Below are 260,630 nucleotides of genomic sequence, written 5' to 3'. Positions count from 1 at the left end.
CCGAATGTGCAATAGTCCTAAAAAAGAAACTCCTTCTCAATATTCGGGATGGATGTTTATTAGTTGACAATAAGCCTGAATGTTGGATGTAAATTGGAGGTGTGCATGTTAAAGTTTACGCAGACTCTGGCTCGCCTTACACAATAGTAAATGAGGATGTTTGGCGCAGCAATTTCATTGACCGAATAGGTTCAAATGTATCATCTCCTGATATTGACCCAGAAGGTTATAATGGGGGAAAGATTGATATCATTGGTTTTCGTTGGTTGAAATTTGAATTCAAGAATCGCAAATCGTATGGTAAATTATATATTTCCAAAAAAGGACCATCAGTTTTAGGGTGGAAGGATCAGGGCGATTTACACATAATTCTTGATCCCAATTCAGTTGAAAAGGTGCTGGTAATGGATGAAGGGACCAAGACTGGTGGTGTACTACTAAAGAAATTTCCCTCTGTTTTTCAGAAGACAATAGGCAAACTAAAGGATTTTGAACATAAAATAATCTTAAAGGATGACGCAGTTTCCAAAATCCATAAGGTCAGAAACGTCCCTATTACTTTAAGACAAGATGTTGCATCTGAGCTTGATAAATTAGTCTCTTCTGGCATCATTGAGCCTATTGAGGCATCCGCTTGGATTTCTCCTTTGGTTGTGGTGAAACGTACAAACGGAAAATTGAGACTCTGTGTAGATTTGCGCCATTTAAATGATAATATAGTGGTGGACCAGTTTCCTTTACCAAAAATAAATGAGATGTTAGCTTTGCTTGATGGTGCTAAATGGTTCACCACAATTGATTTATCTGCCGCATACCACCAGATTCCTCTATTTAAAGACAGCAAGCAATACACTGCTTTTATAACTCCGCAAGGTTGTTATCAGTTCAAGAGAATGCCTTTCGGCTTAGCTTCAGCTGCTGCCGTTTTCCAGCGCTTAATGCACAGGTTGTTCTCCACCGTAAAAAACACCAAATTTTTCCAGGATGATATTCTTATTTTTGGAAAACACAAGGAAGAACATGATAAAACTCTGGAAAAAGTGATGAGCATTTTCGAGGAAAAGGGTCTAACAATTGAGTTTTCAAAATGTACATTTGCCAGTGATCATGTTACCTATTTAGGCCATGTTATTGACTCTGAAGGGATTAAACCTAAGCCTAACCTCATAGACGCAATTAAATGCGCTCCATCTCCTAAAGGGAAAGATGATGTTAGATCTTTTATTGGCTTAGCTGAATTTTGTTCTAAATACATTCCTAATTTTGCAACCAGAACGTATAATATTAGACAACTTTTGAAAAATAAGACTAAGTTTGTATGGTCTGTAGAGTGTGAACAAGATTTTGAGGATATAAAAAGTTGCATCACAAACATTGCTTCTTTAAAAAGTTTTAACCCTGAAGCACAAACCATTATTACTACGGATGCCAGCATAAAGGGTTTGGGTTCCGTGTTGTCTCAAGTTGGAGTGAATGGAAAAGAGCAAATTGTGGTTTATGCGTCTAGGTCCTTATCACCTACTGAGGAAAAGTTTTCGACCATTGAAAAAGAAACCTTAGCATGTGTGTGGGCTGTGAATCATTTTAGAGCTTTTGTATGGGGGACAAAATTTATTTTACGTTGTGATCACAAGCCGTTACTCAGAGTTTTAACCACTGAAGGAACCATAAATACTTCTGCAAGAGTAGCCAGACTTGCCATCAAGTTGCCAGATTTTTGTTATAAGATGGAATTTGTACCTGGGAAAGAAAATTACATAGCTGATTTTTTGTCTAGAATGCCCAAACAGCTTGGGGAATGTGAAGATGATTTGTGGAATTCTTTTCAAGTTGCGTATGTGCAAGACCAGGATGGTACTGGTATAGTGAAAGAGAAGTGGGATGAAGAATATCTTAATGATGATGAATTAACATCAGTCAGATCACATCTAACCAGTTCCTGGCCAAAGAAGGTGGATAGCAAACATCCTTTAAAGTCTTTTTGGGAAGTCAGATTTGATCTTAGTATCAGGGGAGGTAATATTTGGTTCGGTGAAAGGGCCGTGCCTCCCAAAACATTGCGTTCGTCTATCATGGCTTTATGCCATGAAGGACATTTTGGCATTGTCCGTTCCAAACGCACTGTGAAAACTTCATTTTGGTGGCCTGGAATGGATACAGATATTGATAAATTTGTGAGGAATTGTAAATCATGCCAGGCTGCTGATAAATCTTTGGTTTTGTGCAAGCCTCCTATGAGTACTATGGTGGAACCTAGTTCACCGTGGGAGCACACAGCTATTGACATTATGGGTCCCATTGGTAATGACCAAAAGTATATTATATTATATTATATGTTGATGGACCGTTGTTCTAGATGGCCTTTTGTAAAGATTGTTAATAAAGCTGATACTGATACTGTTTTACAGTTTTTAGATAATTCTTTCACTTTAGAAGGCATTCCTTCGGTTTTATTAAGTGACAATGGTGTTCAGTTTATGTCCAATAAGGCTAAAGAGTATTTTGATAGATTAGGTATCAAGCACAAAACCACTGCTTTATATAACCCTAACAGCAATGGCATGGTTGAGCGCTTCAACCGAGTCATTAAAAACACCATTCAGATGTCTGCAAATAACAAGGATTGGGAAACTCAAGTATTAAAAATGGTTTGGTCTTACAGAACCTCTATTTGTGATGCAACGGGGTTTCCTCCTTTTGTTCTTATGCGTGGTAGAAACCCACGAACAAAATTCACTCCTGGGTGGTTGTTCAAATCTAATGTTGTTAATTGGTCTGAAGATTTTGTAAAAGAAAAAAGTCAGGCTTCACACCTAAAGAGTAAAATTTAGTATGATTCAAAACACAATGTTAAAAATGTGGACATTGTTGTTGGTCAGTGGGTTAGAGTCAAAAAACCTAGCAAAACTCCAAAGGAAGAAAGTCGTTTTTATGAACCTATGCAAGTTGTGGAAGTAATGAATAATTCCGTTCGTCTTACTGATGGACGGGTGTGGAATCTTAAAAGAATTGCTAAATGTTGTGATCCTTTGGATTCTTTTAACAAAAACAATTCTTCTGATCTTTTAGATTCCTTTAGCAAAAACAAATTATCTAATTCTATTTCTTTGCACTCTTCTAATTTGTTTGACTTGGAGGATTTGATGTGCTCAACTTCAACTGAGTCATCTAATGTAAATGCCTCCAGTGAAGTTACTGCTAGCTCTAGCCTGACTGTTCCTAGTGTATCAGGTGTAGCTGATCAAGATGCTTTGACTGGTTTGTCAGTTCCCAGTCTTCCTGTTTCAGGTTGTGCTAGTCTTGAAACTTTCAGTACTAGCAGAAATTCTAGACGTGAGAAAAGGCCTCCTATTTGGTTGGCTGATTACATTTCCGAAAGTTTTCCGTTATAAGAGATATATTGTTTTATTTCCATTCATATATTTAATTTTTTTATTTATTTCTTTTCTTCTTTTCGTTCAAAAGAAAGGGATGATGCCTGTTATAATCAATTTAGTTTTTACGTTCCAAAGGGGATGTGTTATGTTGTACAGTATGTAATGTTTCTTTAACTATGCACATTCCACATTCTTTAGAATGGAGTGTACTGTGTTCTGAAAGGGCGAGATTTTGATCGATACCTTATATCTATTGATCCAAACCTCGATCTGGTCGACTGAACCTTTATTGCCTGTCTTGGAAGGAAACAGTACACCTATCTGCAAATTAGTTCACCCAAGAAAGGACTCTACTCTCAAAGATCACGGACAACTTCTAGGTTTCAAAAGTTTATTGTAAAGATATAATGAGCTGCAAATACAAGCATCTCAGAATGAGATTCACGAGATACACAGGTCCAATTACATACATGTGCTCTCGAAAAGCCCTCAGACGAGCAACAGAAATCACTAACACAAGTTCTAAAAATAGCAAAGCTATCAGCATAGACGCATATCTCTCCTTCATTTAGGTTGGAGGAAACAAACACAGGTTAGGCGTCCCTACCCTGTTCTAGATGGTATCCCTACTTAACCAAATCCCAACCTAACAAAGGTGTCAGCAATGAATGACCCCCAAGGGAAGTCACCCACTCTAAGTCTCTTGGTGAAAACCTAAAGTTCTCCAGTCATGACCCCTCACTGCCTACCCATCCGCTCTCTAAAGGGTCCTCAGGTCTCTGCTCTAACTCCACCCAGGGGTGCTGTCCCTAATACAAAACAGTCAACAACATTTGAGACGCCCCTTGCGAAACGCCTCTCACGTGGTGCAACTTCAGGCTTTTTCCATGATGCTTTGTATTGGGCCTCAGACGTTAGAGTTGACCTTGCTTCTCAGTCTCTTCTCCGGCCCGCTGATACCCCTTAAACATTCCAGAACCCTCCTCCATGTCTGGGCCGTCTACTGAACAGACCTCTATTCATTCACTTATAATTGGATCCCCCCTTTCCTGTTGCAGACAGATATCTGCCGCCAAGAACCCAACTCTCATAGACTTCTAAAAAGGCTTGCAACATTTCTCAGCCCAGACATGTACGTGTAAATCAATGCTAAAACATTTCAGGCCTACAATATTTCACATTATGATTATAGCATTCAATTTCTTCATTTAATTAAAGCATGTTAAAACTCTTATTCTATTATTTAGAAAACATTACTCTAAATCATGGCCCATTAATGCAATGACCAAAAACGTTAAACAATCTGTGTCGTGAAAAGAAACACCTTCCCTTTTAGCTCCAACTCTGGCCCTGAGGCCTACCACGTTCTGCGTTTTACCACAGACCATCTTATATGTTAACAGCTACACGACATAGATTCAAAATAATCACGTCTAATAAAATCATATAATGTCACACATTTCTGTATTAGTTCCACTTCTACTTAAATCTCTATATTAGCTATACATTTAGAATATAATTTCAGATACTATTAGCACTCATGGCATTTCTCATCATGACTTGTGCTTACTATAGGTAAGTGTGATGTACTCATACATTTATATCAGTTTGCGCTCTCTCAGTTCCCCCCTTTGATGACCTCTCGGGGTCATCACTAACATTTAAACTGCAGTTATTGCTGGCATTCTCTGCGCTTCCAGAGCTCTCAGGCTCCTGTACTGATTATCTTGTATGGCAGCCAATCTCTGCAACTGTTCTCTTTGGGCCCTTTCTGACCTTCTTGCTCTGTACCATTTGAATACCCTCACCAATCCCCACAATATTATCCCACAGATCAATATTATGATGATAGGCTTTAGGATATACCAAATAAAGCTTTTGCCTAAGGTGGAAAACCACCCTCCAACTGTACTCATTCCGTGGCCCACCTTTTCCCAGACATTTTCTCTACTCAAGTCTTCGATCTCTTTGTGTATATTAGTTATGTTCTTAATAACTTTCTCAAGGGGTTTTGAAAGGTCTGGAATGTAAGTGCAACATTCCTGAACCTTCAAAGCCTTACAGACTCCGCCCTCTTTTGCTAATAAGACATCTAATGCAAGCCGATTTTGAAGAACCATAGCCCTTATCGATTGCATCTCTCCTTCTACCAGCATTAAGGACTGAGCAGTGCTGGCAGACAACCTGTCGACAACTGTTGCCAGTCGTCTAATTTTAACATCATTAAGGATTATTCCCAAAAGAGGGAACATAGCTCCAAAGACATCTCCAACCATTTCTGCATCGCCTAAATCTCTCCTTCCCCTCGATGATGTCTGGCCCTCAATGATCAATAAGTCTTGTGCATGATATATTTTGGGGAAGACAATTGCCAAGTAACATGATCCATACCAGTTGTCAGGTAGTCTCACGTAAGCATTTCTTCCACATACAAAATACACATTTGGAATCACTTGCATTCCCTTCAGGAAATCCTTAGTGTAGTACTCTAAATTAAAAGCATGTTCACAGTCAACTTCACCCACGTATACATTTTCATAATACGTTTTGGCTCGGTGAAGACATAACTTTCCTCTCTGCGCTTTATCTAAAGCTATTGGACCACTACTACCCTTTCTCTTGTGTGACTTCTCTTCCTCGGTCCAATCTAATTTCCCTTGTCCTGATTTTTTCAAAATCTTTTGTCTCCTGTAACGATCATCCACCTGCCCTATGAACTTTTTCTCGACTTCGGACACCTTACATGTCAGATTATTTCTACGGGCATGTGAAGTATCTAAGGTAATCCAAGGAATGAAGAACTTGGCCAATCTGTCTTCACTCTTCCAGTAGTCCCATTTATTCATCTGCTTATAATTCGGGACTTCTGGCAACACAGAATCATAATTGGAGAAATAGTATTCAAAACTATCTCTCTCATAAAATATACTAAGCAATAAGCTACATGTAATGCCATATGTCAGAGGGAGGTGATGATATCGAATTCCTTCATCTACAGACGCAGGCAACTGCATGCAGACGTAGCAATCCTTAACCTCCATGGCATCCACGTATTCATACAAAAGTTTAGCGTAAGCATTTGACCTAAAGTCTCCTTGGGACTCGTCTACATGTAACCTGCGGGCTTCTGCAGCCAATAACGCTTTCTCTTGAGTGTTTTCCCTTTTCTCACCTGCAACAGTGGGTGTAAGTGTTACTACAGAATTCGCATCAGTTACCTTTACCTCTTCCTCATGTCCCTTTACATAAGAAATTGTTACCACTAAAGCTATTAATATTATCACTCCTACTATTAGTGTACCTATTATACATTTAGCTCTGCGGTTCGGGGTGCCGGCCTCCATTTCGTCAGACAATCTAGCTTTTCCCTTTCTCTTTGCAAAAAAGTTCTTTTCCTCTCGTTCCTTTACAGTCTCTTTCAATCCTTTTCTTGTCTTTAGAATCCACACAGCTGGAGGCTGACAGCCTTTTTCGCAAAAAGTCCTTTCACAGTTCAAAAAGACAACCCTAGCCCTTCTCCATCCACTCAAGGGGTTCCCTAAAATTCTCTGCTTCCTGGGCGCTAGGTAATCTTCTTTTCTTCTACTTGCTTTATTTACAAAGTCCTTTAACAATCGACTATTAGATTTGTGGTTGCAGCTTCAATAGCATAGTTCAATATTTCCATGCGAAGAGTATGCTCTTCATGTGCTGTTATCGTGGTACCAAAGTCGGGGAATTTCAATTCTGTAAGAAACATGTGTTTTAACTTGCTGAGGCGGGGAGGTCTGGGGAGCACGAATGTTAGTGACCCTTCTTGTTCGACACCGGGTACCAACAGTTGTATTTCCACGGTGATAATGGGCTCAGAACTGGACACCACCACCGCTCGGATCCTCCCTGTCTCCGGTTTCACAGACATTTGTCGCCAGATATGTCCACTCAGGTGTGGAGTATCTTCTGTTAGGCACACGCACTCTTCTTGACCTTCTTCGGTCTGGTGCTTCAGCGCCCTGAGCACCTTCTTCTGGGTCTGAGTCTTCTGATATCGGAGGAAGGGTTGCTTCTGGAGTTGACCTCAGGCTAGAACTTCTTCTTTGCGGCCAATTTGCTTCTCCACGTGCCCTTCTACTCCTTCTCCTTCTGGTCTGTTCTCGCTCTCTTTCAGACCTGTCAGGGTCAGACTCGTACTCCCAGCTGTCTTCTCCTTCTGTAGCGTCTTCTGTTTCGCTGTTGTACTGACCGTCCTCAGCTTGGTCAGACTCGTTCCCTGCTTCCACTGGCACCTCTACAGCTTGGCTAGCCCCCTCTATGGCTTCTTGGTCCTCAGCTGGACGTCCATCCGAGAGAGGAGCTGTTTCCAGAGGTGCTGGAACCCTTTTCGTATGCGACGCGTGTATCCAGTTGGGCAGGCCTCCCACCTTTACAGCTGTACTTGTGATCAGGATGACCTGGTAGGGCCCACGCCAACGAATATCCAAGCAGCTTCTTCTCACATGTTTCTTCACCAGGACCCAGTCCCCCGGATACAGGTCATGGCAAGGGCCCTGGCACGCTGGAACCTCTGCAGCCTGCACCTGAAGGGACACAGAACGCATGGCGTCAGACAGCCCCTTACAATAGTCCAGGATCATATCATCTGTGATATTTAACAGTGCAGTAGCTGGAATAGATGGCAGTCTCATTGCTCTCCCCATTAACACCTCATGTGGTGACAACCCTGTTCTTCTGTCTGGGGTACTACGAAGGCTCATGAGTACCAATGGCAGGGCGTCAGGCCAACTCAGGGTCGTTGAGGAGCAAACTTTCGCTATTCTGGACTTGATCGTGCCATTAATTTGTTCCACAATTCCTGAGGCTTCTGGTCGGTAACTGCAATGGAGCTTTTGGTCGATATTCAGTGCAACACAAATCATCTTCACAAGCTCGCTGTTAAAATGTGTTCCCCTATCTGATTCCAAAAAGGCCGGCACCCCGAACCGAGGGATAAGTTCTCTAAGCAGTAACTTAGCCACTGTGAGGGTGTCGCACCTACGTGTAGGGTATGCCTCAACCCATCTGGAGAACACACAAACAACCACCAAGACATAGCGGAGGCGGTTGCATCTTGGCATTTCAATGAAATCTATCTGCATTCTGTTGAATGGACCTCCAGACCTTCCTATGTGACTTAGTGCAACTGGTGTTCTTTTCCCTACATTCAGCTGCTGGCAGGTCACACAACGCTGGCACACTGCTTCTGCTGCTATTCTAAACTTAGGATTGTACCAAGTCTGTCTAAACACTCTCAGCATAGCATCTCTCCCTAAGTGTACGGGACCATGTATGAGTCTAGCCATTGGACTCACCATCTCGTTGGGCAACACTGCTCTGCCGTCTGCTGAGACCCAAAAATGAGTCTCACCCACTACACATCCTGCCTTTACCCATGTTTCCTTTTCTGAATCAGGAGCATTTTCTTGCATGGTTGACAATTCATCCCAAGTATCAACAGTTTCCAGTATCATGGCTAATTCAGTTCTCACATTTATTCCACCCACATCCACCTCTGTGAAAGAGTAACCTTGTTCTGCGCAATACCGCGCAACTTCATCAGCATATCTATTGCCTTTCGAAACAAAGTCCTCATTTTTGGTATGTGCGATGCACTTTACAACTGCGATACTTGCTGGACATTGCAATGCTTCTAACAACAAGCGCACAAACTCTCCATTGCGAATGGGAGAGCCTGAAGAAGTCATGAACCCTCTTTGAGACCATAACTGCCCGTAATCATGAACTACCCCAAACCCGTATTGGCTGTCGGTGTAGATGGTGACTCGAATTTGATTGCCTGCTAAGCAAGCACGTGTTAGGGCAATAATCTCGGCTACCTGAGCGGAGTGTACTCCTTCCAGGCACCCAGCTTCCACAACTCCTTCAATTGTACAAACAGCATAAGCTGCTCTCAACTGCCCAACTTCGTCTCTTACACATGAGCCATCGACAAAGAAAACTTCATCTGGGTCCGTCAGTGGCTCATCCACGATGTCGGGTCTGGGTTTGGTGCATAGTTCAGTCACATCGAGACAGTCATGGTCTGTATATTCATCATCATCATCAATATCATTTGGAAGTGGCATTAAGGTAGCAGGGTTCAAAACAGAGCATCTCTTGAGGGTCACGTTCTCTGCAGCAAGAATAACTTGCTCATAGCGCGTGAGCCTGCTATTGGTCAGATGCTGTGTTTTGGTCCTGGTCATCAACAGTTCAACAGAATGTGGCACGCACACCTCTAACGGGTGCCCCATAACGATATTTTCACATCTCTCAATGCTGACACCCGTTGCAGCAACGGATTTGAGACATCCGGGCAACGCTGCGGCTACTGGGTCTAAAGTAGCTGAAAAATAAGCAACTGGTCTACGGGCATTCCCATGGATTTGGACCAACACAGACAACGCACAACCTTCTCTCTCACAACAGTAAAGAAAGAATTGTTTATTGTAATCAGGCATTCCCAATGCCGGAGCACGACACAGGTCCTCTCTCAGCTGTAAGAATGCCATCAAACAGTCTTTGTCCCATGGTACCGGATCACTCACCTCTTTGTGCGTCAGTTTTTGCAAGGGCTTTGCTTTCAGTGAAAAGTTCACGATCCACTGTCGGCAATAACCCACCATCCCTAGGAACATCCTGACCTCTCTCTGTGTCTGAGGCGCGTTCATTTTCATGATCGCCTCTATCCTGTCTGGTGACACTTTTCGTTTGCCTTTCTCAATTCTGTGTCCTAAGTACTGTACTTCTGTCAGGCAGTACTGCAATTTTCCCGGGGACACCTTGTGCCCATTGGCAGCTAGGTGATTTAACAAAGCAATGGAATCTTCCCTGCAAGCTTCTTCTGTTTCTGACGCCACAAGGAGGTCGTCTATGTACTGGACCAGAACTGACTTCTGGGGCAGCACTAGACTTTCAAGATTTTTCTTCAGAAGCTGGTTAAAGATCGATGGACTCTCTGTATACCCCTGAGGGATACGACACCATGTTAGGACGCGATTTTCCAGCTTAAATGCGAAAAGAAAATGGCTATCTTCGTCCAAAGGGATCGAAAAGAAAGCCTGACAAAGATCTATCACAGTGAACCACTCAGCTTGGAATGGAATCTGAAACAGTATCACTGATGGATTCGGTACCACTGGACAACATGAAACGACTATGTTATTAATCTTTCGAAGGTCCTGCACTATCCGAAATTTCCCATTTGGTTTCTGCAGACCCATAATCGGGGAGTTACATGGACTACCCACGATTTCTTTCAGTATTCCCTGTTTAATCATGGACTCGATCACGGGTTTTATGCCTGCAATCGTTTCTGGAGTCAATTTATACTGGGGTGTTCTTGGGAACTCAGCATGCGGTTTCACTACAATTTTCACTGGGTCCACCCCTTTGACCAATCCAATCTCTTCCCCAGTGAAATCCCATACCTCTGATGCCACTGTCTCTCTCAAATCCCAGGGAAGCTCGTCCACTGTCAAAGTAGGGTACAGCTCCACACATATTCTTGAGTTTGCAACTTTGAAATCTGCATCATCATCATTAGTCAATACCTCCACTCCCTGGGGTGTACAATATATAGTACAATTCAATTTGCACAACAGGTCTCTTCCTAGCAGACACACAGGGCTTGAATCGCAAACCACAAATTGGTGCTCATCGCTGTACTTCCCTATTTTCACCTGTACCGGTTCTGTCAATTGGCTGGTTATTCTCCTGTTTGCGACCCCTACCACCTGTATGGTCTCTCCAGACATGGGCAGGTCTGGAACTGCAGCTGATCTGATCGTGGATCTAGTGGCTCCTGTGTCCACCAGAAATGTCGTAGGGCACCCTGCTACTTCTGCTTCCACATAGGGTCCCCTCTGATCTACCTCTAAGGCTGCCCCAAGGGTGCAGTCTTCTCTTTCCACTCTCTGTCCGGTTAATGGGTCCACATAATAGCACTCTTCCCCTTCCACAAACAGGGGCATTTGTCTATAGGTCTTACCCATACTCCCTACTCGAGGAGGTTGCGGGAACTGGGCTCGGGGAGGAGCCCCCCCCCCTTTGAGCACCTTTCCTTGGTATGGCGTCGCCCCTCTCATAGGTGCGCTCTGGACCTCTTCCTCCTCTATCTCTTGCTCTCCTATCTCTACATTGTAAGGGCACTCGCGTTTCCAATGCCCCAACTCGTTGCACTGGTGACACCTAGTCGTTTTCTTCAAGGTAGCTATGTCTACTCTGGGTCTGAAGGTAGTACTCTCCTCATTACCCTTGTTCTGACTGTACTGCTTCTTACCTCCTGTACCTGTCCCTTGCTGCTGTTGTTGCGGTCCCCCCTTTCCTGCTGCCTGCAATTGTACCACCATCAGCTTCTCTTTTAGTTTCTTAGCCTTGGAGTCTACCTCATCACAGCAGTACCTGGCATATCTCAGTATTTCATCTAGGGGTCTACTTTGCCAACAAATCGAGTGTTGCTGAATCATTAAACTAATATCCGGTCTCAGTCCCAGGACGAACTTGGACACGAATTGCCCTATGTCCTTTGGATCCATTACATCCAAGCCGCTATACTGTTTAAACGCCTTCAGCAATCTCTCGTAATATTCATGGACTGTCTCTTTGGGTTCCTGTCTCGTTCTGTCTATTCTGACCCAATCTATGTCTTGCATTGGCACTTTTTCTTTCAGCCAAGTCATCACTCTCTCGAATTTTGCCATCACGATCTCGGACGGCCCATTAGTCCTAGCATCTCTCTCTGGCTCCGTTGTGGGCCACTCAGCGCTAACCTTGCATGCTGTCCACAGATCTCCTGGTACTACAATGTCAAACAGCGTGTTCAGATCTATCCATAGGACTTTTGAGATCTTTACAAACCTCTCGACTTGCTTGTACCACTCCACGGGGCTCTCTCGTAACTTGGGGAAAGATGTGGTAAAAGCAGCTAAATCTCCCCTACTCCAAGGGACATGTACATAGCTCCCATTGGCAACTTCACGCAAAGGGTAAGCTTCTATTCCCTGCTGTCCTGGTGTTATACCAATCATGCTTCTTCTGCCGGTCCCTTTCTTGGACCACCTCTCTTCCCATTTATCTAGTGCCCTCCATGTCCTTATTCCAGTAATCAATTCCCTTATGTGTGTTTTCAGCCCAATCGTTCTCCTCTCATCTAGATCTCGATCTGAGTAATGTAGCCTGTGGTTACCCTGTAATGCTTTGGTTCTTGACAAGTCCACCATATATTTGCCTGCTAGTTCGACTAACTTCTCATGGACTGCTCTCGCCTTTCGTGTGATGTCCTTTGCCATATACAGTATTTCATCCTGTTCATACATTTCCATTCTTTCTAAAGGCAGGGTACCATCTACCATGTCATCCAGATCTGACCTTAAGCTGGAGACATCAAGTCTCTTGGCTTTTATCTCAGCTCGCAATATGTCTTTTGAAGGGGGCTCACTGGTCTCCCTACCATCCCAACTTCGAGCTCTGCGTTTGGGCTCAGGAGAATTAATGGGTGGCCTCCCTTGCTCCCATCTCTCCAGGTCCCATGCTCGGCCATCCAATCTTGGAAGGTGATGGAACACGGGCCTTTTATCCCTACTCTCTCTCTGCCTACTCTCGTCTTCTTCTCTCCTCTCACCGCACATCTCTCTGTTATTTTCCCTCTGGTCGCTACACTCCCTTTGCCTCGTATCGCTCAGTATCCGATACGATCCTTCCTGGTTCCCCATATTCCCTGGGCTGCGCTCATTTCTGTCATCACAGGGACTATGGTGCGACCTCTCACAACTCCCATTCTGTTCTCTGGTGCCAGGCACACAGTGTGGACACTTAAAGCTGTTCCTGTACTCTTGCGCTCTCCTCTCCCCTTCACTGAGTATTGGGCACGCCACCCCTTCACTCCCGGGGCCCCCGTTTTCCAGGTCTGTTCTACCTCCATTCCGGGCCCAATGGGTGACTCCCCTACTCCCTCTACAGTCCCACTCCGGGCTACTCTCCCCAGCCCCGCAGTGAGTTCGTGCTCTGCTGTCCTGACTTTCCCTTTCTGCTTCTGCAGCATTGATGCACTTTTGAGCCTTCACTGCCTCATCCCACTGCTTCATGTACTCATTTAGCTCTTGAAAGGATTTTCGTCCAGATCCCCTCAGATCCTTTGGCCATCTAGGGCCCCCAGGATCTCCTCCTGGGTCCCCTGCTGTGTGCATCGGGGTACTCCACTCTCTGGGTATTGGCATCTGACTTGGGGAATTAGTGGTATCGTTCCTCCTTGCCTGCTCTGCTCTTTCTCTGTCTTTCCGTTTCCGTTCTTCCCCTCTTGCTCTCTCTTGGTCATATATCGATATTATAGGACCTATGGTAACAGGTACCTGTAGTGCATCTGGCAATGGGTAGGATGTGGCGCTTTCCGTTTCCGGCGCTCTTTGTACCACAAACCTACCGACTACCTGTTGCACCTGACTAGGCTGGAACAACTCTTTCTTTGGCTCAGGATCCCACTGTGAACTGGGAAGCGGTCTATGCTCTCCTGCATTGCCCCCCTTTTCTCCTTCAGTATTCTCGACCTCTCCCCCTGCTCTATTATACGGGGGTGGCCTGTCTGTCAGTAATCTGTTTATCAAGCTATCCTCTGTTTCGCTCTCATCATCTTCTTCTAGGGGGCTTTTATTTACTGGCGCCTCTAACACTGGGTACAGTTTATTTATTTCCAAATTATGCACTCTCCATCTTTTAGCATCCGCATCCCACCTGGCATCCTGTACTGCCCTTACCGAGCGTTTCACCCTTTCTTGTCGTCTGTTCATATTCCTTTCATGCGCTGCCCTAAGCCATGCTTCAAGGGCTTCAAACTGGGTTGGTCTAGGCAAGGGTCTCTTTGAGGTCATGATTGATTTCAATCGATGTAACACCTCTAATCTGAACGTCCCGTACTTCGGGAACGTCAGTTCCTCATTTCCTTCAGTAATCTTACTCCACTCTGATATCCAAAGGATCGTATGCAACCCAACATTTACTGCCATATAACGAGCTGGCGTACCCTCCGGCGGGGCTTCTTCCCCTTCATACGATCCTCGCCTCTCTTTCTTAAACAGTGCTTTCAACCATTTAAAACACTTCATAATTATGCGCACAAAATCCAGCCTCGCTACTCTGTTTACTTCCTGATGACAATCCACCAATCCTGTCGCGGTTTTTTTTTGCTTGGCCTATCACAGCGCGGTTTTTCTCCTGTCGGCCAATCACGTCGCGACCCTGTATGACGTGTTCGCTAGCTGGCCTATCACAGCGCGGTCTTTCTCCGGTCAGCCAATCACTGCGCGACACCACCTGACGTCTCTTTTCTCCGCTTCGCAGCAGCACCCCTCCTTTCTCAACTCGTCTCCCGGTTATGCATGCGTCCCATTCATACACTGAAAAATGACTACTTCCGACCAAGCGGTCACTTCTCTCGACTGTACGTCCACAGTCTATCTGTAATTGTCAACACAACTGACGAGATGTCTATCGTCTTTCTGATAGGTTACTTACACACACAGTAACTTCCGACCAGCGTCCGTTACTCACGCACTCACTCTTACGTTCCCCCTATCTCGGTCTCTCGGGTGATCAATGGTACCTCATGACCCCCTTCACACTAGTTGACAATTACTCTGGGTGTCCGATACACCCGAACCACTTAAGCTCTCCTTGAACTTAAGATTTCCACCGGTTGCGCGCGCTCACAACCTGTTCCACAGTCACTCTACAGACATTCAACTCCGCCAGACATTACAACATAGATACAATACAAAACACCGCAATCTAACACGCATAACCCTTTATACTCACTCTCTCTGATACTGCTGCTTTTTCTGTCTCACGTCATCCGGATCTTCATCTGCGGGCTGTTCTTCCGATCATCGATTTCTAGGGGCCTTGGGGTAAGCTAACCTGGCCTAGGTCACCGTCCTCAAGAAGGCAACCATCCTCTGCTACCAACTGAAAGGGCGAGATTTTGATCGATACCTTATATCTATTGATCCAAACCTCGATCTGGTCGACTGAACCTTTATTGCCTGTCTTGGAAGGAAACAGTACACCTATCTGCAAATTAGTTCACCCAAGAAAGGACTCTACTCTCAAAGATCACGGACAACTTCTAGGTTTCAAAAGTTTATTGTAAAGATATAATGAGCTGCAAATACAAGCATCTCAGAATGAGATTCACGAGATACACAGGTCCAATTACATACATGTGCTCTCGAAAAGCCCTCAGACGAGCAACAGAAATCACTAACACAAGTTCTAAAAATAGCAAAGCTATCAGCATAGACGCATATCTCTCCTTCATTTAGGTTGGAGGAAACAAACACAGGTTAGGCGTCCCTACCCTGTTCTAGATGGTATCCCTACTTAACCAAATCCCAACCTAACAAAGGTGTCAGCAATGAATGACCCCCAAGGGAAGTCACCCACTCTAAGTCTCTTGGTGAAAACCTAAAGTTCTCCAGTCATGACCCCTCACTGCCTACCCATCCGCTCTCTAAAGGGTCCTCAGGTCTCTGCTCTAACTCCACCCAGGGGTGCTGTCCCTAATACAAAACAGTCAACAACATTTGAGACGCCCCTTGCGAAACGCCTCTCACGTGGTGCAACTTCAGGCTTTTTCCATGATGCTTTGTATTGGGCCTCAGACGTTAGAGTTGACCTTGCTTCTCAGTCTCTTCTCCGGCCCGCTGATACCCCTTAAACATTCCAGAACCCTCCTCCATGTCTGGGCCGTCTACTGAACAGACCTCTATTCATTCACTTATAATTGGATCCCCCCTTTCCTGTTGCAGACAGATATCTGCCGCCAAGAACCCAACTCTCATAGACTTCTAAAAAGGCTTGCAACATTTCTCAGCCCAGACATGTACGTGTAAATCAATGCTAAAACATTTCAGGCCTACAATATTTCACATTATGATTATAGCATTCAATTTCTTCATTTAATTAAAGCATGTTAAAACTCTTATTCTATTATTTAGAAAACATTACTCTAAATCATGGCCCATTAATGCAATGACCAAAAACGTTAAACAATCTGTGTCGTGAAAAGAAACACCTTCCCTTTTAGCTCCAACTCTGGCCCTGAGGCCTACCACGTTCTGCGTTTTACCACAGACCATCTTATATGTTAACAGCTACACGACATAGATTCAAAATAATCACGTCTAATAAAATCATATAATGTCACACATTTCTGTATTAGTTCCACTTCTACTTAAATCTCTATATTAGCTATACATTTAGAATATAATTTCAGATACTATTAGCACTCATGGCATTTCTCATCATGACTTGTGCTTACTATAGGTAAGTGTGATGTACTCATACATTTATATCAGTTTGCGCTCTCTCAGTTCCATTTCTCTCTATGTATTCTTCATTAATTCAGTTGACGCAGACTGACTACCTGTCAGCCGTGTACCTGCTTACTTATGGAATAAACCTACTTAAACCATTATTGAAGTGTCATCTTTCAACCCTAGAGTCACATATGACACATTAACGCAAACGTATGACACATTAACGCAAACGTAATTCATTTCAGCATTCCCACAGACAAAAGTTTTAGTTTGTATACTTTTCATGGGTTTTGTAGCTGGCTCTGTCGTCTGTCGTTTGTGGTATCACTCTTATCACTTGTGTACATTTTCAACGAAACAGGTAAACGATTGCTTTTCTAATGACCCATACAAGCTTCATTTTCTGTGTACTTACACTGTCAGTGTATTCTTCTCTCAAATATCGGTCCGTAATTTCCGATTTTCTGTAGCTTATGGGACACAGTAATCCTTTCATTGGGAGCAAAATACCAATCATAATAATCAACAATACCCACTGGATTTACTGCTAACCTGGTGTTCCAGGGTACCGTCAACGCCTCATCGGGGGATACTAAGCACTATATAAATACAATTGTAATGCAATACTCTCCCAAGATGGCAGGGCACAGAGCCCATGTGGTCCGTCTTCTGTGATCATGCCCTTATGTCTTCTCTGTCTATGCTGCGCGGGGTCGGAGGTGATGCTAGTGACGTCTGTTTCCCGCCAGCAGCCTGAGCTCGGAGAGTGGCCGTCCTGCCTGCTCTGTGTACCATGCCTGTTGCCGGGGACTGGCTCAGCGTGCCGCTGAGCTTGGTGCAAGGGCTCTTTGGTGAGTGTGGGAGGTTAGCAGGATCCTTTGGGAGGGACGTACAGAACCCTGGCCAGGGGACCTCGCGGGTCTGAAAAGGCAACAACTAGACCTACAACACACACTTAGCACGAGGAACAGTTACTCGGAACTTAAACTGGACAAGAGAGCGCGGAAGGGTTGTATTGATGCGATGGGAAACTTTGAGAGAGTTCGTCACCAGAATGGGCTGGCGTACGGGGAGGAAGCGGCCAGAAGTTTGAGCAGGGTTTGTGCAAGTTTCAAGTGCTTGCGTAACGGGCAAGTTGCAAAGTCTTGTGTACGGGACATCAATGGCACGGATAGATGGGATCTTTTGGGGCGACTGGACGGGGGCTTGATTATCTGCATGTGTGTTACATAGGAGGGTGCGGTAGGTTGAGGAGGAACACATGGTAGTAAGTAGGTAGGAGGAAGACAGAAGTACGATGTCTACATGAACCTAGTACACATGAGAGAGATACTGGAAGAGGTTTCAAGTAATGACAGCTTAGCAGCTACTAGTATATATCCTATTTCTTCATGATACTTTCAGATGCTGGCCTTAGCTCACTAAGAGGGAGGGAAGATGTATCCATGCTTACGATTCTTTTCATACTCGTGCAACTTTTTTGTGGTATCACTCTTATCACTTGTGTACATTTTCAACGAAACAGGTAAACGATTGCTTTTCTAATGACCCATACAAGCTTCATTTTCTGTGTACTTACACTGTCAGTGTATTCTTCTCTCAAATATCGGTCCGTAATTTCCGATTTTCTGTAGCTTATGGGACACAGTAAAACCTCCTAGATTCTTTCGAAAATTTCCCAATCGTAACATCATTATCAACTGTGTCCCTAGTTTTCCTCACTAGCGAAATATACATCCCGTCCTAGACGCCACTCTTGCACACAGGGTGCATGGCATAAATCGGCACAGGAGGAGGCACGCCTACTGGTCTTCATCTTAAGTGTATTCTAGTAATCCACAACGTTTCTACAAATTGTATAAGTGTGTCTGGTTATGGTCTTGCAGTAACTTTCCGCCAGTATCTTCCCGATAAGAAAAATGCCCACAAAGGTTAATGCACACCATGCTCCATAACTGTATTTGAAAAACTACTGTGCTGAAGCAGGCAGAATATACTAGTGTCAACTTATAGGTCTTCACATAGTCATGTACAAGGATTCACTAGGTATGCACATAAAGATTCATTCTGCACCTCACTTGCGCTTATGTTTCTAGAAGGTCTCTTAGACACTAGTGTGGAATCTATTTACATGCTCCAGGACTGGGGAAGACGCTACAGCTGGTGACGAAGGTTGGATTACGTGCCTGTGGAAAACAAAACTGCTTCCCATGAGAGTTAGCAGCAGTTCGGCAAACTGCTCGCGTGTGCTACCGAGAATCAAAGCACAGCAATCTATGGCCGGCATGTGGAGTCAAAGCCCTGCTCCAGCCCATACACAGCCGCAGAAATAATCGAAGACCTTGCAAAGGAGTGTATTCAAAATTCCTGCCGGTGAAGCATTTGGGCAGAGACGCTGCGCCCTGAACCTAGAGCAACTATTTAACAAAGCAAGAAAATAACCATAACGCCAACTAGTTACAAGAAGGAGAGCATACTCTCATTTAGGGGCGATTGAGGCATACTGCAAAACATGCTTCTGCGACCCTGCTCAACGATATAAGTTGAATGACTCATCCTAATGTCGGAAGAAAGGAGCACAAAATACAATGCAGGCGTGTTCTTAAAGCCACCACCGCCATTCAACACTCCCAAGAAACAGAACATTGGTGCCAGGTGGACTGCATAGATTGAAACATTTGATAACTTCATAGCTGCTCTAAAAGAGGAAGATAAGAAAATCCTAAAAGAGGAAGATAAGAAAATCCTCAAATATTGCAACTGCACTGTTGTCTGGATCCCTAATGCAGAATTTTGTGTCATAGGCAAACGCGGATCATGTGTGTGAACCATGACATAGGCCTGTCTCACAGATTGTGGTCTTGTTGGACTTGGAGGGTTTCCCAAAGCACTTTCCTTGTAGTGATGGAAGGCTACTGCCTTCACCAAGAGTTAAGCAGCACAAGTGTGGCGGTTGTGGCATACAGTGTAGTGATCAGTAGAAATTAACAGGTCCTTTTTAACCTTTAAAAAGTTCCACTGCTGTGGATCGATAGGAAGTACTGCACAGCGCTGAAGTTGTGTGTCTGTGTGTGCATGAGAAGTGTGTAATACAGGGACAGTGCAGTACTGAGGAGTGTGTGCTTCGTGTGTGCATATGCTGGAGGTGCATGTCCCTGTGAGTGATACAGAACTAGAAGGATGCAGTGCTGTGCAGTGCATGCAGGATAAGTGCATGTGCTGGGTGTATGTGTACATGTGAGTGGTACAATACATGAATGAGGTTGTGTGCATGTGCTGGGTGTATGTGTGCCTATGGGTGGTACAGTACATGCAGGATACTGTCTTGTGCAGTTTGTGAGTGTTAAATGGAAGTTCTGGATGTATGTTTGTCTGAGCGGGTACAGTACATGAAGGATACAAGACTGTGCTGTGCATGGATGCTTTATAGATGCACTCATTTTGTGTGCCTTTGGATGGTACAATAGATGGAAGGCCCTTGATCCATTTAGGAAAAACCAGACCTGCACGGTGAAACATGGAGAGGAGGTAAAGAGATCACTCCAGACATACTTGTATATTGCTGCATTCCTGTAAGCTTGGTGGGACACACACTGAGAAAGGGAGAACCAGGCCTTCCCTGTCCACTTCAAAGGGTGCACTTTGATTCAGAGTGAGGTCACAAGTCAGGGGCCTGGGCACATCTTAGGAAGGAGAATGGGGTAATAAGAGCATCATAAAGCGCAGTGCTGGGAGTCCTGGGCTAACCTTTTAAGAAAACACAAGGAGATGAAGGACGGAGCGCTGAAACGTTTCAGACACTCACCCCCAGTCACAGATCTGGGTTGAATCTATCATCGTTCTTTAGCTCACTTTACCACCCCAGTTCAGACACAGCTATATGCAAATCAGTCTTGACCCTGTGCCTCATGGGAACAGTCCAGCCCGACCTGCCAAGCCATGTCTTCCCTGGAACAGAAACAAGCATCCTGGGACCGGTTTCGGGCTAACAGCCCTCATCAGCCAGGCTTGCTTGAATCCAGTGAGCAAGGGACCCATGTCTAGGCATACCCTCCCAACTTAGGGCAAACATGATATATATATATATCCATACCCCCCCCAACATAATACTTCAAAGACTCGGACCCTAAATCAGACCCCAAAAAGTGTCAGCAGCCAGAAGGGCGATGTGAGGATGGTAAGCTCTGGAATACTTCTGCCTGTGACCGAGAGCCAAGGCATGCTAGTCTCCCTGCTGGGTGAGGGGTGATCTCCTATGGAATCCCAGGCCACCTGCCCTGGAGCACCAGTGCCTGCTTGCCAGACCAGTGTGCCCTGTGAGGAAGAGGAGAGCCTTGGAGGGAGCGAAGTTCAGTTTAGAGCTCTGTTGATAGGACTCCTTGTGTGAGGAGACAGCTGCTTCACCGATCTGGTCCTTGCCACTGTGCAGGACTGGGTTTGTGACCCACCCCTATGCCAAGAGGGCCGCCATGAAGATGGCAGTCTGAAAGAGTGCTGTGTGGTAAGAGGAGAAGCCTTGTGTGGTAAGCTTGGAAGTGACCCCCGTATAATTTGGTAGAATGCACAGCTAATTTCAACAAATTTCATAGCTCAAAGGCCAAATGATGGCATGCAACCCTGGAGCGTGCTCCATCCGTGTGTGTGTGTGTATGTGTGTGTGTGTAAATACATGTCGAACGTTGGATCCTCTCTTTATGTCATAAAAGATTCCCTTTGGGCACCTTAATTCAGAGACACCAATTCTTTCAAACACATAGACAAATATTAATATAACACAGAAACCTATCAATTGAAGCAATGCACAAAATAATAACAACATTCTATAAAAGCTAATAAATTCAGCTTACACAGTTTATTCATATACATTAAAAAAGCAATTAAAATAAAAACATAATTAAAATTGGGAACACAGACAATATAAAGAAGGAACAAGTTATATACAAAAAGTCATAAACACTTCCTATTACTAAAAAAAGGAGGTACACAGTACAGATTAGTATTCCGCAACAGTCAGAATAATCCTTGATCAGTGTATATTGTACTTCTCCCTTTGTTTCAACGCGTTTCGACGGGCAATTAAAGTATAGTCGCCTTCATCAGGAATATATTAACTGTCTTCCCAAAAGACTTCTTTGAAGCAAAACTGCCTTTGAGCTCGGGGTAAAAAGCCACCTGCCTTGATCTAAAGGTCAGCGTCCAGCGAAACAACAGGTTTCTGATAAGACCACACAGAAATGTCTTGTTCAAGCTCCCATCAAAGGCATACAAAGCTTCGTATTTTTTCAGCCAAAGATGGATGGATATAAGAAGATCTTATTCACGTCTTAATACTTGGTGCTAGTTCCAGGTATTCAGTAGCTTATACGATGTCTGTGGTTATGTAAAAATCAAACTTGAAAGACGTTCAGATTGTAATTAATGTGCACGCGGTACGATGGCCACATCGAAAGTAAAGGGCATGTAAAAAGTATCTACACACGTCTCCTCATTCGTGGAACTATTTTTATGTTATATCGATGGACCCTGGACTTAAAAGCTATATCCAGCCTCTCAGCCTTGTTTCTATTAGTGTATCCAGCCTCTCGAGTAAAAATGCGCCAGCGTCCCGCGTGCAGTCCCGACAGATTTGCAGAAAGAACGTTGGATCCTCGTCGGGTCCCCAAACCAAGATGGATTGCCTAATGTGTTAGCTTTAGTGGCACGGGGGTTAAATTAAATTAACCATTTGGCACAATTTAAGAATAGTTGACACATCTGCTTGCAGGAATGGAATATTCACTAACCGATTGATGAATTGCGGTCTGACGACTGCTGCAAGTACTTTGTGCTTGTTAGTTGGAGGTGTATTTCTGCAAGTAGGATTTTTGTTGTTGCACACCACAGGGTTCACTGAGCAGACACGTTTCAAGTATGTTTTTGGTTTTATAACTTGTGGCATTTACCATGTTTGTTTTATCGTCCCTTCCTTTTTGTCACTTAATGCACTTGGTTTTCATCGCACGTTATTTTGAAATCATATTACTTTACTTAACAAGTTGGCACATTATTTTTCAGATGCGTTTGGTGAAGGATTTATTTTATAAATATCATACACTGACATGTTATGTATGTTGCAGCTATTGTGGTTACAATGGCATGTTGTATCATGTACTAGGTTCTGCTGGTTTGATTGCATTTTTTTGTATTGTGGATACCCGTGAGGAAGAGCAGTTTGCCCGAAATGCATTGGGTTTATATTAACAAAGCTGATTCATGGGGAATTATGGGTTTATATTAACAAAGCTGATTCATGGGGAATGATGAATTGCCAGTTGCTGGGGAGAAAAGCCTGAATTGGCATTCGTTGACCTTGCTGATGAAAATAGTCTGTAAAATAATGTATTGTATGGAAAAAATTGTTGCAACTGGATTGATACTTTGATCACATTCATTATCATTATACATTAGGCGATGCATCCTGGTTTGGGGACCTGATGAGGCTCCAACTTTCAACAGTGACCCTCTGTATGTTAGGAGGAGCCACTGTGGAAAACGTCACCATGCTGACCGGGGCCAGAGCCTGTGGACTGTGAGTTGTGGTGATCCCGTATGTAGGAGGAGGTCACCCGGAGCAGCAGAAGTGATGATGCCGTGGGAGCACGTTCACCCAGAAGCAGGACTCTGGACAGGATTTTCCTAGACACCCCCAAAGACACAGGAAAACTCTAGTCGCTGGAGGAACACAACTGTGAACGAAAGATCCTGCACCTAACGTGTGCAGCCGCTTAGTCTGCATGCAGCCAACTTACCTGCTGAATTGGGCTGCGACTGCTGCGAGCGACCGCGGATGGTTTGTACTCTAACGCTTCCCTCCTGCCTGTATGAGTAAGGCTTATTTTTGGCCCGTCTGTCCTGGGAGAACTTGCTGCTAGTTGAAGCGCGATACCGCTGGAACACTATTGACTTTGAGCTAGAGTTGTATTGGACTCTTGAGACTGACTACTAGTGGGGCATACCCTGATTGTTACCAATAGTGAATGGGGAACAACAATGATTGCTAATGTGAGATTTGAGTAGGCCAGCGAAAATCCAGAGAGATACTAACTCAACGAAGGACTGTGTAATTGTTTTTGAAGGTCCTATTCTTCCTTGGTCCTATTCTTCCTTGGTATGGATAGCTGTATAAAAGTACCCTTTTTGACATGGTCACTTCAATTTGATTGCCTGGTATTCAATGTGATTTTGACTGGAAGTGCACCGGGTTCCTGCTAAACAGGCCCCCAGTGCCGAATTTCTTTCCCAAAACTGTGCAATTGTACCCCAATTGGAAATACCTTCGGCCCTCCCTCTAAGTTCCTAATAAGTGGTACTACTGGTATCTAGGGCAATGAGGCCAAAGAGGGTCCTTAGGGGCTGCAGCACAAATTGTGCCACCCTAAAGGACCCCTTTCCAAACAAATACAGAATGCCACTGCATGCTATGTTTTAGTGCAGACAAAAGTGAAACCACGACATGGCACACTTCCCTCTGTGCTATGCCCACAGACACTGCATGAATTATAGGTAAGTCACCCCTAAAAGCAGTCCTTGCAGCTCTAGGGCAGGGTGCACTATACTACGTGTGAGGGCATAACTGCGTGAGCAGATAGCCCTTTGTGCTTGTCAGCCCTATTTCTGCCCTTACAAGGGGACAAGAAAGCCATTTTGAGTACATGTGCTGGGCACTGGCATAAATGAGTCCCCCCCCCCCCCCCCCCAGCTACATGATGGCTTCACTAAAAAAAAGGGAGGTTTGTTATCAAAACTCTCGTATTAATGAACCCACACTGATGCGAGTGTTTGGATTTATTAATACAATGACAGAGGGCACCTTAGAGGTGCATCTGAAAATCTACCAGCCACTGGCGTACAGACTAGTTTACACCAGCCTGCCACCATAGACCAGTTTCTGACATTCAAGGGTGAGGGCCTCTCCTATCCGGTCCGAAACAAAACCAACTTTGGTAGAGGGTGTTCATACTTCTTACCATAGGGTAACCTGCTGATTAGCATTCTAAGGAAGGGAGTGCTTCAAAGAATCCACCACCTTTGATATGCGAATCTGGCTTCCCTCACAGAGGAAACTGACCCTCTTTGCCCAGAGCCCTTGGGCAACTGGACAGACTGGAAAATTAGCTAATCAGGCTAGTACCACCCCTAAGGAGGGCTGCCTGAAGTGGACACAACTTTTCAGAGTTGCTCATCTTGATGACAATCATAAGAATTTTGGGACAGGGTTATGCCCACTTTCCACTGGAAGTGGTCGTATAGGGGGTGTAGTGACCCCAAGAGTAGATAGCTCATTGCCTACTACCCTACACTCCCCTAAATTCAGTATTTAGGGGAGCCCCTTGCGCTAGCAAATCAAATCCTTCCGATCTAAACGAAGATGATGAACATGAAGCGTCACAAAGTGCAGGAACAGAAGATCCAGCAACTGACTTGACGCCAACCCTGCCTGCTGACTTAGACAGTTTCACCAAAAGACAACTTGTCCTACAGCTACTGTGTACCGAAAGCCTGGGAGACCCTCCTTTACTTAACCCAGGAACCCAGAGGTCCTATGGGATAGCAGACCTGTGCCCCTGCATTCTGCAGGTACCAAAGACTGAGCTGTGAGGCTCCAAGACCGCAGAAACTTGATGCCGGAAAACACCACTACACCTGTGCCACCTAGCCTGAGCTGAAGTAGGCCAACTGTGCTAACGTGGTCCCCAGACCCTCAAGACTTGAAACCCACCTTGGGTCTCCCCACTCTGGCCTTCCTGACGACGCCAGCAGCCTCTGTTTACAGGCCCCCCTACTGCAACTGCTGACGAAAACCCGACACCTACGGACACCCCTGGCCCACGGAGAAGAGGACTAAAGGTGTCCCTACGTTTCTGAGCATCGTGAGGCCGAAGCCCCCGTTGGTAAAGCCTGACTGTCCTCCCAGTCAAAACCTGCAGCCTCTTTATGCGAAGATCGATCCCTATTGACTTCCATTGGGCTCCTGACACTGTTTTGGACCCCTGCACAGGGCCACCCTAGTGCAGCTGACTTGGACCTCGCCATCCACTCATCTTAAATGCGGAGATTGGTCTCTTAAGTTGCTGTACTGTACCTGAATGCTCTACTTTTCTCCTCCCATAGGATAACATTGCAGCTTCTAAGAATTGTTGACTTTTCAAACTCAAAAGTATTTCTCTTCAAAAACGTACTAACCTGATTGTATTGATTCTGGTGCATATGTATGTATGTATGTATGTATGTTATAAATTGGTGTGGCTCTCTGAGTCGTGTGCATAATTTAATGACTATTGCGTGTGTTTGCAGATGTCTTACACTCCTCTCTAATATGCCTAAGGCTGCTTGACCACACTACCCCCCTAAAAGAGCACCTTGGTATTTCTAGTGCAAGCCCGTCCACTCATAAGAGAACCTACTTTTGGCATGATATATCTTGTTTTGGTATATCATATAAAAAGACCGCTTCCTACAATAGCGGTACAAATAAAATACTTCTTTCTTTTTCATAAAGGTGAGTATGTGGCTGAACAATGATTTATTGCTGCTGCTGTGTGCCCTTTGAGTTGTGAGCCTGTGTTCACAAATCTGTATTTACAATTTCACACCCGGAGGCAGTTTAGACAGCTCGACAACGCTTACCACTGAGCGCCAAGTGCAGAAGGAGTTCTTGGCCCAGTTGCTCAGGATCCCTAGTAGGCAGAGCCCTGGAAAATCAAGAGTGAAAGGCCTCATCCCCCATGGTTGGGCCCAGTAGCTCCTACTGTCTTTTTTAGAGCTGGAACGCCATCACATGGATAACAAGCTGCCCAGGTATTTGGCAGCTATCAATAAGCTGTATCCCGAAACTATAGTACGTGAAGCTGAGTTTTACCTGTAAGAAACAATACCTGAAGGAAATGTGAAAACAATAATTTTCAAGGAAGTATTTAAACAGGGCAAGAGGGTTTTTCAGATGTTCTACAGTTAAATTGCAGTTATTTACCCCATTATATACTGTGTAATTTGGAAATTGATGTTTGTCTTGTGGCCAGCTGTATAATCCCTGTGATTAAGGTGGTCCAATTTAAAGTGAGAGAATTATGTGGGTTCTAAACCCCTTGCACTCTGGAAGGGGATGGCCTAGAATATATAAACCTGCAAATGTTATCCCATTCTAGCGGTATTACCATCTGGATCACTCCAGCTTTTGAGGTTTTTTTTGTGGGTTTTTTTGCAGAGTTTTATATAGCGCGAACTAGACCCGAAGCGAATCAGGTATCAGAGCGCTTTACATAGCACCAGTTACGTTACATGAGGACACACTTTCATTTTAGGCACGGGGAGATTAAGTGATTTGCCCAGAATCACAGGAGGTTTTTGGCGTTGTTACCGAGACTCGAACCCAGATCCGAGGTCGAGCGCCTTAGCCGTTAGGCCAACCCCTCTCCCCAAAGGTGGTAGCAAAATGAGAATACTTCTAATGGCTAGACCCAGAGAGGAGTAAAATATCTAGAGCCTCACTGGGGTTTCCTTTGCAGGTTATATCCCCACCATTGTTTCCTGTTTGTTGTTGTTCTACAGAGGGGACTTGAGCGGCCCCTTGTGCCCTTAGTCTGACCTTCTCAAGCTCAAAAGACTTTGTGCAGGTTGAGGCCTTTACCCACAGTGACAGACCAGCACACGTTGCAGCAGTGTTCGCAATCAAGTGGACTTGACGCATGCTTTTGGTGCACCTTGATTCGGAATGCAGATAGTGGCAGGATTAATTGATGTTTGAGGGTCAAGCTTCCCCTATCTTCAGTGGAAGCAATAAAAGTCTAATGGCAGTAAAGAAATAATCAAAATCATATCATCAAGCAAAAGAACATTTAGCATGTCTGAAGACAAAGGAGGTGTAAAATGGAGGGTCTTTGGACACCCCATTAATATTTCATGTGGGCTTAGTCCAGTTCTCCAATTGGGGGTGAACCTCCTGATTGAGAGCGCTACAGATAAGGTGTTAACCCACTTTAATCCAGTCTATGCCAAAATGTTTGCCAATTTGTTCTTTTTTCCACACATTATTTTATGTTTTTAAGTAAATAACACCATAAAACATTACAAATGTACCCACCTAGTGCTTCTTCAAAGAACAAGACATAGTAGCATGTAAAGCATAGAGGGGGAGGATAGGAGGAACGTTTAAATAAGAACAAGCATTTGCAATGCAATAGGTCTCGCATTTTAGAACCTTTGACCTATTGGTATTGTAAATGTCAATTACTTTTATTATTGCAGATGCACATAAATAAATAGCATTGTCATCTACAATATGAATAGGTAAACATCTCTCAATTGAGAGACCTATTGCATTGCAAATGATTGTTAGATGTGGGCAGGGTCGTGCTAAAGTCCGATTGCTCCACCTACCAACATGAAAGAGCTATTGCTGCAGATTCCAGATCCAACCTGGCCAGAATCGCAAGATGAGGGATCTAGAGTGAGAAGTATCTATATGAAAATTGTGTCCCAGTTACACTCTGAGGTACATTTGTATTTCTAGTGAGACATCTTTTTGAAAGACAAAGTAAACTATTATGAGTCCATCTTGTAAAATACGTTGTAAAGTCCACCAGGCTAGTCATCCACAGGTGGTCTGCTAAATACTAAGAGGAGAAGTCTGAAACCTCTCTCTAGTCCAGGTGTTTCCAAACCTTTCTGTAACCAGAGCTACTTATTTTCAATGAAAAATTTCTAGAGCTTCTAATAATGTTGGCCTTATATTAGAAACCACATCATACAAGATTATAGTAGCGGCCACGGTATTCAACATTACCGGCAGTGACCACCTAGTGCATCCGGCAGGGTTGCCAGCAGTAACTTTAAAAAGTCTTTGTCAATTTGAAATCCTTTTACATAGGTAGTACATAACAGCTGTAGCTGAAATGATTATTGCACCAAGGTAATAGTATTAGTAATTAGTCTCCCCAACGCCACATGATTTATCACTTGGCTTCAAAAGTAATTTGGAAATTCAACCATTTTTCTCTAATCATCATCTTAGGAGCTCTTAAAATACATAACTTTTTATCTTGAATAAACACTTTTTGATTTGGCATAAACATATTAAATCAGCTAAACTTCTAAGTTTGTAAAGTGGGCTGCACACAGGAAAGCTACTCAATGGGAGGTGGAGAGCTACTCGTTGGAGAAGCCTGCTCTAGTCTTTGATACACTGTGAGTTTGTGCAAGCATGGTGGTATGTATAAATGGTGCTCTGCTTTAACGCAATATAAATGGGACGGCGAAATGTGTTGGGGAGAAGTTAATAACTGCACATCTTTTAAAACGAACGGCTAACTGTTGAACAGGAATGATTTCTGTAACATTAATAGCAGGGTGTGGTTCACCATATGTAAGATCAATAAAGGTGGTGATAATGCAGTTTGTCCAATTCGCACTCCCACTGGAAAATGTTATCTGATCAAGTAACACAAGACTATTTCTTAGACAGGAGATCACAAAACTTCAATGTTAAATTTTATAAATAAATACAAGCACAGTTAAGTGGTTAATAACATTTTTAAAAGGACAACCCCCATTCCTTCTTTTAAAACAACCATGCAAAGGCATGTGCACCATGTGCTTTGCTTACGAAGCGTGCTGTGACAAAAAGGTGCTCTTTATAATTAATTCAGCTATAAGTAGTTAAGAAAGTCACCATTCCGTAGCGTTTGACTCGAAGGTGTACCCAGCAGCGTCTCTCAAATTATGAAGTCTATTTCACTGCACTAGCAGTGGGCCGGAGCCGCCGGAGAGCACGAGAATGCACTAATAGCGGGCGACAACGGGCGCCGATACGGGCAGGAGAGAAGGGAGGAAGCCGCCAAGAGTGCACGTATGGACTGTGGCGTTGCACTGGGCGTGCGCCTACATGTTTGTAGAGTGTGGATGTGGAACAGTTTGAGTTGTGGTGGATCTGGAACCGCATCTTGTGGCATATGCCGAATGTTGAATAAGAACCATACCCTGTGGTAAATAACTGTTCTAGTACACACAGTTAATGGTCGTTGCATAATGCAGATGGGGAGGAGGTGCCGCACACGCAAACTCCCGCCGGGTAAACGCGACATTTAAAAAATATGGAGAAGTGTTGAATTTGCCACCCAAACGAACTCCCGTGGGCTGAACGCCACATTTAGAAAATATGGGCAGAAAGCGAGGGGTGAAAAACAACAATTAAAATCAGATGGGGTGGAGGTGCTGATAAAAGTCTGCTACGGTCTGAAAGTAACAATAAAAACAAGACGGAGGGAAGAGAGGGGAGGGGGGAGGAGAAATGCGACACGGCGGGAAGGGGCAGGCAGGATGACTCGGGGGAGGGGGCGGAGCGGGGCAGAGCGGCATGTGGGTGTGAAGAAGCCGGGCCTTTGAAGTGAAGCTAAGCTTCACTTCAAAGGTGTCGGAGGAATGCGGGCGGCTGTGCACGCGCTTTTAAGCTCAATGCACATGCGCATTGAGCTTAAAAGTCACGGGCACTGCAAGGAATCGCCACGATTCCTTGCAAGTTAGATAAAGAGTCGATGAGCCCCTATAGTCTCGCTTGCTCGATGCGCATGCGCATCGACAGGCGAGACCTAAAAACGGAGGGGAAGGGAGGCCAGTCTATTCTTGAGGATTCCATTTGGTTGTTTATCTTTCCCTAACCACTGTGGGCGATGAGTGCAATGAAGGTGCATAGGTACTCCATGATTTAGCTCATTAATAGGGACATCAAGCACTTTGAAAGTTAAAGGAACTATGAAACGTGAAATAAAGTCTGGAAGAAACCTTTTGGCTATAGTAATGGCATCTACCTTAATACAGGGGTACATTTCAACCTGCTCCCAAGACTTGAATATTGAAACGAGAGTATTACAAATGGCACCATTTAGACAATTGGATGAAGTCCTATTTCTTTTACATTCACAAATGTATTCCATCGTTTGCGGTGGGTAACCAATGTGCTCTTCACAGCTTTCTTTGCATGATGTGCTTAACAGGTAGCACAGATGTAACAATATTGTTGGGCTAAAGTGGGAAAGTGAAAATCAAGCCCTTGTGTGTTGGCAGCCTTGATCGTTCCTCCTGCTTGTTTGCCTGTCCCACCCAAAGATATAAGCGAGGCAAGTTGCGTGAAGGCATCTAAAGGAGCAGCTGATATGCCATCCTTTGATCACCATAGTTTATCCTGTTGGAAGAAGCACCCTTTTTTGTTTACCACATGGTTCAACATTTTTGGAGCTTGCTACTTCAGCCCAGACAAGTCCTGAAATATGACCATGAGGGGCTCAGTTGAAATGAACACTGTTGGCACTGGTGTATTCCCATGGTTGAGATCCTAACTATTTATTTTTGTTCCTGGTGCCAGTCTAATCTAAGCGTGTGCACAGAGGTCTAGGACCTCCCTAACCTTGAGTTACTGGACTTGTCCTGTCACGTGGGAGCTCCAAGCCTGCCCTCGTAGTGGACTACTGTCTTTCTCCCCTGTGTATCGCATACAGCAGTGACGGCAGTACACTTTATTTTAGGTGTCGCTATTTTGACAAGACACTTTTACCCTTTTCACTAAGTGTGCCCTACATGCCTCACTTTGGTAAAGTTCTGGTGTTATGTGCATGCCCGTACCTTGCATAGGCATCCTATATGTATGTTGAGTGTGTCTGTTGCACACATGCAGTAGCTCTGTGTGAGCCTACATACTGAGTAGTGGGGTCTATTTTGGATGTCCCTGCTTGGCATAGCACGAGATGGTGAACAAGGACAGTTTCCCCAGGCAGTTGCAGTGTATTGCCTGCGTTCCTGTGGCTGGAGGGTGGCTACTCCAACACCGAAGTGAGGAGGTTGGAGATGAAGCTACCCTAAGAAATTCCCTAAGGATGTTTGTTAGCAAGGAGCTGCAGATGAGTTCTTCCTGAGCGCTACCATTTGTCTTATGGTAGGGGTGACGGATGGTAATGCAGTTTCTGTTGTTTTGGTTGAGGAAGTTTCTATGTCAGGCACGCCTTTTTTTCTAGTCCCTGATTACTGATCTAGAGAGGCTGATGAAAGCCATGTGCATAAACATCACAGTTGACGGTGCCTGTGTTGTGGGTGCTCTTCAGGACAAATTCCTTGTGCTACCTGCTGTGAGAAGCAGCAGGTAGCACTAAATACTACACAAAATCTGTCTGGAGAGCAGCCCGAGAACAACGCTTGAAAAAAGAACCATACCAAACCGATTCTGAAGTCTGTCTGAAAAATTGCGTTTTGTACCCAGTTCAAGTCCTGCAAAACAAAGTAAGGGTTTGCTCCAAAAGAACTTCAAGGACTTCTGTGTGACCAGGGCTGGTATTTCCTTAACATCCAGTCTCTGGGAAATGATGAGTCATCACCTGAAATGTGTGGAGGAATAGAGGATCTGTATTAATGCATAGAAGCCCACCTGCCTACAGAGACAGGAAAGGCATCTGCCTGGCCTTATAGGAAGAGAAACTGTACAGTAGGAGAGGCCCAGCCTCTTCCTGGGGTTGTACGTCATCCTTAGGAAGCGGACTGCCTTGGAGCGTGCTAGGATTTACCTGTGATGCACAGGCTCCCCCTAGTTTCTCAAACCTAGTTCCCAGCGGGAGCTGCTTTAAACAGCTGCCTGTTTGTTTATCTCACCCTTCCTAAATAGGGAGGTGTGTGCTGAGCAAAAGAACTAGCGCGCTGACCAAGATGGCGCTGACCAAGAAATGCGAGTGCCGATAGGAAAATACTCTTAGCAACAGGTAAGTGAGAAACAGTTTCCTCGTTTACATTTGGCAGCAGAATGCGAGATTTTTAAAGTGCAGGTAAGCGAGATTTAAAAAAAGTAAATAACAGAGTAGTCTCTGCAGTAGAAATACATAAAACACAATTCCCCGTGCCCACGTAGCAGCAAAATACAAAGTTTTAAAAGGGAGAATGCTTAAAAAAAACGAGTGAGAGCGTTTGACAAATAGCGTTATGCTGGTAGTCTGTGATGTTCTAGGACTATGTTTAATAGTTACCTTTTGCCTGCCTGAAGCCTCTGGAGGGCTCTTTGCGTTTGTTCATCCACTTCTGCCAGCTAATAATTAGCATTTGAATGTTGGGAATTGGTATGAAATGCCTCTCGGAAGCAAACAATATGCTGACCTAAATGGGCAGACGTGACAACTTTGAACCTGATAGAATATGCTGGGTAGGGCTGTGAGAATCATTTTTAGGTCTCGCCTAGCTTTGCTGCTCACATGCTCAGCTCGCTTGGCGACATTTATTGTTAATGAGGACTTTTACAAAAGGGCTTGAAGCCCCGCCCCTCATTTCCATTGGGTAGCGTCAGCGTTTATGGTAAACGCTGGCTTCCCATTGGAAAGGACAGTTTTTCGTTGCCTTCTTTTGGCTTTTTAGTCTGGCCCACCAAGACTGGCTCGCCTGCTTCACGGCTGTTGTGAAGACTTTTCTTATCTGCTTGTTTATTTAACAAGCATATAAGAAAAGTCTTCACAACAACTTTGAAGCACGCGAGCCAGTGCTCCGGGCTTCCTGAAACCACGCTGCCTTCACGCCTGTAGCTACCCAGCCTCCCTTTTCCCCTGCCCTTTCTCTGCCCATTACTCCTTGCTGCAACGGGGGAGATTTGCTGTTTTTAGGTCTCGCCTGTCGATGCGCATGCGCATCGAGCTTGCGAGCCTATTGCGGCCTAACCACGCTTTAACTAACAAGCAAGGAATCGTGGCGATTCCTTGCAGTGCCCGTGACTTTTAAGCTCAATGCGCATGTGCATTGAGCTTAAAAGCGCGTGCACAGCCGCCCGCATTCCTCCGACACCTTTGAAGTGAAGCTTAGCTTCACTTCAAAGGCCCGGCTTCTTCACGCCCGGCTTCTTCACACCCACATGCCGCTCTCGCTCTCCCCGCTCCGCCCCTTACTCCGCATCCTCTTCAGTCCCCTTCTGCCCTCTATCAAGCCGACTCCCGCATTCACTCCTCTCCGTTGACCCATGCTCCTCCGCTCTCGCCCTCAACTTACCCAGTATTCTCACCCCCTCCACTCCATGCTCCCCTCGGCCCACCTCACGCCTCTTCCTGGTGACTGCTCTCTGCTGCTTGCCCTCAGCTTCCAGAATCTCCCTCCTCTCTCGTGGTTCCTGGAAACGCTTCATAGACTGGACTGGCATCCCGGCAAATCCCGACAGCCAGATCACTTAGCCTCGGGCCTCCATGGCACACTTGTATATGTGTGCATCAGTAATGCAGGCGATGCTCTTGCAGAGGCTTCCCTGACAAATAGCCCCAGGCAAGGCAATTTTTTTTAACAAGGATGAAACCTGAAAGCCGCCGCTTGGCTTGCGCGTGCTACCAGCTCCCACCATCAGGCAGAAATGTATAGCAATTTAGAACGGAAGTATGAATGTATAATAGCTACAATATTAACAGTCATAACATTGACGTTCTTGCTATTGCGTCTACAGCTCATGTCAAGTTAATGATATGGAAAGCAACTCATGTCGGATGTGGGTGTGCATGTTTGTCGTGCTTACAGAACTCAGTGATACCATCCCTTTCAAACTTCATTGCTCTCACTCTCCATCTGACACACACACTAACCAGGCAGCCCACCCCCTCCCTCTACCACATCAAAGGCAGCCCAGCCTCCTTCCCCCAGCGTGCGCTCTGCCTCAGGCCAGCATCTCTCCTCCCATAATTATTCACTGCAGGGCCTGCGTCTCATCACCCTTCCTCCCAGTCCCCACAAGCGGGCTTCTCCAGGGGCTGCATGCAAATCTGAGCCCCAACCTCTCTGACATCGCATCTCTCTTTCCATTTGTCTTCCCCAGCCTCTATCTTTCTTTCTGACTATTTTTTTTCATTTCTAGTACCAGCTCTGCCTTTCTCCTTCTCTCTCTGACGTATTAGGTTCGCACCTATCCGCAAACCTTTACTGCTTGTTTTTTTTTTTTCGTCTATCTTTTTTCTCTCTCCGTCGATTGGCCTCTGCCCGCCTGCGCCCCTGTGCCTTTCAGCCTCGTGGGGGTTATCTAAGCAGCTGTCAGTTTCCACTGCTTCCACTTCGCTGCAGCTATCGGTGTGTATTTGTCAGGCACTCGGTTCCTGTTGCTTTCTGTTTGTGGTCCACCGCTGACTGACGGTCACTCTCTGCCCCTGTGCTGATATGCCTGCCAGTATCTTCCTCAGTTTATTGGCGTCGGTCTTTACTCTACTCATCCACGCTACGCCACTCACACGCGCTACGCCACTCACACGCGCAACGCCACTCACACGCGCAACGCCACTCACACGCGCAACGCCACTCACACGCGCAACGCCACTCACACGCGCAACGCCACTCACACGCGCAACGCCACCCACCCGCGCAACGCCACCCACCCGCGCAACGCCACCCACCCGCGCAACGCCACCCACCCGCGCAACGCCACTCACCCGCGCAACGCCACTCACCCGCGCAACGCCACTCACCCGCGCAACGCCACTCACCCGCGCAACGCCACTCACCCGCGCAACGCCACTCACCCGCGCAACGCCACTCTTCCATTTGCAAAACGAAAAATTTCTAACTATTCTATTGCGAGACCTATTGCATTTTCAATGCTTGTTTAAAATGACTCTTTCCTGTTGCATGCGGTACATTCTTTCCTGCAAGGAACCCGCTTCCATACGAACGACGCGGGCGGGGATAGGCGCAATATAAACCATGGTGGCAGCAGTTTATTTTTGTTTTTTCACAGCAGGGGCCTGTTTTTACAAAGCACCGCGGGCACATTAGCAACTATGGCGGGCGCAGGTTTATTTTCCCACAGCCGGTGTCCGCTTTTATAAAGCGCTGCAGGTATGTATTATTTTCTTTTTTTTTTTAAACAGCAGCTGCAGTGCTTCCATAAAAGTGGGCGCTAGCTGTGAGGGGAAAAAAAAACTACGGCCGTCACAGTGAGAAAAAACACAAACTACGGCCGCCATTGTTTGACTTTGTTTTTGTGCTTCTTTCATTTTTCACCTTCTATTTGAAAGTCCTGTTTTATTTTGCTCCTGGCGATGATGGTTTTGCCTGGAGTCTGGGCGTGTTTATTGGGGGCATGAAAACCTATTTTGAATTTAAAAGGGGGTAGATGCACTGGCAGGCCACCCTCTCTGGCCAAATGAGTGCCTCCTCTTTCAACGACTTGTAGTGTAAGGGGGAAAACATTTACTTTGATGCCCCCCACCTCCCGCTGGAGTGATACACTTTGCACCGCTTGCAGCCTTTTGTTTTTTTGTTCCTTTGTTGCAATTTACTGAAACCAGAACCCCTGCCCCTACTCCCACTCCCCATGCACACAGCTTTTACTGAAGGAAGAAGCAGAAAAGGTGTTCGTTGCCTTTGATGCGGCCGGAGGACAGACAAGGTGGCATGTTACCGTAATGAACACCGACAAGAAATGCTCAGGGGTGCTTTTAAACACGAAATGTGCTCTTTTGCGATCTTCACTGAAGGCAGACGACGTAGCCGGGACACACACACACACACACACACACACACACACACACACACACGCGTGTGTGTGTGGTGTCCTAGAGACACGTGTGCCTGCGCACATGCATATGTGCTTAGAGGGAAGGGTACTTCTTGTATATCTGTGGGTATGTGCGGTGTGCAGGTATTTGTGTGGGGGTGTAGAGGTGTGTGTGCACGTATGTGTAGAGCGGAATGTATTTTATATCAATGTGTGTGGGGGTATAAAGACCGGTGTAAGTGTGTGTGTGTGTGTGTGTGTGAATTGCTGAGGCAAATCCGCACACATTCCTGAAGCCAGTTATATATTTGACTAGAGTAAGAGGCACGTGACACGCTGCACCATGCACATGGCTGAACGGGGCCTCCTAGGATGTTCATTCTCACAGGTAAGGAAGGTGATGGGGGCTTCTTGTCTCCACCGCATATTTGCGAACAAAGTGAGAAACATTCCATCCATCCGAGCTCATTCATCCATCCATCTACATACCCCACCTTTTCCATCCATCCATCCTTCCAGCATTCATCCAAACACGTGAATTTATCCAGATATTCATGCACCACGTCCATCCATCTGCCTATGCAACTCACACAGCTCAGTCCACCCATCGACTCATTCAACCATTCATGCAAACCTATAAAAATGCTCACCATCTCTACAGTCTATCTACTCATCCAACAAATCTGACCCTGCCCACCAATCCTTTCTTCCCCAATCCACAAAACCCATGCATTCATCAGTCTACTCACCCACCCTTCCATGTGTGCATGAACCCACCCGACCTATCCTCTCAGACCTGCATCCAATACTGGGCATCTGTCCACTCCCCAGCCCACACAATCCTACCATCCATGATTCACCCATTAATTCAATCCCACAGTCCATCTACTCATTCAACCAATCCAACCTAGTACACAAATGCTTTCACTCAACAGTTTGTAGTCCCCCCCCCCCCCATCTGTGCATCCAACCCACCTGACCTATCCTCTCAGCCTTGCATCCAATCCCACTCATTCATCCATTTAACCACCCCCCTGCCATTCATGCACCCCAACCCATGGAACTACGTACCCACTTCTACAGTCCATCTAGCCCTCCAACCAATCCGACCCAGCCTAAACAGTCACCCTTTCACCAATCCACCCAAACCCATGCATTCATCAGAGACCTATTGCATTTGTGATGCTTGTTGACATTAGTGCCAAATCCTGCTTGAATGTCCATCCTGCTTGACCGGTCTGCTGCAGCTTTTATTATGTCACTTAAGTCACACTTCAAAGAGGGCTCCCCTGTGAAAGGCGAACATCCGCTGACACTTGCGCAGGGCCCGTTTTTGACTCACCCCCTGCAGCCAGGCAGACTCCGGTCACAGTTGTCCTATTATTTGAAGTGGCATCTCCAGGCACTCACTTCAGAACACTTTCTAGACCTGTGGAAGAACCGAAGAGGACTGCCTGCTGTCTGACCTTGGAAAATACATGAAGACTGTACCTGTTCCCCCTTCTTGTACCCAGGGCAAAGAAGTGGATTCCAAAGTCCGAGTGACCCAACAAGCTGCCTTTCCCTGACTCTGGGCAAGGACTGGACTCCCCTGAGGGCCTGTGACAGCCGGCCTGTGATTCTCGAAGTACCGCTCCAAGGTCCTGCGGGCAATAGAATTGTACTCCCACAATGGATTGGGGGTTACTGGACTAAAATCAGAAGGTAAAATCTTTGACTGGGAAGAGCCTACTTAGTGTATCTTACCCATGAGCCTTCACAGTCTGTCAAATTGCTCTTTAGGCCTTGTTTTGCCGCTACCCTTGACTATTATTGGCACTTTGTGTTTCTTGGTGCTATTTCTACCTAAAACCTTAATTCATATCTGTCGTCCCTCTTATTGGATTTGTCTAACTGTGGTGTTATTTTGGTTATAAGGTTTACTCTATTTTCCGAATGTTTTGGGATTTTTAATGTTTTACATTTAAACTCTCTTGCTGTTTCAGTACTCCATAAATACTTTACACATTGCCTCTACTTTAAGCCTGTCTGCTCTGTGCCGTAGCTACCAGCAGGTTGAGATCTGGTTGATTTAGTGACTTTAGTGGTCCATCACAAGGACTGATTATTACTTGATGTGGATACTCTCCTTCAACCTCAACTAATAACCCAATTTCTATGAGACCAATACAGATTCATGCCATGTATGGTTACTAAGCATTGTATCTGGAAAGTCCTGACCGCCATAACGTGAATGCGCAAGTTCTCTGGCACATGTGCACTAATGCTTATAGACTTCGAAAACGCTTTCTATTTAGTAGATTGGTCTTCCATGCATCGGGCCCTCACCTTGCTGAATTTTGGACTGCGTTGCTTGACATATATAATTAGTTTGGATTGTCCGGTGGCTAGAGTTCAGAATAATGGGCCCATATCGGACTCCTTTCCGTTTGGAAGAGTAACTCAGACAGAAATGGTCTCTCTCCCCATTCCTGTTTGCATTTGTGATAGAAATGCCTGCAACCTGAATCTGAGGAGATAATTTGGTATAATTATCCTGATAATTTTTCTTCTTTTCATGTAGTATCCCCAATGGATGGGGCCATAGACTGATGAATATGCCGGAAAGCTTGTGTGAGACATCCGGGCTCCATATGAATTGGGACAAATCACCTTTGATCCCATTGCATGGGATCCTCATGTTACTCTGTGGAAATATCTTGGCATTCAATTAACCCTAAATCCAACAAGATACAGAGAACTAAACTGAGAGCGGTGATGCAGTAATATACCAGAAACTGGGAAAGGCCACCTCTTTATACCCTTTGTTGGGTAGAGTCACACAAAATTATTATACTCCCTATGCTTCAGAATTGTCCTTTCAAAATACCTATGCAACACCTGAATGAATAAAAGCTCTAATGCGCTTAATTTCTTATGATGAAATCAGCCCTCCTGGATAGCCTTTGATAAATGATGGTAAGACTGGTTTTGCAGACAAACATCACTACTACTGGGCAGCTTGACCGACCATTATTATTGATTGGATGTTTGGGGAGAGGGATGACCTAGCTTTTCGGACAGAATGCTCTGGTTTGCTAGATTTCTCTACAGCCGTAGGATATCACTACAGCAGCAGGATAGCACTACAGCTGCAGGATATCACTACAGCTGCCTGCCCCATACCACAGTAGTACTTAAATATATTGGCATGGAGCACACATCATTAAGCACACCTTTCAAAAATGGGTATTTGTAGAAGTAGTACTTAAATATTGGCGGAGAGCTCGTAAACGCATGAGATGTGAGTGCAAACTTATCTCAATGCCCCCAACCTCCTTTGACATGGGACACAACTAAAGCAAATAAACCAGTTAGAGATTCTACCTTTGGGATGTCGTTCGCATCTCCTTGATGGGTGACTTGGGAGGATAATCGCATGATGCCTTTTTGCTAATTTACAATCCAAATTTGAATTGCATAGGACACAAATTTGAATTGCATAGTACCTGCAATTATGCCATAGCCGGAACATTGACTACTCTCAGGGTACTATGCTGCCAGAGTACAATCCCCTGGCTGCTCATCTACTCTTTGAAAGGATTGAAAAAGGAGATGCACCGCTAATATTTGTTGATCTCTAATCATGAACACTCCAGCAGTTTTTCATCATTACGCACTAAGTTGGCGGAATGCTGCTAGATGATGTTGATTGGAGACGTGTGCTTCTTACTCCCAGGGAGTTAGTGATATCCACCAGATATCATTTTATATCACTTAAAATCCTACTATAGCATATCCTAACCCCTTTTTTTGCTTGTAGAAAGCAAGATTAAATCGCGATCCTTCTTGTACCAGATTTTGTACCGGATATTTTAAAGATGTGTGCACTTGGGCATTTTCCTTCCCTATGATTGTAATTTTTTGGGGAAATGTGTCACTTAGACCTTTTAGCGAGGTGCTGATGAGACCTATTGACCTTCTTTCTCCTGCCCAACCCTGCCCCCCAGGTCTATGTGCTGAGGATATTCGGGTAGATGAGTGGGTCCTGATGTAAAGAACTTTTCATGGACATGAGTACGTTGGTAAGTTGCTTCTTTACCAATAGCTTGATTGCAGGGTGTGGAGTGGTGCAGTAAGCTAGAGGAACAATTTCGTTGCCAGAGGTTGCCCAAATAAGCACAAGATGATTTAAGGAATGTGATGGACTCCTTTTCATTTGAGTGATATGTGATGCATGAAAGACTCTGGGTGATCACGAACCCTTATACAATAATATCCCAATATTTATTGGGAACTTAAAATGATTGGAGTTGATTGATGCAATGTTGATGTGAGCTGTGATAATGGTACCTAATTATATATTCAGCTGTCCTGTTAATTTGTTGTTCTATAAAAATGCGATGAAAAGTGTTCAATAAAAATATTACTTTACCTAAAAATTGAACACTAAGTAAATTATTCTGTATATTGCTTGATTGTTGAGCCCTGAGCATGTGCATTCCACACTGCTTCCTATAGAAGCCTATGACTGCTCACCCTAGCTACTCGTACAATCAAGTGCTAAAAGGGTATTCTTGGACCAATTTGCATAGCTGTAGTAGGACAGGCCCCAGATCACCATTGGCGAACCATCTCTACCACCATATAGGGGTCCAGTAGCCTCTTAATGCCATGTGGCCCTTTCCCCATACTGGGCCAGGCACACATATGGTGGTAGAGAGGAAATCATTTGGAAGTAGATTCTGCAAATCTATTAACCTGTAGACCCCCATCGTGCAGTTCTTGGTGTGCTGCATGCTTGATCACTGCAGTCTCTTTAGGATGCTGCAATGCATCCAGACATATTTTACATATAATACCCGTGTTTGAAAGGTATGCTTAATGATGTGAGAAATCCTCTTTGATGTCATAGTTGCCTAAACTCATAGGTAACCCCCAATGGCATACTTTGGATCTGTGTAAGATAATGGTGGTTTTCTTTGAGATAAGTATTATTCTGCTGCCTGGGCAGGACACACCTGGGGGAGGGTTTAACCTATTTCCACCACCTTAGCTAGAGAGCAAACAACATATCTGCAACCAACGTTTGTTAATCTTTCCTGATGCAGGACCCATCTACATCAACAACCAGTTCTCAATTTGTCAGCGGGGTATCGTTGAAGTAAATGCGTCGATTAGATTTAGTAGTCAACCGAAGATGAGGCAGGTCCTTGGAACAATGACCCAATGACCAATACAAGGCATCGCACAATATACATTTGAGGCTTACAACAACAGGATTTTATACTAGGCTGCTTGAAAATGGATTCATGTGGAAAGTAAGTGTGTGCACAGAATGTGGAACAGTCCGAGAGGAGAGCCCCACCCCAAGCACCATATTTTCAGACACTTCAGCCAAGTATGCAGCTTCAGCCAATGCACGCAAACACAAAAATATAGTGTGACTAAGTGTACTCTTGAGGAACTCATGTCCTAGTTAGTTGTTTGCAGTGGCAGAATAAAGTATTGGTCTGTTTGTCATAGGCTGCCCTAATAAGAGGTTAAGGCAGGGCATCGCAGATCAAGTTGCATTTGGTGTCTATTCGAGACACTTTTTTCATTTCCCAACTGCCTAAATTGGCACCAGATATCGCCCCATGGCAAGACAAACCCAGCCTTTGTAATTCCCCATTTCCTATCCCTTCCTGTTCTCTCCCCCCCCCCCCATATCTCCCTAATGGTAACCCTGCATATACAGGACCATGAGGTTAGTCACACTTTTTTTCCCTCTCTTCTCTGATTAGCTTGGCTCTGCTTAGCTACTGTCTACAATAGGGGTTTTCTTTGCTAACTCGTGTAAATGAGATGTTATTTCTGGATTTTAAAGAATGGACCTTTAACAAAGACATCCCTATGGGTGGTTTCAGTATAATTTTGAGCAATACAATGTTGGTCAAATGTCTTTCAACCAATCCCAGTAATCAGCTGAGGGTTTGAAAAGCTCCTCACCTTCATGTTTCCATGTTATCCTGACTGAAAGAGGTTGGTCTAGCCCTCCTTTCTCTGATGCTACCTCTTTAATGACTTTTATCATTAGCAGAGATTTAAAACTTGTTACAGTGTGCAGTGAGTAAATTAAGCACCTAAATCCATGTTAGTATACTTCTCATTCCTTTATATTTGTAGCTGAGAATGGGCCAAATCTGGACTGGCAGGTGAAGGTTACGGAATACTTCAACGAGAAGTTAAAGGAGAATGACGCAGTCAACTGGGTAAGTAGCATGCATGTCGCCCTTGGCGGTTGTCTTTTTTTACTTTGGGGGATGTTTAGACTGTTGTGGCAAATTAAACAAATACCTGATTTAGTGCTTGAAAAATGAGTTGCAGGTCACCTACCTTATGCTGTTAAATTAAGTGTGAAGAAGTGGGAGCAGGGTAATTTCTGACCACTGAATTGGGGTGGCTGCTCTTGAACAACAGAGGTTGTGCAACTAGGCTGTACTTTGTAGATTTGTATAAGACTTAGAAGTACATTTTTTTCCAGTTAAGTCAAATGGTGAAGTATATGATAGAAAAATATATCGACTGTGAAACCCAATCTACAATGAACATTCCAGGTATAAATATAGTAGAGGGAGGAGCGTACAAAAATATAATTTGGTTATGTGGGTATTTTGAAAATGTTTTGGCTTTTAGAGAAATCACACAGGATAAGATATAATGAGGAGTAAAATTGCAAACTGGTGAGTTAAAACGCTTCACCTATGTGCTGTTTTGGCTGTGCAATGGGTGCATTTGCATACATTCACAAATACTGATTATAGCAAATAACCTTTGTTTGCATGATATACCCTCAGAGATTTTTGCCCTATCCATTTTAACCGGATTAGAACTCTAACCAGTAGAAAAGTGCCTGTGCTCCCCCTTTTTACCATGGTTGAATTGGCATGTTCCTAATTGTTTTATGTAACTTACCTATAATTCCCTAGTATATGGTACAGAATGTACCCATGACCTGTAAGTTAAATGCCACTTGTAATCTGCAGCACCTACTGGGCCTTCCACTACAATAGCAGCGCAGACATGGCTTCAGGCATACCTTTGTAGTCTCTGTAGCAGTGTAAACCTGTCAAAATAAACCTAGAATTGCCATAGTACAGTACGGGACCCTGCTGTTGACCTTTTCTTGATATGCTGTGAGTCTCTTAAGTACTTCCCGTGGAATCCTGGAGGGCTTTAGAAGTGTACTTCTGTGGTGCATTGGGGCTTTAAGGAGTAAGCCAGAAGGTAACATCTTGGACTAGAGCAAACCTGCTTGGTGTATCGGACTGCACTCTAGCGTGGTCAACCTCAAATTGCACCTAGGTCCCAGTCTACCATGACCATTGAGTATTATCAGCACTTCGTGCTTTAGCTATTTCTTTGTGAAACTTTAAGTAATCTTCTATAGTTTTTATCATTTTGTTTATTCATTTGTGTTCTTTTTCCAATTCTGTTTAGAATCTTTTTTTGCATTTTCACTTTTACCATTTTGGGATTTCATAAATGCTGTACACATTGCCCTAAGCGAAGTCTGTCTGCTCTGTGCCATAGCTACCAGGGGGTTGAGCTCTGGTTAATGTAGTGAATGTGAGGGTTCACCCTGACAAGGCTTGCGATTTTTGTCCTTGAGGTGTCCCAATCCGAAAAAATACACTGGGCTAAGTAACAGGTTTTATAGCACCCTCACCTGCAAGCAGCAATATGTTTTGTCAAATAACAGGAAGTTATGCCCCCATCTTCATGTCGATGGCCTAGGAAGTCCCTTCATAACCGGTACAGAGGTGTGGAATTTAATAAAATATCTACTTGTCCATGGGGCAGTTTACTTCATATATCTACTTGTCTTCCAACAAAATCCTCTTGTCCCTTTGGTGCCATGTAGTGCGGTGACAAAATATGGCAGCAATCTCATTATATGCGCTCTGATATAACCTTTCTTTTTATGCCAGGGCTCATACAATAGTAGTGTTTGAAACCGTGCAATCCCCTTTGTTGCCATGTTTCCGCAGATCTACATACCGGGGCTGAAAGTAGTGGTAAGCAATAGATCCAGGGTTAGAATTCCCTTTTGAGCCTGTGCAAACCTACTAACTTACATGTTTTAAGGGTTTTCAACAATTCTTCTCTAAACTTTTCCCATTCTGAGAAATGTTGGAAATTCACTCCTGAAAATGGGAGACGTAATCCTTCTTCCAGAGTTGAGGAAAATGTGGTTGGAGGGAAAGTGAACTTGCAAACACTCAGATTTTTTTGAATGAGCAAATCACACATGCATATTTGCTCATGCTAAAATGCAGTTCATAAATATTTTCTAGGAGTACTATTTCTTGTCCTACTTATGTAAATTATTGGGAATTCACGAAAGCTGTACTTAATGCAAGAACATATACCATGGGTGTACTTGTGAGACTTTTTTAAATAAGTGGGCCCCTAATTTGGTCTGGCGTTGACCGTAACCTTTTGTGTTTATTAAAATGCTGTCTCGCTCTCTGTATCGGCTGGCGTCACTGTGAGTGACAGCATTTTGCTCTTTCACAAGGAGCATATTGGCACACAAAGTAGTTTTGTACAGTCCCAGTAACTACTGTGGCAGTGTGTGCTTTTTGACACCAAAAACAAATTTTGCTTATGCCAGTGTTTGTTATAATGGCGAGGGCCTGGCAGCTCCCATACCAATAATGTTTTACAAAAACCATGCCAAAACAAGACACACATTGACAAAACTAAAAAGCTGACCAATTTCACATCGACTGGCTTTGCCAATGCTGGTTTATTTTTGTTTCCCTTAATCTTATTGAAACTGGTTACACTGATTTTCCATTATGAGTATTCTTGGGGAAATACTAGCATGCATCAACCCATGTTACTAAATGATGCTGCAAAGAAATGGTACCTGAAATTTTACAGTAGTTTAGCAAAATGTTTTTTTTCCTGCTTTCATTTAATGATATAACAAGGAACAGTGGTTCCTGCGGACAATGTGTATGGTATACGATAATGATTAAGCTCCATGGCAATATTCATTGGTCAAAGTGTGTCAAAGAGAGACTCAGTACTAAACACAAGGAAGTTGAAAACAATTGCTGTTCATATAAATGTAATAAAGTTCATCAAAAGAAGTATATTCCTGTATAAGAACACAAAATGAACATATTGATGAGTTGCAGAATTATGGTATACAAAATACTGTTTTGTAAAGGTTACCAATATCTGGCTTGACGAGCTACAAGAGCAGAGGTCCAAAGATAACTAATGAAATTAGTTGTTAACCAATTAGAGTTCCTATTCTTATGTAGATTTCAGTTCATCCAATACAGTTTCAAAAAAGGGCTTCTCCCGCGTCTCAAAACTACTGTTGTTTGCACCCCTGAATCTAGTGTCCTTGGCATGTAGCAACCCAGCTTTGTTTTTCTTGCATATATGTGTAGCCCAGCCTCCACTGGCTGTTGTATTTAGACAGCAAACTAGCACGGAAACAACCTTTACTCCAAAGTTTTTACATTGTATAACATTTATTACGCATGTTTAGGTTTCGCTTGCACTGTGCTTATATATCTTGTATTTTTACATATCTTAAAATGGGGCTCTTATCAGTTTCCCTGGCCGAATTACTGTGTTCATTTGCTTGAAACTTTTTTTTTTTGTTAACTTACTCTGGCTGCGCGCATTTATGATATTCCTACTAAAGCTGTTCACACTGTTTAAGCCCCATTCACTGTCCAAATAAGATCTCTTCCCACGGAAAAGGCAGACCACTGATAACAGTATGCTAAAATGCTTGCCTTGTATGACTTAGTTGTGTAAACTAGATGCTTTAGCCTTAGAACGTGTATGGCATTTCCCATTCATGCCTCAGCACATTTTTTTTTTTTTTTCAACGTAATCTATTTGGTCATCAGCATCATCAAATAACTTTATTTCACATTTAAGGAAAAATGCATAAAAGTACATAGTACAAATAACATTTCAATAAATTAAGCTAAAAGAACACCATGAGTATACATTCTTTCTTAAAATCCTAAAAAGATAATAAACACCTACAATTCATTTCTATATAAAAGGTTATGTATGGTCAGTGATTAAGTGAGTTATGAGTTTTTATGGCTGCACATAAGAAGGAGGCCATTACAAAACACACAAGGTGTCTCTAGCTGTTGCATAAGGGACAGTGCAGTGATATGGCTGCAGAGGTTAAATTGCTTTAAAAAAGGAATAATGAATCTTTCTTTCCTTTACATAAAATTGTCAAAAAATAAAATCTGCATAATTGATTGTTTTGTCACAAGGTCAATGATCCAACTGATTCTGGGGGAAAAACATTTGCAGGATAGCCTAACATTAATATCACATAATTGAAACAGAATCTTGTCCGAATAAATCTATGACTGTTATTTTCTACAAAAGTAAGATAAAAAGATGGTCCATGTGAAGTAGGAGGGATTGCATTGTAAACAATTACTGTAGCTTTTTCTTTGTATCTGTTCTACCTATCTTGTGCACTTTTCTCTAGGAAAATCCCTTTTAAGCTCATCTTGCTCCAAGATTCACAGTGCTCCGGTTGAGCATAGAGATCCCTCAACCCCACCGATTCAAGGGTACGCCGTACATATTGTAGCCAAATAACTTTTGAGGCAGCTCCATTTTCATGATGTCCCACAAGATGGATTGGTTTGGCTGTGCCTCCTTCCGTTTCCATATAGAGAACCATAGTCGCAAATTGGCTAATTTTGATTGTATCCCTAATATATGCAATGCTAACTCTTCGGGACAGACAGTAATCTTTTGGCAAAGCTCTCTATCATTTGTAGGCTATCCTCGAGTTGTGCCCCAGATTGCTGCCCCATACGTTGCCAGAGAAACAGTTTTTGCCAAGTAAATTCTAACCATCTCATGTATGGTTTGTTACCCCTGTTAGAGGCAAATCTAAAAATTGCAGCTATAATTCATCTGTGTGACTCTTGAGGTCACCTTCAAATTCCAATCTGTTATTGTAAACAACCAAACCTAGATATGACAAGTTCTCTACATTTTCAATTTTCCTTTTCTCAATGTAATAATTTGCACTTTGTTTCCTTAGTTTCCCAATAGACATAACAAAAGACTTTGTTTTGTTAACATATCGATCTAGGTTCTTCATGTAGAGGGCATAGTTCGTAATACTCTTTTGTTAGGATAAGGGTGTTCGGGCAAGTAAAACCGCATCATCTGCAAACAGTAAAATTGGGTTGTATTCACTCTGCGTATCTATAGACTTTTCAAGCAAGATGTTATTTAGGCTATTATTATATAGCGAGAACAGAAAGGGTGTGAGTACCCAACACTGTCTAACACCGTTTGCAAGAGTAAAACGCCTAGTACATTCCCCTTGTTTGCCGTGACGTACCTTTGCAGTGGCTCCTATTTACCTTTGTCTAATAAAGCAGATAATTGTGGTGTCTTCCCCCCCCCCCCCACACCATTTGCTCCATAATATGCCCCAACTTGTGATTGTGTCAATCAAAAGCGGACGAAAGGTCCATAAATGCCATATAAAAAATTTCAGGCTTGGCCTGCGTATATTGTGCTACAAGAAGAGCCAAGTTCAAGCATTGGTCCACCATTCCTCTGCCCTTCCTGAACCCATATAGCAAGTATCCCGTTTTCAGCTGTCCATTCTTCCTTTCGGTTTAACAATACTCTTCCCATAACATTAGCAGTGCTGTCCATTAAGGCTATCGGGCGATAATTTACAGGATCGAAGCCATCACCTTTCTTGCATATTGGCACGCTTATTGATCCTTTCCATGACTGGAGAGGAACTGTAATACTGATCGTGTTAAACACGACTGTAAGGAAAGGGACCCAAAGCGATCTATTTATTAAAAATAGATCAGCAGGGACCCCTTCTGGGCCAGCTGCATTAAGAGGCATAGTTTGAGTCTGGGAATGTTATATCTCTTCCATTTTGAAAACCAAAGGAGTAATCGCTACAGAGGGTTCAGACCATTTGTCAGTGCTACCTTCCTTGTTTTTTTGGAAAATGCTTTTGAAATGATTGAACCAGGTTTCCTCATCAATAAACACATCTGTCGTCAGACCTCCCACCTCTTGCATAAAAAGGAATGTGTACAACCTCCCAGAATGACTTGCTATCGTTGCTAATAGCAGCTGCCCTTAATTTCCCCATGCTTCCAATCTCCGTTGTTTTTTCCGCTGCTCTCTATGTGATTTATAAATTGCTCCAAGTTTTTTAATTAGTAGCTTATTCCTAGGTTTTTCCTTTAGAGCATTATGTAAATTGTCGAACCAGCAATCGTTTTTCCTGTTTCATACACCTGATGGGCCAGTCAATTGTGTTTTATTGTGGTCTACAATTTTAATAAATACTTTGACTACCTGTTCGTTACTTGTCGGCAAATCTAAGCATGACTGGATCTCATTATAGTTAGTGGATATTAACCGTGTGAGGAAGATTTTCATCAATTTTATTCCACCTTAATGAACATCCATTTCGCCTGGCCAGAATTGGTTTAGGGATTGTGGCACTACTTCCTGTATGCCCTTGATCTTTCCACTGGAGGGTAGTGAAGATAATTGCATGATCACTAAATTCCGTCATCTTATTTATTTTAGTAGAAATATTTTCCTGACTTTTAGTTGTTGTTATATAGTCTATGGTTGAGGAGGAGCCTACTCTATAAAATGTAGGAATCATTTGTGTATTATTACGGACACTTTGGATTCTAAGTGCCAGACCATTAATATATTATTTAAGACATTTACATATGTGGTGTGTATAAAATGGCCTCCTAGCTCATCGGATTGTGCAATTTGTGGGCACATACGGTAATCTTCGTTCATGCATTTTGTTATATTAAAATCGCCCGCCCATAAGATATGGACTGGTTGTACTTGTGAGAGGATTACATCCTCCAGAGCATCTTCGAGTTCCTTAGCCACAGCCGTTGGATTATCAAAATTATTATTATAATAAATTTTTATCAACCAATTGATCGATAGTTACTATTTATCACGATCGTATAAAAATGTGGCGATTTATTAATAAAACGTTACAATTTAAATATTGCAGTGTTAATAATACATCATAATAGACCACCTTTTGCTCTCCCTTTCACTGATGGTAAAGCTGGGGTGTGCAAACATCGATACCCGTTTAGATAGATTGGGTCCACCTCCCATGCTTTGTTCCCCTGATTATTTACACTGTTGAGAGTGGGTCATCATTTATTTAAAGATTGATATAAGAAACCTAGTGGAACTACATATATTTGTGAGCTGGAAGTGCGACCTATAGGGAGCCGGGCTAACAGTTCGCCTACAACTATTTGGTCATTATGATCACATTCTAAATGTTGTAGTAAACATTGCACGTTAAAAATAAAGTTAATATACAAGAGCTAGGTATATTTTGCTACTAAACAGGCAGCCACAAGAGCAGTTAACTTGCAGGCAACAGGATCATGATTTGAATGGTGCAGCAGGTGCAGTAGCACCGGCCCAAAAGTTGTCAACTCCTCTAAACCAATAATATTGCTATATTTGATTACTAAACAGGCAATCACAATTACCTTGCAGTTAAGAGGAACTTGACTTGAATGGTGCAGCAGGTGCAGTGGCACCAGGGCCAAAAGCTGTACACCGAAGACACCATCCGCACGATGAACTCCATCCACTCGGGATCACCAACCGACCCCTGCCCTCGCCACGTCTTCAACAAGGCCGACTCCGTCATCGCACCCCATCTCCGGGACATCATCAACACCTCCTTCGACACCGCCACCTTCCCAGAGAGCTGGAAGCACGCCGAACTCAGCGCCCTACTGAAGAAACCATCAGCGGACCCCACCGACCTCAAAAACTACCGCCCCATCCCGCTCCTTCCATTTCCTGCCAAAGTCATCGAGAAGACCGTCAACAGACAGCTGGCCGCCTTCCTCGAGATGAATGGATCCCTCGACCACTCAGTCCGGCTTCCGGGCCAACCACAGCCCCGAGACCGCCCTCATCGCAGCCACCGACGACATCCGAGCCCTGCTCGACAACGGGGAAACAGCTGCCCTCATCCTCCTGGACCTCTCCGCAGCGTTCGACACTGTCCGTCACCGCACCCTAGTGCAGCGCCTGAACAACATCGGAATCCAGGAGAAGGCACTGGAGTGGATCATCTCCTTCCTCGCTGGAAGAACACAGAGAGTCCGCCTCCCCCCGATCCGAGGCCACCGAAGTCATCTGCTGCGTACCACAAGGTTCCTCACTCAGCCCCACGCTGTTCAACATCTACATGAGCCCCCTCACGGCCATCGCACACCAACACAACCTCAACATCCTCTCCTATGCCGACGACACCCAGCTGATCCTCTCCCTCACCAACGACCCCCGCAACCGCCAGAACCAACCTACACGAAGGGATGAAAGACGTAGCCGAGTGGATGATGAACAGCCGCCTGAAACTGAACTCAGATAAGACGGAAGTCCTCATCCTGGGATCATCACCTCCGCCTGGGACGACTCCTGGTGGCCCCCTGCCCTGGGCAGTGCACCCAAACCAACGGACCACGCATGCAACCTGGGCTTCATCCTGGACTCCTCCCTCTCGATAACCAGACAAGTCAACGCCGTCTCCTCGTCATGCTTCAACATCCTAAGCATGCTACGCAAGAACTTCCGGTGGATCCCCAACGGAACCAGGAAGACGGTCACCCAGGCCCTTGTCACCAGCCGACTGGACTACGGCAACTCCCTCTACGCCGGAACCACAGCCAAACTCCAGAAAAGACTCCAGCGCATTCAGAACGCCTCAGCACGACTCAGCATGGACATCCCCCGACACAGCCACATCGCCGGACACCTGAGACCTGCACTGGCTCCCCGTCAGCAAGAGAATCACGTTCCGACTCCTCACCCACGCACACAAAGCTCTCCACAACCAAGGCCCCAGATACCTCAACGACCGCCTGACCTTCTACACTCCCACCCTCCAGCTACGATTGACCAGCCACGCCCTCGCCGCCGTTCCCCGCATCCGAAGAGCCACAACAGGAGGAAGATTTTTCTTTTACCTGGCTGCCAAGACGTGGAACTCCCTCCCCATCCACCTCCGCCTGACCCAAGACCACCTCTCCTTCAGGAAGCAACTCAAGACCTGGCTGTTCGAGCAGTAGAGGACCCCCCCCCTCCCCCAAGCGCCTTGAGACCCTCCGGGTGAGTTGCGCGCTATACAAATGCTTTGATGATTATTGGGACCCCACTAAACCCAGATTATTGCTAACATGTGAAACTAAACATGCAGTCACAGGTGCAGTTATCTTGCAGACAAGGGGGTCATTATTTCAATGATGCACCGGTGCCAAAAGTTGTCATAACACCTCTAGACACCAAATATTGCTATTGTATTCTAATTGCATTTATATAGTGCTTACTACCCCTGATGAGGCATCAAAGTGCTTTTTTGGCAAGTAGCCAGTTACTCCTAAACCCATAAAGGATTAGTGGTGTCTTAGTATAGTGAAAAAACTAAAGTAATTTGAGAGGTGGATATTTTAGTTATTTGGATTGAGAAGGATAGCGGAGGGATAGAAGAGGGCAAAAGGTTTGCATTTATTTAGCTCTTGCTACCCCTAATGAGGTGTTGAAGCACTCTTTCCGCGAGTAACACGCTATTCCATAACCCATAAAGGATTAGTGGTGAATTAGTATAGTGAAAAATTAAAGTAATTTGAGTGGTGCATATGTTAGCCAGTTATTTGAATTGAGAAGGAAAACAGAGGGATAGGAGAGGGAAAAAGGTTTGCATTTATTTAGCTCTTGCTACCCCTGATGAGATGTTGAAGCGTTTTTTCAGCGAGTAGCGCGCTACTCCGCAAACCCATAAAGGATTAGTGGTGAATTAGTATAGTGAAATATGGCATTATTTGAGTGGTGGACATGTTAGTCTTGTGTTCGGATTGAAAAGGATAGTGGAGGGATGTTTTGGAGCTCATAGAAGAAGGAGGCTTAGGATGAGTAAAAGGAAGGTTAAGGGGAAAGAGTCAGAGGTAAGGGTTTAAAAAGGCTAGTTTTGGGGGATCGGAATAGTAAAAGAGGTATGAGATTATGCAAGGGGTGGTAGAGTAGGAAGAGTCTAGAAAGGGTTATTTTGGGGGTCTGGGGTTTGGGATGAATGAGCGTGGGGAGATAAAGGATATATTGATAAAGGTATAGGGTGAGAAGTAGGGTAGTGCATTGGATATGCTGAATTAGAACAAAAGTAATATATAGATCCATAAGTACAAAAAAGGTATATAGATGCATAAAGAAACAGTAGTATATCTTTCAAGTGTCGTACTTTAAATTAGTTTTATTTATATATGTTTTTTGTAATTCAATAGTGAAGCAATTGTAGATAAATGGTTATGGTAAAATATGTACTTATTTATGCAGTCACCTATATACATGGTAAAAACATAGAATAGTGTAACTTTAAGTAATATGTACGTTTGTTAAGCAGAACTAATGAATATCTATTTTTAAACCTAATAATTCTATACATTTCTACAAAGCAATACACAGTTACATATCTATAGTACAAATATATTATACAGAGGTATATGCTGTATATTTCTGTTTGCGTATGGTGGTTTTGTGGGGAAGAGCCAATTCTTGAGTCGTTTTCTGAAGATAAAGTGGTTCTTCGTGGATCTTATGTTGGGGAGTAAGGAGTTCCATAGTTTGGCTGCTTAAACAGAGAAGGATGTGCCACTCATGTTTTTTTCTTGTACGCTGCAATTTTGAGGTGAGTTGCCACTCTAGAGTAGAGATTCCTTTGTTGAATGTGTTTGGTGATTTTATCCCTGATAAAGAGCAGTCCTGTTCCATGTAACTGCGGGTGATTCAAAGCAGCTTGAACGTGGATCTTCTGGCAACCGGTAACCAATGCAGAGCTTTAAAGTCAGGGGAGATGTGGTCTTGCAGTTTTATATATGAGTAGTGTCATCCGAGTTATGTATCCATCGTAGTCTTTTCGTGGTGGTTAAGGGTGATCCGTGGCAGAGGCTATTGGCGTAATCGACTTTGGACAGAACAAGGTTGATGGTAGCCTGGACCTTGTGTAGAAATCCCAAATTGGGGAAGATTCGTCGCAGAGTTTTTATAGTTAACAAAGCTTGATCTTGCTAGTTTGTTCTCTTGGGCATTAATTGATAGCTTGGCATCCATGGTCATTCTAAGGTTTCTTACTTCCTTCGATACTTTAGGAGGTGTTCCCAGATCATCAGGTCACGCGGCGAGTGGGTCTTAATGTGTTCGAGGCATATGAGCTGCAGATTACACACTGTGCATAGATCGCCACCTAGTGTTTGGCCCGGATGTTTGCAGTTTGTTTTTGTCCTGAAAAGTTCTTTAGAAGTCACGAGATAGGTGACTCCTCCTTTGGGCCACATTGCGCATGGGCATCGGCTCCATCCTCAGATTGTTTTTTTTCCGCCATTGGGCTCGGATGTGTTTCCTGCGCTCAGGTTTGGAACCGAATTTCCTTCGGCGCGCAATCCTCACCCAGTTTGACGGTATTGTTTTGATCGCGCTCCACATCGACGCGATTCTTCACCACTTCGTCGGTCGCCGTCGAAGGCCTTCGGGCCTACCTGGGCCTTACTCTCTGGCTCATGGAAAGGACGCCATTCAAGAAGTATCCTCGATGTGGGTTGAAGTTTCCCCACACAGATCTACATGAGGTGTGCACCTTTGCCTCTCACCGGAGCATGAGGCCAAAGACTGTACCACCTGTGCCTCTTTCCGCTCCAAAAAGACTATTCGGGACCGACTAGCTTGAAGAACTATGGCTCGTTCGTCCGCTTCGATCTCCAACGACATCTTTGAAAAGGGCGTCGACGTGCCAGAACACCAGCAGGCTGAAAAAAGTGCCAGCTCCTCTGATGCCGAAGACTCAGACGTCAAGGACATCACTCCTGCTCAATGGGTCATAAGTAAGACCGTCGACCCCAACCCTTCAACACCCTCAAAAAAGGCTTCGGTCACACCCTCGCCTTCGGGCCGGGTGCACACCGAGAGACTGCTTCCCACGCCCCGCCTTCTGGCCCGGCAAAGAAGCCTACTAAGCCTTCAGGCAGCTCGGGCTAGAGTCAGCCTATTCCCGGTGCCGATCCCATACCAACACCGAAGAAGAAGCCATCTTCCTCAACCACGCCGACCGCTGCTCCGGCACCTAAGCACTCGGCGCCGAAGACTGGCACTGGCTCATCGATGCCGAAACCGCACTCGGAGCCGAGTAAAAAACTGCCTAATGGTCCCAACTCACACGCTTCAGAGCCGAAAACACCCGGAACCGAAAAAACACCTTCCGGTAAAAGACATTTTGAAAGATCATACTTCTAAGCCAAAAGACTCTAGACCAGCTACCGAGTCGGTGCCGAAAAAACCTCCGGAACCGAAAACTTTGACGCTGAAGGATCTGCCCTACACAGAAGAACCTTTTACAGCAGATCCTACTCAAAAGACTCTTGTAAAGGATCCTAAGACTGGCCAACTAGCTCTTAGCTCCAGGAAGAGACCACTAGAGGCACCTGGACCGCCTCCTCCTCCTCCTCCTCCAAAGAAGAGACCTTGCAACCTCTCCATTAAGGGACCCTTCTCCACCACCTTCCCATACTGTTCCTCCTCCTACACCTCCTCCACCGCATCATTCGCCTACACCATCCACTAATCCAGAGGATGATGTAGATACAGAGACTGATGACAGGTGGGAGTGCACATGACCCAGTAGGGACCAATAGCCCCCCCCCCCCCCCCTCAGTCACCTAACCCATGGGATGATTACACCCCTGATGTGCCTTACCCCAAGACGATGTATATCCTTCCAGGCCTTCCCCACCAGAGGACACTATAGGATTTAACCTACTAGTCCAGAAAGCTGCCCAGTACCATGGGGTTGACTTGCACACCGATACTGTGGAGGTAGATTTCCCATTGGACACTTTTGATAATACACAAATGTCCACTGCCATTTTGCCAATGCTTAAAGGGGTCATTAAGCACGCAACAGAGGTATTTAAAGATCCTGTCAGGGCTCGGGTCTTCAACCCTCGCATTGAGAAAAAATACAAAGCTGACCCTACAGATCCAGTTTACATTAGAGGTCCAGCACCATTCGGTTCTTTAGTAGTATCCAATGCACGTAAACGTGCTAATTCACAGACATCAGGTGAGGCCTCACCACCAGATAAGGAATCTAAACTCCTTGACGCCTCTGGTAAGCGCACGGCGTCACAGGCAGCTAACATATGGCGCATTGCCAATACTCAAGCGTTGTTGGCAAGATATGACAGGGCACATTATTATGAACTGGAGTCCATAATGCAGCATCTACCAGACAAGTATAAAAATAGGACCAATGAACTCATACAAGAAGGTAAAAATATTACTAATTCTTCCATTCGTTGTGCCCTAATGCTGCAGATACTGCCTAAAGGGCAATCAATACCAGTACTTTTTTGCGTAGACATGCATGGCTACGTATTTCAGGTTTTAAACCTGAGGTACAAAATTTCATCCTCAGCCATTTGATGAGACACATTTATTTGGCCCTAATGTCGAGAAAATGAAAAAAGACACCGACACAGCAATAATCTATGGGAGCCTTGCAGCTGCAAGCTCCCAGACGTTCTTTTCGTCGCTCATCCTATAGAGGCAACGCAAGAGGCTACTCCTCCGAAAGCCCCTCCACTTCCTACAAGACCCCTATCCAATCCATATTCACTAGGGGCTACCTGAGAGGGGGTTACAGGGGTAACCACAACAAAGGCGAGGCAAAACCAACAACTCCCGCTCTGCCTCCACCCCTACCCAATGACTTTCCTCTCCTTCCCCCCCAACATTCCACTCCTGTGGGGCGAAGACTGCAACAATTCCTTCCTGCCCGGACCAACATCACATCAGATAGGTGGGTGCGACAAGTCGGTTTACTGTCTAGAACTAACATCTACCCCCCCAAACATACCACCCAAACAGCGTCCAATGTCACAAGAACATCTATCACTGTTCAAGCAAGAAGTAATATCTTTGCTAGAAAAAAGTGCAATAGAACCAGTTCCTCTGTACCAACAAAACAAGGGGATTTACTCCCTATACTTTCTTATCCCAAAGAAGGATGGCTCTCTAAGGCCTATTCTAGACCTTAGACCGCTAAACATATACATACAGTCAGACCATTTTCACATGGTCTCACTCCCAACAAGTCCTTCCTCTCCTGTTACAAAACTACTTCCTTGCTACTCTAGATCTCAAGGACGCATACTTCCACATTTCCATTCATAAAGCTCACAGGAAGTATCCCAGATTTGTAATCAATGGGCAGCACTATCAGTTCAAAGAACTCCCATTCGGAGTCACAACAGCACTAAGAGTCTTCACCAAGTGCCTAGCAGTAGTGGCAGCACATTTACGAAGACCACACATCCACTTCGTCCCGTACCTCGACGACTGGCTCACAAAAGCCAGCTCATACAACCAGTGTGTGGAACACACTCATACCAAAATCCAACTGCTCCACAACTTGGGGTTCACAATAAACCAGACCAAGTATCATCTGCAACCATCCAAAGTACAACAGTACCTCGGTGCCACAATAAACACCTCAACAGCGCTAGCTTATCCCACTCCAGCGAGGATAGCCAGCATGCAAACACTTCTCACAAAGTTTCAGCCCAAACACTCCCTTCCAGCATGAGTGTTCATGCAGCTCATAGGGATGATGGACTCTTGCATTTTCATAGTCCCCCATGCAAGACTTCAAATGCGTCCTCTACAAGAGTGCCTATCACGTCAATGGAACCAGGCTCAAGGTCAATTAGCAGACCTAGTATTGGTAGACGGTCGGACTCCTCGCTCTCTGCAGTGGTGGAACACCAAAAACCTTTCCAAGGGGCGACCGTTCCTAGAGCCAGTTTCTCAGATAATCTTGACAACGGACGCATCGTTCTCCGGCTGGGGGGGCCCACCTACTGCAAAACACCATGCAAGGCAGGTGGACACCGCAACAAAAGCTACTTCACATCAATCTGGAGTTACTAGCTATATTCCTAGCATTGAAAGCTTTCCAACAGCAAGTATCAAACTAAGCTGTGTTAGTCCGCACGGACAACATGACAGCCATGTATTACATAAAGAAACGGGGCATAACACACTCCCTGCAACTCTCTCATCTAGCACAAAACATATGCCGGTGGGCTATACCTCAAAACATATTCCTCTTAGCCCAGCATGTCCCGGGAGTACAAAATACCATAGCAGACAACAGATCCACGAGTGGGAACTTCATCCGCAAGTTCCTCAACCATTCTTTCAGATGTGGGGACAAACCTCTTTGCCACCCACAAAAACGCCAAATGCCCAAGCTTTGCCGCCAGATATCCACACCCACTGTTCAAAGGCAAGGCGATATGGATGAACTGGTCAAACAAATTTGCGTATGCTTTTCCACCTCTACCACTCATGCCACTAGTAGTACGCAAACTACATCAGCATTCTCTGACCCTCATCCTAGTTGCTTCAACGTGGGCCAGACAACTGTGGTACACCACACTGCTTCAACTGTCTGTAGTACCGCACCAAAAACTATACCTGTCTCCACGCCTTTTTAACACAGAACCGTGGAGAGATCAGGCACCCGCACCCAGCTCAGCTCAACCTTGCGATCTGGCTCCTGAAATCCAAATTCTAGGATATCTTAACCTTCCTCCAGACTGCATGAATGTCATAAAAAAAGCTAGACGTCCAACCACTAGAGCATGTTATGCAGCTAAGTGGAAACGCTTTGTAATATATTGTCACAACAACAATATTAATCCCCTAGACGTGTCTGTTCAACACATCATAGGATACTTACTGCATCTCCAAAGATGTAACTTAGCCTACACGTCTATTAGACTGCATCTTGCTGCAATAGCAGCATATCTGCAAAACAAACAGCATCTATCTCTGATCAGAGTGCCTGCTATTAAAGGCCTTAAGAGGATAATTCCTCCCAGAGTACCACCTTCACCTGTGTGGAATTTAAACATTGTTCTCACACGACTAATGGGACCTCCCTTTGAACCCTTACATAAATGTGAACTGCAATTTTTAACATGGAAGGTTGTGTTCCTAGTAGCTATTACTTCACTGCGGAGAGTTAGTGAACTACAAGCACTAACCATTCAAGAACCCTTCTTGCAAATGCATAACAATAAGGTTGTTCTCCGTACTAATGCAAAATTCCTGCCCAAAGTCATTTCTCCCTTCCACCTCAGTCAATCTGTGGAACTGCCTGTTTTCTTCTCGCAGCCACAGACCGTAGCAGAAAGAGCTCTTCATACTCTAGATGTCAAAAGAGCATTGCTATACTACATCGAGAGAACACAACTTCTTGTGTCTTTCTCACCACCACATATGGTAATCCCATTTCTAAATCTGGGATAGCTAGATGGATTGTCAAATGCATACAGATTTGTTACCACAAAGCTAAAGGTACATTATCTGTTCCCCCTAAAGCCCACTCTACAAGGAAATGGGGGCTTCAATGGCATTTTTAGGGAACATTCCCCTAGATGACCTCTGCAGAGCAGCTACATGGTCTACACCGCACACATTCACAAAACATTATTTTTTAGATGTGCAAACCAAACAAGCTAATGTGGGCCAAGCTGTTCTCAAAACATTATTTCATTACTGCAACAGATATGGGTGGTCGCCGCTAAGAGTGGGTACTGCTATACAATCTATGCACAGTGTGTAATCTCCAGCTCATATGCCTCGAACGGAAAATGCTACTTACCAGTATGCATCTGTTCTTGGCATGTAGAGCTGCAGAGTTGCACACGCCCACCCGCCTCCCCGGCTACCCTTGTCTGTTCCAGTATTATCTTAATCAGATACAGCTTACATGGACATCCTTCCTTTTCTTGCAAAGTGTTAGGATTCCCGAGTGGTCCTCTTTCTCTTGCCATGTCTGGGAGCCCATGTGACCTGCTGGGGCGGAGATATAAGCTCCTTTCTCCTTGCCCCCAGTGCTTGATATCTAGTCGTTTTGGTTCCTGGTCTTTGGCTAGGGGCTGTTTGTAAATTTGGGACTTTTGCCGTTGCTCACTGGCTCGTTATTGCAGTTTTCCTGGCTCTTGGGTTCCCTTGTCTGTCCCCTTTATTGTGTTTTCCCTGTTCCTGACGATCCCTGCATTTTCATTGGTCCTTTGGGTTTTGTTGTGCTTTGTGTTGTCCTTTCGTGTTCGTTCATGTGTTTGTCTTTTGTTGAGCCTTTTAACCCGGCTGGGTAGACAAAAGAGTTTCTGGGGCTCCAGTACTCTTGAATGTGACAGGTGGTCCGGCTGGATTACCGTCACTAATCTCTATTGTGTGTGTTGAACGCTCCGAATAAGCACTTCCGCATTTCCGCATTGTTTTCCATTCTCTCCACATCGTTGTGTGGAGGCGGAGTGCTGTTTCGGGCGCATCCGGGTTTAGCAAGAGTCACTGCTACGCCGGTGGCTTACAGCGTTCTGTCCCTTGTCTTTTTTCCCTCTCCCTTGAAAGCTCCGAGCGCTTCCTTGCCTTGAAATACGGAGGTTTTTTTTAGTCGTTATCACGACTTTTTCCTCCCTATACCCGGGGGCTTTTGTGATATATGGAGCGATTTCCCCAGCGCTAAGACACCTTTACTCCTGTCCCCTATCTTCCTGCTGAGACCTCACCGAATTCCTCCTCGCCGGAGATCTCCACTGGTCAACTAGCAAAGCGCTTGTGGGTAAGGAGGAGAGAAGGGGTGGTGTGGGATGTGGTAAGAGAAAGAGGTGCTACATTGTATTTATTTGTACCATATGTGGTGGACAGTGATTTAATTTTGTCCCTATAGGTGCAGTTTGTGGAGAACATCGGTCTTTGCAGCAAGTCCCTAGAAAGATCCCGGGGATCCCTTGTCTGTCACACCCCCTTTACCCGCCCCCTGTCAGTTGTCCCTCTGTCGACCCATTGGATTATACCTTTGTGGGTCGCTTATGGGCAGGGGCAGTGGAACGGGGTAATCGTCGCTCCTGCATTGTATGGGCATAGCTGGAAAGGAACCAACAGAATATCAAGCCCAAGTCATATTTACAGTGCCTGAGCGACGATGGATGAGTCTGGGGGGGCCACGGGTGGTACGGCTGTGGGTCCCACTTTACAGGATGTTATGGGTGCGTTATCTGCCCTACAGGAGCAGATACATGAATTAAGGCAGGAGAATGTTGCCTTGAAACAGGAAGTCTGGGCATTGAGTAGTAGGGAGAAAGGGCCGCATAGGACTCAGGCTCCGGTTTTACAACCCGCCACCTTTCAATATGGGGGTGGGCAGAGCTCCAGTAGCGGAGTGCCTGTAGCAGTTACGGTGAATACTCCTGTTTCCGTGCCGTTGGCTCCACCAGAGAGATTTACGGAGGATAGCGCGAAATTTGGCACTTTCATGAATCAGTGCCAATTACATTTTTTGTGTAAACCAACTGCTTTCCCTAACGATTCGGCCAAAGTAGCTTTCACGATATCGTACTTGGCTGGTACTGCTGCCCAATGGGTGATACCCCTTGTAGAGAGAGACGATCCGGTGTTGGTTGACTATCCTTCGTTTAAGGAATTGATGCATGGGTTGTTTGCGAAACATGCCTTTATGCAGGCAAGTGACGTAGAGCTCCTGAAGTTAAGGCAGGGTAGACAGGATTTGTTGACGTATATTTCCACCTTCAACCGTCTTGTGTCCGAAACCCATTGGCCTGAGGATAAGAGGACCTCATTGTTTTATCAAGGTCTTTCCGAGGATCTTAAGGATGTGGTGTCACAAGTGGTGGATCCTCCGGTTGATTGTGCGGCCTTTATAGATCTTGTGGTCAAGTTGAATCATCGTTTGTCCGAGAGACGGGGGGAGAAAAGCCGTTACCTGGCGTCTCGGGGGGTGGGGGGGTTGTGAGGCCAGATAATAAGACAACTGGAGCAGGAGAGGCAAAGACAGTTTCTGAACCGATGGAAATAGGCGGTATAAGAGGGCCATTGTCTAACGACGAAAAGAAACGTCGGCGGGAATTGAATCTGTGTTTGTATTGTGGCCAAGGGGGGCACTTTGCTCGAGAGTGCCCAGTGAAGCCATCTGGCGTCTATTATAGTCAGAAAGTGGCCTGTTTGTATCATGAGAGGACGGAGAGACAGTATGAGGTGCTCGGAACTGTAGACAGGGCACCTAGGCACTTCATTATAAATGCCCATTTGTTGCTCCATAGGGATAACAGAGTGCCAGTATCTGTGTTATTGGACTCCGGGGCTACAGGGAATTTTCTTGACATCACGCTGGCAGAAAAGTTGAGGATTCCTTGTTGTAAAAAAGACCAGCCAGAACTTGTGAGGGCAATAGATGGTACCGAATTAACATCTGGGTCTATCACTAGGAGGACAGCGCCTTTGTGTTTGGTGTGTGAGAACGGTCATTCGGAGATGGTGTGCTTTGATCTAATAGATGCCCCTTCTTTTGGTTTGGTGTTGGGTGTGCCATGGCTACAGGAGCACAATCCTAGGATAGATTGGGTGCAGCGGTTAGTGTCTTTGGATTCATCTCATTGTTTGAAGCACTGCTATCAGGAGGCAGGCAAGAGGGAGTTGTCGTTGTCTTGTGCCGCCACTGACGTGGATGTCGTACCATTACAATACCAGGCATATAAAGAAGTGTTCGACATCGATCAGGCGCAGGGCTTACCCCCTCATAGATCGTTTGATTGTAAGATCGATTTGATACCAGGGGCACCTCTCCCCTGTAGTCGGGTGTATGCTCTTTCAGAACCAGAGGAGTTGCATCTCAAGAAATATCTTGATGAAATGTTGAGACTGGGTTTTATTCGTCCCTCCTGTTCGCCGGTTTCATCTGCCATCTTCTTTATTCCTAAGAAGGAAGGCACCTTGCGGGCATGTGTGGATTATAGAACATTAAACAAGGCCACGGTTAAGAACAAATACCCGCTTCCACTCATTCCTGTGTTGTTAGATCAGCTCCGCAGGGCAACGGTGTTCACCAAGTTGGACTTGCGGGGTGCTTACCATCTAGTGCGTGTGCGCTCGGGTGATGAGTGGAAGACGGCTTTTAAGACCAAGCATGGTCTGTATGAATATTGCGTGATGCCGTTTGGATTATGCAATGCGCCGGCGGCCTTCCAGTTCTTTATTAACGAGGTGCTTCGGGAGTTCCTGGATCGGAGTGTAATTGTATATCTGGATGATATCCTAATCTTTTCTGAGACAGGGGTTGATCACCAACGGCATGTGACCCAAGTGCTGCAGAAACTGCGGGAACATCATTTATACGCAAAGCTAGCGAAGTGTCAGTTTAGCACTACTCAGGTGGAGTTCTTGGGGTTTGTGGTTTCAGCAGGAGGGGTTCGGATGGATCCAAGAAAGATTGAGGCCATTATCACCTGGCCTGTTCCAACATCAGTGAAACAGATACAGGTACTATTGGGATTCGCCAATTTTTATAGGCGTTTTATTTCCCATTTCTCTGATGTTGTGGCCCCCCTGACGTGGTTGTTGAGAAAGGGGGTTGCTTTTGTGTGGTCTTCAGCGGCTCAAGAAGCCTTTCAACGGTTGTTGGAAAAGTTCACGTCTGCACCTGTCTTGGTACATCCTGACCCTGCCTTGCCTTTCTTTGTGGAGACGGACGCCTCGCTCTGTGCGGTAGGAGGGGTGTTGTCCCAGAGGGATGGCGAGACCGGTTGTATGCATCCCATTGCCTATTTTTCTAAGACTTTACGGCCAGCGGAGCGTAATTACACCGTGGCTGAGAGAGAGCTGCTGGCAGTTAAATTGTCATTTGAGGAATGGAGGCATTACCTGTGGGGGGCCCGGCACACCATCACGATCTATACGGATCATAAGAACCTGGAGTTCTTTCGTTCTGCACGTGCTTTGACACCACGCCAGATGCGTTGGGTTCTTTTCTTTAATGAATTTGATTTTATCACGTACAGGCCCGCAGCACAGCAGGTGAAATCGGATGCTCTATCCCGTATCCATGTAGACTCTAAGGAGCTGGGACAGGGCAGGGAGGACAGGCCTATGATTTCCAGCGACAGAATAATTGGGGTGGTGGACGGTGAGGACTTTGTCTCACGTGAGGGACCAATTGTGTAAGACGGATTTAGTCCCATGGTTGTCATTACCCCAAGTCACAGTTCAGGACGGCCTGTTGTATAATGGAGACCGGCTGTTCGTTCCCCCTACATTGAGAGAACAGGTCTTGGAATGGTGTCATTCGTCTGCTTTGGCGGCACATCCTGGGATACCGAAAACAAGAGAGATGTGCATGCGGTGGTTTTGGTGGGAAACACTGGCACAGGATGTCCAGGGGTATGTGTCAGCTTGTCCGGTGTGCGCCATCAGCAAGCCTACTCACTGTAAGCCGTCAGGGCTGTTACATCCCTTGGAGGTTCCTCCCGCTCCATGGCATACCATCAGCATGGATTTTGTGACCGAGCTTCCATCTGTTACCGGTTTTACCGCCATCCTTGTTGTGGTTGATTTGTTTACAAAGATGTCTCATTTCATTCCGCTTCCTCAGATCCCTACGGCCAGAGAGTTGGCTTTAGTGTTTAGGTCATCCATAGTTCGGATACACGGGCTGCCTTCTGCAGTGGTGACAGATCGGGGGCCCAGTTTGTGTCCCATTTCTGGAAGGAGTTGTGTTCGGTGTTAAGAGTGGAGATCAGATTGTCGTCTGCGTATCATCCGCAGTCTGATGGCCAGACTGAGCGCACTAATCAGACCATGGAGCAATATCTCAGGTGTTTAATATCTTCCCTGGCATGCGATTGGGTTACGGCCTTGCCCATTGCGGAATTCGCATATAACAGTGTGCATTCCGCTCTGGGTATGACTCCTTTCTTTTGCTCTTTGGGTTACCATCCTAGGGCTATAGCAATTCAACCTACAGGGCGAGTGCCAGCCATAGATGATGCGTGTAAGCGGCTGAATGAGATATGGGGCGTTGCCCGGGTACAGCTACTGGCAGCGAAAGCCAGTATGAAGGTACAGGCAGATAAGCATAGGGCCCCTGCTCCTGCTTATCAAGTAGGTGAACAGGTGTGGTTGGCCACGAAGAATCTTAGGCTTGGTGGGTCCCGTAAATTGCAGCCTAGATACGTGGGTCCATTCCCGATAGTGCAGGTTATCAATCCCGTGGCTATGAAATTGGATCTGCCCGGTGACTATCGGGTTCACCCTGTGTTCCATACTTCCCTATTGAAGCCCTATATACACTCTTCACAGGTGCTACCCCCTCCTCCACCGGTGCTTGTGGAAGGGCAAGAGGAATATGAGGTGCAGGCCATACTGGATTCAAGGCGAAGGAGGGGCCATTTGTTTTATTTGGTCAACTGGAAAGGGTATACCCCTGAGGATCGTACTTGGGAACCGGCTGGGGGGGTTCATTCACCCCGATTGGTACGTTTGTTTCATCGTCAGCATCCGTCCAAACCCCGTCCTGTGGGGAGGATCGTTGGGAGGAGGTACTGTTAGGATTCCCGAGTGGTCCTCTTTCTCTTGCCATGTCTGGGAGCCCATGTGACCTGCTGGGGCGGAGATATAAGCTCCTTTCTCCTTGCCCCCAGTGCTTGATATCTAGTCGTTTTGGTTCCTGGTCTTTGGCTAGGGGCTGTTTGTACATTTGGGACTTTTGCCGTTGCTCACGGGCTCGTGATTGCAGTTTTCCTGGCTCTTGGGTTCCCTTGTCTGTCCCCTTTATTGTGTTTTCCCTGTTCCTGACGATCCCTGCATTTTCATTGGTCCTTTGGGTTTTGTTGTGCTTTGTGTTGTCCTTTCGTGTTCGTTCGTGTGTTTGTCTTGTGTTGAGCCTTTTAACCCGGCTGGGTAGACAAAAGAGTTTCTGGGGCTCCAGTACTCTTGAATGTGACAGGTGGTCCGGCTGGATTACCGTCACTAATCTCTATTGTGTGTGTTGAACTCTCAGAATAAGCACTTCCGCATTTCCGCATTGTTTTCCATTCTCTCCACATCGTTGTGTGGAGGCGGAGTGCTGTTTCGGGCGCATCCGGGTTTAGCAAGAGTCACTGCTACGCCGGTGGCTTACAGAGTTCTGTCCCTTGTCTTTTTTCCCCTCTCCCTTGAAAGCTCCGAGCGCTTCCTTGCCTTGAAATACGGAGTTTTTTTTAGTCGTTATCACGACTTTCTTCTCCCTATACCCGGGGGCTTTTGTGATATATGGAGCGATTTCCCCAGCGCTAAGACACCTTTACCCCTGTCCCCTATCTTCCTGCTGAGACCTCACCGAATTCCTCCTCGCCGGAGATCTCCACTGGTCACCTAGCAAAGAGCTTGTGGGTAAGGAGGAGTGAAGGGGTGGTGTGGGATGTGGTAAGAGAAAGAGGTGCTACATTGTATTTATTTGTACCATCTGTGGTGGACAGTGATTTAATTTTGTCCCTATAGGTGCAGTTTGTGGAGAACATCGGTCTTTGCAGCAAGTCCCTAGAAAGATCCCAGGGATCCCTTGTCTGTCACACCCCCTTTACCCGCCCCCTGTCAGTTGTCCCTCTGTCGACCCATTGGATTATACCTTTGTGGGTCGCTTATGGGCAGGGGCAGTGGAACGGGGTAATCGTCGCTCCTGCATTGTATGGGCATAGCTGGAAAGGAACCAACACAAAGCTCCATAATTTCCCTAATGGTGAAAAACAATCTGAGGATGGAGCCGATGCCCATGCGCAATGTGGAATAAAGGAGGAGTCACCTATCTCGTGACTTCCAAAGAGCTTTTCAGGGCAAAAACAAACTGCAAACATCTGGGCCCAACACTAGGTGGCGATCTATGCACAGTGTGTATCTCGGCAGCTCTACATGCCAAGAACAGATGCATACTGGTAAGTAGTATTTTCCTTCCAGTCTCCACACATGAGTATTTCTGTTTTGGAAGCATTAATTTTGAGATGTCTCCACGTCATCCATTGATCCACGGCACTGAGACTGAAAATTGTCGAGTTTCCAATGTCTTCCAGTTGAAGTATCTGCGTGTCATCTGCATAATTAGAGCATATGCGGTGAAATTGATTGATCAGTGCCAGTAATGACTTCCTATAGATGTTGAATACCATGGGCGAGATGATAGAGCCTTGAGGGGGACCCCTACTTTTGTGAAGTATGGTTTGGACTAGAAAGGGGGGGGTGGTATGGATGATATTAGTTCTGTCGTGAAGGTAGGATGTGATGCAGTCCCCTCTATGCAGGCTTTGTAGAGTGTCATGGTCAACCGTGTCAAAGGCAGCCGAGAGGTCCAAGAGAAATAGCACCGCAATCCCGTTGCGGTCAACTGTGTTCTTCAGGTCCTCACATTTGGCATGGAAGGCAGATTCTGAGCTTCTTCCTGGACGGAATCCTGGTTGGAAATCAAGGTATGGCATTATCTTCAATAAATTGTCACATCTTGGCGAATGCTGCTCTTTCTGTCAGTTTCACCAGGAAAAGACCATTTGTAATCGGCCTGTAGTTGTCAGGGTTCAGCGGGTCCATGTTTGTTTTCTTCAGTAATTGGCATATGTATGACTTAAAAATAATTATTATTATTTTTTTTTTTTTTTAATTAGTAACTTAGAAAAAGTGGTGGTCAACACAGATTTTAAATACAATAATAACATTGTACCGTAGAGAACACAGAGCTTACAATACATGGTCAATTTTAGAGTGTTCATAGCAGCATGTCACAAGGTAGGTCACATTTCAGCCGAAATGTCAGTGGGTGAGGTTTGGGGGGGTTCACGTATGTTAACTCCGTATTCATTCCAGTTTGACAACACCGCCACCCATTTCTTGGGGCACCCTCGCGCCATGTACACTGTCTTCTCTTGGAGCATGCACCAGTCCATGTCCTTTTTCCAGGAGTTGAGTTTCGGAGGCGCTACTGCCCCCCACAGCCTAGCAATGTTTTGCTTCGCTACTGCCAGTCCTAACATCACCCATAGCCTTCCTTTCGCTGGCAGGTCTGTGGGCTCCCAGATGTTTAAAAGGCTCCTTTTAGCCTCCATACGCAGCTCAACCCCCCCACACTTCTTTCATACAACGGAGCACTCGTTTCCAGTAAATCTGTAACACAGTGCACTCCCATATTATGTGGAAGAAAGTTCCCACCTCCCCACATCCCCTCCTACAGAGTCCCTCCTCACTACGACCCATCAGTTTTAGTCTAGTGCCAGAGATGTATACCCGGTGAAGTATTTTAAGCTGGATAAGTCTAGGCCTGGCTGATATAGCCACTTCCTTAGGGGAAGCAAGCGCACTTCTCCACTCTTCTTCATCTATTTCTAGTCCGTCAGCCTCCCACTTTCCTTTGAGAGCTAGTAACGGGTCTGTGAGGGAAATTGCATGTTCTGGGGGGGGGGGTGCCAGTCTAATAATCTATCCTCCAGGGGGGAAGATTTTGGGGTTTGGTCCCTGAGGGGGATATTCTTCTGAAGGGAGTGCCTGACCTGCAGGTATTGGAAGTATTCTGTCTGTGCGAGTTCGTTCGCGCGTTGGAGTGAGGCGAGTGGCGTAACTCCGTCCGGACCCCATAGGTCTTTGACGTTGGAGATGCCAATTAGATCCCAGTTGCTGAACCCTCTGGTGCGGCCCAGATTGCCCAACCTCTCTGAGACCCATAGTGGGGTAGCCATTGTCAGAGTATTGGCCCATCCCAGTTTGCGCTGAACAATATGCCATAGTTAGACAGAGTGTTGTGTTGGCCCCGTGAGTGAGTATCTACCAGGTTTTGAGTAAAACGCCACCTCCAAGTTCCCGCCAGGAAGGAGCCACCGGTCCATTCCGTATGTCGGGTCGTTCCCGTCACAGTAGGTGCCTTGGTTAATGGCCGAGAGGTGTGCGGCCCAATAATACTTACGGATGTCCGGGAGCGCTATGCCCCCATCAAACCATCCCAGTGTCAATTTCTGTAGGGATATTCTGGGTGTTCCGAACCAAAGTAGATGTCTTTTTGGGGCTTTGACGGACGCAAAGTATGACTGCGGGACCAAGTCAGGGTAGTTTTGTAGGGCGTATAGGAATGTTGGCAGCGCCATCATTTTAAAAAGTGCTGCACGGCCCAGTAGGGACAGCGGGAGGTTCTGCCAGGTTGTGGAGTCCCTTTTAAACCGCGGTAAGGGCGGCAGAAGATTTCTCTCATACATAATGGCTTTGTCTTTAGAAATGAAGATTCCCAAGTACTTAAACCCGTCCGTGGCCACCTAATCGGGCAGTTTCGAGAGACTTCCGGGGGGGTCGCCATGACGGACATACAGTAGGGATTTACCCCAGTTTATACTATATCCTGAGTTCCTCCCGAAACTGGCGAAGATGTCCAGGGCTTCCATAAGGGACCTTCGAGGTCTCGAGAGATAAAGGAGGATGTCGTCCGCATAGAGCGAAATCCTGTCCTCCCAGCCGTCGGCCCACCGGAGCCCCTTCAAAGAAACATCCTATCTAATCCAGGCAGCGAGAGGTTCCAGAGAAAGGGCAAATAGCAAAGGTGAGAGGGGACATCCCTGTCTCGTCCCTCTTCCTAGTGCAAAAGCCTCAGAGGTTTTGTTATTTACTGTGACCTGGGCCAGGGGCTCAGAATAAATATGCGCACCCATCTGATAAAGCTAGGGCCAAAGCCCAATTTCTGAAGGACTGCCATCATGTAGGGCCACTCAAGCGTGTCAAATGCCATTGTGGCGTCGAGTGACGCCACAACCGCATCTTCTTGAATAGTATGACATCGCCCCATCACTCCATTAAGACGGCGGAGGTTGAGCGCGGTGTTGCGGTGGGGCATAAAGCCCGATTGGTCCGGGTGGACCAGTGTAGTTAAGACTGGCTTGAGCCTGTTGGCGAGGACCTTGGCCAGTATTTTGGGCTCTGCGTTCAATAAAGATATGGGCCTGTAGGAGGCACAGGAATCTCTGTTTCCCTACTTTTGGGATAGCCATGATTGTGGCTATACGTTGGTCTCGCGGTAAGCCTCCCCTCTCCTTACTTTCCTCGAACATACATTTTAGGTACGGGCTAAGGCCATCTGGTTTGAGCTTGTACAGCTCGATCGGAATACCGTTGGGCCCGAGGGCTTTTCCTGGGCGAAGATCCCTGATAGCCCGCCCCAGCTCCTCAATGGTGAGCAGCGCCTCCAAAGTGTACCGCTCTGCCTCCGAGAGAGCAGGCATCCGAATGTCAGCCAGCAAGGCCACGGAGTCCTCCTCTGGCCGAGCAGACCCTCTACTATGTACCCTCTGGAAGTGCTGTGCAAATTCCCTGACTATCTCGCGGGGTTCCGTAATAACTGCTCCTGACTCAGCCTTAAGCTCGGCCACTACTCTCTGTGCCTGCTGTTTTTTATCGAGCCAGGCAATGAGCTTACCCGCCATATCGCCTTGGTCGTATATTCTGCCCTCCCTGTCTCTTGCTAAAGTCTTAGCGGCACAAAAGGGGATGATGGACGGAACGTTTGAGCAAATCAAACACTCACCCCCAGTCAACTGATCTGGGTTTAATCCATCACCATTCTTTAGCCCACTCAGCCACCCCATTTCAGACATGTCTATATGCAAATCAGTCTGACCCTGTGCCTCATGGGAACAGTCCAGCCCGAACTGCCAAGCCATGTCTTCCATGGACCGGAAACAAGCATCCTTGGACTGGTTTTGGATTCATAATCCTCATCAGCCAGGCTATCTTGAATCCAGTGGCCAAGTGAGCAAGGGACTCACGTCTGAGCATACCCTGCCACACTTAGTGGCGTCAGTGGCCAGGGCCCTGTATTCCGCCACTTTGAGTTGCATCTGGTGGATAGTCCCTGGGTCGCCATCGGTCTGTGCTGCCTTTTCCAATCAGATGAGCTCACTCTCAACAGTTACCATCTGCGCCTCCCGTTCCTTGCGACGACCAGCGATCGCAGATAGGGCCTCCCCCCTGAGGACGGTCTTTAAGGCCTCCCACAGTACTACCGAAGATTCTACAGAGCCGTCGTTGCTCTCAAAGTATCGGTCAATTGAAAGAGTTAGCATCTTTCTAATTTCTTCGTTACGTAGGTACCTGGCGTTAATCGGCGCAATACACCCTTCCCGCCGATCGCCGATTTGTGAGGTGGGCCAACAGCGGGGAGTCATCCGAAATGCCTCTTGCCAAGTGTGAGACTTCCTGAATTGTAGTGCCCTGATGCATAAGTGCTAGAATGTAGTCTAAGCATGAGAGAGCGATGTGGGCCTGAGAAGAAAGTATATTGTTTGTCCGTCGGGTGTCTGAGACGCCAGAGATCAGTCAGGCCAAATGCCTCCATGAAATCCGCCAGCCACAGGCGTCCCAACTGTATGTCCCTGGGGGGTGTCTATCAAGGTCCCCTGATTCCACGGCATTAAAGTCGCCTACCACTAGGATTTGTCCTTCCGGAAGGGAAAGGAGAAGCCCGCCCAGGTCTCGATAGGATTGAATTTGGAGACCCGGCGGGATATAAGTCGATACCAGGTTTAGCCTACGCCCCTCCCATTTTCCCGAAACAGACGCAACACGCCCCTGTGGGTCGGATTCAGTGTGGTCAATGACTAGAGAGAAGCTACAACGGAGAAGGATTCCCACCCCCCAGTTCCCAGAGGTGAAACCGGAGTGAATAGCCAAAGAGTACCCCCATCTGTTCAGCGCGTGGCACGTGTTGCCCAGCAAGTGGGTCTCCTGCAACAGTACCACGTCTGGGAGGTGTCGTTTAACAAATTGCAATACAATGGTTCTTTTAAGCTTGTCCCCCAACCCGTTAACGTTCCAGCTCAATATATTGAGGCTTTTGTCCCACTTCTTAGCCAAAGCCACTCATTACTGAAAAAGCAGCCCTGTGTGACCTGGTACACTGCCCGACTGTGTCATTACATTTCTTGTGTGACCATACCAAACTTCTCCCCCTGTCCCCAACCGTCCCCCGCCTCAACTGCTCCCCCAACACCCCCATCCCACAACTGAACCCCAACTCCTTCCACCCCCAAAAGAGTTTCGCTGCCCCCCCCACCCTGCTTCCCTGCTCCTTAGGTTTCGAACTACCCACATCCCCAATTAGCAGAGCGCCTTTTGCCCAATCCCAACCCGGGAGTGAGGAAACCTCCCCCTCCCGCTAAAACTTGAAAGGGGAAGAGTGCGCCGGCCCCAGCTCCAGCCGCCGTCTACATCCGTCCCCCCATGCACAACCCTGCTGTACCCAAGAATACACTCTTGAAGAATCATCGCACACTCATACCATTGCATGTCCCACCCTTAGTATAGCTACACAGTGGCCCCCAAGGGCCAACACCATCTCTCAGTTCGATGAGGCTGTGGGTTCCCTCATGACACCATCTCTCAGTTCGATGAGGCTGTGGGTTCCCTCATTATGTTACCCCATACTGCCTGGTATGTGCAATGGTATGTGTGCTAAGAGTTATTCCCCCATCGCCACCCGCTAAGTAGGAGCAGCCCCTTGCCTCGGTATTACAGTACTTTATACTTTACAGTTCACCAGGGCCACATCCGCCTCTTCTTCCACTAGCGACCTTCTGTGTCTCTGAGGGACCCCCATCTGGGGCTGGCCGACCTCGACCGCCAGGAGCGCTGACTCTGGGCATCGACCTCCAACCTCCCGGCTATGGATCCCGGTGAGGCAGCCTGATTGTCTCTCCAAGTTTTGCCCTCTGTCCGCTTCTGCGACGATTCCCTCTCCAGCCAGTCCTGCACATCCGACAGCATTGTAAAAAACAGGGACTTGCCCCCCGCGATGACTTTCAGTTTGGCCGGGAAGAACATCATGTACTTAAGTCCCCTGTCTCGAAGTGCTGCCTTTAAGCCTGCAAAGGAGCGCCTTTCCCGCTGAACTTGAACCGTGAAGTCCGGAAAGAAGCGGATCGTGGCGTTCTCATATGGCAACTCTCCCATCAGTCTGGCCGCTTGGAGGATGGCATCCCGATCCCTAAAGTTCAGGATTTTTGCAATTATTGTCCTAGGCGGCGCTCTCGGCTTGGGTTTCGGTACCAGTGCACGGTAAGCGTGTTCCACCGTGAAGATGTTAGAGTCTCTTAGGCTTCAGGTGGGTGAGGATGAGGTCCTCCAAAAAAAGTTCCACGCTGGGCCCCTCCGTTCCTTCCGGCACTCCCACCACGCGGATGTTACTTCTGCGGGCCCTACCTTCCTGGTCCTCGAGCTTAAGAGCCATTTGCCGGTGCTGGTGAACCAGGTCGCTCACCCGCTTCTCCATAGTTTCCGCGGAGGTCTGAAGCTCCCGTATGGTGGATTCATTCGCTTTGGCCTTATCAGAGGTCTTGCCAAGATCAGTTCTAAGAAGGTTCACTTCTATTGAAATTTTGTCCATTTTTGTCTCTAGGGTAGTGCCCTTTGTATCGCCGCCATGATGGAAGTCCAAGATGGCTCCTTCTGGCCTGCTTGGTCTTCGGTCGCACTCCCTGCTTGGCCCTGTCCCAGAGGGAATGCATATTTGTCCAACTTGTTGGTCTGTGTGGTTGAGTTTCCTTTAGATCTCATGGTTGCGGTCTGGTCGGTCCGAGAATTATAGACCCCACACCTTCCCATACAAGATATGAGTGACCAAGGTGGTCGGACCCTTTCTCTGAGACAAACTCCACTCCAGCCGGCAGGGATATGTCGCGGTGGTGGCCTCCTTCCTTATTGGGTCCGGACTAGGAGGCGCTACTCTGCCTCTGCTGTGTAGTGGATCTCCCGCGGCCACCTTTAGCGATCTTCTGTCCCCGGCTTTGCTCCGGTCAGCTCCAACTGCCCGCTGGCACCTTTAACCACCTCCGAGGAACTCCGTCGCAGCCCGGGGCAATCCTGTCCTCCACACCCGGGTCATCCAACCAGCGTGCAATCCCGCCGTTCACTGTCTCCCTGCTGTACGTTACAGCGGCATCCCTAGGTGCAGGTGCAGTGCCTGCGTCGTGGTGCACCACCTCAACCTACTCCTCCATCTCCAGGGGGGGCCCTTCCCCAGTATAATAGTCCCAGCCTCAGTTCCTGGGGTTCACTAATGGCCGCCCCCTCTCTCGGCTCCTCGCCCTGTAGTCGTCGGGGTCCACCAGTCTCGCCCGGCCTGTCAGTGCCACAATCCAGTAGGGCGAGGTCAGTGGAAGTCTAATTGCCGCTGTGTTTCCGAGGGCAGGGAACACTTCCCCACGATGCCCAGGTTGTTCCAAGGGGCCTCTACACCGCTGTGCCTTCCTCCTCTTCCAGTGTCCCTTAAGCCTCACTATGGACCATCGGCCTCGCCTGGCCAGGCTAGGCCCTAGCCTGGCGACGATGAATCTGTTCGGCGCAGCTGCACCAGGCTGGTGCTGTGCCCCCCGAGGCCCAGGGTCGAGCCTGTGCTGCTGTTCAGAAGGTCTCAATGGGCCCCTCAAACCCCGCGCTCCTCCTAGCTGCCACTCGTTTTTCAGCTCTATTCAGCCTCCGGGCGTGGTCGCTTGTTGTAGTCCCCAGCATGATCACCGTGATGTAGGCCACTCCCTCCGGCCGAGTGGTGCTCCTTTACCTGGGGCCAGGATCTTGCCCCCGCTGTGGTACCGGATGGCTCAGGGGACGTGCACTTCTCCGCGCCCCCTGTTGCAGTCGCTTTCCCTCCGGCGCCGCTCCGGAGCAATCCTCCGTATGCGGCTCCCGATCGCGGGCGGGCCGAAAACCAGGGCCTCGCGTGATCCCGCGATGCGGGCGCGAGGCTCCGACCCGATTACAGAGTGCCCGGGCCCCGCGAGCAAGGAACGGTTCTCCGGGCCGCCGGCAAGTCTCTCCTCCGGAATTAGCTGCGCCGAGCGCGATCCGCCTTGACAGGTGGAGGATCACACTAGAGTGCATTTTGGTGCAGATGCAGGCCGGATATTACAGGGGACAAATCTAGTTCCGCAGGAGCTCCCCTTAGGCGGCCATCTTCGCTGGCGCCTCATGTATGACTTTTTGAGTTCTTCTGGAAATATTCCAGTAGTTAAGGAATTGTTGATGATTCTTCTTACTGGAGTGGCAGCAGATGTTAGATGAATTGTCTTGAAGGTTTGCAGTGGACACAGGTCAGAAGGGCTGCCGGCAGGCCTCCTTGCTTTGACCACGTCCATAAATTAATCGTGTGAATTGCACATTTAGCATTTTTAATTCTTTCCGAATAGTTTTTTTTTCTTAGCTTTTTTGATAGCTGAATTGTATAATCTGTAAAGTTTCTGAAGGCGAACGTTGTATTGATTAATGTTTGATTTGAGCCAGGCACGTTGCAGCTTTCTAATTTGCTGTTTTCTCTTGATCTATGTATTTCGCCACAGTGCTTGTTTTCTTTTGTTCTGTTGTGTGGTTTTTAGTGGTATCGGGATATTAAAGCTGCCTGTAGCCACCTGTATAGTTTTGAACCAGATTTATTGTGTCTAGATCTTTACTGGATGTTAGTTGTGTTTTTAAGTGTTCTAAATTGAGTTTGTTCAACGTCGATGGGAGGATGCACGTAAGGTGATTTTAGGTGTGTCGCTTAAGATTTTGTTAGAAAGCAAGCAAATGGTGATCTGACCATGTGACCGGAGTCATTGTTTGAAAGGTAACTAGTTCTGTATGAGCGAAAATGACATCTAGGATGTGTCCAGTGATGTGTGTGGGTTTGTGGACGATCTGATGCAGGTTCAGTGCATCCAGGCCAGCGATGATTGTTTTCGGATGGGGCATATTGGGCTTGTCAAACCAAATGTTGAGGTCACCCCGAACGGATAGGTTGGAGTGTAGTGTTGTCCGGTTTGAAAACTGTGTCTAGAAGTGTGTCTGGGAATGTTGCATTGCTAGGTGGAGGTCTGTAAAGGAGCAGGAAGTTACAGGAGGAAGACCGTGTAAGGTTGCATCTTGTGAAAAGTGCCTCACAATCTTTTATGGAGAAGTCGTCCACTTTAGTGAGATGTAATGTTTGTCTGAACACAACAGCTAGGCCACCTCCTTTTTTGCCTATATGACTTTGGGTGATCGTTTAATAGCCTAGAGGAACGGCTTCATGCAGGACTGGAGCCATATCCTCTCCCAACCATGATTCGGTTATGAAGAGTATGTGGGATTTTGCGTCTGTGACAAGGTTGTAGACGTGATGTTTGATTTTAGACGACCGAACATTATTAGTAGACCGTTTAGAGAATGTAATTTGGCGATAGTGTGATTTTGATTTGTAGAAGAGTGAGCAGTCTTTTGTGGGCTATAACAATTGTGTAGCTGTTATGTAACATGTTCCTTGTCCAGCAGGATAAAAAGGCATTTTGATGGGTCTGTGTGTGTAGATGGTGGTTGAGAGTGAGTTGGTGTGCTGTGTTCTTGTAGTGTAAACTTGTTGTGCAGGAGACCTGGAGAAGCAAAGTTGTGTGGTGTGGCATGTTGCTTATTTTGTTGGCGTCTTTTAAGGGTGGAAGGTGTATGAGTTGGGGCTGGTGGTGCGGCATGTGGGTCATGTAGTAAGGTTTTAAATTGTCCAATGGATGAGAGGCAGTTAAAGAGTTGCTGTGTTTCTGTATATGTTTTGGGTAGGGTAGAAGAAAGAAAGCTTGGAATGGGAGTTTGTTGCTTTGTATAGTCTGAAATGTGGGTGTATGTTTGGAGTTTGTGATGGAAAATATTAGGAGGTGTTGCGCTTTAGAGATTTTGTTGTGCTGGTGTGCGTGTTAAGTTTTATTTTTGAGAAGTCGTGAAAGGAGGTGCAGATGTATTTGTTTTATGTAATGGATTTGTTAGTATAGTATTTGTGAGTGGAAGTTGTAAGGTACAAGGGATGGTGTTTTACTGCTAAACAGGCAGTCACAAATGTAGTTATCTTGCAGGCACTACGGACATGATTTGAATGGTGCATTAAAAGCAGTGGCACCGGGCCCAACAGTTGTCAGAACTCCTTTAAACACATAATTTTACTATTACATCAACTAATTCTATTTCCCTCTTTCATTTCATTTTTCAAAATGGTTATATTACTTACCCGCACTATACAACAGTAGTAGCACTATTTATTGCCTTTTCGAACATAAACAAGAGAACACTTGAACCGACTTTCTGTAAATTCTATTGTACAACTGCTCAGCAATCTACAATTTGCAACAAAAAACGGTTTATTATTATTCACATAGGCGAAACCGAATTCATTTACCAGTGCTCATTTCCATCGTACAGTTCTTTTGGCACGCAAGTCTTCACAACGCAAGACTAAAAAAATAAAACTTTTTTTTTATTGGGTTTCATACATCAAACAATACATTTGTATCCGTGGACTCGCATCTGTTCAACTAAAAGCAAACAGTACTCCATTAACGGGTAATTTCTCCAGCGTTTCTTTGCTGATCAACTCGTAATTCCCTGTACAAGCAGGAGACTGTCTTAATTGTGCCCACTGCTATATATTGGTAATTCTGTGATGGGGAAGGCTCAGTAGTGCCTGTGTTTCAATGTGCACGCATTGCTGTTGTGCGAGCTCTGTTCAGTATGAAGTGCCATGGGATATTTCGAATTCTGCTCTGAATTCCTTGTACGGGAGCAATTCCGTATCTCTAAACAGATCCCCTACCTTTGTCGCCCCCATCCAGAGGTCGAGGTCCAGCCAGTACTTTTAGTAGATCTAGTGGTAATTTGTTGGGTATAAGTAGTTTTAGAGCTGATCTTCTGTAGGCCCCTACACCATCATTTAGGCATCACTCTAAGCTCCTGCAAGTTGCCAAGAGATGATTCATGCACTCTGAGCAGGTCGAGTAGTGTCGGTACAAAAGGCCCTGGGGTCCGGTCTGTGTCTATGCCCCAGGTCCCTGGATCAACCATTGCAAATGAGCTGCAATCTAATAAGTCAGGGGCCACTAATCCCCCTGCTGTTGCGCACTGCATTGTTTTTTAATGTGACTTGTCTGCACTCCCCGCTCCAAATTAATCTGGTGATTAAGGTGTCCAGCTCTTTAAATAATGCCCTTGGAATCCATAGGGGAAGTGTAGTAAAAAAAATATAGGAGACTAGACAGAGCCACCATTTACAGGAGGGCTATCCTTCTTGCTACTTGGAGCAGTAGTGTCTTCCAGAACTCAACGGAAGCCCTCAGTACCCTAACAGACTGCTCGAGATTTCCATCCACTAGATCAGCACGGTCGTGATAGATCTGAACTCCAAAGTAGCCTAAACATCGAGGTTCCCACTGTAGGTGGGCCAGCCCCTCTGGGGAATTTCCGTTCTGTACCATAGGGAAGAGCTTGTATTTCTTCCAGTTGACTCTTAAACCAGATAATTCAAATTCTTCTAGTATGTATTGGGTTCCTCCCGAGTCGTCAACCCTGTCGCTCAAGTGTAGCAAATTATCCAAATAAAATGCTAATCAATGGCGATGATGCTGGAGAACAAGAAGGACTGCAACACCGCCGCCCTGCTGGACAACCTCGCCAACCTCTGACACTAGCAACTGGTGAACACCCCAACCCATTACGCCGGCCACATGCTTGACCCCATCTTCTCCTCCAGCAAGCACATCTCCTTCAGCCACTCCACTGGACTACACTGGACAGATCACAGCTGCGTCCACTTCAACTTCAGGACAACCACGACCCACCACCACCCGCAACAGGTTCCCTGCAGAATCTGGAGCCAGATCACCGCAGACCAGCTCACCACCGCCCTCAGCCAGAACCCGCCCACCAACACGAAGGACCCCAACGAAGCAGCCCGCAACCTCACAAGGTGGCTCACCAACTGCGCCGACGAACTCGCACCACCAGCAGACCCGGCAGCAGGAAAGCCTCGTGGTTTACCAACGACCTCAAAAACTCCAAGAAAACCTGCCGCACCCTCGAGAAAGCCTGGCGCCACACTGTGTTGCGGCCCAGGATGAACCTGCTTGATCAGGAGGGATCAACTTCAGCAGTATAGGCAGGTGCTTAGTTGCCAGAATCTTGTAATCGATGTTAAGCATCAATTAATGCTCTGTATGCTGAATGCTTGAATGTAGGTTTTAGGATGGGGACTAGCATAACTTCTTTGGCTGCGTCGGATAGATACCCGGCGGTCTTTGCAGCCTTGTATAACGCCATCAACTTAGGTGTTAGTAGATGGTAAAAAATTCCACTGGGAAACCATCAGTTCCCGGGAACTTACTGTGTGCCATATGCTTGACGGCGTGGGATATCTACTGCTCCGTAATATCTCCCCCAAGGTTATCCCCAGTAGAGCAGTAGTGAACCATTACTTTGGTAGCATCACTATGTGTAAAGAGTTATTTTGTTGCTGTAGGATGCTGCTAGGATTCTTTAGATTAGGCTAGGCGTGCCCTTCTAATCTGTAACATGCAGCTACTCCAACCAGCTGCGTGGGAAATATAGTTGTGGGATTTCTTGGACCAATTCCTGAGTGACGTGTTCATTATCATTAGAGATTTTAATGGCATTTTATTGTTGGATGTTTTGGATTTAAAGGATGCTGGTAGTATTAAGATGCATAAATACATAATGAATTATTAATGCAAACTGTAATGAAGGATTTCTTTGAATTGTTATTGAAATCGCTTGATGGAAGGTTCACAAGTGATGTGCTAGTAAAATTCACATATTTTGCTAACAAGGGGACTAATATGACCTTCAACTATACATTTGTTGACTACATTTATTTTGATAGACGAAACTATTTCGAAGTTGCAGAAAATCTGTGACCATCTTGCACAAGTAATAGCTGTGATGGGTTGGGGGTAAATTGGCTCCGAAGCGTAATGAAGAAGGGTATATGTTGGAGGCTATCAATTGCTCCTGAATTATTTGGTCTAACCGCTTTGAACCAAAGCTCGGTTCATGGGTAGTCATGGTGTTCAAGTGACTAGCTGCCAAACCGAATAATTACTGCTGGTGTTTATGACGAGGGCAAAAGAATTTGAAACAATTTATGGGACTAATTGAAAGTCAACCAACTGTCTAAACCATCTCTAAATGGAGTGTTAGGTTAAAGCATTTTTATGATGTGTTGGTGCCTGCAACGAAAAGCACCCCAAGGTTACTTTAAACTGCCCTTAAACTTAGAAAGATGCACTGGAAAGCCACCCTTAGGGTATGGAGAAGGGAACCTCATTTACTTACTCTTGTCCATCTCGCCTACCCCTTTATTATTATTACATTTAAGGCGTTTGGTATTCAAAATCCGTGTAAACTAGACGTGCTTCAATATTGTGTTGCTCAAGGGGGCTCTTTCCATTGATCAAACACAGCAAGATGTATATCCAGTGACCTGATGGCGATTTGCAGTGCTGCACCAACCACCCATGTAAATATTAATTGCTGAGATGTATTCAAAATATTGATTAAAAAATGTGAGTTGCACTTGTTACTTAGCATTTAAACGTTACTAAGACCCAGAAGCCTTGCTTGGTTGTGCTGTACGAAAAAGTGAAACTAAATTAAGTTGCTTTACTGCAAAGAAAGTTGATGATGGGTAAATTGCTTAATTATTTAGGTTACTAACATAAAGGAATGCATGAGGCTGTGTTCTATGTCACCATTCTTCTCGAGGTCTGTCCCTGCCTTATGGCGGAGTTTTGCTTTAAGGTTCTTGTTTTTGTCTGTGCAGGTGCCGTCACTGAATGATGTCCCACTCCATTACCTGAAGCCTAATAGCTTGGTGAAATTCCGCTGCATGGTGCAGGACATGTTTGATCCAGAGTTTTATATGGGCATCTATGAGACGGTGGACTCTCTCACACAGGCCAGGGTGAGCTTCTTTTGACTGACTATACACAGAAAGATCTGAGCCTTTAAATTAAAAATCTTGCTTAAACTGATATGAAATGTGGACTGTGACATGCCTTAAATGTCATGTGTAGGCCCCAGGTGTAGTGCTTGTCTGATGCATTATCACTGATGTGAATATGATGGAGAACGCTTAAAATAGTTCATGAAATAGTGATAAGAATATCCTTTTGTAGGACCTTTCCTAATCCTTTGCCATGTATGCCATCTGTATGTTATTTTATTGCAGCAAATACCTGCAACATCATCAGCTGAAGAATGAGGTTCGTAACTGTTCCACCTGGTGGTGATATTGGCTGCACAACTAGTATATAATATCTGTAACTTTTACAGAACTATATAAAATCTAAGGAAACGTGCAAGGAAGGCTCATTAATCTACACCCCTATGACGTGAAATAAAAAAAGTCTTAAAGTCTAGGAAGATGAAAGATTTCCAAGGGGCGCTTTGGGCGGTTTATCCAAACAATCAGCTTTAGAAATGTGCATGCATGTAGATTCCGCAGCAAGGTTTCCTACCTACTCCGGAAATTTGTCTCCCACCTGAAGGTCAGTTTTTTTGTATTAGCAGCTCCATTGTATTGCAACATTTATGTAGCGCTTACTACCCCTCTGCGGTGTCCTGAAGCGCTTGCTTCCATATGTAGCATGCTACACAGTGTAGGGTGTGTGGTGGAAAGTGTCGTATCTTTGTTTTTATCCTGTGTGAGAAGTATTTCCATGTGGTGCGTAATGACCGCTGAGGTGCAGCTATCATGTTATAGGACGCAGTGCCTAGCAGTGTGATGAATGTAACAGTATCCGACCGGCGCGCAGTTGAATGGAGAGATAGTAGTGAGATCTACGGGGATAAAATTTGTTAATATTATCCCACATCGCATTATCAATGTGAGGTGTTAGGAAGCAGCCATTGCATATAATTTGTCCGGAGCTATAGTGGTAGACTAAATTAAAGTCCTCCATTGGCCAGTGGTATATTTCAGTTCTTCCATACCTGTTCAGGTGGTGATTGGGGGATTATTGCGGAGGACTGGTAGACTACTGAGTGATGGACATGACTATTTCAATTTAGTCTCATTTGGGTGTAAGAACGTCATACAGTATAATGGAATTGTTATGCAGCATATAGGAACTATTATCAACTGCTCAACAATTTAGTGTTATGGTATCAGTATTTTGTGTGGGCGAGGAGGGCTATATATTGTATTGCATTTATTTAGCACTTACTACCCCTGATGAGGGATTAAAGTGCTTTTTGAGGGGCGGCACACTGCTCCAGAACCCAAGGTTGGATTGTGTTTCTCCCACTGGTTATTGTTGGTAATTGGGATTAGTCTTGTGATCTGGGGGAAATCATTCCCTGCAAGGAATCCACTTTCTATGTAGTGGATTAAATTGATAGACGTTAGGCGTAGTCTTTAGCATGGTTGGTGTTTTTCATAGATGAACATTAGGAGATTGGTTACTGTTAGGTTGCAGGGGTAGCATCTTTTAAAGTGTAAATTGTGATCTTTGAAATTAGGTGTGGGTAATATGCAGAAATACAATAATCCAAATTAAAACAAACATGCATGCGATGTGCTGTGCTCCGAGATGGAAGGCATACAGGGGAGGACCGGCATCAATTGGACGTTTTAAGGCACACTCTATTTTCAAGGCACAGTCAATTTTCCTGTGATTATCGCTGTCGTGGTTTGAGATTGCATGCAATTTAAGGATACATATTTCATGTAAGAGAATATTATATTGGCTCCTCTGAATAAACACTAGAATCGTGCAAACATTCGATTTGCTGAGAGGCTTCAGCTAGACCACTGCTTCAGCAAGTACAGCTAGAGGGCTGAGTGTAAAAAAATGTCTGGCTGCTTTCTACTACGGTTGATGGAGAACCATTGAGTTGGATAGAAGAATAACTGTTCCATACAATACATGCATAATTGTTTTCTATGCTATAGGGAAAAATCTCTCCTCTCCGCTCCTCTCTTCGAGTGTAAGCGGGCCAGCCGTGTAAGGAAACTATGCAGCCTGGTTGAACTACAATTGATTGCGTGACCGCTGAGCGTTACAGTATTCTTATTGATGGTGACCAGGAGAGTTCTCTGTTAATTTACATTACTAACAATACTCCGGCTAGTCGCAGGCCAGCCCTTTCTAACGTACCTGGACATAGAAAGTTGTTAGTGCTTGCCAACACGAGGAAAGTGTGCTGGTCATGAATCTGTGAACTGTAGCTTGACATTGAGCGATTTTTGTTCCGGGTTCTATGTCCGAATTATGCGATAGTGTAGTTTTCTTGGAAACCTCCATATTTTCACTTCTCTTGTGAACTGTGAATGTTACTGACGTTTCACATCTTGGCTGCTAAGTAGTTCTAATGCATGGTGGCATGTACTTAGAAAGTGGTGCCTCTTATACATTTCTTATAGTAAGGCACTGTGACTATTAATAGTCTAAGCCGTTTAAAAAAAATCAATGGTAGTGTGAAGAGTCCCTGGTTTGAGACTGGGGATTATCTGTAGACTTGTGGCTCCCCATGCTGTAAAATAAAAGCACATTTTAGAATGACTGCACAGCCTAGCTGACTCAATTCGCTGACGTGCCTGGGTGCAGCCTGTCTGCGCCCCACACAGGGAGTAAATCAGAAGCACTATAGCACTTAACCCCTCATCTTCCAAGTGAAAATAGTGCCGCCTGGGAGGTGTATAGTTGACCTCTCTCACAGGCAACAGCAACTTCAAAGTGATCCTGTTATCTGTATTTTTCCAACATCACCCTTTGGTAACAGGTCGCCCAAAAAAAGTGCATCTCTTTTGGGAGGGTAGCTACTCAATTCTCTACTCAGTCTGTTTGACTTTTAGTAGGGGGCATAGCGTTTTTATTAAACCCTCTCTTGTGTGTGAATGGCAGGGAATGGTAAATGGTCTATGTTCTCTGTAAAAGGTCTGTTCAGTATCCTGAAACTGGGCTTTGTAACATTCATGTCTGGGCCATTGAAGAAGAGTGCCTGTGCAAGGATGTGGTATTTTATAAAATATCTACTTGTCCTAGGTCCATGAAACTTCAGAAATCTACTTTTCCTGTAAAGAGAGAAAACTTGTCACTTTGGTGACATGCAGTAAAGTGACACGTTGTGCTAGCTTTTTTAGTATGTTCCACCAATAGGTATCCTATTGTGCAAGGAATAAGGCTTGACCCTAACAATTTGTTATTTAGACCCCTACACTCGAAAGGTGGCATGCTTCATTATCTGGTCTTTTCTTAGTCCCTAAAACAGAGCAGGGTGAGCTCGACCATGTTCCAAGGAGCACTTTGGATATTCTACTGCTTTGGTCTTTTAATAAAAAATACTTCCCAACACCAAGGTATCCTTTCATTTGTAGTGTTTTTGGTATTCTAAAAAAAGAAAAGGGGGTGTCCACGGAGATAATTATCCTATTCCCTACATAAAAGTCAACCTGTTTCAGCCCTAAAGTGTAATGACCGTTGTGCCCTGCGCTTTCATCAGGATTGGATTAGCTCTACTCCCTGGAAAAATGTAATTTAGAGAAGTCAGTTAACCTAGCACAATTTTGTCAGGACAATTGCACAATATACAACATAAATAGCACGGAAAGGGTAGACTCTACTTTTTCCCCAGTGACGGCTGATGCAGGTAAGAGTGGTGGTGGTGGTGGTGGGGTTCTCGAGTCGACAGACAACGATGAGGAAAAATAAAATGAAAAAAATAGAACCACTTACCTTGTACTCACCGCATCGGTAATCATTAAGGGCTTCTGGAACATAGTTAATAGTATTTTGGGGTCATCTAAAAAATAAATTGTATCTGTGCCTTCTGCCACAACACCCCATTGTCCTTTCTGCACATAATTGCATGTTGCACATGCTTTGATAAAAGTTGGTTTGCTGCTACCCGTTTTTAGAATGTTACAGGTTTGTTGTATCTGTGACCTGATGACAGTAATTTTTAAAATGTAATAATATAATATTGTGCTATGCTGTAGGGAAATTGTTGGCTGTAGTTAAATGGTTAGCTGATTGAGTAGTCATTGTACTATATGGACATTAATGGAATGCTGTGGTCGGTCCATCAATGTATGATCTATTGTTTCTGTGAAACCGGCATGAACGATTAGTGGCCTAGCTTGAATCGGGGACAGGATGGTCACTCATCATACGTACCTTGAACAATTATAGTTGCCTTATGCCGTTTGAAAATGAGAAATTAAGTTTGATTTCTCTTATTCTATACTTGCATTTTACATACCTAATTGTATTTTGAATATTTATTACTGCTGTGGGCCTGTTTTGAACAAAATTAATTGTATTTAAGCACAAAGATTGTACTTTGCATAAATATTACTGTTGTAGCTATATTTTGTACAAAAAACGTATTTTACTCAAAGCTATGTTTCTATGTAGGCAATTTGCGTGTGTGGTTTCTTGGAGTAGTTTGTCCTGATTGATCTGGACTAATAATAATATCTACCCTATGTCTCGTAATAAGACTGAGAGATGCTTTTTGCTCTGCTATTAAATAGATCTATATACTAACACTACTTTGCATAAGCTACAAAAGGAAGAACAAGTTAAATATTTTCCATATTCTCAATTTTATTTTTCGCATTTAAATAAAAGAAGGAAATTGGTCATCTTGTCTGCAAATCGTAGCTCTGGGTTTTCAAAATATTTTTATTTTACAAAGAGTGGGTGGTTTTAGTTGAAATTGTATTTTAGTTCAAAAAAAGTATATAAGATGAACTGGGAGCCTTGTAAATAGCCTTAATTCTTACATTTTGAAAGCGTGAATGTGTTTTTATACCGTCAGTAATGCAACCTGAGCTCCCAGCCCAGTGAATTTCGTAAGAGACTGTGTGTGTGTGTGTATATGTGTGTATATATCTATCTATCTCCCAAATAGCGTTATTTGGGAATAAATAATAATTCTCAGCAAACCTGCCTCTGAGTGCGTATTTGCTGTAACAGCAACTTGGAAATATATATACACACACACAACTTGGAACAATAGAGCCAAACGTTGCCTTAAGTGGCACCCAATTTGGATACTTTGGGACAGTAAACTGGCAGCTAAAGGGTTTGTGCTACGAGGGTTGGGTCTACTTGTCTAGTGGACAAAATAAACTTGAAAACCCTTAGCACACCACAGCTTCTTTGTAGCTGAACAGCTGAGCAATGGAGTCCATTGATGCACACGTTATTTGCCTGTATTGTGCAGGTCTGGTTCCACCCTTTTGGGCAGAACCGGCCCCTATATACATGCACTTTCTGTCTCTCTCCTTGAAAGTAGATCAGTAAGGGGAAAGTAGCCAGACTTGTGCTTTTGATATACTAATATTTGCCTTGCCACAGTGAAACCCACCCCTCCCATTTTCCTGGTCATGGCCCACATTCTGTTGTGAAATACATACTTAGATGAGAACCTTGCATATCCACCTGAGCCAGTCTGTACCAGCATTAGGGTGGCCACCGGGACTGGGACTCCATGAAAACTGACTAGCAACAGAACGAAATGCTTATTTAAGTAATTATTGATTTCCCACGACAGCAGGCTCCCTGGTTTGCCGGTGGCAAGCCACCTTGTAGTCATGAAGGATAGAAGTTCTGAGTCCTCTGCAAATGCAATGTTAAATGATTTGACCATGGAGGTACTGTGCACCAGGATAGAAGATTAAAGCTCTGCAGTGGAACTACCTTGTGAATGTCATTATCCCTCCAAACTGGGTCTAAGTCTGAGCTAGCCTGCATGGCATGCAGAGGAAAGAACAGGTTTATCGACCTGCACGCACAAGGAACTGGACTACTGCTGCTAGGAGGAAGAAACCTGTTCCAACGGAAGAATGCCAAGGTCCAGCTGACTTGAAGGACCTTCATGGAGTTCATCTTGGTGGAGTAATGTTGTCCTGGAGACACTAAATTGTCCCGCTCTGCTTCAGACAACACAGCATCTGGGTACGCGAGCTATGCCATTGCCTTCAGACATACACAATTCCCCATACCTGTTGGATGCCTGTCAGCAGGCACTTCATGTGCCCATTAGCCAATGGGAAACTGGTCCCTCAGGCGTTTTGGGTGCTCGTGCAACTAGAAAGGCTTACTTTTGATGGATCTTTCTGAAGATGCACACCTTCTAAACTGTTGCTGATACAAAGTGACTTCTAGTGGGTATTGTGCCATTAGTCAGCCACTGCCCCCAAAGTCCAGTGGGCTACTGGGCTTTGGACACCAGTAACTGGCAAGTGTCATTCCAAACGTTTGACAACCAAACACCAGATTTTCCCCTTAAAGACGACCTTAAGGGGCCTGTGGAATCACCTATAAGAAAAAGTGCTACCTTACTTTGTGTGCGTGGTGGGGATTTATGGCCAGAAATGTATGTGGACATTCCTCATATTCCCCAGCCATCCGTATCATCCTCTGTCTCAGAAGACTGGACACATCAGTGACAGAGCTGATGCATTATGTCTTTCTGTCTCGCATCCCTGCACTGTTGATTACAATTGTAACCCAGATGCTTCTGAGAAGACCAGAGCTGACCTGAGATATTCCTCTAGGTTAACATGGGCAATACGGGAAACATCATTTACCACGAAGGCATTACCACTACTAACATTTACCACGTGACACTTACCACGCAGGGTGCCTTCCACGCAGGGTGCCTTCCACGACGTCTTTACCACGGGCTGGGGGGGAGATGTGGTATTCCTTCGAGTCGTTCTGCGTGGGCTTGGGGGGCAGAGGGGGGCTGGGGGGGGTCTCCCCCCCAAAAAATAACAAGGGGGGGCTGGGGGGGGGCTGGGGGGGGTCTCCCCCCCAAAAAATAACAAGCAGTTTACTTTAAAAAAAATAACGAACATAATTTTAAAAGAAAAAGGAAAGAGCCTCCCCCAAAGACGTGCCGTGTACGTCAAAAAAACAGTCCTTTTTTTATTTTGGTATACGTGTTTTGACGCTTGTTTCAATGGAGGATGGAAGTAAGGGCTCGTAGAGAAAGACGTGCAGGTAAGACGTTTCTAGGCGTAGTAAAATCCTACGTTGTAAATACCAGCGTGGTAAAGCCACTTGCGATGTAAAATTCGCGTGGTAAAGCCATGCGTGGTAATTGAAATCGTGGTATAATCATATATTCGTGCAATACAGCTCAAAACTGACTATTTCTAGTGCAAAGGACTTGGACGCTTCAGACCTGTTTAGGTTTCATACTCTTGCACATACGGTGTTAGGCACCTAATTTTCTTTGTAAAACATAGTTTAAAGTGCACTATTTATTACGTGTTACTTACGTCCTTTTCTTTCTTGTGAAGTGATTTCCGAATTGTCTTTTACACAGCATTTTGTGTTCCAAGACCCTTTGTGTCCTAGAATATTCCTTGGCTGGTTCGTACCGCCATCCCAAGGGAGTCACGTACTTGGACATTTCAATTGTAGCGCAACCGAGTTGTCCTGTTTGGACACCAGTCCAGTGGTGAACTTTATTGTTCCTCAGGAGTAAGGCCCAGTAACATCTGGCTACCCAGAGAAAATACCTCACACCATGCTTATTTTCGAGCGTCATCTTTGCAGAAAATGAAGTAAAAGCAAAGTGCTCTGGTCTTTTTCTGTACCAGACCGATATATCCCGCAACATTGAAAAAAGCACAGGAGGGGCATTGGCTGTAGGACTGTTTAGTACAGAAATCACTTGAGTGAGAAGCCTGCAGTTCTCCTTTTAGGTAAAGCAAGATTTTATTTTATCTACTGTTGGTTAATTTCTATTAAAATGTGCTAGTTTCATTTTGCAATCTCCACATTTGCTACTTGCTATCCTATTGGTCAACACTAACGTAGCAAATCTTTGAAAATAATTTTATTGTCGGTTCGTGAGTCTGTATAAATGGTCCAAACACAAGGTGTGATCTTCTGACGGTGTTTCTTACTACAATCCTGTTTATTTGTTCCTAGGTTCTGCATTTTGGTAAATACAGGGATGTGGCAGATTGTGGGGTAAGTGTCATAGATACCTAAATAAAATTGACTTGAAATGTGTGTATGTTATAAAAACCCATATATTTGATTTTGCTACGCTATGTTCATTTTCTTCTTATTCACCATGTATGGACTCTGTTTTACTTTGTTTTTTAAACTGCGTGATCCATTGTTGCTTGGGTGGGTAGGTCCTGATTTGCCTCCTGACTCCTGAGTAACCAAAACCCACCAAAGCATTTTGGACAAATCATTGATGTACTTGGGAGAGGGAGAAATCCTACCTTCCAGAATACTTCTTAAATTAACCCGACGTTTTAACCCATGTTTTGTCCAGCATCTGTCTTTTTTTTTTTTTTTGTTTAAACATATTTTGAGTTTTTTTTATTAGCGAACCATACAATTGTTCCAAGATCTTTGTTACATAACCATGTATGACAAGGCATTCCAACACAAAATCCTCAATTGGCATAGGTATGTACATGAACTGCCAGCTTTACATCACTTATTGTACATTCGGACATAACTGTGTATAATCGACATTCTAGTGTTAAGCGGTACATCCCAAAACAATAACGAAATAACACCCCAATTTCCCCCCTCCCCTAAGGTCACGGTCTCTGTCAGTCCATTACACGCTGCATCTACAACACAGTGTGAAGTGTCATCAGTAAAAGTGTCTGGTCCGCATACACAACATTGCACAAGTCTCAACCTTGCTCTTCGGCACACACATTGCATGAGTCACTTCCGTACCGAACATCCATTACCTAGGTCACAGAATCCAAATGATGTGATCGCATCCCCTCTAACATAACTTTCCATTCAAGGGAAATCTGGTTTTTACGCAGGCCTCTGATTTCTTCTCTGCGTAGTGCCGCACCTTCTGCGCCGCCCCAGCGTAAAAATTCTGCACCAGGCACGCACTTCTGGGGGTTTACGAGATTTCCACCTCAGTTATATTTCTAATAGCCAGTATAAATGCAAGGTTTACAAATCGGTGTTGCACTTTATGGGTAGTAGCATGAGTATGGAGCCCCAAAATGCACTCCCCAGTGTATCAGTAATGGCAAGCTGCGTAGCCGACTCGGTCATGTGTCGTACTGTATCCCAATAACCCTGTATCTTCGGGCATTCCCATACCATGTGTATAAAGCCCGCCCCTTCTAGGAGACACCTCGGACATAAGTGCTGTGTTTGGGGAAACCTCTTGTCCAGTCTGTTCGGGGTTAAATATGCACGGTGTAGCACCATTGTTTGAATACATTTGAATTTGACTTTGCGTGGGATCTTTCTGGGGTGTTCCAACACTATGTCCAGCATCTGACTTAAGTCTGGAGTGAGGACCATATACTTCAGGCGTACTCCTTAACCGCTGTGTTTTTATTGTTGCCGCCTATGTTTGCTGCCATCACAGATCCATGATTACCATGCTCATGTGCACTGCTGCTAATAGGTGACGCTTCAGATGAGCGTCTGTTTTCCGGCTTTTTTTTTTTAAAAAGCTTTTTTCATGTCAGTTGCTCATTTGAACCCAGTGCACTAGGGTGCGGTTTCGCCTGTAGCATGTACCATATTGTTATTGTTAACGTAGTCTTTTATAGCGCCAACTCACCACCAGGTCTCTAGGCGCTTGAAACAAACAGAGCAACAATACGTGAAACTAAGATGATCCGAAACTTAAGATAAATTTATTTAACTAGATCTAGTGCCTTCTTGAATAACAGAGTTTTTAACTGCTTCCTAAACCTCAAAAGATTTGCTTCTTTCCAGAGTGACTCTGGAAGGTTATTCCAGATCTGTGGGACCAAAACCGAAAAGGATCTACCACCTCTGGTTTTTAACTTATAGCGAGGGCATACCAAAAGCTGGGATTCTGCGGACCGTAGAGCTCGCTTGGGAGTATATAGCTCCAAGTGTTCTTTGATGTACGCAGGAGCTTGCCCATAGATGGCCTTATGGGCAGTACACAGGCTCTTGAACTCCACCCTCTGTTCAATGGGGAGCCAATGTAATTTGAGTAGTAGGGCAGAGACATGAGATCTTCTAGGTACCTTGAAGATCAAACGGGCCGCGTCATTTAGGACCACCTGTAGTCGGTTAATCAAAAATGTAGGTAGACCAAGGTAGAGGGCATTCCCGTAATCTAGTCTCGACACAATAGTGGCCGAGACTACCATACGGAGTGCGGAAGAGGAGAGCAGAGGGGCCAGCTTCCGTAGCTGTCGAATCAGGCCAGTACACATCCCTACCACTGATGAAATCTGACTAGTCCTAGACAATTCGTTGTCAATCTTAATTCCGAGGCTTTTTACATTGTCACTCGGTATCGGTGAGGGACCTAGTTCCTGAGGCCAGTAGAGGTCACTCCACGGCGAGACTAGAGTAGAGATCACTAAAACCTCAGTTTTTTCCGGGTTTATTTTCAGCCGATTGGCCGTCATCCAGCTAACAGTGTGTCTGAGTATGTTCTGGGCACTAGTTTGTGCAGAGATTGTATTATCAATACTCAGCAATAACTGGGTGTCGTCCGCGTAGTTAAATACACGGCAACCCATTTTAACTAGCGAGTCAATCAATGGCTGAAGGTACAAATTAAAAAGGAGTGGGGATAGTGCAGAGCCCTGCGGGACTCCGCACTCCAGAAAGCCCACTCTGGAAGTAACATCCCCAGTTGTATTCTCTGGGTCCTACCCGTCAAAAAGGATTGGAGCCACAGATGGACTTGGCCCCTTATCCCAAACGCACCCAATCTGTCCAATAGCAGGGAGTGGCTGACCGTATCGAACGCCGCTGATAAATATAAAAGTATCAGGGCGCTCGGTTTCTTCCTGTCAGCCATTCCTCTTAGCTCATCCAGCACCGAGAGCATCACCAACTCGGTACTGTGATGTGCCCGAAATCCCGCCTGCCGCTCCTGGAGAAGATGGTGAGACTCCAGGAAAGGGATTTCAGCACATGTTGTTCTACAATTTTGGACAGAAAGGGCAGCTGGGAGATCGGCCTGTAGTTCTTTAAATTGGCCGGATCGGCTCCAGGTTTCTTTAACAAAGGCCTCACTTGCGCCTCCTTGAGGCTTGATGGTAGTTGGCCAGTCTCCATTGAGTTGTTAAGAATGGAGATAATGTGATTTTCCAAAATAGGGCGTGCTAAACGAAATACCTTAGGGGGACATGGATCTGCTGGGGAGCCTGATTTAATATTATTCATAATCTGTTCAAGACTTAGCGAGTCTAGTACAGGAAGCTTAGAAATATATGCTTCAGGTGAGAATTGAGCCTTCTGTGAAGGGCAGGGGCCCTTCAAAGTACTGCTCTTGATTTCAGAGAGGATGGTATCCACCTTCTCAAGAAAGAAACTTTGAAAGGTATCGGCAGTTATTGTTGTTTCCGATGTTTCTGATTTTTTACTTAACTCAGTTAGGATTTTAAAAGTTTCCTTCTGCACATTATCTGCTTGACTTATATGACTTTCGTAGAAAGGGGGGGGAGGGGGGTGTTGAGCCCTGCTCAGCCCGCCCAAGCACTGCAGGAGCGAAGCATGCACCAGTCCCCTTCCCGTATCCACCGAAAACCCACTGATTGCAGTACACAGTGAGCCCTCCAGTGAACACGAAAAGAGGGTGGTTTGATACGAGACACCAAGTCTCCCACCCTGTAGTGTAACAGGACACAACTCCCTCCTTCACGCCTCCGCACCTGTGGTAAAAGGGAGAAAATGTCTCACAAAATACAATCTGCAATACAGCCTATTTATGCATGACCATGATCCACCAAAACACCAAACAACACATACCCCTCCTTCTCCTTACCAATGGCAAGTGCAGGCTTAGCTTCGTGTAGGGGCTGGGTTCTCCACGAATATAGTGCTCCAGGGAGTAAAAAACCCAGTCAGTGGCAATAAAACACAAGGTGTCCTGCAAGCACTAATAGTGCATGTACTAGCACCATGCAAAAAAGGGGAAAAAGAAAGCTGGGGACAATCCACGTAATACCAGCTACCAAAAAAAAACCCCTTGTGATAAAATATGTAACTTGGAAAGAATGAAAAATAGGGAATAAGCCAACAACTCTTCCTTCCGAAGCTCTTAGCGTCCTGTGTACTCGATACACAGCGGAATGACCCAAAACGTCACTTCCGAGTACACAATGATGTGGACAGACGCCTAAGCCTAAGCGTCTGTCTGCGCGTCTGCCTGGTGAAGAAAGACAGCGCGTCAACACCGCCGGTAAGAACAGAAGGAGAACGGGAGCCCCCGCTCTCTGTAGCGCACACAAAAACTGTATGCCGGCAAAAAGAAAGGAAGGAAGGAAGGGCAAGGCTGACAAGGGCAAGGCTCAATAAAATAAGAGCAGGGAAGAAAACGGGGAGAGGAGCGGGGAGGAGGGGACTAACTGACTGACTAAGATGGAGGGAGGAAAAAATCAAGAACAAGGGATAACGGGGATAAACAAGGAAATAAAACGGACTGGAATCCCCCACGAGCCCGTGGGAGACAAAAATAGGAGCAAAAAAGCAACAGAACTCCTATACAATGCAGGGACCAAAAAGCTAGATACCAAGGCCACAACGTTGGCGATATCAAGCAACGAACAAGGAGGAAGGACAAGAATATATGCCTCAGCCCCTGGTCATGTGATGATGGCCCATGGTCATAGAAACAGGACTGACTGCGATTCCCTAACAGTACCCCCCCCCCTACAACCCTCCCCACGGGACGGGGCTTCAAGGGGTGCTGTCTATGGAACATTCGGACCAATCGAGGGGCATGAACACCTCCAGCTGGCTCCCAAGTCCTGTCTTCCTGTTTGTATCCCTTCCAGTCAATCAAATAAAAGAGACGACCCTTAACCCGCTTGGAGTCACAGATAGCATTCACCTCAAATTCCTCCTGACCATTGATAGTTAAAGGAGGCGGTGGGGGCAACTCCTGTGCAGAAGGCGTGTATGGTTTCAATAGTGAGGCATGGAACACTGGATGGACCCCATAGTCCTGTGGTAACTCCAGCTTCATTGCTACCGGGTTAATGACCTGGACTATAGGAAAGGGGCCTACGTACCTAGGCTGCAATTTACGGGACCCTTGTAACCTCAGGTTACGAGATGCCAACCACACCAATTCGCCCACCTGATATGGGGGCGCTGGGACCCTATGTTTATCCGCTTGTGCCTTCATAGCAGCCTTGGCCTCCACCAGACTTTCCCGGGCCTAACCCCAGATAGCACTCAATTGCTTACAAATCCCGTCTATTGCTGGCATGTGTCCCGTGGGTTGAATGGCCACGGCCCGAGGGTGGTACCCAAGTGAACAATAGAACGGGGTCATGCCCAAAGCCGAGTGCAAGCTGTTATTGTATGCAAACTCAGCGATGGGCAGAGCTGTCACCCAATCACATGATAAAGAGGTGATTAAACATCTCAGATACTGTTCCATCGTCTGGTTAGTTCTCTCGGTCTGTCCATCGGACTGAGGATGGTATGCCGAAGATAAACGTATTTCTGTCTTCAGGACCAGACATAGTTCGGACCAGAAATGAGATATGAATTGCGCCCCCCGGTCTGATATAATCACCTCTGGCAACCCATGTAAACGTACTACAGATGTCATAAAGACCATTGACATTTCTTTCGCCGTTGGAAGTTTGCGAAGTGGTATAAAATGTGCCATTTTGGTGAATAAGTCCACCACCACCAATATGGCTGTATATCCCGAGACCAATGGTAATTCCGTTACGAAATCCATACTTATGGTATGCCAAGGGGATGGCGGTACTTCCAAGGGGCACAAAAGCCCAAAGGGCTTACAGTGCGATGGCTTATTGATGGCACATACAGGGCAAGATTTCACGTATCCCTGGATGTCCTTGATCATGGAGTCCCACCAAAACCACCGCTCACACAGCTCTCTCGTCTTTCTCATTCCAGGATGAGCCACCAACGCAGATGAATGGCACCACTCCAAAACCTCATCCTTAAGGGAAGGAGGGATTACCAGTCTGTCCCCATGATATAACAGCCCTTCCTTCTCTCTTACCTCGGGCACAGACCGCAAAGAGCTTAGATCAAGAAGCTTCAATCGCTCCCTTACCAGACCAGGAAATACATCCATCTCTGTTGCCCCTACGATCCGTGTATCCTCTATCATGGCTCTACTCTCTGTCACAGGTTCTTCCCCTTTTGGTTCGTTATGTATTCGAGAAAGAGCATCGGACTTCACCTGCTGGGCCGCTGGCCTATAGGTGATGACAAAATCATATTCATTAAAGAATAGTACCCACCGCATCTGGCGAATTGTCAATGCCCTAGCGGAACGAAAGAATTCGAGGTTTTTATGATCCGTGTAGATGGTGATTACGTGTCTGGCGCCCCACAAATAGTGTCGCCATTCCTCGAAAGCCAACTTGACGGCTAGCAATTCGCGTTCGGCCACTGTATAATTCCGTTCAGCCGGCAACAAGGTTTTGGAAAAGAACGCTATTGGGTGCATATGACCGGTAGATTCATCGCGTTGGGATAACACCCCACCCACTGCACACATAGATGCATCGGTCTCTACGAAGAACGGCAGGGCAGGATCTGGATGTACTAACACGGGGGCTGACGTAAAATGCTCCAATAATGAGCGAAAAGCAATCTGTGTCTCATTGGTCCACTCAAAAGGAACACCCTTTCGTAACAGGCGAGTCATCGGTGACACCACCTCAGAAAAATGCGAAATGAAACGCCGATAGAAGTTGGCGAAACCCAGGAGTACCTGGATCTGTTTCACAGAGGTAGGCACAGGCCAGGTCACAATGGCCTTTATCTTCCCTGGATCCATACGTATTCCCTGCGCTGAAATGATGAACCCAAGAAACTCTACCTCTTGAGTGTCAAACTGGCACTTCTCTAGTTTGGCATATAGGTGGTGCTCCCGAAGAGTCCGTAACACCTGAAGAACATGTTCTGAATGCTCTGCCCTTATCTCAGAAAACACCAGTATATCATCTAAATAGACGATAACCGTGCGATCCAAGTAGTCACTGAGCACCTCGTTAATGAAAAACTGGAACGCCGCCGGCGCATTACACAGGCCGAACGGCATTACAGTATATTCATAAAGACCGTACTTGGTCCTAAAAGCCGTCTTCCACTCATCTCCGGGTCTCATTCTTATTAAATGGTAGGCTCCCCGCAAGTCCAACTTTGTGAACACGGTAGCCTTGCGGAGCTGATCTAACAACACGGAGATGAGCGGAAGAGGGTACCTATTCTTCACTGTGGCAGCATTCAAAATCCTGTAATCCACACACGCCCTGAGAGTCCCCTCCTTCTTAGGGATGAAGAAAATAGCTGATGACACAGGGGAGGAGGATGGACGAATAAACCCGAGTCTCAACATCTCATCGATGTACTCCTTCAAGTGAACCTCCTCAGGTTCTGACAACGCATACACCCGACTACAAGGCAATGAAACCCCTGGTACCAGATCGATCTTACAATCATAAGCCCTGTTCGGGGGAAGATCCTGAGCATTTGTTTTATCAAACACGTCCTTGAACTCCGAATACTGAGGAGGGACAGATCCCACATCCATCACAGCGCAAACCAAGGGGTCGATCTGTACCCCTGCCACAGTATAACAATGCTTCAAACAGTGTGCTGAATCTAGCGTTACCAACCTCCGCACCCAATCAATCCTGGGATTGTGCCTCTGCAGCCATGGTACCCCTAACACTAAACCAAATGAAGGGGCATCGATTAAGTCGAAAACCACCATCTCTGAGTGCCCATTCTCACATGATAACCCCAGAGGTGCAGTACGACGGGTGATACACCCCGATGTCAGCTCGGTACCATCAATAGCCCTTACAGGCTCAGGTCGTTCTTTCAACTGCCAAGGAACCCCCAGTTTCTCTGCCATAGTGATGTCCATAAAATTGCCAGTGGCACCTGAATCCAACAGCACCGACACAGAAACACATTCCTGAGTTCGTAACAGCAACTGGGCATTAATGACAAAATGTCTAGGTGCTTGGTCTACAGATCCGACCACCTCATACTGTTGACCACCACATTCGCCTGTCCTATGGTCTATCTGAACACAAGCCACCTTCTTGCCAAAACCCACACCAGAAGGTTTCACCGGACATTCCCTGGCGAAATGCCCCCCTTGTCCACAATATAAGCACAGGTTATTCTCTCTCCTTCTCTTCTTCTCCTCTGGTGCCAAAGGACCCCGTACCCCACCCACTTCCATGGGCTCAGGGGCCACCTTGTTGTCCCCTGTACTCTTTACCTCCATCTTTGCATGACTACCTCTAATCGCCTGGAACCTGCTACGCTCGCCCCGCCTCTCAGAGACCCTATGGTTCAATTTAACCACCAGATCTATGAATGCCGAGCAGTCCTCCGGTGGATCTACCACTTGTGACACAATGTCCTTTAGCTCTTCGCAGAGACCCTGGTAGAATATTGATGTTCTCTTTTCAGCGGGCCAATGGGTCTCAGACACCAGTCTGTTAAAGGATGCGATATAGGACAACAAATCCTGCCTGCCCTGCCGGAGTTTCATCAATTCAGCATCACTTGCCTGCATAAACGCATGCTTGGCAAACAGCCCCCGCATCAGTTCTTTAAAAGCGCTGTAATTATATAACACCCGATCATCGCTATCTACCAAGGGTATAGCCCATTGAGCGGCATTGCCAGCCAAATAGGAAATCGTGAAGGCCACTTTTGCGGAATCGTCCGGGAAGGCACTCGGTCTGCACATGAAATGTAGCTGGCACTGAGTCATAAACATCCCGAATTTCTCACTATCTCCCGTAAATCTCTCGGGAGGGGCTAACGGCACTGCTACCGGAGAAGACACTAACATTAATGGGGTTACCAGAGCTACTGCCTCCCATCGTACCCTGACCCGTCCCCCCGCCATACTGAAAGGTCGCAGGGTGGAGAATGGAAGAGGCTCCCCTTTGATGTGACTGCTCCCTCGCCCTAACGGCCACTAATTCTTGTTTTAAACCAGCGTTTTCCTGCTGTAACTCCTGAACCTGTGTCTGTAAAGTCTGCAATGCCCCCATAATGTCCTGCAATGAGGGACCACCTGAACCATCCCCCACCGCATTCCCATCCACGTCCATGTTCGCTCAGGCAGTGCTAAATACGTGGGCTTGATATTCTGTTGAGCCCTGCTCAGCCCGCCCAAGCACTGCAGGAGCGAAGCATGCACCAGTCCCCTTCCCGTATCCACCGAAAACCCACTGATTGCAGTACACAGTGAGCCCTCCAGTGAACACGAAAAGAGGGTGGTTTGATACGAGACACCAAGTCTCCCACCCTGTAGTGTAACAGGACACAACTCCCTCCTTCACGCCTCCGCACCTGTGGTAAAAGGGAGAAAATGTCTCACAAAATACAATCTGCAATACAGCCTATTTATGCATGACCATGATCCACCAAAACACCAAACAACACATACCCCTCCTTCTCCTTACCAATGGCAAGTGCAGGCTTAGCTTCGTGTAGGGGCTGGGTTCTCCACGAATATAGTGCTCCAGGGAGTAAAAAACCCAGTCAGGGGCAATAAAACACAAGGTGTCCTGCAAGCACTAATAGTGCATGTACTAGCACCATGCAAAAAAGGGGAAAAAGAAAGCTGGGGACAATCCACGTAATACCAGCTACCAAAAAAAAACCCCTTGTGATAAAATATGTAACTTGGAAAGAATGAAAAATAGGGAATAAGCCAACAACTCTTCCTTCCGAAGCTCTTAGCGTCCTGTGTACTCGATACACAGCGGAATGACCCAAAACGTCACTTCCGAGTACACAATGATGTGGACAGACGCCTAAGCCTAAGCGTCTGTCTGCGCGTCTGCCTGGTGAAGAAAGACAGCGCGTCAACACCGCCGGTAAGAACAGAAGGAGAACGGGAGCCCCCGCTCTCTGTAGCGCACACAAAAACTGTATGCCGGCAAAAAGAAAGGAAGGAAGGAAGGGCAAGGCTGACAAGGGCAAGGCTCAATAAAATAAGAGCAGGGAAGAAAACGGGGAGAGGAGCGGGGAGGAGGGGACTAACTGACTGACTAAGATGGAGGGAGGAAAAAATCAAGAACAAGGGATAACGGGGATAAACAAGGAAATAAAACGGACTGGAATCCCCCACGAGCCCGTGGGAGACAAAAATAGGAGCAAAAAAGCAACAGAACTCCTATACAATGCAGGGACCAAAAAGCTAGATACCAAGGCCACAACGTTGGCGATATCAAGCAACGAACAAGGAGGAAGGACAAGAATATATGCCTCAGCCCCTGGTCATGTGATGATGGCCCATGGTCATAGAAACAGGACTGACTGCGATTCCCTAACAGGGGGGTGGGAAGGAGCAAAAAGCGCTGAGGGAGTCTCTAATCTCTAGCGCTTCTTAATCAAGCGCAGTCAAACACACGAGGTAAAATTACAGAGGAAATGATTAAAATGTGCTAAAGTAAAGACAGAGACCTCCCAGCTTCCGCCTCAGGAGGGAAAGGTTGCTTCTGATGGTTATCACTAGGAAAGTGCCCTATTTCCTTTTTATAGCGCTGCTAGAGCACGTGATCCGCCTGGCCCACACCCAATATGGCCGCCAAGATCGAATTCCCAGCCCTCGGCGTCGATGCTCGGCCGAGGGCGGTCCGGAGGTGGGGGGGGGGGAGGAGCAAAAAGCGCTTAGGAGCGCTGAGGGAGTCTCTAATCTCTAGCACTTCTTAATCAAGCGCAGTCAAACACACGAGGTAAAATTACAGAGGAAATGATTAAAATGTGCAAAAGTAAAGACCGAGACCTCCCGGCTTCCGCCTCAGGAGGGAAAGGTTGCTTCTGATGGAAAAATGCTTTGTCACCAAAGGATGCCCCAAATGTATGTGTAAATCCACAAACTAGCAAATGTTTGAATACTTTCCAACTGTTTTCCAGCCTCACCAGGAAGTGGATGTGAACTCTAACCGGACTGTCACGTTGGAGAGACAGACCTTCTACTGTGTTCCGGTACCAGGAGAATCACTGTGGGTGAAGGAAATATCCTTTTGGTCAATTCTGTCGGCTTCAGATTGTTTTAATAACCTGTGATGCTAATCCTTAAGGTGAGGGGTTTGGCACATAGTTGCATTATTTGTTTTGTCTGCTCTGAGGCCGTATTTGAGCATGAATAACTAATTCATGCAGTTTAACACTCCTAATAAACTAACTCTTCATGGGTATTTCCAAACTTTTGCCTTGAGCAGAGGAGCATGAAGGTGAGGACCTGGCCAAATATCCTCTTCCAAATTATTGCTGCGCCCAGATTACAGCACTAGACAATATTCAGTAAATTGCATTCTATGTGCTGTCTGTACTAAGAATTTACAACAAGGGGTGGTGATGGACAGAGTCTCTGAATTAAGCAGAAAACTCTCACCCAGTCAAGAGATCAGGGCTAGATCCAACACCGTTTTTTAGCTCACTGCATCATCCCAGTTTCAGAACCTGGCTGTATGCAAATTAGTCTGTTCCTGTCCCAGTGCATGATGGGAACAGGGCAAACCAAACTACAAAGCCAATTCTTACACTGGAAAGGAAACAAGCTACCGGGGACCGGTTTCTGGCATTTCAGCCTCTTCGGCCCGGCTTGCTTGAATCCTGATGGTGCAGTGAGCAAGGGACTCATGTCTGAGCATACCCTTCCACGCTTAGGGTGGACAAAATAATTTACAACAAGGGGTGGTGATGGACAGAGTCTCTGAATTAAGCAGAAAACTCTCACCCAGTCAAGAGATCAGGGCTAGATCCAACACCGTTTTTTAGCTCACTGCATCATCCCAGTTTCAGAACCTGGCTGTATGCAAATTAGTCTGTTCCTGTCCCAGTGCATGATGGGAACAGGGCAAACCAAACTACAAAGCCAATTCTTACACTGGAAAGGAAACAAGCTACCGGGGACCGGTTTCTGGCATTTCAGCCTCTTCGGCCCGGCTTGCTTGAATCCTGATGGTGCAGTGAGCAAGGGACTCATGTCTGAGCATACCCTTCCACGCTTAGGGTGGACAAAATAATTTACAACAAGGGGTGGTGATGGACAGAGTCTCTGAATTAAGCAGAAAACTCTCACCCAGTCAAGAGATCAGGGCTAGATCCAACACCGTTTTTTAGCTCACTGCATCATCCCAGTTTCAGAACCTGGCTGTATGCAAATTAGTCTGTTCCTGTCCCAGTGCATGATGGGAACAGGGCAAACCAAACTACAAAGCCAATTCTTACACTGGAAAGGAAACAAGCTACCGGGGACCGGTTTCTGGCATTTCAGCCTCTTCGGCCCGGCTTGCTTGAATCCTGATGGTGCAGTGAGCAAGGGACTCATGTCTGAGCATACCCTTCCACGCTTAGGGTGGACAAAATAATTTACAACAAGGGGTGGTGATGGACAGAGTCTCTGAATTAAGCAGAAAACTCTCACCCAGTCAAGAGATCAGGGCTAGATCCAACACCGTTTTTTAGCTCACTGCATCATCCCAGTTTCAGAACCTGGCTGTATGCAAATTAGTCTGTTCCTGTCCCAGTGCATGATGGGAACAGGGCAAACCAAACTACAAAGCCAATTCTTACACTGGAAAGGAAACAAGCTACCGGGGACCGGTTTCTGGCATTTCAGCCTCTTCGGCCCGGCTTGCTTGAATCCTGATGGTGCAGTGAGCAAGGGACTCATGTCTGAGCATACCCTTCCACGCTTAGGGTGGACAAAATAATTTACAACAAGGGGTGGTGATGGACAGAGTCTCTGAATTAAGCAGAAAACTCTCACCCAGTCAAGAGATCAGGGCTAGATCCAACACCGTTTTTTAGCTCACTGCATCATCCCAGTTTCAGAACCTGGCTGTATGCAAATTAGTCTGTTCCTGTCCCAGTGCATGATGGGAACAGGGCAAACCAAACTACAAAGCCAATTCTTACACTGGAAAGGAAACAAGCTACCGGGGACCGGTTTCTGGCATTTCAGCCTCTTCGGCCCGGCTTGCTTGAATCCTGATGGTGCAGTGAGCAAGGGACTCATGTCTGAGCATACCCTTCCACGCTTAGGGTGGACAAAATAATTTACAACAAGGGGTGGTGATGGACAGAGTCTCTGAATTAAGCAGAAAACTCTCACCCAGTCAAGAGATCAGGGCTAGATCCAACACCGTTTTTTAGCTCACTGCATCATCCCAGTTTCAGAACCTGGCTGTATGCAAATTAGTCTGTTCCTGTCCCAGTGCATGATGGGAACAGGGCAAACCAAACTACAAAGCCAATTCTTACACTGGAAAGGAAACAAGCTACCGGGGACCGGTTTCTGGCATTTCAGCCTCTTCGGCCCGGCTTGCTTGAATCCTGATGGTGCAGTGAGCAAGGGACTCATGTCTGAGCATACCCTTCCACGCTTAGGGTGGACAAAATAATTTACAACAAGGGGTGGTGATGGACAGAGTCTCTGAATTAAGCAGAAAACTCTCACCCAGTCAAGAGATCAGGGCTAGATCCAACACCGTTTTTTAGCTCACTGCATCATCCCAGTTTCAGAACCTGGCTGTATGCAAATTAGTCTGTTCCTGTCCCAGTGCATGATGGGAACAGGGCAAACCAAACTACAAAGCCAATTCTTACACTGGAAAGGAAACAAGCTACCGGGGACCGGTTTCTGGCATTTCATCCTCTTCGGCCCGGCTTGCTTGAATCCTGATGGTGCAGTGAGCAAGGGACTCATGTCTGAGCATACCCTTCCACGCTTAGGGTGGACAAAATAATTTACAACAAGGGGTGGTGATGGACAGAGTCTCTGAATTAAGCAGAAAACTCTCACCCAGTCAAGAGATCAGGGCTAGATCCAACACCGTTTTTTAGCTCACTGCATCATCCCAGTTTCAGAACCTGGCTGTATGCAAATTAGTCTGTTCCTGTCCCAGTGCATGATGGGAACAGGGCAAACCAAACTACAAAGCCAATTCTTACACTGGAAAGGAAACAAGCTACCGGGGACCGGTTTCTGGCATTTCAGCCTCTTCGGCCCGGCTTGCTTGAATCCTGATGGTGCAGTGAGCAAGGGACTCATGTCTGAGCATACCCTTCCACGCTTAGGGTGGACAAAATAATTTACAACAAGGGGTGGTGATGGACAGAGTCTCTGAATTAAGCAGAAAACTCTCACCCAGTCAAGAGATCAGGGCTAGATCCAACACCGTTTTTTAGCTCACTGCATCATCCCAGTTTCAGAACCTGGCTGTATGCAAATTAGTCTGTTCCTGTCCCAGTGCATGATGGGAACAGGGCAAACCAAACTACAAAGCCAATTCTTACACTGGAAAGGAAACAAGCTACCGGGGACCGGTTTCTGGCATTTCAGCCTCTTCGGCCCGGCTTGCTTGAATCCTGATGGTGCAGTGAGCAAGGGACTCATGTCTGAGCATACCCTTCCACGCTTAGGGTGGACAAAATAATTTACAACAAGGGGTGGTGATGGACAGAGTCTCTGAATTAAGCAGAAAACTCTCACCCAGTCAAGAGATCAGGGCTAGATCCAACACCGTTTTTTAGCTCACTGCATCATCCCAGTTTCAGAACCTGGCTGTATGCAAATTAGTCTGTTCCTGTCCCAGTGCATGATGGGAACAGGGCAAACCAAACTACAAAGCCAATTCTTACACTGGAAAGGAAACAAGCTACCGGGGACCGGTTTCTGGCATTTCAGCCTCTTCGGCCCGGCTTGCTTGAATCCTGATGGTGCAGTGAGCAAGGGACTCATGTCTGAGCATACCCTTCGACGCTTAGGGTGGACAAAATAATTTACAACAAGGGGTGGTGATGGACAGAGTCTCTGAATTAAGCAGAAAACTCTCACCCAGTCAAGAGATCAGGGCTAGATCCAACACCGTTTTTTAGCTCACTGCATCATCCCAGTTTCAGAACCTGGCTGTATGCAAATTAGTCTGTTCCTGTCCCAGTGCATGATGGGAACAGGGCAAACCAAACTACAAAGCCAATTCTTACACTGGAAAGGAAACAAGCTACCGGGGACCGGTTTCTGGCATTTCAGCCTCTTCGGCCCGGCTTGCTTGAATCCTGATGGTGCAGTGAGCAAGGGACTCATGTCTGAGCATACCCTTCCACGCTTAGGGTGGACAAAATAATTTACAACAAGGGGTGGTGATGGACAGAGTCTCTGAATTAAGCAGAAAACTCTCACCCAGTCAAGAGATCAGGGCTAGATCCAACACCGTTTTTTAGCTCACTGCATCATCCCAGTTTCAGAACCTGGCTGTATGCAAATTAGTCTGTTCCTGTCCCAGTGCATGATGGGAACAGGGCAAACCAAACTACAAAGCCAATTCTTACACTGGAAAGGAAACAAGCTACCGGGGACCGGTTTCTGGCATTTCAGCCTCTTCGGCCCGGCTTGCTTGAATCCTGATGGTGCAGTGAGCAAGGGACTCATGTCTGAGCATACCCTTCCACGCTTAGGGTGGACAAAATAATTTACAACAAGGGGTGGTGATGGACAGAGTCTCTGAATTAAGCAGAAAACTCTCACCCAGTCAAGAGATCAGGGCTAGATCCAACACCGTTTTTTAGCTCACTGCATCATCCCAGTTTCAGAACCTGGCTGTATGCAAATTAGTCTGTTCCTGTCCCAGTGCATGATGGGAACAGGGCAAACCAAACTACAAAGCCAATTCTTACACTGGAAAGGAAACAAGCTACCGGGGACCGGTTTCTGGCATTTCAGCCTCTTCGGCCCGGCTTGCTTGAATCCTGATGGTGCAGTGAGCAAGGGACTCATGTCTGAGCATACCCTTCCACGCTTAGGGTGGACAAAATAATTTACAACAAGGGGTGGTGATGGACAGAGTCTCTGAATTAAGCAGAAAACTCTCACCCAGTCAAGAGATCAGGGCTAGATCCAACACAGTTTTTTAGCTCACTGCATCATCCCAGTTTCAGAACCTGGCTGTATGCAAATTAGTCTGTTCCTGTCCCAGTGCATGATGGGAACAGGGCAAACCAAACTACAAAGCCAATTCTTACACTGGAAAGGAAACAAGCTACCGGGGACCGGTTTCTGGCATTTCAGCCTCTTCGGCCCGGCTTGCTTGAATCCTGATGGTGCAGTGAGCAAGGGACTCATGTCTGAGCATACCCTTCCACGCTTAGGGTGGACAAAATAATTTACAACAAGGGGTGGTGATGGACAGAGTCTCTGAATTAAGCAGAAAACTCTCACCCAGTCAAGAGATCAGGGCTAGATCCAACACCGTTTTTTAGCTCACTGCATCATCCCAGTTTCAGAACCTGGCTGTATGCAAATTAGTCTGTTCCTGTCCCAGTGCATGATGGGAACAGGGCAAACCAAACTACAAAGCCAATTCTTACACTGGAAAGGAAACAAGCTACCGGGGACCGGTTTCTGGCATTTCAGCCTCTTCGGCCCGGCTTGCTTGAATCCTGATGGTGCAGTGAGCAAGGGACTCATGTCTGAGCATACCCTTCCACGCTTAGGGTGGACAAAATAATTTACAACAAGGGGTGGTGATGGACAGAGTCTCTGAATTAAGCAGAAAACTCTCACCCAGTCAAGAGATCAGGGCTAGATCCAACACCGTTTTTTAGCTCACTGCATCATCCCAGTTTCAGAACCTGGCTGCATGCAAATTAGTCTGTTCCTGTCCCAGTGCATGATGGGAACAGGGCAAACCAAACTACAAAGCCAATTCTTACACTGGAAAGGAAACAAGCTACCGGGGACCGGTTTCTGGCATTTCAGCCTCTTCGGCCCGGCTTGCTTGAATCCTGATGGTGCAGTGAGCAAGGGACTCATGTCTGAGCATACCCTTCCACGCTTAGGGTGGACAAAATAATTTACAACAAGGGGTGGTGATGGACAGAGTCTCTGAATTAAGCAGAAAACTCTCACCCAGTCAAGAGATCAGGGCTAGATCCAACACCGTTTTTTAGCTCACTGCATCATCCCAGTTTCAGAACCTGGCTGTATGCAAATTAGTCTGTTCCTGTCCCAGTGCATGATGGGAACAGGGCAAACCAAACTACAAAGCCAATTCTTACACTGGAAAGGAAACAAGCTACCGGGGACCGGTTTCTGGCATTTCAGCCTCTTCGGCCCGGCTTGCTTGAATCCTGATGGTGCAGTGAGCAAGGGACTCATGTCTGAGCATACCCTTCCACGCTTAGGGTGGACAAAATAATTTACAACAAGGGGTGGTGATGGACAGAGTCTCTGAATTAAGCAGAAAACTCTCACCCAGTCAAGAGATCAGGGCTAGATCCAACACCGTTTTTTAGCTCACTGCATCATCCCAGTTTCAGAACCTGGCTGTATGCAAATTAGTCTGTTCCTGTCCCAGTGCATGATGGGAACAGGGCAAACCAAACTACAAAGCCAATTCTTACACTGGAAAGGAAACAAGCTACCGGGGACCGGTTTCTGGCATTTCAGCCTCTTCGGCCCGGCTTGCTTGAATCCTGATGGTGCAGTGAGCAAGGGACTCATGTCTGAGCATACCCTTCCACGCTTAGGGTGGACAAAATAATTTACAACAAGGGGTGGTGATGGACAAAGTCTCTGAATTAAGCAGAAAACTCTCGCCCAGTCAAGAGATCAGGGCTAGATCCAACACCGTTTTTTAGCTCACTGCATCATCCCAGTTTCAGAACCTGGCTGTATGCAAATTAGTCTGTTCCTGTCCCAGTGCATGATGGGAACAGGCCAAACCAAACTACAAAGCCAATTCTTACACTGGAAAGGAAACAAGCTACCGGGGACCGGTTTCTGGCATTTCAGCCTCTTCGGCCCGGCTTGCTTGAATCCTGATGGTGCAGTGAGCAAGGGACTCATGTCTGAGCATACCCTTCCACGCTTAGGGTGGACAAAATAATTTACAACAAGGGGTGGTGATGGACAGAGTCTCTGAATTAAGCAGAAAACTCTCACCCAGTCAAGAGATCAGGGCTAGATCCAACACCGTTTTTTAGCTCACTGCATCATCCCAGTTTCAGAACCTGGCTGTATGCAAATTAGTCTGTTCCTGTCCCAGTGCATGATGGGAACAGGGCAAACCAAACTACAAAGCCAATTCTTACACTGGAAAGGAAACAAGCTACCGGGGACCGGTTTCTGGCATTTCAGCCTCTTCGGCCCGGCCCCGGAAGCTTGTTTCCTTCCCAGTGTAAGAATTGGCTTTTGTAGTCTGGTCTGCCCTGTTCCCATGATGCACTGGGCCAGGGACAGACTAATTTGCATATAGCCAGGTTCTGAAACTGGGATGGTGCAATGAGCTAAAAAACGGTGTTGGATCTAGCCCTGATCTCTTGACTGGGTGAGAGTACTCTGCTTAATTCAGAGACTCTGTCCATCACCACCCCTTGTTGTAAATAATTTTGTCCACCCTAAGCGTGGAAGGGTATACTCAGATGTGAGTCCCTTGCTCATTGCACCATCAGGATTCAAGCAAGCCGGGCCGAAGACGGCTGAAATGCCAGAAACCGGTCCCCGGAAGCTTGTTTCCTTCCCAGTGTAAGAATTGGCTTTTGTAGTCTGGTCTGCCCTGTTCCCATGATGCACTGGGCCAGGGACAGACTAATTTGCATATAGCCAGGTTCTGAAACTGGGATGGTGCAATGAGCTAAAAAACGGTGTTGGATCTAGCCCTGATCTCTTGACTGGGTGAGAGTACTCTGCTTAATTCAGAGACTCTGTCCATCACCACCCCTTGTTGTAAATAATTTTGTCCACCCTAAGCGTGGAAGGGTATACTCAGATGTGAGTCCCTTGCTCATTGCACCATCAGGATTCAAGCAAGCCGGGCCGAAGACGGCTGAAATGCCAGAAACCGGTCCCCGGAAGCTTGTTTCCTTCCCAGTGTAAGAATTGGCTTTTGTAGTCTGGTCTGCCCTGTTCCCATGATGCACTGGGCCAGGGACAGACTAATTTGCATATAGCCAGGTTCTGAAACTGGGATGGTGCAATGAGCTAAAAAACGGTGTTGGATCTAGCCCTGATCTCTTGACTGGGTGAGAGTACTCTGCTTAATTCAGAGACTCTGTCCATCACCACCCCTTGTTGTAAATAATTTTGTCCACCCTAAGCGTGGAAGGGTATACTCAGATGTGAGTCCCTTGCTCATTGCACCATCAGGATTCAAGCAAGCCGGGCCGAAGACGGCTGAAATGCCAGAAACCGGTCCCCGGAAGCTTGTTTCCTTCCCAGTGTAAGAATTGGCTTTTGTAGTCTGGTCTGCCCTGTTCCCATGATGCACTGGGCCAGGGACAGACTAATTTGCATATAGCCAGGTTCTGAAACTGGGATGGTGCAATGAGCTAAAAAACGGTGTTGGATCTAGCCCTGATCTCTTGACTGGGTGAGAGTACTCTGCTTAATTCAGAGACTCTGTCCATCACCACCCCTTGTTGTAAATAATTTTGTCCACCCTAAGCGTGCCCCAGACATCGCCATCGCCATCCCAGAAGGCTACAAGATCGTCCGGAGGGACCGAGACAACCAGACCGGAGGAGGCATCGCCATCATCCACAGAGACACCATCCGCATCACCACCAACACCGATGACACCCTCACCACCGCCGAACACCTGCACTTCCAGATCCACACCAACCCGAAGACCACCCTCAGAGGCACCCTGATCTACCGACCCCCGGGACCACGCACACGATTCAGCGAGGACATCGCCGACTTCGTCAGCCCGCACGCTCTCCCCTCCGCCGACTACATCCTCCTGGGGGACCTCAACTTCCACCTGGAGAACAACAACGACCGCAACACCATCAGCCTGCTCGACAACCTCGACAACCTCGGACTCAAGCAACTGGTGACCACCCCCACCCACCTCGCCGGACACACACTCGACGCCGTCTTCTCATCCAGCAAAGACGTCACCTTCAGCCACGCAACAGGACTCCACTGGACGGACCACAGCTGCGTCCACTTCACCTTCAGAAGAACGACGATCCACCACCTCCAGCAACAGGTTGCTCGAAGAAGCTGGAACAAGATCACAGCCGACCAGCTCACCGCCTCCCTGAGCCAGCACCCGCCCGCCAACTCTGCGAACCCCAGCCAGGCCGCCGACAACCTCACGAAATGGATCAACGACTGCGCGGACGAACTCGCCCCTCTGAGAACCCCACCCAGCAGATCCTGCAGCAGAAAAACACCATGGTTCACCGACGAACTCAAGAGCTCCAAGAAGAACTGTCGAGCCCTCGAAAGTCTGGAGAAGGGAGCCAACCACGGACAACATGACCACCCTCAAGCTCGCCACCCGGAAACACCACCAACTGATCCGCGCCACCAAGAAAAATGCATACAAGGACCGGCTGGACAACAACGCACACAACTGCAAGGAACTCTTCAACATCGTGAAAGAGCTCTCCAACCCCAGCGCCGGAAACAACGACATCACCCCATCGCAAGACCTCTGCAACTCCCTCGCGTCCTACTTCCACAACAAGATCACGGACATACACAACAGCTTCAACAACCAACCAACGCAAGCCACAACCACAACGACGCCACCCACCACCACCCTCCGCACCTGGACCCCGATCAGCACCGAAGACACCATCCGCACCATGAACTCCATCCATTCCGGATCTCCGACTGACCCCTGCCCTCACCACATCTTCAACAAGGCCGACGCTGTCCTCGCACCCCACCTGCGGGACATCATCAACACCTCCTTCGACACCGCCACCTTCCCTGAGAGCTGGAAGCACGCCGAACTCAGCGCTCTCCTCAAGAAACCTACAGCAAACCCCACCGACCTCAAGAACTACCGTCCCATCTCGCTCCTCCCGTTCCCGGCCAAAGTCATCGAGAAGACCGTCAACAAACAGCTGGCCGCCTTCCTCGAGACGAATGGATCCCTCGACCCCTCACAGTCCGGCTTCCGAGCGAACCACAGCACCGAGACCGCCCTCATCGCCGCCACCGACGACCTTCGAACCCTGATGGACAACGGCGAAACAGCGGCCCTCATCCTCCTGGACCTCTCCGCGGCTTTCGACACGGTCTGCCACCGCACCCTAGTACAGCGCCTCAGCAACATCGGAATCCAGGAGAAGGCACTGGAATGGATCACCTCCTTCCTCGACGGAAGAACACAAAGAGTCCGCCTACCACCGTACAAGTCAGAGGCCACCGAAGTCATCTGCGGCGTCCCTCAAGGATCCTCACTGAGCCCCACCCTCTTCAACGTCTACATGAGCCCCCTCGCGGCCATCGTACGCAAACACAACCTGAACATCATCTCCTACGCCGACGACACCCAGCTGATCCTCTCCCTGACCAACGACCCCGACACCGCCAGAGCCAACCTGCACGAAGGGATGAGAGACGTAGCCGAATGGATGACGACCAGCCGCCTGAAACTGAACTCAGACAAGACGGAGGTCCTCATCCTGGGCTCCACGCCCTCCGCCTGGGACGACTCCTGGTGGCCCCCCGCCCTGGGCACCGCACCCAAACCGACGGACCACGCACGCAACCTGGGCTTCATACTGGACTCCTCCCTCTCCATGACCAGACAAGTCAACGCCATCTCCTCGTCATGCTTCAACATCCTGCGCATGCTACGTAAGATCTTCCGGTGGATCCCCACCGAGACGAGGAAGACGGTCACCCAGGCCCTCGTCACCAGCCGACTGGACTACGGCAACGCCCTCTACGCCGGAACCACCGCCAAACTCCAGAAGAGACTCCAGCGGATCCAGAACGCCTCGGCGAGACTCATCCTCGACATCCCCCGACGCAGCCACATCTCCGGACACCTGAGAGATCTACACTGGCTCCCGGTCAACAAGAGAATCACCTTCCGGCTCCTCACCCACGCGCACAAAGCCCTACACGACCAAGGCCCGAGCTACCTCAACAACCGGATCAACTTCTACACTCCCAAGCGCCTCCTCAGATCAACCAACCACGCCCTCGCCACCGTCCCCCGCATCCGAAGAGCGACAACAGGAGGAAGATCCTTCTCCTACCTGGCCGCCAAGACCTGGAACTCACTTCCGACCGATCTGCGCCTGACCCAAGACCACCTCTCCTTCAGGAAGAAGCTCAAGACCTGGCTGTTCGAGCAGTAGCGGCACCCCCCCCCCCCCTCCCAGCGCCTTGAGACCCTACGGGTGAGTAGTGCGCTCTACAAATGACCTGATTGATTGATTGATACTCAGATGTGAGTCCCTTGCTCATTGCACCATCAGGATTCAAGCAAGCCGGGCCGAAGACGGCTGAAATGCCAGAAACCGGTCCCCGGAAGCTTGTTTCCTTCCCAGTGTAAGAATTGGCTTTTGTAGTCTGGTCTGCCCTGTTCCCATGATGCACTGGGCCAGGGACAGACTAATTTGCATATAGCCAGGTTCTGAAACTGGGATGGTGCAATGAGCTAAAAAACGGTGTTGGATCTAGCCCTGATCTCTTGACTGGGTGAGAGTACTCTGCTTAATTCAGAGACTCTGTCCATCACCACCCCTTGTTGTAAATAATTTTGTCCACCCTAAGCGTGGAAGGGTATACTCAGATGTGAGTCCCTTGCTCATTGCACCATCAGGATTCAAGCAAGCCGGGCCGAAGACGGCTGAAATGCCAGAAACCGGTCCCCGGAAGCTTGTTTCCTTCCCAGTGTAAGAATTGGCTTTTGTAGTCTGGTCTGCCCTGTTCCCATGATGCACTGGGCCAGGGACAGACTAATTTGCATATAGCCAGGTTCTGAAACTGGGATGGTGCAATGAGCTAAAAAACGGTGTTGGATCTAGCCCTGATCTCTTGACTGGGTGAGAGTACTCTGCTTAATTCAGAGACTCTGTCCATCACCACCCCTTGTTGTAAATAATTTTGTCCACCCTAAGCGTGGAAGGGTATACTCAGATGTGAGTCCCTTGCTCATTGCACCATCAGGATTCAAGCAAGCCGGTCCGAAGACGGCTGAAATGCCAGAAACCGGTCCCCGGAAGCTTGTTTCCTTCCCAGTGTAAGAATTGGCTTTTGTAGTCTGGTCTGCCCTGTTCCCATGATGCACTGGGCCAGGGACAGACTAATTTGCATATAGCCAGGTTCTGAAACTGGGATGGTGCAATGAGCTAAAAAACGGTGTTGGATCTAGCCCTGATCTCTTGACTGGGTGAGAGTACTCTGCTTAATTCAGAGACTCTGTCCATCACCACCCCTTGTTGTAAATAATTTTGTCCACCCTAAGCGTGGAAGGGTATACTCAGATGTGAGTCCCTTGCTCATTGCACCATCAGGATTCAAGCAAGCCGGGCCGAAGACGGCTGAAATGCCAGAAACCGGTCCCCGGAAGCTTGTTTCCTTCCCAGTGTAAGAATTGGCTTTTGTAGTCTGGTCTGCCCTGTTCCCATGATGCACTGGGCCAGGGACAGACTAATTTGCATATAGCCAGGTTCTGAAACTGGGATGGTGCAATGAGCTAAAAAACGGTGTTGGATCTAGCCCTGATCTCTTGACTGGGTGAGAGTACTCTGCTTAATTCAGAGACTCTGTCCATCACCACCCCTTGTTGTAAATAATTTTGTCCACCCTAAGCGTGGAAGGGTATACTCAGATGTGAGTCCCTTGCTCATTGCACCATCAGGATTCAAGCAAGCCGGGCCGAAGACGGCTGAAATGCCAGAAACCGGTCCCCGGAAGCTTGTTTCCTTCCCAGTGTAAGAATTGGCTTTTGTAGTCTGGTCTGCCCTGTTCCCATGATGCACTGGGCCAGGGACAGACTAATTTGCATATAGCCAGGTTCTGAAACTGGGATGGTGCAATGAGCTAAAAAACGGTGTTGGATCTAGCCCTGATCTCTTGACTGGGTGAGAGTACTCTGCTTAATTCAGAGACTCTGTCCATCACCACCCCTTGTTGTAAATAATTTTGTCCACCCTAAGCGTGGAAGGGTATACTCAGATGTGAGTCCCTTGCTCATTGCACCATCAGGATTCAAGCAAGCCGGTCCGAAGACGGCTGAAATGCCAGAAACCGGTCCCCGGAAGCTTGTTTCCTTCCCAGTGTAAGAATTGGCTTTTGTAGTCTGGTCTGCCCTGTTCCCATGATGCACTGGGCCAGGGACAGACTAATTTGCATATAGCCAGGTTCTGAAACTGGGATGGTGCAATGAGCTAAAAAACGGTGTTGGATCTAGCCCTGATCTCTTGACTGGGTGAGAGTACTCTGCTTAATTCAGAGACTCTGTCCATCACCACCCCTTGTTGTAAATAATTTTGTCCACCCTAAGCGTGGAAGGGTATACTCAGATGTGAGTCCCTTGCTCATTGCACCATCAGGATTCAAGCAAGCCGGGCCGAAGACGGCTGAAATGCCAGAAACCGGTCCCCGGAAGCTTGTTTCCTTCCCAGTGTAAGAATTGGCTTTTGTAGTCTGGTCTGCCCTGTTCCCATGATGCACTGGGCCAGGGACAGACTAATTTGCATATAGCCAGGTTCTGAAACTGGGATGGTGCAATGAGCTAAAAAACGGTGTTGGATCTAGCCCTGATCTCTTGACTGGGTGAGAGTACTCTGCTTAATTCAGAGACTCTGTCCATCACCACCCCTTGTTGTAAATAATTTTGTCCACCCTAAGCGTGGAAGGGTATACTCAGATGTGAGTCCCTTGCTCATTGCACCATCAGGATTCAAGCAAGCCGGGCCGAAGACGGCTGAAATGCCAGAAACCGGTCCCCGGAAGCTTGTTTCCTTCCCAGTGTAAGAATTGGCTTTTGTAGTCTGGTCTGCCCTGTTCCCATGATGCACTGGGCCAGGGACAGACTAATTTGCATATAGCCAGGTTCTGAAACTGGGATGGTGCAATGAGCTAAAAAACGGTGTTGGATCTAGCCCTGATCTCTTGACTGGGTGAGAGTACTCTGCTTAATTCAGAGACTCTGTCCATCACCACCCCTTGTTGTAAATAAGTCTGTACTAAGAATGGCTTCCTTTGCCATCCTTTGAAATTTTGTCCCTTTGAACAGGAGGGAAGTTCATTTGGTTAAGCTACATGGAGCTTTATCCCATTCATCCAAATCATGAAGGATTTCACACCACAGTTACAAACTTTACATTTCCCATCCTAGTGATGGCGCTGTGTCGTTATGTATTTTTTGCTTGATGATCTGGCAATCTGCATACTTATTTACATGTGTGCACACCTTATTTGCATACGTTTTACACACAGACTAAACTGAATGAATCCTACGTTTTTTGCGATTTGGGGATGTACATTTTAAAGTTGAGTTGAGTGGGCCAAGGTGCCTTACTCTAGCATTAACATTTCTGCTTGTCATGTATATAACTTTTTGTTTCCGACACGAGTCCTTGTGTGCTCGTTAGAAAAAATGATTCCCTGTTCGCTTACATTTTGAAGGTCATAAAGTAGCTGTTAACTAGTTTGGACGATGATTCCCAGCACCTGCCTAGAGGGGGAGGAAAGGAGGTGAATACTTGGTTGTGAGATAGCGTGAAGTGTATGATGAACGAAGAAGTTGACATTGTAATATGTGTGAGAAGGAGGCCGACTCTAAATTTAGAGAGAACACTAGGCTTTGTTTGATCCTCACTCTGGGAGCCTGAAGAATGTATTGGTTGGACAGAGCTTCTGTGTGAAGCAGGTCAGTTAGAGAGATCACTTGCCCCTGTCCTACTTAGCTGTTGGACATCCTTTCCCTTCTCTTGAGACCAATTTGTTTTCTATTTTTACTTCTAAAAATTCTCTTGAGAACAAGCACATTACTTCTCATTCCCTGACCTGCCCACAATCGTAGCTCCGCATTAGAGGGCTTCCTTTTAAAAAAAAAAACAAGAATTTGCTTGATTTGCATATGTTGTCTAGATAATGAAATGCTCCCCTTTACTAAATTGAATTACTTGGTTCATACTAGTGTGCTGTATTCAGGTAAATAATGATCTATGACTGATTGATTTGATTTAAGATTGTAGCTTGGCTAATTTGATTCTAAACCTTCAAGGTTTGCAAACCTGTTCCTCTGTCGCTAATGTGGAGCTAAATCCTCTTCACTATCATTACAACGTTATTGAATTTGTGATTTCATCCTCAGTTCAAGAAAATGGTCCATCTGATTGGATATAGAGGAGTTCAGAGATTGCGCCTAGATAGTGTGGTGCAAATACCACCCTTATCTAGACAGCCATCACTGGTAGTACTGGCTACGCAACCATCGGAAATATGTTTCCTTACAATTGGTGCTCCCGGTTATATGGTATTTATTTTTGGGAGATTTCCATCTGTAGTTATCCATATTTATTTTTTGCTAATGTTATTTGTATATATATCCATATTTATTTGAGGTTTTGTGAGTAAGTGAAGTTGAAACTAGGATATTTCCACATTTATGTAACCAATAAATATGCATTTATGCTTGAACGCCTGATACTGATAGGTGTCCAGTGATGGGAAAACCCACAGATGATAAATCAATGCATTTATATAAAAACATGAACATTTTAGTCTCAAGGTTGTGCATATCTACTGCTGTTTTTAGCCTCTTTATTAAAATTCATTTTTTTTAATCCCTTACCCATCAATCCGGACAGCTATTGGCCTGGCAGTCATGACTGGCAGCATTTAGAATCTCTGGGGGGGGGGGGAAACAATTTCCGTTTTTATCCATATTTAAAAATAAATACAGACAGGAAAACAAATGGTTTCTGTCTGCATTTATCTGTAAAAACCGAAAACAAGGAGACTTACTGTGGACTGGGGGTTGCGGCGGACCGGAATAACAGGCGTGGAGGCCGTATGTATTGGGCTATGGTAGATGTTTTTATTATTCGGTGTAACAAGGAAAACCGGAGTCAGTACAGAGGGTTGGGGTGAAGCCGTAGTCGCCTTTCTGGTATACACCGGCAGATGGATCGTCCGGAGGTCTTCACGTCTTCCGGGCGTTGGGATAACCTCGGAGGGAGATAGAGAAGCAGGGGTTAGTCCTTTCAGTATGGACTATACATGTACCGTTACCGACACCAGGGTCGTGCGGGACTGAAGAGGACCGTGAGGATGGGAACGGGAAGGGGGTAGACGGGAAGGGATCAAGTAGGAGGGAAAAGGGTATAGGCGAGGTGCTCAGGTGATGGGTCGGGGTGTAGGGACTATGATACAAGGTCTAAGTGCAGTGTCTCTACGTTCTAATATATACAGTGCGTAAGGGTGCTCTATCAGTGCATGCAACATCTATACAATTTACAAGTAGATACAGCTATATACAAAGGGGACACGGAGACGGTAACAAGGTACTCACGTGCCCCGCCGTAACTCTCCCGAGAGTTACGGCCGCTCTCCAGCCACCTCCAGAGGACTCCACCACTCCTCGGTCCAGACGTCCTCCAACTCTCCGTCTTCGATCCTCTCACTCCTTCCACTCTCCGCCAAGGGTTCGCTGCGCGCTGTCTCCTGCCACGAGTCGGCTATCTGGAACGCTCTCCTCTCTTCGTCGTCGGCTTTTGTACGTCCAGGTCCTGGGTAGGGGGAGGGACTTCCGGTTTCCCGGTGGACTGCTTCCGGTTCAGGACTTCCGGGTTCCGGGTGTTCGGGGTTCTCCGTTTCTGGGACGGGCCGGTGTCTGTCCCTCTGGTCTCGTACCTGCACAGGACACAAAGAAGAAGGACTCCCGGTCGTCAGAGACGCGGGAGGGTTAGAGGTCGTGGTACCCCCACACGGGCGTCGCCCGGTTGAGGTAGGTGGTATCCCCCTTCCACACTTACTTATAATAAGTAATGAGTCTTCTGCTGACTACACAACTGGTCTTGAAAGACGTAGGTTCATTTTGCATGCTAAAGCCATGACACTTTGTGCTCGAAGGACAAAGCAATCCTTCTCTCCACAGTGTGAAGAGAAGATATGTGCTACCGTTCTTTACTGTGTGTGGCGCCACAGGCTCCATATGGTGAGCCTGCCAGTGCTGACGAGTAAGTTCTGAGAGTTAATTAACTACCACTTTACTGCTGCCGTCTATGTTCATATAACAATGGCTTTGGGCGCAACGCACTGACAGATCCTTAGGACTTAGCTTAAACTGACGTGCATATATCCTGAAGAGACCCTCTAACTTTTTATCATTGAAGGGTTGAAATATTGACTATGTATCACAGGACTGATGACGCACGGAAACTGCATATTAATAACAGTACTGACCATACTGGCTCAGTCTTTTATATTCATTATGCGCTTTATTTCTTCACTTTTTAGCTGTCACTGAGCGATCAGCACTATGTACATCAGAACAAAGTTTTGTGAACTTTGACTTGAATATTACTTTATATTGATGCACATGTTTGAATACATGTGAACTACTAATTATTGCAACTATTTGAATGTTTCTCTTTCTTGGATGCCTGTTGCCAATTGACTTGAACATAGGGCCTAATGTATTGATTTATCCTCCGTTGGAAATCAGAAACACAGATATAACTAAACATGTTTCCATAAAGTAAATTCAGATTAATGATGAAAACCTCAAGATCCACTGTTAAATATTTACTTAACTTACCCAGGTTTTTTTAGGTACACTGGGATTTATTTTATTTTATTTAATGCATTTTTATAAAGCGCGGACTTTACCCGAAGGTATCGGGGCACTATACAATAGAACCTGTTACGTTACTTGAGAGAACTTTTGCAGGAATAGAACAAACAAAAATAGCATGCCATAGAGTCGAGGCAACGCAGGCAAAAGGCAAACAATCTCAAGCACAGCATGAACTGACTGTACAAGCAAAAGTAAGAATAAATATGACACATTTTACAATGACTAAAGAACTTCCTGGCGCACAAATGAGGCCATAGAATCAAAACAACGCAGGCAACCGGGATACAATATCAAACACAGAAAGCCAGAATGTACAAACAAAAAATATAAATATATATAACAAATTTACAATGACTAAAGAACTTCCTGACGGGGTCTGAGAAGGAGGGAATTAGTTCTGAAAGTGTCTTTGGAATAAAAGAGATTTGAGGTCCGCTTTGAAGATCTGGATGGAGGTGATGGCACGGAGCGAAGGAGGAAGCGAGTTCCAGGTTTTTACCGCATTACCTGAGAACCATTGTACCAACAATTTTTCTCTTTTGAAGGATGGGGGTTCAAGAAGGAACTTTTCCGCATTCCAAGAAGGTCTTGAGCCTCCAGACAGTTTGAGTTTATTCACCAGATAGCGAGGGGAGGAAGAGTGCAAAGCTTTGTGGGTGATGCACGCTGTTTTGTAGATAGCTCTAGCCTCGATGGGAAGCCATCGGAGAGAAGACAGGATAGGAGTGATGTGGTCACTTCGTTTGGAGCCTGAAATGAAGCGAGCTGCTGAATGGAGGACTGATTTGAGGGGGGAGAGGTGAGATTTGGGAAGGCCAGTCAGAAGAGAATTACAATAGTCCAGTCTGGAGAGAACTAGCGATTGGACCAAGGTTTTTAGGTCATTCTCTGGGAAGAACCGACGAATCCCCCATAAAAGTCGCAGTTGATAACGTGCGCTTTTGGCCATGGAGTTGATGTGTGAGATTAGGTTGAGTCTTTTGTCAAGTATGACACTTGAGGATTTAGCGCAGTTCACAATGATGGGTTTACTGTTGAGTAGATTTGATTGATCCATCCAGGCTTGAACAGGAGGCGGGGAGAGAGAGCTAGATATGAGGAGGAATTCCGTTTTGGAGGGATTGAAAATGAGTTGGTGAACTAGCATCCAGTTGTGAATAGTGTTGAGAGTAGAGCGGAGTAGTGAGAGATCATGAGGGGAAGACACCTTGAGGTAGAATTGGGTGTCATCCGCATAGAGATGGTAGAGGATTCCAGATTTGCTTAGAAGGTTCCCTAGTGGTTCCAGATGGAGATTGAACAGAGCGGGAGCAAGGATAGAACCTTGAGGGACGCCTTGACCAACCACCAGTGGAGACGAGAGACTATTTGCAATCTTGATCATTTGGGATCTGTCTGAGAGGAAAGAGGCAAACCATTTGAGTACTGTGCCTTCCACGCCCATTCTCTGTTGGAGGGTGTTGTGATTAACAGTGTCACAAGCTACAGAGAGGTCAAGAAGAATCAGAAGGCACGATTCCCCCGAATCGAGAATATGCAGCTCATCATCGATCACTTGCAGCAGGGTTGTTTCAGTGCTGCAGTTTTGAATAAAGCCTGACTGGAACATGTCGAGGAGATTATTGTCCATAATGTGTTGGGAGAGTTGTTTTGCAACACATTTTTCTGTAATCTTTGAAAGAAAAGGGAGATTGGTGATGGGGCGGAAGTTATTGAGGTAATTTGCATCTGCAGAGTAACCTTCTCATTTGGTAGCCAGGCATTTTTCCAGAGCTGGGTCCTAGCCATTTCTCCTTAATCGCAATTAATGGTCCAAGCATTTAGTTATTAATGATTTTTACATACAAAATGCAAACAACCATTTCCCTAGCTGAATTTATTTTAGAAAAATCCAAGTTGGGTCTTTTTGGTGTCTCTCAATATCTGTTTGATTGGCAGGCCACATACTGTACATATTGACCGCACTGAGATGGAAACAAGGCCAGGCACCTGTTTTATTATTATACAAGGCTACTTATCCCACTAAAACCCCAAAGTATCCATGTGTGAGTAAGTTAAAAGTGTAAATCTAATCTGTGCAAATGGTATACCCACTAGTTTCAAGGACTTCATGTTATTTTGATAAATACCAATAACGTGAGGAATATAAATAATTGCCTACATGCAAAAATGTCAAAACAATAAATAACATACAACTGTGTGTTCCAGTTATTTTAAAAGAACGCCTGGCTGTGCCTTTGGTTGGTTAAACGTGGAAATAGGTTGACCTGGAGACTGGAGTTATGCACTCGACGCGTTGACTGATTGTTGGCAGTGGCACTGGTGATGGTAGTAGGCCCTTTGGTGTATGACTGAGAATGGTAGATGGCGTTTAATCATTGTGGTACATTCGGTGATTGGATGAGTTGGTGGCTCTGAATGACACATGCTAGTAAAAGGTAAAGAGGACTTTTGACACATTATTTTTCTTAACTTTTACGGCACATCTATGCAAGTTCCAACCATGCCAGAGTCTGCCCTTCAACCTCATACACTCCCAATCGCCAGAAGAGGAGTTACGAAGATGATGAGGACATGGAACTGCATCCTACTAAACAGAAAGAGCATCCAGCAGGTGATGTCCATTTCTACTCTCCCAGTAAGCAGTAGGCCTTGGGTTGTGCTTTCTCGTGGTCTAATCTTGCTCTTCCTTATAATATGAAGAAATCAATAATGAGCGCAGGACTAGCAGTGCAAAATGCTAAAAGACTCTTGTCTGACGGACAACTAAAATATGTGAACTGTTAGTGAATCCTTTGTCCATTACAGTTTGGTTCTGACTTTGTGCAAATTGATATATATATATAATCCAATTGACTCCATGTGTGTGGCAGGAAATAAAAGCCTTTGAATGTCCCATCATAATCCTAAATCCTCTACTTAAGGCTTGTTATATTGTTCCAGAAATGTTCTCTTCAGGTCAACATTTTGTACCAGGCAGTTCTTTAACTTCTCAAACTCATCCTCTCTCCCAGTGGCATCCATTTTGGGAGGTAGAACCTTCCTCTTTGCTTTAGATTGTTTACTTCTTTAAAACCATCGTGGCTGTATTTTAATATACCATATGGAAGGTGTTATTAAATAGATGTCTTTATCATATGTTTTCTAATTGTTTTGTTGTTGTACTTTTAAGGGCATCAAAAAGATTTTGCATGTACCTATTGATAAATATTTGTGAATCACTTCGGTGTATATTGTGATCTCGGAGGCCATACCTTTTTTGCTTCCCACGTAACTAGTTTCTTGCACCGAGAAAGGACGTTAGTGGGAGTGATTTATTTACTTTGCTGTCTTAATTTTATAGATTAACATATCTATAATTCTGGCACCTAATAGCTGATTATGAAAAATTCATCTTAAGGTAACCAAGTAGTAATATCTGAAAAGGATACTATTCTTCGTATATTTAGTTCTCTGTCATAGATCCACCCGCAAGTCACTGAAGCAAAATTCGCCTTCGACCTCGACACCACCAGGGTTCAAAATACCACAGTGCTGCAGAGATTTGGCATCTTTGACATGGGATTAAATGCTAACATATCCCCGGTCTATGAAAAAAGTACCAATACAGAGGCCTAGTTTGGATAAACCAAGCAGAAAACACCTCGTATAAGAGCACTTGGGTTATTACTGCAGTGATCACTTACAGGTTTGGGTAAAGTAGCCATTTCTCTCTCGTCTTGCTTTGCATTCTGGGCTTGTAGGTACGTATAAAATAGTTCATCTTATATCTAATCCTTTGCTCAGTTTATAGCTCTTCAGCTAAGTGTAGTGAAGCTGGAATGAAAACTGTTAAAAATCAGCAGATCAGTTAATTGTTTTCACCTGAATAGGAGCATACCTTTCCTCCAGGTGCAACATATGCAGCCTGGTCAGACACCATTTTTGTTCTGCAATCATTTTGCAAATATCCCCTTACAAATGGTGCTGCCTATTGATTTCTGACAATCCTGTGACCATGGAATATGCTATTCTAGAGAGGAATACGTTCTCTGAAAGATGGTTCTTCACTGTGGGTGTGTTACAGAATCACAGGTGTCTTGAACTTCATCCTTGCATGAAACAGGAATGGCTGACCATGCTGAAAACTTCAAGAAGTAACAAAAAATGAGGCTAAGCATTTTTGGGTCACATTAATCTAAAATTGATGCAGACATCCATAGTGGTATGAGAGAGACCGGTTTAAATAGGACATTTCAAATAAACTACTTGTTTTACTGGAGGTGCCCATGCTGGAGAGCTTCAGTTACTTTCCTTTCCTGATATATTTGTTTCTGATGGATACTCTCGTTTTCCTACAGTTGTCTCTTAAAAAAAAAAAAAAGACCGACACAAAATGGATCAAGAAAATGTTTGCAGTGCTGATTGGGTATAAGCATGCATTCCATAACTGTGCCACTGACGCCCACTATGTTGGATCTACCCTTTTTCTTCACATAACATATGTAAGGAAGACATAGAGGACTTGGAAACATTTTGCCATGCACTTATAAACGGTAACTCCATTCCTCAGGATGAAAGTCTGAGAGTCATTTACAGGAAAATAGTATCTATCTGAAAACAATTACCAAACACAAGTCACTTGTTCTTTTAATTGATATCTCTCTGTCCTAAAATCAGATAAAATTAATTACATGTGTCAAATAACACAGGCACATTTTAGTTAGTCATTATTGAAGGAAAACATCAGCCAACGTTCAGTAGTCTTTTGTTAAAAAGGAAACGTCCACCCCTGCCCCAATTCAATATCTTGTGCAACAATCAATAGCAAAAATAACATTAGGTAAAATGGCCTAATAAGAGTTTGTCTTCCTCATTGTCTGGGATACATTTTGTCCCACTTCTCCTTGCCAGAATGCTTTAGCTTGTTGATCTTTGGCATTTGCGTAGGCAAAGTGCTTTAAGTTCCACCGCAGCATTTCCGTGAGTGTTGAGGTCTGATCTTTGATTTAGCCATCCCAAATTCGTAATCTGTTTTCGGCCATTCAGTCATCGGTTTTCTGGTGTGTTATGGATCATTGTGCTGTTGCATGATCCTTTTTCAGTTTGGTCTTAACTGTTGAAGGATGTCACATTTTTCTCTTGAATAGAGGAATACATGGTGGCCTACATCATTGTGTCCAGTTTCTGCAGCTATAAAGCAGGCCTAAATTATCACCTCTCCGCCTTCATGCCTGATGGTTGATATGAGGTTCTTGTCGACGTGCGTTTTTTTTTTTTTTCTGAACGTGTCCTTGTTCATTAGTCAGACAACTCCACTTTGGTGTCATTTGTCCAGAGGACATTGTTCATGAGGTCTAGTGATTCGTTATGGGGCTATTTGCCGACTTAAGCTATGCAGCAATGTTTATTTCACATACCTACCCTTCCATAAACATTCCGCCTGTTCAGATTGTTCGTAATGGTAGAATCAAGAGTTATAACTTTTACTACCTTGACAAGATCCTTTTAAATACTTGGATCTGGCTATGGGATTCTTGGAATGTCCTGGAGAAACATCTTGTCTTATTTTGGGGTGAGTGTGCAGGCACAGCATCCCCTTGGTTGGTTGGCAACCTTCTTGAGCTTCCATTTGTAAACATTTCTCTCTGTGGGCTTTATTTGGAATTGGATCATCATAGTTACCTTTTAGCCTATGCATGATGTTACCACATACCTGCATTGTACCTACTAAACTGACAGTTGAAAGCTGGTACCGCCTTTTGATGAGACAGTAATCGGGTGTACTTGTTTAGCAGTAATTGACTCCTTACCTTCTGAACTGGTTTGGACACAGTAAGGGTGCATTTTTTCAAACGAGGCTTCTGTATGTTGACTGATTTTTCTGCTTAATAATTCATAATGTGAATTGTGTTATTTGTCACGAGTTTATACTTTCCGACTGTTCAAATTTGGTAAGTAGATAATGGTAAAATCTGTCTTAATACTGTGCTCCTCTCATCCCTGTATCCTGCGTCTGCTTCCTTCAGTGATGATGCTACTGTTAGAGTCACTCTGGCACTTCCCAGTGTCTGTCAGCAGAACTGAATAAATTAACTAAGGTCCCAGAAATATTTCTGGATGTGGAATCTGTGGGCATAGGTTTCTCATTTACAGGAAAATAGCTTATACATACATATTCCTCTTTATGTCCTACAGGGAACCTGAATGAAAACCATGGATATGGAGAGACAAAGCGGCTGGAAAAGGAGGCTCCCACACAGCAACAGCCGCAAGTCACCCCAAACTGTTCTGCTCCACTCAACCTGAACTTCCCCCTTCCAGGGGAGAAGGGGCCAGCCTGCCTGGTAAAGGTAAGGTAATGATGAGGTAGGTGAATGTATAGTGGGATTATGCTTTAGATTACCTCAATATAAAACAAAATATAGCTGTTAATGTTACATGAATTGTTGTTTCAAAAGTGGCTTCTGGAATCATTGTGCAGTTCAGACTGGACTTTCATTATCTCGCAGGCATAGTTCTAATGCCTGCCCTTTTTCAACATGTTTCTTTTGATCAAAACCAAAGTAAAATACAGTCTAAAATTCACCAATTAAACATGCCTGTCACTAAATTCACCTGGTGGATAGCTAGGCAGTAGTTCTCAGGAGTCCCCGTTTCTTACAAACTAGGGCACTTCCATTGTCTACACCGATAGTAGTATTGTTGTGATTAGTTTTAAAAGTATGTACTGACTGCAACTTGAGGTATTGCATAAATTAAATGCCTGTCCATTTCTGGAAGAAGACCGGTTAAAAGATGTACTGTTTATCACCCATCAAAATATATCATTGGCTCAGCGGTGAACTGACTGTAAATGTTCCAGTTACTTGTTTATCTGCAGATGCATCCTGTTCTGTATTGATCTGGGTGTGAGAGTCTGCAATGTGTACAGATGATCAGAACTAGACCCTGCCTAGCATGCAAGTTTCAACCATAACTATCCGGTTGCTTGGGTCCTAGCATTTTCGACATCACCACTTTGGAAGATTGAACTTCTAGGTTTACTTCTTTCATCACAAGTATAGGCCCTTAACACCAAGTAAGCGGTACGCTGTTTACTCCTACACCAAAACGCACAGATTGCTCTATTACAAGAGACACACTTAACTGCACGGGAAATAGACAAACTACGTACCAGATGGCGCATCATATTCTGCCTACGCACGAGGGGCACTGATCTTGGTCAGACCGGGAATCCCATTTCAAGAACTCAGGAAAACGATGGACAGAGAGGGGAGGTATGCCCTCTTGGAGGTACTCCTAGAGGGACAACCGATACTCTTGGGTAGTATATATGCCCCAAACACTGAACAAGAGGTTTTGGTATCACCTTACAGGAGTCCTAGCCCAATATGCATCTATTCCATGAATCTTGGGTGGAGACTATAACTGCCTACTGAATCTCGCCCTAGACAGATGCCACCCCCCACCCGCACACTCTCCCGCCCACATACAAACTGAACGATATCAAACATGGGTCACACTCTGGGCACTCACAGACACATAGAGAGCTCCTCATCCACAAACCAGACTAAACTCGTTCCACTCCATCCCACACAATCTACGGGTGCATTCTGGTTACCTAGGCCGGGTCCTCTCTGATCATGACGCCCATATGCTAAGTCTACAATAGAACCTCCCCACCCACCAGTACCCACCTGGAGACTACCACAGGAATGTCTGGTGGACTAGGTATTCAAACATGAACAGGGGCAAAGCATACAGGAATATTTCTCTAATAATGCAGGAGCGGCGACATCCAAACTGGTAGAGTGGGGATGCGTTCAAAGTAGTGGCCCGGGAAGAGTGTATAAAACAAATAGTAGGTGTTAAGAGGACATTGGAACGAGCACTAACACAGCTAGCAGTCCCAACAAAAAAAGATGATGTGAACACTGCGATATTAGCTCAGGTGGCAGAAGCGAAAACACTATACGCAGCCGCTACCTTAGATTTGCACACACAACTACAAGTGCATAACGGCGTGTGACAACCCATCCACATACTGACTAGGTCAACCAGAAAGGCAGTGACGGCTGGACAGGTTCCAACCTGACGGAAGACCCCACAGGCAGGATACATCGCGGCCCCAGGCACCTCGCCTGACCCACATATCTCGGATCTCACGACCATCGCCCCAGTTGAACACCAATAGTTAAGAACCACAAACGGTAGTTAGAACACCGATAGTCCGAAGGAAGGAGATGCTTTATGTGTACAGACATGCACACTGCTATGATAAGGTATATTGAAATGATCATACTGTGTATAAGTTAGATGTCATCCTAGACAGACCACTATAATTACAAATGTTTTAAACATTCGAAATGAAGTACATGTAAATGTACTATCATACAATATGTTACAAAAAAGAAAATGTTAATAAAAATATTTGACAAAAAAAAGTATAGAGCTTTAAGTCCCAGCATACAGAGAACTTTTGGCTTAAAAGAAAACAAACTTGTCCCTCAAGATGTAGGGGTCAGTTGGTAGAGATATTTGTCACCAAGGATGCTTTTGTTTTACTTTACAAATCATATTTGTTGATGCATATCAGTCGCGCATCACCCCCACTAAACCCAAACCACCTAGCCACCCACTAGAGTTGGGCAGTCCGGTAATTCAGTGCATAATCTGGGTTCTTAGCTCAGCCTCCCACAATGTTAGTTGAAGTTGTTTAACAAGTTGTTGTGCCTGTGTCCACCCCATATGAAATCAGTCAGAGATAGGAACTTATTTTGTTAGCAAGTATGTTTTTAGGTACATATATTGGGGTGACAGCAAAAATGTATGGAGGCAGGGGCTATCATTTTGGCTAGAGCTATCCCATCCCCCCCCCCCATTCTGAGACAGATGCTTCTAATAGGTTGTGCATGCTGGCTATTACCCTGGTCTGGTTGCCAGAAAGAGCTCTGTGTCTGTGGTACACTGCTAAGAAAGAGACAGGTCATTTGGTGGCTGTAACCACATTAGCTAATGTAATGCTTGTGCATTTTGTATGTAATGTTTGTTTTTGCTCTTTACTATATAATCAATAACAAGAAGTGTTTTAACCCCTTCCGCGCTCATGACGAGCTGAGCTCGTCATGAGTTACACCGCTCGCACGCTCATGACGAGCTCAGCTCGTCATGTAACGCGGCTTTTCGAAAAACGCAGCGCGCAGCAGGAAAACCGCTAGCGCGCATGCGGTTAAAAAAATGTAAGTGGCAGGTAAGAAAGATCTGCAGTGCCAAGCCGGTTCATCGGCTTCTGAGTGTGGAAGCATGACTCGACCTTATTTAACTTCAGACCGATACATGTCGCAAAATTTTCAGATAAATTGCAGAGCCTGTTAAAGTTGCCCTGCTTCTCTGAAGCTCTGCAATTTATCATCTGCATAGAGGGCGAGCATACACATGTACTGCCCTGTCATGTTCCCCTATCCCCTGTGTGCTCATCTGTTAGAACTCTGTTGCAAGGGGCTCCAGGGCTAAGGTGTACATGAGGAGAGCATAGCGACCATCCAAATGCCTGCCTCTGTAAATGGGCAAAGACCCATAGAAATATTTTTCCTGTTTAAATCCTGGCTGTGAGGTCAGAGTATAGCTGTTGAATCCACCACATTATTCTCATTCCGTATCCTCTCTCTTTTAGCAATAGACATGTATCCCAACTTTACGGTGTAAAAGGCTTCTCCATATCAATTAAAGCCACTGCCGGTATCTGAACACTGTGGGCACTTGAGCCATGGACATGCTGTGTTTTTAGATGGTATGAAGACTGATTGGGTCAAATTAACCAGATTTGGCGCAAGCTTTGAAATTCAGCTCACTAGTATTTAACCCACGTTCCTGTAGTGCTGTTTAAGCATGGGTTGAGGGTGATATAAATTGAACAATCTCACCCAAAAAGGTGTATATTTGAATTTCTGTGAGAGGTTTGAAATGTGTGCAGGGCTATATTTCAAAGAAATCTAAAATGCATTAGGAAATACAGCTTCTATCATATTTTCATTATTATTACCTTTAACCATGTTGTCAGTGTGTAGACCAAATGTGAAATTCAAAGGTTGAAAGAGCATTTGTTCTAATAAAGAGAGAAGGACAAAAAAAAAAATTGAAAATAAGCTTAGGACTTGGTCTAGAGTTTTCATCATAACTGTACTTTCCTCAACAAAATGTATAATTTGAAGGACCAGAAACCATTCTAAATGTAATCTTTGAATCAAATATGCAATGTTTTGCATTCTGTCTCAGACCTCTCTGGGAAAAACAGCTGAAAAGTTTTTTTCAAACTTAAGCTTTCAAATTAGATTTTTTCTCCATTTTTCTTTCTCTTGGTAGAGCACACAAGTACTTGCTGATTTCCCCTACACCTGCCTATTATCGAGACACTTGAAACGCTAACCTTGCCATATGTATTTTGTACTAGAAAATAGTCTTCTTCTCCCCCCCCCCCCAACCCCCACCCCCATCTTTCCCTCGTGTTTTTTACACTTCATTTTTGAGTCTCAGATTTCAGTGACCCCCACTAAAATTAAGTATTGTCGTCTTGTCTGTGCACAGGTGTATGATAGCTGGGATGGCTTAAAGCTGAATGATGTACTGGAGGTGTATGGCATTCTTTCAGTGGATCCAGTTTTGAGTGGGCTCAGTGAAGATAGGTGAGTGCCTGGATCATTTTCTGGCTACAAGAGGAGGCATAGATTGGTGGAACATTCTGTGGCAACATCCTCCATCATAAGGAACAGTAAATGGGCAGTAATGCATAAATCACATGTTATCCGCACTTGATTGGGGCCTGGGGGATGCATTCTTTGTGATATGCACTGGTGTTTGTGAATTAAGGTGCAAGGTGCAAAGCGTATTCATTTAAACTGCACCTATTTAGATCTCTACTAGTAGGCATTAGTTGAAAAGGTGAGGCCTGATTCACAAAGAAAGCAGTAAATGTACACTCTACATTCTCAGCTTTATACCTACATGGAAGTGTAGATTTACCAGGTTCTGGGATTCACAATATTTTCCAGGAATCTGCATAGAACGCTTCTCCAGGCACAGGTTTCAGAGTGGATTTAGGGGACGGTCATGTGACATTCCCATTGGGATCCCATTCACACCCACTATGCAAATACACACTTTTTTTTCTCCATGGAGAAACTATTGGTTTGTAGAAATTGATGCTGTAGATCACATGCTCTGCACACTCCTGCCATCAAGTGGTGGGCATGGACATGTCCGTTGTTTTTCATTTAGGTGTAAGTTTTGATTTTGTGATCCTTGTCGAAAACCCACAATGCACCAGGACAAAGGCTCAATATTTTTTTTCTTCCCTCCCCCATCTAGTTTGGGCATACTTCTCGTACTCTGGGACCATAAAAACACAATCAACATCTGTTTGACTCAATTGACCAGAATCGCCAGCTATAGCATAGAAAGACTCCCTTTCAGCTACAATTCAAATTTTATAGGGACTCGGATGCTTTTTCTAGGTGCCAGGTTGTAGAAGAATTACTCGAGAGGAGGGGTGAACGGGTGAGGGATTTAGAGAATACACCCTTCCAATGTTGCCCCAGCTGCAATTAAAGTTCCTTTGGTTGGAGCATCACTGAGTTTGTAGACTTTTCTTTATCTTGAGACCACAAGAATCTACCATTTCTGCCGGCTAGGCCTTCAAAAATAAAAAGGCAATCCACTCTAGGAGAGAGAATCAGTGGTCCCAATATAAAATGCAGCATCACAACGTAACGAAATCAACAGCAGTTTTCGTACCCAAAGACATTAAAGGGACTTATTCAGAAGTGGGCTGCCAATCCTAATACCAGGTAGGTCAAGCAGAACAGAGTCCCTTAACCTCGGCGAAATTTCCGCCGCGGTGCGTTCCATTGAGTGGGCGAGGCTGCGTCAGCCATAGGCCATGTGCAGTACTACGAAGATAGTGCTCGCAACGGCCATTGGCCGACGGGCGCACAGAAAGGGTTAATACTATCCTCCAAGAACTCAAGATTTCAAGGAAGGGCAAGCCTTGGTGTTCCAATGGAAACCTGCACCCAGGAGAAAGGCTAACGTAAAGACTCCGTCCCATCCACTCAGAGGTCTTTTCACTATAGGACTCGGTCCACATACATACTGACTTTGATCCTGAGTGCTATTACCACCCTCGGACACCTACTTTGAACTAATCCTACCATATGATGGGGAGGATCCCTGGCAATATTATAGTGTTGACCCTGAGGGGAAATTACACCTTGAGTAAATGCTTCATTAACTGATAATGTGCTACTCCTATGCTGTCATTCATAGAGTGGCTGATCACCACAAGGTGAAGCTCCATTTCTTGGTGGAGTAGGAGGAGGCCTACTTATCTTCAATCCAAAGATCTAGGCTTTTCCTGCTGATGCTCAGGGGCATGATTAAGTACACAGCAGAGAACTTCAGAGAGCTGGTGAAGGTCAGGGTGGTGTGCACTCAATTGAGGTAAAAAAACAAGGTGGCCCCTTTCAAACCAACCTACATCAGGATCATGTACCTCCGGTCTCCTTAGCTGTCCACTCAGCTCGCACAAGATCATTTTCATGTGACACAGGAGATGCACCCTCTCCTTACAAAGACAGCTACAGAATTGATGGAGCTGGAAAACATGTTGCAGTCTGGGAAGCAATGCAGTGGTTAGACCACTTCTGTCAGACTTTTCTCAAGGTATAACCAGATACCAATGGGCAGCATTAGCCTTTTTAGGAGGGACAGACCCAGAAGCTCTACACCTGGGGCAATTCTTAGGCAAAGGTCACAGAAGGACTGAGGTGACCCTGGAAACTACGCTGCCACTGCCAGGCAGCGACTTACCCACAATACCTCCAATCACACAACACTTGTTTGGGGAAGGGTGTCAAATCGGGTTATTCCCATTCCCAGTAGAAGGAATTGACCTCTGACAAGTGTGTCCTTTCTGTAGTATAGCAAGGATACTGCTTGGAGTTTCATACCCACCTCCAAACATCCCACCTCACTGTTTTGCAGTCAGTCAGGACATCAGTGACTGCTGCAGGTGGAAATGGCTCTTCTCAGCAAAGGTTCTATAGAAACTCGTGTCCCCACTCCAGTGAGGTCAATGTCTGTTCTTCCTGTACTTTTGTGGCCTGTCCTTAGGGCACTAAACCACTATATCCTGTTGGACCATTTCAGGATGACACCCCTGTAGGATTTTGACGCAAGTGCTCTGCATGGATCACATATCTACCCTATGATCTCGTATACCCACTTCAACATCCTCATTCATCCAGCACACCATTGCTAACTCAGATTTGTGGTAAGTTGACAATACTTCCTGTTCAAAGTTCTACTATTCTGGATCATAACAGTTCCAAGGGTTTTTATCCAGTACCAAGCGGTGGTCGCACCACTTCGTACCACAATACCTTTCATATTTTTCAAAGTCTGAACAATTGACTGATAAAGAGTAGCAATCAGCAGTGCCTAGCACACACTCAGGCAGCCGTGTCACTCCTGCACAGATTAGGGCTTGCAGTTAATGCCAAAAAGTGCTAGCTCTGTCCTTGGCAAATGCAACCTTTTTAGGGGGAGTTTTAAAGTCTGTAACTGAATCTCCTGTCGAGCCAGCCAAATCCAAAGGACCCGCACAAAGAGCCAGCTGGTTCACTCTAGAGCTGAAATCTGCAAATGTAACTGCCGGCAACTAGAAAGGAAGTGGCGCACCTGCAAAGAGACAGGCGACCATACCACCTTCAAACCAGCACTCAACCAGTACCACTGCCTCCTGAAAGGAGCAAAGAAGGCGGCCCTAGCAGACCTCATAGAAGCAAGCACAAATAGCAGCAAGGAGCTTTTTGCCATTGTGAAGGATTTCTCTAACCCTGCAGCTACTGAAAACGGCATTATCCCCTGCTAAGTATTGTGACACCCTGTCGGACTTCTTCCACGGAAAGTCGTCTATGAAACTTCAAACCACAGCCCCTCACTGACCTCAGCCTGCTCACAAACCCGAACACCTGTTCACCCATTGGGACGCTCTCACGACTCAAGCCACAATTTCCGTGATGAACTCATGGACCCCTGTCCCCACCATATCTTCAGCCTCTGGAGCAAGATGATTGGTGACCAGCTCAAAGTCCTGAACACCTCCATCACATCGGCCTCCTTCAGAGAGGTCTGGAAACACGCTGAAGTGAGGCCCCTCCTGAAGAAACCATTTGCCGACCCAGCAGAACCGAAGAACTACCTGCCCATCTCCCTGCTCCCCTTTCCAGCGAAGGTTCTCGAAGCCAATCAACCAGCCAGCAACTCATCGAACACCTGGAACGCAACCAATTCCTAGACCCTTCCAAATCTGGATTCTGAGCCAACCACAGCAAGTGACAGCCCAGATTGCAGCCACTGACCACATCCGGGCCCTCCTGGACTGTGGCGAAATGACAGCCCTTATACTACTGGACCCATCAGACGCCTTCAACACATTCTCCCATCACATCTTGATCAACCGACTCCACCACATTGGAATCCAGGAAGAGTTCCTCAAGTGGACCGCTTCACACCCCACCGGCAGAACCCAGATAATCTGTATCCCACCGTTCATCTCGGAACCCAAGAAAATCTGCGGTACCCCCAAGGATCATCCCTCAGTCCCACCCTCTTTAAACGTACATGACCCCCAGGGCCAACACAGTCAGATCGCACAGACTCAACATAGTCTCCTACGCTGACGACACCCAGCTCATCCTCTCACTGTCAGAGGACCCCTCCACCCACTGAGCCAACTTCCACAAATGTATAATAAACTTCCCCATCTGGATGAAGGACAATTGTATCAAGCTCAACACGGAAGTCGTCCTCATGTGGGAACAACACCTTGCCATGGAATGCGGCATGGTGGCCTGCTGAACTCTACCCATCCCCCACCTCGACATTTCACAACCTCAGCCTAAACATCATCTTGGACAGCAAGTTATCTATGAAGAGACAGGTAAACACAGTCTCATCCACTTACTTCCCCACCTTACGCTTGCTCTGCAAGATCTTCAGGTGGCTCCCAGTCAACACCAGAAAGATAATCACACAGGCCCTCGTCACCAGCAGGCTTTACTACGGGAACACACTCTACATTGAAATCACCGTACGTCTCTTGAAGAGACTACAGACAATACAAAACTCAGCAGCAAGACTCCTCCTCGACCTCCTCAGAACCACTTCACACAGCACCTCAAGAACTTACACTGGCTCCCGAGAGAGATGCCAGTTCAAGATGTTGACTCAAGCATACAAAGCTTTGCAAAACAAAGGACCAGCTTACACCAACAAACGCATGACCTTTCACCAACTGACCAGAAACCTACTATCTGCCTCCCTCTTCCTAGCAAACAGCCCCCGAAACCACCGAGGCAACAGCGAATGGTGCTCCTTCTCTCAGCTGGCAGCCAGAGCTTGGAACAACCTCCCCCTCTGCACCTCCTGACCGCCTCATCGCTCCGGGAATTCAGGAAAGGACGTGAGACCTGGTTGTTCGAATGAACAGATTACCACAAAGCAGTTAGCAACTCCAACACCTTGAGACCCTTAATTTGCCGCGCATTGAAAATCATTGATTGACAAAGCATTCTGCAGCCAAGAGAGGGTCGTGGCATTATGAGAAAGTGCCTCTTTTGCATTGTTAGCTGCCCACTTTTTGCCTGGTTTTGATGTGGTTTCAAATGTAGTGCACAGGGTCCCTCCCAACCAGGTCCCCTGTGCCAGTGCTCTTTCCCTAAAACAAACCCACAATTGGTACTTCTGTCCACTGTAAGTCCCTAGTAAATAGTACCATGGGTACGTAGGGCCTTGGGGCTGAAGAGGGTCCATTGGGACCCTCCCTCACTGGGCAATGTCACTGCCCTTGCAGCCTGCATGCCCCTGTAAGGGAGAAAACGACAAAGTCAACATGGCACCCTGCCTGGGTGCCAGGAAAGCTACCACTGGCTTGCAGCATAGGTAAGTCACCACTCTAGCAGGCCTCCCAGCCCTAAGGCAGGGTGCACTATACTACAGGTGTAGGCATAGGTGCATGAGCAGATATAACCCTACAATATTGGGCCCCATTTCCTAAAATTGTACATCGACAACTCTAGTTGCACCATGATGGCTTCACGGAATACGGGAGTGTTTGGTACCAAACTACTCCTTTCAATAAATTCATACTGATGCCAGTGTGAGATTTAATGTACCATGTACCCAAAGGACACCTCAGAGGTACCCCCTGAATCCCAACCAACCCTGGTGTGGTCTCTGACTGGCTGTAGGCAGCCAGAAACCACCGAACATGCTCTGGACCCCTGGGTAGAGGGCCCCTGCTCCCTGGGACCAGAAACAATGCAGATCCTAGGCAGAGGTGTCATGCCTCTTCCCCCAGAATGGGTGAGTGCTCAAAGAGTGAAGCTTCAAAGGCCTGATGCCTTTGTAATGCGACCCCTAGCCTCTGCTGTTGGCAGCAGATGGCAGCCCCTGGTTTACACCCCCACTTTGGGCTGGAAAACCATCGAGAAAATTAAAGATAGGTGTGCCCACCCCCAAGGTGTAAGAAACAAGGGGAAACAACTTTCAGTCCCCACCATTTAAAGATGGGGGACCTGTCCAATCCGGGCTAAGTCTATGGCCCCTCCCTCAGGAAGGTGGCATAATAGAGGGTGTAGTCCCCCCAGGTAAGGTTCCCATTGGCCCTACCTGCTACTCCCCTAAAACGCCTCTTAAATTTAGTATTTAGGTGGCTCCTCTAGATCTGGCACTCACATCTGCGAAGACCTAAGAAGACCACTATCTTGGCCCCAGCCGGCCTGTCTCCAACTTTGACGACCCTGCAACCTGTCTTCCAGCAGCGACTTCTGAAACCCCTAGGACTGCTGCCTTCAGCAAAGACTAATTTCCAGAAGCAACAGTCTCCAAAGACTCTGGATCTAGGCGGATCCAAGTCTCCTGCCCACTCTGCACCCGACACCCACGGCCCGAGTCTAAGTGGCTCACCTGTGCAGTGAAGTCTTCCCAGCGATCCTGACCTCATGTCCAGCGTTGGCTGACCTCTCCTGCCCTCCACAATGGCGCCTGCAGTGTAAATCCAGAGGCTCACCGCGACCGACTCAGGTAAGGAGTCTCCGATGTCGAAAGGCACCCCTGCTCCCTAAGCCCCTGGGCCTTAGTGAGCTGAACTGACTGTGCACTTACTACCCCTTACATCCCAGCTTACCTCTGCTGCTGTTGGTCTTACTCTTGCAACCTCCAGTGTGACACCTGCAGCCGCTTTGCTGACCAAAGAATCCTCATTGAAAAGCATTGGGCGGCCAACGTCGTATGTTCACCCTGTGCCGCTGTATGTTTGGTGCTGCTTTGTGGCCCTCCCTGTGTTTGTGCTAACCCCCAAAGCTTGGCCCCTGAAACTCATTTACTTACCTGCAAGCAGTGTGGCTTCAGGCACCACCAGTCTCCATTGGAAAGCATTGGTCCAAACTCCGATTTTGACCTCTGCACCCAGCTGCCGCTGTGCAGCTGGTGGTACAGTTTTGGTACTCACCTGACCCCTGGCCCTTGCTGACTTTTGGCTCAGAAGACTGGGATTGTAAGTTTAATACTTAACCGTTTAACTGCAACATTGTATTCCCCATAGGTAAACATTGGACTATGTGAAAATGTTTCTAAATGTCGATTTTTCAAAGTGAAAAGTATTACCTTATTACGAAGACCCGGGTCTTTTAAAAAAAAAAAAAAGAAAAAAGTACAAAGTATATTTTTCGAAAATTGATCTGGACCTCCTTCTTGAGTCGTCTGTTCAATATTGATCACTGTTGCGCAATAAATGTCTTGCACTCCTCTTGTAGGCCTAAGGCTGCTCGCCCTTACTACCACTAGTAGAGTACTTTGGGTTTTGCATTGAGGCCTGTACACTTTTGGGGAACCCATGGACTCTGTATATGATATCACTAGGTGATAATGCTGTACCCAGAGCTAGCTTCCTGCAGCATTTCAAAGGCTATTGCCTCTTCTTCAGACTTCGTGTCTACTAACCGTGAGAAAGATTACGAAAGTATTGGAGATGGGTTCCTGAAGTGCCATAGTGCCTCTTGCTCAGCTGCATATGCATCCACCACAGGAATGTTTGTCTAAACAGTGGCCATAGGCGACAGCAATATCTAGTGGGAGTGGGATGATCTAGTGTTGGTACAACGGAGAGTTCAGCACGTCCTCAAACGGTGGAGCAACAAGCATTTCTGGAACCTCCGCATCAGATGACCATTTCTACTGACTCCTCACTTAGAGTAGGGCACATCTGAACAACTTGCCTGGTCAGGGGACCTGGACGCAGGCACACCAGATGAATCCTGTAGCAATCAATCCTAAGCACATGTATATATCAATACAATATTGACCCATAAATCTATTGGGCTTTATTTAGCAGCAAGTAAGTAAAAACATTTTTTGTTTTTGAATAATTAAAACCATTACAAGAAGACATTCTGATAAAACATTTTGGTTAATTACCTTTCCGATTGGAACTCTGCACTTTCAAATTTCTCATGCATGTGTTGACACAACATTTTTTAACAGAGTGTCCATAGTTCATTTCGCTCTGAGCCTCTGGAGTCTATACGCTGGTTACAGTACCGCTGGTCCTTTGCTTAGATGCTACTTGAAGCATGAACCTAACTAGCTTCCCAGTTAGTTGTGGATCCCTTGGGTTAAAGCATGCGAGTACTGTTAGTCTCAGGGTTCATTTAAGTGAGTTTTTAGGAGGCCTACCCTTTCCTCTTTTAGCTTGGTGCGGGAGAATATTATATGTTCAATGCCCTCATTTCCAGCTCCACATACCCGGCACAAGTTCCCATAGTTCTTTCTCAGCCATGATGGAAGATGAGGTATGGCTTGCAGGATTCCTAACCTGTATTTTAGAAAGGCTTCTTTAGACTTCCTAGAGCACCCCAGTTCAAAGTATGCCTGTGACCCAAATGATTTGTAGCTGCACAGAGTCAATCATGCATGGCTCCTGTGAGCAAAGTCAGCTTTATCTTCTTATTTATTTATCTTGAGTTTTAGATAGCGCTGGCTAGACCCGTCGGTATCCGAGCGCTTTACATAAGGAACAGCGAGTTGCAAGTTACACATTTTACATAGGTTACACAATGAGGATCAGAGTTACAGGCTAACATGTTAAATTTGTTAAAAGCAATCAAAACTTAGTAACCAAAGAAAAAGGGCAGAGTTACAGAAAATGTGTTATGGAAGGGGAAGGGAGAAATGGGGAGACTGGGAGAAACTGTGCCCAATACCCGGCTGAGTAGGTGGCGGCTGAGGTGATGAACCAGGGCCGATCTCCTCAATAGCTGAGCCAAGCAGCTCCACTGGGCGTCGGACATAATGCTCGGACTCCTCTGTCAGGGTAGGGAATAGGTTGGTGTACTCGGAGTGTCAGAGTAGTGCGGGGGTTGGAGGGGGGGGTTGGGGGAGTGGGAAACCATGGAATAGGAATACAAGGAACGAGGCGAAGAGGTGGGAAGGGACAGATTCCAAGGTCAGAGCTCCTCGTAGTGAAAGACTCCCCTGGTGGCCATCTTAGGTCAGGCAAGGAGTTAAAACCCCTGTAGGTTCCCACATCCGGGTCCTTTTCTCGGATTGCTGAGGCCATTCCTTGGGCCTTGCTATTATTGCTTTCCCCCCTCAGGGTGCCTCTGGGGTGCCCCTGCACCATACCTGAAAAAGGAAAGGACGACCACCATTATGGAGTCGGGCGGGGTGCCACAGGGTCTCCTACCCTCTCGGTCTGCCTTCAGTTCTTGGGGCCCCCCTTGCACCAGTACTGTAGCTCCAGAGTCTCAGTGCACGGGGGTCCTTTTGGTCCCAGTCTGCTCCTTGAAGTGTTTGCTGTGAACCAAGTTCAGTGGTTTGATAACTCTGCTATACCAATTATCCTGGTAGCATCAGGACCCCCATTATATGAAGGAACAACATCCCTCACGGTGGGAGTACCTTAGCGGGCACCATTTTAGGATCAGGCTCGGAGTTCCGATTTAATAAGTAGTTGCCCAGTTAATATAGGGGGTTAAATTATGCGCCAGAAGGGTCACAGAGCCCACAATGGGATTGTATGTGGCATTTTTTTCCTTTTTTCATTTACTCACGCAAAGAGGCAACCAGGAGGAAAGCCAGCAGGCAGCGTGGTGGCGAGGCGCAGGCCAATATCTGAAGAACTAGCAGCTTCTAAAAATGGGGGGAGAGGGAGAGCACCACACAGCCAGACCGGGGGGGGGGGGGGCAGGGATTCGCCATTTTAGGCCCACTCCGCGACACCATTTGGGAAGGGGATGAAGTGAGGTGCGCTTACCCCTGGGAGGATCCGTTCATCAGGAGATCGGCATGTCAAGTGGTGCAGACTGCACCAAGTCGCCGGACGAGGCGCCGCACGACCAAGCACACTGAGCGCTTGATCCTGGAGGTGGTCGGCGCGGGTTGTGCGGAGAGGCCCGTCGAACTTCCAGCGACCATTCAGCAAGTGAACCAAGCATAGACTCGTCTGTGGCGGAGGAGGTGCTGCACGCCATGCACACCTCGAGTTCTCGGTCCGGGAGGTGAGGGGCGAGGAGCGGAGGCAGAATAGGCAAAGGCACGCCTGGACTCATGAAGATTGTTCCAGCGGGTGAGTTACGTTAAAATGTGCGATCCAGTATCGTAGGGTATGGGATGCCAGTTATTAGAGAGGCGGATGGTAGGGCCAGCAGAGGGATATCAGCCGCTAAGGCAATCCCCAGCCCAGGAGCTCCGGCACAGAGCTCCTACTTGGCGGCCACCTTACTTCCTACATCTTCTGTAAGAGAAAGTTTATTAATAACTTTATTTACGATGTGCTTAAAGTGCAAGTGCGTTGTTGGGATTTCCCATAGGTCGGCTAGTCCAGTGACAACCAGTGATTCCTCCAAGTATGCTGTGCAGCACATCCACGGTGGATGTGCTGCACAGTTCCTGCCAGAGCTGGTGGTTCAATGTATTCCTGGCGGAGTTCTTAATTTATTTAGCAGCAGTGGTTGTTTGCCTGCAGAACAGGCAGAATACAGGCTACAAACCAATAGTTACATGGTAATATTTTCCTTTACCAGAGGAGCAACACCTTCCCCAATACAAAGGGGAATGAGGAGTTTGTGCATGAGTGTGGGTGTTTGCTAAATTTGAAGGGTAACCACATCTTGGAACACCCATATTCCCTCTCCTTGAGTGTGATTTAGGATGTAGTCAGTTTGTGTCTACGGTTGCCAGGAACCTTTACATGTTTATAGCAAGCGTAAAACAGCTGAATTTGGGCAAAAACTCATGTTTACTACCACATTTACCATTGTAAAATGGGGATTATCTTTAGAACTTACAAGAGTTGATATACAGATAACCTTTTTTAATTGCATTCCTGAGATCTACTGTAATATTCTCACAAGTAGTCCCCAGAACATGTACGTGTCATCTTGGCTGTGCATGTTGGAAAGTTTTTCAAGTGCAGTAGTCTTGAACATTTTTTTTAATTTTAATTTTTAGCCTTTTTGGCATCTGAAGACTTCTTCAACCTTTTTTCTTGCCTTGCAGTGCAGACTATTTAGGCTTTACACTACAGTGAATTTGAAGCATAAAGGGGTGGAAAAGTCGGACAATCTTCGCATGTACAGTGACTGATGCCCTTTTGTTTAAATCTTAATAAAGCTCAACACTGTGTATGGAGATCTGTACTTAACGTTATGGGTAAACATAAACATGTGGTATGCTCAATAACTTATTTCAAACAGTATTATTATAAACCACATACATATAGCTCACACTACAAATGAACCATATACTGGCAATTGAAAGAAAACTGAACTTGTTGAATTCATATGAACTTACAATCTGGGATCAGTTCATAAAGAATTGCCTTTTATTGATCTGCAATGACATTTGCCCCAACAGTTGTCTGGTTGAACAGATATAAGACTAATAGCCTACAGATCATCAACTTTTTCAAACCCAGATGTTTTTCCTAACTGATTTCAGGCAGCACGGTTTGATATTGCAGAATAAAACTCCACATCCTATGCATCTATTGTGCATCTAAGGTCGAATTGCAAACCACAAAAACCTCCAGTGCTTTCTGTCTTGACCCTCTGAAAGGCGTACAATTCTGACTCTCGTAAATACAAAGAGAATGATTTTAAGACCACTGGATTTTCTAATGTTAAGTTAGATCATGAAAATTAGAGGGTTACCCTTGTTCTGGTTGGTGTAGACTCCCGATTGTTTACTTTGCTGTCTCCCTACAGGGATGGCACCTCCGCCCTCTTGAATCCTGCAGAGTGCATGGATACTGCTGAGGAGCAACGTGTACACAGCCCCCCTGCTTCGCTTGTTCCCCGGATCCACGCCATCCATGTGCACAAAGTGCAGCACTTCAATCCTCTGTTGCCAAACAGCATTCATGATCAGGAGAGTAAACCATGTAAGTCTCAGTAACATAGACTGATTGGTAACAATGTATGTGATTGTTTGTGTTAGCTAACTTTGAGTAAGCCTCCCTTGAATGTAGTGTGTAGAAGCTACGTTTTTCATTTGAATGTTGTATTACATCCACTGCTGCAGCTTATCTTTTGCTTTGCTAGTGAATATTGAACCCTAACTATGAATGAATGAATGAATGAAAATGTTTTTATTCTGCGCAAACTTTGCCCCATGGGCGTCAAGGCGCCTAACATCAGAATCACAGCTTATCACTCCAAGTAACGTTCAGTTAGAGATAAGACTTCCTAAAGAACCATGTCTTTAGCTCCTTTTTGAACAAATCAATTGATGGCAACCTCTTAAGCTCAATGGGAATCGAATTCCAGAGCTGGGGGGCCACAACTGAAAAGGCCCTAGCTCCCCATCTAGCCAGCCTGACCCGTGGCACGACAAGTTGGAGCAGTTCAGCGGATCGAAGGCCTCTAACTGGAACATAACGAGCGAGCAAGGAACTAATCCCACTCATTGATCCCTCCGCCAATGCTCTGTAGGTCATGCAAAGAATTTTAAAAGAAATTCTGTGCTGCACTGGAAGCCAGTGAAGGTCTTTCCTGGCTTTAGTCGCAGAAGCCACCTTAGGAAGGGCCAATACAAAACATGCAGCCGCATTCTGCACAATTTGCAGTCGTTGCACAAGGCTCTTGTTGGACTCCATGTACAGGGAATTGCAGTAATCCAACCTGGAGCCAACAAGAGCGACTGCAATTTGTTTCCGAGCTTGGGGAGAAAGGTATTCACGGATTCTATTTAGAGTCCTAATCACACCCCAGCAAGTGGCCACGGTCCTGTTTACTTGAGGGGACATAGAGAGTGAGGTGTCAAATATCACACCCAGATTTCTGGCTGATTGGGAGGAAGAGGGGCAGGTGCCAAGAGACGAAGGCCACCACTCGCTCGACCAAACATCCTGGTTCTTTCCAAAAACCAGTACCTCTGTTTTCTCGCCATTGAGCCTCAGGGAATTGACAGTCATCCAGTCTGCCACCAACTGCATGCATACCCTGAAGCTCAAGGCAGATGCTACCACAGAGGAATGAGCCAGAGACACCATGATTTGAGTGTCATCAGCGTATGATACTACCTCCATCTCCTGCGATCTTATAAGTCTAGCAAGGGGGGCCACATAGATGTTAAACAGGGTCGGGCTCAAGGCCGACCCTTGTGGCACCCCACATTGCAAAGACTTGGCAGGGGAGAGGTAGTTCCCAAGCATCACTCTCTGCTCTCTTTCTAAAAGAAAAGAGTTCAAAAGACTCAAAGCCGGTCCCTCGACCCCTGCCTCCCTAAGCCGAGATGTTAAAATGGCGGGAGACAGGGTATCGAATGCGGCCGAGAGATCAAGTAAAACCAAGACAGTAGATTGGCCAGAGTCCACTTTCCGACGGATCTTATCGGCCACAAGAGTCAAAGCGGACTCTGTGCTGTGGTGTTTCCTGAAGCCATGCTGTGTGTTATCTAAATATCCGGAATGATCAAGAAAGGCGGACAAATGAGAATTTAGGTGTGATTCCAACATCTTTGCAGGTGCCGGAAGAAGGGAGATTGGCCTAAAGTTTTTTAAAAGGCCAGGGTCAAGGGATGGTTTTTTGAGGAGAGGCTTTACAATGGACTTCTTCCATACCGTTGGAAAAGAGCCCTGGGAAATAGATTTGTTCATAACCATGAGCATGGAAGGAAGAAGACTGCTTCTACACTCTTTGAGTTTTTTAAGAGGTAGAGGATCCATAGGAGAAGAAGATTTGGTTCTGTCCAGCAAGAGATTCAATTCCTCCAACGACAAGGGGGGGAATTCCGATAGAGATGGAATAGCAGAATCCTTACTGAAAGAATCAAAACTAGAAAGCTCCATGGAAATACTCTGATCCAATAGAAGGCGTTCGACATCCAGAGAAGCATGGATATCAAGAATCTTCTTATGGAAAAAATCAGAGATCTTGTTGCACAGTTCCTGTGAATGGACTACAGGATCCGGGAGTTGGAGGGAGCATAATGAATCAGCGATTTTAAACAGCTCCCCAGGAGATGAAAGAGAGCTGGTCAGATTGGCAAAGTATTCCTGCTTCTCCTTTACCACTCTCAGTTTATACTCCCGTAGTGCAAACTTGTGAGCCTCTCGGTCCCTAGAGTCCCATGATTTCCTCCACCTTCTCTCGGTACACCTACATCCCTGCCTCAAAAGTCTCAGCTGGCTGGAAAACCAGGGAGCAGTAGGCTTTCGCCTTGCTACATATCGCAACGAAGCTGGGGCCAGCCTATCAACAGCACTGACTATGGAGTTCGTTAGATCAGAAGCTGCCTCACCTGCATCCTTACCAACAAGAGAATCAGTGGAAGAGACAAAGGAAACAAGAGCCTTGTCCGTAACATTCCTTAAGTTCCTCCTGAGTGTATGTGAGGAAGTCGTCTGATTAACAGAACTAGGGGCAGGGAGAATAAATTCCAACGGGACAGCGAAGTGGTCAGTCCAGACCAGTGGAAGAGGATGGCCAGTTGATAGTCTAGGATCGTTGGAAAACACCCCATCCAGTATATGACCAGCCGTGTGAGTAGGACTGCTCACAAGTTGCTGAAGGTCACAAGCTCCAAGTGACTCAACCAGAGATGTAGTGTCACTTGAATTAGTGTCCTCAAGATGGAAATTTAAATCACCCAAGATGGTAAGACAAGGCTTACCAAAATAGGGTTCAAGGATTCTCAGTAGGTCCGCAGGGAAGCCCGATCTAAGGCCAGGAGGCCTATATATTAAGATCCCTGTAAAAGATGCCGACGGGGCACAGGTGATACAGAAATAAAAGGCTTCAAAGCGATCTTGAGGCCCGGATAAAAGCTTAATGCTACATGGGAGGGAGGATCTCAAAAGAATAGCAATCCCTCCACCTCTGCGGAGCAGTCTATCCTGCCTGTGCAGAGAGTAGCCATCGGGAATGGCCATCAACAAGTCATGGCCAGAGGTGTCGGATGCCCAGGTCTCAGTAATGAACACCCAATCCGGTTGTCGAGCATCAACGAAGTCATGAAAAGCCACATTGTGCTTGACCAGTGAGCGCGCATTAATGGGAAAGCCAGTTCTTAAAGAGGTGGGTGAACAAATAGGAAGGGGCGAAAAAGTGGTAGAGTCATTGGAAACAAAATTAAAGGAGGAGAGACATGCCCTGCAACAGCGGGCATATAGAATCCCTTCTGGCGAAAGACGATGGGCACAAGGCAGCAAGCGCGGTTTAAGAGAAAGGAGGTTGACCCTAGAGTATTGTCTGCTAACCTCGGAAGGAGAGAGAGGGGTAGCAACCGAGTCCAGCCCGACCTGCAGCCCGTCCTCAGCGCGGACGGGCGCAGACGGGCTGAACTCAGGCGTAACTCCGGCGGAAGTCGGGCGATCCTGCTGCGCGATTACGCTGCGCGTAAGCATGGCTCCAATTTAAATGGTCGCGCCTCCTAAGTGAGGACTAGACCGCGCTACAACTCACCCCTCAAGCAATATGGCCGCCGTCAAGACACTGGCGAGGGACCCGCGAAATGCGGTGCTTCCACTATTATAGTGCAGGTGAGGGTGGCAGCGTGAAGGAAAGCGAGGCCAGGTAATTCTAAAACCAGGGGAGAAAGTTTGCGCTCACAGAAAATAACCAAGATGCAAAAAACTGAAAATTTAAAATCATGAGGAACTGCCTGTAACAGAGCGCTGCCAGGGAGTGCGCTAAGCAAATTTGAGAGCGCGCCTAAGATTTGCCTCCAATTTAAATGGTCGCGCCTCCTAAGTGAGGACTAGACCGCGCTACAACTCACCCCTCAAGCAATATGGCCGCCGTCAAGACACTGGCGAGGGACCCGCGAAATGCGGTGCTTCCACTATTATAGTGCAGGTGAGGGTGGCAGCGTGAAGGAAAGCGAGGCCAGGTAATTCTAAAACCAGGGGAGAAAGTTTGCGCTAACAGAAAATAACCAAGATGAAGTGTGATCTTTTACTCAAAGCTGTTAATTACTTAATAGTAAGCTAACACAGTAGATAGGTTACTTTGATGCAAGTATGTGTATGTATATTCACTGAAAAAAACAGGTTGAGCAGAAGGTAGTGAGATTTTTAACTTGTTTAAAAAAAATAATTCACTGGAAAGCAGCAGGGGTCACGGTTATCCATACCCTACCCCCTTCTGTATGTTTCTGAACATAATTTCAAGACTCACAGATCGAGTCCCTAATCCTGTTATGGTGGCCGCAACATTTCTTTATTGCAGCCACCAGTCACATTATTGGGTCCCATGGGCCCAAACAATCATAATGCTCGGTTTTACGTTTTTTTCTTGCAGGGACTCCTGTAGGAGTTCCAATGCAGCAAATGTCTATACATTTTTAACCATCATTTCTCTTAAACGGCTGAACAGAATTACCATTCACAAAAAGTACGCTTTGTGAGTAAAGATCTAACTTTGTGACAAATTTTGTATAAATCTGTTTAGCATTTTTTCTCTTATCGAGCTGAGGTGGAAAAGCATTTTTGGGAAAATTTGGTGAGCATTTGTCAACCGGGCCAAAATTGTTAGCAAGACCAAAAATACTTTTCCTATGGAAATTCTGACTTGTGTAGAACTGCACAGTGGCAACTGCCACTGTTTAATATACAATATATATCTACTCTCTGGGGTCACAACAGTCCCAAGGGTCTTCATCAGTTGTCTAGCAGGGAACGCACTGCATTTATGCTACAGTGCCATTCATGTTTTTCCATGTTCGGATGATTGATAAGGGGCCGCAGCCATTAGCAAAGCCTAGCATACACTGCAAGAAGCAGTGATGCTCCTGCACAGCTCTGAGTTTATAGTCCATGCCATTAAGTCCTATGTATACCCTCAGCAAATGCAACCCTTTGTAATGGCACTTCTAAACTATGTGACTGACAAAGCTAAGAGAGGGTCATGGCACTTCAAAGGTTGCTTCCTGTTTTTCAACAGTGAAAACGATCATGAAACCGTTTGAGATGATGGTTTCCTGCATCGCAATAGTGCCGCATGCTTGCCTGCATATGTATCCACGTCAGGAATATCTGTCCAAGCAACTGTCACAAGTGATGGGTTAGTGGGAAAATGTAGTGTTGGTACAGCCCAGAGTTCAGCACGATTTCTCACGGTGGAACAACAAGAATGTGTTACTCAGTGGACCATTTCTGATATCTTGGTGGTAGATGACCATTACCATGGACTCCTCACTTTCAGATTAGGGAGCACATTTAAACAACTTGTCTGTTCAGGGTACCTGGACGAAGGAACAGATGAGTCCTATCAATTTGCTATAGCTGAAAGTGGTCCAATTGGTATTGAGATTTGTACACTCATTTGAAACAAGACTGTGCTAGTGTTGATAGACAACATGCATGTTATGTACTCCCTTGCATTAATCAAGTAGCCTTTCTACTGAGTCGATCCCTGAGCACTAGAGAAGTGTTATTTCCAAGGTTAGGAAAAAGGTGGTCTTAGTATTTTAGTCACAAGTAGTTGTGCTGTTGCATTTCTATCTAGGACCCTAATTCGATATTCCCGATTTATGCCCTTGTATGGTTATAATAAATAATATCCTTATAAAGGCATAAGAATCATATCCATATTTAGTCATAGCCCATGCAGTCCAAATCAGGCAAGGCTACTTCCCTAGACTCCTAGAAAGTACAACACGTTCTTTAAACAAACAAACCAAACCTCCAGCAACCTGGGAAATCCCCATGCTTCTGTTTTGATTTGTCCTAGAACTCCTGCGAGCACTGAAAGAACGGCCAGTTCTTAGTGACATCTTTATTGACGTCTTATGTCCAACCTTACGTCAAACCCTGCACCTTTCAGGTATAAATATACCAACGTTGCCTTAAGCAAACACACGGTGGTTTGGAGCAGAGCGGCTATCTACTTGCCCGAGAGCCCAGCTGATGCGAGAGCCCACGGACGCCACCCCTCCCTTTTGACGCACTGAGAGAGACGCTGTCTTTTTCTCCAGTCGAGAAAATCCAGCTCCGGTGTTTCCAGATACCCTTGCGGGTTGCTGGGATATCGAGTCCTAAGAAAGAGATACCAGACCTCCTGCTTTCTATTACCCAGGTGCGGAGCTGATTAAACCCTTAAAGAGAATTCTTGATTCAGATTCCTTGGCAAAACCAACTTAACTTAAACTGCTACTTACTTACTCCTTCCCACGTATTAGGCTTAGGTCAGGTACACCGGGGTAGGCTTATTTAGAAGCACCAGTTGAGTACGTTAGTCAATGTTTTTATGTATGTATATATTTTATCCATTTTTAAGTATCATATGGCCAAGAAACCATATCAATGCTTTTACAGTATTATTTCATAATACTCCTTTTACTGTACGCACTTTACTTTATGATCAGTATTGCAATTATGGCAATTAATTTCTCTTGCATGAGAAAGAAGACTGCTCAATAAATAACACATTTTATTGAAAACGCCTGTCTCTCTATTTCTCCGCACTCTGGTGAAACTAAGTATGCACAATTGACTGAGTGAAATAACTGTCTATTGTTTTCACACGACTCTAGAGATACACTCTTAGTCTGAGGGAGCAAAGTTGTCATGTTTTATGGTTGTCAGAAGCTAATCCCTTCTTGTCTATCCAGGGAAGTTAAACTCCTCCTTGTTTATTCGAGAAAGTTTCTAGTGACCTATGAGCTAGCTGGCAAAACTAATTAAGTCTAATATAGTCAGTAGAGACCTAGTCGACCTCAGTCCTACGTCTACACTGCTATTTATATTATTCCAATGCGCAGAGCCTATTGGGAATATAGGAACTACACTACATGGCGCCCAGCGTTTGGTAAGGCGATAATCTAACGCAAGACACTAGAGTAACTCAGTTGTGCTTTTTCACACAGACCCTTTTCCCGTAAAAACTCCAATAGACGTCTGGAGTGGGTAAAAGGTGAAAATCCGCCGGAACTTAGTAGGAAGAGATTCCTATGTATAGTTTTTGGTTTAGTCAACATTGAAGGATAGTGTTCCAAAATATTGTGCACCTAATCTTTGTTTCCTTGAAACTTGATCTGCAACAAAACTTTCTGTCAGTAAAATGGTGGAAAGTGACGATGAAGCGGAGAGAGCTAGAATAGCAGCTCAACTCCTAGCGAATGACACAACCATCCAAGAAAATGGCCCATGAATATCGGCAGACAGAGGTATTCTATTCATGGATAAACTTTCCAGCAGCAAACGCTGTAACAAGACAATTCCACTATTACAAAATAGAGGAACCTCCGGATGAATACACTCCTTTCGAGGATGTTGAAATCCCACTAAATTACCAAGAGCACCTGCTCTGGTTTAAAGGCGCCCTAAAACATCAAAATCACATCACAAGGCTCGGTCCACTAGGTAGACCAGGAGCAACGTGGCCGGTTCTAGCCAGCTACACACCACATCCAGACATTTAAAAAATGTCAAGTGAAGAACTCTTAGTTAAAATAAAGGAATTAACAAAGGCATATAGAGAATTAGTTCAATTGGCAATGGACGATATAACATATCGCCAGAAATGAAAAGAAACAGATATAGCAGAACAACCATTTGAACTTGCCAGAATCATAGAAAAATCCTATGAAGAACTAGGAAAAGAGTTTGGGTGGGAAACCAGTAAAACCCCAACTAACTGAAAATCCTGAAAAAACCTTTTATTAAAAATAATCTAAATACTCCGAAAAAGAGTTGGGATGGTAATAAACAATCCACTCCCAAAGAAAAACGATTCCAGTCCAGAGGAAGGTCTCCTCAACGGAGAGAAAGATCTCCAGAGCAAGGAAACCAGTCTCCCCAGAGGGAGCCCTCTGAGAAAAGATACAACCTTAGAAATAGGGATAATTTGAAGAAACCTGATAGATATCAAGATATTGATACACGTCCCTCTCGATCTTTTCAGACTTCCTCGCAGAAATCGGAATGAAGAGGACGGTCAGAACACAGGGAAGAGCTCGTCCAGTCCAAAGACAAGGAACCTGCTCATCAAAGTAAAAAATTACAATTTCCAAGAAAGAAGGTAGCCAGTATTAAAATAATTAAACATGCCGAGGATACTGAGGACACAACTGAAAAACGGAGAGTGGGCCCAGACAATGCTAGACAGCGCAGCAGAAGTGACCATAGCTCGCAAGATCTTGATGAATCTTCTGGAGACAGTAGACACGAATGAATACATTCAGGTGGAAACTGCAGACACCAGAGTTAGCAAACCCCATAAAATATACGAAATAACACTGCGTATAGAGGGAGATAAGACCAGGAAAGTAAGGGGTCTCTTTTGGGATAACCTTTCGAAAGGCTATGACATCCTTCTAGCTGAGAAAGACTGGCCACCAGAGTTTGTCAGGGAGTGCCCTCATGGCGAAGAAATGATTATGCCTGCCTTCTCAAATCATATGTCAACTCATAAAAAATCCATATATGCAAGAAAATGGGCAGTGGCCCAAGCTCCTGCATTATATAAAAATCATGTAGGATGGGATGAGGATTCTCCTCCTCACAAAATCCAGTTAAAATGTCAACCCACTGCACAAAGGCAGTACCCAGTTAAACAAGAAGCTAAAAAGCAAGTCAGGGAGATTTTAGATCAACTTGAATATCAAGGGGTGATTGAAACATGCACCTCACAAATGAACAATCCTTTGTTTCCTGTCTCCAAGCCAGACGATTCATATCGTCTAGTTTTGGACTACAGACACTTAAACTCCTGTTGCAAAACATTTGCAGTACAAAACTCACACAGTGCAGCACTAATGAATAACATCGTGCGCAAAAAATACAAAACGACATTAGACCTCTCAAATGGATTCTTTTGTCAAAACATTGCACCTGGGGGGCGTGGCTAGCAGCCTGAGATGGAGGCAGCCTAAAGGGCGAGCTCCGCGGTTGACGCGGCCTCCAGATCAATCCGACTGATAATCCGATGCAGTTTTTGCACTACGGGCAGGGGCTGAAGCCCGGGACCGGGCGGCACGCCCGACAGCAATCGGAACCAAAATCCGACCGCGGGAAGTGAGGTTCCCCGTCTTGCCTACTCAGGCCTGTGGGAGACACTGGAGCCCGGGACCCGCCTGCCGAGTGGGAGCCGACAGGAAGTGCAGCGGACACGGTGTGGAGGAGCCGGAAGTGGACGCTCGCGCCGGAGCGCCAGGATCGGGGGTAATAGCAACCTGGAACGACGGCCGGCGCCTCTGGGACTTGCAGGGAAAGACTGACCGGCACCGCCTGCGGGGCCGACCTGCGCTCCTGAGCTTTGCACGGAGGCGGCCGGACCGGAGCTGGACCCGGGACCGCCATCTTGCCTGTTCGCCGAGGGTGCCGGGGCTCCGCCTTGAGGGGGTGCCGAGCCTGACAATCTGCGGGCTGCGGAGAACCCGGCTCGAGGGGCGCTGATTCTTTGAGGCACGATACCAGGGCTGCCACTACCCCGCACAGTCCACACCGCCTTGCAGCTGACGGACCGGCTCTGAGCGGCCTGGGCACCCTCGCCCCCCCCCCCTTGGGGACCGAATTGATCGGTTGGACTGCTGTGGTGCGGCCCGGCCGGAACTCCGCCACCGCAGAGAAGGGTCTAAATCCGCTGTGAGTGCAGAGGTGTCCCCGTCGCAGATCGGAAGGCCCCCCCCCCCCCGGGGTGTGATTGACGCGTACCCGGCTGGGGCTTGAAGACAGCGAGGACCCCTTCGGGCATACGGAAACTGCAGGTGGGCCGGTTCAGGTGCCCCCCCGAGCCACCGAATTCACTCCCCGCCCTGTCCACGGGCTCTTTCCGCCTCTTCAGGGTCAAGGATCTACGGGCCCGGCGGACAACACAACGGTTCGACCCCACCCGCTGTACGACATTAGTAGCGCCTACGCCACGGAAGGGGTCGGTGGAAGCGGCGGAGGACCAACAGCGAGGCCATTCTTGGTGAGTCCTGCTCCCTGTAACAACCTGCTCACCACGAACATTTTAGTGACACTTCCACCGCCATGGCGGGTAAGGGACCGAAGGGTGGAAATGCGCAGGCACGACTTGAACGATACGCATTTGATAGATCGTCCGCCTCTCCACCGGATGCTAAAACACAGGCCAGCAAGACGACCGAATCGGCGGGAGGGAAGAAAGCAACCCTGGACGACGTCATGCGAGCTCTGTCGCAGGTACAGGCTACGGTGGGATCGATCTCGACAGAAATAACTTTGATCAGAGCCGACTTCCACAAGATGTCGGAAAAAGTTTCCTCGATGGAGGTGGTGACCAAATCTTTGGTGGAGGATGTGTCGGAGCTTCAGATTTGTGTTGAGCGTATCTCCAACGAGAACAAAGACCTGCGTGCGAAGCTGGACGAGCAGGAAGGGCGCTCGAGGCGGAACAACATCCGAATTATAGGGGTTCCGGAGTCTGAGGACACGAGGGCGATGGACCTCTATGTGGAACAGCTGATCGAACAAGAACTTAAACCCAAGGGCCTCTCCGCCTTTTTCTCCGTAGAAAGAGCACATCGAGTCCCGGGGGGTCGTCCGAAGCAAGGAGTGGCACCACGACCGATCGTTGCACGTCTCTTCAATTTCAGAGACAGAGACGCAATATTGCAGGCGGCGAGAAACTCTCCCCCAGTCAGGATTCAAAATTCCACCGTGGCGTTCTTTCCAGACTATACGGCGGAGGTCGCACGTAGGAGGAGAACGTTCTTTGAAGTCAAAAAAGAATTGAGGGCGAGAGAACTTCCCTATGCCATGCTCTTCCCGGCCAAGTTGAGAGTAGTGGCTGAAAACAAAACGTGGTTCTTCGACACTCCGGAGGCTGCGCACGACTGGCTGGAAGGCTGGAGACAGACGGGACCACCTCGCCGCTCCACAAGACCTCACAAGACCCGTACTACCGGCTCCCGATCAGGCTCACAGGTATCCGGAGGGGACGTGGATCCGCATTCCCCACTGAGCGAGACACATGAACTGGAGAACGACGGACAGTGAATTCCCGAGCTTCCCAAAATAGTGCAAATGTAACATTGGCTGGGCGGGCCGTCAAGGACACCGGGCGGAGGTCCTCCGTGGACATGGAAGGAGGCCGCCGACTCCGGAGAGTCCCTCACCCCGACGAGCAAGTACTGTGTTTGGGGTTTGGTTAAGGCACTCTGCTAAGTTGGGGGGGCGGGCAGTTCAGGGTCCGTCTAGCAGGGGGGCAGGGAGGGGGGGAGTTGGGATGGGGGGATGTTTGATTGTTTTGAGTTGCTTTACAGGTGTAGATGGGACCCACGTGGCATGCACACTATCTATGGCAGGCTCATGTCGAGTAATAAGATCGCAATTTCCATGGTACATGGACTTTCCCAACCGCAGTAGCAATGACACACACCACAAGGAGTGACATAGGGAGGGGGGAGCGAGGGATGGGAGGCGGGACACCTCTGCAACTTATGTCCTGGAATGTGAGGGGTTTGGGGGACAAAGTCAAGCGAGGCCTGGTGTTACACAGCATTAAGAGGTTCAATCCAGCCCTAGTCCTGCTGCAGGAGACGCATCTCACAGGCACCGCCATACATGCCTTAGACAGGAAAGGCTACAGTATGATCGCTCACTCAAAATTCACAAGGGGATCCCGTGGGACGGGAATTCTAATGCACCGCTCCTCCAGATTTATACTCCAGTCCACAAAGGTAGACCCGCAGGGCCGCTTTGCGGCGGCGCTCGGACAGTGGGAAGGGAGGCAGCTGAATATAGTTTCGGTGTACGTTCCGCCGGCCCTACACACGATGGTTCTCCCAGAGCTAGGAAACTTTTTGTTGGAACTCCCAGACGGGGACCTCATTATAGGGGGGGACTTCAATGCAGTAGCACATAACACACTAGATAGGTTCCCAACACGTGCACAGACTCCAGGGCCCTCCCAGCTCCACGACTTCCTAGAGGCGCAGGGCCTGATAGACCTTTGGAGGCGCCTACACCCGACCGACCGACACTACACATACCACTCAGCGGTCCATGACAGTCTATCACGGATCGATTATTTCCTGACACCGGGGCATGGGCGGCTCACTGTCGACGATATACAAATTAAACCAAGGGGTGTCTCGGACCACTCCCCATTGACGCTCACCCTTTCCAGCCCGGAACGGGCCCGAGAACGCATATACCCGATATTTCCGGGGTACCTTAGGGTCCCGCAGGTGACCAAGGCCCTCAAATCAGCGACAACTTGCTACCTCGCGGAGAATACTGGCTCGGTCTCATCCCCATCGGTCCTCTGGGAAGCCTATAAAACGGTCCTCAGGGGCCAAGCCATCTCCGCTATAACGAGCTATAAGCGCTCCCAGAAACTGGAACTACTAGACCTAGAGGACAGACTCGCCAAGGCAAATGAAGTTCACATGGCTAACCCGACCGGAGACACGCTACACGCGCTACGGCTGTGTCAGCAATGTCATACTGATCTTCTGCGCAGTAGAGTGATCGAACGCATGACGGCCACTACGAATAGGATTTACGATGTAGGGGATAAGGCAAGTAAGCTCCTCGCCTGGCTAGAGAGAAAGCGAGAGGGACAGAGGGCTATCCTGCAACTGAAAGACTCTGTAGGGGCAATGCACACCCGCCCTGCGAGGATAGTCGAACTCCTGGCTGATCACTTCCAGGCGGTGTATACCTCTGACATAGAGGTTACCCGGGAAATGGCGGAGACGGCGCTCGTGGGAGTGCCCACCCGCACACTATTGGTAGACAGCGTTGAGGACCTAGAGTCGGACTTGTCAGCTGAGGAGATCACCTTGGCTATCGCGGCCTTACACCCGGGAAAAGCCATGGGCCCCAACGGAATCCCGATTGAATGGTACAAAACCATGTCTGACACGCTTGCGACACCGCTACTCAACATGTATGTAGACAGTTTAGAACGAGGATGCCTACCACCCGACCAGTGCATGGCCACCATTGTGGCGATCCCGAAACCTGGCAAGCCCCCTGAGGACTGCGGCTCCTACCGGCCGATTTCCCTCCTCAATGCGGAAAGTAAGATCCTGGCGAAGCTATTAGCCACCAGGCTGCTGCCTCACCTTAGCCACCTCATCCATCCGGATCAATCGGGATTTATGCCGCACAGAAATACGGCGCTGAATATTAGGCGCCTGCATGGTGTTATGGCACGAGCCCCGTTGTTGACAGCCGATGCAGCAATCCTCTCACTGGACGCCAGAATGGCGTTCGATTTGGTAGAGTGGCGGTACCTATTTGCAGTCCTGCACCAGATGGGCTTCGGCCCGAAATTCATAGGGTGGGTCAAGCTACTGTACGAGAAACCGGTGGCACGGGTGACAGCAAACGGATATGTCTCGAGAGTCATTTCACTGGCGAGGGGCACGAGACAGGGCTGCCCGCTCTCACCACTATTGTTTGCGCTGGTATTGGAGCCATTGGCGACTATCATCAGGACCACGCCACTGCTGCGGGGCATCAAATGGGGTGAAGGGTGGGAGGACAGAGTGTCCTTATACGCTGACGATATGCTGATTTACCTGACTAGCCCGGCAGAAGGGATCCCAATATTACTGGCATTGTGTGAGCGGCAGGGTATTGTATCGGGTTACAAGATTAACTGGACAAAGTCGGTGCTCTACATGCTGCATGGCGCCCCGCCACGTCTTGAGGTGGATTGCCCCTTGGTGGTTGAAGAAGTTTCCTTTAAATACTTGGGGATTCAGATTACCCGCGATCATGTGACCTTTCAGGAACGGAATCTGAAACCGCTGCTCGACAGATTGAAAGCGGACGTGCGCCACTGGAAGACACTCCCGCTGACGTTATTGGGCAGAGCGGCGCTTTTCAAAATGATGGCGCTGCCCCGGTTCCTCTATGTGTTGAAGAATACACCGACACTGGTTCCACCTTCCTTTTTTAAACACATATCAGGGCAACTGTCGGGACTGTTGTGGGGAGACAGGCCGGCAAGGATAGCACAGGTGAAACTGATCAGGGATTGGTATAGCGGAGGGATTGCACTCCCGAACCTGGAATTATATTACTGGGCGGCACACCTCAGGGTGATTAACCAATGGCTACACGCACCACAGGAGGACCCGGCATACTTAGCGGATAGACGCCAGCTTGGCATAACTACACTTCTGGCCCCGCTCTACAACAGAGGCCTGCTTGCAAAATTGATTGGCCCCACTAAGCACACTGTAGCGCTGTGGCATAAGGCTCAGTCCCGTCTGAAGTGGGGGGGGTAATTACACAACTCACACCTTTATGGGACTCTAGAGCGTTGGGAAACTTGAGACGTAGTAAAGGGTTTGACCGCTGGGACGCTATAGGGATTTCCACAGTGGGAGATCTGTGGACAAGGGAGGGGGTGGTTCCATTTGACACACTGAGAGAACAATATGAGCTGAACACCACTGAGACATATCGCTACATACAGATTAGACATGCATTACTGGGCGCACTGACACCAGGGACTCAGGTCCCGGAATCGGCCCCCTTAGAAGATCGTTTACTCACTGATTACATGGAGGCTAGCGCTACATCCCTCACATACCGTAAACTAGTGAATAATTTGCCTGACCCATTACAGACATTGAAGGAGAAGTGGGAGGGTGATATGGGTACGCTGGATGAGACAGAATGGAATGCCGCACTGGCATCGCCTAGGGAGGCGGGAATATCAGCGAGGTTCCGATTGGTACAGTTCAAGATATTGCACCGAGTGTACTACACACGCACACACACTACACAAAATCCAGAGGGCGGATCACCCATATTGTCTACGTAATTGTGGGGAGGAGGGAACGCTGTTCCATACCCTTTGGTCCTGTCCGACCATACTAGAATACTGGAGGCGAGTGGCACGCACGATCGCCCAGGCACTGCAGCTCCCGTTCAATCCTGACCCTAGAATCTGCTTATTAAATGTATGGGGCCCGAACGACCTGACATCACACGGGCGGAAATGGGCGGTCATTGGGGTGATGTTAGCAAAGCGAGACATAGCGCAGAGATGGGGAGCGGCGGAGACGCCCACTTTGACTCAATGGTGCAGGAATATGGATATGCTCATGATGGTGGAGCGGGCGGTGTATCAGCAGAGGGCCAATCCACGTAAGTGGAACAAACTATGGCTGCCATGGAATGTCTATAGGGGGGAGCCTTGTGAACCTCTACGGGAAGAAGAAGATCTAGATAGTTCAGAGGAGGGGGAGGATGTAGCATAACAACGAGATTGTGGGTGGGATGGGGTGGCGGGGATTCAGAATGCCTGGTTACTGTCTCGCCCCTCTGGCTTGTGGGATGTACGGACTGCGTGAGGGTGATACATGTCGGCAGCCGGCCTGCCACGATTAGTCTGCTTACATATACCTATCAAGCTTCTGTAAAACCAAGAGATACACCTGAATGTTGCTTGTTGTTTATTGTTGGAGAAAAAGAAATGTTGCGATTCGAATTGATTATGGCGGAATGTTGACGCCACGTATCTGACTGCTTGAACTGACTCTTATGCTGACAAGGTGCAACAATAAAAAAAAATAAAAAAAAACAAAAAAAAAAAACATTGCACCTGAAAGCAGGTATTTGACCGCTTTCTCAATAATGGGGTCGCAAAAACACTTCTGTCGACTACCACAGGGATTCAAGAATAGCCCAGGATTATTCTCAGCAAGAGTAACAGAGTTACTACAAATATATGATGATGAAGCATTATCTTATGTCGACGACATCTATCTCACAGATGAGGACCTGGAGACTCACTTGATAAGAGTGAACACCATAATACTTGGGTTCGCAGCAGAGGGTTACAAATTCAACTTTAAAAAGTCACGAATTGCCCATCTAACTGTCCTGTTTTTAGGATATGAATTATCAAGTGAAGGCAAAAGCCTAGCAGACAACTTCTTAGAGAAGTGTGCTGTGCTCCAAGCACCTAAAACACTGAAGAACTTACAATCAATACTAGGTTTCCTGAATTTCGGAAGAACATACATTCTAAATTATGCAGAGAGGGTTAAACCTCTCTAGGAATTAATAAAACCTGATTTCAAACCAATCAATTGGACTCGGAAACACACAGAAATGTTAAGATCATTGCAAACAGACATGCTAGCTAAAACAAAATTGCAAACACGCGAAAACATACGCAAACTTGTAATCCGAGTCATCCCAGGAAGATGCGGATTCACGTACCTGACCTCTAATGAGGGAGGAACGGTACCAATAGCTTACAAATCACACTTGTACACACAAGCTGAAATGAAATTCAGTTCTACTGAAAGGATTATAATAGCGGTTCAAACTGCTGTAGCAAAAGAAAGAGCCCAAGCCCAAGGCAGAAGGATAACTGTTTTAACAGCATAATCAGCCCTTGAGGCATTAACAAGCCCACGCAATTTGACTGCTGTGGCATTAGATCCAAAATGGATACAATGGGAAAATTCTCTTGCTGCAGAAGACGTGAAATACTATTTTGACCCGAAAATGAAAAAACTAGAAAATCTAGAATACGAAGAAGAATATCCTCTGCCAATCGAAATTCTGCCTCTCGAACAATACACATGTGTAATCTACATGGACAGATTTGCACAACACTACGATGTAGAGAAAAAATCCTACAACGCAGCGTGCGCGATTGTTTATGGTCGCTGGCGCTTTGGTAAATTCAGACCATTAATTACCAAAACTGAATCACTCAGAAACTGCTCAACTCCGCGAGCTGAAATAAGATCTTTAAAGATGGCGCTTGAAAATGCCGATCGCAAATTTTCCACACTAATAGTGTGCGATTCGCATTACTGCGTCAAGTCTTACAATAATGACATGCAGACCTGGATTCAAAACGATTACAAAGATGACACAGGTTCCACAATAAGGCATAAGAAGCTTTGGGAACAGGTAGTTCTTTTGCAGAAAGAACTACGAAAGACTCACGTAATACATACACTGAGTCAGCAACGTGATGGCGTTCACGTTGCAGGGAATTCATTGGCTCCCAGAGCCACAGCGTAAGCAGCTCAACCGGCTTCCGTAGCCACAAAAAAAAGCGTTCAGAAAAATACATAGACTGAGAAACCATGCTGGCGGTAAAAGCGTCTTTAAAAGGCGACTATGCAGCATTACCTCTGAACTATCCACTCAGTAATACATACATAATTGATGCAAACTCCGTTCCTTTGGCTCAAATCCCTGGAGTGGGGGATAGATTAATTCCAAACACGAACAGGAGAGTCTTACTAATAGCAGATGCACACATGGGAGAGGGTCTAGGGCATCGAGAGATCAAGGAATCTCTGAAAGAATTACAATCAGAATACTGGTGGCCGGGGATGAGCCTGCAACATTACAAATTTCCAAAGGATTGTCCAAACTGCAACAGAGATCGCAGTCGTGAACCGGACCAGACTAGTGCCAGGATGCCTCTATTAGAAAGCATTAGGCTATCTATACGCAAAAATCCAGCAGGAGAAATGCGTCCCGTTAATGTTTAAGACTAGATTCACTTAAAATGTAGACACCAGCGCTCGGCTGACGCCAGAACTGTTATAAAAGATTTGCGAGTCTTTATCGGCACATACGCAATTGGCATGCTAAATTCTGACCAAGGTCCTGCGTTTAGCTCTAGGGCTTACAAGGAGGCCATGGCCAGCATGGGCATTGCATTGCGGTACTCTTGTCCCTTCCATCCTGAGGGAAATGCGGTAGTGGAAAGAAAAAAACGGGACATAAAGCAACCTATAACGGCGAGGGTATTAGGTTCGGGTGATGGGTGGGTCCAACATTTAACAAGTGTCCAACGTAGTCTTAATAATCTGCCAAGAAATTCTCTAAAAGGTCTCAGTCCGTACGAACTATTGTTCGGTACTAGAATGTACATTCAGGACCTTAATAGTCACACTTCAGTGGTTGTCAGGGTCCACGAATTCCAATTCTTGTCGACTTGCACAGGAACAGATGATGCTAACTTTCCGACTCCCTCTCTCCAATCAGTCGGAGTCAGAGTGTAATCATAACTCCAAGCAATCAGAAAAAGGGAAGGGGAAAAGTGGAGAAAATAACCATAAGAAAGTAAAGCACAGAAGAGACTGGTCCTGGTCCCTCGATACTCTAGCGAATCCTCCTCAGGCTTCTAGTCTGCCCAGCAAGATTCCTGTGAATACTAAGCACATACAAAAAAACTATGAGACCTTTTAACTATACCCTACACTACCTTATCTCTCATTGACTTTTAGACATACCCAAGGGACTGTGTAGACCTGCTTCTCTTCTATTTCTCTGAGAGTTTTTTCTTTATCTGGACTGCTCCTTAGTGTTTCACCTCACTGTAACGAAATTAATGCTTTTATTAATTCTCACTCTAATTTCTTTCTTTCTAGGCCCTTTATAAGGAAATTGGTGTTTTAACCTACCACTATTTGCAACTCCATAACCTTGAATCTTTCTCTTATTAGTGTATGTCGAAATTAACCTCTTCTGACTTATTTTCTGTAATTCATATGCATGGAATTCTGTTCTAACTCTTAATTCCTTTTGCCAGATATCTCTGCCCTTTCTGCTGAAGTGATACTTCTCACAACTTCCAGATAGCGCCTTATATCTTCTTATTTTCGTGGTTCACGAACATGTAGCTACTGAATGCAACAACTTTTCTCTTGAAGGATTAAATGTTCATACAGATGTATAGCTATAGAGTACTCATTGTCTCTTAATTAGTTCAGTCTAAATATTACTCTTTCACACGTGTACTGTACTGTTCTAGTTTTTTCTATGACTTAGGTCTCGAAGTTCGGCTCCCTTCTGGCTCGCAAGCTCCTTGTAGTCTCTGTGGCGCGGAGGTTCACTCGCGCAGTTTCACGAACGTGCTGCTGGCAAGCGCAAGAGGACACAGCTACGGAGACTCTCTGTCACGCCTTTCCAGACAGAAAGTTCTTATTTTTTCTCGACGTTTGACGCTAGCTGGGAGATAGCGTAGTGTATTCCTTCTCTTCTATAACCTCACTGATACTCTAAACTCTGAAACGGAACACTTTCTAACGTTTCCTGTAACTCGCTAAAATACCTCAACTGACTCGGGCAAGATACGCGGTGAAGTGCGCAGCCTTGATAGAGCGCGCGCCTCACCTGCACTCCGCTCTAGAACGCCCTAAGACACTAGACTGCTAACTTCCCTGTTCCGTCCGCCATCTTGGAATTTCGTAAATTCCATGCTTCAGACCAGGAAGTGATCGGGCTCCAATTCTGTTTTCGTAACTTTAGGACCCTTGCTGACCTTGTGTTAGGGAGAATCCTGACAGTGGTAGAAGAAAAATGCTTTGATATCAAAGACCGTTTGGCTGTTTTACAGGAATTAAATGAAACAAGAAGAAACCTGAGTAACATAAAATTAAAGCAACAGCCAACAGCCACTGAAGACTAGCATTTACAATGCAATGGTCTCGGCATTATTAAAGGTAGAGCTATTGGCATTGCTCATGATTTTTTTTTTATCATAAATAAATGGCATTGTCATTTACAATGCCAATAGCTTAATCGCTCGCAAATGCATGACCTATTGCATTTACACCCACACAGAGCCACACGCACAAAGCCACCCACACACACATAAAGAGCCACCCACACAGTCATTCACATAGAGCCACCTACACAGCCACCCTCACACAGACAGAGCCACCCACACATAGAGCCACCTACAAAAAAGCTATCCACACAGAGCCACACACACACACAAACACACACACATCCACACACACATCCACACACACAGCCCCACACACAGCCCCACACAGAGCCCCACACAGAGCCCCACACAGAGCCCCACACAGAGCCCCACACAGAGCCCCACACAGAGCCCCACACAGAGCCCCACACAGAGCCCCACACAGAGCCCCACACAGAGCCCCACACAGAGCCCCACACAGAGCCCCACACAGAGCCCCACACAGAGCCCCACACAGAGCCCCACACAGAGCCCCACACAGAGCCCCACACAGAGCCCCACACAGAGCCCCACACAGAGCCCCACACAGAGCCCCACACAGAGCCCCACACAGAGCCCCACACAGAGCCCCACACAGAGCCCCACACAGAGCCCCACACAGAGCCCCACACAGAGCCCCACACAGAGCCCCACACAGAGCCCCACACAGAGCCCCACACAGAGCCCCACACAGAGCCCCACACAGAGCCCCACACAGAGCCCCACACAGAGCCCCACACAGAGCCCCACACAGAGCCCGCCACACACAGAGAGAGCCACACACAGAGAGAGCCACACACAGAGAGAGCCACACACAGAGAGAGCCACACACAGAGAGAGCCACACACAGACAGAGCCACACACAGACAGAGCCACACACAGACAGAGCCACACACAGACAGAGCCACACACAGACAGAGCCACACACAGACAGAGCCACACACAGACAGAGCCACACATGATCCAAGCTTCTACTAACTAAAGGCATAATGCCATCACTGATAGATATATGTAATGACCATATGGCTAGGCCCTCCTCATTAAGCCTCGAGGTGGGGGCGGGGGGGCGAGAGCAGGAGGAAGGAGAGCTGCGGGCAGAAGGGGGGGGCAAAAGATCTGGATGCACAAACAGGGTGGCAGAGTCAAGAAAAACGGCACAGACGCAGAGACTGTGGAGCGGCAGCAGGATCCACGATGCAAAAAAAAAAATATGGCGTCCGCAACTCCGAAAATTTTCGGATTCGGGGGCGTGTTTTGGCGTTCTGAGTGACGGATGACGTCACTGCCGCAAGAACAGCAAAACTTACGCCCCCGAATCCGAAAGAGACGGGGCTTTATTAGAGTGACGCCCCTCTCCTTAAATGGCTGGCCTCCGTTTAGGAAGCCAGCCAATAGAAGAGAGACGGAGGAGAGAGGCGGGTCAAACCTCGTACTAAAGGACATTAAATCTCCTCCCGGAGACTGCGCAAGCGCAGCCTTCTCGGTCCTTTAACAAAAGGCGCTCCGAAGGTGCCAAAATCCGACATTTGCCAGATTCTTCGGTGGCTGAAAGGGGGCAATGTTTCAATGGTCTACGCTTGAAATGCGCTGGCTGCACATGAATTAGTTTTCCATTACGGCGCATCTAAGAGGACTACACCCAACCAACCCCACCGCGGTAACTCTGCAAAATATCCTGCCAGAGATATTTTAAATTCTCCAATATCTACTTAGATACTCATATTTAGGAGGGAGCTCCATCAGCAGAGCCAGTTCATGCTTTCACGCCCACAAACGGTTTGTAGTAGGAAGGTCAGACGCCTACATCTCAGATACCCAGATATGAAAACAAAGGGACACTTGCATCTAATAAACAGTCTTGCATCATTCGATTCCCACAACACACAGAAACAAGGCCTGTAACATACAATGCTAGTGAATTAAAAAGCGTCAGCGGGCAAATTTAATCTAGCATCCTAAAAAAATCACAATAGCGGTGTCCAACGTAGGGCAGGTCTATGTAACGTTTTCAGGATAAACTGCAAGCTATGTATTAGCTCCATTACATTGTATGTATGAAAATTCATCTTATCTGTATTTGCCGAAAGGCAGGAATAGAATAGGAAACTGCCGTGATCAATTTAAAACAAGTTTTAAGCTGAATGGGAAGAAATGTGTGCATGTGTTAGCATTTGCAACTTTATGCACATTTTAGCACAATCCTGAGAAATAGAGGAAGAATAAGGTAGCAGGAAAGTGTACAAAAAGATAGAGGCATAACTGGAAAAGAATGAACAAAAGCTTTACTTTAAGATAACTTTATTTCGGTCATAGACCATAAAAGTGCAGATAAAATATGTACATAAATAGCAATAAAATGCATAAATAATTGAGAACAAAAGCAAAAGTGAAGCCTAGTGGAGGAAAATACTTCAATACTACTGAAAGATGGGACAGTACTTTTGGTAGCCACACACTGCCAAAGGAAGACAGCTGATACTACAGGCATCGCTGTCAACCTGTTTCTAGGTTTAAAGCCAGCCAACCAATATGGTTTGATAAAAACGTATATATTCAATATACTTAAAGGTGTTTTCAAACAGCCATCTTCACCCATTGGTCTACTGCAGTGTCATTCACGTTTTGCTTCCACCCACCTCAGCAATGCATGGCTGCTTTCCGGGTCTCTACCGTAGATTGCAGTGCACCGCAAGTGCCATTCATTTCTGAAGGAGCATGAAACCCATTCCAAAATGGCGGGCAGTGCAACATTCAAAGAGGACTGCCGGCGAATATGCAGGTGCATGTTCAGATGGCAAGCTTGTAATGTTTCTGCACACCTTCATTACGAAATCAATGACTGCAGTCTGAGTGTATATGGGCATTCATTATTGATATTTTGGCAAAAAAGGTTTACAAACCTTTTTTTCCAATTAAAAAAACTGCCAACGCCAGTCAGCTGGCAGCCAAGGCCGGGCTCCTGCTTTGCAAATTGGCGAGGAAGGAGAAAACTTTCTGAATTAAGTATTTTATAACAGCCTAACGAGCCCATGTGAGGCAGAAAGTGCAGTACACTGCCTAATCGCCAAGGTCTAGTTGGATCACTCCGCTCCAATTCTCAAGCATCCAAACGTACACATTAAGACTTGGAGCATCACTGATACATACAGTAGTACAACAAAATTTCACGCGGAGATGTGCAAGTCGATAGGGGGCTAAAAGAAGGTAAAGAGTCAAACCACCGACATGTTTAAACTTTTTGACTTACCGGGCCTCGGATAGTAGTGAATAACTAACATGAGTCAAATGTGTGGTGCACATGCTTTTTAAAATCCCAGCTTTACTTCCGGTGTGCTCAAAAGATGGCAGAGTAAGAACCGTTCAGATTAACAAACCCCCAAAACAAAAACGGACTCTGGCCTACCACCAGCCCACCAATATGAGACGAGATCCACTAACTGCACCAATGAGAATCTGAGGTCTAGACATTTTCCAAATCAATGCACAACATGTCTTTCCTGTGTTGATCCAAGAAGACTGACCGAGTAAAGGCAGTTTATCCTCTACATCATCCACTGCTCATCTTTCACTAAACACCATCACGTCATTGCTGACAAACTTTCAAATTCAATGAATGCATCTCACTGGTTTTAAATTTCACTTGCTTACAGCATTCATATTCACTTCCTCCAAAATCTACATTGTATAACTCCGCCTGACTACGTGCTAGAATCACGAAGTAGGGCCTACATCACTGATCCCAAATGCAGATCTTAAAATTCTGCTGCAATGATCTGTACATTCCCACTAAAGCGCTCTAGCCAGCGTCCTTGACACCCATTTCAAAGCAGTCATTCTCAAACCCAAAAAAAGACGATCTTCCCCGGTCCCGCCTCTCCTCAACTATGGAGACACCTTCTGTTCGGCAGGCATGTCGCGGAGCTCCCCTTACTTCCCCAGGGGTGCAAACAGTTGCTCCTTCTCCGCTGATCCATGGAGCACTGCGGGAACGGACTGTGCCCCTTGGTTCGGCCCCCCACTCCCCAGGGGGAGGGGGATAGTGGCTGGACCGGGGGTCTCAGTGGAGGCCACCCCCGGGAACAGAACCCAACACCAATGGAGAGGATTGGCGGGAGATAAGGGAAGGGAGATAAGGAAGGAGAAAGAGCGGGCCCACCAGATAATAGGGCTGGGCCAGCGTAGTTGTAAATCTAGGGTTAGGAATGTGGTAGGGACCTTGTGGGACATAAGATCCGGCCACCACTTATATCTCAAGGTGTATATGACTTCTAGTTTCAGAACTCGTTCAGCTGCTCCTGAAATGCCCAATGTTTATTTAAGCTGTTTACCTCAGCAGATGGCGTTCTTCTTCAAGGAGTCCATGCTTTGATCTTTAATCTCAATTCTGGCCCAAAGGAGCAGCAGGGCCTTCGATTGGTTCATTACTTGCAGATCCATCCTGATTCAGTCTGTCCTTTTGGGACCTATTATGGTTCCCATGCTTACTTGTGTAGAGACTTGCACACTGGCCCCACTATCTATGCTGGTTACTAATAGAGGGCAGTTAGCTTTTTAATGGGGTGCCTGCAATGGTTCATCTACTGTTAAGCAGAGGCTCATCCTTTAACCCTGAAAAGTAATGGGTAATTGACAAACGTCGGAGTTAACTACAGATCACTCGACTTGCAAAGCCTTTGGTGCATGCCAGTGACTAACCTGCACCAAGAGTGAAAAAGTGCCCCAGGAGTGATGTTGGGGCACCTTTCCAGGATTGTCCAGGGCCATTTAAAAAATCCATGGGCACGAATTATGCTAGCTCTGCAAAAACGCCATATAGTTGCCCTTCCTTGTTGTCTTGAAAGACCCTTCTGCACCGTGCTCCAGACACCCCAACTCTAGACCGGATTTATGCACAGCATGCATCTATTGCACTACAGGGTAATTAACAGTCCTTTTGCTCCTCGAGGACCTCGACTTGCCTTTCTGGCCTACAGGCCACGCCCAGCTGTCCCCATTTCCACATCAAAGAAAAATAAACCCTTCAGGCACCAAGAGAACGGTTAGAGTAACTGGGAGCGGTTCTTCCTTTAACTGCCACTACCATTTTTTATCATACCCATTCATCCATGCAATAGACTATAGATCTTATTTTTAGTAAATATTTCCTTTATTCACCATGATATATACTATAAAACCAGATCGTTACATAAAAACCGATGCAAGAGAGGACCGTTCTTTTCTCAAACTCGTGTGTATCGTAATCCTTTACCCATACGGCAATTTTGTACCACTAAGATGTGCCAATTCAAATCGCACTTGTTTCCTACTCCATATAAAACAGTTACAAGTCGTGTGCAAATGAAACTTATATCATGAAGTCTTTTACATAGAAACATACAGATTAAGAAAGGATATGCTATAAACCATATATAGAAACGTTGGCGCGTTGTTTCGGTTGATTACCATTGGCTGACACCACATTCTTCAGGACAGATTTATAGATTAAACTATTGTTGACTTTAAAAATGTATGCTACTTTTGTATATTGAGGTTCAACTTTTATGTTTCTAATCAATAAAATTTGGTCCATACGTAAAAAAAAAAAAAAGGAATGTGGTAGGGAGATTTAAAGGTGGGCACCGGGGATTTTTGTCAGGGGAAGAGGTGCGGCGACAGAGTGTGAGGTGGGGGGAGGGTAGGGTCTGGGGGTGGGCTGCAGTGAAGTGTATACAGGAGGGTGAGGGGCACGGGACAGCTGGGGGGTGTGGAGGCCGAGTGTGCGGAGAATGATGCGCAGGGAGAGGGGGGATCAGCTTCGGGATATTAGCAGGGGTCACTGCTCACTGATGGGACAAAGAAACAGGTGAAGAACGGGAAGTGCGCAGAGTGGGTAATGCTGATAACATGTCAAATGAATCGGGGCCTAGCAAAGACTGAGCAGGGCTGTGGCGGAAGGGAGAAGAAGTGTGTTAATCAATGCCCGCAATATTAGCTGAGCAGCAACGGCACACGGGGCCTCTGGGGATGGGGGGACTGCTGGGGGGGTCCTTTGTTTGCTGGCACAGGACGGTGGGGTTGAACAGGGGCTGGTAGTGGTTTGTATTCGGGGCGGTATAGATGCAAGGGGGGATGGGAGGCATGCGATGAATGCAGGTAGCTGGTCTGGTGGCGCTGGCTAGAGGTCTGTTGGCTCACTCACTCGGGCAGAAGGACATCCCATAGCTGACATGGAGCAGATCCACTCCCGACTTTGCCCCGATGCAGGGGGGGGGGCTCGCAATGAAGGGTAACAAAGGTTTCGGTAAAATAAGTACGGGACGAGGCGGCGTCTGGCGGGACAGTGGCGCACGTCAAAAGGGGGGCAGAGGTGCCACGGGGCTCAACACAACATCAATAGCGGAGGGGAGGGGGGGGGCGATGAAAAGGAGATCAGGTGCGAAGGATGGCATGGGCGGGCACAAGGGAAGACCTGAGGGGCGCACGGGTAGGGTTGGCTGGTTACAGATGGCTGGGGGCTCAGCTGAGGGTTTGGGTGCAGGGATGGGGCCGGCAGCACAGGGTATGGCTGGACAGGACAGAGGAGGCCTGTCTTCCACGGGGCGGACGGATGGCGCTCGGGGCACTTGAAGGAACCGACTGCAGCACGCAGGGTGGAGTGGCAAAGGAATAACGTGGGGGGAGCAAGGACACGAAGTGGGTGGAGGGTACTGCTGGCCTGGTGGTGGCGGATGTCAATTCGGGGTGGGCATACTGGGCACGGAAGAAGACGGGCTGGCAAGAGATGGGTGGAGAGGTGCGCAGCCTGCGGCGGGTGGACAGGGGGAGGGGTCGGACGAATAGGACGAGTCGTGTCCTGCGGGACAGTGGCGCGCGGCCGAATGGGGCAACAATGATAGCAGCAGAAAAATTTAAATTCGTTATCACCCTCAGAGTCCCTCTGCAAAATATACAAAACAGCAGCTTGGCTCTCAACATCATTTTTTTAAGAGCCGATGAGGTAACTGCCCGCATTCAAAATGTACTTGTTTATGCATTCATTAACTGGACGTGTGGGTTCACTCACGAGCTGGCTTTTAGGTTTCAGTCAAAACACCAAACGTAGAATGAGAACGTACCTCTGAATGCAGGATACCCATGGCTGCTCCACACGGGTCTGGAAGACACTACGGCAGGATTCTGGGATTGCAGGGGTTCCCGAATTAGAGGCGAGGTCTGCTTCAAGGGGGAACTTCTGCCTGCAAATACACGGCAACTGCACATTCTTTGTTTTAAACCTTCTGCCAAGCTGGGAGTGGAAACCCGCCTCGTGAAAGAAACGTTGTGCTTGCAAAACCCAGCCCCGTGATGTCAGTGTCCGTTTACACATCAGGAAGACGAACTGGGGCAAGCTGCAACAGGGATTACAATACTGCACGGCTAGTAAAAGCGAGATTTGGAAACAATAAACAACGGCATAAACAGACTAAGAACGGTACAAACAGGCTTACCTCATGTCCTCGGTAGACGCTGCTCGAGCAGCAAAATGGCGGCCGGCAACTCTGAAAATTTTCGGATTGGGGGCGTGTTTTGCTGTTTTGAGTGACAGACAACGTCACTGTCTAAAGAACAGCAAAACTTACGCCCCCAAATCCGAAAAAGACGGAGCTTCTTTGGAGGGACGGCTCTCTCCTCCAATGGCTGGCCTCCATTTAGGAAGCCAGCCAATGGAGGAGAGACCAAAAGAGAGGCGGGGATAAAGTAGCCTACTAAGTAACAATAATTCTCCGGACTTCCGGTCTTGGCCTACGGCCAAGCCGTACGGTCCCTCGACCTAAAAAAACACCTGTCCCAGCAAGACCTGTCTGGATTCCAAAGATTGGGGATCTGGTCAGAGAGAAGATCGCGGTGAAGAAGGAATTTGGGCCTTCTTACAGAAAAGCAGTACCTGTCTTAGCTGTAGGCGGAACAAGATCAGTTGTACTACCGCCCCTTGCTGGTAAAAAGGAGAACCGAGTTGTATCCATCGACCTGGTAAAACCACAATCATGTGGCCAATAATTTGTAGGCCCAGTGGACTCCCAAGAAATAGCAGAACACCAAAATTTGCTACAATCCAAGAGGTTCAAACTGAGAGACTAATCGCATTTGATAAACCTGCAGTGAATAAAAAATGACTATGCAACAAAGCCATGGAACTTGTGCCTCTTGAAACCCAAATTGCAACAGTTCGTCAAGAAACACCTGTCTACAATGATGTAGCATCGGACTATACTAATGTCTCCAAGAAAGATCCAAAGACTAAAGAAAACCCGGAAACAATTCCAACAATTGACAGAACTGCATCTGGCTACTTCATCAATTTCGATGACTTGGATTGTGTTAGGTATACTTTTCCTCCTGCTTTGGCTCATCATGGTTCTTTGTTTGGGAAAATTCATTGAAGGAAAATGCAGTACAATGGACACAGCAAGTCAGAACATCAACTTGGTCCTAAAGCCTCACGAGTCATCTCACATCGAGAAAAGAGAACTATCATCAGTAAACGTCACAGCCAATCCAATACCCGGTGGGGTAGCATGGGACAGAACTGAGCATGACATTTTTGGCCCTATTGAGCTCTTGAAATATCCACACCAGTTTAAGGTTTCGTTAAGTGACTTTGTAAAACTAAGTACTTTCTCTGATGATTGGGACTTTGAAAACATTAATAATATGATGTCAGATTTAGTAATGTCAGCAAAATTTACAGAGCATGATTATTTACAGGGTTCATCAAATTATGAAGAACTGTATTGCTATAATCACTTTGTTCATCACTATTTGCATATTTGCATAAATCTGCTCAACCAAGAAATGTTTTTAATTTTAACCAATGGGAACATTGTGCAACACCACCCAAAAGCAGCTCAAACATTTTATGAGAAATTCCCATACTTCTCAGGGTTTAACACAAGTGATGCAGAAACGTTTTATTTTAAAATGTTAAACAAGACCGGAATGAAAACAATGTTGACAAATACTAAATTGATTTATTCTGAAGCATTTTATGAAAAAATGACTTCATTTGGTTCATTGAAACAAAAACCATCTGGGGTACAACAAAAGAATGGCAGGTCCAAGGTTTAGAAGCATTATTTAGAGCCTGCATGATCCCAGAACAATTAATATTCCCGAATGACACCATTCAGCAAACAACCTGTCTTGGTCTAGCCAAGATAAAAGATTTAAACAAACCATCTATTCCGAAGCCCATACCTGATAGTAATAGCACTACAGAAGTGGAGATAGACGTATCCCATATTTTACACCAAAACCGAACACATCCTGATTGGAAAAAATGGTTGATCTGGCCCACAGACACAAATAACTGTCAAGATATATTCCTGAACAAAATACAGGGGTTCAAAATGACCAGGCCAGACCCTAGATACTCCCAGAGACAACATTCAGGGATAGTTACAACATACAGTGTAGGGAAACTATGCCTCGAATGGCTACAGAAATCCACACTGACTGAAATTAAGCTTAACACTTGACTTTACTTAAAGACGGTGCTGACGTGTGTGATTTCATACTGGGACCACGCAAACCGCGTCAAAAACGTTTCATAGCGGCCGGTATATAAGCTGCGTACAACGAGGCTTGGAAAGTAATGCAAATTGAAACAGCAGAAAAAATACGAGAAATTGATCGTATTAATTTGGAAAAATCACTTTCTGTTGTGGACAATGGGTTGACTGTCCTCCAGAATATATTCACTGGACAGTATTGTATCATCTGTTATTGATATAATAGAGCAGGACTTGCTAATGTTACAACATGGTCAGTCCCAATTACGTTCTATTGTACAGCTTGGCTGGACATTGCAAAATCTGCGATCAGGCTACGTGCCATAGCGTTTAATCAATATAACGTCATTATTCTCTATCTTTAACCTTACTGATAAACAAATCAGTTTGGCACAAAAAGGAGCAGACTATACGATTCTGAGCATTGAAAAACTTGAGAGATTACCATTGACAATGTCAGAAAGACCTGTCATTGAATGGATAATACACGTGATAATTACAATTCCGATAACAACTTTCCAGTTTAAATATTGCCAAGAGTATATACCAGCGGGCCAGTATGAAAGGTTGGATAAAGGCTACATCAAGTCAACATGGAAATTACCTTATACACACATGTTATAATGAAAAGAAAAAGGAGATATTTCTTAGTGGTAACAATTGTAAACAAGCATTAGAAATGCAATCGGGCTCGGATTTATTTGAGTTTGAGCTAATGGCATTGTAAATGGTAATGTATTTTTGCTAAGTGTTATGGAGTGTGTTAATGTGGTGTGTAGTGGAATTATGTGTGTTAGATTATAATTGTAGCAATGGTGGCATGCTGTGTTTTTACATGAATATGTTTAAAACTAAAGTGTACCATACTGAGATTGCTACAATACTTAATTGTGGATGTGTAACAATCGATGCATGTACTGATGGCCGTGACTGCCTGTAGAAATTGTGCACTGATGGCTGGTGGTGAGCAGTAGCATTGGTGGTGGTGGTACTGCTGGCCGTAGTACTGGTAGTGGTAGTACTGGTGGTGGTGGTACTGGTGGTGGTGGTACTGGTGGTGGTAGTACTGGTGGTGGTAGTGGTAGTACTGGTAGTGGTAGTACTGGTGGTTGTGGTACTGGTAGTACTGGTGGTGGTGGTAGTGGTAGTACTGGTGCCTGTAGTACTGGTAGTACTGGTGGTGGTGGTGGTACTGGTGGTGGTAGTACTGGTGGTGGTGGTGGTACTGGTAGTACTGGTGGTGGTAGTACTGGTGATGGTGGTACTGGTGGTGGTGGTAGTGGTACTGGTAGTACTGGTAGTGGTAGTACTGGTAGTGGTGGTGGTGGTGGTGGTGGTATTGGTAGTGGTAGTACTGGTGGTGGTGTTACTGGTAGTACTGGAGGTGGTGGTACTGGTGGTGGTAGTACTGGTAGTGGTAGTACTGGTAGTACTGGTGGTCGTGGTACTGGTAGTACTGGTGGTGGTGGTAGTGGTAGTACTGGTGCCTGTAGTACTGGTAGTACTGGTGGTGGTGGTGGTACTGGTGGTGGTAGTACTGGTGGTGGTGGTGGTACTGGTAGTACTGGTGGTGGTAGTACTGGTGATGGTGGTACTGGTGGTGGTGGTAGTGGTACTGGTAGTTCTGGTAGTGGTAGTACTGGTAGTGGTGGTGGTGGTGGTGGTGGTATTGGTAGTGGTAGTACTGGTGGTGGTGTTACTGGTAGTACTGGAGGTGGTGGTACTGGTAATGGTAGTACTGGTGGTGGTAGTACTGGTGGTGGTAGTACTGGTAGTGGTGGTACTGGTAGTGGTGGTACTGGTGGTGGTACTGGTAGTGGTAGTACTGCTGGTGGTAATAATGGTAGTGGTAGTACTGGTGGTGGTACCGGTAGTGGTAGTGCTAATGGTGGTGGTACTGCACGCGGGTCTGTAAAATTGGAAGTGTATGGCGGCCCTGCGACTGTATGCATTTGTAAAGTCTGCACGTTTGAAGCCTTGTGGCGCTGCAAGCACGTGTGTCTTAAACATTGCAAGGTTGGTGGCACTGCACTTATGTCTGCATAGCTCACGTTCTACGTGGCACCGCACCCGTCCCTGTGAATATGAAGACACGTTCATAAAGCACGAGTTCGTCGTAAAATCAAAGCGTTACTAAATTTCTCATTTAAAAATGTAGAATTTTGGAAACTATCATGTGCACTGGTAAAAAAACACACATTGAGTCCATAGAAAGGAGACATAGCTAAAGCTATTCTCCAGTAGGTGCAGCAGAGAGTGGGCGCGGGTTGTAATTGGGATGTACAGATTGTGTTTACCTCTGGATAGAATGTTGATTAACCAATGGACAGTAGAGAGATGGCAGCGGCTGTCGATCATGATGATGAAACCTATGTTTCACAGGGACTGGGATGTCTTGTTCATATTTACGGATCCCTAGGACCTATAGGCTTATACCACTGCATTTTTTTAAATAAAAGCACTGTGTATGTGGGTATGCAGCTGTGTGGACATGCATATATATATTATTTACATAATGTGTGTGTATATATGTATATACATATATATATATATATATATATATATATCAACGTTTGTAGACATCCGTGCAACATCGGATGTATTCATAATGCATTCTTACCAGTGGTCAGTTGCACGGATGTCTACAAACGTTGACTGTATTTTAGCACCATACTCTATAGGTCCACGTTCGATGAGACTGCCACTCTATTTCTGTAAACATGCATGCACCTTTCCATTGTTTGATGAAGAAGGTGCGATGCCAGCTCATACAGGATTTCGTTACAGAAGTATTTGAATTGAATTTCGTTGTATGTCAGTTACTTTTGAGAGTTCAAAGAGTGTGCATACGTAGCTGCAGCGCTGTGCATGACGGGTGCTTCTATTACACGCTTTACATAAAGGGCACGCTGTTTGCAAAAATGTATTTAATGTTTACTAGTGCGGCTTCAGTCGCTGGATTATATTTAGGTCGTTTATATTACAGGGGGGTTATGTGTTCTGTTTGCAACCTGCCTGCCTTATTACAGTCTCTGATATTCTAATGCAGTTATAACTAGGCAGATCATTGGCTAAACTCTAAACCAAGCCTTTAGTTTTTACGTGGTCGCGGGGCCACACATCAGCCTGCCCCAGGTCACACGGCTTTGTGAGATCTCCAAATGTACAATGCGAGAATAGTAGAAACTGGGCTACCTCTCCTCACGAGGCGCAGTCCTTGAACTGCGCCATAATTGCTGTTAATTCTGCACCCTTTAACTCACTACAAATGCTGAAACGCAGTCTCCGTTTGAAGATATATCCGTATATTTTGCATTGCGGCCATGTCATGTCGCATTCGTTTTGTTATGGCGGCTCTCTCTTTAAAAACACTTATTCTGCACGTACAGCAGTCTGGACGTTACTCACGGCCTTGTCGCCCTTCGTGCTCGTATACACGGCCTCGCTGTTAACTGCGTCATTCATTCCTTCGGAGCGCTAGGCGCTGTGATATTGCGCTTTACCTTGCTGGTTCTGGGAGGGATACTGTGTTTGCAGATGTGTCCTGGGGAGGCCCCGAGGTCACTCTATAACCTGCAGTGGGGGCTTCAGACAACCGCTGCCTATGTGGGGCCTCCTGCAGACTGCGCCCACAGGACCGCACGGCCCTGCAAATAAAACTGCTTCCCCGCGGCTGACACAAGCCAGATCACTGCAAATTGATGGCCCTGCTTTTCTCGTGAGACAGACCCGGAAAATGTAGTTGTGTCTGATGGATATTGGGCTCCGTCTACACGAAGCTGCAAGAAACGTCCTGGAGGTCGGAGAAGCTCTGTTCAGATCAGATGTTCAGTGCACAGCTTCAACCGAGGGTACGTACCTGCAGGAATGTAGCGAGGTACAATGCGAAACTAAATTACAAGACAGTATGTGGAGGGAGAAACCCGCTCTGTAACGCGCTGCAGAGTTCTACGAGTGTGCATCTCAGGAATCCCTTTCAGAGAAATAAAAATGTCTTAAGAAGTGTGAGTATACGAATCATATTGATTTGTGTGATGGATTGTGCAATTATAAATAAATTGGTCCTGAAGTTTCCAATTCTTCAGTTAAATAAACAAAAACACCTTTCGGAAATACTGCTTATTTCGCATGGACAATTTGGCGAAAATGTCGGAAAGAAACTGGAACAGAAAAGTGTGCAGGCCCGTCCCTTGCGGTCTGAGCGCATGCCAGGAAACTAGATTTCTGTTCGAAAGTCCTCATTACCGGCCCTTGCTATCTGGCGGCAGCGTTTAATGGGCTGCGCGGGATTCTTTCCGAAGCGCCGTGTGTTTTGGTTGCTCCGTATCCTGAGCCAGCTAGCGCCTTAAGGAGGCATGCGCCTACGCCTGGGCGCCAAGGGTGCTCGGCTCCTTTTGTTTCGACGTAGTTACCTCTCGCAGTCCACGACAAACTTGGGAAATGTAGCTCTAGTTTACCATGGGCATGTTATCACGGTCCTCTCAGGAAGCTGCGCGCTGAGAGCTGCAGAATTGTGAACGCGCCCGGCCATCTGGATTCACTAACGGAGGCACGCTGACAGCTCCTAATTATAATTTATGTACTTCTTAGTGCGAGCACGCACGAAATATGCCCAAAATGGCGGAACTAAACTACATTTACCCTATCACTTCAAGCCTATTAAAACGAAAACACAAGGAAGACGAATCACTGACCAGATGACAGAAAACGCTAAGGAATGTCTGGAATTTCTCTCTCCAAGGCCCTAGGAGATACTTCTTCTTTTTTTTCTCCTTTAACATTAGTTCTCAAACTCCTCCCAGTTTCACTGGGAAGGAGTCCGAGCCCTAAAAATCACTAAGCGGTACACTTCTGTGTCAAGGTATTAACTTGCACGGAGCTTGCGAAGGGTCTTCGAATAACCTTTCATGTCACCTGCACGGCACTCCTGCAAAACAGAGCCATTTTTCAGACAGCTTTCCAACGGCAGCTATGTTCTAATAAATGACCACAGCTGTTGTGGCATGGTGCCAGGAAAAGCCGATCTCGTCAGCGTTCGTTCCATGGTCACTTGCTGTATGCAAGTATTGTATCTGTCCCAGGGTCGGGGAGCTGGCTAGGTTCGGGTCGGTGGCTACTGGGCTGACCAGGGGGGAGGACGTTAAGTGAGAGACTGAGTCTTTTATTAAAGGTTTCAAAGATGGCTTTATTTTGATGTAGCAGTGTCTGTGCCGACTGGTTATTCGTTCTCTGGCAAACGCTGCGGGATCAAAGGGCGGCTTTCGCGGTGAATCCTGTTTGCTGCACGGGATACACTGGGCTGTCTTCGTCTCCAACTCCAGGGCGTGTTACAAGAGAGAGAGAGAGAGACCGTGTCAGACAGCTATACGAAACCATACAGTTCTTTAGGACCCGGGTGTGAGGGAAACCGGTGAATGTGTGAACCCATTACACGCCGTGAGGGAGGTGCTCGTGCAGGAAAGGGTTCTTGGAGGGGGCTAGTTTACAAGGGGCTATACACTCAGTCGGGAGGCTGGACCCGGTGCGCCACCCAACCCGCTATGAGGCCCCGTACATGTTGGAGCCACGCCCCTCCCGTGGGTGCGTGGCGGGGCGAATCGTGGATCTGGTGGCCTCCTGGCTTCGGGTCAGTATCTCCGCTCCCCGACTCATCTCCGTTCTCCTTCTCCCGACTCTCCTCTGTACTTCGAACTCCATTATCCTTTCTCCTCCTGGGAAACGCCGTCCGCTATTTCCGGGGCTGGTCTCTTTTGAAGGTCCTCCCTTGCTATTGATGGGCTGGGCTACGTCTTTCTATATCGTGTAGTTAAAGGGACCGCCGTCCTCCGTCTCACTTGGCCAGCATGCTTCCGGCTCCTCTGTCCATGTGGGGTCAGGCGGCTGTTGGGAAGCAAAGGTAGTGAGTAACAGGGGAGTGGTGTCCCACCAGTCAATCTTTCGTTCCATGTCCGGTGGACAAGCCCCGTCACAGTATCCAAACAGCACTCCAGACATGGAGGCGGCAATATGGCCTCATTTGAATTTCTCTTCTATTCGAATTGATACTTTAAGCAGAATGAAATCCATTCTTTTACAAACAACTGTGCCTTTGACCTCGTCTAAAGAAACGTATGATCTGCAAATCGCAAGGACAACAGCAGAGATACATTCCTTATTATCAACAAATTGCCCCGTGCATTTCGTAGAAATGTTAAGCCAAATCTTAAACCTGTCCGATACCAGTGGCATCGCACATGTATTTAAGACCATTTTTTCGGGACTGTTAACACCCTTTGAAACAGTTCTGGGCATCTTTCCCAATTTTGTCCATTCTCTCTTTGGCGGCCTACCTCTACTATTGGGACTCGTAGCAGGAATTTTATTTTTGATCCTTCTGCTCCGATATGGCAAGCCAAGCCGCAGACAAAACTCCAGCAACGATGGAAGAAACGATCCTAGCAATATGCTACCGGATCCGCATAACTAAAGTCCTCGGATTAGCCTGGCTAAGAGATCTGAATATGACCTGGTTTCTTTCATTCAGACCAATCTGGCAAGATTGCATCTTACCTGTGCTTCGATGTATGCTATGCGGAGAAGAATGCGTGTTAGACGTCTGTCTTACACTACCATCAGCAGTACCAATAGATACCTTGCTCGGTCCGGTAACGACTCGTGCATCGTGTTGTCCCCAGCGGCTACCTATTCTGATGACGGCATTCGTTGAGACTTCACCACTACGAGTATGTGGCAGTGGAGTACGAGATGAGAGCAGCATCACACAGGTACAACCTTCTGTGAGCATTGCTGATCCCGACATCGATGATAGCAATCATTCTCACAACTGCACTGTTACAGCATTTTCGAACTTGGTCGAACTTTCACCTGATGCTGAAGACCAATTTTTTGTAAGTCTGTCTGAAATGATGTTCTCCCCTGAATAACGGGAATAACTTTTTGAGCAGCAAGCACACAGCGTTCCCTGAACTCTGAATTCGGCCTTCAGCTTTGATAAACAAAAGCTACTGAAAACATTTGGAACTATTTTTCCCTGAAAGCGAAATTATTTTTTTTTCACTTCCAAAATATTTACCTTTTTCTGGCACAGAGTACTCTGCTTACAGTAAAACTATTCTTGGAGAACAGCGCTTCTAATTTAGGAACTCTAGAGACAATATTTTACCTCAGCCTCTAGCATATGTACAGCACTTTGTATTCATGTGATGGAATGGTCTCGACCTTCTCTTCTGTATTCAGAGCCATTTCATGTGTAATTTTCGCAATTCATTCAGCTGATATATATATATATATATATATATATATATGTGCATTTTTAACTGAATGATACCACTGCTTGAAAAGCGTACAGTACCGATACTCATTTTCGTGTATTTACCATATACCATTTCAAATGCGATTTATGTATTTTGGGGTGGGTTGGAAAACACACATGCATCGTTATATGTTTACTATTGCTTAGTTTTAGTAATGATGGACATCAGATCGTGGAGTGGGTGTTATTTCTATCTAGGACCCTAATTCGATATTCCTGATTTATGCCCTTGTATGGTTATAATAAATAATATCCTTATAAAGGCATAAGAATCATATCCATATTTAGTCATAGCCCATGCAGTCCAAATCGGGCAAGGCTACTTCCCTAGACTCCTAGAAAGTACAACGTGTTCTTTAAACAAACCAAACCTCCAGCAACCTGAGACATCCCCATGCTTCTGTTTTGATTTGTCCTAGAACTCCTGCGACCACTGAAAGAACGGCCAGTTCTTAGTGACATCTTTATTGACGTCTTATGTCCAACCTTACGTCAAACCCGGCACCTTTCAGGTATAAATATACCAACGTTGCCTTCAGCAAACACACGGTGGTTTGGAGCAGAGCGGCTATCTACTTGCCCGACAGCCCACGGACGCCGCCCCTCCCTTTTGACGCACTGAGAGAGACGCTGTCTTTTTCTCCAGCCGAGAAAATCCAGCTCCGGTGTTTCCAGATATTCTGCGGGTTGCTGGGATATCGAGTCCTGAGAGAGATACCAGACCTCCTGCTTTCTATTACCCAGGTACGGAGCTGACTAAACCCTTAAAGAGAATTCTTGATTCAGATTCCTTGGCAAAACCAACTTAACTTAAACTGCTACTTACTTACTCCTTCCCACGTATTAGGCCAGGTACACCGGGGTAGGCGTATTTAGAAGCACCAGTTGAGTACGTTAGTCAATGTTTTTATGTATGTATATATTTTATCCATTTTAAAGTATCATATGGCTAAGAAACCATATCGATGCTTTTACAGTATTATTTCATAATACTCCTTTTACTGTACGCACTTTACTTTATGATAAGTATTGCAATTATGGCAATTCATTTCTCTTGCATGAGAAAGAAGACTGCTCAATAAATAACACCTTTTATTGAAAACGCCCGTCTCTCTATTTCTCTGCACTCTGGTGAAACTAAGTATGCACAATTGACTGAGTGAAATAACTGTCTATTGTTTTCACACGACTAGAGATGCACTCTTATTCTGAGGGAGCAAAGTTGTCATGTTTTATGGTTGTCAGAAGCTCATCCCTTCTTGTCTATCCAGGGAAGTTAAACTCCTCCTTGTTTATTCGAGAAAGTTTCTAGTGACCTCTGAGCTAGCTGGCAAAACTAATTAAGTCTAATATAGTCAGTAGTGACCTAGTCGACCTTAGTCCTACGTCTACACTGCTGTTTATATTATTCCAATGCGCAGAGCCTATTGGGAATATAGGAACTACACTACAGTGCATCTTAAACTTGGTGGTGTTCTTGGTGTTTATTTACAAAGATCAAATATCTAATCCTTGATGTACAGTCTTTCACATCACTAGCAAACATGTGTTTTGTCACTAGACAAATCTTTTCAAACAGACTTCCTCAGGGCTAGAAGAGGTAACCGCATTGTTAGAATACCAAAATCTAATCAAAATCGTAGACATCACCCGTAGTGATGTCAGTGTGCTTGTTTTAAAGGAGGAACTAAGAACATGTTCGACTTGTAAAATAAAGTATCCTTGTGTTTTAATATCTAAAATAGTCTTCAGATATAATTCTGTGCCAGTTCTCTATTCTCCTTTGTGACATCCCAGAACTAATGACGCATGTAAACCTCAGGGTGGGAGGGAAGCTATCGGAGTCCTAGCAGGTGGGGAGGGGCACCCATCAGGGATTCCCCCCTCTCGCTGTTATTGTTTGCCATGGCGATTGAGCCCATAGCACAAATGTTACGCGCAGAAATGGCCCCATGGGGCATACAAATAGGGAACAGAAACCACATAATTTGGCTTTATGCGGATGATTGGACTTTCTGGCAGTGTTCAGCTCTGAGGTTCTTGAGGGGCTTATAGGATGGGGGGGAAGGGTGCCACCACATCACTCACCGCTACAAAGCCCTCAGAAAAGATGTGCATAAGCGACTGTAGCTTGGGAATGCCCTTCAGTCTGGTCCTATTTAGCGCTGGTTGTACCCCGAATATAGGCTGCCACGAGCATTAGCATCTGTCTGTGGGTGTAATTGCTGGGTCTGTTTGAGGAGGATGACGGCCAACCTTTGGATGACCCGGGTGGGTGGGGGGGGACTGAGAGGAGGGTGGAAGCATCTTATTCCTGGCAAATGAGTGAGCAATAATCTGTGACTGTATGACTTAAAGCTTGATGCCTTGGTCTTATTTTTATACTGTTGGGGGATACCTTTGGATTAATGTGTCATATTTATTTGTAATCTGAAGCTGTCTTGTCTGTCTGCTAAAAATACCTCTCCCGTTATGCCAATTCACTGTCCGTTCATTGTTACTGGAAAATCAATAAAAAACAGTTCATAAATAATGACCCCTGTAAACCGTGATGTAATGAATTATGTGAAACCAAAGAACATAGCACATCATGTGTCTAATATGCTAGAATTGGTGACATCCAATTTACTATTCTTTGGAAATAAAGTACTTGCTCCTCTTACACTGAAAAAAGAATATCACAACTAAAAAAGTAAATAAAATATATTGTTGTACAGGTAAATATCCCACCCATCATCCTTCCTCCCCCCCCCCCCCCCCCCAAAAACAAAGGTCCAAACCCTGAAATCACCCTGTTACAAGCTTTGGGGGAAATAAAACACCAAGGTAAGGCATTTTGAAGGCTAGCTCCATATGCTGTTTTGAAGTCCTATTTCAAAATTTTTTATTTTATTTAGCAACATTATTCTAGATGAGTAAATATAAAATATATTTGAGGTGTGGCGCCGCGGCCAGGGCGACTGACGCTGGAATCTGGGGATCAGGGTTCGATCCCCGGCTCCTGCGGCAGGTTAGCCCAGCACCATGTGACTCTGGGCAATAGCTTGCTTAATCTTCCCGACGGCCCCCAGCGCCTAGAGACCCTTACGGGTGATTGTTTGCTTTACAAATGTGGATTATTATTATTATTATTATTATTATTATTAAAAAGCACTAGATTATCGTACCATCAGTAATTCAAAACCACATTATATACAATATTAAATACCATCACAAAAAATAATGCCACAGTATGCATACACAGGCAATCTTGGTACAGATTCCCATAGCCAAATTAAAGTCCTATTACAAAATTGGGGCCCAAACTTCAAAGAAACGTCAAAAGAAAAGAACTCTCACCAAAGGTAGAGTACTCTGCCTTCTTGTACTCCAAACGTCTCTGTATGGTGTTATGGATAGCTGCCATATTGAATTAACTTGTAGAATTAAAAAGTATATAGGGCTTACAAGGACGTCATTTAAGCAGAAATACGAGTGTCAGACATTTGTATGTACTGTATCATATTAAATAAAATAAGTTGATGAAACACTTGCATTACCTACAATCGATGTAAAGAAGTCAGCCCAATTACGAGAGTCGATCTAAAATACCTACCATAGGGATCTTCTCTCTAAATACGAGTGATCATATTCATATGTATTATGAAAGATGGACTACTGTGGCCACCATGGCATCAAAACCAAAAAGTGTCTATAGGCACTAATGCCTCTATGCCAACATGTCATTTGGAAAAGGCATGATTATGTAAATAAGAGGACAACACCAATTTTACTCCGATCCCAATGAGGAATCGAACAGGTAAATATATCAAGTAATCAATCAAGGCTGATTATATTTGTCTGGCATATAGCATGAATGCATAGGTGTGCCATGTCAAATCTAACCATAATAGCATCAAAAAAGGTTTTCATAAAGCGGTGGGTCAAGACTCTGTTGTCACTTGATAATCTTCAAGTCACCTAAGAAATAATGCAGTTCATTGTCAATATTCAGTACTAGTTCTACTGCTTTTAATTTCATGACCCTTAATGTTTCCTTATGTCTGTTTGAGCTCACAATTTCCCCAGATTGTTCTGAATTTTTTTTGAGACTTGGGTTTTTGTCACTGAAAATGCCCAGCCACCAATCTTTGTTTCTATCTGCTGGTAGTTTGCTATTAAGTAATTATATTTAGTAATGAATAGTTATAAATATTCACAGTTTGCTATTAGGTAAAATATATAGCAGTCGACTCTGTGAAGTTATAGTTAAGACTTAGTTACTATAGCAAATTGTTTTTTTAGTTTGCTTATAACTTTAGTGGCATTTGACACATCTTTACGAAACTTTCTAAAACGGAGCTAATGTACTTCAGCTCCGTTGTTGAAAGTTTCAGTGAGATCCATCATGGTGTGATCCATCAAGTGGAGGCCAAGGAAAAAGGATGGTTCCAAAACAGTTTTCCAATCCAATTTCCATAGGAATTTTTTAATAGAGCTGCCGTCCAAATGGCTGTTAGGAATCACACAAAAATGGCAGAAAGCTAGATCTTTACTCGAAAAAGTGCTGTTTTATGAATTGAGTTAATTCTGTTCAGTAGTTTTTGGTAAATTAAGGTTAAAAATATATGTAAATCTGTACGGTTTGGTTTGAGCTCTGCCAGAAGAGGTTTTCCCCCCCAATCTGCTGCTTCGTGGAGTTGCATGGATGCTCGCACTCAGGTTGGTTGGCCACAACCTGAAGAGAAACTTTGTAGCCGCCTTTCCTGAACTCAGGGACTCTGTCACCGTGTTCTAAAAATGAAAGGAAAATTAGGTCTAAAAAACAGGGTAGGGGTACCCTGGATGTTATGATGAAGGTGGTGGGGTTCCAGAGGGTACCACTCCCCGTGGGATCAAATAAAAAAATTAAAAAAAACTTTTGGGGTGCTTCGATCCTGTGGACTCTCACTGGAATGCCACCGTAATCCGTGCTACACCCTAGCTCCTGCAAGAGTCCGCAGGATCTATAAAACATTCCACAAAAAAAGGGAGGGGGTGATTACTGTTTTTTGCGGGGCAGGGGTTCTGTCTGGCTCCAGATGGGTTGGAGCGCAGGGCACAACTGGCTGCTGGGATGGTTGGGCGCAGGACCAATGTCCAAACAAACATATATTCACACATTACAGCTGTTGAACCAATAGGGCACCTCATGGCGAAGCAAAAAGTGCTGAGAATCTATATTCTGGGTGGGTGGAATCGGTGATATAAAAAGTAGATATTTTTTCCTCTTCAGTCAGAAGAGCCATGCTCAGGGCTGTAAGCAAGAGAAAAAAATCTTGTCCCAGCACCAAAATCCTATTTCTGCATATTCCATAAATGTATTTAAGATGTGCAACGACAAACTCATTATTCATTTTTATATTCTTTTAAATAGACTGGATTAATCATTACCCAGGTATGTTATGAATGAATTGCCTCTTTATTAAATATTGACGGTTACCGTAACATAACTGTGACAAGTAGTTTGGCTGTAAAATTGACATGCTGTCCATTATTAGCATCAATTGTGCTTGTCATTACAGCAAAGGTAGGATAAATGTCAGAGAATGCTTAGGTACTAAAACATAAGGTACATTGGCATCCGGTGCACCTCAAAATATAATTGTCTTTTATATTGGACACTTTAGACAGTGAAGATTCCGCGAAATACTGGTTACCGGAGCATGGGCCCAGGTTTAGAATTAACCCATGAAACAAATATTGGAATTTAGCACACACATTGTGGGTTCACCATATGCAATCTGTGAATTGGTACTTACACCTCTGTTACACTTTTTGCAGACAACTTGGAGAAATGACCGATGGAGAGGAGGGTAGATGATTATGGGTAGGATTTTCGTTGATGAAGTAGTCCGAACTCATCTGATTCTTTCCTTTCTTCTGTAGTCGTTTCCAATTTCATGTCTGAGCTCTCTTCGGTGAGAGCAGAACTCCTGGGCTTCTTGACTCATGCCCTTCTGGGGGACGGCCTGGCAGCAGAGTACCTCATTCTCCACCTAATATCCACTGTGTAAGTATCCAGCTCTGTCTGAAACAAATGGCTAAAGTGCAGCTGAGGAGCATTGTGTATCATTCTCCAAGTGGGACTTTTCAAGGCAGTGGGTGGATATTCGTCATGCTCTCATGAGTGAAATTGTGCAGCATATGAGCACCTACCCTGAGATATGGTGACTTTTCCCCAACCACTGAGACTGCATTGCATATTTTAGCACAATAATCCACTAACTGAACTGGCTGGAATATCCTGAGGAGAGTGGTTCTTTGCCTACACACCCTGTTGGTTAGTGCTTTCTAAAGCCTGAAGCACACCTGCCTAGCTTTGTACAGCAAGTCTGCTTATGTATTCAGAACAACTTCACATCCCCGCAGCAATGTGTGTGTGGCCGGCCAGCAATCTTGGATTGGTCTCCATGTTAGAACAGTTGTATACGGGAGTGCTAGAAGGAAATGGAGCATCCTAGTGGTACTTGGCAAAGAAAATGCAAATAAAAATGAAGAATAATTAAAGGCAAGGTGTATGTGAACTACCTTTCAGATTAGGTTAAATCTGTGAAATGCTGTCGGCTGATACAAACGTTAATGATCGCCGTTAAAGCCAGTATCCAAAGGCAGCTGAACCACAGTAGCCAATGACTAGAAGGGTCTGTCCATAAGCCCTTTCCTCTCTGTGTATATGTGCTCCTCTTTTTGCCTGTTCTCCTTATGTTACTCTAGCTACATAACTCTAAAATTTGAATCTAAATCAGTAAGTTTGCCAGAAATGCTAGGAATTAATTTGCCAGCTAACAATGTTTTTACAGTTTGGAAATAACCCCTGGTATTGTACATTTTACTGTAAACTAGTTCATAATATGTTATGCATAAAATGAGCACCGATCATTTATCGGTCTGAAATACCATAATTTTCACAAATGTAAAGCACTCCGATATGCGTCCTAATTCTGACATTATCACTCTGAAGATTCGTCCATTATGACCATTGGAACTGCAGTTTTTTCAGCTTCCAGCTGCTTAATTGGGAATACAGAATACCTTTTTAATCGGTATACAATTGAGTATGATCATACATCTTCCATATTTTTTACATTAAATATTACACTTTACGTAAAAAAATGTATACTAGTATAAGGAGCCAGCAGCTCTCCTAATTTAATTAATTTCATAGCGAAATCAGTGACCCTTTTTTGCATTCGGAACATGCGCAAATACATTTTATTATTTGAACATAATTATTATTCCTCAGTGGGTATTGAGCACCAGAAAAGAGGCAGAGCAGAAAGTTTATTCTTTCCTTTATTCCTGACGGACCAAGCATTGGCGATGGAATGTGTTATTCTTCGGTTCTGCTCTCGCTACAGATGCAATTTTATCTCACCCATGCACTGGCTGTGCTATTCTCAGACTCTGCTTCGGAGTTTGCCTTCTACTGTAGGTTACACACGTACCATGGGACATCCTGGAGTGTCTATACTGGATGAATTACGCATACTGCTGACTCTGCTTCCTAATTAAGCACTGCTAGGAGTAACTCAAATTATAGTTCTTCTTCTTTGCTGTTGTTTCTTTCCTACTTCAACTGCACACATGAACTCTCTACTGTGAGGTATCTGAAGATAGTCACTGCATGTGAAGGCATACTTCAATATCAAACTTAAAACAGTATAGCTCTTTGAGGGAGAGCAGTCTCTTTCCTGGCAGTCCCCAAGCACAGCAATTCTTTCCTCATGGTGCCTTTCCCTCCTGGCCACCACCGTAACTGGTACATAAATTAAGAAAGCCCGTGCTGGGGCTCATGGGTATTCGTGGTCTAATATGATGACTTTGTGCCTGTGGCTGCTTCTTTCCATTTTTGTTTCCGTTTCTTTTAGCCGTGGTCACCTGGCAGCAACCGTTTACTATAGTGTATGGCCCTACCTTTATGGGGCACCCACACACTGCAGTGGTTAACAACGCAGGGACCCCAAAACCTGCGTGGTCAGCTGGCTCCTCACTCATCTGGCATACTCTTTTCCAGTACTGGTTGGAGAACTGGCTATGTTCTTGGTCTCCCACACACTAGTCTCCCAGTGCTGGGAGGCGAGCCATTGTTGTTGTTCTCCCTGCTGCCCCTTGACACTGGATGTGCCCACAATGGCACTGCCAGTGCTGGGCGAGGGGAGCATTAGTGCTGGCCTTCTCATCATGGCCTGGATACATTCCCTCACTTAAGCGTTTGCTGGAGGTTGCCTTTTAATAAATTCCCTTGCCCAGCCCCAAAAAAAGACCCCCACAAATTGGTATTTTACCCCCACGAAACGACTCCAATTGTAGCTGGAATAGCTAGAGTTAAGGAGAAAACTGGAGACTCTTCTTTTTTATGCTCAGCCTAAGGAGCTTTGTCTAAAGGCGAATCCTCGCCTATACTGTGCTTTCCGAAACGACTCTTCCCAAGAGAATCTCGTCCAGAGATACCCAAGGAGCATCCTCTCACCATTTAGTGAGTGGCATTAAAGTAAATTCCTTGCAATGAAGGATGCTATTTTGGATAGGTATTTACGTCTGCACAACCTGCATCCCTCCAGTAGTACTGGAAGTATGGCTCAATCTCCATTTGATCCCAACTGCAGCTGTAAGAATGGGTCCTATAATTTTATGTACAAAATGGGTCGCACTCCGACTCCACCCACAAGCAGGTGTGCCCCAGGAGCATCATGGTAGATGCAGTCTTTAGATAGCGTGTGCGCTATATCGATGAAAAGTGTGTTGTAGCAAGGTTGCAGCACCAACTCTGGACACCGGTGTTTCGGAATAGTTGTTCCTCGTCAGCAGAGTGTAGGTTATTCGGGGTTAGCTGTGCAGGCTGCCAAGTGTTCACAGGTTGATACCTCTCACGGCGCGGGTGCGGGATCCGAGCTCGTCAGCTCAAGCTCGAGGGAGCCTATTAAATGTACAAAATGGGTCGCACTCCGACTCCACCCACAAGCAGGTGTGCCCCAGGAGCATCATGGTAGATGCAGTCTTTAGATAGCGTGTGCGCTATATCGATGAAAAGTGTGTTGTAGCAAGGTTGCAGCACCAACTCTGGACACCGGTGTTTCGGAATAGTTGTTCCTCGTCAGCAGAGTGTAGGTTATTCGGGGTTAGCTGTGCAGGCTGCCAAGTGTTCACAGGTTGATACCTCTCACGGCGCGGGTGCGGGATCCGAGCTCGTCAGCTCAAGCTCGAGGGAGCCTATTAAATGTACAAAATGGGTCGCACTCCGACTCCACCCACAAGCAGGTGTGCCCCAGGAGCATCATGGTAGATGCAGTCTTTAGATAGCGTGTGCGCTATATCGATGAAAAGTGTGTTGTAGCAAGGTTGCAGCACCAACTCTGGACACCGGTGTTTCGGAATAGTTGTTCCTCGTCAGCAGAGTGTAGGTTATTCGGGGTTAGCTGTGCAGGCTGCCAAGTGTTCACCGGTTGATACCTCTCACGGCGCGGGTGCGGGATCCGAGCTCGTCAGCTCAAGCTCGAGGGAGCCTATTAAATGTACAAAATGGGTCGCACTCCGACTCCACCCACAAGCAGGTGTGCCCCAGGAGCATCATGGTAGATGCAGTCGGAGTCGGAGTGCGACCCATTTTGTGCGACCCATTTTGTACACCCGCGCCGTGAGAGGTATCAACCTGTGAACACTTGGCAGCCTGCACAGCTAACCCCGAATAACCTACACTCTGCTGACGAGGAACAACTATTCCGAAACACCGGTGTCCAGAGTTGGTGCTGCAACCTTGCTACAACACACTTTTCATCGATATAGCGCACACGCTATCTAAAGACTGCATCTACCATGATGCTTCTGGGGCACACCTGCTGGTGGGTGGAGTCGGAGTGCGACCCATTTTGTACATTTATAGGCTCCCTCGAGCTTGAGCTGACGAGCTCGGATCCCGCACCCGCGCCGTGAGAGGTATCAACCTGTGAACACTTGGCAGCCTGCACAGCTAACCCCGAATAACCTACACTCTGCTGACGAGGAACAACTATTCCGAAACACCGGTGTCCAGAGTTGGTGCTGCAACCTTGCTACAACACACTTTTCATCGATATAGCGCACACGCTATCTAAAGACTGCATCTACCATGATGCTCCTGGGGCACACCTGCTGGTGGATGGAGTCTGAGTGCGACCCATTTTGTACATTTATAGGCTCCCTCGAGCTTGAGCTGACGAGCTCGGATCCCGCACCCGCGCCGTGAGAGGTATCAACCTGTGAACACTTGGCAGCCTGCACAGCTAACCCCGAATAACCTACACTCTGCTGACGAGGAACAACTATTCCGAAACACCGGTGTCCAGAGTTGGTGCTGCAACCTTGCTACAACACACTTTTCATCGATATAGCGCACACGCGATCTAAAGACTGCATCTACCATGATGCTCCTGGGGCACACCTGCTGGTGGGTGGAGTCGGAGTGCGACCCATTTTGTACATTTATAGGCTCCCTCGAGCTTGAGCTGACGAGCTCGGATCCCGCACCCGCGCCGTGAGAGGTATCAACCTGTGAACACTTGGCAGCCTGCACAGCTAACCCCGAATAACCTACACTCTGCTGACGAGGAACAACTATTCCGAAACACCGGTGTCCAGAGTTGGTGCTGCAACCTTGCTACAACACACTTTTCATCGATATAGCGCACACGCTATCTAAAGACTGCATCTACCATGATGCTCCTGGGGCACACCTGCTGGTGGGTGGAGTCGGAGTGCGACCCATTTTGTATATTCCTATAATTTTATGACTGTGGCTCACCATATGCTACTCCACATTGATCTTGTTATATCCACAGAAGGATCACTGATCTCATTACCACATGAAGATGAAATGAGATCAGTCTTAATAGCATCAATCGGCCGTTCCGTGAGTTGCACCTCTCTATATTTGAATTCAACAGAACATACACACCTTTATCTTCATGCTTGTCCTGCAAGTCAGTGAGGTTACCCAAACCATGAGAGGAAATTTAGCATTGTACCTATAGCACCCCTAGCCATGGGTTCCATTGTGTTACTAGTGTGCACAGTTCACAATCATGCATTCTCCAAGGGGGTGCCTGTGCTTTCAGAAGAAAAAAGATTAGATTAGGCTTAATGTGGGAATTTAACCATATGGCAGTGCCTACCATGTGGGATCACATTTGTTGAGCCGGGTGAAAATGCAGATAGTCCATTTCCTAGCCAGTTCCTAGTTCCCAAAAGTTGATAATGTCACCTGGTTGAACAGTGGAAAGTAACTTGCAGTAAAGGTATCTTGATGAATATTAGCTTATGCACACTCTAGTTAACTCTGACAACCTGTGCAAAGTGACAAACTTCAGTTTGAAGGAATATAAAGTGTACAGGAATATTTTTGGTTCACTGAGTATATAAATAATAGAAACAAAGTGGTCGAAGCCACTAGTGAATCTTTCAAGTTTATTGACTGTGTGATGCAACAGAGTACAAACATCCAATGGATTTGTAAGAAGAACACTCACCCACCAACCTAGTTGGTGGCATGCTTCTCATCATTGGGTTCCCAGCTGGGCTGCCGAATGCAACCCAGCTGTGCTTCAACGCCTGAGTTACAGTGGATCGGGTTTTTTGTTTTAGTCAGTGAGGTGTGTGTTCAAAGGGTGATGTGGTTAAAAAGGTCTCTGAGGAATGCCCAACGGAAAAACTTTATTTGTAAGGTTCTAGGACACTATTAAAAACTAGGATATAGTGACGATAAAATGGGGATATGATTCTTGTCACAGAGTATATAGCCACAGCGAGGGCACCCTAAGCTTACCCTAATGGAACTGGGCTTTAATATGTTTGTCTCAGGATTTCTTTGCATGGGACATGTTGTAGGCTGAAGTCTCATTAGAGCAGGTCCCTCTTCTCTTATTGTTGTTCCTTTTCTTCCCACAGGTACTCACGCAGGGATGTTCTGCCATTAGGGAAGTTTACCCTGAACCTGAGTGGCTGTCCTAGAAATTGTGCCTTTACACAGCTTTTGTACCGGGTCCTTCAGCAGCTTGTACCGGCGGTAAGATTGTGATTCCAGCACCATAATCTTCATGTTTGTATTTTAGTGGCCAGTTCAGTTGGAGAGTGTACCGCTACTAGGAATAGCATGGCTTCCTAAAGCATCCATTTCCATAATAAAGCTGGTCTCCTTTGTGTGACAGAATGTCACGGCGTATATAAAGAATTGGGTGAAAGGTTTAAAATCAAACTAGAAAAGCAATAAAAAGTGGGGATATTTGAAATGACAAGAAATTTTAATTTCCTAAAATTTGGGCAAAGAAAACATGGCAAAGAAGATTAAAAAAGTTAACTGAGCTAAAGCCAGGTTCTATTTTATACCAGAATGACAAAAATATCATGGTGGTGCATTTGGATTTGGTGTAAGGAGGGGGCATAGGGGTGTCTTGTAGTGTCTGTACCTTTCCTAGTGATGTTTGGAATAGGTTGAAGATGCAAAGGAAATGTTATATATATATATATATATATATATATATATATATATATATATATTTCCATCGTGGTGAGGGGGGAGAGGTCTAGTGCTGTTAGAACCACATATTGACATCCTAGAATTGTTAATTTTTCATCCTATTTCTTTAATCGGCAGAAATGACGTCAGACATAAAGTATCTGTGTCTATCTAAAGAGGGGACTAAGGGTTACCATTACAAAATTCACCTCAGCCACCAAATTGTACTGAAACCTACACTACAGCTTTCTGTGCTATATGTGCTCTGCAAGTAAAAGCTCCCTGCATTGTAGCTCTATGCTGGGTCTGTGGTGTTAAATTGGGAGAAGCTGCTCCTTAGTGCACTGTCTTATGAGAAACTTACTCTGTAGGTAAAGGAAGCCTACTCTGTGGTATGACAGTATATAACTTTTCAGTCAGCACATCATCTCAGACAAGGGCAGTTGCATGCTGGTGTCTTCAAGATGTGCTTGAAGTGGGGAAAATGTTGTAATCGCTGTTAATCAAGAAACCTAAAAACGTTTGAAAACAAACATCCCATCCGATGAACACCTAGCATTACCACTCTCACTCCCTCTACCCAGCATCAAGGCTGCGTAAGCCCACTTCCACAACCACCCCCAGCAGCTCCACGTTTCCCTGCTCCTCATCTGTCATTTCGCATTCTCAGAAATCCACAAATGCTGTCTCCTAATTGCTGGAAAAATAATAGACTCCAAAACCATATAGTGAATGCTTTGTCTCGAGTGTAGGTTCACCTTGCTGTCTGTTTTCTTGCAGTCCTACCATTTGCGAATGACAATACAGAACATGAATGAGTCGAAGTTTATCCCGCGCAAAGACTACACTGCCAACCGCCTGGTAAGCGGCCTCTTGCAGCTGGCTGGGAACACATCCCTCCTGGTGGATGAAACTTCTCTGGAGCAAGGACAGCTAGACACATTAGGTGAGGTGGTGCATAATATACCTGGGAGGACTTGGCATGAATTGTACAGTGCTTTGAGAAACGTGGTTAACCATGGTTTAGGAACTCAGTAAGTTATTGTACATGCATTCTGTTACTCATTCTTACACTCCTGCATCCACCCACGCACCCATTCTTGCTGTCGCTCACTTGCACAACCACAGTAAAACGCAAGCTAGCTGAACAACATATGCGAGATAAATTAAAAGTAGAACACAAATATGCTGCTGCTTAAACATGGTGGGCTTATGCTTGCAGTAACAAATTTAGCCATAGCAGCAGCTGGTTGCCTAGCGATGGCATTCTACATAGAGTATCATTGTTAAAACTTCCATTATAGCCACTATGTTTAGAAGCAGTGTGCTGGCCATCTGGGAATGATTAAATAGTTGTACACTATAGACCAGCGGTTCTTAATCTTTTTACTTCTGTTGGCTCCAGCTGAACCATTACTGGAATCTGGGGTGTTTCAATTGAGGCCACCTATCTTCCATACTATATTCTGTGTGCTGTACTTGCGCTGCTCACACATCACGCTAAGGATACCAACGAATTTTTTTGCCTCCATTATCCAATCCCTTCACTTTTACAGAATGCTTTAAAGTTTTCAGTCGTAAGCTTTGCTTTTTAATGTATGGGTTTAATTATTCTGTAAATAACTGATTTTCCAAACAGTTGTGACCCCAAGTAGGTGTTGTGACCCTAGGTTAAGACCCTCTGTTGTAGACATATACTATTCCATGATCGTTGCCTGAATTAGTCCGTAGCAGCACAGGGCGAGGCGTACGATAGATTAAATGAAAGACAAGTGAAAAGCATCTTAACATTGTCCAGGGAGCTGCATATTCTCTGGAAAAAAAATCTAATGGGGACCACCAAAGGGGAAAATGGAAAACGAATGTACTGGCATAGCAGCCCTGGCAATGACGCACACTCATTTTCCAGGGAAATGGGCATGTGTTGAAACACATGCCTGAAAGTACAGGGCAATCGAGAAGATGGCACATGTAGGTGGGCCACTGCCTGTTAGATTTATGCTGCCATCGATGGAAGCAGTGTGTAAATTACACTCCCACGGACCAGTGGCAGAAGACGGTTGACTAAAACCTATGTATGTATTTGCATGTGCATATGCCATTACCTACCATGGTAGTTTGTAAGATTCTGTCTAACAAAACACCTGCCTACTGGTTTAGCACAGTGTAATACTAATCCTCCCATAAAAGCCTATTGCCTTGTTATGTTAGGGGGCATTTATACAGCACACGTACACCAACAGATCTCTTGGCGCTGGGTTAGGAAGCCACCAGTGGTAATGGTCCATGATTAACTGTATGTTTGGGTGGAGCCATGTTTTCAGCTGTTTCCTGAAAAGCATGTAGTCTGTTGCTTGTCTGATGGTGATAGGCAGCAAATTCCAAAGTTGGGGTCCTTGTATGGAAAAACGTGACCCTCCTGTTTGAATCTTGGGACCACCAATACATTCATTTGCACGGATCTGAGAGTGCTTCTCAGGAAATATGTGTGAATCCTTGAAGATAGGTATTTGGGGCCTATGCTGTGGACTGCTTTAAATAAGATGCAACCTGTTTTGAAAATAGATTGTTGCTTCACTGGGAGATAGTGAAGCTCCTTCATTAGGGGCTTAATATGGCAGCGCCTAGGTTATTGATAAATTATTCTGGCAGCTTGGTTTTGAATCTTCTGTAGATGGTATTTTTGGTTACTCGGGAGACCTAGGTAGATGGCATTAGCATAGTAAATTTTTGGCAGAATCCGGGTTATAGTAATTTGAATGCGGGCCTCTCTACTGAAGAGTCTTCTGATTTTACCCAAAGTTGGAGAAAGCGGGAAGACGTGACTGACTTGATATGGTATTTCATGGACAGGTCTGCATCGATTTGTATGCCAAGACTTTTTATCATACTCTTGGTAATAGGTTTGGAGCCAAGTCAAAGTCAAAAGATCTTGTATAGCGCACATATCACCGCTAGGTCTCAAGGCGCTTGCAGATCCTTCAACTGGCTGGGTCATAGCTCATTTCACTTGGAGAACAGCCATGTTTTTAATTCACTACAGAACCGTCGATTATCTGGGATGGACGCAAGATGGAACGGAAGCTGATTCCAAAAATACGGGGCGAGATGGGAGAAACATCGACCACCGTTGCGTACAGAGCGAACACGCGGGGGAAGTAAAAGGAGCTTAGACCTGGATCTGAGAGTTCTCACTGGTTGATGTTTTTTCAATTTTTTCCTCAAGATACCCAGGACCGGTGCCATAAAAGCTTCTATTTGTGAGGCTTAGAATTTTATACTGCCCTCTCTTCCTAATTGGAAGCCAATGGAGAGTCTTCAAATTGGGGGCGGATGGCAACCTGGGAGGCAGATCCAGAATTAATCGGGATGCCGTATTCTGCAGAATCTGTAATTTGGAAAAGAGATCTTCGTTTATAGAGGCCAATAAGGCATTTCCATAATCCATGCGGCTGACAATAAGGCCCTGCACCAGTGGCTTCCGGGTTTCAATAGGTAGCCATTTAAAGATTTTTCGTAATTTCCGTAAGTTTCCAAGCACCTTTGGCCAGTGAGCGGGGGTCCAGTTGTTAAGTTTGTTATTGGGGATGACGATCTCTGTTTTATCAGTTACGTTTTAACTTGTTGCAGTACATCCGCTTTCTAATGAGCAGCATGGTATTCCTTAGAAATTCCCTGGAGTCATCTGTCTTGTCGATTGGAAAAGATCCGCTGCATGTCATCCGCATAATTGTAGATTTGAACCTTTTTTTGTTGTAGAATATATAGGAGGGGTCGAATATAGATATTGAAGAGTTAGAGAAACAAGGAGGAGCCCTGAGGTACTCCACAGTTCGGACTTTTAATGGCAGAGCTATATGGTGAAAGACGGACTGATTGCTTTTGGTCTTTAAGGAACTATTTCATCCAGTTTAGGGCGACACCTCAGGGACCCGCTGCAGCAATTCAATACATTACGATTCCATGTAGAATCAGTGCCCGAGTACATCCCGCATCAGCCTTTTCCTTTTGGTCGCCCATGACTGATAGGATGATTGATTCAGTGGAGTGGGAGGGCCGGAAGCCTGCCTGGTTGGGGTCCAGGAAATCAGTTTCTTCTATGAAGGTACTTATTTGTTTGGTGACGCACGCCTCTAGGAATTTAGCTATCAAAGAGGAGCGATATAGGCCTGTAGTTGTCCAACCTCTGGGGTTTCCACACCTGGCTTTGTTTGGAGCGGAATAATCACTGCTTCTCTGAAGGCTAATGGAATAATTCCTTGTGTGAGGGACACGTTCATTAGGGAGAGAATACTCTCCGAAAAGGAAGAGAAAATTAGTTTTTGTATATTTTTGGGGGGGGGGGTAGACATCTTTGGGAGAGTCAGATTTTACTTTAGTTAGTAGTTCCATGAGTTGTTTATTGTTTAAGCAAGGGAAGGTGGCCATGGTATTAAGATTATTATTTTCAGGTAGAATTTGCATATCCTTATGACTAGAATAAATAGATTCTTGTATTTTCTTTATTTTGTTTAAGAAGAAAAGGTTTGTCATCACATAATTTCTGCGAGGGGGTGATGGGGGGGGGGGAAGAGTTACTCGATCGGGGTTTCGATAAGTCCCTTACTATGTTGAAGATGTCCTTTGCATTGTCATCTGAATTTATGACTTCAACACATGCTTTTCACAACAAATAAACCAGACCTGCTGCTTTTGTTATAACGTTTCATAATAAACAGATCAAACCTATGGAATCTGACATGACTATCACCAATAAGGCCTGCATCCCTTACCATTGGTTCATCAATATAACCAGCACAGGTCAACTGAATTGTGTAGCGTATAAGATGGCAATTTGTTTCAAAAGGAAGACCACCACAAAAAACAAACAGACGAGGGATTGGCTGCAAGATCTCCCAGTGCCCCAACCCCCAACATGGCTGCAGCAAGCAAGCGGGCGTGTTATCTGATAAAATTGACCCACATTTATAATCTATTGGGGTTTCTCGAGGGTATTGTGGTTCAAACTGAGTCACTAATAGCTGAACTGAGTACAGCACCTGGAGAGCTGCTAAACGAGAAAGGAGTCAGTCACTACAGCTAGTTGTGGGGGGCTGCTCCCAGAAATTTAGCTGAAACAATATTGACCAAGGAAGCACTGTAATTACCACCCTTCAGAGAGCGAAGTTGCGAGTGTGATGCGAGCTGTAATTATAAGTGATAAAGCTGTGATAGATCATGATGGATAAACCTTTCTTCTTCGAGCTATATCATGCAACACTGACTGGGAAATGTCTTCACGGGTGAGAACCAGGTTTGGGATGACGCCATTATGGTGTCATTTGGTTTACCAGCAAGGCAAGGGGGTGGTTTTCATTAAAAATAATTTTTTGTTGCCACATCTCGACTGAACCATTAAGTTCTGGGAAAGAATGGACTACAGATATTACAGGGTGACACAAACAAACAATGCAGTCTTGTTCCATCTGGGGTAGCTGTTCTGCAATCGTAGCAGGGCAGTACAGCTGTATAACGGGTGATAAGCTAATGTTTTTTGATTTTTTTCGATGTTTTACTTTGAGTATTATTACACTGTACAAGTAATGTTTGTGTTTCAGGGCGTCATGTTGATTATTCAATTCTAGAACACACTGGATCTCGATTTCTTCATGGTTACAATTGGGAAATGTGTATTGTCCTTACGTGTCGTAGTGATACATTTTAGTTATCTGCTTTTTTGTGCGGAGACAATACAATTATTTAACTCTGAAAATAGGCATAAAAGATTTAAGCAAACTATCATTGATCCGCATATCTCCTTCATCCATATTTCTATATTTGGTAAACTGCAGCGAGATAATCTGCGAATTACTTCTAACTGCAGATAACTTCACCTTCTGAATTTCTACCTGGCGCTATCGTGCACCACCCCTATGTACGAACATCAGTTCCTTTCTTTCCATGCTCAACAATGCACATCCGGAGACCTGCTCCCATCTACTCATCGTCTGTGTTTACCAACTCCAATAAATGTGATTCTAGGTAATGTGCTAAAGTAAATGTTTGCCCCAAAGACCACAAATTGCAAACCGTGTCATGACTGCAGAATGCAGAGGTCTGCTATAAATTCACAAGATTTCTACCTGTGGTGTCTAGGATCTAGGCACGACTCTGTCTTATGATGAATGCTCCCTGATGCACCCAAAATGCTACTCAGGAGTGGGGATGAAGCTGCACATCACTGAACACAAGAAACTGGGCATTTTGTGCTTCAAGCAGCAAACCTGCTCCAAGTGGGGATGCTCCCACTCAGTGGCTGTCCTCAAGTAAGCCAAAGCACAGAGCCAAGACTTGCTACAAACACAAGGAGGACTAGTTACCGTCCACCCAGTCCCACTTCAAGCGAAATGGGTGCAGTCGGCACTCAAAGAACCTGACTCTCAACTTGGTCACCACGAGCCAAAGCAGCCTTAGGAATTGTCGCCCTCAGGTCAGCAGTGGGCGAGGCGGACACTATGAGGTCAAAATTACTGATCTAACTCCAATCCAAATATTTCTGGGGAAAGAGCAACTTAAACCAAAAATTCCAGGAGTCCTATTTACTATTCCAACTCCAGTACAGGAATATTTTGGGGGAAACCTATAAATCCCCCAAGTATTTTTAGAAATGGTTGAAAAGTAGTATTTTGAATGGCAGAAAATGCTGCCCTTAAGGTGCGTCTCCGGTCAAAAACTAGGAATACTGCAGCACTCAGATGCAGCCCTTCTGGAAAGCCTTACTGCCGCTATTTAAGACCATGCCACCTCTACTTAAGAGTGCATTCATGCTCTATGGTCCGGAAACAAGCATCCTGAGACAGGTTTCAGGGTAACATCCCCTCCTCAACCAGGCTAGCCTGAATACATTGGCAAAGTGAGCAAGGGAATCACGTCTGGGCATTGCTTGCCAACTTATGGCGGACAAACACAATAGGATGATGGACGGAGCGCTGAAACTTTTCAGACACTCACCCGCATTCACGATTAGATCTGGGTTAAATCCAGCTTCATTCGCCACCCCAGTTCAGACCGAGCCATATGCAAATCAGTCTTCATCCTGTTCCTCATGGGAAAAGTCCAGTCCGATCTACCAAACCTCCCTTGACCAGAAACAAGCATCCTGGGACCAAGCTGACTTAGCAGTTCGGGCTGGACTGTTCCCATGAGGAACAGGGTCAAGACTGATGTGCCTATGGCTGGGTCTGAACTGGGGTGGCGAAGCGAGCAAAAGAACGATGATGGATTCAACCCAGCTATAATAGTGACTGGAGGTGAATGTCTGAAAAGCTTCAAGGCTCCGTTCATCATCTTATTGTGTTTGCTGTGTCTTTATATAGTAAGCCAAAAAGAGGTATGCTGTGTGAACGGTCCAGGTATCCCTGTATAAGTGGACAACCGGGCTTGTTCTAGAAATCCCAAGGTGCTCTGTTTGGGGCTAGTGAGGTGGAGCAGCATTCAGCTTCTCAAAGTAGAGTGTTAGACGTTTGCTGCACAGCGTCAATAAATGATGCACACATTCAACAAGGAGATCCACACCAATTTAGAAAAATAGCACTTATTTCAAATATATTTTTAACACCAAGAAATCCATTATTGGGTATGTACCTTTCGAGAAAGTGATTTTTTTTTTCTTCAAGAAATTGAAAATGCACTGTATTTGTATCTTTTAAAGCAGTAATGTTATCCTATGGAGAAAAACATGTTCTGCATATGGTCACTTGTCAACGACTTACAGGACTGGTCTTCTGGACTTGAGGAAAGTATGGGGCAGGGTCCATGGCAGCACCAACAGGTCACCTTGGTCAGCTCTGGGGCGTCCCGCTGCAGAGGTGCTTTTCGGCATCGGGTGCCTTGTTAAAGTCAATGGGACACAGTCCTGTTGCAAAGAGGCTACAAGCGGAGACTAGAGGGCCAGTGTGGTTGAACCCACATGGGGGCTCAAGTCTTGAGGTTCTTGGGCACACAGGGACACCATCGGTCTACTCTAATCTCTGGCTGCGGGCTCGGGTGCAGTGGGGCTTTGTCTGGAGGGTCACACTGTTGAAGACTCTCGTGGTTCTCTGTCCCTGCAGAAAGATGCTGCAGGCGTCCACTGGGGGAACCAATCTGACCCATCCCAATGGTTTTCTCAACTCCTGAATGTTTTAGGACCATGTTGGCATAGTTGCCTGACTCTGGCTGTGGAGCAGGGATGCTTTGAGGCATCGGGTCCCTGTTGGTCAAAGGCTCACTCTGTGTCTTGGTGACATGGTGAAGAAGGAAACAGGGTAGCAGAGCCACTCTCCGGGCTGGCCTGGTGGGTCCTGATGTCCCTGGATGGTAGGTCATGCTTCGTGTTTTTGGAGTCTGGACTGGACCACCAACAGTCCTTGGTTGCTGCAACTGCTCCGGTACCCAGGGTATTGGTGCTTGGCGGCTCCGGAGACAGATCTGACCTCCTAGAGCACAAAGGCTTTTCTCCTGTCGCACTGTTCCTTTGGTGAGCCTGATGGCTAGCAACACGGTGGACCAGCAGATGCTTTGCGGTGCCTGCAGACTGAGGAGCAACTCCTCTACTCCAAGGGAGATCTTTCCCAATTGTTGAGGTGGTAAGCAGTCCTCCATGGGTTTGGGGAGGATGTCCAGCTTTTGGCAAAGTTGTTCCCAGTGGAAGTCTAAGTACAAGCAGCCTGGCAGTGAATTGTGCCAATCTTTGGGTAGGTTTTCAGTTCTCGCTCTCTTCGGTTCTTCTTCTTTCTTCCTCAGGTCTCCGTAGTCAAATCTGATTTTACTGGTGATGGGGACACCTAAATACTCAATTAGGGGCATTAAGGGGAGTGAAGGGTAGTAGCCAATGGGCTACGTACCCCTGGGGCCACTACACACTCTTGATGACCGCACCCTGTGGGAAGTGGGCATCATCCTGTCCCAGAGGTCCTAATTCTACCAAAAACCAAGATGGTGGAATCCTAATTTTTGTGTTCACCTCAGGTAGACCAACCTAGTGATGTGACTAGCGACCCGCCTCCATGCATAGCCAATTTTCTGCCTGTCCTGGTGCCAAATGGGCCTCAGGGCAGGGGGTGGCATCTCCCAGGTCTTGGGAAAGCCAGGTTCACATATCAAAGGTAGTGTGTTCTTTGAAGCTCCTTGCCTTGACATGCTAATTTACTAGCTATCCTGCTGGCGAGGTGTAAACACCTCCTGCCATAGCAGGCATGGTATTTGACCTATGAGGGCGGGGCTTTCACCTCCTAGGGCGTCAGAAACGAATCTGTGGTGGCAGGCTGGACAGCCCAGTCTGCCAACACATTATAGGACTAGGTTTCCTGGGGGTACCTCTAAAGCACCCTCGGGGTGCAGATATTAATAAATCCAGCACTGGAATCAGTGTGGGATTATTTATACGAGGGTTTTGATACCAAACACCATAGGTTTCAGTGAAGCTATTATGTAGCTGGGAAACTTGTTTTGACCAGTGCCCAGTACTAACCTTAAGATTGCTTCCCTGCTCATTTGTAATATCCAGCAGTGCAGCTAGACATTACGGGGCATATCTGCTTATGCAGATATGTCATCACGTGCTATAATGCACCCTGCCTTAGGGCTTCAAGGCCTGCTGTAGGGGTAACTTGCAAATAGCCCATGCAGTGTCTTTGGTATGGCACACAGGAGTGTGCCATGTTGTGTTTTCAAACCATGTCAAGCAGTCTGTGTGGAATTTGTGTGGGGGCCTTACGAGTAGCATAAGATATGCGGCAGCCCTTAGGGATGTGCTAGAATCCTTAGCCAATTGTGAAACAATCCGCATTCACCTTCTTTTAAGGAAGTAACACTGGCACTGAGGTCTGGCTAGCAGGCCTTAGGGCACTGTCAACATTTCTTGTTATTTTATATTTGATAACCTGAAGCTTAATCCGCCCTTGTGTAAACATTCTGAGCAAAATGCCCACACAGCCGTGCCCGTTTACAATTGATATGATGCATGAATATTAGATCAATTCAACCTCCAAGATATAGGTAGGAGTCTCCATGCTCCGCTCGCATGGTATCCAGAGGCTGTAGCTTGTTCCAGGGACACTACTCTTGATCAATATTTAATTCTCGACAGGGGTAACATGTTGCTCCCATTATTTGCCCAGTTACAAAAGCTTTTGTACAGACTTGCCTCCAACACATGTAGGAGGAACAGAGAAAACAAACATTTCTTGAAAATGGATTTAATCATTAAATACTGAAATACCAAATTAATTTGAAAACATAAAATTGTATTTAAATGTGGTTTGCTGGTTTTGTAATTGATCTCCCAAAAAAAGGAATATCTGCATGTCGCCTAATGTGTCTAATTGTTTATCAGCGTTAGACCTTAATACTAAACATTAAGCCAGACATTCCAAATAGTAGAAGTATTCAGAGTCTAAAACATTATGCCAAATACATGGACAGAATTGCAAATATTGGGCTCTTGGCCACGGTAAGAAATGGGAATATTGGGCTCTTTTCTATGGAACGAAATGAAAATACTGGGTTCTTGGCTATGGACCGAAATTAAAATATTGGGTTCTTGGCTATGGACAGAAATGCAACTATTGGGCTCTTGGCCATGGACAGAAATGGAAATATTGGGCTCTTGGCCATGGACAGAAATGGAACTATTGGGCTCTTGGCCATGGACAGAAATGGAAATATTGGGCTCTTGGCCATGGACAGAAATGAATATATTGGGCTCTTGGCTATGGACAGAAATGGAACTATTGGGCTCTTGGCCATGGACAGAAATGGAACTATTGGGCTCTTGGCCATGGACAGAAATGAATATATTGGGCTCTTGGCTATGGACAGAAATGGAACTATTGGGCTCTTGGCCATGGACAGAAATGGAAATATTGGGCTCTTGGCCATGGACAGAAATGAATATATTGGGCTCTTGGCTATGGACAGAAATGGAAATATTGGGCTCTTGGCCATTCACTGAATGAGGGCAATCCACCGGAACGCATTATTGGAATGTTGGAAGCCGTGCAGGTTCCATGGTCAGTGATGAATCTAGGGAGAAACAAATAACTGTATTTTTGAAAGTATAGAGCCGGTCTTGTCATTAGTAGAGGGTGTTTGGAGCGGCCTTTGTTGGTGACATGCTGTGGAGGCTTGAAGCTGCAAGAGTTTGTCTTAAAAGCTGACAAAGAGCCACGGAGCTCTTTACTTCTTTGTGTCATCCTTTTAGGGTGAAATTGTTCCTGGTGACTGACGTTAATACATCTGTTCGTTTTCTAGGGGTGCACAACTTGACCGCACTGGGAAACCTCATCACGTGGCAAAAAGTGGACTATGACTTCAGCTTCCACCCGATGGAATTCCATAGTAATGTGAATGTGCTGATCACGTCTGAGGGCAAATCTCTTCTGCCGGTAAGCCAGGGTTTTCGCAAACTGGGAATGTGGGGCAAAAAGGACCACATTGTTGGCATTATTTATGGTTCTGTTTTCCAGGTGGCAGGAACATATTAAATGTAACAATTTTTCAGGCACATTTCTGCATCTAAGATAAAGCTGACTTTTAAGGCTTGGAATGTCTGTTGTGGAAATTAGTTTAATTTTCTTGCCTAATCTTGAATGGCCTCCTGATCTGCTCCCAGAGCAGCACTACATTGCTGGCAATTAAGGATTTCTCCTTGGAGCTAGGGGCAAAGGACGGGCCTGAAATGTACATATGTAGCTAGGGAGAGCATAAGAAGAAGAAAATAAATTGAAAATGTATTCTATAGAATTTGCTCAGCTCACAGCTGCGACTAATGTGGTATCAAGGAGCTCATTACTTGTATTGTAAGAGTAGCTTTATGAGGCTCACGTGGAAGTCTGGTGAATACAGTAGAGAGAGTGCCATGCAGATCTTTCCTCACCCTACATCTGGCCACAGTCACCCATCCAAATGGTACCAGCTCAGAGTGGACAGAGTGCTCGAAGCGCCCTTGTGTGCCACCGAAGTGAATGTATTCTAATTGGTAGGGTGCGTGGTTACTAACACTGGTCATTAAAGAGTGATGTATATTTTAATATTAATGAGCATTTTTTCCCTTTTAAAGTCTGACTGCCAGGTGCATCTCCAGCCACAGATTATCCCACCCAACATGGAAGAGTACATGGTCAGTCTTCTAGCAGCTGTGCTGCCGTCCACGCTGAATAAGTTCCGCATGTATGTCAGCTTATTGCGGTTGATGGATTACAACATATCAGATGAGGTGACTAAGGTGAGTGAGGCTTAAAATGGGCCTATGGATTCCTCCACACGGTCTGTTGTTTAAGCAGCAAGATGTCAAATATATGATTCCTAAACTTTATCAAAGTTTCACCACAGGGCTGGTCTGAGACCAGGGCACACTGCACTGTAGACAGTATATGTCCCCTCATTTGGTCAATACTTGGATGTATGTTTCAGAAACAGTGGTAGAAGTTGGTTGTACCAAGACACAACAGCCTTTTGTTTATACAGTTTGAGCCAAGGGTTGCACCCCACGGCACTCTGTAATTGTTTCCCCCGCTATCCGGAGTTATTCATTATATTGTTGGTCTTGTTGCAGGCTGTGGAGGATGATTTTGTAGAAATGCGAAAGTACGACCCCCAGAGTATCACAGCTGATGACCTTCACAGAATGCTGGTTGTTGCCAGGTAAGTTAAGAAGTCTACACATGTGCCAGGGATGTGTCTTGAGTTCCATGGGGGAGGGGGTGATCTGATGTACGCGGAGTGCGATCTGGCGTTGCTCTAAATTCACACATTTGAACGCTATAGGTCTGGTGTGGTCTGCCTCTTTGAACAATGCAGAGGACAGTCGGGTGTAATCTATCCTCCACATATTACTGGTTCATGATAATGTGAGTTCTGGGTCTGCAAAATGGCGGAGATTGAAGGCAGGGGACAGTCGAGTCACCTTTGAATAAAATACTTAAATTTAGTGAGAATGGGTTCTTGGTCTCGAGCACTGTACTCTGATCTTAAAGTGACAGAAGTGAGGCTGTGTTGGCCATATAATTTTTAATTGTTTTTTTTAAGCAAGTCTTGCGGTAAGGCTAAATAAGAGCTATCATTTTTTTCTTGAATAATATGCACATATTGAACCCTCTCAATTGTACACTTGGTGTAAGTTTTGTTGATTTGCATTTTAAAAGCCAGCCTCGTGTAGTAACCCATCACTTGAAACAGACAGTCTAAATGGCCCGTTAAACCCTTGTCGACTCATTAAGACTTCTTAACTCACCTTAACTGCAAAAGATCACTTCCTGGTAACTGTTTAGTAGATTTACAAAACATATCCAGATAAAATCGGTCCTTTGCAGTGCAAAGGCACTGTCTGTGCAGTGACTTGTAGAATGCTGGGACTGAGTTGAACTAACTTGAGACTAACACTGGTATGAGGTATATTTTTTTGCCATGGACTCAAAGTGCAAGTTATTTGTAAGGTTTCGTACCACAAGTCCTACAAGAGGGATAGAGCTGTTGTATTTGCAAAAGTCCTGTAGTGAGGGTAGGATTCATCATTGCGAAAGGACTGCCGGTTAATTAAACTGCTGTTTTTGCCTAGGCTGCTGTCCCTGAGTGCAGGTCAGACCACGCTGTCGCGAGAGAGGTGGCTCAGGGCCAAGCAGATGGAGATGCTACGGAAAGGCCGGCTGGACCAGCAGAGAACTGTCAATGGGAATGAGCCATGAGGAAGAAGCGGTGTTTGCCACATCATTCTCTCCCTAAAGAGACTGTGCTACTGGGACATCTTAAAGACTTTGAGAAAGCGCAAGATTCATATTGCCTGCTTTTCTTGAGCCCTTTATACCAAAATATCTTTTTTTACAGAGGCCTTCTCAGGAAACCCCTTTGGTTTCGAAAGATATCTGCATCAATTGTCCAACCTTTCAAAAACTTTGACACGTATGAGGTTGGATCGCTGAACTCTAAAAACCTGATCATTTTATGAAACTTTTAGGTGCTTTTTTTTGTAATTCTCTCCTGCGAAATATCCTGATTTGATATTAAAAGTTTAATACTGTGTGCATTTTTCTTTACTGAAGTCTGTAATATTTCATACGGTCTAAAGAAATGAAACATAATTGTTCAGAGTAGGAAGTAGCATCCTAGCAAAAGAGACGACTGCTTCAAAGCAACATCAGTTCATGGTGCTTCCAGTACATTGGTGTAGGAGACAGGCGTGCCATGGACCAGGTGTAGTAGCATTAATGATTTCCAACATAGTCCTTTGTCCCATTCTTTCCTCATCCTCATCCTCCTCCCTCCGATAGCCTCCCGGCACAAACTGGGATTGTAATATAACATAGGACTGCCCTTCGAAAAAACATAGGCATGTATTGTTGTTGTTTTGGGTTTCTTTGCTGGCCCAGCTCTGAGACTGTGTACTGTCTTTTTGATCAATGAATTCATATGCAAAGAATTGTTTCTGGTCACATTGCATGGTTTGTTGGAGGGGCCTCATTCGCTGAGCTATGCATATAATAATTCTGCCTGCGTTATAATCCAAGGACTACACTGCATGCTAATTCATCCTAGGTTTGTCACTTGTCCCTTGATAGGAAATGGAGATTCTGGTTGTTACTGGATGTGGAATTATATCATAAATAAGGATTATTCCTGCTTGATAAATGAACAGGTCGCTGGAAAGGGGTTATACAAGCCAACTAATGTGGAATTGCCTTCCTGACCTATATTCCTTTAAAAAAATCGTAACAACTAATAATATGCACAGGGAGGTACCAAAAACTGATAAGGTATTTGATTATTTATATTTCTTCAAATCTGTGAAGTCAAACAATTGAAATCATACATTTATATAGATAGATCAATGTGTATCAAACATATGATACAGATTAATCTATATAAAAAATACCTATTTATTATTAATCATTTTTTAATCTTTTCTCTTTGCATTCAAGCTACACTAATACCAACGCCCTTGTAGCTGCCTTTCACACTCCTTCAACCTGATGCATTAAAAAAAGGCATTATGCATTTGTATGAATGTTAGTCCCTAAGACCATTAAAGTGCATAATTATAGATCCCCTCTTTTTAAGTTTCTCTTGCTCTGTACTTGAGAAATCTATTGTTTTTAATATATACTGAAGAGACTTGCATCCCACCTTCTCTCTTCATTGGTTCCTGTGCGTTCGTTCCACTTACCTTTCCTCTATTGGCGTAACATATTTTCCTGCACTTACCAATGCTTGTTTCTCATCTGCTTCTCTTATCAGTTTCCCATTGCCGAAATACTGTTAACATCCACTTTGGTGGAACAATATGTTCGAGGCATGTGGGCTGCTAAATTCATATCTTAGCATTAGATCGCCGCCTAGTGTTGGGTCCGGATGATCGCACATTGTTGTCCTGGAAGAGTCTTCGAAGTATCCTGAGATAGGTGGCTCCTCCCCTGGACTACAGTGCGCATGGGCATCGGCTCCATCCTCAGATTGTTTTTTTCCGCCATTGGGTTCGGATGCGGTCTCGACTTCTCTCTGTCGGAACCGAGTAAAACTTACTTTTTAAGACCAAAAGGTCTTATATTTTATAGCGTCGGTATTGTTTGCGCACGGTCTCGAGTTCTTCCAACTCTTGGAGTCGGATTCTGCGGAGTTTTTCACTCTTCGGACGTCGAGGCCTTCTCATCGCGACACGACCGCTACTTTCAAGCATGGAGCGGAGTCCGTTTAAGTACTGTCCGCTCTGTGGGTCTAAGTACCCACATATAGACCTGCACCCGGTCTGTAACAAATGCCTTTCACCGGACCATGACGACGGCAAGTGCAAGGCTTGCGCTCAGTTCCGGTCAAAGAAAACTCTTAAGCTCCGGCGCGCGGTGCGCCTGGAGGCCAGACAAGCGGCCCCGGATCCAGAAAACATCTTCGGCGACCAAGAAGAAGATGAACAGGGTCATCATCTCCAGATATCCCCACCCGAAACGGAGGTCGAGGCGGATCCGGCGGACGACGACGACGACGGAGTCGCGGGTCAAGGCCTTGAATAAGTCGACGAGGTAGGGGACGTCGAAGAAATTTATGGGGCCGCGGAAGATAGCTCAGGGGACGAGCTATGCCCCGAAGGTTTCGAAGATCACGATCGGGTCACGGGATCGCCAGTCGGCCTTACCCAAGACTCCGTGCCGCAAGCCACGGCCCCGCCATCAGGCCCGGCCACGGACATACTTGCTGAGCAGGCCACATCGAAACCGAAACCTACAGTGTCGACTACACCTAAAATGGCCGACCCGAAAACGAAACCGAAACTTATGGACTCGAGCGTCCCTAAAATGGCGGCCGGCACACAGAAAACTACTGCACCCGCCGCCGCATCGGCTCCGTCGACCTCCGGTCCGCAGAAGTCGAAGAAGCCGGTCGATTCCAAAGGGTCAAAATCGGCGCAAGGTGGTCGGCACGGATCGACCGCGGCGACACCGTCTAAGCACGCCAAGGCCAGCGGCACGGCTCCGGTTACGCCTGGGACTCCGTTGGTCGGTCGCGTAGTGGACGCGGAACCGACGAAGGCGCACGGATTGACAGCTGGCACATCTGCGCATCGATCCAAGGACTCTGGGTCGGCGACAACTGCATCGGCGTCCAAACCTAAGAAAGGCCACCATGACGTCGGATCCGAGGGGAAGGTCAAGACACCCTCGTCAGCGCCAAAAGACACTGTGAGTGAAGCGTCCCCCATCGCCGCTTCGCTACAGAGAATCAGGGACAAGGCCGCTGCTATGTCGGCTCCGTTGCCGTCGCCTCAGACGCCGAAGGACGCTCCGGCAAAGCCTAAGAGTAAGCTTCTCTTCCTTCTGCCGCCGAAAGAGGCTCCGAAGGCTTTTTCCACTAAATCGACGCCAAAGAAGTCGGATTCTTCTACGGCAGGTGCACCTTCAGGTCGAGAACTCGAATCAGAGGACGATTCGGAGCACTTCATCGACGCCAACACAGGCAAATTAACCCTATACAAAAGGAGGATCACTTCGGAGCCTCTGGACTCCTATGTCATCCCACTAAAGAAGCAAAGGGTGCCTCAGGACGCTTCTAACCTGATAGAGCCTATCCAGCCTCCTCCTAGAAGAAGCCCTACTCCCTCACCAGACCAATCTGAGGGTGAGGGATTTGATGGAGAGGACCAGTACACCTTCCCCATCAATGAACCAGATGCACATCCAGATGCATATGATGACATTGGTGACCAAGGCACCCAGAGTGTGGGGCAAGATCCGCAACCATTCAGTGCACGTGCATCCCCAACAGAGGATTCTGCAGGTTTTCATGCACTAATTGAGAGGGCAGCTGCTAATCATGATGTGGACATGCATGCTGACCCGGTTGAAGAAGACTTTCTCTTTGACACGTTTTCAGTCTCTGAGAGGACTGTAAAGACACTGCCTATGCTCAAGGGAGTCCTCAAACATGCTGCGGACATCTTTAAGGAACCCACTAGGGCGAGAGTGGTCAATCCACGTATTGAAAAAAAGTACAGACCAGCACCTGCAGACCCTGCATACATTCGGGGACAGTTGCCGCTAGACTCCCTGGTGGTCGCCAATGCCCGCAAACGGGCCAACTCCCAAACAACGGGTGAAGCTCCTCCCCCGGATAAGGAGTCCAAAGTGCTAGAGGCAGGGGGCAAAAGAGTAGCTGCACAAGCTGCCAACTTTTGGCGTATTTCTAATACACAAGCACTCTTAGCACGTTACGATAGGGCGCATTATGACACCCTAGAACAGATTGTACAACACCTGCCTCCAAAGTTTCAAGAGGGCACAAAACTGCTTATAGAGGAAGGAAAATTGATCTCCAACGCAGCCATCAAGTGTGCACTTGACGCCGCAGACACAGCAGCTAGGGCGATCAACACTAGCGTCATGCTGAGACGACAGGCTTGGCTCCGCATATCTGGGTTTAAACCTGATATTCAGACAACCATCCTTAATCAGCCAGTCAATCCTGATCGACTGTTTGGTCCAGATGTTGACACCACCCTCGAAAAGATAAAAAGGACACAGAAACTGCTAAGTCCATGGGGGCCCTACAGTTACAACAGTTTCGTGGCAACAATTTTCGTCGCTCAGGTGCACGTGGAGTCACCAGAGGACAAATGGGTCAACAATCTCAATTCTCAAAAGGTGGAGCACAATCCTCGTTCACAAAACAGAACAAGGGAGGTTACAGAAATAACAGCAACAGAGGTTGCGGCAGAGGAAACAACAGCTCCCGCTCCTCTACCCCAAGCAAACAGTGACTCTCTGTCACTGCCCCCGACCACTTAACACCTGTCGGGGGGAGACTGCAGCAGTTCCTGCCCGTCTGGAGAAACATCACCACAGACAGGTGGGTGCGTCAACTAGTCCAGTATGGTTATTGCCTAGAGTTGAAATCCACTCCACCCAACATCCCGCCAAGGCAAAGGCCTATGTCCGCAGAGCACTTGCACTTATTGCAGCAGGAGGTAGTGGTGATGCTGCAAAAAGGCGCAATCGAGCTCGTGCCAGTGGAGGAGGAAGGCACAGGGGTGTATTCCCTGTACTTCCTTATCCCAAAGAAGGACGGATCTCTCAGACCCATTCTGGATCTACGTCCCCTAAACCTGTATATACTGTCAGAACATTTCCATATGCTCACACTGCAACAGATTCTTCCCTTATTAAACCAGGGGGACTTCTTAGCAACCTTAGACCTCAAGGATGCTTATTTCCACATACCACTACACCCGTCCCACAGAAAATACCTCAGGTTCACTATCCAAGGCAAACATTATCAGTTCAAAGTCCTACCCTTCGGAGTCACCACAGCCCCAAGGGTGTTTACAAAGTGTCTGGCGACAGTAGCGGCGCACCTCAGGAGGCAGGGCATCCATGTCTACCCCTACCTGGACGACTGGCTCGTTCAAGCCAAGTCAGAACAACAGTGTGCCGCGGACATGTCGACTACCATTCACCTCCTTCACGATCTAGGTTTCTCGTTGAACTACCCAAAGTCGCACCTTCAACCGGCGCATGTCCGGCAGTTTCTAGGCGCGACGATCAATACCCTGACAGCCGTGGCTCAACCAAACCAAGTCAGGATAGACAGCATGCAGTCTCTGATCCAGAAGTTAAGATCACAACACTCACTTCCAGCGAGAGTGTTCATGCAGTTGATAGGCATGATGGCCTCCTGCATCTTCATAGTCCCTCACGCACGGCTACATATGCGCCCGCTCCAGGAGTGCTTAGCAAATCAGTGGACACAGGCTCAGGGACAATTAACAGACCTAGTGTTGGTTACCAGTCGGGCATACGACTCTCTGCATTGGTGGACTCCACACAACCTTTGCAAGGGCCGACTGTTCCAGGAGCCAGTGCCACAGATTACCCTGACAACGGACGCATCTCTCCAGGGATGGGGAGCTCATCTGCTCAATTACACTGTGCAGGGACTATGGACGACGCAGCAAAGGAAGATGCACATCAACTATCTGGAACTGATGGCAATCTTCATGGCACTCAAGTCCTTCATTGTACATCTGTGCAACAAGGTAGTGTTGGTCCGGACGGACAACATGACCGCGATGTACTACATTCAAAAGCAGGGGGGCACCCACTCGCCACAGCTGTCTCATCTGGCTCAGGGCATGTGGAAGTGGGCCATTCTGAGGAACATCTTCCTCATGGCAGAACACCTCCCGGGCAAGGACAATCTAATGGCGGATCTGCTCAGCAGACACAGCCATCAAATGCACGAGTGGGAGTTACACCCATCTGTACTCCACCCGTACTTCCAGCAGTGGGGTCATCCGGAGATAGACCTGTTTGCAACAAAAGAAAACGCAAAATGCCAACACTTTGCCGCCAGGTTCCCTCACCCACAGTCGCAGGGGAATGCGATATGGATGAACTGGTCAGGCAAATTTGCGTACGCTTTTCCGCCAGCCCCTCTGATACCGCTGGTGGCAAGAAAGCTAAGGCAGCACGCGATGACTCTCATCCTAGTTGCTCCAACGTGGGCGCGCCAAGCATGGTACACCACGTTCCTCGAACTCTCAGTGGTGCCGCATCAAAGACTGCGCCTCACGCCCAGACTTTTGACGCAGAACCATGGAGAAATTCAGCATCCAGATCCGCAACAGCTCAACCTGGCGATCTGGCTCCTGAAGTCCTAGAGTTCGGATACCTTAACTTACCTCCAGAATGCATGAACATCATCAAGGAGGCAAGGAAGCCAACTACCAGAGCATGCTATGCTGCAAAATGGAAGCGTTTTGTCATTTACTGTACGGCTAATGACATCACCCCACTAGATGCATCTATCCCTAACATCATTTGTTATCTGCTACATCTGTACAAGTGCAATCTAGCGTACACTTCCATTCGGATACATCTATCCGCCATCGCAGCATATCTTCAGAATAGGCAGCACCTCTCTGTCTTCAGAGTGCCGGCCATCAAAGCTTTCCTTGAAGGTCTGAAACGAGTCATTCCCCCAAGAACACCGCCATCTCCGGTGTGGAACCTCAATGTGGTCCTCACCAGACTGATGGGACCACCATTTGAACCACTGCACTCGTGTGAACTCCAGTTCCTAACGTGGAAAGTGGCTTTCCTAATTGCTATTACGTCACTGAGGCGTGTTAGTGAGCTGCAAGCGCTCACAATCCAAGAGCCATTCATTCAGATTCATCCAAATAGGGTAGTACTACGTACTAACCCCAAATTCCTTCCGAAGGTGGTGTCACAGTTTCATCTCAACCAAACTATTGACTTACCGGCATTCTTCCAAAACCCACAAACGGTGGCGGAAAGAATGCTCCATACGTTAGACGTACGGAGGGCGTTGATGTACTACATTGACAGAACACAACACTTTAGAAAAACAAAACAACTTTTTGTTGCCTTCTCACCACAACACAAAGGCAACCCTATTTCCAAAGCAGGAATAGCCAGGTGGATTGTTAAGTGCATCCAAATATGTTATCAAAAGGCCAAGCGCACTTTAACGATACCCCCAAGGGCGCACTCCACACGCAAATTGGGGGCATCCATGGCTTTCCTAGGAAACATTCCTTTAGAGGATATTTGCAGAGCAGCCACGTGGATTACACCACATACCTTTACAAAACACTACTGTGTTGATGTACATTCCAAGCAGCAAGCTGCTGTAGGACAGGCTGTTCTCAAGACACTTTTTCAAGTTTCTGCAGCTGGCACGGGCAACCGCCGCTGATGGAGGGACTGCTATGTATTCTATGCTAAGATATGAATTTAGCAGCCCACATGCCTCGAACTGAATATGCTACTTACCAGTATGCATCTGTTCTTGGCATGTAGGGCTGCTAACATTCATATCGCCCACCCTCCTCCCCGGTGCCTGTCGCAGCTGCAGATATACTATTGTATTCAATCATTAGCATGGACATCCTTTACACTTTTCACTCCATCTTCTGCCACAATGGCGAAAAACAATCTGAGGATGGAGCCGATGCCCATGCGCACTGTAGTCCAGGGGAGGAGCCACCTATCTCAGGATACTTCGAAGACTCTTCCAGGACAACAATGTGCGATCATCCGGACCCAACACTAGGCGGCGATCTAATGCTAAGATATGAATGTTAGCAGCCCTACATGCCAAGAACAGATGCATACTGGTAAGTAGCATATTCATTTCTTAAAGTTTAACCTTTTACTCTTTCAGCATATTTATATAACAATTTATCCACCTGGAAAGATTGTGATTTGCATAAAATCACAGGATGTTGCGCGTCACCTCCATGACTTGATTCGGGATCCCCAGCTCTTGAGTCCGCAGCTCTGGCCGCTGCACCACATCCTTTCCACTCCCGTGTTATCTTTCAGGGAGCACTTTCCTTCTCCCAGACGATTGATGAAAATAGCTCTATTCATTACATAGGTGAAACCGATGCATTACCAATGCTTGTTTCTCTTAGTGTGCCCTCTGCGTTACTCCTTTTATTGGGCTCATGTGGGACCATGTTTTGCTGTCAAGCCAATCAAGTATATACCTTCATCAGAAAACATACATGTTTGTGGCATGTGTAGCTGTAAATACACATGCTCTGCATACTGCCATCTAGTGTTGGACTCTGACGTGTACAACTTGTTTTTCTTTGAAGAAGCCTCTCCAGTCACAAGGTTTACTGACTCCTCCCTTGGCTAGTAATGCAAATGGGCATCTACTCCATATTTCGATTGTTTTCTTCTGCTGGTTGGGTGGGGCATGCTTTGCTGGGGCTCTAGGTTGATGCCACGTGATGGTCGTCTTGGCCTCCCAAATTCTCCGTTCCTGGTAGTCTTTGAACAATCATTTGCTGCACCTACATTTCTTCTCAACATCGTGGTCCCTCCCTCCGATCCGCATCGATGCCCTGCGCGAGGCCTCACGCTCTAGTGTGTTAACCATGTGTTGGAAAAGACCCCTTTTCAATACTGTCCACAGTGCCCTTCATAGCACTTGTTGACAGACACGTGCTCTGCAACCTGTCTGTCCCCAGAGCATAATGAGGTCTCCTGCTCCGCCTGTCTCTTGTTCCAGTTGGGAAAAAAAAATCAATCTTCATGACTGTCGACTCTCTGCATGCTTTTGAGCAACGTTGTGACGATGCCCCCAACATCTTTGGGGAAGATGTTGAGGAAGCGTAGGGAGTAGTCTACACCAAACAGGCTCGACCTTCAGCCTGGATCCCGAATCACGGTCAGAATTTGAGATCCCAGACTGCAGCCGACCACAGCCCAGTGTCAGAAGATGACTGCTGTGAATACCAGTAAACACCGAAGCAATCACTGCCCCTCTGGGGGGATGGGCATCGAGCCAGCATCCGGGGAACACAAACCTCTGCCCACCACTGCCTCCTAGCCATGGCTGCCACTGACCTAGGCTTGGGAGACTACTCTGCCTCCAACTCTGGCACATAAGACCCAGCCTGCCTATACGCTGACGGCTCCATCAGTGCCCTTTGGTTGCTCTGCTCCAAAGGACTCCTTGGAGCCAAAACACTGACATCAAACGACCTCAAAGCCAAAACTGACCACTGCATCCAGTCACCGATCCACAGCACGACTCCCTAATTACACCACTTTCAGGAGGAGTTGGACTCTCTGCAGCGACCTCCACAAGTGCAGCAAACTCTACCGCGCAAGAGGTAGCTCTCTTTTGAGGAGCTACTGACGTTAGTACCCCCCACAGCCTCCAAAGCAGAAAAAACATCAAGATAGGGGCACCAGCCTGCTACCCCTAAGGTGTGCTCTTCTATCTCTTGCTCCTCCAGCACCACTGCCTCTACCTCCCCCTCCCCTATCACAGGGTCTCACATCTTCTTCGCCACAGGGGTCTGCGCATTCATATTCTGGGGAGCGAAGCCCTCAACCCTGAGATTCTCATGATGTTTCGTATATCCAGGAACCCCAGGGTTCCTGGACATTAGGCCTTCTGCTTTTCTTTGGGCTGCTTGCCAAGCCTTCCGCGGGGGTGTTTTTCTCAGTGAGTCTTTTGTTTTTTCCTCTGCTGCGGAAGTTCTTCCAAAGAGGGTTCCCATGTCTTGGGACTTAACGTACCCTATGTGGGGTAGTGGTAGCTGTTCTATAGCTAAGCTCTGATGGGGAGTGCTGGTTGCCTTCGGGTGCCTGTTCTCGATGGCGTTTCTGTATGTTGCTATTGCTTCTTGAGGTTGTGTGCGCGGCCCCTTGAAGTGGTGTGTCCACGTTTCCTCTCCTTCCTGCTCTGTAGTGTAGTTCCTATATTCCCAATAGGCTCTGTGCATTGGAATAACAAACGATAGTTTAGACGTAGGACTGAGGTCGACTAGGTCTCTATTGAATATGTTAGACTTAATTATGAATGCCAACTAGCTCCGAGGTCACTAGAAACTTTCTCAAGTGGACAGGAAGGTGTTAACTTTCCTGAATAGACAAGAAGGGATTAGTTTCTGACCACTGCATAAACATGACAACTTTGCTCCCTCCAGAATAAGGAGTATACCTCCAGAGTCGCGGAAACAATAGATGGCTATTTCACTCAGTCAATCGTGCATGCTTAGTTTCACCAGGAGTGCAGAGAAATAGAGAGACGGGCGTTTTCAATAAAAGTGGTTATTTATTGAGCAGTCTTCTTTCTCATGCAAGAAAAGTCAATTGCCACAATTGCAATACTTGTCATAAAGTAAAGTGCGTACAGTAAAAGGAGTATTATGAAATAATACTGTAAAAGCATTTATATGGTTTCTAAGCCATAAGATACTTAAAACTGATAAAATACATACAATGATAAAAGTTGACTAAACATACTCAACTGGTGTTTCTAAAATACGCCTACCCCGGTGTACCTAACCTAAGTCTAGTACGTGGGAAGGAATAAGTGAGATGTAGCTTGAGTTAAGATAGTTTTTGCCAAGAATCTGAATCAAGAATTCTCTAAGGGTCTAATCAGCTCCGTACCTTGGTTATAGAATGAAGGAGGTCTTGTATCTCTCTCTCAGGACTCGATCTCCCAGCAACCCGCAAGGGTGACCGGAAAACACTGGAGCTGGATTTCTCGTCAGGAGAAAAGACAGCGTCTCTCTGTGCGTCAATAGGAGGGTCGGCTTCCTTCAGCACTCGTTTCAGCAGGGCGTCGCGTAAGTAGATAGACGATCTGCTCCAAACCACCATGTGTTTTGCTAGGGCAGATGCTGGTATATTTATACCTGGAAGGTGCCGAGTTTGACGTAAGGTTGGACATAAGACGTCACTAAGAACTCGCAGTTCTTTCAGGACTCCAGGAGTTCTAGGACAAATCAATACAGAAGCAAGGGGATTTCCTGGGCTGCTGGAGGCTTGGTTTGTTCAAGAACACGTTGTGCTTTCTAGGAGTCTATGGGAGTAGCCTTGCCGTATTTGGACTGCATTGGCTATGACTAAATATGGATAGGATTCTTATTCCTTTATAAGGATATGATTTGTTATAACCACATAAGGGCATAAATTGGGAATATTTAAATAGGGTCCTAGATACGTTTACAACACCCACTCCACGTATAATGTCCATCATTACTAAATACTAAGCAATATTAAACATATAACTATGCATGTGTTTTCCAGCACCCCAAAATACATAAAATGCATTTGAAATGGTATATACACGAAAAATGAGTATTATACTGTACATTTTCAAGCAGTGGTATCATTCAGATAATGTAATTTAAGTGCATTGTAATCTTCACTGAATGAATCACGAATTTTACATTTATGAAATGGCTCTTAATACAGAAGAGAAGGTCGAGACCATTTCATCACACATTTATACAAGACTGTACATGTGCTTGAGGCTAAGTCAAAATATTGTCTCTGGAGATTCTAAAAATAGAAATCTTGTTCTCTAAGAATAGTTCTACTTTAAGCAGAGTATCATGTGCCAAAAAGGTAAATATTTTGGGACCGGAAAAAAAATGTTGCTGTCAGGGGGGAAAAAAAAATTAGTTCCAATGTTTTGTAAGTTCTGTTTATCAAACTGAAGTCCAAATTCAGAGTTCAGGGAATGCTGTGCGCTCATGTTTTGTATTTAAAAGTTATTCTCGTTGTTCGGGGAGAACATCAACTCAGATAGGCTGGCAAAGAATTCGTCTACAACAGTAGGTGAAAGTTGGACCAAGTCCGAAAAAGTAGAAATAGTGCAAATGTGAGAGGCATTGCCGTAATCGGTGTCTAGATCGGCAATGGTCACAGAAGGTTGTGCCTGTGTGCCGCTTTCATCTCGTACCTCACCGCCACCTAATCGTAATGGTGAGGTCTCAACGAATGCCGTCATCAGAATAGGTAGCCGCTGGGGACAACACGTTGCATGAGCCGTTACCGAACCAAGCAAAGTATCGATATCCAAAGGTACTGCTGATGGTAGTGTGAGACAGACGTCCAACACTCATTCTTCCCCGCATAGCAGGCATCGTAGAACAGGTAGGATGCAATCTTGCCAGATTGGTGTGAATGCAAGAAACCAGGTAGTATTCAGATCTCTTAGCCGAGCCAAGCGAGTACTTTAGTTATTCTTTCTCGGTATCTCATCGCTAGGATAGTTTCTTCCATGGTAGCCTGAGTTTTGTCTGTGGCTGGATTTGCCATATCGGAGCAGAAGGAACAAAAATAAAATTCCTGCTACGAGTCCCAATATGAGAGGCAGGCTGCCGAACACAGAGTGCACGAAATTCGGGAAGATGCTCAGGACTGCTTCAAAGGGTGCTAATAGTCCTGAAAAAAAATTCTTAAAATATTGTGCGTTTCCACTGGTATCAGACATGTTTAAGATTTGGCTTAACATTTCTACGAAATGCACGGGGCAATTTGTCGATAATAATGTATGTATCTCTGCTGCTGTCCTTGCCACTTGCAGATCATACGTTTCTCTAGACGAGGTTAAAGGCACAGTTGTTTGTAAAAGAATAGACTTCATTCTGCTTAGAGTATCAATTCGAATAGAAGAGATATATTTGAGAGTTGGCCATATTGCTGCCTCCTTGTCTGGTTTGCTGTTTGGATACAATACTTACATACAGCAAATGACCCTGGAAGTAACGCTCACGAGATAGGCCGTTCCTGGCACCATGCCACAACCGCTGTGGTCACTTATTATAACGTAACTGCCGTTGGAAATTTGTCTGAAAAAAGGCTCTATCTGTGTAGCAGGGGTGCCGTGCAGGTGACATGAAAGGTTATTTGATGACCCTTCGCAGGCTCCATGCAAATTAATACCTTGACACAGAAGTGTACCGCTTAGTGAATTTTTACAGTTGTTACCACTAAGAAATACCTCTTTTTTTCTCTTCACTATAACATCTTTGTGTATCAGGTAAATTCCAGGTTGACTTGATGTATCCTTTACCCAACCTTTCATACAGGCCTGCTGGTATATACTTTTGGCAATATTGAAACTGAAAAGTCATTATCGGAAATGTAATTGTCCTGGCGCATGACACGGTGTTGTGTTTCACCTTGTCATGCGCCAGGACGCTCCTTTGCTGGAGCAGCTGTGCGCACAATAAATACTGTTAACATAACATAACATAACATAATTGTGCCATGTATTATCCATTCAATAACAGGTCGTTTGGAGATTGTCAATGGTAATCTTTCTAGTTTTTCAATGCTCAGCACCGTATAGTCTGCTTCTTTTTGTGCCAAAGAGATTTGTTTATCTGTAAGGTTAAAGATGGAAAATAATGACGTTGTGTTGATTAGACGCCATGGCACGTAGCCTCAAGGCAGATTTTGTAACGTTCAGCCTAACTGTACAATAGAACGTAATTGGGACTGGCCATGTTGTAACATTAGCATATCCTGTTCTATTATATCAATAGCAGATGATACAATGCTGTTCAGTGAATAAATTCTGGAGGACAGAGTCGTTAACCCATTGTCCACTACAGACAGTGATTTATCCAAATTAATACGATCAATTTCTCGTATTTGTTCCGCAGTTTCAATTTGCGTTACTTTCAAAGCTTCGTTGTAAGCAGCGTATATACCGGCGTATATGAAACGTTTTTGATGCGGTTTGCGAGGTCCCAATGTGAAATCTCGCATGTCAGCACCTTCTTTAAGTAAAGTCAAGTGTTGCTTAATTTCAGGTAGTGTAGATTTCTGTAGCCATTCGAGGCATAGTTTTCATACACTGTATGTTGTTGTTATCCCTGGATGTTGTCTCTGGGAATATCTTGGGTCTGGCCTGTTCTGTTTGAACCCCTGTGTTTTGTGCAGGAATCTATCTTGACAGTTATTAGTGTCTATGGGCCAGATTAACCATTTTTTCCAATCAGGATTTGTTCTGTTTCGGTGTAAAATATGGGATAAATCTATCTCCACATCTGTAGTGCTATTACTATTAGGTATGGACTTTGGAATAGACGGTTTGTTTGTCTTTTATCTTGGCTAGGCCGAGACATGTTGTTTGTTGAATGGTGTCATTCAGGAACATTATTTGTTCTGGGATCATGCAGGCTCTGAATAATGATTCTAGACCTTGTACCTGCCAGTCTTTTGTACCCCAGATTGTTTTTGTCTCAATGTTGTTTTTCCAAAATTCAAAACCAAATGTAGACATTTTTTCCATAACATTTTTCAGAATAAATCAATTCAGTATTTGTCAACATGTTTTTCATTCCAGTCTTATTTAAAATTTTAAAATAAAACTTTTCTGGATCAGTGTTATTAAACCCTGAGAAGTACGGGAATTTCCCATAAAATGTTTTCGAACTGCCTTTTGGAGGTGTTGGACAATGTTACCATTGATTATAAGTAAAAACATTTCTAGGATTAGCAGATTTATGCAAATAGTGATGCCCATAATGATTAAAACTATACATTTCTTCATCATTTGATGAACCTTCTAAATCATGTTCTGTAAATTTTGCTGACATTTCTAAATCTGACATCATATTAATAATATTTTCAAAGTCCCAATCATCAGAGAAAGTACTAGGTGATACGAAGTCACTTAAGGAAACCTTGAACTGATGTGGATATTTCAAGAGTTCAACCGGGCCATAGATTTCGTAATCAGTTGTGTCCCATGCTACACAACCAGGTATTGGAATGGCTGTGATGTTCACTGATGACAGTTCTCTTTTTTCAATATGAGAAGATCTGTGAGGTTTGAGAACCAAGTTGATGTTCTGACTTGCTGTGTCCATTGTACTATATATTCCATCAATAAATCTTCCCAAGCTTAAAACCAAAATGAGCCAAAGTAGGAGGAAAAGTACACCTAACACAATCCACAATTCAATCCATGGTGAATTCAGATATGTTTCTCCAAGTTGATGAAAGAGTTCTGTAATTTGTCTTTGAAAGTTTTGTTTGCTGGCTTGTCCTCATGTTCGCTTAGATCTTCGGAAAAGTCATCAAAATTGATGAAGTAGCCAGATGCAGTTCTGTCAATTGTTGGAATAGCTTCCGGATTTTCATTATTCTTTGGATTTTGTATGGTCAGAGGCTACATCATTGTAGATAGGTGTTTCTTGACGAACTGTTGCAATTTGGGTTTCAAGAGGCACAAGTTCCATGGCTTTGTTGCATAGTCCTTTTTTATTTACTGCAGGTTTATAAAATGTTATTAGTCTCTCAGTTTGAACCTCTTGGATTGTAGCAAGGTTTGGTCTTCTGCTACTTCTTGGGAGTCCACTGGGCCTACTACTTATTATTGGCCACATGATTGTGGTTTTACCAGGTCGATTGATACAACTCTGTTCTCCTTTTTACCAGCAAGGGGCGGTAGTACTACTGATCTTGTTCCGCTGATCGCCAAGACAGGTACTGCTTTTCTGGAAGAAGGCCCAAATTCCTTCTTCGCCGCGATCTTTTCTCTGACCAGATCCCCAATCTTTGGAATCCAGACAGGTCTTGCTGGGACAGGTGGTTTTTCTTCAGTGGCCGTTGGCTTTAGTTTTGTGTTACTTAGACTTCTTCTGGTTTCACTTAAGTCCTGTAAAACAGCCAAACGATCTTTGATATCAAAGGTTTTTTGTTTCACCACTGAAGTCTGACAGTCGAGGTCTTCGATTATCATTCTTGTACCAAACAAAAGTTCATACGGAGTGATTCCACACAGAGAATTTCTTGGCAGATTATTAAGGCTACGTTGGACACTTATTAGATGTTTGACCCACCCATCACCCGAACCGAATACCCTCGCATTTCCCTCGGGATGGAATGGACTAGAGTACCGCAATGCAATGCCCATGCTGGCCATGGCCTCCTTGTAAGCTCAAGAGCTAAATGCAGGACCCTGGTCCGAATGTAGCATGCCAATTGCGTATGTGCCGATAAACACTCGCAAATCTTTTATAACAGTTCTGGCGTCAGCCGGGCGCTGGGGCCACATCTAAATAAATCTCGTCTTAATAATTATGGGATCGCATTTTTCCGTGTGGACGTCTGCGTGTAGATAGCCTAATGCTGTCTAATAGAGGTGTCTGGGCTGGTGTCTGGTCCGGTTCACAACTGCGATCTCTGTTGCAGTCTAGACAATCCATTGCAAAGTTATAAATTTGCACGCTCATCCCCGGCCACCAGTATTGTGATTGCAATTCTTAGAGATTTCAAGATCTCTTGGTGCCTCAGACCCATTCCCATGTGTGCTTCTTGAATCAAGTAAGCCCTTCGGTTCGTGTTTGGAATTACTCTGTCCCCCACTCTAGGGATTCGAGCAAACAGAACGGAGTTCGCATCAATTATGTATGTATTGTCGAGTGGATAGTTGAGAGGTAATGCTGCATAGTCTCCTTTTAATGAGGTTTTTACTGCCTGCATGGTTTCTCCATCTATTTGTTTTTTCGAATGCTTTTTTGTAGCTACGGAAGCCGGTTGAACCGCTGCCATTCTGGCTCTGTTAGCCATTCCCTGCAACGTGAACGCCATCACGTCGAAGACTCTGCGTATGTATCACGTGAGTCTTTCGTAGTTCTTTCTGAAACAGAACTACTTGTTCCCATAGTTTTTTATGCTTTATTGTGACACCTGTCTCATCTTTGTAACCGTTTTCAATCCAGGTCTGCATGAAATTATTGTAAGACCGGACGTAGTAATGCGAACCGCACACTATTAGTGTGGGGAATTCGCGATCGGCATTTTCAAGCGCCATCTTCAAAGCTCGTAGTTCAGCTCGCAGAGCTGTACAGTTTTTGAGTGATTCAGTTTGTGACCATTGGTCTGAATTTACCTATGCGCCAGCGACCTTTAACAATCGTGCATGCTGCATTGTAAACTTGTTTTTCCACAACGTAGTGTTGTGCAAATCTGTCTGTGTAGATTACAGGCGTACTGTTGTAGAGGCAGAATTTCGATCGGCAGAGGATATTCATTTTCGTATTCTAGATCTTCTAGCTTTTTCATTTTTGGATCAAATGCTTGTTTCACGTCTGTTGCAGCAAGAGAATTTTCCCGTTGTATCCATTTTGGATCTAAAGCTTTAGCATTCGAAATGCTTGGTCTTGTTACTGCCTCAAGGGCTGATACTGCTGTTAAAACAGATATGCTCTTCCCTTGGGCTAGGGCTCTTTCTTTTGCTATAGCAGTTTGAACCGCAGTCAGAATTTTTTCAGTAGAACTGAATTTAATTTCAGCTTGTGTGTACAAGTGTGATTTATAAGCTATTGGTACCATTTCTCCTTCATTAGAGGTCAGGTATGTGAATCTGCATCTTCCTGGGATGACTCTGATTACAAGATTGCGTTCGTTTGCGCGTGTTTGCAGTTTTGTTTCAGTTAACATGTCTGTTTGTAATGATCGTAAACTTTTTGTGTGTGTCCGAGTCCAATTAATTGGTTTGAAATCAGGTTTTATTAATTCGTAGAGAGGTTTAACCCTCTCTGCATAGTTTAGAATGTAAGTTCTTCCGAAATTCAGGAAGCCTAGAATTGATTGTAAGTTTTGCAGTGTTTTTGGAGCTTGGAGTACTGCACACTTCTCTAAGAAGTTGTCTGCTAGGCTTTTGCCTTCACTTGATAATTCATATCCCATAAATAGGAAAGTTAGGTGGGCAATTCGTGATTTTTGAAAGTTGAATTTGTACCCTTCAGATGCGAACCCAAGTATGATGGTGTTTACTCTTTTCAAGTGTGTCTCCAGGTCATAGTCTGTAAGATAGATGTCATCGACATAAGATAATGCCTCATCATCATACATTTGTAGTAACTCTGTTACCCTGGCTGAAAATAATCCTGGGCTATTCTTGAATCCCTGTGGGAGACGACAAAATTGCTTTTGGGCCCCCATACTGGAAAAGCGGTCAAATACCTGCTTTCTGGTGCAATGTTTTGACAGAAGAAACCATTTGAAATATCTAATGTCGTTTTATATTTTTTGCGCACTATGTTATTCATTAGTGCTGCACTGTGTGAGTTTTGTACTGCAAATGTTTTGCAACAAGAGTTTAAGTGTCTGTAGTCTAAAACTAGACGATATGAATCGTCTGGTTTGGAGACCGGAAACAAAGGATTGTTCATTTGTGAGGTGCATGTTTCAATCACCCCCTGGTATTCAAGTTGATCTAAGATCTCCCTGACTTGTTTTTTAGCTTCTTGCTTAACAGGATACTGCCTCTGTGCAGTAGGTTGATTTTTTTAACTGGATTTTATGGTGAGGAGAATCCTCATCCCATCCAACATGATTTTTATATAATGCAGAAGCTTGGGTCACTGCCCATTTTATAGCATATGTGTATTTTTTATGAATTGGAATGTGATTTGAGAAGGCAGGCATAATCATTTCTTCGCCATGTGGGCATTCCCTGACAAACTCTGGTGGCCAGTCTTTTTCTGCTAGAAGGATATCATAGCATTTAGATAAGTTCTCCCAAAAGAGACCTCTTATTTTCCTAGTTTTGTCCCCCTCTATACGTAATGTTATTTCATATAATTTATGGGGTATACTAACTCCGGTGTCTGCCGTTTCCACTTGAATGTATTCATTCGTATCCACTGTCTCCAGAAGATTCATCAGGATCTTGCGAGCTATGGTCACTTCTGCTGCGCTGTCTAGCATTGTCTGGGCCCATTCTCCGTTCTTGAGTTGTGTCCTCAGAATCCTCAGCATGTTTTATTTTAATACTAGCTACCTTCTTTTTGGGAAATTGTAATTTTTTACTTTGATGAGCAGGTTCCTTGTCTTTGGACTTGACGCGCTCTTTGTGTTCTGACCGTCCTCTTCTCTCCGATTTCTGTGAGGAATTCTGAAAAGATCGAGAGGGACGTGTATCAATATCTTTATCTGTCAGGTTTTCTTAAATTGTCCCTATTTCTAAGGTTGTATCTTTTTTCAGAGGGCTCTCTTTGTGGAGACTTGCCCCTTCGTTCTGGAGATCTATCTCTCCGTTGAAGACACCTTCCTCTGGTCTGAAACTGTTTTTCTCTGGGAGTGGTTTGTTTATTACCCTCCCACTTCTTTTTTGGAGTATTGAGATTATTCTTGATAAAGGTTTTTTCTGGATTTTCAGTTGTGGTTTTAGTGGTTTCCCACCCAAACTATCTCTACCTAATTCTTCATAGGATTTTTCAATTATTTTGGCGAGTTCAATAGGTTGTTCTGCTATATCGGTTTCTTTCAATTTTTGGCGGATCGCCACAGATGCTGCTTCTCCTTTATTGTTGGCTAGTAGTATAGCCGAGACTTGCTTAAAGTCTTTCAGTAATTTCATACCTAGATTTAAAGCAGGTTCTGGACCGTATTCATTTTGAATCTGTCTTAGTACGTCTCGTATAACCGCCATAGACGGAACACCATGTGTTTTTGTGTATATTGAAGCAAAGACTGTTCCCCAAGTGGCAGTCCTCCACATGTGGTGCGATCCCCATTGGGAGGCAGATTGTCAGAATTCTGTGTTTTTCATGAGGGGTAGTATCAGGAAATACTGCCTCTATCTGAGTCATTTTTTGAGCTAACCAGAACAGAATTTGTTCCCGTTTTTGCGGGTAACTTGCCAATGACTGATTGTATAGTCTGTGGTGTAATTTTATTTGTGTTCCCCTGGTGAGGGGTGTGCTGTGGAATTTTTATTGCTGGTTGGGCTGTTAAAGTACGCATGACATATATGTATTTTAATTAGTTGTTTTAGCTGAACTAAAAGTTCTCCGCTTGACATTTTTTCAATGTCGGGATGTGGTGTGTAGCCGGCTAGAACTAGCCATGTGGCTCCTGGGCTACCTTGTGAACCGAGCCTGGTGAAGTGATTTTGATGTTTTAGGGCGCCATTAAACCAGAGCTGATGCTCTTGGTAGGTTAGTGGAATTTCAATGTCCTCGAAAGAGACGTATTCCTCTGGAGATTCCTCTATTTTGTAGTAGTGGAAATCGCGTGTCACAGCATTTGCTGCCGGAAAATGTAACCATGAATAGAATACCTCTGTCTGCCGATATTCATGGGCCTCTACCACAAATATGACTGTACCACCTCTTGGTGATACTCCATTTTCTATAAGTTTTATAGTTATGATTTTCCTTACATTTACAGGGATGATTATAGCATCCGGTTCATTTTGTTGGAGACTTGTGTCTTCCGCTAAAAGTTGAGCTGCCAAAGCATCTCTTTCTTCGTCACTTCCCGTCATTTTACTGACTGAAAGGTTTTTTGCAGAGCAAGTTTCAAGGAAACAAAGATTAGGTGCACAATATTTTGGAACACTGTATCCTTCAATGTTGACTAAACCAAAAACTAATACATAGGATTCTCATCCCACTAAGTTCTGGCGGATATTAACCTTTTACCCACTCCAGACGTCTATTGGAGATTTTACGGGAAAAAGGGGTCTGTGTGAAAAGCACGACTGAGTTACTCTATTATCTAGCGTTAAATTATCGCCTTACCAAACGTTGGGCGCCATGTAGTGTAGTTCCTATATTCCCAATAGGCTCTGCGCATTGGAATAACAAACGATAGTTTAGACGTAGGACTGAGGTCGACTAGGTCTCTATTGAATATGTTAGACTTAATTATGAATGCCAGCTAGCTCAGAGGTCACTAGAAACTTTCTCGAGTGGACAGGAAGATGTTAACTTTCCTGAATAGACAAGAAGGGATTAGTTTCTGACAACCGCATAAACATGACAACTTTGCTCCCTCCAGAATAAGGAGTATACCTCCAGAGTCGCGGAAACAATAGATGGCTATTTCACTCAGTCAATCGTGCATGCTTAGTTTCACCAGGAGTGCAGAGAAATAGAGAGACTGGCGTTTTCAATAAAAGTGGTTATTTATTGAGCAGTCTTCTTTCTCATGCAAGAGAAGTGAATTGCCACAATTGCAATACTTGTCATAAAGTAAAGTGTGTACAGTAAAAGGAGTATTATGAAATACTGTAAAAGCATTTATATGGTTTCTAAGCCATAAGATACTTAAAACGGAAAAAATACATACAATGATAAAAGTTGATTAAACGTACTCAACTGGTGTTTCTAAAATACGCCTACCCCGGTGTACCTAACCTAAGCCTAGTACGTGGGAAGGAGTAAGTGAGATGTAGCTTGAGTTAAGATAGTTTTTGCCAAGAATCTGAATCAAGAATTCTGTAAGGGTATAATCAGCTCCGTACCTTGGTTATAGAATGAAGGAGGTCTTGTATCTCTCTCTCAGGACTCGATCTCCCAGCAACCCGCAAGGGTGACCGGAAAACACTGGAGCTGGATTTCTCGGCACGAGAAAAGACAGCGTCTCAATGCGTCAATGGGAGGGTCGGCTTCCTTCAGCACTCGTTTCAGCAGAGCATCGGGTAAGTAGATAGTCGATCTGCTTCAAACCACCGTGTGTTTTGCTAGGGCAGATGCTGGTATATTTATACCTGGAAGGTGCAGAGTTTGACGTAAGGTTGGACATAAGACGTCACTAAGAACTCGCAGTTCTTTCAGGACTCAAGGAGTTCTAGGACAAATCAATACAGAAGCAGGGGGATTTTCCGGGCTGCTGGAGGCTCGGTTTGTTTAAGAACGCGTTGTACTTTCTAGGAGTCTATGGGAGTAGCCTTGCCGTATTTGGACTGTATTGGCTATGACTAAATATGGATATGGTTCTTATGCCTTTATAAGGATATGATTTGTTATAACCACATAAGGGCATAAATCGGGAATATTTAAATAGGGTCCTAGATACGTTTACAACAGCTCTTGTTCTGAGAGCTGGGATGCTTCTGTGCTTTTCTTGCTTCTAGCGGCTATAGGTGCCGTTCTGGCTGGCCTGTTGCCTTCCCTCTGGGTGGGCTCGCCTTCTTTCCCTTGTTTCCTTGGGCCCTCTAGGCTTCTTCTTGTTCCTCTGCCTGTCCTGGCATTGGATGGAAGCTCTGTTGCCTTGGGGGTGGAGTGGGGTGCTTCGGCCTCTCCGACCTGGCCCTTGGTTCCTCTGTTGTGAGTGTACGGGGCTCTTCAGTCTTCCTTCTTTGTCCTACATCCCTCTTGGGGTTGCTGGTGTTCGGCTTGTGGGGGTCCTCTTGCCTGGAAGGGACGAGGTTACTTCCCTGGTCTGCAGGTCTGGTCCCCTGTGGGACCCTCTGTCCTGTTCAGACTGGTGGGGTCCATTTGCAGACCCTCCTTTCCCGTGGGTATTGCTAGGGTATCTATTCTACGGGAAGGAATCGTCGGCTAGTAGTCTCTATCAGATGTACGAGTTAATTACCTTCGGTAACTATGTATCTGGTAGAGACGATTCTAGCTGCAGATTTCTTCACGGCCCGCCCTTCCTCCCTGTTCTGCGAGGACCCCTTCGCTGGTCTTCGGTACTCTCCTCCCGGTGGGGGGCTGTGTCTCCTGTGAGTACCTTCTTTTGCTCTTGATGGGGACTCCGTCTTGTTGCTGTTCATTCCTCCTCTTTGGTACTTTGGAAGATGGGGCTATGGTGCTCCTGTGCCCCGCTGCTCTGGCTGCTCCAGGTTGGGGAGGTTTGCCTTCAATCTCTTCCCTCCCTTCCCTTCCTCTTGCTGGTAGGGGTCCTGGCCCATCTGCTAACCTCTGAGTTGGGGTCCTCTGGTCGTGCCTTACCCTTGTTCCTTGGGGGGTAGTTGCCTTCTATACTGGGGTGGCTTGGAGGTTGGTTGTTCCTGTCTGTTTTGGGACTGGCTCCCCTTCCTTGTTTTGAGATGAGGGTTGTAGGCCTGCTACATGTGTCATGACTTTTTACGCAGGTTCCTTGTCTCCAGGGAAAATGGGGAGGCTGTCTACGTATTGGTAGGGTGGCTGCTCTGTTCTTCCTTCTGTCCCTGCCCTTGGACACTCCAGTGTTGAACTGTTCCTTATGTGTCTTCCTCTTTTTTTTCTACTCTTTTGCACACTGTTCCCATGCTACCACAGTTTTTCGTCTGGTGGCTCCGCGTTGTGGTGCGGAAAAGTTCTCTGAAGAAAACTGACGTAGGCGTGCTGGGGTGGGGCTTATGTGACCTCACTGACATCACGTACGCGGACGACGCCTGCGCGGAGGCGCGTGATGCCGCCCCGCCCCCGGCTCGCAGGGACGCTGTGGCAAAAAGTTTCCGGATCCAGTCTCACGCCTGGGGATAATTCTACGTGAAGGAATAGTCTCTACCAGATACATTGTTACTGAAGGTATGTAACTCGTACAACAATACCAAAGGCGGGGTAGAGGTGGAGTGGCCCATCACCCCTTCTACAGACAGTGACTCCTTCCCTCTCCCTCCCGACCACACAACACCTGTTGCAGGACGTATGCAGGGGTTCCTCCCACAATGGCAAAACGTCTCCTCAGACCAGTGGGTCCTGGCCATTGTAGCACACAGTTACTGCCTGGAGCTCATTGCCCCACCACAGCTCCTTCAAAAGGAGGCTGACGCTCTTTAAAGGGAGCCGTACAGCTAAGGGGTGTACTTCATGTGCTTCGTAATCTCAGACTGGTCGCAGAGGCCTATTTTAGATCTCTGCCCTTCAACAGCTACATCCTGTCAGAGTATTTCCACATAGTCATGCTCTAGGATATCATGCCACTGCTGAAGCAAGGCGGCTTCATGACCGCTCTAGACTTGAACAACACCTATTTCCACATCCCAGTCTTCCCCCGCACATCACCACCCACTACCTCAGATTCATGCTAACTGGACAGCGTTTTCAATTCAAAGTTCTGCCCTTTAACATTACCATAGCGCCCATGGTTTTCACCACATGCCTGGCAGTGGTCGTCGCTCATCTCCGGAGTGGCAGCATCCATGTCTTTCCATACCTTGATGACTAAGTGATAGAGTGAAGGCAAGATCTGTATGCAAGCTAGACACTAGATCACCTTAGAGCTCCTTCATGATCTGGCCTTCACCATCCACGTGGGCACATCCCACCTTCAGCCATTACAGATACAAGCCTCCCTAGCGGCATCTCTGAATTGAAATACGGGGAAGCTTACCCCAGCAGTGCTAGAGTTCAAGCCTTTCAGTCCCTTCTTCCTCCTTTTCTTACAGATCATCAGCTAACTACGCACATTGATGCACCTGCTCTGCATGTTGGCTTCCTGCATTGCCATTGTGCACCACGCCGAATTGCGTATGCTCCGAGTGCCTCGCAGGACAGCGGTCACAAGCGGAGGGTTTATGCGAAGATCTAGTGTTGATAAAGGCAAGCACCCGTTGCTCACTGAGTGATGGAACAGCAATAATTTGTTGTGGGGCAGGCTTTTCCCCAAGTGACATTCACTACAGACTCCTCTCTCACGGGCTGGAGGGACACATCTACAGGACATCACTCTTCAGGGTTTCTGGGCTCCCCTCTAGCAGATTTTTGACAAACTATTGAGTTGTCAGTACAATTGGCTGGCAAAGCGTTTTTTCTGCCACTTTCACCACAAAACAGTCCTGATCAAAACACAAACTTTTTGCAATGCACTACCTACAAAAACAGAGGCACGCACTGTTCCCAGCAGTCGGCAATCACGCAGGACATATGGCACTCCACGATTCACCACAAAGTTCACCGCATAGCGGAGTGGACTATGACTTTGCAGACCTGCTCGGCAACATGCAGCAACAAGTCCACAAATGTGAACTCTACTCATTATGCACTGTGGATGAACTGGTCAGGGTTATTTTCCTAAGATTTTCCTCCTTTTCCACTCTTTCCATATGTGATCTGGAAGCTTTGGCAAACCTCCCTTACCCCAGTGGCTCCCCGGTTGGCCAGGCAAGCTTGGTTTACAGCCTTCCTCGAGTTGTCTGTAATTCCCACATAAAAAGGTCTCCAGAAGGCCGGACCTTCTCCGGCAACACCTGGGCACGCTTATTCATCCCAACCCACAGCAGCTCAACCTAGTGATTTCGCTCCTGAAGTTCTTGAGTTTGATAACCTCCATTTGCCCCCAAGTGTATGGTCATCTTCGGGGATGTTCGCTGCCCCATTGCTCGGGCATGCTATGCCACGAAGTGCAAGAGCTTTGTCCGTTACGGTCTACACACACACACACATTGACCCACTAAAGCCAACAGTGCAGAACATTGTTTGCTACCTGCTTCACTTGCAACGCTTAGGATTAACTACACATCCATTCACTTTACATACCTGGAGAACGGGGAGCACCCCTGTCTTTTATTGAAGCCGTCATGGAAGGCGTTAAGAGGGTTATGCCCTGGAACCTCAATGAAGTCCTTGCTAGACTCATGGGACCCCCCTTTTAAACACCTTAATTCTTGTCCTCTACAATTTTTGGCCTAGAATGTACCACTTCTAGTTGTGATCACTTCCCTCAGAAGTGTCAGTGAGATTTATGCACTTATGTTAGAGAAGGTCTTTTTTAAGGTTAATGCTGACAAAGTAGTGGGGCGTGGCGTAGATGGCGTCAGAGGCAGCCATTGTTCCCTAAGCTTGGTATGTACCTGGCCTAATCTGTCATTATTCCGGCTCCTCGGACCATCCTGGTACTAATCCACCTCCAGCACCTGTCTGCGTCTATTGCATTTGTGATCATCGGCCAGACACAAGGGTCCCCTGTGCTGCTGAAGGGGCTAGAGCTGGATTGCAGCCGCAGTGATTCATTTGGAGCAGACCAGCACTCTGGACGCTTTGAGGTGGCCTGACTTGCCTCCCTGGTATACTGAGGACCCATAGGGAGCAGCTGCCCTTGTGGCAGACGTTGGCGCCATGGCCGGTGCGGTGTGAGACCTACTTCTCACACATGGTCAGACGCAAACATCCCTGGATGGGGCCAAGACTGCAGACTTAACCAAAGGCCTAAGTGCAAATGAGGAACTGGGCGGGCCCTCGGCTTGCGGTGCTACGCAATGACCGGAGTGGCCTCCTGAGACATTGCTGAAGCTGCCTTTGTGCCTCATGGGCAGAGACTCATGATGCGACGACGCCAGCTGCTGGCACATCCAAAGTGTACCTACATGCGGAGATCTTTGTTGCCTCTGTCTTCAGGGATCAAATCGAGCAGACTGCTGACATCTGACAACATTTGGGGGATCATGGTGCCCCCGGATCGCTAGTTAGTTGGCTGCTTGAACAGTGAATGCAGACATGAAGGAGAATCTCTTCCCTACATTGTCCAAGCGCCTGCCTTCCTTGTCTGGTGGTGCAGAGATGGGAGTCAAATTTTTTTTGAGTGCCTTTGTGTTGCTTGTGAGATAACGGTGTCAAGCTTTGGATGATTGATGAGGCAAGTGGGGGGATTCATCATTAGCTTTGTATTTTTGTCTAGGCAAGGTGGTACTGGCGCTGCCATAGCCACACTTTTCATGATCTTTATCCCCTCAATCCCAGATATAGTCTGTCAGAGCCATCCCCATTATAGACTTTCTGACTTGCTCTTTAAAATCATGACAAAGCAGTCTGATCGCTTAACAGAAGTTGGAAGATGCCCCGGGCTGCTGCACGATTCCATCAGATCATGAAAACCCCCGATGTCCTCTGGGGAGAGTCTGAAGTATGAGGAGGTGGAGACAGAGTAGGGACAAGATAATCATTCCATTTGTCCTGTGGATATTGAGGGCGGGGGAATCTTGCCTTCCTTCCTTTCATCCTCTGTGGACAAGTGGTTCTCCCTCAGAGGTGCTGTAATAGTCAAAGCTGGTGTCATCCTGGGCGTTATTGACGGTGGGATATTCCTTGGCGTGGCAGGAGAAGCAGGCTGGGGTGGTGTGAGTGGTGTCTCCTGTGAAGGTTCTGGCAATCTCTTATAATCCTGCAGCATGGCCTGTGCATCTTGAACTAGTGAAATAGGCATTTGCCTTTCATCTGGTCTAGGCTGAGGGTGGTATTCATAGTGTTCATGATTCTGCCTAGGAGGGGCATAGAATGATTGATCGCATTGCTCTTTGTCCTCAGTCAGAATCTTCCTCTTTTTATTTCACCTGGATCTCTGAAGGACTATGTACATCACCAAAAAGCTGGCATAATTCGACTCCTCGAAGTCTAAAAAATTACTGGGTAGTAAAGGGGAGACCTTGCTTGAGGATGTCACTTCAGGCCTTAAAGCAGTCTTAGTTATTTGCGTAATTTGCATTTTCGTTGACAGTCTAGTCGACTATGTGAATGTAAAATGGGGCGCTGACTGTAAGAATGCCCAATGTCAACTGTATTGTTGGTGGTGTCGTCGGTTCTGAAGTTGGTGGTGCTGCTATTGTATGTTATTTTTGACTGCACCGCTGTAGACTGTCTTCATCAACATCTGTGTGGTCATCTCCGTCAACGATGGTGACTTAGTGGAGATCACCTTGGTTGACGAAATTGGAGCATTAATAGCTGCCATAGTCCACGTTCTCGACGATGATGGCCTTGTGGATGAGACGGTGGTTATGGTCACCGTCGACCACATAGTTGATTATGTTCTGAGAGGATTTTTAGTCGATGACTGTTTTGAGGAGGGAGAAAGTTTTTTTCTCCCGTTTCTTCACCGATACAGTAGAAGGTTGGGAGGAGGGCGCCCTTATGGAGATCAGCTTGTTTCTCATTTTTCAGAGGGTCCTTATGATGTACTTTCAAGGTCTTTTTTACTCCACTCAGAAGACCCATGGTTAGAGGGTCTTGACCTTTTGTGAGGTCTTGTAGATGTATGGCTGCCCTTTTTGGGATTTAGACTTCTGTAGCCACAGAAGTAGCCTCCCCTCCCTGTCTCTCAAGGTTTTAGAAGAACAGATGGGACAAATGTTGCACTCTTTTACCTTATGTTAAGGGTAGAGACAGTCTCTCTGGATCATTCACATCTAGCCTCATCTTCCCACGGGACTTGCAGGTTCTCAGGAGGCTTTTCTTAGAAGACTCGGACATTGCAGATGTAGAAATTTTAGGATAAACAGGAAAAATTGAGCAGAGCTCAGGGACACTCCTTGTGCACGTGCAGTAGAAAATCTGAGGAATTCCGCCTCAGTTGGAAGTGTTTGAGCGGGTGCTATCACCGGATTGGTTACAGCTCAAGTTTGGTCCCTTTTTTGTTTAACCCCTTGGGCGTGGCCGCGATTCTGCGCCTGTGTGGCACATTCCGATCGCGGGTGTGGTCATGACGGCTGGGAGCCGTCATCAGCTCACGAGCACTGTGTGCCATGACGGCTCCAGGCTGTCATCAGCATAGAAGGGGTTTAAAAAAAGAGCATACATAAGATATTAAACTGACTTTACATTGCCATTATAGCCTATCATACTATTACATACTTCTTTACCATAGTACCCCCACTTCGACGGAGATTGTTTCAAGCATGTTTAATCTATGAAAGATCCAATACTGGAGAACATGAGTGTCTGAATGAGCCGTATGACTTTTCCTCAAAAGATTGTGGATACTCAATATATTTTCTTTGACTGAGAAAGGATCTTGATTTGCATGTCTTATAATCTGATGTGCCTCGTACATCCTTTTGGTGCCACATGACTGCCAAAGCATCACTTCAGTGTAGATCATCCTCCAATCAGATCTGCACTAGTGAATAGACTCCTTCAACCATTTCCTTTAGCCCTTGCCAAAAACAGGCTAATGTAATCACAAATGCTGCTTTATTGGCCTCAGATGCCCAAATGGGTGTTTTGTGTAGCAGTGGTTGGCTGCCCATACTGTCCTATAGGCAGTTATTGCCTCCATCTCAGATGGCAACAATCCAATTCTATCAGACCGTTCCAGCACAGCACCATCTAATATATCAATTGACTGAGAAGATTGCTGTTATTGACCCTGTGTTGGGAGATGATTCACCTCTGGCAGGGCTTGGCGATGGAGAATTTTCCTATTACCAGCTTATTCTTCAGGCTCCCTCAATGTGAAAGCAGAGGCTCTTCTCTCGCTGGAGACAAGTGGAATCTTCACCCTGAAGGGACCGTGGTGGTGATCTCCATTTTGGGATTTCCTCAGACTCATTCACCTCAGCCTAGAACAGGGAATGTCCTCCGTTTTGTGCTATACATTTCTCAGTGAATGGATTCTTGGGGATGCATTTAGGTTCATCTAGTCAGGGTCTGCTGTACAAGTAGCCACTGCTCCATTGAAAGTTTTGTAAAAAGATGGAGCACGGCTGATCCTAATCAGCCATTGAGGATCTGGTATGCTGATCAGCTGGCATTCAATACTTTGCTCCCTTTACCATACAGTGTGATCGTGTTCTTGCAGTATGGTGGTCTGGTTCCGCACCCTGAGCCCCAAACACTGCGGCTGTACAAGTGGAGACTGAATGGTGCCCGACAGTGTCCTTTTCCCATCCTAAGGAAGTTGCAGACATCATCTTGGCTGCCAGGAAGCCTGCTACCAAATCAATCTTTGGGAGTCACTTGAACAAATTACTTAAGAGTCGAAAGCCCTAAATCTCATCTTTCTGATATCATGCGAACTGTTTGTCTTGCAGACGTTTCTGGCTGTGGCTACAGTTCAGGGTTATTTGGCCACTCTCCCTCCTGTTTTGTACGGCCAACTATAGGTGTTTAGAGTGAAATTAGTGGGTTTTTTTTTTTTTTTTTTAAGAGTTTGCTTTACTTGACCCCCACTCCCCTCCCCGACCACTCTTTTCCTCAGTGGGACTTGAAGAACAAGGTACTTACCTATGGTAATGAAATTTCTAGTTAACTGCAGATTCCCCATGCGACAGACTGGACCCTGAAAGTAGTACTCCTGCTGGTAGTTGTCGTGCATCTCTGTGCCAACGTAGTTCCGCTCTGCAAGTGAGGAGGGCATCCCAGGCGTCCTAATAAAGCGAGGAAGCTGCAATATGACAATTTATCTGGGCCCTTGGAGCATTTCAACAGTGCTGCTTGGAAGTAGTAAAAGTCCCAGAATCCAATATACTATGTTGCCTTAAGCCCTATCTGCAGTGCTGCCAACTTGGGCTTTTTAGGGACATGTCGCTGTATAGTAAAAACAGAATACTGAACTACTCGACATTTTGTTGCATATATCCAGTGTTGAACGTTGTATGTATATGTTTGGTGCCATTAACATATACTACCTGCAAATAACAAATGCTTAACTATGAGAATATTTTGTATTCCTACGCCACAAATGCAGCTATGTTTAGATACATGAGCAGATGCCTTCCTGCGTGGGATCCCTCACCTTTGTTACTTGGCCTTAAAGTTTAACAATGTTACGGTCTGTCCTATTCTACGGTGACTGACCAAACATTTCATTATGTTTAGCCAACAGCGGGCGCCGGTGGTTGCGGGCACCGGTGGTTTCCGGCGCTCGGCACCAGCACCTAATTGTCAACACCGGTCTTTGTTTTAGTCTGCCACAAGGTGGCGCTCTCTGACAAATTTAGAGATGACCACAACCGGCAATTATCAATTCAATTTACATTAGAAATTGCGAATGCCTTCTAAGCCATTCTTATAACTTCGGAGGCGTGAAAGAGTCCGAGTTGTCGCGCTTGTAGGAGTGTAATGGTTAGTAGTTGTGTTACTATCATTAGCAGCGGTGGCAAGGGCAATAGGCAATGTAAACTGTAGTGGCCTCCTGACGAGAGCCTTGACATTTGTTTTAATTATAAATTAAGCACAACAGCCATGCTGAATAAAACTGCAAGCCTCGGAACGTAACATTTTGTTGGCTAAAAAACATTTGGAGCTGAAGGGGTCGCACGTTTACTGGTAGACTGTTGGCACGTTTCAGCAGCTGAGCGCTTTAGGGACAGAAAATCTTGCCGTATGACCAGTGGGTAAAAAGAAGGGTGTATCACAGGTGCAATGTATCTGCATGGTGAGGGTTTCCCAGACTCCGTCCTGCTAACTGCTGTATCTTCTCTCTGCCTTTGAGTGATAGCGTCCAACTAAGGCACAGGCGGAGCTGGAGAAAGGTCGATGAGGAAAGACCATGTAAAAGATGCATAATGCTGCTCACAATGCAATATTTCAGTGTTCTCTTTCTACCACCTACTGTTTTCCCTTAATTTAGTTAGTCCCTGTGGCGTGGTCCTCCAGCTACCATTTGTAGGAACGCTACTTTACCCTCAATAAATGCACGGAGCCAGGTGTGTGGTTTTGCTAGTTTATTTCCTCGGAGCGCCGGGGCTGCACACCTCTCTCTGCCGGGCTCGGCGCCACACAAGATGGCCGCTTTCCGGTTCCTGTGTGCACTTTCCGGTTCCGGTCCTTGCCGGGAAAGGCTAGACCGTCACCACACCATTGTATGCATATTTCTGTCTTGCTGTTCCTAGTGATGTCACTTTTAGTCTGGCTCTAATATTTGCAAACATTTAACTCTGGTGTGGGAAGTCAGCTCTCTACATAGTGCACCAACACTAGGTACACTGCACAGAGAGTCCAGGCGACCCTCATTGGTTTTACGAGGCACAAGTGATAACCCCTAAAGCTCTCTTTTGTGGTAGTGTTGAACAGTTAGGCTTATCAGAGGGTAGTGCTAAATATTTGTTGTAGGGGGCATGGCCTGACCACAATGGAGTGAGACGTGTGTCGCGGGAGCTCCAGTCTGCCATCAGTGTGATTTAAGCAGCCTGACAGGGCTGGGGGTTGGCGCGGACCGAGCCCCCTGTAAGGTGGACGTCTCCGGGAACTTGCTAGACCCCGAACCGGAGGGAAAACAAATTTGCCTGGGGACGAGTGGCTGATCCCGGTCGTCATCTTGCGGGTCTGAGGCTTTCCTGTGTGTGGTGTGGCTCGGAGCTCTCTGGGCCCCGCTGGCGAGCGGGACAGAGAGGCGGTGCACCGGAGGCGGCGCTCAAGCGGAGCGGGTGCTGGACTGACCCTGACTTGCTGGGGAGGCGGCTGCGACAACGTAGATGCAGCGGTAGCTGTCCCTGGCGGGCGTGTCTGGCTGGTACCGCCGGGAAGGTGCGGGAGCCGTGTTGGAGCTTGGGGCTGGAGAGATCAGCCGCCGTGGTGGGCTGTAATTCATCGGCACGAGGATCAGGCCGCCGGAGGTGAGGAGAGGCGGAGGCTGGGGGCCCCTGCTTGGCTCGCGGACTGAGGAGCTTTGACAGCCTGTCAGCGCGCCCACCATCTTCTTCCACTGAGGTGCGGAGGAGGCCCGCCATTTCGCTCGGACAGACGCGGCCGCCCTGCAGTGCGGAGGCCTGGCCGCGTGTGCACAGGAGACGCAAGCCGGTAGGGGACTCCAGGACACATTCTGCATTGTTCAGTGAGTGGGGAGCTGAGGCCCCTCTGTGACTGTTGGACGCTCTTGGACTGGGACCATCGGCACTGCTTTGGCACCCACCTGCCATTTGGGGACCTCCTCTGGATGCTGGCGTGGAGGAGGAGAAAGAGGGGCCCTTGCCTGCATTGTTTTACAATACAACGTGGAGGACCTGCTGAGTAATTGAAGCTGGGGCGGCCATCCCCAATGGTCCGCGTGCCTGGTGACCAGTGCTGCCGGGGGTGAGTGGGGACTGTGGGCAGGCTCTGCACTGGGGGGCCCAGCGCGCAGCCCGCCTGTATGCTGGTGCCAGTAACCGGCCTGACTGTGGCTGGGGGAGCAGCGACTAAGGGACTGGATTCAGCCTACTGGGCCCGGGCGAGCTGGAGAGCTGAGATTGCCTGTGGGCGCGCCTGCCATCCCTTACTGTTGCGTGGGGGCGATCCGCCGTCTTGGCGACCTGCGCGGCAGCAGCTACATAACGAGGACTCCCGCCTGGGGACACACTGGAGGTGCTGGGGTCCCCCGTGTCTGTCGCTACTCTAACAGAGGGGCCAACTGTACTGCCACGCTGTTAGGCTGCTGTTTGGGGTATCTGTAGCCTCCCTCTGGACATAGCGTTCTCGCAGGCCCCCAGCTGGCAGTGCGCCTTGGGACTCCTGACAAACTCGTACCTTGATCTTGGCTGAATGCATCCTGTGCTGTAGTTGCGGCCCTAGAAAGGGGTCCTCTGAGTGGGCCAGAACCAGGGCTGAGAGGTCTGGAGAGAGTGGTGGGGGTCCTCTTGGACACCCGCTGGTGCCTCGCAGGGGAGTGGCCGGGCTGGTGGGATCCCCTACTTGCTTCTAGTAGTGGGTGCAGCGTATAGCTGGTGCGGACTTGGCTGACTGCCTCTATAATTGATTCCTTAGGCCCCTCTTCACAGCCGTTTCCCTTGGTGTGGGCTGTGGTGGGTCATTGGTGTTCCGGACGGATGGAGGGCCTGCTGTGGAGTTCCTCCTGCCCAACGATGACGTGCTCTAAGGGGAGCAAGGACACATCAGGGGCGATCCCCAAGGATAACTCTGTGGTAGCCATGTGGGGCAAGACGAATACACCTGCCTCGAATGAGTCCAGCCCGCTGTCAGGGGGAGACTCGCCGCTGGTCACGCAAGCGTTCATGACCTCTTTCATGGCTGAATTAAAAATGGAAATAGGCTCCCTGTGCACTGAATTGCACTCTTGCGTCAAGGAGCTGAGAAAAGAAGTGACGGATTTAGGTGACCAAGTCGATAATCTAGAAAGGACTGCTGATACCCGCACGGAAGAACAGGAGCAAATATGGCAGCGTCTGGCTACCCTAGAAGAGCAGCATATCGAGTTACAATTAAAGCAAGAGGATTTGGAAAATCTGAGCCGTCTGAACAACCTCCGTATCAGGGGGATTCCACTCGGAGCGGAGGGGAAGGACGCCCTAACATATGTGGCTCAGCTGCTGCATGCGGTCTGGGGGGGATGAGGACGCCTCGCCACCAAACCTGGATCGGGCCCATCGGGTGTCGGGCCCGGCTGGGCGACCACAAGTTCTGCCGGACATCCTTACCATAGTTCACTTCTTTGTGGAGAAGGAAGCCATCCTTAAGGCGGCGCATGCCAAGCAGAATCTCACATATGATGGCCATCGGATCCAGATTTCAAGATTTGGCGCCCAACACGCTGCGGCGACGGCGAGCCTTCAAAATGATCACCAACAAGCTATGCAGCCTGGACATTCCTTACCAATTGGGGCACCCGTTTGCTCATCTTTGCATGGGAATCTAAGCGCAGGGTGGTACGATCCTATTGGGAGGCAGCCCAGCTGCTCCGTCTTCCATCCTCACCACCGACCAGTCCTTCGAGGCCCTCTACCACGGCGAGGATCCCTGCTCAGCCGGCTTGGACCACGGTGCGCCATCGCCGAAGGTCGCCGCCCATTGTTGAACAGGCAGCATCACAGGCAAAGCAGGACATTATTGAACATATCCGGTCCCTGGAGGGGGATGCAGTTGGCCCTATGCAGCAACCAAAGTCTCCTTGATTGACTCCCACGTAGACGCATTATGTTCACTCTAGGCATTAGAGACTGTCTCCTTCTATTGTTGGGGGAGGTCTATGAGTTCCCTTTCAGTCGCTGTGGTGGCCATCTGATCGCATTTTTGGGGGGGGGCAGAGCTCCTGTCCTGGGTATGGTGGGTAAGGGGTACTACCCTCCTTTGGCTGTTCCTGTGGGAGTGACATCTCGGGGACTATCTGAAACTTGGGTGTAGGATGTCCCGATCCTGGAACAGGAGTGTATGGCCCAGTTGGCCGCTTTTTGTTTTTTTCTTCTCTTTCTACATCTTTGTTTCTTGCTGGCTTCCTTTCTCTGTCTTATCTTGCCTTCTGGGTGTGTCAGGTGGGGGTTCCTACGGCAGCGATGCGTTGTGCTAGTGGGGATGGAGGAGATCCTCAGCATCTGTATGTTCTCCCTGAGGGGGATGGGGGGCTGCTAAGCTGGCTGGCCTGGGATCAATCATGACTGCGGATCTACCTCGGCCATTGAAAGTCTTGACGCTTAATGTCAAGGGCCTAAATTCCCCCAATAAACGGAGACCGACGTGGCACTATCTTCAGCATAGCCCTGGCATCATATTTCTCCAAGAAACTCACCTCCTGATAGCTGATGTGCGGCGTATGGCACACCCTAAATATCCCCTCCAATTCTGGGCTGTAGCGCATACTAAGACGGCAGGTGTGGCAATTCAGTGTAGAAGTGGCATCAGGCGGGGGGAGGCTAAACCCTTCAGGAGTGGAGACGGGTGCTTCCTTAGGGTCAGTGTGGGGATTGGGAGCCGCCATTTTACATTGTGTAATGTATATGCGCCCAACCAGATGCAGGACAGATACCACCGAACTCTCCTGAGGGAACATGTGCCGCTGGGAGATCCCTCACTGATACTGGGGGGAGGTTTTAATCTAGTATGGGACCCTGGAATGGATCCCAGCGAATCCTAGTATAGATGGGGACTGTCATTAGCTCTAAGCAAGCAGATTACGGACCTGGGTTTGTTGGACACGTGGAGGTACCACTCTCTGAAGCTAAGAGATTACTCGTACTATTCCCATGTACATCGCTCGTACTCCCGTATCGACTATTTATTTGTTTCCCATGCACTGATATGAGACAGGCTGGGGGCATCCATGTCTGACATCTCGCTCTCGGATCACGCTCATGTTGAGCTGCTCCTGCAGGACCCGGCCACTTGCCTCATCCGCGAAGTGCGGTGGCGCCTGCCGCCGAGTATTCTCCGGGACACAGCTGACGTGGAAAGCATACGGGTTGCCATTGACTCTTACTTCGCTAATAATGATCACCCGGAGACGCCATTCCCGGTGGTGTGGGACGCCTTCAAGGGTACGATGCGAGGCCACATTACCTCCCTATGGATTGCGCGGGCGCGAGAGACTCTGCTTCTAGAGGATAGCCTCTCAGAGGACATCAAGAAAGCCGAAAAGCGGGAACAGGATCAATCCTCACTGGCGTCGCGGCGGCGGCGGCTTGCTAACCTTCGGGGTCAACTTAGAATCCTGCGTACGAATAGGGCTGAAAAAGCGCTGTTGGCGCTGAAGCAGCTATATTTCGAGGGGGGAGACAAGGTGGGCAGGCTACTGGCGAGGCAACTGAGGGCGCGGGCGGCCAAGAACCATATAGCCAATATACGGCTATCGGACGGAAGGAGTGTTACCTCGGAAAGGGATCAATGCGAGGCATTCTGAGCCTACTATACTGCACTATACAAGGCGGGGATGCCGTCTTCGGATCTGGTGGCGGATGTCTTGAGTGGATTTACATGGTCGCCGATACAGTCCCACCATGCAAAAACTTTGGTGGTCCCTATTGCTGAGGAGGAGATAACAGAGGCCATAAAGGATCTCCCCCTTGGGAAGACGCCCGGTCCGGATGGCCTGCCCCTGTCTTTCTACCGCATGTTCCAAACACAACTCCGGCCTCACTTGTTGCGGCTGTACGATTCCTTCACTGACACTGATGGGCCGTCGTCCGATATGGGTATGGCGGGGATAGCGCTCATCCCTAAACAGGGGAAAGACCCCACACTCTGTGCATCCTACCGCCCCATAGCCCTTTTAAACACTGACCTCAAAATCTATACTAAGCTGCTGGCGAACGCCTGGATCCCCACATGCTGGGGCTAGTGGAACCGGACCAGGTTGGATTCATCCGCAATCGGCAGGGGGCGGATAACCTGCGTAGAATTGCACACTTGGTGGGGAAAGTCCATCACTGGAATATACAGGCCTACCTCCTGTCGCTAGATGCGGAGAAGGCATTCAATCGGGTGGATTGGGCTTTCCTTCGCGCGGTTCTGCATAAGCTAGGGCTTGGCCCGAACATGGTCGCTAGGATCATGGCACCATATCTAGCCCCGCAGGCCAGGATTAGGGTAAATGGGGAGCTCACGGCACCCTTCTCCATCCATAGGGGTACTAGGCAGGGGTGCCCCCTTTCACCCTTATTTGCCCTGGTAGTGGAGCCCCTAGCGGAATTGATCCGGCAGGTACCGGACATTCATGGTATCCACCTTGGAGGACATGAGAACAAGGTAGCGCTTTTTGCGGATGTCCTTATCCTTACTTTAACGTGCCCCCAGGAGTCCCTTCCAGCTTTACACGCTTTTTGAGCGGGCCTCCGGCCTTAAAATTAATCACGACAAATCCTGGGCCCTGAATCTCACTATCCCGAAGGAGGAGATCCCTGTCCTTGAGAAGCTTGCGCCGTATTAATGGGCCTCCAACCACATTTGCTACCTTGGCCTCCAGTTGACTCCCTCCCTAGACACATGGACGCAAGTAAATTGGTGGGAGTGTCGGAAGGCGGTCCTGGAAGACCTACGAAGGTGGAAGCCCTTACGATATCATGGCTGGGCAGTCTCAATGCCATTAAGATGTCGATCCTCCCTAAAATGTTATACTATTTCAATGTCTCCCCACACCTATCCCCCTGCATCATATACAAGGCCTCCAACGATAACATACGCCCTTCATATGGGGCGGTAATCGGCCACGTTTCTCTCAAAAGCTTCTTATGTCACCGCGTGATAGGGGGGCTGGCTTGTCCCAACTTGGTGGATTATTATTGGGCTTTCCACCATCGTTTCGTGGTGGAATGGACAACGAGTGAGAAGGTGTGGTTGCATATGGATCGGGTGGTGATGGGGCGCACCATTTGGGATCTCACATGGCTTCACCGGGTGGCGCGCTCTAGGAGTGCATATATAGCGGTGCCTACTAGAACGATGCTGTATAAATGGGACAAGGTGGCAGAGCGCAGAGGTCTTACAACGTTTTCCTCACTGCACACCCCTCTGGAGGGGAATCTGCACATCCCGCCGGCCCATCGCACGCACGCCTTTGCAGCCTGGACACAAGGGGGTTGCAGGGTGATCTGTGATCTATATAGGGGGGGTGCATTTAAGACATTTGCTCAATGTAAAGAGGAGTTCCGTGTCTCACCGGAGGTGGGATTCCAATCCGCTCAGCTGAGGCACTGGGTATCGGGGAGCGAGATGCAGCAGAGGGATTATGACTCAATGGTATTATACACCCCTGCGTTTGCATAGGATGTTTCCTGCGTCTTCTCCCTTATGTTGGACTGCATCTGGGAACTTCATCCATGTTTGGTGGGCATGTTTAGAGTTGACCATGTTCTGGAAGGAGGTACTTGGCCACATCAGGGGGGTGTTGGGATTCCCTCTGCCTGAGGTCACAAGCACGATTCTATTGGGCATCAAACCTGCTGGCCTGAAGGCGCTCACCCGGAGCGACTGGACTCTGGCGCTTCACATGCTAGGGACAGCCAAACAGCTCATAGCCTTATATTGGAAAAAAACTGGGGCCCCTCCAGTCGCTGCCTGGTTTGTGCGTTTATGGCATGTCACCGCTATGGAGCTCTTCACAGCACGGCTGCAAGCACGTGATACCTATTTTAAGGCTGTCTGGCAACCTCTGATTAAATATCTTTGTGTGGTTGAGCTTGTGCGTCATATGCCTACCAAGCTAAGGGCACTGCGCCTCTTTGAGGATGCTATTGCTCCATCGGACCCTGGTAGATAGCTCCCGTAGGCGCATTGCTTGCTTAAGGCAGCCCCTTGAACTTGGCCCTTGACAGCATATGTGATGACATATGCTTCCCCCCCACCTGCACACACCACTCTTCTATCCTCTCCTATCTTTTTTTTCTTATACTTCCTACTCTCATGGTTCTAATGTCTGTCTAGATCGGTTTGTTAACTTTGGGCTTGTTGCCGGTCCGATACAGCTGTGGACCTACAGAGGTCTATCTTCATGCTATGCCCTATTGATATAATTCTATGCATCATACCATGCGGCCGGCCCCTCAGGGGTTGTAGGCGTTACGCTGTGTTAAGACTTGCCCCTAGTGGCGGATTTTTGTGTCGCTAGAGAAACACTAACCTATGCGGACGGCCCTATGTAGGGTTGTGGGCTTAACGCTGTGTGTAATCGGACCTGTTTTCTGTGTTTACGTCTGAAAAATAAAATAGATCTGAAACAAACATTTGTTGTACTCACTGAGGCAATACATTTCAACACACTCAAAAAAATCTGGGACCAATTTATACAAATAAGACATTTTTATATAAATTTCAGCACCAAGAACTTCCTAATCAAGTAAGTACTTTTCGAGTTATCGATTTTTACAGGTAAGTAAAATGTTCACTTAAATGCGCCTCTCCACAGTAATGCTTTTCTATTTGGGGGGGGGAGCATATACTGCATACACTTACTTGCAATAGGTTTCTGGGGGTCTCCTTCAGGACTTAAGGTGGTAGGGGGCCAAGATCCAAAGAACCACAAGTAGTTAATCTTTACCTGCTCTGGATTATCTGGGTGCAGAGGTGCTGGTCGGGTTGGTAGCTTTGTGGACTACACTGAAAGAGAGGGGAAGCCACCTAGAAACAGCCTGCAGTGTGTGACAAGTTCGGGAGCTCCCGATGGGGGCTTGGTTCTTGAAGGTCCTGGGAGCAAGGAAGCACAGTTGGTTCTTGGGAACCCGAGCTGGGGCACTCGGGTGGAGAGTGGTTAGGTCGGCTGGGCTTGTGCGTCGCAGGTGCTCACAATTGTCGGTCTTAATGGTAGAAGCGATAAAAGCAAGACAGCTGGGCCACTCTCAAAGTGGATCTCTGCAGTGCTGACATCACTCGACGGCTGTTCAGTATTGGAGTCTGAATTGGACTCAATGTGTCTGATACCCCAGGGATTGGTGCTGTGCGACCTCTAGCTCTATGAGGAGATAGATCTGACCTTCTAGAGCATGACGGCCTCTTCCTGGGCGACTGCTGTGTCGGTGGGTCTGGGTGGCTGCAGAACAGTGGACCATACTTTGCTGCTTGGTGCCTGCAAGTTGCAGGGGAGTAGCTCCTCTACTCCAAGGGAGACTGCTGGCAATTTGTAAAGTGCTGGTAGTACACTGGGGTTCTTGGCAGATGCACAGCAGCAGGAGTCGTTAGTTTGTCAGGACAGGTGCAGGTAGGCAGGGTTTGACACCAAAAGGTCTTCTGCTGGTCTTCCGTTCTCGCTTCTTCACTCTTCTTTGTCGTCTTCTTCTTGCGTCCTTCGAATCGGAGTTCATGGTGTCAAGGGTGCCACCTAAATACTCAATTTAGGGGTGTTTAGGGGAGTGTAAGTTAGTAGCTAATGGGTTACTTAAATTTGGGTGCCTACACCACCTTCCTATATGACCACTTCCTGTGGGGAATGGGCATAACCCTGACCCAGTGTATCTAATTTCACCAAAAACTAAGATAGTGGAATTCTACTTTTCGTGTTCACTTCAGTAACTACAATTTAGGGTTGTAACTAGTTTGATGGTGAACACACCTCCTGACTAGCTAATTTTACCACCTGTCCTGTGCTAAATGGGCCCTAGGCAGTGGTGGCATTTCCCCTGAGCAGGAATGGCCTTTCAGGGAAGCAGAGGTTGCATATCAAAGGTGGCAGAGGACTTTGAAGTCTCCTGCCTGGATATGCTGATTATTAGCCATTCTGCTTGGAGAGGTGACAACACCTCTGGCCGAGCAGGCATTGTTTGTAGCTTCAGAGAGCGTGAGCTCTCACCTCCAGGGGTTCTGAAATGTGGCTGTAGTGGCAAGCTTGTCACTGAAGTCATCCAGCGCACTAGAGGTTGGTAGGTTTTCAGGGGGGCCCTCTAAGGTGCCCTCAGGGTGCTTGTCTTAATAAATCTAGTACTGGCATCAGTACAGATTTATTAAGATGTGGTGTTTGATACCAAACACTATAGGTTTCAGTGAAACCATCACGCAGCTGGGTAACTCAATGACCAGTGTCCAGTACATGTACTCAAGATGGCTTCCCTGTTCATTTGTACTATCTGTGTTGGGTTAGAACACGCACAACTACTGTTGTTCTTGAAGGTGTACATCAAAGAATTAATTACGGACAAACTTCCATCTACCATACCATCAACCTATAGAGGCAAGGCACCCTGTTACAATTGCACCAATTGTAATAACATCATCAAAGACACGACTATCACGCACCCCCTGAAAGGCTCCAGACTCATATTCTAGATCAATGCAACTTGCGACACCAAGAACGTTGTATATATATATATATATATATATATATATATATGTTGAAATGGCCGTGCGGCCTTGTATATATCGGGTAACGGAAAGAAAGATCAAAACCCGAATGAATGAACACAAGAGTAATATCCGCACCAGAAACACAAAATCAGCTGTTGCTGAACATTTCATGGAGAATCGCCACAACATCAGCCAGTTACAATTTGCAGTTCTGGAAGTCATAGAAAAACGTGAGGGCTGAGACAACAACAACTTCTTCCTCTTACAGAGAGAAAACCATTGGATTAAGTTTCTGGACTCCATGAAACCTAACGGTCTCAATGACTGCATGGAATTTCTAGGCTTTTTATGAATCTCGTGTAGTGTGTTTTCTTTACACGCAGTGACTCTTTGTTGTCTGATGTGAACCCTTCTTTTTCGCCTAACCTGTCCTCATTATCAATCATCCTATGGCTTATTTTTATGTCATTCATATCCTTTTGCATAGTTCATTTACTAATTTTCTGTTTGTCTCATTATGATTCCTATATCCGTTTTGTCTTAGTTCATTTATGAATGTTTTGACAGTCTTACTATCATTCTTATATTCGTCTTGTCCGATTTCCTTTTTTGCTATGTTTGAACTCGCACATCATGCCCATACAAATCAGTTCATTTCCAGACACAGAATCTACATACATCTTTCTTCACAGTAATATATCCATCTCACACTCCAAGCGTACACTTTCACGACCATTAGCCAGTTCTATCCATTTAGATTCCCACCCATTCATGAACAACTTTCATGAGCTTCTTGATACATGCGTATACACAAGACCACTTTGACTAACGCACGTCTACAGCATGTCTCCTCACGTTATTTACATTATCCACTATTTTAATTTACTGTGTAACATCACCAGCATTTTTTTAATCAGCTTAATTTTTTAACCCATTTACCTTTCCTACTCTTTCACATTCTGAGATGGCGCTTAGACCTTCCGGTGTTGGTCACTAATCCTTTTGAGTCCTTTTTCAGTTTTTATGACACCGCACATTCAAATTCTTCAACGATTGCACAGGCGCTTTGAACGCCAGGACGTTCCCGTTTTTCTCCAGCAGTCATGTAGTTACATAGTAAGTCTTCGAATGCTAGTTTAATCGTTGCCACTCGCGACGCGCTTTTTAGAACCGGTTATTTACATTTTATACTTTGTCTTTCACACAGGTGTTTTTCATTTGTGCACCCGCTGTTCACGATCCTCTTTCTAACCACACGTTTCACCACGTCATGGAATTTACTTACATACAGGCGCGGTGCGTCCATTGGGGCGTGTGGGCGTAGCCCCCCCCGCCCGCAGCTCCCTCGGCGTTTGAACTTTACTAAACAGAATCAGTTTACTTAAGTTCAAAGACCCGAGGGAGAACTGACAATCATGTCAGTCAGCATGACGTCGGACCGCCGACCCCCTTCAGAGTCTGAAGGGGGTGGGCGGTCTGGCGTCATGTTGACTGACATGATTGTCAGACCTGTGGGGGGCAACAGGCAGAAGCACAACACAAGTGCGCATGAGTGGGGACGGAGGGCGAATTTTCGCACCGTGCCCACTCATGCGCACTTGTGTTTTACCTTGTTTGCGCATGCCGATTAGGAGCCCTTCGGGCACCTAATGGGCGTGTGAATATTAGCCATGCACCAAGCCACAGGATTGGCTGAGAGGGTCCACTCCAGGGCCGTTCGTGAACTAGGCGCCAAGGGGAGCAGCAGAGGTGGCGCGGACCGGCTGAGATAAGTTGTCTTTTCATTTATATTGATATGTAATTCCCTGAACCCCCCCACCCGCGCTAACACCCCCCCGCAAGCCGCGACTGCATCTAGGTGCTGTGCGGTCAGAGAGGCGCTGCAGGTAGGGAGAGTTCATGAGGTCCCGGGGCGAGTGTGGGCCAGGCATCCCGCCTTATGCGTGCAGAACCGGTTTTCTGGCTTCCTTGGAAGCAGGTAAAGCACCAACACTTCCTGGAGGCGCTCATTCACTCCCCGTGGGCACCTCCAGGCGGGACTAATAAGGGACCAGGCGACGGTAGGCAGAGGTGAGAGCCAGGTCTGAAGAGAGAGGACAGCGGGAGGGAAGGAGGCGAGAGAGAGGTTGGCACAGTGACAACTGTGTTTATTCTGAATATTAAAGATAACGGGGGGAGGTGGCGCGACCTCTGGGGAGGTCGGGCCGACGGGAGCAGCTCTTTGCTATCACCTCCGTCCAGGTTGGCATTGCAAAAAGGCTATTTCAGAACAGGAACCCCAGGCGAGCACAGCTAATGCACCGGAGTCCTGGGGCACAGAACCCTTCCTCCTGGAAGTACTGAAATCACACCTCATTACATTACACCTCACCAGGAATACCAGCACTGCAGCTCTCCCAGCTCCGCCGGTACACCTCAACTGGAGTTATAGCTCCCACTGTTACTCTAACCCTAGCCCACAACAGATCTACTTCCGGAACCTTAAGGCGCTCTCAGCAGGAAAGGCTGAGTGCACCAGCATGTCAACACACGGTTTTCAATTCACGTGTTTGAACCTCGTATTGCATTTCTTGAATAGCCTGTTTCATTCATAAGATATTTGCTTGACGATCCCTTCTGCTCGAGGGCGGAGAAACGCACGCTGCAGTTTTCAGTTTCAGAAACTAAATTCAATAACACATTGATAATGGCATGCTGCTGTGTAGCAATACAGTATGTAACAATTGTATTGTGTTTTTATCTTGATGACTGTTTTATTCTTTGTATTAATCCAAATAAAGGTTATTTGAACTAGCAGATAGACTTCACCTTTATGTAAATTTTGAGAACGTCATGTCCGATTTGCAGGGTCGATGTCTCAGTGCTGTGTTTTAAGCTGAAGTAGCACATGGGTTTGATTAGTATATTGGTCTTGGAAAAACCTTTCAGCGTTTTTTTTGCTATGGCATTGAATGACTTTATTCTGGAAGGGTAGGTTGGTAACAGGCCTGAGAATCTGTGTCCCGTACTCTGCTGTCTGCTAATCATCTACCATTAATTTAGGCTTATTGTCAGTCAGTTTCCAAATATTATTTTGCCATTTTACAGGTGCAGTCTAATTTTATATGTTTTACTTATTTCTATTGAGTAGAGGTGTTAGTTTTCCTTGTTGCATTACTGTCCGCACTTCATCTCAGTAAATGGAATGTTTGCTTGTATGTATGCTTCGTTAACTCTAATCAGGCTGCATGGGGCTGACTCTGGGAATTTCTTGTGTATTCATTTTGTTCAAATTTTTCTTCTTTGTTGTTGTGACATAAGATCTGGCACTACTAAAGCTGCCATCTGCAGAGGGGATATTTAGCGCGAGCAGGAGCTTCCTTGCCCTGACCCTCTGCCGTTATTCAAGAGGTGCAACTTGGCACCCAGTGGAAATATTATCTAACCCAAAGCCCCCAGAGCGATTCGGCACTGACCCATATCGTTATCAAGGATTACATTTTTCGAGGAAGGCCGACGGCCTAATACTGATCTAGTGGCTGCCGTCGGTAGTTACGAATCGTTATGTGCGTTCCATTACCGGTACATCTACCTGCTCTTTCAGAATAATGCGATATAGGCTATACATGTGATTAAGTTTAAGACAACAATGATTTATCTCTTGTCCTGAAGATGATGCTTTATACTGTTGTGAATAGCATCAAAACGTCGTCGACACAAAAAACACCATATGCAATATGATTTTATAATATTGTAATGACCAATGGTGTGTAATTGGTTATCCAAGTCTGTCATAAGTGATTACAAACATGCAGACACATCTTATACCCTGCCTTTGGCCATTCTGTTTTTCGTTGGTTTGTCTTGTGTTCTGTGGGTCACGGCTGTGCCCACTTGTTATTTAATGTTTTGAATCACAATTAATTGAACCTATATGAAAATAAACTCTTGTCCGGCTGGACAAAAGACATACGATACATTTAAGCGTATGATTATTGTGTTCCTCTATTTTTCCTTCCAAAATAGGGACCATTGTTCTTTAAAATATATAATCTGCAGAGGGGATGGCGCAGTCCAAAGTCAACTTCAGAAGCCCAGGTTTTGCTGTCATTTGTTGCAAGCGTCTTCACTGGCGCCATTGCGACCCCCATGTTGGCAAAAGCTTTCCTTTCAGTGTGGCGCAATAACTTTACGCCCGACCACTTTCAAATGTCACCAGCCGCCCCTGCTTACATACACAATTCCATTGGTAACCCGGACATCTGTTTATATCGCGCACATATGCGCATTGACATTTGCAGTTTTCACACATTTGATGCAGGAGTTTGGGTACTTTCATATATTGAAGCTCCACATATAACTTTGTATATTTTTTTTTAAACCACGCTTTGAATGAAGTGACTGGCGTGTGTTTTCACACCAGCTTTATTATGGTGCAGGGATACCTCTCCCTGTTTTTTGTTTGGTGACCAACCAGTTTTTCTTTCGCTTGTTAATTTTACAGTCACTTCCCCTGACGAAGGGCGTCCCGCCCAAAATGCATCAGAAACTGTTTGAACCATGTGAATTTTTTTTTAGATGAAACGCTGATACTCCATGAATGAATATAGTTCATGCAAGTTCATCTCACCAACTCTTACTTTCTTGAAACGTTTATTGAACATTCAGATCCTGCTACCTGCAGGCTTTAGGCTGTGCCCGGGGGGATGCCGCTGATTTGAGCGTCACTACCCATGTTGACTTGTACTCTCTAGCATTTGGACTAGACGGCGCAGGGGCATATCTGCTCATGCAGATATGTCCTCGCATGTAATTTAATGCATCCTGCCTTAGGACTGAAAGGCCTGCTGTAGGGTGACTTACAAATATTGCATGCAGTGGGCGTGGCACACCGGGTAGTTGCCATGCAGTGTTTTCACTTTTGTGTGCACCATTCCATGCAGTCTGCCATGGCAGTCTGCATGAGTTTTGTGTTGGGTCCATTAGAGTGGCACAATATATGCTGCAGCTCTTCGTGACCATCTAGTACCCATGCCCTAGGTACCATTTACTAGGGACTTCCAGAGGTGCCAGAGGAATTGCCAATTGGGGAACAATTGAACAGTACCTTGGTTTTGGGAAAGAACACTGGCACTGGGGGACTAGGTTAGCAGGAACGCAGTGCGCTTCAGTCAAAGTATGATGAAATACCAGGCAGACAATGGGGGTTACTATGTCAAGAAGGGGCACTTTCTCACATCTGATTACCCTGATCCTTCAGCCGGCCTTCATTATGTCATGCTCTCATTCTGGTTTCAGGGCTCCCCAGCTCTGCTAGCTGTATGTACCGGTCTTATCCTTCTTCTATATGTCTCCAAAAACCTCAAGCCTGAATTGCCTTCTCGACATGTTGAAATGTTAATTGATTCTGATGGAAGAGGATTTACCCTTTTACTGAATCGGTATGACCATGCACAAGATGAAGTATATCTAAAATTTTGATTCTAGCAAGAAAAATAACTTTAAATGTGCATTTTTTTTGCCTCTACCTCACAGGATGAGTGATTACCTGGAACAAATCAGAATTGGAGCAGTCATAACGTACTATTGTTCAAAACAACAAGTTCCCTTCCCAGACAGCTCAAGAGCTCTTAAGTTGATGTTTTACTTTTGGTGAAGGGTGATGTGCCACAGACCCAGCTGAATGTAAAAATGTAAATGTAAATGTAGTGCTTATATAGCGCACGTATCACCCCCGAAGGGGTCTCAAGGCGCTGTACACATACCGCTGTGGAACCCTTCCTGGCTTTTCCCTGTGAAGTGCCCACTCCTGGGCACCCCCCAAGGTGAAGCCAGGCATCCTAGCGCTGTTGGGGCCGTTGTGGAGACTAAGCAAGCTATTGCCCAGAGATGCAGAGTGGGAGCCATGCTTAGAATAGGCACCGAGGCGAGCATTATCAGGTCCGGGGAAATTGAGCCCAAGACCCGCCGAGGCGGGAATTGAACCCTGGTCCGGGCCAGACCTCTGCATCAGGGTCTGCTGCTCTAACCATTGAGCCACACTTCTCCATTGAATGGCAGAGTCAGTGGGCCCTAGCTTGGGGACAACACCACTGTCTTCAAATGATATACCTAGGCATTAAAAAGAGGAAAGGTGTGTGAATTTGAGTTTGCTGCAAAACCCCATTTCGTTTTCTTGACCCATTGCACTTTCCTTGGCTTTAAGTGGATCTGTTTTTAAATGAAGTGCATATTCCTCAATTTGGAAGAATAATCCAAACGGACAGAACATCACAAGGAAGAATTATTTATTCACTGAGTTTTGTATAGTGCAAACGTGACCCGACGGAATCGGAGCACTCTTCACAGAGTTGGAATAGCAGCAAATACATGAGTTACATTTGGAGTAAGTATAGATACATAGTGACTGTATGATAACTAAGTATACATTAGGATATATTGATGATACAGTTTTGAAGTAGATACAATACATATATTACCTACTGGCAGTCGCCAGTAGGTAGTTATAGTTAGAACCTAGTTTCCATAGGAAAAGCATTTTTTTATTTGCTAATAACTTTCGCATCGTTTGACGAATCTTCCTGAAATTCTCCCCAAAAAAGTCTATCCAGGTCCGCTCCTAACCTGAAAGTTTGTGGGTGATTCGCCAAGTGGGGGGCTGAGATAAAAGCGGGGTCCCAAAAGTCCTTTTCTCCATGTTAATTTCCATAGGGAATTTTGCGACTAGCTACAGCCCGAACTGCTGAACGGAATTACCCCAAATTTGGCAGAAAGGTAGAGCTTGGTTCAAAAAGCGACCTTTGTTTTAAAAAGTGTAAATCCGTTCAGTAGTTTTTGAGAAATTCAAAAAATAAGAGTGAAAAAATCTATTTCCCATTGGAAACTTTGTGCAAGGCTACAGCCAAAATTACTGAACGGAATTACTCCAAATTTGGCAGAAAGGGAGTGCTTGGGTTAGAAAGCAGCCTTTTTTAAAAGTGGTGTAAATCCGTTCAATAGTTGCTGAGAAATTATAAAAATATAAATGTCAATATCTGGGCGGAGTCTGAGTTGTGTGCGCGAGCTTCACTGTGATTGGCTGCTAGCACTCCAAACCAGGAAGTGTTGGCAGCCATCTTGTGGCTCGGTAGAAGCGAGTCACCCGAAAATGGAGAAACAAAGGTATAAACAAGAGAAGGGGGTAGGGTAGAAAAACTCTGACCCCCTAGGTCTGCTCAGGGGGTCCCAGAAGGACCCCCAGGGCCCAAAAAAGAATTAAAAAAAATAAAGAAAAGTGGCAAAAATCTGCGCTGGGGTCGCGAGTTCTAGCGTTTCATTTTAATGAGGCCCTCGGTGGGCTAGGTTCCGGGGGTATTTCTTAAAAAATATTAGTAGGGCCTCGCAGGGGGTCTGAAATTCGCGCTGGGGTCGCAGGTTCTTGTGTTTCATTTTAATGAAGCCCTTGGGTGGGCTAGGTTCCGGGGGTATTTCTTAAAAAATAATAGCAGGGGTTGCGGGCGTCCGCTGGGGTCTGTGCAGCCCAGGGGCTTCACTTATGTTGGAAGGGGGGTTGCACGGCCCCCTCGTGGAGTTTTCTATGTGCTTTTAACTTTGGCGTCGTTTCGTTTGACCAATCTTTATGAAATTATACAAAAAGTTTCTCTTTAGCTCCTATATTGAAAGTTTGGGGGTGAATGGTGTAGGAGGGGCTGTCCCTTTGCGAGTTAGAGCCGAGCTCTCCCTCTGCGAGCCAGCACGCTGGTGTGCGTTTGCGAGCCAACGGTCCATAGCTCACACTGTGCGAGCCGAGCCGACGGCCCGTAGCTCCCCCACGGGCCGCAGGTGTCCCTCTGCGAGGCTGCTCGACAGCCTGCAGGTCACCATGTGCTTGCTGGATCGCTGTTGTCACTCTGCGAACAGATATTGGGAATATAAGGCGGCTCTAAAAAGAGACTTTGTGTTTATTAGTTGAAACTACAATAAGTGCAGATGCACAGCTTCAAGATTTTCCTGATCTGTGAAGTGTACTCCGTCACTTGTGTAGATATCAGCCATATCAAAACGTATGTTGTTGTAGATCGTCCCATTCTATGGTCTCTGAGGTATGCAGACACAGCTTTGTTGACATTCTTCCTAGATTTTTCAATCTGAGGATAAAATTGGTTTGACCATTTCCCCTTCTGTCTTTGGAATATAGCGAAATATACAAAGACAGTTTGAGGCAAAAGCAACATAAATTGTCAAAAGGTGTCCAACATTAGCATTTGCAAACCTACACCAGTCAATGTGCCTAGGTCATTGCCACCACAGTGGACAATCATGAGGTCAGGGTGTTGGAGATGCAAACAGGTTTTAACCAAAGGCAACAATTGGTGCCACTTCAATCCTCTCTGTCCAAACCATTTAATGTCCACATTTTGTTAACATAGGTCTAATTCAATACATCTCTGTTCTGCATACCTCTTGCACCAGAAAACATAACTATGTCCTACGATCCACACTAGCATTTTGAAGGTATGGCTGGGAGGAATGGATAGATGTCTGTAGCTCATGCAGTCCATTCGTAGAATAAGAGATATGTTTAAAGATGGGGAACTACTTTTTTTTGCCATACAAAACGATACCTGATTGGGAGAGGAAAAGCATGTTTTTTAAAAAGTAGGGTGCACATTGGTTTTGTGGAAAAGCATCTTTGTGATTGGTTAAGAAAAAGCAGTTTAAACGTGGAGTAGATATCATAGGATAAAATTTGCTCAACTCAACCACACCTGCTACTTGCATTTGGAAGGCACTGTTCAAACTTAAAACAATCAGGAACTTTTAACCTGCACGTGCCGTTAAATGTTCGAGAAAATGTTGCAAAAAATATCGTTAGGTTTAAAAAAAAAAAATGATTAACTTTTAACCTGTAAGTGTTGTAGAATGTTCTAGAAAGTGTGTTGATAGAATACATTGCACTTCTATGTGTCCTTGAATATTAAAGAAACTGTTTCTATGGAAAATTAATTAAAAAAAACACAAAGAGAAAAGTTTTGAAACCTAAAAGAATCAAGGAACTATTTTAATTTGTTCATTACATGCATTTATGTGTGGAGCAACACAATTACAGACACAGCAGCACCAGGAAGAAGCAGGGAGTGGGGGGGGGACGGGGGAGATGGGCACAATGACACACATGCACAAGTAAATACAGCACAACTATAGACAAACGATGGTCAAAATGAAACACACCAACAAGGAGCACAAGTCACACAACCCGCCAACATCACTCCACTGAACGAGCATAGAAGTGAAAACCACCCTGCCTGAAAGGGTGAAGAAAAGCTCACATGAAGGGACATCTCACACAATGCAGCACACACACATAGGAAGCAGATTACACCAACATCCAACACAATGTTGTCCAAACACAACCATTCACACAATCCAACACAGGACACAAATGCACTCGCCTGTTGCCGATAAGCGTCCAAAAGCTTCAGTACGAAAGAGGCACATGAGAACGCATAGGTACAAACTCACTGTCCGGATGGGGTAGCAATTCACGTATGGCAGGCAGCCAGAGAGTGCGTGACACACACTGGCATACAAATTAAGACACAAAACATTTGGAGTCAAGTGAAAATGTGGAAACTTTATAAAAAAAAGTGTGTCAGTACGGCCAAGAGTAGTGTCATGATATGCAGACACATGCAGCAGCATCCCTGAATAAGGAACATAGGAAAACGTCCATGTTCACCTAGGGGTAGTCCATTACCAAAACAAGTCAGTGTCCAGCAGCTTTGGTTGTCCACGCCTCGGACATAATTTGACACCAATGCAGCCATGTCCACTGTTGTTTTTGGACATGTGACCAGATGTACAACGTGCAATGATGTGGCGGGACACGTGCAATGTGGCACATCGAGTCGTGGTTGCAGGTACCTTGTAACTCGTCCATGAAGGCGTGTGCAGCTGTGTAATACACCGTCTCTAATGAGTTTATGTTTATGTTTGGCAGTTTGTATAGCGCGCAAATACCCTGGGGTGTCTCGGCGCTTGAGGATTATGAGATCAGACAAGTGAGCAAGGGATTAATGAGTAAACAGCCAGGTTTTGAGTTGTTTCCTGAAGATGATGAGGGTGGGACTCGTTTTAATGGTCATAGGGAGGGAGTTCCAGAGTCTGGCTGTAGCGACCATGAAACACCTGTCTCCCCAGGTAGCTTTCTTGGTTCGTTGAATGGGAAGGAGGTGTGCTGAGGCCGAACGCAGTAGCCTGGAGGGTGCATATGGGCGGAAGGCATTTTTTAGAAACTGGGGGCCCGAGTTGTTAATGGCTTTGTAGGCAATACATAAGTCCTTGAATTTGGTGCGGCTTCTAATGGGCAGCCAGTGGAGCTGTTGAATAAAAGGGGAGATGGAGCTGGATTTGGGAATACCGAGCAGAATTCTTGCTGAAGCGTTCTGCACCAGTTGGAGTTTATTGAGGACCTTTTCTTGTGCATTGAGGAGGAGGGCATTACAGTAGTCGGTTTTGGAAAAAATTAGGGCAGTGATAAGAGTTTTACCAGCCGAGGGTGGGAGGAATGGTAGTAGCCTCTTAATTTTTCTTAGAGTGAAGAACGAGGTGGATACGACCGCATTGACGTGGTGATTAAAAAGGAGTTTGTCATCAAACATGACTCCAAGGTTTCTGACCTTGCTGACGGTTTGCGGAGGGGGGCCCATCTCGCTGGGCCACCAACAGGGGGACCAGCCCAGGGAGAGTTTTCCGAATGTCATTACCTCCGTCTTGTCGGAGTTAAGTTAAGTTTTTAACAGTTGCTCGTCATCCAGGAGCTGATGGCTAGCATTCCCTCCTGGAATTTGGCAGCAACTGTTTCTCCGTCCTTGTGGACTGACCGTACTAGCTGGGTGTCGTCAGCGTAAGAGGTCAGCCGTATGCCGTGTGATTTGATCACCCTCGCCAAGTTCGAAACATAAATGTTAAACAAGGTCGGACTCAGCGAGGACCCCTGCGGCACTCCACAAGGAAGGGAGAAAACAGGTGAGTAAAAAGGGCCTAGCTTTACTGATTGTGTCCGATTGGCGAGGAAAGAGGCTTGGAGATCGCTGGCTTTGTGTTTGATGCCCAAGGCTGTTACATGGTCGATGAGTGATGGTTGGCCACAATATTTGACATGTCGTTAACGTAATCCATCAGGTGACCGGGACAGATGTGCTGACTCCAACCACTGTACCCAATGTGCACCAAAGCAGAATCGGGAAGTGGGTCAATTTGCTCACTGAATACTATGACACGTGTAATCTCCCAGGCCCCAACATACATACCAAACATCCATGCATGACAAACGGGCATCACCATGACACTCCTGATCGTGGGCCAACAGGGTGTGCACACACCCGTCGTAATCCATGTCAGCTATCCACTCGTTGGAGAGGCACACGTCCATGAACCACCTGGATAGGCACGTGTGACATTGGAATACAGGTTGAACGCAGGTGACGTCCGCAATGCGGAAGCTCAGCCGGTAAGTGATCCGCAGCACTGCCAAAGGCAGTGCACCCAGGACATGCAGCAGACGTGCAACACCGTGACACTGCCCTTTGGGGGTGGTGCATGCCACTTTACAACATCGACTGCTGCGGCCCTTGTGGCAGGCCACACCAGAACACAGAGACACACTTACCGCACACGGACATGTCCGAGACACCCCGTTCCCCTTGCCGGATAGGCACACCCCTGCGCTGACCTGTGTACGCCGGACCAGCACACGCCGCTTGTGCATGCAGGAGGATGTGTGCGTAGCTACATGTCCAGGGTCACTGCCACCGCTGAGGTGACATGGTAACGTTCGCTGAACACAGCACACTGTGATGTTGCTGGGCCCGTGCCTATCATGCTAACACAATGACCACACTTGCTCAGATGTGGGTTCGGGGGTCGTTGGCTGTCCTGGGGTTGTTGCGATGAGTGTTGTGGCCCTCATGGATATCCCTGTATCGTGCTCACTGACGCTATGGCACCTGTGGGTGTTCCGGTGTGGCTCTTGGCTGTGTTCCCTTTCATGCTGCAGGTAGTCGTCCTGCTCAACACCAGCAGAAAGCAGGTGTAAAATCCCTGGTGCTAACGCGGCTTATCGCCGGAATTTGATGTGCATTGCAGTTGTTAAAGTTGTGATGTGATTTTTTCGTGTACATAACAATAAACTGGGCAGTGTATCCCGTCAAGATCCAGCACCTGACCCACTATTCCCAATCAATATAAATACAATGAGATTTCTTCATTGATTTTGTGTGTACACTATAAGTGCACCCACTACCACAGTGCAATTCAATACAGGATTTTAGTATTTAGAATAAATCGCAAAGGTGCACCTCGTGTCTTTTTGCACTGGAACGGCTACTCTGCATTTCATTATCAGCACTTTAATGCAACTAAAGTTGAGATAAATCTAACACACTATTCAGAAGTTGGTGCAAACAGCAGACATCACCAGTATTCCCGCGATAACTGCACCAAAAATTTAACACCATAGTGGATGCTACCAAATAACAGTTATAAGAACGAGTCACACAGCACTTAAGAAAACAACCAAAAACTTTATTAATTTTCAAATAAAGCACAAAATAAGGACGTGTGTAATGCGCATAGCAAAGGAGTGAGACAGAGAAACAGAGAAGGAAAAAAAAAGCCAGAGAAAAAGAGAGGGAAGGAAAGAAAGGGAGAAAGGAGATAGAAGGAAAGGAAGGACGAGAGTGTGAAGAGAGGGAAGTGAGCGAGAGAGACACTGCTGCCCCTGCGCATCCATGACCAAATAATTACCTGATGTCACCAGAGTGTCTACCAGTGGGCACTCCACATGCCTGTCAAAACTCCTCTGATCTCACAGATGTCGCTGAGTGCTGAGTCATGAATGGCGGAGACCACATCAGCTTCTCTGCGGCCCGGCAGATCTCACACATGTTACCGAGTCCTCAGTCATCAATGGCGGAGACCACATCAGCTTCTCCGTGGCCCAGCAGATCTCACACATGTCGCGGAGTCCTGAGTCATCAATGGCAGAGACCACATCAGCTGTTGGTGCCGCTAAACCTGTGCAACTCAAGTCTGTGCCACGTGGTGGTAGGCCCCTGACAGGCACATCAGCTTCAGGTAGCAAGAACCCTGTGCAACTCATGTGCGCACCACGTGGTGGTAGGCCCCTAACGGCCATAGAACTTAGGGTGCGACTAACCCTGTGCAACTCAAGTCTGTGCCACATGGTGGTAGGCCCCTAACGGGAACATCAGCTTCGGGTGGGACTAACCCTGTGCAACTCAAGTGCGCGCCACGTGGTGGTAGGCCCTTGACCGCCACATGAGCTTCGGGTGGCACTAACCCTCTGCATCTCAAGTCGACGCCATGTGGTAGAAGGCCCCTGATGGCCATACAGCTCAGTGTGCGACAAACCCTCTGCGCAACTCTTCATGGACTCTTTATGATTCAGACCCGTGGTGTGTCGGCCATCCAGTCAGCACCAGCAATAAAGGATGTGACGTTGTCGATCCATTATATTTGCGTGATCACATGGCCTGTGAAGCATGTGCCGGATAGGTGTGGTGTGTGTGCAAACCCTCTGGGAGTGCCCGTGAGATGTTGAGAACTAGACCACTGACCTGCACGCCAACAGCAAGTACGCCTGCGACAGGTAGCTATTTGGGGCCAACGTCGAAACGTAATCGGAGTGACATGGCGTGGCGTACGACGTAACAGGGCAGGGATTGCTACAATGATGCGGACGGCTCGTAGTACTGCGTCTGTGAGTCATGCGGACGGCCGCAGCTGTCCCTCTGCGAGCATGGGAGCAAACTGTTCATAACTAACACTACATAAGTATTGAAGAATCATTTTGTGATTCAGTCAGTCAGCTGGTATCTGTACGAGGCATTTGTGAAAACATATCGCAGTTCTTTCTGTGAGAGATACCCCTTTGATGCTCCCTCTCCCCACATCAGCAGATAATGCACCCTCTTCCCACATTACCAACATACCTCCAACAACCTTCTTGGACCCAGAAGTGTCCCTGTGCGGTGGACAAAGAAAAATCTTAGTCATGTATAGGTTTACATATAAAAATAATTATTTAAAAAAAGAACAACAAATCAGACTGAAGGGAGTCTGGTGCTGTGGTCGCTGCCACGAAGTTGGGGTCACTGCCATTCAGGACTCAGTTACACATGTGGGATTGGTTTGTGTTAAATAGGGTTAGTGGCACCAGAAGCATTGAGACTGTATGAGCCTGTGATGGTGCTTGGTGTGGATGGCCTCACTGGGAGCAATGTGTGTTGCCTACTGGACTGCGTCATGTGGAATCAGGACTCTATCTGAATTGTGAGGCCTACTGGCATTAGTGTAGGCCAGAGGTAGCAGTGAGGATGGCCCACAGCCACGTGCATACGTTGGTGGCCCCACCGGCCTGCGTAGTGCAGGTTCAGTGGCACCACTTGTCGCCAGCCTTCAATATGCTAATACTCCTCACTAATCGAAGGAAGTCAGGTGCTGTGGTCGCTGTCACAAAGTTGGGGTCACTGCCATTCAGGACTCAGGATACAGTTACACATGTGGGATCAGCTTGTGTTAAAGAGGGCTAGTGGGACTACGTGTCGCCGGCCTTGCATATCGAAATATGCCTCACAAATCGAAGGGAGTGTGGTGCTGTGGTCGGTGTCACGGACTTGGGGTCACTGCCATTCAGGACTCAGGATACAGTTACACATGTGGGATCGGCTTGTGTTAAAGAGGGTTAGTGGGACTACGTGTCGCCGGCCTTTCATATGGAAATATGCCTCACAAATCGAAGGGAGTATGGTGCTGTGGTCGCTGCCACGGACTTGGGGTCACTGCCATTCAGGACTCAGGACACAGTTACACATGTGGGATCGCCTTAAGCTGAAAAGAGTTAGTGGCACTACATGTCGCCGGCCTTGCATATCAAAATATGCCTCACTGATCAAAGGAAGTCTGGTGATGTGGTCACTGCTGCCACAGACTTGGGGTCACTGCCATTCAGGACTCAGGACACAGTTATACATGTGGGAATAGCTTGTGTTAAAGAGGGTTAGTGGGACTACGTGTTGCCGGCCTTCCAAATCAAAATATGCCTCACTGATCGAAGGGAGTGTGGTGCTGTGGTCGCTGCCACGGACTTGGGGTCACTGCCATTCAGGACACAGGTACACATGAGGGATCGGCTTGTGTTAAAGAGGGTTAGTGGGACTACGTGTCGCCGGCTTTGCATATGGAAATATGCGTCACTGATCGAAGAGAGTATGGTGCTATGGTCGGTGCCACGGACTTGGGGTCACTGCCATTCAGGACACAGGTACACATGTGGGATCGGCTTGTGTTAAAGAGGGTTAGTGGCACCAGGTATCGCCACCGTTGCATATGGAAATATGCCTTACTGATCGAAGGGAGTCTGCTACTGTGGTTGTCTCATGGAGTTGGGGTCACTGCCATTCAGGACTCATGACCCAGTTCCACATGTGGGATCGGCTTGTGTTAAAGACGGTTAGTGGCACCATGTGTTGCAGGTCTTCCACAGTGTAGGCCAGAGGTAGCGGTGAGCAAGGGCCTACAGCCACGTGCAAACGTGGTGGGCCCATCGGCCTGGGTAGTGCAGGTTCAGTGGCACCAAGAGTCGCTGGCCTTCCATATGCAAATATCCCTCACTGATTGAAGGGAGTCAGGTGCTATGGTCGCTGCTACGAAGTTGGGGTCGGTGCCATGCATGACTCAGGACACAGTTACACATGTAGGATCGGGTAGTGTTGAACAGGGTTAGTTGGCACCCCGTGTCGACGGTCTTCCACAGTGTAGGACAGAGGCAGCGGTCAGCAAAGACGCACAGGCAGGTGACGTTGACTTGAGCTGCACAGATTGGGAGCATTTGGTATTCTTAATCCATTATAGTCTCTTACACAATTTGCGTTGCTACTGATCTTGAATTGGGTACCATGCTAACTCCAGTGTAGGCAGGCAGCGGTCAGGATGGGTGCACAGCCACGTGGCGTTGAGTTGCGCTGCACAGTTAGTGGCACCTGGAGCACTCAAGCGTGTGCGCACCCTGCGATGATTCGTGGTCCCAGCGGGCCGCACTGGGAGCAATGTCTTTTGTCTAATGAATTCTGCCTTGATAAGGCCACGTGGCATTGACTTATGGTGCAGTGAGTTAGTAGCACCTGAAGCACACAGCGTGTGCGCAGCCTGCTAACATGCATGGTCTGTGCGGGCCGCACTGGGAGCAACGTGTCTTGCGTACTGGAGTGTGTCATCTGCAATCGCCACTGCATCTGAATTGTGAGCCCTGCTGTCAGCAGTATAGATCGAAGGCAGTAGTCGGTACAGACATAAGTTTGCGGTGTTGTGCCACTGGGTTTGCAGGGGCCTCTGTCGAGGAGGCCTGTGGTCATGGCGGAAGCTACTTGTCAGGGTGAGGGCCGCCGCTCTGCAGACTCGTTGGTCTTCCCACAAGTGAACCACGGGACTGGCCTATTCATTCATACTTGTACGCTGGAGTGGAGTACGTTGGACCAGCCCTTCCGCTAACAGGGGACGACGACACAGGTACATGACCGAGATCTTACCTACCTACCTACTACCTGAGGTAACATGGTTGCGTCCACTGTGCACTACACTACAAGTATCAATACTATATCTCCACATGGAGAGGTTTGTGCTTTGCATAGTGAGGTCTGTGCAGCACATCACCGGTACACTTGGTATTGTGTGCATTATTATTGATGGGCGACTTGCCTCCTTCACACATACTTGGTTGCCACATCTCCCAACATTCAGCTATTGTGTGGCTTTTTGGGAAGGTCCGTTGCACTGTGTCGGTGGTAGTAGGAGGGGGTGGTCTGGGGGAATGTTCTGGTGGTTGTGGCGCTGGGTGTTGTAGCCTTGTTGGGTGTCGGAGCTGCTTGATCAGTAGCTGTATCACGTGTTGGTCTTTAGATGTGGCTGTGAGTTGGGTCCAATTTACGCTGTAGATAGTCTACCTCCTTACACCAGTTAAAGGTTGATGTTAATTTCTTACTGCTAACTCGACTTATCGCCTGTTTTTGGATCACATTGCAGATTTGGCTGGTCATTGAAAATATGGGGAAGTGGAGTTTTAGTTTTTTTGTTCCACGGGAACGCTTTGCATATCATTAGCGTTAGTTGCGGCTCTCGTTTGTGGTGATTTTTTGGGAGGAAGGTCTAGATGCAAAAGTGGTGAGATTTGCAGTTTCCACCAGGTTGAGGATGGGATGAGAATTTAAAAACAGAAAAAAAATAGGTTTAATGAACATTATAATTAGAAATTAGCATTTAAAAAACCTTTGAAATTCACTGAAAAAACCATAGGTTTCAGGCATGTTATAGTTAGAAATTAACAATTAAAAAAACATAGAAATTCACTGAAAAAACCATAGGGTTCAGGGAGGTTATAGTTAGAAATTAGCATTTAAAAAACCTTAGCAATTTACTGAAAAAACATAGGTTTCAGGGACGTTATAGTTAGTTGGACATTTCACTCATAGAAAACCATAGAAATTCCCCAGTTTTAGTTAGTTGAGCTAACTATAACTCGCGCCCCGCAATGCACTGCTGATGACGTCACATATTACATCATTCATGATATGGTCAGTGACATCACTGATGACATCATCCACGTGAAAATCTGATGCACCTCATCAGACCCTAATATAACACTTGATACACCCACTCTAAAATACAGACTAATATTTTCAAAACCATTAACACACCAATACCAGCTAGTACATATCCACCCTCTAATTTCTAGGTCTACACACACACATCCACTGATTCACCCATACAGTCACTCAAACATACAGTCAACCATCAATACAGCATTATCATACGCACTCATATCTATACAGACACTCGCACACCACCTCTCATTGATAGAGTTATTCACACACCTAGTCAGTCACGGAAATAATCAATCACACTTTCATTTACTCACCTGTACAGTTATACACATACCACCTCACTTATTTAAACATATACTAAGATATATTTACACTCTAATACAATAACTAATACAAGCACACACTGATCCATACAGGCAGTCTCACAATCACTCACTCTCACA

General features: G+C 46.2%; 1 protein-coding gene across 3 annotated transcripts; it reads left to right on the top strand.

Moving 5' to 3' along the window:
- Positions 1-17,349: 17,349 nt before the first annotated feature.
- Positions 17,350-201,933, top strand: MCMBP (minichromosome maintenance complex binding protein). 3 transcript variants are annotated; one of them, XM_078643928.1, is made up of 16 exons: positions 17,350-17,553; positions 42,369-42,454; positions 79,816-79,956; positions 87,950-87,991; positions 98,909-99,010; positions 119,053-119,206; positions 122,746-122,900; positions 127,135-127,232; positions 138,873-139,048; positions 181,296-181,419; positions 187,329-187,446; positions 188,677-188,842; positions 199,168-199,301; positions 199,976-200,140; positions 200,471-200,559; positions 201,473-201,933. In XM_078643928.1, the coding sequence occupies exons 1-16, from the start codon at positions 17,496-17,498 to the stop codon at positions 201,597-201,599; spliced, it is 1,935 nt and encodes a 644-aa protein (XP_078500054.1). In that variant the 5' UTR covers positions 17,350-17,495; the 3' UTR covers positions 201,600-201,933. The 3 variants fall into 3 exon arrangements, with proteins under 3 accessions (XP_078500054.1, XP_078500055.1, XP_078500056.1); XM_078643929.1 differs by having other exon boundaries at positions 98,909-99,012; positions 119,055-119,182; XM_078643930.1 differs by lacking the exon at positions 17,350-17,553 and adding an exon at positions 40,267-40,285 and having other exon boundaries at positions 98,909-99,012; positions 119,055-119,206; positions 201,473-201,743.
- Positions 201,934-260,630: the final 58,697 nt, after the last annotated feature.

This window comes from Lissotriton helveticus, chromosome 5_1, assembly GCF_964261635.1.
Source record: "Lissotriton helveticus chromosome 5_1, aLisHel1.1, whole genome shotgun sequence".
In the NCBI taxonomy this organism is placed as follows: domain Eukaryota; kingdom Metazoa; phylum Chordata; class Amphibia; order Caudata; family Salamandridae; genus Lissotriton; species Lissotriton helveticus.
The sequence above is the reverse complement of the archived record's forward strand: the minus strand, read 5'-3'. Positions and strand labels throughout refer to the sequence as shown.

What these genes read in the sequence shown, in the direction of transcription:
- MCMBP (XM_078643928.1), top strand. Translation starts at nt 17,496, where the DNA reads ATGCCTGTTGCCGGGGACTGGCTCAGCGTGCCGCTGAGCTTGGTGCAA. An exon ending in CTTGGTGCAAGGGCTCTTTG is followed by an intron (nt 17,554 to 42,368) that starts GTGAGTGTGGGA and finishes TTATATTTGTAG; the next exon opens with CTGAGAATGGGCCAAATCTG. An exon ending in AGAATGACGCAGTCAACTGG is followed by an intron (nt 42,455 to 79,815) that starts GTAAGTAGCATG and finishes TTGTCTGTGCAG; the next exon opens with GTGCCGTCACTGAATGATGT.